Here is a 277,542-nt window from a genome sequence, read left to right as displayed (position 1 = left end):
GAGCGGGGTGAGGGGCAGAGGGAGAGGGACAAGCGGACTCCCTGCTAAGCTGGGTGCCTAGTGTGGGGCTTGATCTCAAGACCCTGAGATCATAACTCGAGCAGAAGGCAGACATTTACCTGAGACACTAGGTGCCCCTGACCTACTCCTCTTTCATCTATGAGGTTAAATATCACTTCACCTGGAAAACCTTCCCTAACTCTCGAAAGTTATTTATTCAGCAGCAACCTGTACTTCCTCATCAGACTTTTTTGGAATTGCTTAATTGCCTTTCTTCCTCAGACTTTAAGCTATACAAAGGCAGGTGCAGAGTCTGTTTTATGGACCATTGTAGCCCCATTCCTAAAATAGTGGTTGGTGTATAAAGGCGTGCAATAATTATCTGCTAAATAAATATCTGTTGAATGAGCGGATGGATTCACCCAATAAATTTACCTTGTGTTTCACTGACTCATCCTACGTTTACATATAACAAATTTTGAGACTCTACCAGGGTGTGGCATATACAATATCCCTTAACTTGATTTTAGCATCCATAAAAATTCACACCCAGTTACTCTCACCCACCAGTCTAAACCCCATACACATTTTTTTTAAAAGATTTTATTAATTCAGGGATGCCTGGGTGGCTCAGTTGGTTAAGCAGCTGCCTTCGGCTCAGGTCATGATCCCAGCGTTCTGGGATCGAGTCCCACATCGGGCTCCTTGCTCAGCAGGGAGCCTGCTTCTCCCTCTGCCTCTGCCTGCCATTCTGTCTGCCTGTGCTTGCTCTCTCTCCCTCTCTCTCTCTGACAAATAAATAAATAAAATCTTAAAAAAAAGATTTTATTAATTCATTTGACAGAGACAACACAAGCAGGGGGAGTGGCAGAGGGAGAGGGAGAAGCAGACTCCCCACTGAACAGGGAGCCCGATGTGGGGCTCGATCCCAGGATCCTGGGATCATGGCCTGAGCCAGAGACAGACACTTAACCGACTAAGCCACCCAGGCCCCCCCACACACTTGTTTCAGTTCGTCTTTGTTATGTAACAAGCCACATCAAAACTTAGTGGCTAAAAAAACTTAGTGGCTAAAAATGAAAACTATCACTGCAATTCTTTGGGTTGGAAATCTGTTGTTTGCATGGTTCCCCTGGGATCATTCACGCAGCTACAGACATCTGACAGCTTAACTGAAGTTGGAGAATCCAAATTGGCCTCATCACATCTCTAGCAGCTGGTGCTGGCTGTTGGCTGGGTCCATTCTCTGCATGACTGTTCATGCTTGGTAGAATAGACTGTGCTTTTTCAGAGGATGGTGAAACATTCTAAGAGTATGAGAGTAGAAGCCTGGCCTAAGTACTAGGCTCCAAAGTATACAAGATCACTTCTGTCATATTCTGTTGGTCAAAGCCAATCATAAGGCTAGCCCAGATTCAATAGGGCGGTGAAACAGGCTACGTGTTTCCATGGGAAGAACAATAATATCACATTACAAAGGCATGGAGAGAAAGAAAAGTGTAATTCATTGCATACAATCATAATGATTCACAACAAAGTCAGATGTTGTACTATTTAATCCTGAAAATCCAGATTATTCACCAAAAATGAGAAATAATGAAATTCTAAGTAAAGTAACACTGAAATAATCATTAAATATGTAATTAAAGTATAATGGTTTTGCTTTCATGTTATTAATAGAACAGCAAAGCCATGACTGACCCTCAGAATAAGCACAACTGCTAAAAGCTTTGTTTCTCTTTATTTTCTTTTAGTCTTTTGAATTATACTTACCAAGTACTTTATTTTAAATTGTCTCCCTAGAATATAAAATCACAGAATAATTATCCTCAATCATGTCTTTGCTTTGATATGCCTGAGAAATTGCAGTCCCTTAAACAATGAGTCTATAAGAGAAGGGCAGTGAATATTTCCACCGGGATGGGAAAAAAAAAAAAACTCCTCCAGTTTCTCCCACAGGAGATTCTGATGCTCCCCTCAGGAAAGGAAAGTGAAGCGACTCTCACCCCCTCATGCCCATCCCTTTGAGCATCACTATCGTAAAGATCTCAGACTTGTGTTTAATCAGCTCCTATGAGGGCTTTCTGCATACAGGCTGTTAAATTGACTGTCCGTAGTATTTAGTTAGGTCTCTGGGCAGAACAGTTCTGTTTCTCTGGAGTTTAAAAGTGCTATTTGCATTATCTAAGCAGTTCCTGAAAACTTTTGAGAAAGAAATTAAATAATATTAAAGTATTAGGTGTTATCTAAAATTTGCTGTCCTTAGCATTAGAATTGGATAAAATGAATACCCAACTCTAATAATCATTTAGCTAGGCTGTGATCTCTGAATTAAAAAAAAAAACATTAAAAAAGTTCATAAATTCGGACTAATAGAGGGAAGGCTAATTTCAGAGAGCCAACAGTCAAAATTATTGAATTTTTAAGGAAAAGCTATTTTGTTTCAAATACAGTTTTTACCAGTGGTTCTCAAACTTTTTGGTCCAACTTTTGGTCTCAGGACCACTTTTTTTTTAAAAGATTTTATTTATTTATTTGAGAGAGAGAGAGACAGAGTGAGAGAGCATGACAGGGGAGGTCAGAGGGAGAAGCAGACTCCCCATGGAGCTGGGAGCCTGATGTGGGACTCGATCCCTGGACTCCGGGATCATGACCCGAGCCGAAGGCAGTCACTCAGCCAACTGAGCCACCCAGGCACCCCAAGTTTCAGGACCACTTTTATTAAGAATTATTGAGAACCCCCAAACCGTCTTGGTATACATGGATATTTACTATATTAGAAATTAAAACTAAGAAGTGTTTAAAATATTTACTCATTTAAAAATAAAAATAATAAACTCATTACATGTTGTATTGGTCAGCTTTCTCCAGAGAAACAGGACCAACAGAATGTGTATATATGAAGAGAAAGTTAGTATGAGGAATTAGCTCACCCAATTATGAAGGCTAGCAAGTCCAAAATCTGCAGTGTGGGCTAGCAGGCTGGAGTCCCAAAGAAGCTGATGATTATACAGATGAATTCTGAAGGCACTCTGAAGGAGAATTCTGTCTTGCTTGAGGAGGCTGGATTTTTGTTCTTTTTTTTTTTTTAAGATTTTATTTATTTTTTTGAGAGAGAATGAGTGAGAGAGAGCATGAGAGAGGAGGAGGTCAGAGGGAGAAGCGGACTTCCCAAGGAGCTGGGAGCCCGAGGCGGGACTAGATCCTGGAAGTCCGGGATCATGACCTGAGCTGCAGGCAGTCGCTCAACCAACTGAGCCACACAGGTGCCCCTTGTATTTTTGTTCTATTCCAGCTGATGAAATGAGGTCCCCCTACATTATGAAGAACAATCTGCTTTACTCAAAGTTCAATGATTAAACACTAATCTCATCCCCAAATCATCACATATGTTGATATAAATATATTTTATATATAATAACAATATATTCCAAAAGACATTTAATGATAGTGGCTTTGGTTTACGTTTTTTTAAAAAAACTTTTAAATGTTTGGCTTTGTGGGATCAAGCTGGATTCTTATACATGTTTCTGCACTCAATCTTCTATGATATGTTGTTTGGGTTGAAAGACATGAAAAAATGCAGCATCACATAGATATGTAATAGGAAAGGGAATAGTATTTTTTCAAAATTCGGCTTTTTCAGATAATTGTAATTTCTTGAAGACGAGCAATGTAGAATCTAAAACTTTATCAATGAACTTTTTGAACTCTGTTACATTAAAATGGCTATCAACATTGTCCTTGAATGGGTTTATTTATTTATTTATTTTTAAAGATTTTATTTATTTATTTGTCAGAGAGACAGAGAGAGCACAGGTAGACAGAGTGGCAGGCAGAGGCAGAGGGAGAAGCACACTCCCTGCATAGCAAGGACCCCGATATGGGACTCGATCCCAGGATGCTGGAATCAGGACCTGAGCCAAAGGCAGCCGCTTAACTGACTGAGCCACACAGGTGACCCTTGAATGGGTTTTTAAATCAATCCTGACTTAGTAATACTGTGCATTGATCATTTTGAAAATATTAGTTCAATATTATAACTGACTTATACAGGTCTTCCCAATGTTGATGCACATAATTATATAATATTTTAAAATCATGACAATATCACCATTGATGCTCTCAGAAAACTGGGAGGCTGTCAAACTCAGAGTAAGAGAAACAAGTTTTCCAAAAAATAATTTTCATTTAAAGCTCAAATTTTCATTGTCAACAATCCCATCAGTTGTTTCCCTTGAATAAATGGGCTCACATTGTTCATTTTCCAAAAAAATGTCTGTCACATATCAAAATCAAAATAGGCATCATTTATCTGTTAGACTCTCTGGCATTCCATGAAAAAAAGTAGCTAGTTTAGCTTGTAAGTCCTTCTCCTTGAGGAAACCCTCCTGCTTCTCTATGCAATGGAACTCCTTTATTTGTACTTCCTATTTCAGCACACAGACTATTAAAAAGACATGTTCCAGAGCCATGGTTTATTAAAACTAATTACTTTTACTGCCTCATCATGGGCATTCTTAAATGAAACTGGCTTTTTTTTTTTTTAAACCATTACTGTGTGTAATGAAGACAATGGTTGCAAGTACAGTTTGATGTCACTAAAGAACCAAGTCTTACCCATCGGTGTTTTTGCGCTATCAGTGCCAATGTCACTGGTAAAAAACAACAACAAAAAAACAATTAACATCTTAGTATTAATATGAAAATTTTGACTTGAAGACCTTCAGAAAGTATCTCAGGGACCAACATGGATCTGGGAACAAACGAGATCTGTTGACCAGACTTTGGGGACTGCTGGTTTATCCTATCATTTGAATTGACATAAACAATGAAAGAGCCGAAAGAGACCTGCTTTAAGAAGAAACTACTTATAAATTATCACACTCTATTGTCCTTCCTTAATTCAAGTATCAACAACTACTCTCCAATCAGATTATTTGTACACTCCTCTTTAGTCTATGTATGTGTTCCCTCAAAGTACCCACAGTTTGTTTTGCCCAAGATATTTATTTATTTGAATTATTTATTATTTATTTGAATATGACTTATATGACCTTTAATGGATTCTTAATCATCTATTCTTTTGTACTCAACAGATAAAGGATTGTTGTAAGGCAAGGCACAAGATTATCAATAAACTTTGGTGCATTGTAAATTGTTCTTTTCAGCAGTTAAAACCATGAATATCCTTCCAAGAATATCTTGTAATCACTCCTAAAATAACATAATGTGGGATGCCTGGCTGGTTCAGTTGGAAGAGCATGCAACTCTTGATCTTAGGGCTGTGAGTTTGAGCCCCACGTGTTGGGTAGAGGTTACATAAAAAAATAAAATTTAATAATATAATGTATTTTTCAGTTTATAAAGTCCTTTACTGTCTTTCCTGGGTTGTGCTTAAATTCTGGAAGTTGGGAAGTGAGTGGGAGGTGAAGAAAAGAAGCAAAGCATAGACTCAAGGTTCTTGGCTGTGGAGGAAAGGTTGGGCACCAGGAAGATGGAAGTTCCTGAAGGAGAATGGAAGAAGGTCTTCAGAAACTAGTACAGACAAGTGGGTCTCAGTACTGAGAAGGAAGAACAGGAGGTTGAAGATAATAAGAGAAAAATGGAAGTCCCTAAAGAGATGAAGATATACATGATAGGAGCAGGGATACCCCTTCCTCTGAAGCAGGGGGGAAGGAAGCAAGTACAAGTACAGTGCTGCTAAGTAAGTGAGTGAGAAGGCAAGAAGTTAAAGCAGTTGGTGACTTTAGGAAATAAAGAGAAAGTCAGGAGAACTCCCTTAAGGGCTTAAAGCAAATTGTGAAAGCCCAAAATGGGCATAATATTATATATTCCCACATAATACTGTGGGAAATAGGAGAAGGAGCAAATGTTTCCTGAGAAGTGTTGTTCTTTGCTTCTGAGGGTTCAACTAAGGTAAGAGACCATACAATTTTTTAAAAATATTTATTTTATGAGAGAAGAGCTCGTGCGCACACATGTGACCAGGGGGAGGGGCAGAGGGAGAGGGAGAGAGAGTCTCAAGCAGACTCCCTGCTGAGTGCAGAGACTGCTACAGGACTTGATCTCACGAACCTGAGATCACAATCTGAGTGGAAACCAAGAGTCAGATGGTTAACCAGCTGCACCACCCAGGCGCCCCTGAGAGCAGGAGAATATACCAAGTAAGAGTTTGCCAGGCTGTTCTTCTCATAGTCTCCATACATATTCTTCTTCTTGTATTTCCTATTCTTTTCTCTCTTTCTCTCTTTCTTTTTTTAGATTTTATTTTTAAGTGATCCCTACACCCAACGTGGGGCTCAAACTTACAACCCCGAGATCAAGAGTTGCACTCTCCACCGACTGACCTAACCAGGTGCTTCTTGTATTTCCCATTCTGATTAATGTTAGCTACTCCAGCTAGTCTCCCTGTCCTGGATCCAGTCAGTTGGAACTTTTAAATAGCTCCCATTTTCCTCTTCATATTCCCATCATTGCCTTCCTTGTTTAGTTAGGCCTTTTCCTTTGCATGAATTATCATTGCAGCCTCCCAAATCTTCAGGTGTCATTCTTGATTGATCCTCTGCCAACAGAGTGTTTTAAAGAAAAAAAAAAATCAGGGGTGCCTGGGTGACTCAGTGGGTTAAAGCCTCTGCCTTCGGCTCAGGTCATGGTCCCAGGGTCCTGGGATCGAGCCCCACATCGGGCTCTTTGCTCAGCAGGGAGCCTGCTTCCTCTTCTCTCTGCCTGCCTCTCTGCCGACTTGTGATCTCTGTCTGTCAAATAAATAAATAAAATCTTTAAAGAAAAAAATCAGTCCGATGTTAGGTGGTTGTGAGAGGAGGGGGTGCTGAGGAACCCTTTGGCATTTGAATGAATGATGACACATTAACCTTGACATAGAATGGAAGAAGAGCAATCCGACAGGAGAGGCAATACATGTGTAGGGAAGAATGTTACACGTGCATTTATTCATTTGGCCACAACTTTTGAGCATCTGCTGTGTGCCAGGCACTCTTCCAGATGCTGGATATGTGACATGAACAACAACAAAAAAAGACATAGAACTTACTTTCTCAGGGTGAGGGGACTCAAAATAATAAGTACAAGCCAATAAATATGATTTTAGGTGCTGATAAGATCTTGTAAAAGTAGAGAAGGCAGGGAGTGAAAGGATGGTAAGGGAGGCTAGGATAGTCAGAGAAGGACTCAAGATTGATGACATTTGAACAGAAGCTATGTAGTAAAAATAAGATGACGAATTGCTAGATGAGTATCAAAACAGAAAGGATTACTTCCAGCAAAGGAGATGGTATTTGTGCTGGCCTTCATCAGAAGTTTATGGGTAAAGATTCCTGGAGAGGGTCAATTCAGATAAAAGGAAGAGTGTGCGCCAAAACTAGGAAGTCCATACTACATTCAGAAAATAACCAGTTAATTATTATATAATAGAGATAAGTAGGGTCAGAATGTGTCAGTATTTGAATGCCATATTACTATCTGGACTTATTCTCTAATCTTAGGGAGTCAGCAAAAATTTATGAGCAGGAGCGTGACATGTTCAGAAGTGTGCTTAAAAAAAAAAAATCAGGGGCACCTGGGTGGCTCAGTGGGTTAAGCCTCTGCCTTCGGCTCAGGTCATGATCTCAGGGTCCTGGGATCGAGCCCCGCATCGGGCTCTCTACTCAGCGGTGAGCCTGCTTCCCTCTCTCTCTGCCTGCCTCTCTGCCTACTTGTGATCTCTCTCTCTCTCTGTCAAATGAATAAAAATAAAAATAATTTAAAAAAAAAATCACCTTTTATGAATGGATTGGAGAAGGAAAAAACACCAGTTTGAAACCTATTGTAGTAGCCCAAGTGAAAGGTAATGAGACACAGAGTAGAAATAAATAGAATATCTTATAGAATATATAATATATAAGAGCTGGTATGAAAATAGGATCACCATGGTTTTGTTTTGCTTTTTTAAAATGTAAGGCCCAAAAGAGAGACAAAAATACTGAGTTCATATGTCTGGGAAGATTTTTTTTTTTTTTTTAATATCTGGGAAGATCTTGATGTAACTAACAGAGAAAAATCACAAGAGAGAAAAAAGTAAATTAGGAGACGTCAAGTGACACCAGTGGGAAGTCCCAGCTTTTCCACAGCAGTAGCTGCAGCTCTGAGATGAAGTGCCTTTCCCCTACCCCTACACCTTGCTCTTCTGGAAAGAGGAGACTACAATTAATTTTTTTTTAAGACTTTATTTATTTATTTATTTGACAGTGAGAGACACAGTGAGAGAGGGAGCACAAGCAGGGGGAGTGGGAGATGGAGAAGCAGGCTTCCGGCAGAGCAGGGAGCCGGATGTGGGGCTGGATCCCAGGACCCTGGGACCATGACCTGATCCGAAGGCAGACGCTTAACGACTGAGCCACCCAGGTGCCTGACTACAATTAATTTTGAACTAGCTTAATATGATTAAAGCCAGTCTTTCACAAATTTCAGGAAAAGGAAGTAGTGTCTGCTATCTGACAAAAATAGTAGCATTATATACATAATTCTCTGTAGAAAGTGAACCACAGGTCCTATCTTGGCTCTAGGCCACCAGGTCATTGAAAAAGATACTATTTCTTAGAAAATTCACCTTAATATAAGCTTGTAAATTGCAACATATAATAATCCTGTGATCCATTCCATAACTATGCATCGCGTGCCTGCATAATTTTTCATGAAAAGGAAGTAGTTGAGCAAGCTTAAACTGGGTGTGCCCAGAACTGGTGCGTTCTGACTCCAAACAGCACACTGCCAGTGCTGAGATGGCCTGGGCTGCAATCGGTTTACATCCTCCACCCCCGGAAGCTGTGTGCAGAAGTAAAACTACACTTCCCGGCGATCTCTGCGCGGTTAGGCCCGTAGCGAGAAAGGGCGGGGAATGTGGGGGGGGCGTGTCTCTGTGTGACTAGCCTTCCTATTGGTGCGCAGTCCAAAGCGTCGTGTAAACTCGTGGACGATTGGACAGATTCGTGCACGCTCAGTGGCGCCGCTTCGCTACCGGATTTAAGTTTTGTTTTTCGGTTGGGGTCTCTGACTCGAAGGCTTAGTGTGGCGTGAGTACAGAGTTTTGGGTTTAGGATGCTGGGATTGGGGAATGGGGCCATAGACTAAAAAAATACTTAGCGAGGGAGAAATAGGTGCGGGGACCGGAAGAGGGAAGTTAGGACGTGCAAAGAGAAAGGTTTCAGGGGGGTGTTGGAGGATTGGGGAGCCTTAGCAAGAGGGAGTCAACAGCGGGATGAAATGTAAACGGGGTGTAGAATTTGGAGGTCCTGGAAATGCGTTCCAATATTCCCTCATTCCAGGATAGTCTAAGCCCCCAATTTCCTCATTTGTAGAACTAAGGAATAATAAAAACTTGACAGAGTTGTTGTGGGGGTGTAAATTGAAAATTCAAATCAGAATATTGAAAGATGTCATTTGTTCATTCAATGATAATTATTACTCTGTGCCAGGGAGTGTTTTAGATAATGAGGTAGTCATAAACGCAGTGGGAATAATGATGTTCCCACAGAAGTGGTTAGGGGAAGTAGAAAAGAAAGTTGAAGACAGAACCTTTTGAACCAAGGGAGGAAAATTATCAGTAAAAATAGTAATGATCTCCATTTATTGAGCACTAGCATGTCAGACACTGCTCAGCCCTTTTACTCATTATTTCATTTAATCCTTACACCAACCTATGATAAATGCTATTCTCCCTCTCTTTTAATAAGTAACTCGAGTGTAGAGAGGTGAAGTAACTTGCCTCATCACACATCTAATAAGGGACAGAGCTTTGACTGAAACCCTAGCCTGTTTGATTTCAGAGCCCAAGCTCTGAACTACAATATTTTTAAAAAGGTGATCAGTACTGTCAAAGTAAGCATATAAATCGAGGAGTGGGGATACCTGGGTGGCTCAGTGGGTTGGGTGCCTGCCTGCCTGTGGCTCAGGTCATGATCCCAGGGTCCTGGGATCGAGTCCCACATTGGGCTCCTTGCTCAGTGGGGAACCTGCTTCACCCTCTCCCTTTGTCCATCTCCCTGCATATTCTCTCCTTCAAATAAATACATAAATAAAATATTTTTAAAATAAATAAATAAATAATTCGAGGAGTGACTTGCTGGGTGGTGGATGGGAAACCAAGAAAGCAGCTGAATTCATTCATTTGGGTGTCTAATGACCAAGAAAATAACTTCAATTCAGATGTTATAGTAGGCGTTGGTAGTATAGTGGTGAGCATAGCTGCCTTCCAGATGTTGTAGAAGTCAGACTGTGAGAGGTTTATAAAACTAAATGAGATGTGAATGTAGATACCGTTTTTGTTGACGTGCAGTAGTCACAGGCAAGAGAAGGAATGAGGATAGTTACTATAAGGAAGAAGAAAAGTTACAGGTTCTTAGAAGTCTCTTTAAAAGTTCCAAGATATTCTGTGGTGCCTGGCTGGCTCAGTTGGTAGAGCATGCAACTCTTTTTTTTTTTTTTTAAAGATTTATTTATTTATTTGAGAGAGGAAGAGCATGCACAAACAGTGGGAAAGGGAGAGGGAGAGAATCCTTGAGCAGACTCCCCACGGAGCATGGAGCCTGACTCAGGGCTCAATCCCAGGACCCTGAGATCATAACCCAAGCCAAAACCAAAAGTTGGCTGGCCAACCCACTGATCCACCCAGGGGCCTGAGCATGCAACTCTTGATCTTGGGGTCTTGAGTTTGAGCCCCACATTGGGCATAGAGATTACTTTAAAAACAAACAAACAAATGACTCAAAAGATTATTTTAAAAAAGAAAAAGTTCCAAGTTACTCTTAAATAGTTGTAGAACAGTGACATTCATCTGTATTTATAAAAGGGAATATTATTTGGCCATATATAGCAATGAAAAACTAACACCTGCTACAACATGGATGAACCTTGAAAACATCATGCTAAGTGAAAGAAATCCGTCATAGCCGGCCACAAAAGGACCACATACTATATGATCTCATTCTTATGGAAGTCCAAATTAAGGAGCTCTATAGAAATAGAAAGTAGGGCACCTGGGTGGCTCAGTGGATAAAGCCTCTGCCTTCAGCTCAGGTCATGATCTCAGGGTCCTGGCATTGAACCCCGCATTGGGCTCTCTGTGCAGCAAGGAGCCTGCTTCCCCCTCTCTCTCTGCCTGCCTCCCTGCCTCCTTGTGATCTTTCTCTCTGTCAAATAAATAAATAAAATCTTTTTTAAAAAAAGGTAATATAAAGTAGATTAGTAGTTGCTTAGGGCTTGAGGGGAGGTGGAACACAGGGCTGATGGCTAAAGGTTATAGGATTTCTTGAAGTGATGAAAATGTTCTGTAATTGTGAGGGTTGCACATATCTGAATATACTAAAATCATTGAATTGTACACTTTGAGTTGTATGGAATGTGAATTACCTAATTATATCTCTATAAAGCTGTTAAAAAAAATGTTGCCCATAATCCTACCATTCCAACCCAATTACCATTTTTATTTTCTAGGTGTTTTTTTTTTTAAAGATTTTATTTATTTATTTGAAAGAGAGACAGTGAGAGAGAGCATGAGCGAGGAGAAGGTCAGAGAGAGAAGCAGACTCCCTGTGGAGCTGGGAGCCCGATGCGGGACTTGATCCCGGGACTCCGGGATCATGACCTGAGCCGAAGGCAGTCGTCCAACCAACTGAGCCACCCAGGCGTCCCTATTTTCTAGGTTTTTACAAGAGACAAATTCACCCAGTTTGAAGAAGCTTTGTGGAAGAAAGTGAGTTTAAAGGAGGAGAGTAGTCATTTTAAAGGAGAGAGTGAGAAAAAGAGATGGCATGCTTGAAGGGTTGGTGGGCAGAAGGAAGCTAATGAAATGACAGAAGCAGAAACTGATTTTCTAGTTATGTCAGATGGTGATAAAGTGAAGCAGAGAAGGTAGGTAAGGAGATGCCAGATGGTCAGAGAAGACTTTGCCAAGAAGGTGCATTAAAACCCTCAAGGAGAGGGAGCAAGCCATATATAGGTAAATGGGAAAAGAACATCATAAATGAAGTAGAAGGTGGAAGTCTGAGGTAAAGGTTTATCTGGCATGTTTGAAGAACAGCAGAGGCCAGCGTTGGTGGCGCATTGAGCAGGGGGAGAGTTCTAGGTGAGCCCACAGAAGTCCTGGGGTAGCCAGATCATGTAGGACCTTGGAAGCCATTTTAAAGACTTTGGCTTTCTGACTAAAATTAAAAGTCTTAGGAGGCTTTTGAGCAGAGGAGTTTTGTATTTTGACTTACATTTTATTTATTTTTTATTTTTTAATTTTTAAAAAAGATTTTATTTATTTATTTGACAGACACAGCGAGAGAGGGAACACAAGCAAGGGGAGTGGGAGAGGGAGAAGCAGGCTTCCCGCTGAACAGGGAGCCCGATGTGGGACTCCATCCCAGGACCCTGGGTCGAAGGCAGATGCTTAAGTAACTGAACCCAGGCCTCCCTTGACTTAACGTTTTAGATAATCTAACTGCTGTGTTGAAAATAGACTGCAGGGGCTGAATTTGAAAGTGGAAGCAAAGAGACCCAATAAAGAGGCTATTTTAGTCCTCCAAGCAAGAGATTGTAGTGGGTTGGACCAGGGCAGCATTGGCACGAGCAACTGTCTGATTCTGGATATTTTGGTGGTAGAGCCAAGGGGATTTGCTCTTGGATTGAGCATAGCAGGTAGGACAAGAGGAGTAAAATTTCTCCAAGGTTTTTGGTCATAAGCAATTGGCAAGATAGAGGTAGTAATTACTGGTGTGTAGAATTCTGAGAGAAGAGCAGGTTTTGGTGGTAGGTGTTTTTCAGGAACTTGGTTTTGGACTTGGGAAGCTTGAGAGACCTGTAAGACATCCAAGTGGAGATAATAAATAGGGCAATGAGATAGGTATGAGTGGAGTGGAGGCCGGAGTCAGCCCTGGAGGTAGGAATTTGTAAACCATTAGTGTGTATGTGGTATTTAAGAATGACACTTTTTTTTTTTTTTATTCGTTTGAGAGAGAGTTCATGAGTTAGGGGAGGGATGGGGCAGAGGGAGGGGGAGAAGCAGGCTCCCCGCTAAGCAGGGAACCTGATGTGGGGTTCAATCCCAGGACTCCAGGATCATGACCTGAGTCGAAGGCAGACACTTAACTGGCTGAGCCACCCAGTTACCCCTAAAACTGACACTTTATACAGTCACCAAGGCCCTAAGTATAGATAAAAAAGAGGGCAGTGACTGAAAATTAATGACCAGTGAAGAAGAAAGAAAACCAGGAACCTCTGGTGTCCTAGAAGGCAAATGAAGAAAGGTTTTAAGGAGGAGGTGCAGAGGCATTCTGGGGTTCCAAGTGGGAAAATGATCTAGAATTAACAAGAGTGATGATCTCTTCACTCTTGTTCATGAAATTCTTCTCCAAAGGACTAAAGATTATAAACAGATACATACAGATTAAAAGAGCACAAGAACAGAATATTACATCATCGTGCCCAAGATCAGAATGGGTTGACAAAGCATGCTTGATAAGCCAGCATTCCCCAAAGCTAATAAAATAAACTCTCCCCTTCCGTCCCTCCTTCTCTCCTCCCTCCTCTCCCTTTCTTCTCCTCTTCTCTCCTCCTTCTCTCCTTCTCTTCTGTTCCCTCCCTGACTGTGAGGTTATCTTCATGAAAATTTCTGTGATAAGATTATTCAAATAGAGGAACCCAAGCCCCATGTTAGCAATTGGAATGGAGATTGTAAGTGGACCTTAAAAAGCTTGAAAGTAATTTTTTCTTTCCCTAAGATGAAACAATAAAAGTTCACCAGATGTCAGTGGCTTTGTAGTTATTTTAAATTTAGTGTAATTAAATTAATTTCCATTTACCGTCCCTTGTTAGGAACTTTTCTGCATCTCCTATTTCAGCAAAAGGACTGTCAATTCGTTTTGCATTGCTACAGACAACCTCCATGTTAAGGAGGCTTTTCTTTTGTGTGTGCTTCTCCGTCCAAACATTAGGTGCCATAATGATTTTATTCAAAAATAGTAATGATAAATGCCTTATGAAGATTCAAAAGTCATAGATTTTCAGGATTTGGAACCACTTTAAAGAATCCTACATTGTAGAGCGTCACATTCTCACCAGCATGTGATGGTGGAAAGGGAACCTGTCTTTGTATCCTCTACTGTTGTTTTTGTTGTTTTTGTTTTTGTTTTTTTGGTCTGTTCCTGACCCTTCATTCTGAATTTTTGTGTATTTGACAGGTGTGAAGAGGACAGCATGAACTTTACCCCAGTGCGTACCCCTGTCTGCAGAAAGTAAGACATTTGCCTATTTGCGAGTTATTAAAGAATCAAGAGTTCTGTAGCCAGAAGCACAAGTTAGCTGAGAAACTAGAAAGGTTTTAGAAGCATGTTTCCAACCTCTGGATTTGAACTATATTACATGTCATTTATCTATTCTTATTAAGTGCCATTAGGATGCAAAACTGGGACATAGTAAATGTTGATACCCGAATCCAGGCAGTTTGAATGGGCCTGGTATAGTGCCCGTGGATCCTGGATTACAGAGGAAACAACCAGCATGCATAAGCAGGGGACTTTTAATTCTGGTTCTGCCCTCAGCTTCCCGCACAACAGGCATCCTCCTCCTCATCCTCTTTGCCACAACTCTCCACTGCAAAAGCTCAGCAGGACCTCTTAGTTCATCCACTGGTAAGCATCCAGAGTGCTTACAAGGCAACTCCCTTTGAAGACATGAAACATTAAGTAAAAGAACATTTCTGTCACGAGCTTTTAGTGATTGAGAAAATACTAGGATTTTTTTTTCCCCTTCATGCTAGCTGAAAGTGAATTTTAATATCTTTTCTATACACACTTATTAAAGGTGCTGACCATCTCCATTGTTAACTACAGCTTTGGGAATCCAGTATAAAGTTTCTGCAGGGAGTTAGCCAAAGTGGATTAATTTTCACAGGGTTTTTCCACTTCCACACCATTTATTTTCTGACTTGGCATTGATTCAGCTGAACGCTCTTGTTTGCTAAAAACAAACAAATAGAACTTCTTGCCTAGCCTTTCATTAGCCTTTGGTCTTGTCTAGTCTTGGTCTGCGTAATTTAAACGTTCTGATGCTGGTGTGATTGTGTGGTTACTAACTAAGGCTATATCTTCTAATCCTGAATCTTACATTTGTCATTTCCTTTCTTAATAATTTTGCCACTTACATGTACCTGTTCCTAAAAACAGTTTCATTTGGCAAGTTCCATTCTTAAATGGCAATATCTTCTACATATGCCTCTACGTACATTTTACCACTTAATGTTGTTTGAATGATTCATTGATATTTGGATATCTCTAATCCATTGTTTCTAATGACTTAGAGTAATGTTCCATTTATATAAATATACCACAATTTATCCATTACTCTATTGAGTGGATGTCTGGAAGGTTTACCGGTTTTGTTATTACAAATAATGTTGCTATCAACATTTTCATGTGTGTTGCCTTGTACACATATGCATGAGTTTCTCTAGGACAAGAGGGATGGCAGTTTTACTAGATTCTGCCAAATTACTCTCTGTAGTGTCAAGTTAGACCCCACCAGCAGTGGAATGTGTTCTTTTGTTCTGTGTCTTAATAGTATTAAATTTTCTGTTATTACTGGGTCTTACTTGGGTAATATTTCATTTTTAATGATCTTTTTACTATTTTGACATGTATTTTGAATCTAGCTGTAAGCCTTTAATACTTGGAAACTGGTTCATAAAACTACTTACTAACCCAGAACATCAAACCTTGAAGGTTTATGAGCACCTTAATTATGGCACTTCAAGAACATAAACTTTTTTATTTAAGAAATTGCAGTGTCTTATAACTGTTCATATCGTTGAATGACTATGTCCTTTTTGATTTCTCACAGACCAACGACTGTCTCCAAACACGATGTTCCCTGTGGTTTCAGTGGTCCCACCAAGTGGAAGAGAATGTCTTTCTTGGATTCGATGGAGTCGACTCCCTTGCCTTCCACAGAAGATCGTCTGGCTGTCCTATGCCCTTCTCAGGAGCTTCTGGAATATTACCAAAAGAGGATGACCGAGTGTGAGGAAGAAAATGAGGACCTGCTGAAGAAACTGGAACTCTACAAAGCAGCTTGTGATGCGCAGGTGAAAGGGATGACGCGCTGTACCCTTTTAGGGCTCTGACTGAGTCTGTTCGTTTCTGAGAGCAGTGCCAGCTCGTACCATAAGCAGATATCTTATTTAAGAAATTCTTTTTTTATTCCTTTTTTCCTCAGCCTAGCTACCTATCCACCCTTTGGGTCCCTCACTAGGTCATAATCTCCCCCAGCTGCTGGACCTCTAAAACTCTTATATCTCGGTCTCTTGTATACTTCTAGATCTTTCACCTCCTTACACCTGACTTCATTTAACTTCATTGTTAGCTCTGTAGCTCCTTGACAGTTCAGTTTTCTAAGCATTGCCTGCCAGCTTCTGAACTCACATCCTTCCTTTCTAATCCAGGCTCCCCTGGGCTTCACTTCAGGAGCTGTACTGCCTACGTGGGACCCCTTGCTTATTCTGCCTTGCTTGCATAGCACAAGCCCTAGCTAGAATTTTGCCCAGTTCCCTACCACCTCTTCCCTTGGAGCAGGATTTCTCAACCTTGGCATTATTGACATTTGGGGCTTGGTACTTGTTTGTCGTGAAGACTATCGTGCGCATTGTAGGATTTGAAGTAGCACCCTTGGCCTCCACTCACCAGATACCAGTAGTACACCTCTTCTCCCATCCCCCCCCATCCCCAGTTCATGACCCATCAAAAATGCCTGCCGTTGCTCAGTTTCTCCTGGAGCATAGGCAAAATCGCCCCCAGTTGAGAACCATTGTCCTAACACGGTTACATATCATTACAGAATAAATTCATGATAAACTTGTCCATCTGTATCCTTAGTCACTATACAGCAGTTTTCTTGGCCTGTGCACACCTGTGCCATACCTTCACCCTCCACCAGCCTGCAACCCCTTCTTAGTCCTCTTCTCTCCGGCCATCTTGTTTCCAAGTTTATGGAGGAAACACCAGCTATCACACATGTGCTCCCTTCCTGCCCATCCACACAATTTACCTACGTCTACATCCATGTCTCCTCTCTTACTGCTTCGGGGACGAGCTGTCTCTGCCTGTTCAGGCTGCACTGATCCAGCAGTCCCCCTGACCCCCAACCCTTTCTCCTCCTCAGAAACCTTGCTTCATCATCTCTCTTCTCTTTGTGTTCTATTTTTTTTTTTAAAGATTTTATTTATTTGACAGACAGAGACCACAAGTAGGTAGAGAGGCAGGCAGAGAGAGAGGAGGAAGCAGGCTTCCTGCTGAGCAAAGAGCCCGATGCGGGGCTTGATCCCAGGACTCTGAGATCATGACCTGAGCTGAAGGCAGAGGCCTTAACCCACTGAGCCACCCAGGCGCCCCTTTGTGTTCTGTTTTTAACTTCTTGCCTGACATTGGCTTTTGGTCCTCAGTATATAAACCTACTCAAGTCTTTCCCAACTTAAAAAAACACCCTTCTGTAGTTGACTTTCCCCTCTAACTTCTCTCTTATGTAGGTGCCTCTTTCTCAACCATACCTTTAGAATAGCTTGACTTTGTCACCCACTCAATGACCTCTTGACTGCAGTTTGGTCTCTATCCTCATTGCTCCACTAAAAGTCACCCCCTGTGGTCTCTGGAACCTGCTAGTCAAAATGATCTCTTCTCTTCATGGCCTTGGCCGTATTTGTCACTATTGATCTCTCCTTTCTGCAGTCTTGTCCTTTCTTGATTTCCTTTCCCAGTTTCTGTCTTACATCTCTGACCGGTTCTTCTCAGTCTCCATCAACGGCGCCCCCCTTCCTTAGTCTTAAGTATCAAAGTTCCAGATTCCACCATATATGGTCCCATTGTATTCATGCCTTCTACTACCACATATGAGGTGATGACACCAAATAACTCATATGGACTCACTTTTCTCCAGAGTTCCTTGTTAACACGCCCGTGTCTGAACTGCTCTCTCTTTCCTACCCTACCCACACATGATGTGTACCACTGATGTTTCCCCTCCTTCCATTCCCTATCTCTTTGCTTTTTCTTTATTCCGTGTCCTGTAAATGGTATCATTGCCTGCAATTCTCCCCAGCTCCTACTTCTGTCACTTGGCAAGTCCTCTTGATTCTGCTTCCTAAATGTCACTGCACCCATTCCAAGAACTTAATCACTGTTCCCTCAACATTGGTTCCAACTCTCATTATGTCTCCCCTGAACTATTAAAGTGTCCTCCACACCAGTATCCAGCCTGGGGCCTCATACTTACCCACTTTGCCTCTCGCTGTCCACTCCAGCAATACTGAAATACTTGGGATTACCCAGACACTTAAGTCTCTGATGGTTCGGTCTTTCTCTCCCTTTCCCAAGAGTACCCGTCTTCTGGTTGTCTGTAGCAGTCTTCATTTTTCAAGTTCCAGCTTTGCCTGTGTTCTCTGACTACCCAAAACCTGCAGAGGTTTTACTCTACTGTACTTTCCCGCCTACCATTTTACTATGCATGCTCTTTCATGAAATAACTATTTCATTTTAGTTGTTTGCATGTCTCTCCCCCACAACAAAATTCTTCAACTCTGTGGGCAAGAATCATACCTTTTTATCTGTGTTTTTCCAAAATTTTGTAATCCTTATTACATAGAAAGCATTAAAAAAAAAAAGTGTGACTAGAACAGGTAAATCATATGGCGTTACAGGGTTCTGTAATCTGTTAAAGAAAGATACAAGAGCTTTGATGTTATAGGCAAACATCCCACTCACCCTGCAGCTGTTAAACTCAAGTCTGTACACAACCTGTTGTTGTCATTTGAATTCCATGTTGGTGAAACCATTCACTCTGTAATATTTCTTTTTTTTTTTTTTTTTAAGATTTTATTATTTGACAGAGAGACACACAGGGAGAGAGGGAACACAAGCAGGGGAACAGGGAGAAGCAGGCTTCCTGTTGAGCAGGGACCCTGACACGGGGCTTGATCTCAGGACCCTGGGATCATGGCCTGAGCCAAAGGCAGATGCCCAACCAACTGAGCTACCCAGGTGCCCCCACTCTGTAATATTTCTGCATGACCTGATCTACCAGATCTAATCAGAGATAATCCCATGAAGTGCAGTATCTTTTCAATTACCTTTTTCCCCCCCCCAGCATAAACTAGAATGGGATTTGCAGCAGAGGGAGGAAGAGATTGCGGAATTGCAGAAAGCCCTAAGCGATATACAGGTCTGCCTCTTCCAGGAACGGGAACATGTTTTACGCCTCTACTCAGAAAACGACCGACTGAGAATCAGGTACCCAGTGGGAGAAGGGAAATATTGGAGTTCTATTTCTAAATCACACTAAACAAGATACATTTCTCTTAGGTTGTGTTCCCCAGGAAGCAGACTCTGAGATGGATACAAGGATGGTTAGTTGGGGGACTCAGCAATAATATCTATGAGCAAATTTGGGCAGAGGGAGAATTTGAACTGGGATTCTGTGGTAGAAGAGGCTTTAGCCAACTGCACAGAGAGCTCTGAGGCCAGGACAGCCATTCAGAGGCAAAGGGGTTGACCCTTGTACCCCATAGTGATTACTCATTGGATGTCAGCTGTCACCAGGGAGGGGATGTAAATTTGAGAGAGGCAGCCCCTGTCAGCCTAGGGCAGTTCCTGGAGAAGGACTCAGCTCTTGGGTGATGGATGTCTAGGTCCTGAAGGTGGCATCTGAGCAGTGTTCCACAGGATCCACTACTAAATTTTTTTTTAATTGTGATAAAATATACGTAACATAAAATTTACCGTTTTAGTCATTTGCAGGTGCATAGTGCAGTGGTGCTAAGTATATTTATGTTATCAGGCAGCCATACCGCTGTCCAGGTCTAGAACTTTTCATCATCCCTTATAGAAACTCTGTCCCCATTAAACAATAACTCCTCATCACCACCCCTCCTCAGCCCTTAGTCACCACTGTTACATTTTCTGTCTATGTATTTGACCTCATATAAGTAGAATCATACAGTATTTGTCCCTTTGTGAGTGGCTTATTTCACTTAGCCTGATGTTTTCAGGGTTCATCCATGTTGTAGCATGTATAAAATTTCATTGCTTTTTAAGGCCATATTCAAATTCATATTAAAAAAATCATTGCCAAATCCAGTATCACTATAGTTTTTTGTTTGTTTGTTTACTTGTTTGTTTTTTTAAGAGAGAACACTTATGAATGGGTATGGGGAAGGGGCAGAGGGCGAGGGAGAGAGAGAATCTTAAGCAGACTCCATGCCCAGCACAGAGCTCAACACAGGGCTCCATCTCAAATTCCGAGATCATGACCTGAGCCCCAATCAGGAGTCAGGTGCTCAACCACCTGAGCCACCCAGGCACCCCCAACTGTGTTTTAGAGTTTTAGCTCTTACAGGTAGGTCTTTGATCCATTTTAAGATAAACTTTTGTATATTGTGTTAGGTAAGGGTCCACCTTCATTCTTTTGCATGTTGGATATCCAGTTTTTCCAGCACCATTTGTTGAAAAGACTGTCTTTTCTCCATTGAAAGTTGAAAATCACTTAACCATACATGTGGGACTTATTTCTGGGCTGTCTGTTTGATTCCAGTGGTCTAAAGATCTGTCATTATGTCAGTACCACACTATTTTGATTACTGTAACTTTGTAGTAAGTTTTGAAATCAAGATGTGTGGGTCTTCTAATGGTGTTCTTTTTCTAGATTGTCTTAACTATTTTGAGTTCCCTGAAATTCCATATGAATTTTAGGGTGGATTTTTCTATTTCTGAGAAAAGTGTCATTGAGATTTGATGGGAGTTGCTCTGAATCTGTAGATGGCTTTGGGTAATATTGACATCATAATACCAAGTCTTCCAATCCATGTACATGGCATCTCTCCATTTATGTATGTGTTCTTTAATTTCTTTCAACAGTGTTTTTAGTATACAAGTCTTTCACTTTCTTTTTAAATTCCTAAGTATTTTATTCTTTTTGATGCTAATATAAAGCAAATTATTGTCTTAATTTCCTTTTCAGATTGTTCACCATTAGTGTATAGAAATGCACCTGATTTTTGCATGAAGAATTTGTATTTTGCTACTTTGGTGAATTCTCTTTTATCAGTTCTAATGGGATTTCCTTGGTTTGTTTGGTTTGGCTTTTGTTGTTTTTGTGGAACCCTTCGGTTCTCTACATATAAGATTATGTCATCTGTGAACAGAGATAATTTTACTTCTCTCTTTCTACTTTGGATGTCTCTTCCTTTTTTCTTGCCTACTTGCCCTGGCTAGGATTTCCAATACTGTGTTAAATGGAAATTGTGAAAATGGGCATCCTTGTCTTGTTCTCGATCATAGAGGAAAACTTGGTCTTTCACCATTGAGTATGATGTTAACTATGGGTTTTCCATACATGGCTTTTATTGGGTAGAGGTTGTTTCCTTCTTTAGCTAGTTTGTTGAGTGTTTTTATCATAAAAGGGTTTTGAATATTGTTACATGAGTTTTATCAATTGATGATTGTGGTTTTTTTCCTTTCATTCTGCTAATGTGGTATATTACATTGATCAATTTTCATATGCTGAACTATTATGCTTGGATTCCAGAAATAAATCCCACTTAATCATGGTGTGTAATCCATTTAATGCTCCTGAATTTGGTTTGCTTGTATTTTGTTGAGGATTTTCACATCAGTGTTCGTGAGGGATATTGGTCTGTAGTTGTCTCTTCTTCAGTTTTTAGAAAAGTTTGAGAATTATTGGTGGTGTCCTTTAGATACTTGGTTGAGTTCACTAGTGAAGACATCGGGTCCAGAGTTTGTCTTTGTCAGGAGGTTTTTGATTATCAACTCAATCTCCTTAATAGTTTTAGCCTTGACCTAATGCAGAATTTCCTTTCAACTCTGGGCCACACTGAAAGCTCAACTTTCATGTCACTTGATATATGGGTCAAAGCAGTATCCCAGAGTATGGGATGTGGTCTCTAAGAGATTTGAAGAGTCCTTTTTTCTACTTGGTAAGGGTAAGGCACAGTAATTTGTCCTTTACTTTGGAGGAAATGTCTGGTCATGCCTAGATCAGACCCCTAAAACTTCACTGATGTGCTTTGAAAGGTTTACTCCAACCCTCTCAAGCCCATGTATCTTACCCAAGGGTTTTAATACATCTGCCATTTCTTGTCTATCCAATCTAATTTAATCTGATATCATTAGTAATGAACTAATGAAATCTGTGGTATGGCCAGATCCAGGTCTATTTAGACTTACTTGATATGATGCAGAAGAGTTAACATGGTTTTATGGAAAGACTGTAAAAGTGTACTGTGTTCACCCCACACAAATGAGAACTATTTCTGGTCCTGTTAGGAATGGAAAGGAATGCATTTGCTTAATCAGTATCCATATACCATGTACCTAAAACCAAGTTAATCTACTCTAGCAAAAACACTACTTCTAGAACAATGACGGAAATTGGGACCTCCTTGACCTCCTTGGTAGTAGTCCACTGTTATCCTTCTGGTTTTGCATAGGTCATACTGTGAATTAAATGGGGATTTGATGGTGACTTTGACCCCTACATCTTTTAAGTCTTTATCTTCCATCTTGGCAGGGGTGGAGAGGGGCAGTTTTGGAGTCTTCCTCTTACCTTAACCCAGATGCCAAGAAACCAGTTTGGAGGCTTTGCCAACTACGAAATATGTCTCTTCCAGTTATACATTTAGAGATGGGGAAACTAACAATTGATTGGGTCTGGACCCAGTGGACCCACTGTGAGCTGGGCCTGGTACAAAATTCTATTGATTACATGGTTCCTATATACTCCAGTGCCATGATAATGGCAGGTATCAATGTCAGTTCAGACTCTGGATCTATCAGTCCTTGAATTACCTGTGTATTTCCTTTTCTCCAGTGTATAATTACCTAAATAAATGGCCATGGGTCTTTTGGGGAAAGACTAGGAGACTCATTATCGTGTACTTGCTGTGGTGTCACCAAGTCTTACCTCCTGGGGACCCAGCTTCTTTGTCAAGTAATAATATTTACGCTGGCTGAGGTGTGGAAAATGGATCAGAAATTGTGCTTTTGCATAGGGTGCTGCCCTTAGCCTCCCTTCATCTTTGATTTATTTTATTTTATTTTATTTTATTTATTTATTTCTTTTAAGTAGGCTCCACATCTGATGTGAGGCCCAGTGTGGAGCTTGAACTCACAACCCTGAGATCAAGACCTGAGCTGAGATCAAAAGTTGGACGCTTAACCAACTGAGCTACCCAGGAGCCCATCTTTGATTTATTTTAATTTTTTAAGCTGTACCCTGTTAACCACCCGTCTGTTTTGCCCCTAAGAACACTGTGTTTGTTTGTTATTAAAGATTTTATTTATTTAGAGAGAGGAAAGGAGCACAACGGGAGGTGACGCCAAAGGAGATGGGGAGAGAGAGAGAACCTCCAGCAGACTTTGTGTTGAGCACAGAGCCCAACACAGGGCTGGATCCCATGACCCTGAAATCATGACCTGAGCCCAAATCAAGAGTCAGATGCTCAGCCGACTGAGCCACCCAGGCACCACAAGAACACTATGTTCTATAAACCATCTCCATATCACAGACTCTGAAATCTCGTTTTAGAGTTTGCTTCCTTGGTCCATTTCTGATATCAACTGTCTTAGGTTGGGTTCCCCAGAAAACAGACTTTGTAATGGATATTTGCTTGCAGGAGATTATTTGGAGAGTCCCTTCAGGGATAACCACCTATGAAGGAATAAAGTCTGATTGGGCAGCAGTAGAACTATTTAATTAATTACAGAAGACCTCAGCCAATGCCACAGGGTGCACTGAAGCTGGGATGGCCCTTCAGAGGTATTCTGAATTGAAGCAAGGGAATTGGACTTTTCTGCCCTCTCATTAGCCAGGCCCTGGGTCCAGTCTGTCCACTGGGTATACAGTTGGTTAAGGCAGTCCCTCTTGACTGAGGACAATTCTGGAGAGAGATTCAGCTGTGAGCCACAATTTGCAACATTGCTGGCAGTTGGAGGAATGATCCCATTAGTGCTGAAGAGGGGAATCTGAGCAGGGTACCCCAACATCCACTATAACTCTCTTCTAGAACCAACTAAGAAATTATTTTGTGGTCCCCTCTCTCAATTTCTGGATATAAATATCTGATGTTTTAAAAATTAGAGCCAGGGTCTCAATAAATCTTATTCAATTTTAATTTGATGTTGCCATTGTCTTAAAAATAAATCAGGAGATCCTTTAAACAGAAAAATTTATTTCCTCTGAACACAATATGTGGTTACTTTTGAGAATTGCAGGGAGATAGAAGACAAGAAAAAGATTCAGAATCTCTTGGCTCTTGTGGGCACAGACACTGGAGAAGTGACCTATTTTTATAAGGAGCCTCCAAACAAAGTAAGTAATCTTTGGTACGGCATGGTAAGCATTACTTTTTATAAAAAAAATAGGTTGGGGTCTATAATAAGAGCAATTTTGGTACTTGCTAAAGAAGATAGAAGGAGAGTTAGCTGTCTTAGTCCCTAAGTCTTCAAAGCATTTTCTATAATTACAAAGAGCCTTGTGCTTTCATTTATTTTTTTTCCCCCAAAAAAACCTTGGGAAGTGGCATCATTTCACTGTTTGGAAACCTTAAAGCACAGAGGAGTGGATGTTTTAGGTGAGGTTAGAGAGGAAAGCAGGAGCTGACTTAGTGTGGGAGCAAATTCGCAATACTCAGATTTCTTTTTTATCGTAGTTTATGCTGATAAAGTACTACATGGTCTTTATGAAAAACAGACAGATTTCAGAAATCTGTCATATAAAAGTGGCAGTCTCTTTTATCCCCAGAGATAAAGCTCTTTTCCCATTCATATAGAAATATTTGTGTGTATATAGTTTTTTTTTTATTTTTACTTTTCTATAAACTGCCTCAGTGAGCATCTTTGTGCATATCTACATATGCATGCTTTTGTATTCCCGTTATTTTCCTAAAGGTCCTTGCCAAAGATGCCCCACCCCTTTCTTTTAGCAGATAGTATAAAATAACTCTGAAATTTAATTTTTTAGCTTATTTCACTAGCACTGAGTTTTGTCCACTTTAGTGTCCCTCACACATGACATCCTTATTTGATTGTGGTAATTTTGACCAATTGTATTTGTGAGTAGTGTTTTGATCTATATAAGTAAAGCTAAAAAGTGAAATACAACATTTATAGGAAAGCTAACTCTATACTTTTTGGGTTTTTTGCTTCTTCAGGTCAGCATTCACTCCAAGACTATCCAGGCTATAGGTATATGTGAACAGAATGAATCTTCCTCAGCTTTCAGAGCAGGTACCAGCCGTATTGCTATAAATTCTCGTTGATGCAGAATTCAAGAACACAGTCAAATAATTAGATTTTGTTTCTACTATGTGGTAATAATGAATGTTCATATTGATGTCCCTGCTGGTTTAAGATCTCACTGAGCTTTTTTTCCTTTAACCTTCCCGTGATGTTTTAATAAAGGAGAATAAAGAATACATAATAAACATGCTTATAGGTAATAAAACAGATTTGGATAACTTCTGGGATCACAGAATGTTAATTAGCTTCTAAGCCTCAGTTTCCCCCCGCCCCCCTTTTTTAATGGAAATCCCAATTTTATTTCTTTCTTTGCCTTTTTTTTTTAGAAAATTGAGATGTAATTGACATATAACATTACATTTAAGTATATAATGTAAGGATTCAATATTTGCATATATTATGAAATGATCACCACAATAACTCTAGATAACATTCATCACCACAGTGGTTACAGATTTGTTTTTCTTGTGATGAGAACTTTTAAGATCTGTTCTCTTAGTGTGAGCTTCTTGAATCATCCTAGGAATTTTGTTCAGTGTAATTTTAGTGTTTCTTATTTTTAAAATAATCTTGTCTTTTGAAAATTGGGTGATCCATCATAACCAAATATTTAGACTTACTTTTCCTTATTCCTTATCTTTTCTGATTAAATACGATTTTATGAAGAAAACAGATACAACTTCAAAGGAAAATTTAGTATATTCTTTAGAAAGATGAATATTATTATTCAGGAGACATCCTAGCAGAGTTCCTTTAGAGAGATTCTCATTTGAAAAAGTATTGCTATAGTCATTGTATGCTTTCCTTTTTCTTCCTTTCCTTCTCTTCTAGGTAAATGAAATCAGACTCCTCTGCAGAAGTCTGCTGATGCTCGAATAGCCAAAAGAAAAACTAAGTAAAGGTCTTGATTAATTTTTGTTTTCTATTTTAAATTCTAAAGCAAACAAAAAAAAACCAGCAATGAGAGAGAAGGAAGAAAGTTCTGAGCAATATCAGAGAGACATACAAACACTTATCCTACAGGTAAAGCAGACCAGAACAGTTTCTGTCCACAAGTTTAGCTTTGTGTAACATATCTTTGTTATCATATAAGCATCTCCTTGCACACATATTATTTTTTCCTTTTGTGTGTGTGTGTTTATGTTTTCTTTTTTTTTTATTAACATATATTATTTGTTTCAGGTCTGTGATTCATCGGTCTTATATAATACTCAGTGCTCATTACAACACACACCCTCCCCAATGTCCATCACCCTGTTACCCCAACCCCTACCTCTCCCCTCCAGCAATCCTCAGTTTCCTAAGATTAAGAGTCTCTTATGGTTTGTCTCCCTCTCTAGTTTTGTCTTGTTTCATTTTTTCCTTTCTTCCCCTATGATCCTCTGCCTGCCTCTCAAATTCCTCACATCACTGAGATCATATGATAATTGTCTTTCTCTGACTGACTTATTTCGCTTAGCATAATACCCTCTAGTTCCATCCATGTTGTTACAAATGGCAAGATTTCATTTTTTTCACGGCCTTGCGCACATATATCTAGGCATCAAGTGATTAAGAAAATTTGGGTTGTTCCTAATTTCTGAGAGTTTATGTTTTAAAACCATTATTCTCTATTCAGCCATTCTAGAAGTGCTATCCCTAGCCCTACCCAACAAAACCATCATATAGTAAGAATTCCCTTTGTGGCCTAAGGGATACACAGAGAGTTACAATTGTCTCTGCTGATAGATTGACCAGTAGGGGTATATCCATTTATTTAGTGCATGTGTTCTAAAGTCACCAATCATCCTTCTACCGCCTGGTAATTGTGGAACACTTGCAACCATGGTTTTTTTCTAGGTGCACTCAAGTTCCTGTCCTTACTAGGGTCTGTTGCTTTAAATGACAGTTTCTGCCTTTGGCCAGTATCTCCCCTGGGAGTCATGACAACCAGAATCAGAGAAGGAAATAACATGATACTGATTTTTCTTCACTTTTCAAATTAAAAGATGAAGAAAGGAGTCATTCTATTTCTATGCAACTAGGGAGTCTTAGAAGGGAGATAGTCCTAAGAATCCCAAAAGGGAGATAGTGAAAAGCTGAAAATGTTAGGGTAGAGGAAACTGGATTTTCCAGCTTTTTGTGTGTGATGCAGATCCTGTGTGGTGTGAACAGAGCTTGCTCTTGTGTAGCCTAACCCCATGTGTAAGACATTAAATGAAAAGGAGTACACTTAAGACTTTTCTTCTATTTGTTTTGCTGCCATGCTTTTGTTTGTGGATTTTTTTGTTTTGTTTTCTAAAGTTTTCTAGAGAAAGACTCACTTTTTAAGGTAAGAAATAAGTGGAAGTGAGACAGGAGTGGATACTTCACCCCTTTTGGCCTGTCTAGGTGGAATCACTGCAGGCTCAGCTGGAAGAGCAGACCAAGCTTTCTAGGGAGCAAGTTGAAGGGCTCATGGAGGACAGACGGATTCGCATTGAGGAAATACAAGTTCATCACCAGAGAAATCAGGACAAAATCAAAGAGCTTACCAAAAAGTGAGTGTTCAAGAAAGCTGCACCTGACAGATCTGTAAATATTTCTGAGTGGCTTGGAAGTTAACAGTCCTGTCCTTTAGCAGCATAGCACTGTGCAACTGAAAGGGATCTGGAAAGTTCGTCTTTGTCAGACACCCCTGCCTCTGTGTAGGTGGGTGTCCGGGCTTCTGCAGGAGTGCTGTTGATTCTTTTCTTGGATAGCTGCCAAGTACCCCCCCATGCTCCGTTTAACCCACCTGACTTTTAGCCTGACCTTAGTGGTGAAGAAATGTTCTCTTATCCACTGACAGGTTATCCAGTGCAGCCCAGTACAGTAGGGACCTTTTCTTTTGTTTGGCCCTTCACGAATGTGGGGAAAATGACTACGTACCTGTACAAAAACCACAAACTCTCTGTCCTTACTGCTTGAATTCCGCACCTGCCTGCCTGCCTTTCCTCACCTTTCTGCAGTCGGATTTCATCCCCGCTGTTTTACCAAGCATGCCCTTTCTAAGGTCATCACTGACTTCATAATCTCTTTACAGTGCCCGTTGTAACTAGTATCATTCTGTATATTCAGTACCTCTGAGCTCCCTTTCTTTGAGATTAATTCTCTTTGCTTTCTGTAGCACCTCGCTTGATTCTTCTACCTCTCTGACCCTCCTCAGATTTTTTAACGGTTCCAGTGCCCAGACTGTGCTGTACAGATCTCTTCCATAATGTTCGAACACCTCCAACTTACCACGACTGAAGCAGACTGTTTTTCTTCCCCAAGAAACATCTCGTTGTCCCATCTCAAACCTACTACTGCATTCTTTTCCCCATTTAGTTTAAAGATATCCATCCTGTTTCCCAAGCTTCCTGACCTTAGAGTTATCTTGAACTCCCCACTCTCTTATTCCTGAATTCTGAGCCCTAATGAGTATGATGAACCTGGGAAACCTCTCCAGGCCGTTCTCTCCCTCTATTCTTCTCACATTGGTTCAACCTATTCTTTTTTTTTTTTTTTAAAGATTTTATATTTTTCTAAGTATCTCTACCCTCAACATAGCACTCGAATTTGTGACTCTGAGACCCAAGAGTCGGGTATTCTCCCCTCCTGAGCCAGTCAGGGGTCCCCCAGCTCTATTGTCGTTTACATTCCTGCAGTAATCTAACTGTTCTTCCTATCACTGATCCCACCGCCTTCTACACTCTTCCTCACTGTTCTGAGTTAGAAGTTACCAACTGCTCCTTTAGGAGTTACCAACTGCTCAGAAACATATGATAGCTTCCCATCTATCTCATGATAAAGTCCTGCTGCCTCAGCATGAATTACTAGAATCTTCGTCATCTGGCACCAAATTAACCTTTTCAGTCTTAGCTCTTCCTCTACTGCTGTGTTTTAACCTGTCCTTCAGTCTGACCACTCATGTCTGTTGCTTATGGGATCCTTGCTGTGTGGCAGGCACTTGGCTGTGCATGGTCATCTCTTCTCTGAACACTTCCCCCGGCAGAATTTAATTTTTCCTCCTCCGCATTCCTCTGATGACTCGCCTGCCTCCCGTGGCACTAATCACCACCTATTGGAGTTATGTCTGTTCCCCAGGGGCGTGCTGTGGCCTCAGTTAAGCATCTGACTCTTGATCTGAGCTCAGGTTTTGATCTCAAGGTTATGAGTTCAAACCCTGCCTTGGCCTCCATGCCCAGCGTGGAGTCTATTAAAAAAAAAAAAAAGTGGGATGATTAAAATTGGATGTGATTCTTAAATTAAGATCTCTGACCAATACAGGCTAGAAAATGCTTTCTGCCTCTTACAGACTCAGGTTTTTTGTTTTTTGTTTTGTTTTTGTTTTTGTTTTTAAGATGTTACTCATTTATTTGACAGACAGAGATCACAAGTAGGCAGAGAGGCAGGTGGGGGGGTGGAGGGGGGCGGGAAGCAGGCTCCCCGCTGAGCAGAGAGCCAGATTTGGGGCTTGATCCCAGGACCCTGAGATCATGACCTGAGCTGAAGGCAGAGGCTTAACCCACTGAGACACCCAGGCACCTTACAGACAGACTCTGTTTCTTTTAACACAGTATAATATGTTTTCATGTGGCCAGAACATCTCCATCTTCATTTTCATGTTTGGTATTTCGTGCTTACACATAGCATGTTCATTTTTCATTGGATTTTAATTGTTTTTAAGGAAGCAGTGTTTTTAAATTGTCACAGTAATTTGTAATTTTATATCTGTCTTCTAGCAGATTAATAACCATCCTAGTTTAGCATTATCTGCCCATCTGAGCATATAATCAGTCCCTTACATTAGATAGATCATCCTAAGGATATTGAATGGCATGAAATCCAAGGCCTTTAATGACTGTCCTTTGGGTCTCATTTTCATACCATTTATACATTAACAAGACTGTTTCTTGCTCAGTTTGTAATCGAGAACATAATGTAAAATAGAATAAAATAACTCATTGAAAGCACGAGAGATCTTGTGGTAACTGAATCAGTCTCTCTTTATACATATACGTATATACCTGAGTATATGTATACATTTGTCTGGTGATAGTTACCCTGCTTTGTGCCTACATTATGCGCTCATGTTCCCCTTATCTGTGTATCCTATTACTCCTGAAAAGAACTAAGTTTCTCTGACATTATTTGGCCAGTGGAAAATTACAGTGATTGCCTCATGGTATTTAATATTCTTTGCAAGTAGTTTGATCATTTGATACAGTATTTTTCTAGAAAGTATTGATGTTAAACTGATGAGTTGCTGACTTCTTAGGGATATCCTTTTTTGAAGATAGAAACATCATTTGCCTATTCCTAAATCTCAATAGTCAGCAGGAATTTGTTTAGTACTCTCTGTATGTTTAGTATTTGGTACTGTTCTTAACAATATGGTGATAGCAAGGCAAAAGTAAATGATAAATAGGGGATATGCTTTCACTCAGGTTAGAAAAAATATGCATGTTGGGGTGCCTGGCTGGCTCAGTTGGGAAAGCACGTGACTCTTGATCTTGGGGTTATAAGTTTGAGACCCACGTTGGGTGTAGAGATTACTTAAAAACAAAATCTTTAAAAAAAAAAAAAGAGAGAGAAGAAATTATGCCTGTTGACAATTAAAACATGACAAGGGCACCTGGGTGGCTCAATCAGTTAGGCATCTGCCTTTGGCTCAGATTGTGGTCCTGGGGTCCTGGGATTGGGCCCCGAGTCAGGCTCCCTGCTCAGTGGGGGTCTGCTTCTCCCTCTCCCCTCCTGTTTGTGCTTTCTCTCTCTCTCACTCACTCTCTCAAAAAAATAAATTGTTAAATATAAAATGAAGTAAAATAAATTAAAATAAATAAAACACGACACAGTCTATGAGCAAGTGTCAAATTATACCACAGGGGTAGAAATTTAAACTGATACAGAATTTCAGAGAATGGAGAAACTAAATGGGCTAAAGTTGTCACGTTCTCTCCATGGAGGAAACTGATGTTGAGGAAAGGACAAGTTTTGATACCAGGCAGTTTACGTGTGGAGTACAGCATAACAAAACCAAAACTATTTTTGACATTTTAGAACTTGTGTTCACCCTCAGTCAGGGAATATATTCCATACTTGTGCAGGCTCTGTGTAGATATCTCTGTAAATCTTTTAATGATATAAACTAGTATTAGCATTGGGAAAATATAAAGACCAGTCTACGTTGGGCACATGGGTAACATAGTCAGTTAAGCAACTTAACTTGATTTTAGCTCAGGTCATGGTCTCAGGGTGGTGAGATGAAGCCCTGCATTGTTCTCCACACTCAGCAGAGAGTCTGCTGGAGATTCTCTTTCCCCCTCTGCCCCTCCTCCTACCCAATGCATGTGCGCATGCTCTCTCTCTCAAATAAATAAATAAATTTTATTATTATTTTTTAAGATTTTATTTATTTATTTGACAGACAGAGATCACAAGTAGGCAGAGAGGCAGACACAGAGAGAGGAAGGGAAGCAGGCTCCCTGCCAAGCAGAGAGCCCAATGCGGGGCTCAATCCCAGGACCCTGGGATCATGATCTGAGCCGAAGGCAGAGGCTTAACCCACCGAGCCACCCAGGTGCCCCAATAAATAAATCTTTTTAAAAAATAATGTTTTTATTTAAGAGAGAGAGATCATGAGCAGGGTGGGAGGGGCAGAGGGAGAAGTAGACTTTGCCGAGCAGGGAGCCCAATACTGGACTCAATCCCAGGCCCCTGAGATCATAACCTGAGCCAAAGGCTGAGGCTTAACCAACTGAGCCACCCAGGTGCCCAGTAAATAAATCTTAAAAAAAAAAAAAAAAAAAAGACCAGTCTGTGAACTAGTGTGCATGGATAGGTACATTACACTTTGTCCAGTAAAACATGTAAGTTTACCAGTGATTAGATTGTGTCTTTTAAATACTGCTAGTGATATTTTATAGAATTTATGTATTGCACAATTTTTAAAGAACCCATATCTTCCCTTCGTTTGAGTAACTATGTACCATATGTACCCCTAAACATGGTGTCCACATTTGTATTTTCTTTCATAGTCTCCATCACACCCAAGATCTTCTCTATGAGAGCACGAAAGACTTTTTGCAACTCAGATTTGAAAGCCAAAATAAAGAGAAGTCGTGGATGCTTGAAAAGGATCATTTGATGTCGAAGATTAAGCAATACAGCGTGCAGTGTAAGAAGAAAGAAGAAAAAATCGGAAAAGTTTGGCCAGTCATTCATGAGACTCATCATAACCAAAATGAATATATTAAGGTAGTTTTCTTATGTCCTACAGAAATTGTTAATTTTTCTGGAAAAGTTGAAAGAACTCAGAGAATTCCAAAGAACCTGAGTATTGAAATATAAGAGCCATTCAGTCCAGAAAGCTTCAACAACAGCAGCAGCCTCAAGAACTAGGTTTCAAAGAGTAGCTTATCATTATAGTGTTTAGGGATTTAGAAAAGTGAACTATTGATTGATTCATTTAACAGATATTTATTGCACTCCTACTGTGGGCTAGGCTCTGCAGCAGTAGATAAATTAGATCAGGTCTGCCTTTGCCACGTTTACATTTTAATGGGTGGGGGGTGGGGAGGGAAGATGGGACTGGCTGGCTCAGTGGTGAGAGCATGCACCTCTTGGTCTTTTGAGTTCAAGCCCCACATGGGGTATAGAGACTATTTAAATAATAAATAAATAAATAAAAACTTTCATGGGTGAGAGGGTACAGAAACAAATGAATAAGTAAAAACTTTCGTGGGTGAGAGGGTACAGAAACAAAACAGAAAATGATAGCTTATTTTAAAAAATGGTGTTAAGGAATTGAAAAGATTATATGAAGATTTTATATAGTTGCTGAAAGTCTGCTTTTATAGGGAAGCACAAGGACCCTCTGTGAAGTCTGATATTGTTGCTGAGACCTATAAAATGGTACTGAGCTTGCCATACAGACCTAGGGGAAGAACATTCCCGGCAGAGGGAAGAGCAAGTCTGAAGTATGTCCAGGGAAGAGAGGGAATATCATTGTGGTCATGGAGGGATAAGCAAGAAAGAAGTGGTAAGCAGAGAGGTTGGAGGGTGGGTAGCAGCCAGTCGTGGAGGGCCTTCTAGGGCCTTTACATGCCTGGTAAGAATATTTAGCTCTAAGTGTTGTATGTCTTTGAAGGATTGTGTGTAAGGAAGAAACATGAGCTGATTAAGGTTTTTTATCCATCATTCCCTCTGCTCATTGGAACATGTATATTATGTGTTCTTGTTGTTTCTATTTAAAGAAGAGCAAATTTGTGCCAAAACAAATGTTGTCATGTCCTACTTGGTATAGTTCTAAGCTCCATTATCTGACCCTTCTCAGAGCTCAAAATACTTGTTTTATTTTAAAGAATTTCTACTGTGGACACTTCAGGAAAAGGTTAAGAGAATAATCTAGAAATAGGAGACTTTCAGATGTTCTCCAACGTTCCTTGCCATCTTGTTCCTTAGCTCGTTTGAGACTTAATGGAAATCATTTCTTTCCTTTCTTTTGTTGCCTAAGTACTATTTGAATTACCAAAATTGTAATTTTATTTTCCCTCTGACCTGCAGTCCCTAAAGGATAAGTTGGTTCAAGAGAAAAAATTGTCCAACATGTATCAAGAGCAGTGCATTTCCCTAGAAGAAGAACTTGCCCGAATTCGTGAGGAAGAGGGAGTGAGGAGAGAGATCTTCAAGGTACAAATTCTCTGCCACTTCTGATGGGGTAGGAAGCGCAGATGCTCCGGGAATGTGTCCCTCTCTTCACAAATGCCTTGCCATGTCTCTATATTTAGGATCGCACTAACAAGATGGGGAAGCGTTTACAGGTGATGACAAGACGCTATGAGGCCTTGGAGAATCGGCGCATCCTGGAAGTAGAAGGCTTTAAGACGGATATTAAGATTCTCCGGCAAAAGCTGAAACACTTGGAGCAAACCCTCTATAAGGTAATCACTGATCCTGAATTACCGAGAAGGGGAAAAGGGGTGCAGGTAAGGAAACATGGTCGTGAGGGCTCCTGGGAAGAAAGATGGGCTGTTTCCCTGGTGGTAGACCCTAGCGGATCGACATCCTTTAAGTCTCATTTAAAGCAGCTTAAGTACACAGCAGAGGGAAGACACAGTAGACTGAAATCATTGCTAGTCTGCACCATCGTACTTCCATCTGAGTTAAACTTAGCAGAAAGCTTCCTCCTTCCCAGATCAAGAAGCAGATGAAAAGAACTGTGTCTATTTTACCAATGGAGAGAGAGCAAGTAAGGAATGAAGTAGTTTCTCCCCTCAAACACAGCTTTATTTAGAATACAGGTTGCCTCCGAATCCTTCTTAGATTTTTTTTTTTAAAGATTTTATTTATTTATTTGACAGGCAGAGATTACAAGTAGCGGGAGAGGCAGGCAGAGAGAGAGGAGGAAGCAGGCTTCCTGCTGAGCAGAGAGCCCGATGTGGGGCTCGATCCCAGGACCCTGGGATCATAACCTGAGCTGATGGCAGAGGCTTTAACCCACTGAGCCACCCAGGCGCCCCGAATCCTTCTTAGATTTAAGCAGTAATCTACATATCCTAAATGATTGCTATGTGCCAAACGAGGTTAGTTACAGAAGAGAAGCTTTCTTTCCCATTCTTTGGCAAATTTACCAGTAACGTTTATATTGGCCTTTGTTTTTACTCATTATTGTTTGTTGACCTCTATCTTATGGCTTCTTTACTATCATATAGAAAAGCAGAGTCTCATGCCTTTTCTGCTTTAATTCTACTCTACATTTTCTTTCTTTTAGTCATTAGCAAGCTAAGGATTGAATTTATCTTATGTGCTAAAAGTCTGCCAAAAAGGAGCCAGCATAGCCTAGTCTTTATGACTGATTTCTTTCTCCTGGAATGTGCCATAATCATTTCTTCTTTTTTTTCCCAATCTCTAGGCAACACTGAATGCCCAGGCAAACCAGGATCTTGCCATTCTGTGTGAGGTGCGTGACAGCAATAGACGGGCACATAAGCTGCAAGGAGAACTGAAGAACCTTAAGTCCAAAGTCTTTGGTCTAGAGAATGAACTCAGACTCTGTTGACATTTACGTTTAGCCATTGCCTTCGTCTGGAATAGGTCTGCTTCCTAAAATGTGAGGAAAAGGTCCTTTTCTCCCAGAAACTATGCACAGAGCTGGCTAGAATCGTGGTATCCGTTATTAAGAAGATGGGGCTAGGAATTGGGGACCGCTAAAAGAGCCCTTCTTGCATGCTAAGCTTTAGCTATCATTTTTGCTGTCCTATTAACCTTTTTTGTGTTTTCGGTCTGGATTATAACCTGAATCACTTAGAGACTTTCCCACATCATTTCTCCCATTTATAATATGATGACAGTTTTTGTTTTTTTAAGAAGGCAGTGATGATGAAAATTCCAGAAGTATTTTTTGCCATGAGCTTGACTGGGTGTCGGAAGTTGAAACTCTGCCTGAGATCAAGGCATCCTCTGAGGTTGCCCAAGGCAGCAAATCACAATTTGTCACATGTAAACAGATAGTAATTCTGCTATTTAACTCTTCCATTGTGAGCCGAATTACTTTTTTGGATACCCAGTGTCAGTAAGTTTCACCAGAGGGCACTAGAGACCCTAGTCTTTGTCTTTTTCTTTTTTTCTTTTAGAGACGCTACTTTTAAGTAAAATGTTCATCTAGAAAAATAAAGGTGCCATGTTGGTAAGAGTGAGTGAAACTTTAGTGATCCTTATATGAAAGATCATTATTTTACCAATAAAATGCTTTTTAAAAAATAATCTATAAATCAACTATTTTTCAATAAAAATGTAATTTAAAAGATTCTAGTTTCTATAATTTCTTGTTAAAACCACATTTATAACTTTGTTAATGACTCGGTTTACTTACTTGTTCCATGGTCTCTGTAGTTTTTTACAATTACTAAGGTTTTACTCTGAAATTTTATGATTTTTTTTTAAAGATTTTATTTATTTATTTGACAGAGAGAGAGACCACAAGTAGGCAGAGAGACAGTCAGAGAGAGAGGAGGAAGCAGGCTCCCTGCTGAGCAGAGAGCCCGATGCGGGCCTCGATCCCAGGACCCTGGGACCATGACCTGAGCCGAAGGCAGAGGCTTTAACCCACTGAGCCACCCAGGTGCCCGAAATTTTATGATTTAATAACCTTTTTGTTTGATGCCTAGCATCAAAACAGTAACTAATAAAAAGTCAGTTCCTTAAGTGTTAGAACAAGAGGAAGAACCATCTGTTATATATGTCCCTCGAAAGCCCAAGACTGATCCCTCTGGGAATTTGGGGTTGAATTTATTAGTGAAAAAAACTATAATCTGTTATCATAGGCTTTAAAAAAAGAAAAGCATCTCCTACTGGCAGTTCAGTCACCATTTTCCTTTAACACAAATGTGAAAACCTGAGTTCTTTCCTTTGTCCTGGGTGAATCAGAATGATGCTATATACTAAGATAGGATCTGCTGGCTTTCCAGAGGCTGTCCAGAGACATTTGTAATTATTTTGCCCCAGATGCACAGCAATTTGCTTTAAAAAGGATGTAGATGGAAAAACAGATAAGGTTTTAGTGCCGCTGTCTTTGGTTCTATCACTTGAAGAGAGATGGATGAGAAGGGATGTCCGTGAAGTAAAGTGCTGGAGGAGATTGAGAGTCAATCCTGGTGGGCAGCAGGAGACGCAAATGAGTAGATAATCCCAAAAGATTGATTGCCTCATTTTTCACAGAGGAAATAAAAGCAAGTCCTTCCACTGAGAGTGGAGTGGGGCACTGCTGTGATTGGGAGCTTGAGAAGAGGGAATGTTTGGAAAGATGAGGGCATGCTGGTGAGGGGCAAGCAATAGAGCCATTAGGAGGAGGTCTTGAAGAATTTAGTGAGTTGAATTGACTGCCAGTGAAAACATGTCTAGCATTCCAGCAAGTCATAGTCTGTTTCAAGCGCCCTCCTACCTTCCCAGGTAGGTAAGGGCGCAGAACCAAATGGATCTAGAACAGGCAGATGGGCAGGAGAAAGGGCTGGAGGGTTTAGCTGCCAAGTAAAGAGCGATACCACAAAGGAAATGTTTTGTTTGTTTTTAAAGTAATTTCTAGGCCCAATGTGGGGCTTGAACTCATGACCCTGAGATCAAGAGCCACATGTTCTGGGGTGCCTGGGTGGTTGGGCAGCTGCCTTTGGCTCAGGTCATGATCCCAGGGTCCTGGGATCAAACCTGGGATCAAACCCCACAATGGGCTCCCTGCTTAGTGGCGAGTCTGCCACTACCTCTCCCCCTGCCCCTCCCCCTGCTTTCACTCTCCCTCTCTCTTAAATCAATAAAATCTTAAAAAAAAAAAAAAAAGAGGGGTGCCTGTGGGGCTCAATGGGTTAAGCCTCTGCCTTCGGCTCAAGTCATGATCTCGGGGTCCTGGAATTGAGCCCCGCATCCGCTTTCTGCTCAGCAGGGGCTGCTTCCCCTCCTCTCTCTGCCTGTTATTCTGCCTACTTGTGATCTCTCTCTGTCAAAGAAATAAATAAAATCTTTAAAAATATATATATAATTTTAAAAAGAGTCACATGTTCTACCAAATGAACCAGTCTCCAAAAGGTCTTTTTTTGTTGTTAAAGATTTTATTTATTTGACAGAGAGAGAGAGAGATCACAAGTAGGCAGAGAGGCAGGTAGAGAGAGGAGGAGGAGGAAGCAGGCTCCCTGCTGAGCAGAGAGCCCAATGCCGGGCTCCATTCCAGGACCCTGGGATCATGACCTGAGCCGAAGGCAGAGACTTTAACCCACTGAGCCACCCAGGCACCCCCAAAAGGTATTTTTTTTAAGCCTCTACATAGCTTTATGGGTCTCAGCTGTGAAGGAGTCCATTTCTGGACTGACCCGTAGCTTCGTTCCCAGTTAGTCCTACAAAAAAGCAAGTGTGAACATAACAAAGACCTCTGGAGCACTTACTTCCTTGATAACTTGTGTCTAAGGTGACATCACTGTCTTTCCCTGTTACCGTGTTTGGGGTAGCTCTCAGTTTGGAAATGACATAATTTATTTCTAAGCTACCAGATGATAATATTCACACCCTAAGTGGAACCTAAATGTATGGACTAAGATTGTTACTAAGAAACCCACTGCCCTTGCCATAGCAGCTTTCTGGGAACTTGCCCGTCAAATGGCAGCAATCACTGCTTTTGTTTGCAGATCTTTTTGGTATCTCTTCCTCTTTGCTTCTTGGACTGCATGGCTTCTTTTTGAAAACTGAGCCAGCCACGCCTTTTTTTTTTAAACTAAATGTGTTGTATTGACACACGAACAGACTGACCAATGGCACAGAATATGAAGTGGAGAAATAGGCCCAATTAAATACTAGAATTTAGGTTATTGTCATAGAGTCAAGTTGGTCTGCTAAGTATGTATTTGTTTTAGTTAAACATTTATTATAAAATCATGTGCTTGAAAAATTAGCTCATTTACCTCCACCTGCTGACACCTATCTATGCCAGAATACCTTTTTTTTTTTAAAGATTTTATTTATTTATTTGACAGACAAAGATCACAAGCAGGCAGAGAGGCAGAGAGAGGAGGAAGCAGGCTCTATGCTGAGCAGAGAACCCGACGCGGGGCTCGATCCCAGGACTCTGGGATCATGACCTGAGCTGAAGGCAGAGGCTTTAACCCACTGAGCCACCCAGGTGCCCCTATGCCAGAATATCTTTTAGATAATTGCAGAGTCACATATGGTTGTAAGAAATCATACAGAGAGATCCTTTTATGTCCAGTTTCCCCAAGCACTTCATTCTGACACGGCTAGACTACAGTTTTTGCATCCCAGCAAACTCTGAATAGGACCACAAGGTTTCTGATGGGCCTTCTGTTGGTTTTGTGACACCCACCCCGCTTTTGCTTCATGATTGTCCTACCCACTAAGCATCTTGGTATTTAACCATATCAGTGCTAATTTTAAATTTGTACAATCTTGATATTGCTATGTTGACTGTTCTTTGCCTTGACATTTAGAAAGAGATAATGAAATGTTAAATGAAGGAATCTAAAATCTGAGTAATGTAGTATTATAGTATTGTCATGCAGATTTCTATAAAATTTCATTGGGCCCCAAGCTCCATAATCAGTAAGGATTGAACTGGTCTGTCTGAAGTTCTTTTACTTAAACTAGAGTGATTCTCCATTTCAGCCCTACGACTTGCATCGCTCCCTAGGCCCGGCCAGCACCTGATAAGCTTCTGCAGAAAATAGCTATGTTCTCTATGTGCCGAAAGCTGTGTTCTCTTTCTTGCTTTGTGTCAAAGCAATGAATTCCTTTCCCCCACAAAACGACCTCATAAAATTCCTCTTTCTCTGTATGTTCTTTGCTCAAATCCTCTATAACGTTTTTGGGATTCTGAATTTCGCCTCTACTTAGTCTGACCATAACCCTCTGGAATTCATCCTGCACCTTCTCCTTGTGTGTCATACCTGGCCTCCCAGCTTCACCTCCTGAGCTCTGGCATCTTAGGATGCCACCCTGTCCTCGCCTGTCCTCCCTGCTTTGTCAAACTCTGTCCCGGCTCCTCTGTCTGCTGGGTTTGCTCACTCCTTGTCTGACTCTCTTCTGCTTATCCTGGCAATGTAGGTATCCCCAGGACTCTGTGACCCACATGATCCTCCCTAGGTGATCTCGTGATTTTCTATCATGCCAACAATGTTATGGGATTTCTTTTCCTAGCGGTCTCAAAAAGCAGGAGTAATCTCCCTTGAGAACAGTATGGAATTTTTAAAAAGAAACTTTTATTATTTTAAAAAATTATTTATTTTATAAAGTACTCTCTACACCCAATATGGGGCTTGAACTCACAACCCCAAGATCAAGAGTTGCATGCCCTACCCACCAACCCCGCCAGGCACCCCGAGAACAGTATAAAATTTAAGGGAAAAATTAGTTGAAAGCAAAACTTCCCACGTAGTAAGCCAAGGTTGCACTGGGTTGGGAAAATGTATAGCAAAGGGTGACTGAACTCAGATGAGAAAAATAAATCAGAGATTTATTTATTTATTATTAAATATTTATTTTTTGACAGAGATCACAAGTAGGTAGAGAGGCAGGCAGACAGAGAGGGGGAAGCAGGCTCCCCGCTGAGCAGAGAGCCCGATGCAGGGTTCGATCCCTGGACCCCAGGATCATGACCTGAGCAGAGGCTTTAACCCAGTGAGCCACCCAGGCACCCCTCAGAGACTGATTTAAAGTTCCCAAGTTCACTTTCTAATAATCTAAAGAAAAACTGAGAGCATGAAATGTCCCCTAAAAAGATCTGGGATGATGGAATGCAAGGTGTTCCCATGCATATCTCTCACTGACCTGCACTGACAGCCCTCTTTTGAGGGTAGGATGTCAGGCTGAAGAGCAGAATCTTTGTCAAGGTAGAAGAATTTTTTTAGAACTCTAGGGAATAAAAAAGTTTAGGAAGACCTCAGCATTTTACTTTCTCCAAGAGTGGTTCCTTATACCCAACACCCACCCTGACCACCCTCCACTACCACCACATACACACCGCGTATTTGGTGAATATATGAAGGGCCAGGAGAACAAAAGAAAAAAACCTCATCATGTGACTAGTTGTGCTGTCCTTGTCCCAAATCACTAGACGGGGTTTATCTCCTCTCTTCATAGCTTCACCCAATGAGAATGTTCTATTTCAATTGGTTCTTGGAAACTTTATTATTTTTTTTATGGTGAAAAGATTTATATTTAGAATTAGCCAGCTGGACTCAGTTTAGATGATCCCAATTTTGTTGGCAACATCCAAAGCATCCTAGTCAGGAGCCAGCTGAATGGAACATATGCCTTCTTCTCTCCATCGGGCCTGATCAGGGTGTTGACCTTGGCCACAACAATGTCATAGAGCTCCTTCACAGCCTGTTTGATCTCGTGCTTGTTGGCCGCGATATCCACAATGAACGCGTGTGCTGTTGTCTCCTATTTCTTCATGGCTGACTCGGTGGTCAGGGGGATCCTGATGATGGCAGACTGCTCAAGCTTGCTTCTCCTGGGAGTGCTCTATCAAAGATATTTGGGCTGCCCTCAGAGACATCTTGGGCCATCAAAGGTAAGTGACGTGCAGATCTTTTCTCTGTGACTGTGGGCACCTTTCGGCACCCCTGTCCTGGCCTTGTTTTGGCTTTGGCTTTGGGAGGGGCAGGAGCTTCCTCGTCACCTCCGGTGCCATCTTCATGAAAGGGCTGGTTCTTGTAAACTGATTTTAAATCAGACTCCCAAACTCAACACCTTAGCATTGACCATGGAAGGTGGCAGGAGCCTCCCCCGCCACCAAGAGGGGCCGAAATCCTTCTTGTCCTCACCCTAACCCCTTCCTGCTCCTGATGAGCCTCAGCGTTCACGGGGTTTGGTGCCTGCAGAGGGCGTTGAGAGTGGATGAGCAGCGTTGCTCTTAAATTTTCACTCTCCAGAGCCAAGTTAAATTCCGGAGAACCACATACAGTGAGGATTTTTGTTTTCTTTCTTCCATCCCCAGTCCGGGTGGCGGCAGAGCTCAAAGGGTAGTCTGTTCTGGGGAAAAGACGGCGTCTGCCTCTCTCCCAAACCAGCCCTGATCAAATCCCAAGCAGCCGGTCCTTAGATAACACAGCTGAGAAACCTGAAACCAACAGCCCGGACTCCCATCGGTGCCCAGCATCACTGTCTGGAAACGGAGACATGCCGCTGAGATGCCACAGTGATTGAGTGTTAAGTAGCATGGCTGGGGTTCTCTCACCAGAGTTTATAGCCTGGACCTCTGAACTTAGACAAAGAAGGTTTTCAGAAAGTGTGTCTGGGGCTGGAGCCCTGGAGCTGTTTTGTGGCACTCTGCACACGTACTAGCTGTTAGGATCATTGTTCTTCCCTAGCAAAGCCATTCGGTACATTCATCCAGCTGCTGTCCACTGGCCTGGGTTGCCTGCTACTTTCCCAGCAGGTGAGGGGATTCGATTGTGTTGGTGGCAAGGGAACGTCCCTATTTCCACTGTTGCTTTAATAGAGGAAGACGTCCTTCAATGAGGGGGCTGAAGAGGAGGCAGAGCCTCCTGGGATAAGGAGTAAGAACACTTCCCCTTATGACAGAGTGTTTACAGAGTGACTTCTGGGCTGGAAGCCCTAGAAGGAGTACAGCTTGTAGCGTGTAGAACGGATGTGGTCCTTGACAAGCCCTGTTAGTGACTGGAGAAGCTGGGAAGTGGTAGATGTGTATGGAAGAGTTTCTTCAGGATGAAAGAATAGAGGTAAGAAATCCAGCTTCCCTCAGAGGCTTGGAGACCCACAGTTTATTCTGAAAATGCTGAGAACACCTCAACGCTGCAGAAGGTGGTGCCAGAGAGCTAAGTCAGGCAAGAAAGCTGCCTCTGAGTCTACCCTCTGGACAGTGTGGGTCCACCTTGTGTGTATGTGTACTTGTGGGGACCAAGCCTGTGGGATGTGTCCTGGGAGAAGAGAAGAAAGCACCAAGGGTTCACTCAAAGGTACGTGGGTCATGGGTTTCAAGCCATGGCAAGTCACATAGCTCTCAGACATCAAACACTGCCAGGACGTGGGAGTGGGGAAGAAGCTTCTTGGGGCTGGGGGTCACCATGCTTTAGCTTTAGCTCCAAAGCCCCTCACCATTATCTGCGGTAGCAGATCGCACGCAGCATGCACACAGGAGAGAATGTCTTTTGACAGAAGGTTGAGAGCATGTCTTTCTCATGAGGTTTAGTGGTCAGAGAAAAGGGAGGTAGAGCTCCAGGGAAGGCTCTTTTAGGCTCTGTTTCAGCACCAACTAATGAGCAATGGAGAGTGCTGCTCACCCTTTCTCCTTGTGGGTTTCCCAGCAACAAAGCAAATCTGAGTGGAGGGGATAATTGCTGTTACTCAGCTGAAAAGCCTGAACAAGTTGAAGTTAATTTTTTGACTTAGATAATTGTCTGTTGACTTGCTAGGGAATCCCTTTCTTTGGGGGAGGAAGGCAGGAAGAGTGGTTGTGATATTTTGGAGGTATTCACACTGCAGACTGGAAAGAGAAGCAAGACCCAGCAATAGACGCCAAGTTTAAGCTTCGAAGCATATAGCTCCAGTCTGGGTCATGCCTTGCATTTGCTGAAGATCGAATCAACAACTCCATTTGCTTGGGAGGGAGATGAAGCCATAAGCTCTCAGTCTGTAAACTGCCTGGGAACCTCTCCTGAAAGCTAAAGAGCTTTGTTCTGGCCCATAACATCTCTGCCCTCTGTTCGTCTTTCCTTTGACTCTTCTCTAGACACGATATTTTTTTAAAAAATCTTTTATTTATTTGAGAGAGAGTTTTATTTATTTGAGAGAGAGAGAGTGAGAGAGGGAAAGCAGAGAGGAAGAATGAGAAGGAGAAGAAGACTCCCCACTGAGCATCGAGCCTGCCCTGGGGCTTGATTCCAGGACCCGGAGATCATGAACTGAGTTGAAGGTAGATGCTTAACTGACTGAGCCATAAAGAGAGGAAAAAGCGACCTCTTCTGTGAAGAGCGGAGCAGCAGCACTGAAGAGGGTGGGGAGGAGCAGGAGGAGAAGAATTATCATGTGGCTCGGTGAGTTATGGATGTGTGAGTGTGAGCTCAGAGTTTCCAGGGTGAATATATTGCTCCAGGGAAACTTCCAGGGAAATATGTGCAAAGGGGGGGGGGAATGGAAAAAGGCATTGGATCTGAAGTTAGAAAGCCTGAGTGTGAGTGCCATCTAAGATACAAGTCACCTATATCACCTTGAACCAGTTATTTAACATCTCCTTATAATTAACATCTCCTTATAATATTTAACATCTCCTTATAATCTCCTGTAAAATGGAACTAGTGAAATCTGTAGCCGTGGATGTGATACGTGAGCTGAAAGAGATAAAACAAATAAATGCTAGCCATGATGGCCATGGCACTGGGAGATAGTTTCACAACTGTCCGTTTCTCTCTTAGGAATTCTCTCAAAATAAAGGAACTCGGCCCTCTGCATTGTCATAGTCTAAGACATTGGCTTAGCAATGGCCCAGAAACCTTCACTGAACTATTATCAGAATTTCTACTAACCAAGATACATGTCCGTGAAATACTTTTGAATAGCGGAGAAGTTCCTGAAGTAAAAGAGAAGAGCGAGGGTCTGTATGGGCAGAAGGCAATATGGAAGCTCAGGCCAGAGGAGGTGTTTGGGTCCAATGGAAAGAGAACCAGAGGCTAAAGTTGTGGTTCTGGTTTGATTCCATCACTGCACTGGTTATCTGATCTTCTCACAGATCACCTTGAAGAAACTGAGGTTTGCACAATTCATCTGTCAATAGAGGAGAGTATCTTTCCTACTATTCTCATGTGGTCATGAGGAAGAAAACACATATGATGAAGATGTAAGTTCAAGGTGCCACATTATAGTGTAAGTGTCAGGTTTGAGGAAATGGGAAGGGGAGACTCTGGGATCACGGCAGTTACATAGTAAAGGCTGCCATCCCTATGACTAGAATCCATATGGCTCTGGACACAAGAGTTCTGCTACCACACCTACTGGTCACTGTATACATTTCCCTTTTGAATTCTCTACAAACTAGAATTTTCTGGTCCCTGTGCTAGCCTCGGCCCATTTTAGAAAGCTTCAACTGACCTCTCTCACAAAGCCTCTGCAATTTAGGAGAAGAGATTTTGTGGTTTGACCTGATGCTGACATCCTAGCCAAGCCAAAGACCAGAGCCCACGCCATCCAAATTACAGGTGACATGATGGAAATGCTCTTTCTTTTCAGGTGTGAATTGTGCAACATGACCCTGGGCCATTGTGGACAGGGGCCAGCACTAAAGTGGGAGAGTGAAAAGACAGTGAAAATCATCAGAAGAACCAGTGAGTATCTAGAAAAATTGACATGACAATGAACAGATATATTGTGCCACTAAAATTATACCTTAACCTATATACTTAGCTTTGGACCTGAGGGAGAAGGACAGCTAGCTCCCATTGATTGCAAAAAAGAATTTGGGTCTCAAAGTCTGGATCCTGCTGCCTTGCTGTGATACTAGGAGTCAAAAGGGGATTTGGAACAAGCTGTCTGAAAGCAGCGTCCGGATGGGAGGGAAATCTCAGTGCTGAGGAGACAGAAGAGGAAGAGCCACAAGGGTTTCCTGGCCTCCTTATCCTTGCCATCCATGCACCCTCTCACCATAAGTAGAGAAAAAAAAGATTAAAAAATTTTTTTATTTATTTACTTTTTAAAAAGTAAGTGCGACATCCAATATGGGGCTTGAACTCATGACCCCAAAATCAAGAGTCACATGTTCTTCCAACTGAGCCAGGCTGGCATCCCAGAAATGAGCTGTTTAAGGTATAAGAGCACAGAGTGGGAAGAGAAGGGCAAAGAAATGAGATGTGCACAGTGATCTCTTTCCCTTTCCGAATTTCTTTGGAATTTACTATTAGGACCAGAAACTTAGTCTTTATGTTGTCAGATCTCTCTTTCTGTGGAATGTCATTTCTCCTCAATTAAATGGCATGCTCTTTGTTTTATCTTGCTCCCAGTTCCCACATAGTGGATACTTCAAGGGTTTGGTTGATAGAAGTGGTTACATGTGTCCTCTCAGGAGGAACTATCTTTTTGTTAATTTTTGTTAAATTAAGTAAATTTAATTTTTTATTTTGTTAAATTAAGTAATTTTGTTAAATTAAGTAAATTTAATTTTTTATTAATTATTTTTTTAAAAGATTTATTTATTTATTTATTTATTTGACAGACAGAGATCACACGTAGGTGGAGAGGCGGGCGGTGGGGGGAGCAGGCTCCTTGCTGAGCAGACAGCCCGATGTGGGGCTCAATCCCAGGACCCTGGGATCACGACCTGAGCCGAAGGCAGAGGCTTAACCCACTGAGCCACCCAGGCGCCCCTTTTTTATTAATTATTTTTATTAACATATAATGTATTATTTGCCCCAGGGGTACAGGTCTGTGAATCTTCAGACTTACACATTTCACAGCATTCACCATAGCACATACCTTCTCCAATGTCCATAACCCAACTACCCTCTCCACATCCCCCCTTGCCCCAGCAACCCTCAGTTTGTTCTGTGAGATTAAGAGTCTCTTATGGTTTGTCTCCCTCCTGATCCCATCTTGTTTCATTTTTTCCTTCCCTACCCCCCAACCCCTTACTCTGCCTCTCAAATTCCTCATATCAGGGAGATCATATGATAATTGTCTTTCTCTGATTGACTTATTTCGCTCAACATAATACCTTCTAGTTCCATCCACGTTGGTGCAATTGGCAAGATTTCATTTCTTTTGATGACTGCATAGTATTCCATTATATATGTGTGTGTGTGTGTGTGTGTGTGTGTGTGTGTGCGTGTGTGTCACATCTTCTTTATCCATTCATCTGTTGATGGACTTCTAGGTTCTTTCCATAGTTTGGCTACTGTGGACATTGCTGCTATAAACATTTGGGTGCAGGTGCCCCTTCGGATCACTACACTTGTATCTTTAGGGTAAATACCCAGTAGTGTGATTTCTGGGTTGTAGGGTAGCTCTATTTTCAACTTTTTGAGGAAAGGAGGAACTATCTTGAGGAGAGGATTGTAGTAGGGGCTGCTACATGTTTCCATGACAAAGTACCTGAGAGTGACTCAGCCTAACAGCCAATCTGGTTGCTCCCAATGAGAGAAAGAGATAGAGAGAGACAGAGACAGAGACAGAGAGAGAGAGAGAGAGAGAGAGACTGACTCTATTTACAGAGACCAGGCTCGCCTGGCACCTTTGTCAACCAAGCTTGTCCGTGCTGACTGCTCTTGCCTCTCAGCCTCTTGGTCAGAAGAGCATGGGAAATGTACACGTCTCTGGTTTGGAACTTTGCAGAGATATTTCCTGGGGGCTATTAGAGAATTGTTTTTTAGATCTAACTTTTGTTTAAAAACTACACCGGAAGTTCTGGTGGCTGTTTGCTCCAAGCGATATCTTCATCCTCAAACATTACTCAGTGCTAAAAGGGACATTGTGCCACCTCTTGAGGAAGCAAAGTTCCCACTTTCCAAGCCTAGCAATGAGGCTGGGAAGTCTGTATACATCCGCGGGTGGGGCAGGTTATCAGTTCTTCAGAAACTCCAACCAGGATAGGGTTGCCTAAGAGGGGGTTGGTCCAAAAAAACTTCATAGAACCTGAAACGGACCTTGAAGCAAGGGTCAAATCTGACTAACCAAAAAAAGATAATGTATTGTGTGCAGTAAATGACTTTATTTTAGCAGGTTTCATATGGTCACATAAAGTTGGAAAAGGTTGGAAAAGGTTTTGGAAAAGCTTGATTTCCAGATTTACAGTTTGCATTTTAATCAGTAAGCACTAGGAAGTCATTAAATATTTGTGAGCAAGTGTATGAATTGGTCAAAGAATTGGTACGGGAGACGATGGTGGTGGTGGTGGGGGGTGCTAGCTGGGAAAAGTCACAACAGTCCCTACAGATTATTGGACTATGGAGTATCAAACTAAGCTTGTACCAGAGAATGGGAGGCACAGCACTCAATTCTCTGAACTTCTGTCTTGGAACACTGTTTGCATGTTGTTGGCTTGAATTAAAAATATGTGGGAATGCCTCTCTGATCCTTGCTTTCTTCATCTCTCCTGACCACTTTCCCCAGGAAAGTGGAAAGAAAACTGCCCTATTGCCTGCTAATTGTCCTCAGGCAACTCACTGGGCTCCACTGGACCTTCATTATCTCATTTAAATCAGATGATCATAATTTTACCTGCCGGAAGGCAGAGTGCTGGAGTACAGAATATCTTGATGATCTTTTCAACTCTTTGAGTGCCTTGCTTGTGGGTTTTTTTTTTTTTTTTAATATTTATTTATTTACATGATCTCTGCACCCAACCTGGAGCTCCAGTTCACCACTGGGAGATCAAGAGTCGCTCCATCTTTCAACTGAGGCAGCCAGGCACCCCTCTTTTCCATTTTTAATTCTTCAGAACTCTCCAACATCTGCTTTCCCTCAATAGCTATTTCATCCCAGTCTGGGAAAAACCACTTGGGGTTCGATCTGGGGTGTGTATAACTTCCCCAGATTTTCTGGTTGACGTGGTGGTTGAGGCCGGGATGGAAAGGTCTTCAAATCCAACCCCGACGAGGAATCTGTGGCTGACTGAAGTGGTCATTGCCTCCCAACTAACACCACGTCTACTCTTATTATTAAAGTAGGAAGGAGGGGCGCCTGGGTGGCTCAGTGGGTTAAGCCGCTGCCTTCGGCTCAGGTCATGATCTCGGGGTCCTGGGATCGAGTCCCACATCGGGCTCTCTGCTCAGCAAGAAGCCTGCTTCCTCCTCTCTCTCTCTCTCTCTGCCTGCCTGTCTACTTGTGATCTCTCTCTGTCAAATAAATAAATAAAATCTTAAAAAAAAAAAAAAAGAACTGCAGTCTTTAAAAAAAATAAATAAATAAAATAAAGTAGGAAGGAGGGTCGTCCCTGGCCCCGAGAGGCCCTGAAGCCAAAGCCTCAGGCGTCGGTCACCCCCTGCCCCCCAGCTCTTCCCCAGAGTGGCCGCTCCCCCACTCCCCCACCCCACGTCCCCCTTCAACCCACCTCCTACTTCACTTCTGCTTGAGGCGCCACGCCGTTAAGTGCCTGGGAGGGGTAACCTCAGTTTCCCTCAGTCACACAGATTTCGGATCAGAACTCGCCCCCTCCATCACCCCAACCGTCCGAGTCGACGAAGGCTCCAGTCAATCTCGGACCGCATCTCTTGCTGCCCCAAGGAGGCCAAAAGGGGTTCTTCCCCGGGGTTTCTCAGGGGCGGAGCCCACCTGGGCCGCGGGGGCGGGGCCGGGGCCTGGGCCGGGGCCCGGGCCGGGGCGGGGGCGGGACAGGTGGGTGTGTGGTCGCGCCAAGGGCTAGGCCAAAGAGCCGAAGCCGGAGGCGGCGGAGGAGAGGCGGGCGGGCGCACACCTAGGGAAGCCTCCCTGTGGGCAGTGTGAGAGCGAGCGGGCGAGGAGGCGGGCGGGCGGGCGGGAGGGCGGGAGGCTGCGAGCCTGCGACGAGGAAAGGCGTGGAGAGGAGAGCCGGGCGCCGAGGACACTCGGGGGAGGAGGCGCCGGGTCTGCTCGCGGAGAGAGACCTGCGAGGCGCCAGCGCAGTTGGAGGGACCCCTTGCGCGCGGAGCATGAGCCGGCGGCCGGCTGAAGAGCGGCAGGGGGAGACGGCCTCGGCGGAGCCCTGAGACGCTGGGCTGGGGCTGGGCCACCGCGCGCCCGGGGCGCTGGGCCCGGCAGGGGGGCGGGGGCTGGGTGCGGAGCGTCCCGCGCTGGCGGCTGCGGCCGGGGCGCCAAGCCATGGGGAGCCCCCGGGCCACGCTGCTCCTGCTGCTCCTGCGCCCGGTCAAGCTGCTGCGGAGGCGCTTCCGGCTGCTGCTGGCGCTCGCCCTGGTGTCCGTGGGGCTGTGGACTCTTTATCTGGAACTGGTGGCGTCGGCCCAGGTCGGCGGAAACCCCCTGAACCGGAGTAAGTGAGCGCCGGGGGCACGGGGAGGGCGCGGAGGTGGGAGGAGACAGGACCGGTGGCTCCCGGGTTGCGGAGACCCGCCTCTCATCCTCAGACCCGATTTCCAACTCCTTTTCGTCTCCAGGTGCCCGGCGCCGCCCCGCTGCCTACTCCGGGAAGAGAAGGGGGGCGTGGGGGCCCGAAACCGGGCCTGCCCGCTGGGCCGTGTGGGGCCGGGGCATCCTCGGGGCTGCTGGCTGCTCCCCTCGGAGGACGGCGTGGAGAGAGGCTCCCGCCCGCCCCCCCACCACCCGCGGAAATGCGGGCGGAGACGCGGGGCACCTCCCGCACGCTAGGCTTGCAGCACCCACCCCCACCCCCAGCAAGGGAAACGCGCGGTCCAGGCGTGGGCTGGGGGTCTGTGCCCAGGGTGCTCTCGGCCGTGTGCCCCCCGAGGAGGCGCGCTCCTGTTAGCCTGTTAGCGCGGCCCAAACTTTTCTCTGTGGCTCGCTCCTTTTCCTCTCCCGCTGCGCTTTCTGCGGTTCTTTATTTTAACCATACCTCCGAGAGTCCCCACACCTCCCCCTTCCTCTGCGCCACTACCCCACACCCGGTCCCTTTCTCTTCCTCACTGAGCCGGGCCCCTCTCCTAGTCCTGACTACCCCTCCAGCTAGTTATCCGAAGCTCTTTTTGGAACTCTTCGGAACGTACTGAACTCACCAGATCCTGGGCATGGAGACAATGGACGGCACAGTGCACCAGGCAGTGGCTACATCCCTACTCCTCTGTTTAACGTAGCCAGAGCCACTTACTTTTTCTGTGCCTCAGTTTCCTGCTAGGAACATGGGAGGGAACGGTCTCTTTATCGTTTTCCTTCCAACAGCTATGGCTGTCCGACGTCATTTTCAGTTTACTGTTGATGGAGATAAAAAAGTAAAATTTCAAGAGTGTCAGGGACTGTAAAAGGTCAACAATAGCAGGAAAAAGTGGAGAAGCTCCCAGAGAGGAGGCTCCCTGCGCAAGCCTGATGAGTGGAGGTTCATAGTTGGAGCACATTGTCTCCCATGCCTTCACTTCCCCCTTTGAGGAAATTCTGAAGTTATATGCGGTGATGAAATTGCTGGTGAGAAGATGCTTTGACATGTCTTCCTGTCAACTGCTCTGCCCAGAGTTGGGTGTGGTGCCTTGTCTCCTCCTGTGGCCAAAGGAAGGGAATTACTAGGGTCAGTAATTGTGCTGGTTCAGGGTAGAGACATATACTTATTGCAGAACCTCTCTGTTGAAGTAATTCTGGCTGTAAGTAGGGAGAGTGGGGTGCCAGTCCTGGTTCTGCCACTAACAAGTTTGGGGAGCAAAGGGAAAATGGCAGCTTCTCAGGTAGAAGGAGGAAGTTGGACTGAATGATCTCTAAGGTCCCTCTGGGTCTGGATGCTTAGGTTGTGCGATCTGGCCTCTTGGGCTTTTCCGGGGCCAGAGAGCTCCAGGAGGGCTCTGCTTAGCCACAGCTCCACAGCTCCAAATAGGAGAGTTCTTCCTTATGGTGACCAAAACTCGCCTTCCCATAGCTAGTTCTTCCCTCCCCTGAGCCTTGAAAGAGTGCTCTTCCATACTGTGGCCACTCAGCCCCTTGAAGTGTGTGCAGGTGGGAGCTCCCTTCTCTCCTCCTTGGGACACCCCTTCTCAAGGTGACCACCATTTTGTTAATGTGGTAGCCAGTGGGATCCTCTGCATAGACTAAAAACAGGAAAGCAGTTGCTTTGTGATCCTGAAATTAGTGATGTCTCTTCTTCCTCCCACCCGCACCCCAACACACTTTCCCTTTACCTCAAGTGTGCTTTTTCCTCAGAGACCAGAACCAGTTTGCCATATCATAATCTCACACTCTGGCTCCTACCCTGACTCCTGTTGGCTGTCTCATCCTTAGCTATCAGTTTGTGGGGCTGTTTGGTTTCCCTTCTAGATGAATCTTAACTCTGACTGGGTTTCCATATTCTTTCTTTTTCCATACTGACCCTTCTCCAGAAAGATGTTCCCAGCTTCCAGTTCCAGCAATGTCTTTGTTTGTCTAACCATCATTTTTAATGAGAGCCCAGGCCTGGACCCTGATGGGTCTTTCGTTTGCTTGTCTCAGCCTCCTAGAACCCCGAAACCCATCTGCTCTGCAGGGTGACTTTTAGTGCTGGGCTGTCTCATTGTATTCTACTCTTGCCTGGATTTTCTGGCTCCTTGTCTCCCAACCTTCTTTGTTTTCAAGAAGCCCAGACATCTTTCATCGAAGTCCTCTCCTGTCCTATAGGTCTTACTCCCAGCTCAGAGCTGTTTCTCTGGAGGGAGAGCAGGGGAGGAGGAATTAAAGAACAGAGGTAAGGAAAGGCTTCCTGGCATTCCCTCCTTTACACCCTGACATACCAACAGCAACCAGGCAATAGAACTTTCCCTTCCAGGACTGTACCCGTGGCCTTGACCACAGCAGCCAGAGTCCCAGCTTGGCTCTGCTTCCCAGCAAGCCACCCTGCCTCCTCTCCTTAGTAGTCCCTGCCAACTCACTCTACCATCAGCCTTCCTGTCATCTGTAAGGCCGGCCTCCTTTACCAAGAACCTTTCATTTGCCTGTCCCTGTATGACGGGTACATTGATCTGACGCTGGAAGAAGTGTACAGAGGAATGGCAGACCCAAACTCCAGGGTGGTAAAGTAATGACAGGGGGAGCAAGCTTCCTGCTTCATCTCCATGGAATAACCCAGTAGTTTAAGATATGGATGATGTGTAGTTTGGGTTCTGTATGTAGAAGGAGATACAACCACAACTGGAGTAACCTCAGAGAAAAACAACCCAAATCTTTAACAGATAGAAAATGGGTCCCTTGGACAAAAGAATTAGAACTGTTCACTCACTCACTTAAACAAATATTTATTGAGCACACACCTTGAGCAAAGCCTTGTGCTAGGTCACTTCGATGTAATGGTGAGCACATTATGTTGTCTGCCCCTCAACAGCTTTCTCTCTATGAGGGGAGTTGAGGTACATATATAAAAATAACTGTAATATGGAACAGTCATTAAGTTTTACAACTGGGGACACTAGATGTTGCTGTGACACTCCTGGAAATGGGATACGGCTCTTCCAACTAATATTTCATGCAAATGGTGACATTTCAGGAGAGCTTGAGAAGTTGGTAAGATTTTAATGGATATGGAAAGAGAAGGCTATTCCAGGCAGAAGGCAGTATAAACAAAGACCAGGGAAAAGTTAGCGATTGGGAATGTTGAGCATCTGGGTTTGATGAAGCAGAGAGTAGGAGGGAGGAGATAGGATGGCACTATATTATGAAAGACTTTGAAAGCAACCTTCAAGACTGACATTTATTCAGTAGATAAGAGAAGGCAGTTTGGAAATAGGGTAGGTAACCTTGTAGAATGGAGCCGGCCAGGATCAAGCAGTTTTGTGATACTTTGGCCTGGAGGATGCCTAAACAGGGCTCGGAAGGTCCCTTGCTGTGGCTGGCACAAGCCCTTTAGCTGCTGAGTCATGAAGCTCTCCTGGGGGCAGGTCAGGGTGGTCAGGGGCATTCAGAGGGCTTGGGGGCAGTCACTCTATGCCAGCATGTTCAGAAGTCTTTCGGTAGTTGAATAACTAGTACGGCCATACTGAAGTGTACCTGCTGAGAAGCAGCCCTGGGAACAGGCTATTATTGGAAGTTAAAGACTCCATCCTGGCAGGTTTTAACAAGTTATACCCATTCGTTCAGATTGGATTAGCTAAATCCTGCCCGAGGGCAGAGGTCTGGACCAAAATGGTTTCTAGGTTCTTTGCTCTATAATTGACCTACTGCTGGGACCAACTTGGTGCTGGAGCCAAGAGATTGTGTTCGGGCCCAGAGCCAGGACAGAATGATAGCATGCAGCGGCCCCTTTCTAGATCTCGCAAAGCTGGTTCCGGCTGTCCCTGTTTCTCAGGGTCAGGTTTACCAACTGAACCCTAGAGTGTCCTCAGGCTCAGGAATGAATTGACTTGCTGCATTACATCTGTAACACACCTTTCCTGTTGGCCCCAGTAACTTCCGATGGACTCCTTAGTGGGCGGAGGGGGCATACCCACCGAAGGCAGCCAGGCACCTCAGCTACTGGGGTCACCACGTCATGCTGGTTTGGAAAGGATACAGACCCTCCCTAGCAGAGGTAGGAGTCTGAGCCACAGGCAGAGAGAGAAGGAGAGTAAGTCAGACAGATGTGTGGGCAGAGTGGGGCTGGTGTGGCTTAGGGCCGACCCTCAGAGCAGAGGTGAGTGTTGGAGAGGAGCACACCTCCTTCTGTGCTCCATGTGGCTAGGGACCATGTCTCCTCTGCCCCTCCTTCCCGTGGAACCTTGGTTCCTGTGTCCTACTTAAGGCCCCTTTTTCTGCTGCCACCCTGGGTGTGTATATTCAGATCAGTATTCCACTCCGGGCACACACTAGGCACTTGACTAAATACCTCCTGGTTATGGATGGTAATCTCTGAATTTCCAAGCACCTGATATTTTCCACTGGCAGATACTTTATCAGTGACCGATCCAAGAATAGAACCTAGGAATTCTTGTTCCTTGTAGCGTAGCACATATAAACAACAATAGCCTTTCCACACGTATGCAAAGGGTAAGAATTAAGCCATCAATGCCTTTTTACATAAGCGTATTTTCTTTGGACCCTGGGACCGGCGGGACCCAGAATGCCGTGTGTGACAGGGAGTAGGAGACCGTACCCAGACTTGGCATCTCCTTTCCCTGGTCTCTTCCGTTCTCCTTCTGATGTGGCCAGGACAGCTGCAGGAGCACACCTTGCCATCTACCCTGCCCACACCCCCCCGGGGGCCCTTGGTCTGGAGTCAAGGCCCCTGCTCCTCTGCCCCATTTGCCTGCTCAGGGGTGCGGAGGCTTCTTAACGCTCCCTGTACAGGGAGTTGTTCAGACACCCTGCCTGGGTAGAACTGCTTCAGAGCACCAGGTCTTTCGAAGCAACCACTTCTGTGCTGGTTTTAGGAGCTGCTGGTGCTCGCACTACAGTAATTTTCCAGGCCACGGAGCCTGCTGGTCTTGCCCTCTAGAGCTGAGCTTTATGGAGCAGAGCGGAGCAGCCGCCATAGCGGAGTTTGCTTTGGAAGGGGGCCTAGAGGCTGTTCTTGGAGCCTAGTTCTCTACCAAGTTCCACCGGTCTCAAAATCTACCGTTTTTATTTTCCACGAATACTTTGCCTTATATCCAAGGATGGTGAGGTCTAAACCAGACCAGCTCTGTAGTTTGCTTTCAGAGCCCTCTCACCTTGTGATCCACAATTTATAGATTTTTGTGTTACCCGATATTAAAAAAAAATACTACTGGAGGAGGTGAGAACAGTTGGGAGGGTGTATATAAAGGGCGTTGGGCTGGATATGTTATATATTCTGAGCAAAGCATGATGGATAGCTCCTTAAATTTTGCAGACTTTTAGGTTCTAACAAGTGCTGCTTTCAGTGTTACAAGTATCCATGAGACAAGCAAAAATGAATATTATTTTTATCCTTGTGATATTTTTGTATGTGATTTATTTTTTATGCTAATTTTTTAAAAACTACTAACCAACTTTTTTAGAAAGTAAAGCCACAAATTATCCTCGAGGTCCCTGGCTGCGTGTGGGTTTTATTTTGTTTTTTGTAACTTTTCTTTGAAATATCTTCTGTGTTCAGAAAAGCGCACATATGAGTGTACCGCTTGAATTATCAGAAACTGAACATATGTGTGTAACGAGCACCCCGATGAAGAAATGGAACATTGCCAGCACCCAGCAGCCCCCGTTAAATTCCCTTTCAGTCACTACCCTTAGGACAGATATGCTTTGCCTATTTTTATACTTCTTGTGTAAAAATACGTGCTTTATTTTAAAGTTGATATTTATCATTATAAAAATAATGCATGTTCATTATACCAGATGACAGCTTCGTAGCTGGACCACATTAACCCCTGTAAAATTACATTTTCGTGCTGCGGGTACCACAAATAACTGATAGAATAGCTTAAGGAGTAGGTAGTGAAGACCCAGGACCTAAAAGCTCTGAGATAGAGCCCTGTGAAATTCTCCATTAGAATTGCTACCAGGGGGGCGCCTGGGTGGCTCAGTGGGTTAAGCCTCTGCCTTCGGCTCGGGTCATGATCCCAGGGTTCTGGGATCGAGCCCCGCATCAGGCTCTCTGCTCGGCAGGGAGCCTGCTTCCTCCTCTCTCTCTCTGCCTGCCTCGCTGCCTACTTGTAATCTCTGTCAAATAAATAAATAAAATCTTAAAAAAAAAAAAAAAGAGAAGAATTGCTACCAGGGTGGGCTTGAGAAGCATTGCTTATCATGTGTGTGAGAACTGTCCAAAAAGGTTTCTCTGGTCTTGATTTTAGAAATAGCTGTGCTTCTTTTGAGCAATTTGTTTAAATTTTTATTGGCCATGGCAAATTGTATAACTACCAGGTTTTTCCCTTTGTATTGGTTACTAGAAAGCTTTAGAATTCAGTTTTTGGTTCATCTGGAAAAAAATGTAAAAGGCTTTATGATCTGCCTATTGGTATTAATCTTATGCCTCCCATATCTTTATTCCACCCCTCCCCCCCACAATGACTTCCAGTTTATGTCATCTTACATTCTTTTTCAGAGCAAATCAAGGCATAAAAGAAGTCAATAGAAATGCTATGGTATATGTAAAAGTATGAAGAAGAAATTAAAAATCACCTATAATCCCACTACTTTGACGTAGGGATTGTTTGAAAGAAAAATAATAAGTATAATAAGCTGTGATCACCAGATGCTGGATTCTGGAATACTTTAAACAAGAATTCTGGAGAAAAAAAAGCCAAAAAATAATATTCCCAGTCTTTTTTTTTTTTCTTTTGGTTTTTAGTTTATTTAGGTGTTCAAAGTTGAATGGCATTCGAAAATAAATTCTCACCTCTTTATGAGGATCATTAAAAACTTAGAATTTACTAGACAGATGTTGGGGCCTGAGCCAGTGTCATTGAGAACAGAGACATAAATACAAGGAAAATTCAGTAAAGCTTGGGGAAGCCCATCACCACTGATCAGGTAACTGAGGGCACTGGTCCAGAAGGCCAGGAACCTCAAGTTGGTCATGTGGATTCCTGCCCTGCTAGGCCAGCAGTGAGACCATAAGCGTGAAGATCTGTAGCCCCCAAGCCTGTGTGTGGCTTATGTGCATAAAGTCACAAACATCACAGATCCAGCCCCTTTACTAACAGATGAGAAACCAGGCCCAGGGAAGAGATGTTATCTGCCTCCTCTACTAATTTCTTTCTTTCTTTATTTTTTTTTTTTAAGATTTTATTTATTTATTTGACAGACAGAGATCACAAGTAGGCAGAGAGGCAGGGAGAGAGAGGAGGAAGCAGGCTCCCTGCTGAGCAGAGAGCCCGATGCGGGGCTCGATCCCAGGACCCTGAAATCATGACCTGAGCTGAGGCAGAGGCTTTAACCCGCTGAGCCACCCAGGCGCCCCTCTACTAATTTCTTTTAAACCGAATTCTTGTGGTGCCTAGCAGGGCCTAGGCACTCATCCTACCCTATCCCAGATAGAATTGTGCTTAACACTATCAGGACCTGGGAAAAGGGCCCACGGATGGGAAGAAGAGAAAGAAAAGTGGGGGTGGGAATAGAGAAGCGATGCTGCAAACAGACCGAGGATGTTATCTTCAGTGCCCAGAAGCTGAGTGATGTGTATTTTTCCATTTTTATTTATTTTGCAAATCCTGAGTGGCCACAGAGGTGATTCATTTTCAAACTAAAAATGTTCATGGAGCATTTACTTGCTTCTGGGGTACTCTATGGGGTAAAAAGCGTTGATAGTTCCTGGAAAAAATGATGGACTTTGAAGACAAGGCAGGGCTCAAATCCAAGCTCAGTTACTCACTGGTTGCAGGACTTTACTTAGCCCTTTTCAAGACTCAGATGCTTCTTCTGGGTAAGGGGAGGGGGTAGGTTGGGTTATAATGTCTTCCCTGTAGAGCTTTTCTTATGATTTTGTAGGATGTAGTGAGCCTAACACATATTAGGTGCCCAATTAGATTTAACATAAACCTTGCACATATTAAGAGCTCAGTGACTGTTGGTTCCCGTCTCTGCCCCCTTCGAGTTTACAGTCTGGTAGGAATTGGAAAATGGCTGGGCAGGCAGGAGGGGATAGATACATTCCTCAGCTAGCCCTTTGCCAGTGTTTCTTCGGCTCTCAGTCCGTGACACAGCTGTGCCCTGTCCTCAGCCGTCCCCATCTATGTCCAGCACCTGCCAGCAAATACATGGTCTTTAACCACATTTTTTCTTTGATATTCAGCACTGCCTCCATCTTTCTGTCCCCATCCCAGGCAAAGATTTGCATTAGGGGGAGTGAGGGGCGGATCAGAACTCAAGGACTTTGCTGAGAATGACAGATCTGTTGGGGATGAGTCAGGGCACAAGAGCTCTGTGCTTGGGAAGTGGTAGCCGGTCCCTCTGCTGTGTGCCCCTGAGCATACTCCGAGCATTTCCGGAACGGGAAGGCAGAAACATTGGGCACACATCTTTGTTTAAATCCTAGCTTTGTAATGGACTTATCGAGGGTCATTGGGCAAGTGCCTTTTCTTGTGAGGGTTTCAGTTTCATAATCTTTGGAAGGAGATGCCTCTTTCAGGAGTAGGTTTGGAACCTTTGCAGTGTCACTGAGATGTCAAGGGGACAGTCAGTCTTGGCCATTCTGGCACTGGTCTTTCATGACTCAGTTGTCTTGAACTGAGAGGTGGCAGCTATCCCAGGGCTTCTGGCTGCTTGGTCTCCAAGGTCATTTCTGACAACGTGGTCTCCACACAAGCAGTTGGCCTCAAAGATTAAAGGCCTCTCTGCTAAGATCTTCTTACAAATCCTCTGATCCACTCCTTTCCACCCTGCCTGCCAACCCGGGTTCAAATGGATGCATGCAGGCATGTGTACATACACACCCTCCTGTCCCAAACAGCTGGTCTCCTGACCACACACCACCACCTATGACTCAAGGATTGGCAGGAGGAGTGAGGACATTGAGGATTTCTTCACACACCAGGGACTAAGTGTTAATGGAGCATCCCACTTCTTGGTTGTCCTTTTTGTTCCAGCCAAGTTGAGGGCCTGGAAAAAGGGAGAGGACAATGGGGAACAGAGCTCAGGTGAACAGCTTCCAGAAGGCAGGGAAGTGTACAGCACAATGAAGGGGAGAAGTTGGGAGAGAGACATTATCCCATTTTCGTAGTTGATTCAATGACTATATTTTTCAAAGATATACTTTTTTTTTTATAAGTGTACTTTTTTTTTTTTTAAAGACTTTATTTATTTGACAGAGAGAGAGATCACAAGTAGGCAGAGAGGCAGGCAGAGGGCAAGGGAGAAGCAGGCTCCCTGCTGAGCTGAGAACCCGATGTGGGGCTCAATCCCAGGACCCTGAGATCATGACCTGAGCCAAACGCAGAGGCTTAACCCACTGAGCCACCCAGGCGCCCCCAAAGATAAAAGTTTTATCTGGTTCAGTTTTACATTTGGTTCCTTTTAACATACTACTTAGAAACTATATGTTCTTCTGTTTATAATAACATAAAATTAATGTAATTAAGTAATTAAAATTAATTGACATAAAATTAACGTAAAACATTTATTTTTTTCCTAATCTATTATCTAAAGTTGTTAGTTGCCCCAAACTAAGAGGCTGCCAAAGTGTTAGTGTCTGTTTGCTGCTCTGACATTTAGTACTTTTTTTTTTAAGATATTTATTTATTTATTTATTTGACAGAGAGAGAGAGATCACAAGTAGGCAGAGCAGCAGGCAGAGAGGGGGAAGCAGGCTCCCTGCTGAGCAGAGAGCCCGATGCGGGCCTCGATCCCAGGACCCCATGACTATGACCTGAGCGGAAGGCAGAGACTTAACCCACTGAGCCACCCAGGCGCTCCTGACATTCAGTTCTTTTTTTTAAAGTAAACTCTACACCCAACATGCAGCTCAAACTCACAACCCCAAGATCAAGAGTTGGATGTTCTACTGGCTGAACCAACCAGGAGCCCCTCACTCCTTTATATTTTGGCTCCTGGAGATTTCCAGAAAAAGACGTTTGTCATATTTTGTCCAGTCTTTCTTAGTATTTCACTGTATTTCCCAGAAGGAAGTCCTTTGGCTTGAATGTTTAAGACCAAATTTCCAGCCCCACTAGCCTGTAATTATTGGGAGTTGTGTGTGTAAGCAAAGGTGAATGTTCCCATTTGAGGAATCTAGGAGAAGCTAGGTAAACATTGAGGGAATGCCAGTCCTGTAGCACAGAGTCTCACATGGTCTGAAGATGAGGTTGGGACAATGGTTGTGACATGATTGTGTTGTCTTCAAGTGACAGGCTGCTGAGGTTGGATTTGGTGTGGCGCAACATACGGTTTTTTGTTTTTGTTTTGTTTTGTTTTTAAAGATTTTATTTATTTATTTCATAGACAGAGATCACAAGTAGGCAGAGAGGCAGGCAGGGGGAGGGGGGGAAGCAGACTCCCTGTCGAGCAGAGAGTCTGATTCGGGGCTCGATCCCAGGACCCTGAGATCATGACCTGAGCTGAAGGCAGAGGCTTAACCCACTGAACCACACAGGTGCTCCCAACATACGTTTTTTATTTTTATTTGCTTCTTTTTAAAAGATTTTATTTATTTATTTGACAGAGACACATATAGCGAGAGAGGGAACATAAACAGGGAGTGGGAGGAGAAGCAGGCTTCCCATGGGGCAGGGAGCCCGATGTGGGGCTGGATCCCAGGACCCTGAGACCATGACCTGAGCCAAAGGCAGATGCCTAACAACTGAGCCACCCAAGCAGCCCACAACATACATTTTTTTTAAAGCAGGGATTTGATGTGATGAAGGCAGTGTTTTCTTATTTTTCATCCCCTGACTTGACTTTGATTCTTCAGACACTTGTTGAATACCTTTTACATCCTAGAAACTGTGGCTCTAGGCAGATGAATCCGTTGGAAGCTTGCAGGACAGCGTGGAGATAGTGGAGGCACTCAGGTACTTATCACAGTGACATAAAGTGTAGGCAGCGAGTGTCTAGCTGAGAAGGGTGACAGAGAATAGCTGAGACCTGTCAAAGAAAGAAGTGACAGAATTTGGTGGTAGAGTTGATGTAGAAGGTGACAGAATGTTGGGTTGTGAGTTTCTCCCACGGTTCTGTCTACACTGCTATGATCATTTTAATTAAGGGCAGCCCTGCACAGCCAGTGTCACAAAAGATGTTCTCATGAGAAAAAAAGGGCTTTCATGTATCTGTACAGCTTCCTCTCTGGGATTTAGATGTTGTGCTGTTCCTGAAGGACAATACAAAGGGACAGGAGACAGACACTCATTTATTCCACAAATATTCATTGCATACTCGTTCTAGGTATTAGAATATTGAAGGGAACCAGAAATTCAAGGCTGTCATGGTGCTTACATTTCATGAAAAAAAGTGATAATAAACATGTAAACAAACATAAGAATTTCAGATGGTGATTAGTTCTTGGAAGAAAATGAAATGCGGTGATGGCACAAAATTACTAGGCAGAGGGGTGAGAGGGAAGACTAGCTTAGAGAGTCAGGGGGCTCTCTGAGAAGTGACTTACCTGAAACAGCTGACTAGGGGTAAAGGACATGATTAAGCACAAAATGAGTGAGTACCTCAGGAGTTCAGAGAATGGGAACTGGGTAGAAGAGGGAAAAAATGTAGAACAGAGTCATTGCTCATTTTCAGGAGATGCTCTCCTGGCTACCGCCTCCCATTGTCCTAAAAAAAATGTTCTCCTTCACCTTGCTGGCAGGAATAGGGTCAGCCTTAGACTCAGTTTTCACTGGGAGTCCCTGAGAAAGAGGGGCTAGCCAAAGGCTCTGTCTGGGCCTGAGGAGAAGTAATAGTTGTTGCTTTTCCTCATTACAAACTTGGATCCCAAAACCAGGAATGGGGGGGCAGAGGGTGTCCTAAGCACAGCATAGTTGGAATCCACCTCTGTTCCCCCTTCCCTCACGGATTTTTTTTTTTTTTTGTACGTTCCATTAGTGCACTTATCAAAGTCTGCCTTCCATCAAAGTTATTTATGTCTGTGTTTGTCTTCCCCCACGGGATAGTGAATTTCTAGAGTGCTGGACCTGGGCATTTTTCTCCCTTTGTCTCCCTAGTGCAGAGGTTTTTAACCTTTTGTGGCTCATATACACTTGTAGAATCTGAAGAAGAAACTGGAAATTTGCACAGAAATTTGCCTGCCCTCTTATCTGTTTTGCATGCTGTTTTGGGGAGGTACCCAGGCCCCTGACTCCCATCTGTGGATCCCTAGTCAGGAACCCTGCCTGAGTGATTTGCCCAACACCTGGTACACAGTTAAGTTCCCAGAGTTTGATTTGGGGGCATCCTCCCAGTTAAATCCCGTTACTCTGGCTGCAGGGGGTGGATGTTGCGTGGGAGAGAGGCAGAAGCAGTCCCAGAAGAGTGTGTACAGACCGGAAGTGGCCGTCCAGAGAGCAGTCCCCTCACTGTTGCTTCTTGTCCCTGCAGAGTCAGAGTTGGTGTCTCCTTCTTCTCGGGCTGGTCTTCTCCCAGACTCTTAAGTGCTGCTGTCCAGCCTCATGCTATTCCTTGGGCCTGCTTTTCAAAGCCCTGCCCGTTCCTTCAGCCCCTTCTTCTCCCTGAAGCCTTCCTCGGTTATTTCTGTGCCAGCTGACGTCACCCTTTTTGGAACTTCTGTTGCACTTAAGTTGTCTTCAACTCACATGTTGGTATTTTGTTTTGTTATTTTATTTTGTTTTATTTATTTATTAGCGAGAGAGAGAGAGGCAGGTGGGGAGGGGCAGAGGGAGAGGGGGAGAGAGAGAATCTTGAATGGTCTCCACGCCCAGCATGGAGCCGGATACGGGGCTCGATCTCCCGACCCTGAGATAGTGACCTTGAGCTGGAATCAGGAGTTGGGTGCTTAACGGGCTGAGCCACCCAGGTGCCCCTCTTTTGTTAGTTTAGATGTTTTCTTTTGTCCCTGCTTCATCCAGGTGGGCCTTATGTACGCCAGCTAGGGTTGTTAGAGAAGCCAAAGATGATGGGTCCCGAGGACCAGGTGATGGCGGTTTGCTCCACCTTCCCCGCAAGCATCGATGAAGTGCTTGGAAGAGGCAGGAGGTGAACTTAGAATTGAGTGGCCACAGGCTTCGTTGTGCCCACGTTTCTTCCATGTGGACACAGCCATCCCTTCTACCTTAATTCTGGAGGTTGCTGTTCTGTCTTCTGTGCCATCTGCTATTGTCTCCCCCCCCCCAACTCCTTTTCTTCCTTTGTCGTGGCATAGCTGTCAGGAGCAGTCTCTGAAGGCGGAATTTGAATCTGGCTCCGGTTCTCAGTAATCGGTGCTTTAGTGAGCAGAGTACTAAGCTTCACGATGCCCCAGTTACTTGTCTGTGGAATGGGAACATTAATAGTTCTACCTTGTTGGGTTTTTGTTGCGGCAGTAAAGTGAAATAAGACACACAAAGTACTTAGAACAGTTCTGAATATATAATGTTTAATAAATGTTAGCTGCTTGTTTTTATTATTGTCTTATTTTAAAAATTATTCTTGTTTTTTTAATCATTTAATCAAACTTTAAACCCCCTTTATTTTTGTTGTTGTTTGTTTTGTTTTAAGATTTTATTTTTATTTATTTGGCAGAGAGAGGAGAGACAAGCAGGGGGAGCAGCAGAGGGAGAGGGAGAAGTAGGCTCCCTGCTTAGCAAGGAGCCTGGTGTGGGACTCTATCCTAGGACCCCGGCATCATGACCTGAGCCCAAGGCAGACACTTAACTGACTGAGCCACTCAGGTGTCCCTGAAGCCCCTTTGTTTCTCTTTTGACTGGTTTTTGGGAGCTGTCTTCACATATTGTAGAGAATCCAGGGGCAGAGTGGATCTCAGAGATTTTTAAATTCTGAGGTGGAAAATACCTGCATTTCTTATTCTAGGCCGATGGCAGACATCTTCAGTAGAACATGGAATTCTTCTACTAAGCCCAGACGCAGTCTCAACATCTTTCTCAACACAGCTCATCAGGCAGTGGCCAGTTGCCTTTTCAAGTGTAACCTGTTTGCTCAAACTCCGTGTTTCACCAATGCAGGGTGTAAGGCCTAGAGAGTTTAAGCAACCTGCCTACAGCACAGCGCTGGGCTCAGATTCCTGAGGCCTGAGCAGTGCGCTTGACCGCACACTGTGCCACTCACCATTCTGCCACTACTTGTCCCCATTTTGTTTGCTGAGAGTGTTTTCTTTTCATGTCTGAGTTTCATGATATCTTTTTTTCCTACCCATCCAAGCAGTCGGATAGTGTATGAAGCAGGCATATAACCTGTTCTCAAGTTTATCTGTTCTTGCCAGTGAAGGAGTGGAAGTTACTGTCACCTAGCTGGGGGTGGATCGTGGGCCCACCTCAGCTACTGTGGGGGTGACTTGTGAGTTTTCTGAAATTTCTCTAGTGACACTCTGCGTTGATATCAATAGCTGAGGGTAACCTGCAAAGAGGCTCTTGTTGATGCTGATTCTCATATTGCAAAGGGCAGGCCAAGACGTAACATTTCTCATCCAGCAGGTCCTTTTGTTCCCCACACCCTCTCATCCTCAGAACAGCCCCTTCTAGGAAAGGAATAAAGAGCTTCTTTAAAAGAAAAAAAAAAAAATTCAGGGGCACCTGGGTGGCTCAGTCGGTTAAACATCTGCCTTTGGCTCAGGTCATGATCCCAGGTCCGGGGATTGTCCTGCATCAGGTTCCCTGCTCAGCCAAGAGTCTGCTTCTCCTTCTCTCTGCTCATGCTCTCTCACTCTGTCTCTCTCAATAGGTAAATAAAACCTTTAAAAAAAATCAAGGTAAATCAAGACTCTTGAAACATATAAATCATGAGATCCTTTGGTAAAAAGTATATATATTTTTTTAAAGATTTTTTTATTCAGGGACGCCTGAGTGGCTCAGTTGGTTGGGCGGCTGCCTTCGGCTCGGGTCATGATCCCGGCGTCCTGGGATGGAGTCCCACGTCGGGCTCCTTGCTCAGCAGGGAGCCTGCTTCTCCCTCTGCCTCTGCCTGCCTCTCTGTCTGCCTGTGCTCGCTCTCTCTGACCAAAAAAAAAAAAAAGATTTTTTTATTCATTTGACAGAGATCACAAGTAGGCAGAGAGACAGGCAGAGAGAGAGGAAGGGAAGCAGGCTCCCCGCCCAGCTGAGAGCCCAATGTGGGGCTCGATCCCTGGACGCCTGGACCATGCCTGAGCCATAGGCAGATGCTTTAACCCACTGAGCCACCCAGGTGCCCCAAAAAGTACATATTTTTAAAAGATATTGTCATTTCCTTTATTCTCATCTCTGGAGAAAGATACAAGCTGATGAGGGCTAATGTTTTCATAATCCTAGGCCTTGTTAGCAAGTGGAAGTCCACTGCCAGCAATTCTGAGCAGGGAAATGAAATGGATGACAAATTGAACATAAATTGCAAAGAGATAGTAGTAAGGGGGTTCAGAATGCATTTGGAAGCGTATAGAGAGGAGGTGAAAAAATTATTCAAGTTTGATTTAACTTAAGAATTCAACTTTGCTCTGATGCATGAAGGTTGGAAAAATATTTGCATAAGGAACATTCTATAATAGTGAAGCTTTAATTATGTTTCTTAGGAAATAGCAACTTCTGTCATGGGACAACATTTATCAAAGCAAGAGGTATTAAATTGGAAGTTGGTATTTACTTTGAGAAAAAGAAATAAGCATGATAAAGTGCCTAACAGACTTGTTGATATCAAAAATTAGCTTCGGGGCACCTGGGTGGCTCAGTGGGTTAAAGCCTCTGCCTTCGGCTCAGGTCATGATCCCAGGGTCCTGGGATGGAGCCCCACATCAGGCTCTCTGCTCAGCGGGGAGCCTGCTTCTCCCTCTCTCTCTCTGCCTGCCTCTCTACCTACTTGTGATCTCTCTCTCTGTCAAATAAATAAATAAAATCTCAAAAATTAGCTTCAATGTCTGGGAAATGGCAATATATTGTAATATTTTTAGGGAAACAGTTACGAAATTTTTTAGTGTCCCTTACAGATCTAAAGCCATTTTGTCAGTTTAGCAAGATAAACATATATCGTACATAACTTGGTTTGCTCAAAATGATTATGGTTGGTATATTTAGAAATTGGAAAGCCTGAGAGGCAGGGGGTAAGAAAAAAACCCAAAGTTGTTTCTTCTAAAACCAAGAAAAAAAAGCCCTCAAAAAAAAGGTTGTTTTTCTATACTTTTCTGCCCCTTTCTGTCTCTAATAAGGTTTGGAAAGTTCCAGAGTAGTGAACACTTTCCCCAGCTGGCAGGGGTTTCATGATCCAATCATGTGAGAGGAGTGGAAAGCGAGGGAGAACAATAGTACCTTGTTTTCACCAGGAACTTTTCTCCTGGGAACTTGGAGCAAGTTAGGCTGCACCCACCTTTTAGGATCAGAGATTGTTACTTTTCCTGGAAGGAAGATCGCTCCTTTCGACCTGTCTGTGAAGGTGTCCTCTTCCGCCGTCTAAGGATGCATATGGAGCAATGCGGGTGGGAAATGACATTCACCCAGCATCGTGAGTGCTGGCGTTCACTTGGAAGACAGAAGGGGCAGCCTGCTGCCCACTTTATATAGAGAGAAAACCAAGCAAGAGGGGGCAAGAGGTACACACAAACCTATTAAGCCTGCTGAGGAAGGGCCTTCACTCAAGTGTGCTGGCTGTCAGGGTTGGGGGCTACGGGATGGCTCAGAAGCTAGCGGGCCTCAGTATGCAGTCTAGAATCTCTCTTGAGTAACTTAACTCTCACTGAGGGTATTTTGTTTCACGGCTGTGGCCCTCCCAAAGAACCCTGTCCTAGACCAGTGAGCTGGCATTCGTTGGACCGTCAAAGCTGGGGCAGAGAGAAGCACACATTGGAATCTAGTCATCAGCAGAGCAAGGGGGACCCTTGGTTGCCTGCAACTAGCCAGTGAGGGAGACAAAATGAGCAATTAAGGAAATGTGGAGGAGAGGGTCATTCTTCAAAGGAGGCTTTAAAAAAAAAAAGATTTTATTTATTTATTTGAGAAAGAGCGAGAATATGAGCAGGCAGAGGGGCAGAGAGAAGCACACTCCCCACTGGGCAGGGAGCCCAGTGCAGGTTTCAATCCCAGGACCCCCGGATCATACATGACCTGAGCTGAGGCAGATGCTTAACTGAACGCTCTTAAGGAGTCTTGATAAAGAAAAAGGTGAGCAACAATGTCAGGTGCAGATGAAAGATCCAGAACGATGAGGCTTGAGAGGAAACTAGTGTATTTGGCCAAGGAGCAGGGAGAGTCACTGGTGAACTGCATGGTCAGTTGAGATCTGTCATAACTGAAGGGGGAAGGTAGAAGCCAGGTTATAGAATCATAGAGTATTTGGGCTAGAAGAGAACTTGGGTGTCTTTTTCTTTTAGGCACATGGTTAGGGCTAAGAACCCTGGGCTGGGAGTCAGGGCAGCGGGATTCTAGTCTTGGTTATGATATGAACTGGTTCTGTGACTTTGAATAAGTCATTTCTGCCATCTGGGCCTCAATTTTCTCTTCTTTTCCTTTTTTTTTTTTTTTTTAAAGATTTTTATTTATTTATTTGACAGAGAGAGAGTATAAGCAGGGGGAGCGGTAGGCAGAGGGAGAAGCAGGCTCCGCTGAGCAGAGAGCCCAGCGTGGGACTCCATCCCAGGACCCTGCCTGGGATGATGACCTGAGCCGAAGGCAGACGCTTAACCAACTGAGCCACCTAGCTGCTTCAGGGCCTCAATTTTCTTACTTGTAAATGAGAAGGCTTGGTTACTTGGTCCTTGAGGTCCCCTCTGGCTCCAGCATTATTTCCAGAGAAAGTGGTATTCGCACCAGCACTGAAGATTCCGAGTTGGAAGTGGCTAGAGAAAGATTGGGAAAAAGAGATTCGGAGAGATGCCTGGATTCAAATCCTGGTTCCAGTTGCTAGGTATGGTACCTTGCCTTCTCATTCAATTAGCGCTGGGAGGTAGGTCCTGGACCCAGCTCCTATCCCAGAGACCGATACCCACCTCCACCTTCTTCTAGCATTCTCTCCTCCTCCACTGATTTGGGAAGGAAGGTTCCATAGATGGGGGGACAGTGAAGGAGAGGTTGAGCTGAGGTATGAGCCCAGGGGGAATGATCGTTGGGGTCTCTGGGAAGCCTTTGGTTGGAGAGTCTTAATAACTTGGTGGGACATCTCCATGAGCCCATAGCCCTCCCACCTACTCTTCCTGTACTTCCGAGCTGCGGACCCCCTGCCCCCGCAGTTCAGCCCATGGTGAGAGGGACATGTGCCCAGGGGTTGGGCCTGGGCTTAGCTGCTTTTTTTTGGCAGCTCCAACCACAGGCTTCCTGAACAGACCGTCAGAAGCTGGGGGACCTAGAGGTGGGGGTCAGTGAGTCATGGTCTCAGGCTCTGCCTCAGGGAGGGAGTCCTCTCTAGAGGTACCCCTCCAGGAAGCAGACTCTTCCTCCAAAAGAAGGGGACTGATACTTCTGGATTCTTCCTCACAGGGTCATTGACTTGGGTCAGCTAATTCGATGAGCATCCTTGTTGGGTTCAGTATAATGGGATTAATGATCCTGACCTCAGAAGGCTGTGGTGGCAGATTGAAAACCTGGCACACCTTAAACTTGCTGGAAGTTTGCTTTCCTTTCCTTGGTGTCCCTCGAGTAAAGAATAGGACCGGGTATACCCCATAGGTGCAGACATGGAGGAAAAGCAGAAGCAAAGCAAAAGTCAAGTCCCACATACATGGCTGTTTTTGCTTCCCCTGTTTCCCCAGTTCTGGCATGATGGGAAAGTGGGACTTTGCTCCTTGCTGCCTTCTCCTAACCCCTTGTGGTCCTGGGCCAGACAGGCTCCCAGTCATTACCTCACCGCAGGGCCTGCCTGCCAGAGTGAGTGGTGGAACTGCCTGGGTGGAGAGCCGGAGGCTAATTTTAGACCAGGAGACTCCCTGCCAGCAGCTGTGGCTGGGCCCAGGCAACTGGGCTGGGCCGCCTGTGGGGCGTTCTCAGTCTCCTTGCAGGGAGCCGTGGGACACAGCCCTCCAGGTCTGCTCTCGGGCACATTCCTGCCTCTGCCTTTGCTGCCGGGAAAGCCTAGGACACGGGTTCCTCTGCATGGAGGGTGGGGCCTTGAAGCTGCCGCTTTCTCCCAAGTCCTCTCGCATTAAGATATTTCTAGCTTTTATTCCTTTCCAGGTGATTGATATCGCGCCTCTACAGTGGGCTGGTGGCTTCTGAAAAGGAGCAGCTGGGGGCAATGCGTAGAAGAGCGTATCCCCAAACTGTCTTGGGTTGATAGACTAAATCCAGGCTCCCACTCAGCACCAAGTAAATGATGAGATTTAGGGCTTGTCAGCTTTTTTCTTACTGGTACACAGAGAGAGTGACAGGAAAGTATTTTTCTGTCCACGGGAGGGTAAAGAGATAAAGGTATTTGTGGGTGAATGCAGCCAGTCCTGGAGTTCCGCTGCCCCAGGACCCCAAGGGGTTGATACTGAGCACATCTGGTACCCATTTGAAGCTGGCTAGAAGGCCATGGTGCAGCAGGTAGGAAATGCATTCTGTCAGCAGCGTGCCAAGTCCTAGCCCCAGGACACACTGGAGACTGAAAAGAAACCCAGAAAGCATGGAACCTGCCCTCTCCTTACAGATGAGGAAACTGAGGTTCAGAGAGGTTACCGACCTTGTTTAGGGTTTTGTGGCAAATAATCTTTGCAGTCAAGTTAAGGGAGAGCGCTCACATCTTAGCCGGTGCACGCTGTGACGCAAATGAGCTGTTGCAAATGAGCTGTTGGGCTCAGTGAGCTGGCCTGGAGGCAGGGGCTGAGGTAATCTCTCTAAACTTCGACTTCCCATCTGTAAAATGGAACTCATTTTACTTGCTGCTCCTTCTTGTGTAAACAGTTTGAATATGAATATAAAAGTACCGTATCACTGTAAAAAGTGGCGTCTATTGAGAACGGATGCCATGCCAGCAGTATACTATTCATCTCTTATCTTCCCTTGACCCTATCAAGACCCCATGACTGCTGTTTCACAGGGCCATTTGCCTCCTTGCTCTCTGCACTCCTCCATTAACAAATCGTGTCTCCCTGCCTTCCCCAGGGTGTCCCACTTTGTCAGTGGCAGTCATTCCAGAGCTGAGATGCTACAAAGCATCTGTCCTCACCCCACCCCGAGTGCAAGCAATGCCACTGTTGGCACATGCCAGGTTCCATGGTTATCTCTGGGGGCCATCATCCTCCGCTGAGAAGGTGGAGGCTTTGAAATCCTTTATTTATCCCCATGGTTCTCAATCTGGCTGCACATTTGAATCACCTGGGGAGCTTTAAGAACTATCCATACCAAGATGTCACCTCAAGTCAATCAATTAGATATGAGAAGACGGGGACTGAAGCACCAGCTTTCCAGGTGATTTTCATGGGTAGCCAAGGTTAAAAAAAACAAAACAAACAAAACCCAACAAAACAAAAACAAACAAACAAAAAACTTAGGTCTGTGCTTGCTCTCCAGATGGGATGTGCTAAGAAATAAAGGATGATGAAGAGATAAAGAAGTACACAGCTAAGCAGTGACCCAGAATGCTCTGGACCTCAGGCTGATCCAGGATTAGGCCAGTGAAGACTGGAAATGGGGCAAGTAACAGAGGAGGAAGGAGACAATGAAATAGAAAGGAAAGAGGAGAAAGTGGGAAAAAATGCTTGGTGTTGGAGGATGCTACATTGCCCCCTATCATGACCCCCTATCTTCCCAGTGATACCTGTTTCATGAGTTGTTTCACCCAATAAATATTTGATCATGTGGATTGTGTGAACTGCAGGAGATACAAAGAAGTGTCAACTCCACCCAGTTGGTATTCCAAGAGCTATGATGTTCTTGCACAGGTGGATGTATGTATCAGAAATAATGCATTCCCTTGACAGTACTCTCTCCAGCATTCAGAAAGTCTCTCACCTTGGGTAGAGCTTATTACACTTGTTTAGAGTCTGTCATGTAAGGGCATGAAACATGTCTGTTTTTTGTCTTAGTCACCACTCTATCACCCAGAACCTAGCATTATGCCCACTTCAAAGAAAGCTCTCAACGGATTCCATATTTGTTTAATGAATTTGATTATCTGAAACCGCTAAAGCAAGATGAGCTGCAAGGGCATTGGTCACATGGTTATGTGCTCAAGCACCTGGTAGAAGTAAGAGAAATAAAATCTAGCTAGGAGAGGAAGACTTCGGGGGAGATGGGCTTTGAATTAGGACTTAAATGGTGCAGAGGGCTTAGATGGAGATAAAGGAGCTTGAAGATGGAGGGAATGAGCAAGGATGTGCCATGGGCATGAAGAGGAGCCTGGTCTGATAAAAAGAGGCTACTATATTCCCTAGGGAAGGTGGGCAGGGAGAGGAAAGAGGTCCTTACAGTCCAAGGGCAGCTCAAGTTGAGAGAGAGGGAGGAAGGAACCAGCTGTGGGAAATGGGGGCAGACTCAATAGATACATGAAGGATAGATGAATTACTTGATCATTTAAATAAATTTTCTGTCTCCATTTTGAGCCTGATTCTATAATATGAGCGATCAGCAAATTGAGACCCCTTGTGGCGGGTTGGTGTTTACAGGTGTTCCATCTAGAAACAAAAGATGTGAGGAAACCATGACCCAGAAATGAGTGAATAACCTCAGGATTCGTAGTCCAAGTGCCTCGGCTGTCAATGAAGAATGACAGAGCAGTAGTTCTCAACCCTGGCTGCATACTGGGTCATCCCAGAAGCTTAAAGAATAGTTGACACAAAAGGGTGGAGGTTATTTAAGTGTGTACATTTGTCAACACTCACAGGACCATTCACTTAAAATGGGTACATTTTGTTGTATACAAATTATCCTTAAGCATAGTTAATTTTAAAACAAAACGTACTGGAGCAGAAACTTCCATGGGAACCAGTGCCAGCACAGGAAAACCCAAACTGTAATTGACAAATTGCTAGAGGCTCAGTGTGGACAAGTCTGAGAGTTAAAAACATCAAGGGGGAGATCTAATGCACAGCATAGTGATTATAGTCAACAGTACTGTGTCATAAACTTCAAAGTTACTAAGACTAGATCTTAATTGTTATCACCACAAAAAAAATGATAATTATGTGGCACAACAGAGGTATTAGCTAACTGTGGTGGTAATTCTGTTGCAGTATATACATGTATCAAAACAACACGTTCTATGCTTTAAACTTACACAATGCAGGGCTCCTGGGTGGCTCCAGTGGTTAAGTGTCTGCCTTCGGCTCAGGTAATGATCTCAGGGTGCTGGGATCAAGCCCCCCACATCCAGCTCCCTGCTCAGCAGGGAACCTGCTTCTCCCTCTCCCTCTGTCTCCCCTGCACTTGTGCTCTCCCTCTCTCTCATACGAAGAAATAAAATCTTTAAAAAAAAAAAAACCACCTTATACAATGTTGTAAGCCAGTTATATCTCTAAAAACAAAAAATTTCAGGGGGACCCATTCATAGGGGAGCCCTCCCACTTTTGTGTTTTACTTCTAGGAACTCTACCAGGTCCTCACAGTGGATACTGGAGAAAAATCCCCTTGTGCTTCTATCCCGGGGAAGAGAAAGGAACTCCTAAATACTCCAGAGCAGTCTCTTCTTCTTAACAAGGCCTGCCCTAAGAAGAAACTATTTTACCAGGGCCTGACCTACCTAGGGGAAGGGAAATACCCAGCTCCAGCCTACTCTAGTCATACTGTCCCACCTAAGGGCAGGGAGTGGGAATTGAGTAGCAACAGTGAAGGTCACAGTCCAGATGGACAGGTTCACCAAACGATTGAGACCTAATCACAGGACTGTAGAATACTTCCCCTTCCCCCACACCTAACTGTCACATCCCTAAAGGCCTATTTACTGCAGTCCTCTCTACCTAATATATTATGTCTACCTTTCAATAAAAATATCACAAGGCATACTAAAAAGCAAAAGCACAGTTTGAAGAGACTAAACCAACATTAGAACCAGAGTCAGATATGTGGAAATGTTGGAAGTATCAGACCAGTACCTTAAAAAAAAATCTATGGTTAATATGCTGAGGGCTTTAATGGAAAAAGTCGACAACATGCAAAAACAGATGGATAACATAAGCAGAGAGATGGAAATTCTAAGACTGAAAAATTACAGAGATCAAAAACATGGCAGTGGAAACAAAGATGTCTTTTTTTTTTTTTTAAAGAGGGCAGTTGGGGAGGGGCAGAAGGAAAGAGAATCTTAAGCAGGCTCCATGTCCAGTGTGGGGCCCAACATAGGGTTTGATCTCACAACCCTGAGATCATGACATGACCTGATATCAAGAGTTGGTTGCTTAACCTACTGAGTCACCCAGGCACCCCTGCAGAGTGCCTTTGATGAGTCATTAGTTGACTGGACATGGCCAGAGAGAATCTCCGAGCTTGAGGATATGACAATAGAAACTTACAAAACTGAGAAGCAAACAAACAAATGAAGATTGAAAAAAAAAAAAAAAAAGAGACTATCAAAGAACTGTGGGACAACTATAGAAGGTATAACACATGCATAATATTCACCAGAGGAGAACAAGGAGAGAAAGGAGCAGAAGAGATATTTGAAGTATTAATGACTGATAATTTCCCCAAATTAATGTCAGACATCGAACTACAGATCCAGGAAGCTTAGAGAACAGTATACAGGCCAAATGCCTCTCTACCCTAATCACATTCAAATTTCAGAAAATCAAAGATAAAGGAAAAATCCCTGAAAGAAGCAGTGGGGGCCCCTCTTCACCTATAGGGGATCAAAGATAAGAATTATATTTGTCATCTCAGAAACCATGTAAGCAAGAAGGGTGATGTGAAGTGTTTATAAAGTGTTAAGTGGAAAAAAAAAAAACAACCCAAATTCTATACCTTGTGAAATGATCTTTCAAAAGCAAAGGAGAAATATTTTTTCAGACAAACAGAAATTGAGGGAATTTTTGCCAGTAGACCTATCTTGCAAAAAATGTTTTAAAAAGTTCTCCAGAGGTGCGTGGGTGGCTCAGTCGGTCAAGTGTCTGCCTTCAGCTCAGGTCATGATCCCAGAGTCCTGGGATGGAGCCTCATGTTGGGTTCCCTGCTCAGTGGGGGAGTCCCTCTGCTTCTCCCACTGCTACTCCTCCTGCTTTTTCTTGCTCTCTCTCATATAAAATTTAAAACTAAAAATTAAAAAAAAGGTTCTCCATAGAGAAGAAAAATGATATGTCAGAAACTCAGATTTATATAAAGAAAGGAAGAGCATTGAAGAAGGAATATGGGAAGATAAGATAAAAACTTTAAGTTTCCATATTCATTAATTTAGTTCAAAATAATAGCAGTTCAAAATAATAGCAGCAGTGTATTTGATTATGTATGCTTTTCCTATAAGTCATTTTATGGATATTGACAACTGATTCTAAAGTTTATATGGGGAGGCAAAAGAGCTACAGTACCTAACTTAATATTGAAGGAGAGGAACAAAGTTGGAGGACTGACATTACTTGACTTCAAGGCTTTATGTAAAGCTATTGTAGTAATCAGTGTGGTGTTGATGAAAAGAAATGGACAAATCAGGGGTGCCTGGGTGGCCCAGTTGGTTTAAATGTCTGTCTTCAACCCAGGTCATGATCTCCAGGTCCTGAAATACAGTCCCGAGTCAGGCTTCCTGATCAGCAGGGAGTCTGCTTCTCTCTCTCTCGCTGTCTCTTTCCCTGCCCACTGCTTGTTCTCTCTTTCTCTCTCAAATAAATAAATAAAATCTTTTTTTTTTTCAACAAAAAGAGAAATGGACAAATCAGTGAAACAAAATAGAGATCTTAGAAACAAACCCACATAGGGCAACCCTCTAGGGTTCCCTCCCTCCTTGGGAACTTTGTACTATCACTTTGCTATTGTTCAATAGGCCTTGCTTTGCTGCCCCCCCCCCACACACACAAAAAGGAAAGAAACCGACCTACATATAGTCAGCTGATCTTTGGCAAAGGAGCAAAGGTGATACAATGGAGCAAAGATAGTTTTTCCAACAAATGGTGCTGGAATAACTGGATATCCACATGCAAAAAATAAAACCAAATCTAGACACAGACCTTCCACTTCTCACAGAGATCAACTCAATCTGAATCACAGACCTAAATCTGCAAAGCAAAACTATAAAACCCCTAGAAGATAACATAAGAGAAAAAACCTAGATGACCTCAGGTATGGCAATGACTTTTTAGATACAACACCAAAGGCACAAGCCATAAAAGAAATCAATGATAAGCTGGACTGTATTACAATTAAAAACTTCCATAAAAACCAATGTCAAGAGAATAGGAAGACAAGCCTGAGACTGGGAGAAAATAAGTTAAATAATTTCTGATACTGGACTGCTACCCAGAATACACAAAGAACTCTTAAATTCAACAATAAGAAAAAGAATGGCCTGATTTAAAAATGGGCAAAAGACCTGAACAGATACCTCACTAAAGATAGCCAGGTGACATATATAAGCATATGAAAAATATGTTCAACATCATGTGATATTAGGAAATTACAAGTAAAAACAGCAGTGAGATATCACTGGATATGCTGTACGAATAGCCCAAATCCAAAATATGGAGAACACCAAATGCTGACAAGGATATGGAGCATCCAGTACTGGTGGGAGTGTAAAACGGTGTAGTCTCTTCGGAAGGCACTTTGGGTGTTTTTTTCAAAACTAGACATATTCTTACCATATAATCCAGCAATCATGCTCCTTGGTATTTACCCAAAGGAGTTGAAGAATTATGTCCACACAAAAACCTGCACACAGATGTTTATAGCAGCTTTATTCGTAATTACCAACACTTGGAAGCAATCAGGATGTCCTTCTGTAGGTGAATGGTTCAATAAACTGGTGCATTCAGACAATGTACTGAAAAGAAATGAACCATCAAGCTCTATAAAGACATTGGAGGGACCTTAAATGCACATTACTAAGTTGAAAAAAGCCAATCTGAAAAGGCCACATGCTGTATGATTACAACTAGTTGACATTCTGGAAAAGGCAAAACTATGGAGCCCATAAGAAAAAAGTCGGTGACTGCCAGGGGTTGGGGGGAGGGGTGGCATGAATAGGCAGAGCAAAGAGGATTTTTAGGGCAGTAAAACTATTCTGTATGATAACCACAGTGGTGGCTGCATGTCATTATATGTTTGTCAAAACCCATAACATACAATGCTGAGAGAGACACTAGTAACCCTATTGTAAACTATGGACTTTGGGTGACAATGATGTGACAATATGGGTTTATCAATTGTAACAAATGTACCATTCTGATGAGAATGTTGATAGTACTGTTTGCTCAATTTTGCTTTGGCTCTAAAATTCCTCTTAAATAAGTTTATTAACTTTAAAAAGTGCAGGAGGGGTCTGTGGGTTGTGTGCCCCTGGTCTAGGGTTATAAAGAAACTAACAAAAAATTGCTGTTTACCATCCCCACCATTCCCCAGGTACTTTATTTGGTCTGGGAAGGACCCAGGCTTTAGCATATTTTTAAAAATTTCTTGGATTATTCTTGTCCACAGGTAGGATTTCCACTTGTAGGTTAAAAATTTGGGAGCAGAAAGAATATCAAAGATAATCTGGGCAAACCTGTGTTTCACAAATATGTAAGTGGACTGAAAGTGAAGCTTCTTATTGACCAGACCTAATAGACATTTTTTGCAGCCATTATCCTCAACCTCCATAACCTATCCTCTTATAAACCTCCTAGGCTGCACCATACCTGTGTTCTCAGACTCTTAGACTAACCTCATCTAAATTCCTTTCTTTAAATATGATAGCTCTTTCTAAAAAACAAGACAAGTTTAAGTGGCAGGGAATTCAGTTCCCTAGTGATTTGAGGATTCATGGTACCTGGTCTGATTTATGTGTATCTTACATCCTTATTTTCTCCACGAGGCCTTCTTGTTTTCCCAATAAAATCCTACCCATCAAAAGACCCATTTGCATTTGATCTCTGAGTATTCCTATATTCTTTGTTCTTTATTTTTTGTTTTTAAAGATTTTATTTATTTTTTGACAGACAAGAGATCACAAGTAGGCAGAGAGCCAGGCAGAGAGAGAGGGAGGAAGCAGGCTCCCCGCTGAGCAGAGAGCCCAATGTGGAGCTCAGTCCCAGGACCCTGAGATCATGACCTGAGCTGAAGGCAGAGGCTTTAACCCACTGAGCCACCCAGGTGCCCCTTCTTTGTTCTTTACTGAGGAATAATTTACATGCAGTAATAATGCACGTAGATACCATGTACCATCACCCAAATCACAGAATATTTTCGGCTACCTCAGAATATTCCTTAAAACCCTTTTTTAATAATTTCCTCCCTGGGGAAGCCACTCCTCTGATTTCTGTAGTGGATTTGCTTTACCTGTTCTTGAACTTCATATGTGAATGGAGTCATACATATGTACTCTTTTGTCTTGGATTTTTACTAGAAGTGGTTTTGAGATTGTCCATGTTGTTGCTTATATCAGTAGTTCTTTTTTTTTTTTTGAAGGCTGTTTATTTATTTTTTAAGAGTTTCTTTATTTGGGAGAGAGAGAGGTCACACAAGTGGGGGAGGGAGGGGCAGAGGGCAAGGCAGAAGCAGGCTCCCTTGTGAGCGGGAGCTCAACATGGGGCTTGATCCCAGGACCCTGGGATCATGACTTGTGCCAAAGCAGATGCTTGGCTGACTGAGTCACTCAGCACTCTAGCTTTTGATTTTAGGTTTGTGAACCATTTTGAATTGATTTTTGTGTATGGTGTAAGGTATGGACTAAGGTTAATTTTTTTCCATACAAATATTGATATGTACTAAATCTGTTGGAAAGATTTTCCTATTTTCCCTTCTCCATTGAATTGCATTGGAATCCTTATTGAAAATCAGTTGTGTGTATGTGTGTGTGTGTGTGTGTGTGTGTTTGGACTCTCTGTTAGGCTGATGAAACAGTCCAGATTTGACACCATTATCACACTGTCTTGTTATTGCTTTATTGTGAGTTTTGAAATCGTGTAACTCTTCCAGCTTTGTTCTTTTTCTTTATGATTGTCAGGGTTATTTATGGTCCTTCAGCCTTCCATTACATTTTAGAATCAGTTCATTAAGTTCTAGAAAAATTCTGCTGGTATTTTGAATGGAATGAAGTTGGGGAAGAATGGACATCTAAGTAATATTGAATCTTCCAATCCATAAAAATAGGATGTTTCTCTACTTACCTAGATTTTCATTGACAGAGAGAGTGAGAGAGCACAGCAGGTGGAGCAGGAGAAGAGGAGGAGGAAGGAGGCTCCCCACTGAGCAGGGAGCCCAATGCAGGGCTCAATCCCCAGGACGCTGGGATCATGACCTGAGCCAGAGGCTTAACCAACTAAGTCACCCAGGCACTGCTTTAAATTTCATTTTCAGTTGTTTATTAATAGTATATAAAAAACACAATTGATTTTGTTTAGTGACCCTGTATCTTGCAACCCTCCCAAGTAATTCATTAATTCAGTACTTTCTCAGTTTCTTTGGGTAAGCACATAATCTTTAAATTAAGAATGAAAGAGTTTTATTCTTTCCTCTTCAATCATGCTTTTTATTTTTCTTGTTTTATTGTGATGGCAAAAACCTTCAGTACTATGTTGAAACCCAATTTCATTTTGATCTTAGAGGGTAAGCATTCAGTAATTCACCAAGCATTCAATAATTCACCATTATTTCTAGCAAGAAATTTTCTTAAATTTTAGGTAGGTTCCAAACCCAATATGAGGCTTGAACTCATGACCTTGAGATTAAGAACCACATGCTATATGACTGAGCCAGCCACGTGCCCCTCTAGCAAGAAAGCTATGTCTGCATCTCGGCCACTTTCCTTAGCAGTTCCTGCCTTTATCCACTAGCTTTTTTTTTTTTTTTTTTTAAGATTTTATTATTTGACAGACAGATCACAAGTAGGCAGAGAAGCAGGCAGAGAGAGAGGAGGAAGCAGGCTCCCTGCTGAGCAGAGAGTCCAATGTGGGGCTCGATCCCAGGACCCTGGGATCATAACTGGAGCCGAAGGCAGAGGCTTTAACCCACTGAACCACCCAGGAGCCCCTATCCACTAGCTTTTTATATAACCTTGGGTACATTTTCCATCTCATTTAAACACGAATCATCAGGATTTGGAAGTAAGTAATAGAAAGTAATAGTAGCCATAGAGATGGGTGGTAGGCTTTATGTATCTCTTGGAACTGATGACTCAGTATTAGCTAAGTCCTCATAGGTCATACATCGCTCATCGGAAGGCCTTCTCAATAAAGTTCTCAACTTCATGGGTATAGGTCATCTTTAGAAAAGGGCCTTATTATCTGTTCCTTAAAATGTAAAGGATCTTAGCCCCGTCAGTCAGAAAGTTCCATTGCCGGCTCTGGTATCTCAAACAACCAACCCCTTACATTAAACTGATTTCTCCTTAACCAGCCCTCAACCTGAATTTAAGAGGTAAGAGTTTAGGAGAGTGAGTGTTTGGGCTCTGGAGTTTCTGCTCTCTTTTCTCCCATTTTCCATCATTCCATAGCAGCCATGTAGGATTGGAAGGGACTGTAGCAGCACCCAGGTACAGCTTGGAAGAACTTCCTGAAGGATGTGGTTTTCCTGTTTCAGAAACTGATGGGTAATATTAGAAGCTGAGGCTTTAGTACAGGGATGTAGGAAGCATTACAGATTGGCCCCTTGTCACCAGGCATGTCGATGAGCAAGTAGCATGAACAGCAAAAAGTGGAGCACACAGCTCCTGAGGGCAGCGATGGGAGAGTACATTGGAAAGACAGGCTATGGCCTGATGTTGGTGGGGTGTCATTATTCTTTTTTTTTAGATTTTTAAGTTTATTTTATTTTTAAAGAGATAGAACACACGAGTGGGAGGAAGGACAGAGGGAGAGGGAGAAAGCGTCTCCAGGAGACTCCGCATTAAGCAGGGAGCCTGATGCAGGGCTCAGTCCTACGACCCTGAACTCATGACCTTGGGGGACCCAAGTGCCTAGTGTCTTTATTCTTTGTTAACAGATAGTCGTTAATTGGAGCATTTTCAGGATTTGGACTCAGATTTTACTTGCTATGTTAAGGATATTGTGAAGCCCCTACCTAGCCCCTTTGGTTAGGAGTTAAAAAATCTGGGGGTGTACAAGGAGATGTCGAGTTTTAATTAGCTTCAGGCTCTGGCATAAACATGGTACTGGAGTTTTAGTAATTATTAGTACTTGTGGGGGTGCCTGGGTGGCTCAGCCAGTTAAACCTCCAACTCTTGATTTTGGCTCAGGTCCTAATATCAGAATTACGAGATCGAGCTCTGCATCAGGCTCCACACTATGTGTGGAGATTGAGATTCTCTCATTTCCTCTCCTTCTGCCCCTCCCCCTGCTCACACACTCTCTCTCTCTTAAAAAAAAAAAAAGTGTTTGTGGAGCACTTTCTATGTGCAGGCACAGTGTGAAGTACTTTGCATGCAGTAGCCCATTAAAATCTTTAAAGGCTCCTTGCAAAGTAGGTATTATTTTTCTTTTACAGCTAAGTGAATTGATAATCAGAAGGGTTAAGTAATTTTCCCCAAGTTACATAGTTACGCTGTAACAGTCCTGATTTGAGACCGGGTCTGTCTGACTTCAGAATCCATGCTCCTACTTAACTTCCGTATACCTGCTCTTCTAAAATGATTTTGGCTTACCTTTGGTTTGGGGGTTCACCTTATTGAGGGAGGCTTTCCAGTTGCCTTCTTTGAGGTTCTTCATTCTCTCCTGAATTCTTGGGGACTTTCTCTCTCACCTTAGTCACTTTGACTTTTATTGTAAACCTTAATTCAATTGATCAATGTGCCCTTTCCCAAATATGCTATCTGAGATAAGAAACTGAAGAGACATATACACCTCGAAAATGCCTTGAATGAGATATGATTACCTCTAGGGTTGCTTCCTATTTTTAGCACTTGGGAGTGTCCACTGTATTTCCAGGCCTGTGCTCAGGGGTTATTGTATACAGTTGTGCAGGTTGTATACTGCATAGGTATTCGCCTGCCAAGGTGTGAGTGGGAACCAAAATCTAGCATGAGCTCCACTTACTAAGCTGCATGCCTGGAGGAAGGGCACAAAGGCACTAAACAGACGAATGGTGGCCCTGACTGTGCTAGAGCTGTTCAGGGTTGAGTCTTGCTCTTGGGTAGCTATCTTATCTTTACTTAGAATTGTAGCCCCATGAATTAATGGAAGCAGGGGCCATTTGGTTTTAAGAATTACAGGAAAAGGGAGATGCCTGGGTGGCTCAGTCGGCTAAGCTGCTGCCTTCGGCTCAGGTCATGATCCCAGAGTCCTGGGATCGAGTCCTGCATCAGGCTCCTTGCTTGGCAGGGAGCCTGATTCTCTCTCTGCGTCTGCCTGCCACCCTGCCTGCTTGTGCGCTCACTCTATCTCTCTCTGACAAATAAATAAATAAAATCTTTAAAAAAAAAAGAATTACAGGAATAAGAAAAAAAGAATTATAGGAATATCAGCATTCATGAATGACTTACATTTTTAAAAAAATATTTTATTTATTTTTGAGAGGGAGAGAGAGAGCATGAACAGGGAAAGGGGCAGAAGGAGAAGCAGACTCCCCACTGAGCAGGGAGCCCAATGTGAAGCTTCATCCCAGGACCCCGGGATCATGACCTGAGCCAAAGGCAGATGCTTAATCGACGGAGACACCCAGGTGCCCATGAATGATTTAAATTTTAAAAGTATGCATTTATTGTATTTTACTGATAGTATACATTTTGTGTTTGTATATGTATCTATAAATGTAAAAGCAATTTTATATCCTTGTCCCTCACGTGTGTTCCAGAACTCTTTCTTGAGGGATAGAGAAAAGGTTGAAATTTGTTAGGTTCTTGAGAATTGCCAAGGACTCCAAAATGTCCATAGATGTGTCATGCCATGTCACCTGTCAAGGATCGTGGCAGAGAAAGGATTGAGAGTTAAAGAACTAAAGAACAGATGATGGTATTTCTGTCCCTTACCCATCTCTGGTTCCTGCCTTTCTGTTTTGATATTTCTAAGCCTTGTTCCCTAGAATCCCTTGCTGCCTTCATTCATTCACTCATTGATTCATTCATTCATTTTTTTAAATTGAACTGAAATTCATATAATATTGACCTTTTAAAATGTACAGTTCAGAGGGTGCCTGGGTGGGTCAGTCAGTTAAGTGTCCAACTCTTGATTTCGGCTCTGGTTGTGGTCCCAGGGTCATGAGATTGAGCTCTGCGTCAGGCTCCATGCTCCGTGCAGAGTCTGCTTGTCCCTCTCCCTCTCCTCCCCCCCAGCCCCGCTCATACTCTCTCTCTCAGTCAAATAAATAAACAAACAAATAAATAAAATCTCTAAAAAATAATGAAGTGTACAGTTCAGTGGCATTTAGTACATTGATAATGTTATTTAGTTCCAAAATATTTTCCTCATCCCGGAAGGAGACTCTGTACCCATGAAGCAGTCATTCTCCATTCTTTCTACCTCTAGCCCCTGACAACCTCTAATCTGCTTTCTGTCTCTTTGGATTCAGTTATTCTAGATATTTTATATAAATGAATCCATATCATATACGACTTCTTTGTCTGGCTTCTTTCACTTAGCATAATGTTTTCAAGATTCACCCCTATCATAGTGTGTTAGTTGTACTTCGTTCCTTCCTGTGGGTGAATAAACTTCCATGTGCAGGATAGATCACATTTTGTTTATCCATTTATCCGTTCTGCATTTGGTTTGTTTCTACCTTGGCTGTTGTAAGTAGTGCTGTTATGAACATTGATGTACAAATATTTCTTTGAATCCCTATTTTCAACTCTTGGGGATACACCTAGGAGTAGAATTGCTGGGTTATATGGTAAATGTGTGTTTAATTTTCTGATGAAACTGCCTTGGTTCATTCTTGTTGCACTGAACCCAGTGGTAGCTTCTTCTCTATCATGCTTGATGCTTGGTCTCTCCTTGTCCATTCTTTTTTTTTTTTTTAAGGGTTTATTTATTTATTTTAGAGAGAGGGAGCATGAGCAAGTACGTGCATGAGCTGGGGAAGGGGCATAGGGGGAGGGAGAGAGAATCTCAAGCAGACTCACCACTGGGCTTGGACCCCAATGCAGGGCTGTCTCATGTCCTGAGATTGCGACCTGAGCCAAAACCAAGAATCAGTAGTTCAACCCAGTGAGCCACCCAGGCACCCATCTCCCTCTCCATTCCTGCACCTTACCTTATCTCCCAAGTCAGGATGTAGACATTTTAATTTTTCTTGTTTTCGTCACCAGCATTCCCAAACCCAGTGTCCCTAAGCTGTTCTTGCCATCTTCTTGTCGTGCCTTTTGTTCAGTAGCACAACCATCCTCAAAGTGTTTTGATTTCGTAGTCTAAACACGTCCTAGCTTGTTTCCAGTCACTGTGATCCTTAAGTCCCCTCCTGGGGACAGTGCATGTTGGGTTACTTAGCTCTTCCCACCCTTGCCCCTCTTCTTCCACACCCACCCCAGATTTCCCCTGTAGTGGCTAAACAGTAAACAGACCTGCCTCTACCTTCTAGCTTTCTGCCCTCCTCACCCCCACTGCCCTGGCCATTTGCCAAGTCTTCTGTGCCTTCTCCTGGACTTATTAATACCTTAGCAGTGCCCTACATTTGACCTGAAGAGAGATTGTTTTTCCCTCTTCCTATTTGATGCTGCTTCTGATTGGAGATCATGAAGCCAACCTTCATGTTCCTTACCGGTCAGAGGTGGTTTTGAATGAGATGCTGAGTTCCCCAGCTCCCATACCACAATTTCTACCCAGGTCCAGTTGCCACCTGAAGAGTAGACACTTCAGGCTACAGGTCACTGCAAGGTTACACTATACTGCTTTGGATGCTCCAAACCATTGCCCCCTCCCAGGCACTAGAATGAAGCTCTCTGACCCGTGTTGAATTTACATAACTATATCTATGGTCCCATTTAATGTTGACTTCCTGATTTTACTTTGTTCTTGGTATATTCCTTGTATGTTTATATATACCCACATTGTCAGTTTTGATTAGTTCTCAGGAAGCAATGGTTTGTACTTGCGAAAGACGACATGCTTGGGGGTAGGCCAAAGAGGCAGGTATGACTGGATGGCAGGTACAGAAAAATAAAATTTTCAGATTGGAATAACAAGCTGAGGAAGGCAGAGATGTAGGGCTAGGTTAGAAGACCCAGAATGGCAAAGTAGAGGAATTTATATCGATAAGGCAGCATTTCTAACTTTGTCTTCTTGGATATTCCCAAGTCTGTCATTACAGAGGCTCCCTCCAGCAAGCTGGACAGCTTGCCCTGCCCTGAAAAGACTCTCAATGATGGTGTCACCTGGATGGTAGAACTGGGAAATCCAGTGATAAATGGCAAGTTGGTGAATCTAGAGGCACAATGGTAGAGCTTTGGTGTGGAGAGAAGACCCCAAATCTGGTAGGAGTCTGGGTCAGAGCCCAGAGACCCCAACAATGTAAAATCTGAGGACAGTACTGTTTGAGGGGTCTGGAGAAGCTTCTAGGGACTGATAGTCTCCCTTCAGGAAGCTTGAGCTGGTGCAGGGATAGTATCATGAGAGTTGCCTACCTGGTGGTGACCATTCTGACCTTTGTCCATTTAGCTCAGGGTGTGGGGGTTGGTGTCAGAAGCTTAAGGTCCAAGCAGGTGACTTTCAGTAAATAAACAAACATACACTTTGGGTGAGTTACATGGGCCATACTCCATGTGCAATGGAGAGTCCCCTCTCTCTATACCTAGAATAGTGCCTTGCCTGTGGCAGGCACTCAAAAATTCATTTGTTAAATGAACGAAGAAAGGAAGGTGGCCACTACTCAGCAGGCTCCAACCCTTTATTTCCATTTGGTTATGGGTCCTGTTCTGCCAGTTTATCCTACTTTGCAAGAGACTAGAAATTCGGAGTTTATGTAAAATCTTCCAAGTTTTAAGTATTGGCTCAAATTTATTCAAAGCACCATGAACTCTAAGGAGTTTTCAGCTCCTAACTTAGAGCTTTTGATCTAGCAAATGCACAAGGTTATAGGAGAAGTATCTCTTCAAAATGTTAGCATGCACCTGTCAAGCTGAATAAAGGTTCTCAGAGCAAACTTAAATGAGGAGACTCATGGGAGGAGGCGAATATAAGATTTTGACTATTTAAGTTGCACTTGTGGCTGGGTTCCTGGCATGTCTTCCTGTGTGAATCAAGTTCTACCTGGAAAAAAGCTCCAGTGGTAAGTGAAGGGAACCAGGATAACTGAACTGGGCAGAATGATGGGAGTGGAGGAAGCCTGGGATTTGGAGCATGGATATTCAGCTGATATGCACCAATATTGAAATATTTCTGCATTGGGAAGTAAATAGATGCTGGTCTGAATCCCCTGGGTGTCGCTCCCCTCCCGTACCTCCCCCTCCAATTCTCTAAACCTCCATGCAGTTTAACAACCAAAAAGGTGATGCTGGGCCATTAGCGAGTCCCCAGTACTGTGCTCCATTGCCAGGGCCAGCATCTAGTCTCAGTAATGAGGGCTGTGCCATAGCACTTGTCAAGTATTTGGAACTCAGCCCTAGGTAAACTGGAGTTTAAATCCTAGCTCCATTTCTTTTTTTTTTTTTTTTTTGTCAGAGAGGGAGAGAGAGCGAGCACAGGCAGACAGAGGCAGAGGGAGAAGCAGGCTCCCCGCCAAGCAAGGAGCCCGATGTGGGACTCGATCCCAGGACGCTGGGATCATGACCTGAGCTGAAGGCAGCTGCTTAACCAACTGAGCCACCCAGGCGTCCCCCTAGCTCCATTTCTTACTTAGCTGAGTATTTCTTAACAAATTACCTAACCTCTTTCCCCTTAACTTTCTTTATCCATAGAATGGGGATACTACTACTTACACTACCCTATTGTTGGGGTTGTTGTGAAAATTAACTGAGATCAGGCTGCTATTATTATTGTTTTCCATATTCTTAACAGGAAACAGCATCCTTCCTAACCTTATCTTTACACAAAGCTTAGAGAAGTAGAGGTCAGAGACTAGAGGCTGGAGGTTTGCATAGTGGCGTGACCTGTGGGGTCCCCAAAGTTGGTGGTGCTAATGAATCACCAAGAGGTTAACTATAGGTCCCTCATGACATTTTTTTTAAAAGAGTTTATTCATTTGAGAGAGAGGGAGAGCACAGAGGGAGAGTGAGAGGGAGAAGCAGACTCTCCACTGAGCAGGGAGCCTGACGTGGGGCTTGATCCCAGGACCTGGAGACCGTGACCTGAGCCGAAGGCAAACATTTAACTGACTAAGCTACCCAGGTGCCCCCCTCCCATGAAATTCTAATTCTGTAGATATGGTGGGATCCAGGAATCATTATTTTTCTCAAGTACTCTTAGATGATCCGGATTGGCAGCCAGATGCAGGAACTATCCTATTCTGTCATCAAGGTGAGTGTCATCTCCTGCCTCTGCCTCTTCACACAGAACCCAGTGCCACAGTCTACCTGCATCAGGGGCTCAGTGCACAGGACTGAGTGATGGGCCAGTTGGGATGGGAAGAGATGAGTGTTCCTTAGCCAGTTGGGATGGAGGCCTTTTCCCCACGCTTTATTGCTTCCTCTGTCATAGAGCTTGTCTCATCCCTCCAGTGGGATCTAGGCATTCCCTAAGGTTGAGAGCAAAGGACAAGAGGGAGAAGAAGCCCAGGGATCTTGTTGGGCTTCAAGATAAACTAAACACAGGGCGAGGATTGGGTTTCCATCCCAGGAGTGGAGATCCGGACTAGACAGATTAGCTTGCTGGTGAGTGTTTTCTCCATCACATCCCCTTAGGGCCTGGACCCAGTTGGCTGACCTTGTTCAGGCCACCTGTTGACAGGGCTTCCTGTGTCCTGAGCTGGGCCTCCAGCACCCGCCTGCCCCCTTGTCTTCATCAGATGCTCTGACTTGTAGCAGCTGTCATCGCCGAGTACCCCTTCTGCCTGGCAGCTGTGCTTCGTGCCTCATCATTGTACCCCTGGGTGGAGGGCTTCCTTGGAGGTGGAATATCATAGCTCTGCCTTGAGAGTTCTGTTCCCAGTGTTGCAGTGGTTCCAAATGATAGGGATGTGGAAAGCGGCCTAGGGATGGAGGGCTGAGAGACAGATGTAGAGAGATCCAAAGAAGAAGAAACGAGAAACCAGAAACAGAAAAAAGGGGAAGTGATGGGAAAAAAAAATCTCAGGAAGAGAAGCCAAAAAAGACCTCAGGAGGGAAGTTAAAATCTGGGAGCCGGTGAAGAGGTGAGCAGTATTCTTAGCACACCGTGTGCAGAGTGTGAAAGTCCTTGCCATTATTTTTAATGGCATTAATTGAGGAGGAGGGACATCTGTGAGTATGGTTTCCTTTTTGTTTAAATAAGTTCCTGAGTAGGCACCCCGAGACAGATGCAGTGACTCACCAGATGCAATAGGTAGGATGTTTGGGGTTCGCAAGCTCTGGCGGATGTTTCCCAGCAGGGAGATCCTGGGAATTGCAGGGAGTTTGTGCAGTGACTCACATGACCGTAAGACCTCCCTGCTTTACAGCCTTGGCCACACTTACCTGTTCTCTCTCACCTGCGTACCTATCCAATCCCCACTCAATGACCACGCCCCACTCTCTCAGAGGTCCTCCACCGAGCTTCCTCCGTCACCAGGCAGGGCCCTGACTACACTCACACACCCATCTTCTTCCCTTCATCCAACCTCCACCTCCCTCAAAGAGTTTCCTGGGAGCCATGACTTCTCTTCCATCAGGTGTCAAATCCTTTGCAGGTCTTGCACAAACTTCCTTCCTGCCTGTGTCTCAGGTTTCTGACCTGTGAAATGAACCTCAGGCTCACTGCTAACCCCTCCCTGCTCTGTGGAGCAGTGAATTAACGTCTTTCAGGAGCTCGGAGCTTGTCAGATGAAAGATGCCGCTTCTACTCTTCTTCCTCCCCCCATACCTCCCCTTCACCCCTGAACCAAATCCTGCCCTTCCCTTAGTGTTTCCCAGGCAGGTGAGCCCTTGATTACCAAAGCAAGACACCTGAGGTCTGTGAACCTTGGTAGACCCCAGTTCTCCAACCTCATCCACTCACCCCTGCAGTATTTGGTGCTGTTGACGACCTACTTCCTTTCTAAGATTATAAAAGTAATGCGTGCTCATTGTTTAAAAAAAAAAAAAAAAGAATAAAGAAAAAGAAAATCCAAGATTGTGGAGTTGAATTTAAGTAAAATATAAAAACTACTAGTCCTCTCATCTCCCCCATATGGTCATGAAATGTGTCTCCCATTGGTCCCCTCTGTCCATCCCCCTTTCGAAGAATTTACCATATTCGAGTGTTAAATGTCTGTTTCCTCTTATTTGGTTGGGGTCAGTGACTGTTCATCTGTATGTCTTCATTGTCAGGCATAATGCCTACCATATGAAGGAATAGATGAGTTCGTAATAAGAAAATTGGACGCGCATTAAAATCTTTGCTTCCTGGTTGGGTGGACCTCTGTTTCTTCACCTTTAAAATTGGAATAATAAGACTGATGAATCACAGACCTGTACCCCTGAAACAAATAATACATTATATGTTAATAAAAACATAAGTAAAATTGGAATAATAATTCATGACCTCCCTGCTGCCCCCTGGGGTTGCTTTGAAATTAAATATGATGTCAGAAATAGGATCAGCTCGGTGCTTGTTGAGTCTGATTCTAAAGGGACCCCGTTGCCCTTCTCTCTGCACAAACCTGGGCCCACCCCGTGGGCATTGAACACTCCCACTGTGTAGAGCTTGGACTCCTGGTTTCCTAATGGCTAAGAAGTTACCAGCCTGCTGTTGGGGAGCTTCTGGTTTGACTGGGGAGACGTAAGCAAGCCCCACCCAGTGGACCTGCAGTACAGATGCTGCACCAAAGGCCCAGTGTTCGGAGAGGGACACGGAGGAGGACACAGGAAGAGAGCTTCCGGGAGTACGTTTGGGGATACAGGCTGGGTTGTTAGTTTCGGGGGAATGAATGAATGAGTTCTAGGTCAACTTTTCTAGGCTCAGACAGGTTATTCCATACGGGAGGCTGTTGCGACATCATCGACTGCCTCTTCTCTAGATCTCTGCTGATCCTTCTGTGTCAGGAACTCCAGCTGGTTACCGTGATCCACCAAAACAGTACACTTTACATCGCCAGTACAAACACACACACTTACACATCGTAGTTATAACTGGAACGAAAATTTAACGACACAATACTTACTGCGACTATTGGGGGATACTGTGATATTTTTCATGTTTTAAAGATACTGTTTGCAATCCACTAAACTGATTTCGTGGACCACTGAGGAGCTGTGATCTTCAATTAAAGAAATAATGTCTGGTTTAATGATTCCACTTGCAGTTTGCTTTCAGTTCCATTCTGTTGTGCCTTGTTAACTCCAGTTTGTAGCTGCGAAAACCAAAGCTCGGTGAGAGTCCGAATCTGTCCAAGGATGTATACCCGATAAGTGGCAAAGCCAAGGGTCAAATGCAGGTCCGGTTGACTGTAAAGCCCATTCACTGAGTCATGTCCCTTTCTCTGGCACTTTGCCTGGAGGCCCTGTCAGCCCGTCACTGGGTAACTAATCAAGGATCGTTAAATGTGGCCCATTTCTTCATACCCTAGCATGTTTGGCCAAGGTGACAGCTAAGCCTGCCTTGTATTATCAAGTACCGCTTGCCTAAAGCTGAGCAGGCAGCCCTTAGACAATGAGATTTTAACTTTATTTTTGAGATTTGAAGTTTATTTTTATTTTAAGTTTATTTTGGGGAGGGGCAGAGGGAGAGGAAGAGAGAGAGAATCTTAAGTAGACTCCATGCTCAGTGTGGAGCCCTATGTGGGTTTGATCTCACAAACCTGAGATCATGACCTGAACTGACATCAGGAGTCAGACATTTAACTGACTGAGCTACCCAGGCGCCCAGAACAGTGAAGTTTTAATACCCCCCCCCAACCTGCCAAGTTAGTTATGGAGAAAATGTACAGAAGATTAACGTGTTGCACAGAAGCTAAAGATGATAAGACAAAGCCGTGTCTCCATGCCCACAGCACTGTCCTCATACCCCTGTCCTTTGGACCCCCTTAGTCTGAAATTGGGGGGGTGGTCTTCTGTGCCACCTCAGGGAAAGAAGGAAGGGTGAAGAGAGACAATTAGAGAAGGAGATGGGGACGCCTGGGTGGCTCAGTTGGTTGGACAACTGCTTTCGGCTCAGGTCATGATCCCGGAGTCCGGGGATCTAGTCCCGCATCGGGCTCCCAGCTCCACGGGGAGTCTGCTTCTCCCTCTGACCTTCTCCTCGCTCATGCTCTCTCTCACTGCCTCTCTCTCAAATAAATAAATAAAATCTTTAAAAAAAAAAAAAAAAGAAGAAGATGAACTGGGGAAAGAAGGGAGCTGAGGAAGACCGGGAGTACAGACGGAAAAGGATTTCCAGAAAAAAGGCTGTTGCTACAGCCATAGGCCTCTGGTATCTTTGAAATCCCAAAAACTGCTGGAAGGCAATAGCTTTTATGGGAAGAAGGAGGCAATAAGAGGCTGTGCCCAGCCACAGTTGTAAAATCATTGGCAGTGGGGGAGGGGAAGAGGAGTAGGCTGTGGGTGTCCTGCTGAGATAAGGGAGAAGCTCATTGAGATAGTGAGCAGAACTTGCTTCCTGCCAAGCTGGTCTCCTCCCATCTTTGTGCCAAGTAGTGGCTCACTGATAGGAGCTGACATGTACGTGTGACATATGAACAGGCTGGACATATGCACAAGGGTGGACTACATTACACAGGCCACTGTTGGGTTTGCTTTTGAAATCTCTCTTATTTCATATTGGAAACTAATAAGCAGACCTGGTTTGAATTGATCTTGGCACTTTTTCCCTCCCTGGACCTCAGAGCACAAATTATATATGTAATGGTTGTGTGTGTGTGCGTGCGTGCGTGCATTTTATTGATTCTTGTAACATTCAGGAGAGGGCAATAGTTTTTATTTTATGGCATGAAGCCAAAACGGAAAATGACCCAGCACTCACCGAAAGTGGCAGAATGGGTGAGTGGCAGTAGCAGAAGGAAAGCATGGGGCTGACTTACAGATCCAAAGTCCTGTCTGCCTTGAATGCCAGAGTTAGGACATTCACCTCAGGGAGAGCCTAGGCTGGGCTCCTATAAAAATTTACTACTTTCAAGAAGCCAAATACTTACATTCAATACTAATCACTCCATTATTCCACATGTACCGTTGATTACTAGTTTGTGCTATGTTAACTTATATCTGCTGGTGCTTTTGTAAAAATCTATTTTTTTCCTTTGTATTAGTCTAGTGTTCTTAAATTTGAGGATATAAAAACTCTTTAAAGTTAGGATAAATTCCTAAACCTTCTATTTCTCTCTTTACCCTCTGCCCTCAAACCCCACACCCCTCCTGCCATGTGTATATACACATCCCTTTGGTCTTAGGAAGGCTTTGTCATAGGATTTAACAGATATTCTACACTATGTAACCAGGGAATTAACTAGTTATTTGGTAGCTGTGCTTTGAGACAACCTGGGATTTGGCTGTCTTCCTGGAATAAATTAACATCAGGGGAAAGAATAGAGAGAGAGATGGGTGACCACCATGCCGACTTGACCCAGAAAAATGGCACCACCACCAGTGGCTTTGCAATGGCCTTCTCCCCTGTTGGTTCCCACTGCAGCCTCCAACCGTGGGCTCCCAAGAGCCCAGCCAGGGAAAGGAGGGTACTGTCTACACTGCCCCCTCCATCCCCATCCTTCTTGGATTGGACAGTTGCTTTGGATAAACCCCAAGTCAGGACTTGGCTCTTGCTGACATTTGCCTGGGGGAGAAATTTGCCCCCATCCCTAGGTTTGGCTTTTGTGATTCCTGGCCTTTCTCATTCTTCTCATCCCATTTTCGGAATGTTTGCAATGGGTGAGATACTGTCTCCCTGGCACATTTTGCTGTCATGGGGGATGGTGTCCTGAAGACCCTTGTTTCACATTACCGGGTCCAGGATTGCTATCTTCAGAGAGATAGGGGTTGAATAGGTCTGCCTCTCAAATTGTCCTGCATCTGGAGTTGATAGGAGCTGGGGGAGGTGAATGGCAAACTGGAAACAAAGCTTTGTGGAACCCGCCAAGGACTTTCAACCCTCTCCCATGAAGAGCCCTAGATCAATGACAAGTGGGAGCATTGCCGCCTGCAACTCCATCCCTTTTTGTCTTCCTTCATTTGCATAGATTCGAGCCAGTTAAGCATCAGCCAGTACTCTTCTTAAAAATCAGTCTGTAACCCAGTTTCTCTCCCTCATTTTCCCCCCTAACTTCGAAAACTACAGCATAGCTGTACATCCTGTACACCCCGGAAAAATTCTGTGTGGTTCAGATTTTTTTTTAGGGGCTGAAATATTTTGAATGCATTAGGGGCGGCTTTGTTACTTAAAGGAAACCATCACGGATCTGCTGGCAACACACGAGGCTTTTCTTTGTGTGTTTACCATCACAGAAGGTAACATTTGGAATGCCCCTAAATGTCATCATTTTATAGGTGAGAAAACCGAGGTTCTGAGAGGGTCACTGGGATCACAAAGCTATAGGGAGAACAAGGACCAAAAACCCTGGCCTCCTGACACCTAGTTTCGTGCACTTCCTATCACAGGAACAACAGAATATGGCAGAATGTTCCAGTTTTGATTCTCCTCCATTTTCATTCCTGTCTATACCACTTAAATACATTTTTAAAAAACTTAGAAGTATATAATGTAAACAGTGTCTTCCCAGAGGTAACAACCATAAGTTTGATATGCCTTCCTGAGTTTCCTCTATGCCTATATGATACATGTACACATATAAACCCCTATATTCGTAGATATAAGTACATTTTTAAAAAAGAGATTTTATTTATGTTTAGAGAGAGAGAGAGAGTATGAGCCAGAGTGGGGGAGCAGAGAAGAGGGAGAGGGATCAGCAGACTCCACACTGAGTGCAGAAGCCCGACTTGGGGCTCGATCCCACGACACTGAGATCATTACCTGAGCTAAAATTAAGAGTCCGATGCTTAACCAACAGAGCCACCCAGGTGCCCTGATATAAGTACATTTTAAATATACCTTTTAGAATAGTTTTATATTCACAAAATATTGCAAAGATCATACAGGGAGTTCTTTTTTTTTTTTTTTTTTTTTCTTTTTTTTAGGCTCCACACCTAACATGGGGTTTGAAGCCCAATGTGGGGCTGGAACTTACCACCACTGAGATCAGTTGCCCCACGCTCCACTGACTGAGACAGCCAGGTGCCCCCCTGGGAGTTCTTACTTACCTTATATCCAGTTTCCCCTATTATTAATGTCTTAACATTAGTATGGTACATTTGTTACAATTAATAAACTAGTATTGATACATTGTTATTAACTAAAGTACATACTTCATTCTTATTCCCTTTCAAATGTCCTTTTTCTGTTTAGGATCCCATCCCTGTCATTCCATTATGTTCACTTATGTCTCCTTAGCCTCTTCGCTGTGACAGTTTAAAAAAAAAAAACACAAAAGTTTTTTTAGATGACTTCACTTTGGTAATGTTATATGGCCACTTTTTTCACATAACCATATGTTTTGAACATGTTTCAGGGCTAGTGAGTGAGGCCTTGCCCACCTTTAAAATCACCATGGCAAGGCTCTACCCCATCATTTTACACTGCCCTTGGCTTGGAGCACCTGTCTGACAGTGTCCTTGAGCCTAGGTACTGTCTCGTGACTTAGACAGACACTTCCTGCTGTCTCAGAGTTCTGACATGCTCGAAGGCAGAGAACTCGGGTGGAATGGACTGACAGAGCTCAGAGAAAGGCACCCGCCTCTCTGCGCCCCCCCACTGCCCCACCCACACTGCATGCCTCTGCGTGGTGGGGGTCGTGAGAGTTGACGCTTCTGGCTGAAGAAGGGCTGAAGAAGGGCTTATTCTGGGAGGCCCCACAAAACACAAGAATTTGGTTAACAGTGTGAACCAACAGTGGGGCAGCTACCTTGGCAGGCAGAACATTCCCGGTCACTGGCTATTTCTAGCAGTAGCTCTGGTGGCCACCTGTCAGGAGTGCTTGAGTAGGAGGCTGGTATAAACCTGTGAGGGAAATTTCTGGTGGTGATCAATTATAACCAGAAAGATCCCCAAAGTCATGTAGCCTGTGGTCCTGCAGTCAATGGGGGAGGGGTGGGACTCCCCTGCTGTGCAGGCTGGACATCCCATTAATACGAGCTGATGAAGACAAAGCTTACACACCCTTCACAGATTGTTCTGTCACCTCAGAAGGGCTAGTCCCTATTTTTTTTTTAAGATTTTATTTATTCATTTGACAGAGATCACAAGTAGGCAGAGAGGCAGGCAGAGAGAGAGGGGGGAAGCAGGCTCCCCCCCGAGCAGAGAGCCCTATGCGGGGCTCGATTCCAGGACTCCGGGATCATGACCTGAGCCGAAGGCAGAGGCTTTAACCCACTGAGCCACCCAGCCACCCCGGGCTAGTCCCTATTTTGAAACCAACAGTGGGGCAGCTACCTCGGCAGGCAGAACATTCCCGGTCACTGGCTATTTCTAGCATTTTGCCTATTTCACTGAGGTTTGGTTTTCTGCAGACGTCCCTGGGAACATCATAGCCTCTGATCTGCCTCCCACCTTCTGACTTAAACATTCACCACCATCCAGGCCCCCTGTTCTCTGCCTCTGACCCCTCGTTTCCAACAGAGCTCCAGGGCTGTCCTCCCTGGACCTGGGCTTGCAGATGCACTCCCGGGACTGGCCTTCTCTGACTGAAGCCCGAGGAAGGAAACCCCTAGACGGCCCTCTTTGTCTCGTTACACAGAGCCCCCAAGCAGGCTTCCTACACTGCAAACTAGAATCAGTCCGTTCTCGGAAAAGAGCCATGCAGCCTAGGGAGGCTAACAGGACAGCGCCTGACCCGAGCTGGGCAGAGGCGCTAGGCTCCGAATGCCTTGCGAAGGAGTTCCTCCACTTGGGAAAGGTGTAGACACTGCACACTCAGCTGGTTTTTCTTACCCAACAACAGAATCTGCCAGGTCTCCACAGGTATTTGGGACACACTCCCATGACACTGCTTTCCCCATCTCTGCCTGCTTTCCAACTCTTCAAAGATGGTGGACAGCTTGTGCTGGGGCAGATGGTGTAGGTCCAGGACCCCTGCAACCCGCAGACCCTCTGCTGTGCCCTTTCTCCCCCTCCTTTGTGGTACTCGGACCCCATTTAGGAGTGGGTGGAGGGGCTTGTTGAGCAAAAGGGCTGACAGCCGACAAGTAGTTTGCAAAGTGTCATTGCTTAATAAGTCAGCTTTAGAGGCACCTGAGTAGCTAAGTCGGTTTAAGGCTCTCTTAATTTCGGCTCAGGTCATGATCTCAGGGTCATGAGATCAAGCCCCCTGTGTGGAGCCTGCTTAGGATTCTCCCTCTCTCCCTCTGCCCCTCCCCTGCTCCTCCCTCACACCCTCCTCTCTTAATAATAATAATAAAATAATAGAGCATTAGAAGGTGGTCTGGGGTCACTGTTTGAGGAGACTCATCAGCACTGAGAGGACAGGAGAGAGGGAGGTTTCCATGGCAGGAGAAACTCAGGAAGCAACACTGAGTAGGGGGAAGGGGAGGCTTCCTGGGGGATTTGGACGATACTGAAACCCGGATATGGGATAGGAGAAAAAAATAGCAACTTTGCTCTCAGGAGGGAGTCTTCACTCTCCCAAATGCTGATTTCATCGACCCAAATCAGGTCTTTGCTCCTGTTTGCTGGGACCTATTTTAAGAGAGTCTTATAAATATACAAGGACGGAAATGCCTGGGGGGGGGGGGTGTGGCAAGAGGATGTGGTTCTTCTCCAGGACAGGATCTGACTCAAATCACACTTCTCTCCTGGATTCCAGGCTGTCGGGAGGGATGCCTCCGAGGTGGTATTTGGAAGGAGATGTGAGAGCAGAGCCAGTCATTCGAAGTTCTAACTGTGGCCCAGAGAAGCTCCTGACAGCTTTGATAATGTGTGTCCTGCCAGCTCCTGAGGCTGTAGGGGCAGAAATGTGCACTGTGGGATGGGGTGGTGGGAGCAGGCAGGAGAGGACACCCGGAAACCCTTTCTCCTCCGCACTCCTGGAGAGCCTCTGTACTCTATTTCCTCCCTTGCTGCATGACATGAAAATGATTACTTATGTGTCAGTCCTCTCCTGCCCTCCTGGTCCAGTGAGTCTTCCCTGCACAGATCTCCGTTCCCCTCCAGGACCTAGAGAATTTAGTCTTTGTTTGTTGAACTGAAAATTCACCAGTCTTAGAGCCTGGAGAAATAATCTAGACCCTGACCCTTATTTTTCACTTAGACCCAGATTACTTGAGGAGTTAGCTGCATGGCATCTCCAAGACATTCATCTCAAGTGAGTTTGGGCAGGCACAGAGCACCCAGAGTGGGATATCACTGTTTGAGGCTAAGATGTGGCAGCAAAGGGCAGGCAGGAGGGTTCCAGATACCCTTCTGGCAATCTTGCACATGACAAGTCTTTGGCGAACCAGGAGCTCTGCAAACATTTGCCCAGATGCTGAGCCTGTGGCTGCAGGCCTTGTAAGCCGTAAACTAAGAACACTGTTATGTCAGCTCTTCGAGGGGTTGGTGTGGCCTTCCTTGGGTGAGAAAGCTCAGTAGGTAGGGGTGGCAGCAAGCCCCTTACCCTCCGGTTTCTTCGGACAGGCTGAGCATTGGGCAGGGGGTGGAACCAGGAAGGGAGAGGGAAACAGGCCCTTCAAGTGCAAGTCAGACTCTGGTGAGCTGTTTATCCCGCCTCGGGCCCAAGGGTGCAACTGTGAGTCATTTAATCTAATTGGTTTAATAAGTAAACGATCTGGGTACAAAGAGGAGGGGGTTGGGTCTGTGAGGGAGGGGCAGGGCACAAACCCAACCTAGGTGGCTTTGAAAAGAAACCTGTTGCCTGCTGTCTAGGGATCAAGATAATTAAACTGGGTGTGGAGAGGCTGGGCTGGAGGGAGAAGGGAGAATAGAGAGACCCAGATGTTTGTGGTGGAGAGAGAATTGAAGGCTGTGGGGGTGTTATTTGTTGATTAAAGTACAAAACTTAGTGGTTTTAAGTATATTCCCATCATCACCCTCTAATTGTAGAACAGTCTTATTCCCAAAAGGAACCTGGTACCCATTTAACAGTCACTCCCTGTTTCCCTCACCCTCTCAAACCCTCTCCCCCTACCCCCCACTGGCAGCCTGTACTCTGCTTTCTGTCTCTCTGGATTTGACCTATTGCGAACATCTCATATTAATGGGATCACACAGTATGTGATAAGTTGTGTCTGGCTCTTTGACTTAGCACAGTGTTTTCCAGGCTCATCCAGGTACTGGTACTGCAGTTTTTAAAATGGCTGAATAATATCCCTTAGTATGAATATACTACATTTTGTTTATCCATTCACCTGATGGATGGTGGGGTGGTTTCCACTTTGGGGCTATAATAAAGAATGGTGCTCTGATGTTTTCCTTTTTTCTTGGGTATATGCCAAGGAGTGGGAATACAGTAGCTCTATATTGAATGTTTTGAGGAACTGCCAGACCATTTTCCAAAGAGGTCACACTATTGTACATCCCCAACAGGACTATATGAGGGTCCCAATTTCTTCCACGTCCTTGCCATCCTTGCCACTTGTTACTGTCTGTCTTGTTGATGATAGCTATCCTAGTGGGTATGGAGTGCTTCTGTACTTGTTTTGGAATAATTTCTACCTTCTCTGGTCAGTGCAGGAAGGTCAACATTGTCATCCCCATTTCCTCCAGAGATCAACTGTTCCAGGTGGGAGAGAAATGTGCTCCAGGTCACAGAGGTGAATTGTAGGACATAAACAGTGACATTTTTTTTTTAAGATTTTATTTATTTATTTGTCAAAGAGAGAGAGAGAGAGAGAGAGAGCGCACGAGAGTGAGCACAGGCAGACAGAGTGGCAGGCAGAGACAGAGAGAGAAGCAGGCTCCCTGCCAAACAAGGAGCCCGATGTGGGACTCGATCCGAGGATGCTGGGGTCATGACCCAAGCCGAAGGCAACCGCTTAACCAACTGAGCCACCCAGGTGTCAAACAGTGACATTTTTAAGCTATTGAAGAGATGCCCATGATACATTGTTGAGGAGAAAAAAGCAAGTTGCAGGATAGGATGTAAGCCCATCTAGGTTTTAAAAATGGACACTCCCATCAGATTGGCAAGAATTTTTTAAATTAGTATGTGGTGCTGGTGAAGTTGTCCCGAAACTTGTAAATAACACTGGCAACAACGTGAGTTGTTTTCAGACCTTTTTAGAAAGTAATACTCAGGGGTGCCTGGATGACTCCGTTAAGCAAAGCATCCGCATCTTGATTTCAGCTCTGGTCACTATCTCAGTGTCATGAGATCAAGCCCATGTCTCAGTCTCTGCTTGAGATTCTCTCTCCCTCTCCCTCTGCCCCTTCTGCTTGTGCTTTCTCTCTTTCTCTCTCTCATATCTCTTTATTTATATAAATAAATAAATCTTAAACCAAAAAAAGTAATATTCAGTTATTTACTTTTAAAAATGCACTTTACCTTGCAATCTCACTTTGGAACTTATCTGTAGAAACCATAGCAGCCATACATGCTTGAAGCGTTATTTGGGATGTCTACCAGCGGGAAACTAGTTTACTAAATTGTATGGCTAAAGCCATACTATGGAATATTTTTGCAGCTGTTTTTAAAAACATGAATTATGTTTTGGCTCAGAGAAATGTCTGTGTTTGCGAGTGAGAAAAGCAGTTCCAGAGTAGTGTGTATGCAATATGAACCTATTTTCTAAAACTAAAAAACAAAGAAATTCTATTAGTGTGTGAGCAAGTAGAAAGGTATGGATGTTTAACTATTAGCATCAGTTAGGGTGGGGAGGGATGGAAGGAGATGAGATACTTTTAAAAAAATGTTTCTGTAGTTCACTTGTTGTGGTGAACACTTGGAATTTTTAGGAAATCAGGAACTATGCAATAGAGTTTGTAATCAGAGCAGAATAGAGGATGAGGACAGACACTGGAGCCAGAGACCCTGGGTTGTGATCCTCCCTCTGCCACTTACCAACTGTGTGACCTTTGGAAGTGATTTAACCTCTCTGAATTTCAATTTCCTCATCTATAAAAGAGAGGTAATAATAGTACTTATCTCAAAGGGTTTTTAAATTAAGTTTTAATTTAAGTTTTAAATTAAGGGTTTTAAATTAAGTGAGACAATATTTGTAAAATGCTTATTAGCACACTGCCTGGCACATAGTCAATGTTAAATATATCAACTGTTAGTATTATCATTACCTCCAGTATTTATTGAGCACTTACTGTATGCTGCTTTCATTTGATTTTCATAATAACCCCAATAAGATAAACCCTACTAATGTCACTATTTTAGAGAAGAAAATCAAAGTTAGAGGTTAAGGTTACGTAGCTAGGTACTACCATGTCTGCCTATAGAGTTCTTGCTTTTTTTTTTTTTTAAGATTTTATTTATTTGTCAGAGAGAGAGAGCGCAAGAGTGAGCACAGGCAGATAGAGTGGCAGGCAGAGGCAGAGGGAGAAGCAGGCTCCCTGCTGAGCAAAGAGCCCAATGTGGGACTCGATCCCAGGACGCTGGGATCATGACCTGAGCCGAAGGCAGATGCTTAGCCAACTGAGCCACCCAGGCGTCCCAGAGTTCTTGCTTTTAACCCTCATGTGAAAGTACATGGATGCCATTAACATCATTCATTCTCTTAAGTGTCTATTCTGTGCTAGGCATAATGAACAAAATACATGTAGGGAGAAGGTAGATTTTATACATATGCAGGCATAAAATGTCAAGTGGTAGTAGGTGCTATTAAGAAAGATAGTGCAGGGTAAGGAAGAAAGATGGGCTGGGGGTAGACAGCATCTGTTGTAGGTAGAATTATCAGGAGGGCCTCTGATATTTGAACAGAGACTGGAGTGAGGAGAGGAAGTGTGCCACAGAGATACGTGAGGGAGTGTGTTCAGGTAGAGGAAGTGCAAAGACCCTGAGGTACTGTGTACCTGGCATGGAACAGCTGGAGTGGAAGGAAGATGAAGAGATACAGGAGATGAGATCAGGGCAGGGATTTAATCTAATCTATAGGGCCTCAGTAGATGGGTGACTGGATCATTTGTTGTGCAAACTGGGACACCATTGACAGTGAGTCCTGGCTGTTAATAAGACTGCCAGGACAGCCACTGACCTGGGTCTGTCCCCAGCCAACTTCACTTCTAAGTGATCAGAGACTCTTGGATTATAATTTGGGTGTGCTAGGAAGGCATTGCAGGATTCTGAGCAGGGAATTGCCATGGCCTGACTTGCATTTTAGTGGAGTCCCTCCTGCTCTAGACTGTAGGGTCTGAGGGTGTGCGCTCAGGGACTAGATGAGAGGTGGGTATGATGAGGGCAGGAGAAGTCGAGGGGTCAGAAGTAGGCCAATGTGGGATTGTTTTTGAAGGTACAGCTGACAGGACTTGCTGATGAACTGGGATATGGGAAGAAGAATCAAGCATGGTTCATGGATTTCTACCCTAGGCAGTTGGAAGGCTGGAGTTGGCCATTCACTAAAATGAGGAGGAATGGGGAGAATGAGCAGGAGCAGGTTTGGCAGGAAAAGTCAAGACTTGTGAAGTCTGAAATGCCTCTCTGATCTTCAAGTGGGGAAATGAGTGAGTCAGATCCTACTGATGTGGAGTTTGGGGAGGGTCAGGGCTGAAACTAAGGAAGGCATGACAGACAGACTGATGGTATTCAAAAAGATCAGAAGAGATTTGCAAGGGTTGGAGTGTAGACAGGAAAAAGTAGTCCATGGGCTGAGCCCTGGGGTAGCTTACACCGTGTGTAAAGGTAGGCAAATGAGGAGCACCTAGCAAGAGGAATGAGGGGTGGCCTGTAGGGAGGAGAGTGGGGAGTCCAGAGATGGTCACTTTCTGTTCCATGAACTTCTGCGCTGTGACCTTGGGGGAGGATGGTGTTCATATGTTACTTTTATTTCAGAAAACGCTTCTGGGTTCCAGTCGGGGAACTGGGTGGGGCTTGGAGAAGGCCAACAGAGACAATCCAGATTGCCCTGTAAAATCTAGGTCTCTGTAGGGGCAGTGACTGACTGCCATTCCCAGACTCAGCAACTCCACCTGCTTCTCAAAACACTTGCTCTGGACCTGCTTCGTCACCAAGTCTTCCCTGACTGCCAGAGTTCTCCTCTCGACAGGAGCCTTATTTGGTGATTCACTCTGCGTCATGTTCTGTTACCAAACCTTCCTGCGTGTGCAAAGCAGTGTTGTGTCATGGAAAAAAGCAGAGGGGGGGACACAGACCTGGGTGTGAAAATCCACCTCAGGGTACATTAGCCTTGATGGCAGAGCTGTCGGCAGTGGCCTCTCACTCCTGACCTGGGTTAGTTCATTTGCCTGCATTTCCTTCCTGTAAATGGGTCTCCAGAATACTGGTTTGTGCTGGGTGGTGGTGAGGATTAACTGGGCAGCAGTGGAGAAAGACTGTGGACTTTGGAACTCAAAAGAACCAGTCTGAACCCCAGTTCAGCTGTTTACAGGATCTTGAGCGAATCATGTAAACTCTTTAAACATCAGATGTACTATGAGGAGAATGGGGGATATAGTACTTACCCTATAGGGTTATTGTCCCTTGGAAATTAACCCATGTAAAATGCCTGGCAGACTCAGTGCTGGGTCAGTCAGTAAGTAGCTGGTACCCCAGTTACTCAAGGGGCTGCCAGTGAGCCTGAATGTGGGAACAGATGCCTAATTCATTCATGAACTGAATTGATTTTTCTAACGGAAATGGTGGGGGGAGGTGTCAGGGAGATGAGACAGCTGAAGCTCTGAGAGGTGAAAAGACTTGCCAAAGGTCCCACAGACAGAAGGTGGCAGGGCCGGGATTCATTTCTAGATCTTTCTGACGCTGAACATGGTTCTTTATTGAACGCATGGTCAGCCACCTGCCCAGAGCCAGGCGAAGCCTCACCATGTCCAAACTGGATGCTCAGTAAAATCTAGTTTGACAGACTGCTCATGCAGCTTCTGCTTTCTATCCCTAGGTCTCTCTTTTAAGGCTTCCTTCCCACTACAAGCCATTTAGTGCAGTCATCACAACTCTAATAAACGGATCCCAGAAGCCAGTTCAAAACCAACAGCAGACTGTGCAGGCTTTGTGAGAAATCCGGCTCTGTTTTGTATAGGGGTGAGCTCCAGGCAGACCTAACTCGCTGCCTCCGCCCCCTCCAGGGAATATTTGCATCTTCCTCCACAGACAGCCCACAACAGGCTCTTTGAAAGATGGAAAGCATATTCCCCTAAAATCAGGGAATGTGAAACAGTTAATGGATTCCCAAGGGTTTTATGTATTACAGGGATACCGACCACTATCGCAGGTCAAGGTCATTAAATATCAAAGTTTATGCTCAGGAAGCCAAAAAATAATCTAAGTTCTCTGTGCCTCACTTGTCTTCACAAATAGTCCAAGTAAGAGAATGTTCCTGAAACCATGCGGGTATCACACAGGTAAAATGAGAGCTGCACAGATGGAAAAGGTGGAAATATTAAACTGTTAGCGGCACGCGGCTCGGTGGTAGTAAGTCTCCCTCTTTTTAATCTTTAGAGCTTTCTTGTAGCATCGGCCTCTCCAAAGGGCTCTGTTACTTTTCTCTTTTTTGGTAAAGGATCAGAGTTGTCCGCCGGATTTCTCAGCAGTTTTTATCAGCTCATCTCTTTGGCTGTCTTTGAGTTCCTCTTTGGTTTCCACCAGACCTTGTTGATTGGTTCTTTGACTGAGGTTCTTTGAGCCAAATCAGGCACACAAATTCAGGCTGAGTGACCGTCTTCTTAGCATAGTCTACTTGGCAAAAAGTGGGTAAGTTGAGCCCTCACTCAACTTTCAGTAGTGCTCGTGATAATGCCGAAAGTTTTCTTTGATTTGCCAGGTTGGTCCCTTTCATATTTTTGGCTCCATATGTCCTCTGTGTGGGGGGCGGATTTCAAAATATATTTGGCTTAGCAGTGATTCTCTGTCGTCTCCACTAATGTGTACGGTTTAGGTCAAAAGTCACTTGTATCCAGATATGGTGGTAGATTGGCCTGTTGGCTCAGGGAATGGGAGTGGTGGAAGAAATTGTTGGGGGGTAGGGTCAAGGGCAGGCAAGGTGTGAGATGGAGGACCTTGGAATGACCTTTTGTCCTCTCGAGTGTTTGGGTGTCTTAGGCAGCCCTCTTGTTAATCTGGTATAAGTGGGCTCGATGGAAGTGTATGGGTCAGTCGTGCTTGGCCAGTTCACTAGTGAATTTAGCAAATTTGGTGAGGCTAAGGACCACAGCGTTCTGTGAAACTGATGATTTAGTGTCAGATAAACAATGTGACTCTTTGGCCTGAGTTTCCAGGAAAGATTAACTGTTTCAAAGATACTGTTGCCTTGGTTACACTGCATATCCTGATTTGGGGTTCAGAAAATATGGTCGTTGACACATCAAATAACCAGTCGATTGAATCAAATATTCATTTTTCTACTTACTGTACTTTTCCCTTTAGACATAGAGCTGGTACTTTGATTGTATGGGCTAGAAAAACCATATACTAAATAGTTTCATCAGCCATCCTAAGTGTCAGTGTTTTATTGCGCTTGTGCAGATAAGAGTAGACTGGTGGAAATTGTATGGTGTTGTATGTATTATGACCAATAGTGTCTAAGCTAAAGTAGATATTTCAATCATGGCACTGCAGTCCAGGGAGCAGATTTTTATTTGTGAAGGTAGAAGACAGGTAATACCAAGTGAGCTCTTGGTGCTTCTACTCAGCCTTTTCCTGAGTTGAAATTTTTTTCCTATTCCCAAACATATTTTTCCATTTATTTTAAAAGTAGTTATTTGCCAAGAGAAGAGCATTTTTTCCCTTCCATGTAGAGTTTTAATAGATAGCATGACAAGGTAGTGTTTAATGTGCTTGTGGTTATATATGTATGTAGGTTAAATATTTTTTAATCATGAGAGAACAGGAGCACCTGGGTGGCTCAGTAGGTTAAGCATCTGCCTTTGGCTCAGTTCGTGATCTCAGGGTCCTGATTCAGTCCTGCATCAGGTTCCCTGCTCAGCAGAGGAGTCTGCTTGTCCCTCTCCCTCTGCCCCCATGCATGCACGCGTGCATGCTCTCTCTCAATCTCAAATAAATAAAAACTTAAAAATAATTAGAGAACAGGGGTGCCTGGGTGGCTCATTGGGTTAAGCCTCTGCCTTCGGCTCGGGTCATGGTCTCAGGGTCCTGGGATCGAGCCCCATGTCAGACTCTGTGCTCCGTGGGGAGCCTGCTTCCCCCTTCTCCCTCTGCCTGCCTCTCTGCCTACTTGTGATTTCTCTCTCTGTCAAACAAATAAATAAAATTTTTTTAAAAAGTAGAGAACAAAATATAATAAAAACAATAAAAGGTATTTCAGTGAAATCCATTAGTCATTTATTGAACACCTACCATATTTAAACGTGTGCCTACAGGAGAGACAAAGGTAAGCGTGACACAGTCTCTGTTTCCGAAAAGCTCAAAAGCCTTCCATTATAGAACAGCCACAGATTCTGGATTTAGAATGATCTGGAGCCAAACTAGCAGGCTCTCAGATACTCAGAGAAACTTGTTCCCCAGGTTGTCTAGAGCACATCCCCGCTTGCACAAGAGCGGCTGTGCTCGGTCCTAGGATTCCAAATGACAAAGGTCTCCCATCAGCACCCTTACCGCTGTGTGTGTTCAGCAGGCCCGCAACCTGCGAACCACCTCCCACATTAGCAGCTTAGTTCTGTGGTCTGAACAGAAGACTCCTGATCCAGAAGAGAGGAGACCTGGATTCAAGTCCTGGTTCTGTCTCTAACTTGCTTTGCCACTTAAGCCAGTGGCCCAGTCTTCCAGGCTTCCCTGCTCTACAGTAGACAATGTTGAGGCTCTAGCAGCGATGATCTCTAAGCTCCCCCATAAGCCAACAACTCTGGCATTCTCTCTCCCTAGTTTTTTTTTTTTTTTTAAACTGAGGTTAAAATGAATTAGATGGAGTATCACTTTCAAAGTCTCTGACGAATGATTGTTTTACCTCTCTTTCCGAGAAATGTGTTTTTGAACATTGTCTCTCTGTATGAGTCTGGAACTTTTCCTGAGGATATTCTAAATAATCAGCTCTCCCATCTTTTACGTATTCTATAAAGTCTCTTAAGTATTGGAAAACTAACTCTATGTATGTACTTTCGGCTATCTCTGCATTTTATGTGCCCCTGCTTTAAAAATATAATGACTCTCTGACAAATTCCACTTTTTATTTTTTTATTTTTTTTTAAATTCCACTTTTTTTAAAAAAAGATTTTATTTATTTATTTCAGAAAGAGAGCGCACAAGTGGGGGTGGCAAACAGGCAGAGAAAAAGAGAGAAGAAGACTCCCTGCTGAGCAGGGAACCTGATGCGGGGCTCCATCCCAGGACCCCAAGATCCTGACCTGAGCCAAAGGCAGACGCTTAACTGACTGAGATACCCAGGTGCCCCAAATTTCACTTTTGTCTTAGGAATAACAGTCAGGGGACCCTGGCTCACTAAGTCGCTTGGTTGGCAAAGCAGGTGACCCTTTGATCTCAGGGTCTTGATTTCAAGCCCTATGTTGGGCGTGGAGCCTACTTTAAATAAATAAATAATTTTATAAAGGAATAATAGTCAGTTGTTCAGAGCTAAGTTGTTTTCACATGGAAGATTCAGAAAAATCCCCATGCTACATCTGCCCCCTCTCTCTACCTGTTCTAACAGAGCTTGCTGGGGTCTCATCTTTGCTCTACACAACGTGACCCCCTGTCCACCACCCCCAGACACCGGACCCAAGCTAAAACCACTCAGGTTCTCTTTCCTGGGAATTTGAACTCTGAGCAGAGACACACAGAAGGTGTTTGGACCAGAGTCTTGGGCTGGCTGCCGAGATTCCAGCCACTACCCTGGTTCTCGGCCCTTCTGGGATCCGGTTGTGTCGTTCTCTCTGATTAGGTGAGTTACTTTCCAGTTTTTTCCAGTTACCTGTAGCGTAAATTAGGAAGGAACAGAGGAAGGAAGGAAGACAGGCAGGTCTGTGATGCTAACCAGAACAAACTATGGTGAAGGACCAGTTTTTCCAGTTTTTGTTTTTAGTTCCCAGTCTGTCACTGATTGATGTGGTCATGCTACATTTTTCCAGGATGTGGCATTCAAAACATCCAAAAATGACCTATACCATGTTCAGTGAGATGACTCCATTATCCCATGTTGATGTTCAAAAAGGCTCTAAATGCTTACTCTGAGTTTCTGTGCCTGTCTTACTGAGGACTAGTCTCAGCACGGAGCTGGAGTTTCTAGGGGTCCAGGAAACTTAACTTCACTCGGAAGTCAGGATGTGTTGAAGCTGCTAATTTCTACATAGGCTAGTGTACTCAGTTCCTAGAGAAAGCCCTACCCTGGGCCCACTCAGAAGTTCTGCTTTTCCTCCTAACTTGTTGGCTGGGAGTGCTCCAACCTGATCCCACCCACCCACCCCTCCTCCTCCTTCAACTCAATGTCTCCAGACTTCTTATATTCTCAGTTGAACAAGAAACTTGCCGCCTTGTCTCCACTATGAGGACAGCAGCCTGGCTCCCTTGGTGTATCTCTGGAAGAATGAAAAAGGTTTTAGCAGTTCAAAAGAGAGTGCCTTATGAAAGAAAAGAAAACAGGGACTCACACAGATATGTGTACATCCATGTTTATAGTAGTATTAGTCACAATAGCCAAAAGGTGGAAACAACGCACATGTCCATTGATGGGTGCGTGGAGAAACGAAACGTGGTCTGTACATTCAATGCAATATGGTTCAGCCTTAAAAAGGAAGGAAATTCTGACACATGCTAGAACCTGGATGGACCTTGAAAACATGGTGCTAAGTAAGCCAGACATAGAAGGCCAAATATACTGTATGATTTCGCTCATATGAGATACGTAGCATGGTCAGATTCATAGAGACAGAAAGTAGAACAGTGGTTGCCAGAGACCTGGGGCAGAGAGGAATGGGGAATTAGTGCTGAATGGGTACAGAGTTTCAGTCTGAGAAGATAGAAAAAAATATTGGAGATGGTGGTGGTGGTTGCATACCAGTGTGTGCGTAATGCCACGAAACACTTAAACATGGTTACGATGGCAAATTTTGTGTTAATTGTATTTTACCACATACACACAGAGACTTGGAAATTGAAGTTTTGAAAAGAGAGACTGAGCTTTCTCAGAGGCAGCCTCAGTTTGTGCCTTTGTGAGTGCCCACGGGTGTTGAGAAAGCCTTCAGGCGGTCAGCTTCTCAGAATGTCAGGGCTGGTGTCTGTCAGTTCATTCAAGCCTTAGTCCAGAAGACCCCTAGATAGTTCTGTGATGATAAACATGGCAGGTCCCTCCTGTACCCTCCGTGTCGTTCATTTAGTCAGTCAGTCAGTCGGCCAGTCAGTCACTCCGCATGCGTGAAGTGCCTGCCCTCTACAATGGGAACATAAAATCAGGCCCAGGTAGTTTAACCCCTCTTTGAAGCAGGCATATGTTAAAACTGCTCCTTTCAGCTGATTTATGCAGTGGGAGGACAACGAAGAACAAGATCTAGCCCCCGCCAGCACAGTGCTAATTTCCAGCCCTTTCCTCACGTGGCCTCCATCAGAGTACCACGGAACGCCAGCAGCTGCAGGCCCACACCACGCCATGGAGGAGTAGCCTCGAGCCAAGAATCAAAGGCCCAGGCTCCAGCCTGGCCTTAGCACTGGCTTCCATTTGACATTAAACAAGTCTGTTGACCTATCTGTGGGTCTCCGTGTCCCCTCAGCCTCACGGAATGCCTCCCAGGGTGAAAGTAAAAATAAGACCAAGAGTGTGAAAGAGCTCTGATACAAAACGTGAACTGAGTTGTTTGTGGTGGGATGGTGACACGGGGTTGGGGACAAACACACAACTCGGGCCTCTGCCGTCGGTTGGTCCAACCTGTGAGGTTCCGTTAACGATGATGTGTTGTGGAAAGGAGGAGAGTAGAGTCCCCGGAGTCCTCTCTTGTCCCTCATGCCTTCCCTGTCCCATTCATCACCTCTCCTTTCCCCAAGCAGGTCGTTAACAACCTCAGCTTGGCGTTGGCAAGTCACCTTCATCAGCCCTCCCAAATCCAGCCTCTGGCAGTCTGTCAGATCAGATAATGCGCCTGATTCATTTTCAGGCCTGGTGCAGAAAAGAGAACGGGCTCAATGAGATGCTTAAAAGAGTGTGGTGTTTTAAGAGGAGACATCGGGTGGAGAGGGAGGTGGAAGGTGGCTCCTGACTTCTTTTCCCAAACTCAGTCCTTGTGTGGCCCTTAGAAAACTTCCTTGGCCTCTGGGCTCCTCTCTCTTCCTGCTTCATTTGGATCCCATTGTTTTTTCACTCACCAAACCAAAGGGTGTGTGTAAGAGAATTGTTAAGAGATTTTTTTTTGATGAGTCAGGTGCTTGGGTTTTGAAAATCTCAGCTCTCACACCTCATCTAGAGGCTGTGAGGTTTGGGCAGATATGTACCCTCCTCGCTGCCCATGGCCTCCATTTTCTCATCTGTAAAATGGGAATAATATTACTATTTACCTGAAAGGATGTTTATGAAGAGTGAATGAATGAGTGCTTAGCACGCTGACTGGCCTAAACAAGTGCACAGATGTTAGCTCTTGTGGTTATTCTCTGTTAAATGCACTTGGTACTAACCTGTTCAGTGGGCTGAGTGGGTTAATGAGTGGAGAAGGGCTTTGTCAACAGTGTTGTTCCCCTCCCAGGTCCCTTTTGGCATTTTACTGTAGTAACCCCAGAGTCTTTATAATTAACATAATTATTATCAAATATTCCCACTTCTCCCCTCTTGTCTCATTACCTGGCTGGGTGGGGCTCACTCTTCTCTTTTTTAAAGCTCTTCTCCCCTCCTAGCCTTCCCCCCGCCACACACCCCCCAGGTTGGGTTTTTTTTTCCTTCTGATTCCAACTCTTTTCCTTCTAGAACACCTTCCGTATGCCTGAAGGTCCTCCAAGACCCGTAACTATGGAAACCACGCCCCTCCCTCATGTTGGGGAGGGGCCACCTCCACCCAGCTGGGAAAGAGTCCCGGGATCTTGGGCCTCTGCTGCTCCCTCCTCCCTCATGAAAAGAAGTAGAAGAAAGAGCACTGTCTTTTGACTGGCTCCTGGACTGTTGTTCCACTACGGCTCCCACCTGTCAGGGCTTCCATAGGCAATGTCAGCCTTCAACTGCGTCCTGGGGATAGTTCTGCCAAAATGACTCCATTGCCATTTTACAGAACCAGGGTTTTCCTATACCTGTGCTGCTTCTCCTGAACTCTCTGGGATCCTAAAGACCAGTTGCCTTATTCCAGAATGGTTTGCAGAGTGTCTTGCCTGAGGTTCCTGCAGATCTGGAAGATCATCAAGCCCTATCCCATAGCTCACCTCCAGTTAGCCCAGCTGTCTACTGTGGGTCTGTTTGCATAGAGCAGAACTGGCCCGTACATGCCCAGCGTGTATACACAGGTGTGAGTGCCAGAACACACACACGAGTCCACAGACATGTTGGCCCTCGTGTTTCAGTTTTTACCTTCTGTTTTGTTTTTTATGATTTTATTTTGAAGTAATCTACACCCATCATGAGGCTTGAACTCACAACACTGAGCTCAAGAGTCACATGCTTCCCCCCACTGAACCAGCCAGGCACCCCTCAGTTTGTACCTTTCCGTCTATTAGGGCAGTTAGCAGAGTTCTGAGTATACAACAAGTGCTCAATACATGCCACTGATTTGTTGGTCCACTGATTCATTTATTCACTCTTTCCCAACCTGCTAATTGCTTCTTCTTGAGCACCACTAAACTTCCTCTTTGAAAGTTGCCAGGAAGGAAAAGGATTGTTCCCCATTTTCCTCCATGTTCATAATCTTGTCGGTGTCCCAGTCCAGAATCAAGACTGGAAACAATCCCGGTGACTTCCATCATGATCTGAGGGGCCCTGAAACTACCTAAATGGTCCTTGTCTAGGTCCACCAGAGGATGAAAACACCTCTTCAGTGGGCTTGGGCCAGTCTTAGAAGTCCTTGACCACAAACTGCGTTTGTGGCTGTAATTGTCCTGTTGACGCTGACTAGCAAATAGGGCCTTACATGTTGTCGGGGTTTTTGTTTTTGTTTTTGTTTTATAATAATGATGATGACGGTATCCTAAGGGTGCCTTGGGACCTGGCCAAACCTTCTGGGACCTCTACCGATCAAATCTGTGGCTCCGGGAATGGAAAGTTACGAGCTAGGCTGTGTGCAGACAGACAGACCCTATGTTCCTGGAGCAGTGGCAGAGCCAGGCAAAGGGCCTTTACCCTCTCTGTCTCCTCTCCTCATCTACCCCCTTAAAGTTGTTTGCTCGAGTCTGGACGCTTGAGTGAACAGGAAGTACTGACAGCAGAGCTGAAATACACAAGCACATAGTTGGCTTAGCTCCAGTGCCCTCTTTTAGGCCCCCTTTAGGTGGCACCCAGCAGGGCAGTAGGTACAGTCCCTTGCGTCTTGCTGGCAAGCCTCAGCCTGCCAGCAGCCAAAACCATTCCAGCAGCTCAGGTGCTAGCTTGGCAGAGAGCTGGGGAGCAGCTGGCCGTTCTGGTTCCTGAGCTCCGCCGTTCTAAGCAGCGGCAGCTGGGGGCGAGGGGGCGGTTGGGGGTAGGGGGCAGTGGGGGAAGAGGCTGATCAAGGAGGATCTGGGGAGACATCTGGACCCCACCTCGAGCCTGGTCCTCATTAACCTCCCCCCACCCCCACCCTGCGCCCCCAGCACACACCTGTGCTGAGAGGGAGGGTGAGCAGCCGAGCAAACCACTTTTTTTTTTTTTTAAGATTTTTATTTATTTATTTGTCAGAGAGAAAGAGAGAGAGAGAGAGAGAGTGAGAGTGTGAGCACAGGCAGACAGAGTGGCAGGCAGAGGGAGAAGCAGGCTCCCGACAGAACAAGGAGCCCAATGCGGGACTCGATCCCCGGATATTGGGATCATGACCTGAGGCCGAAGGCAGCTGCTTAACCAACTGAGCCACCCAGGCATCCCCGAGCAAACCACTTCTAATCTTCCTCTGAACCAAACCCTGCGCGCAGACACAGTGCTGGATTGTTTACCTCAGGCTGGGAAGGACAAGGATCAGAAACCAGGAAGAGGGGAGCAGGCCTACATGAAGATGCTTTCATGTCTAGTTTTCAGCTGTTTGGGGGTACCCGGGTCTCTATACTCCCTCTTGCTTTTCTTTGGCTTATATGGAGAGGTGTTTGTGGCCAAGTTAGAAAGAGTAAGGAAATAGTCCGGGGGGGGGGGGGCGGGGTGTGTGTGTGGTGGTGGTTGGCAGGTGTAGGTGGTGAGGGGGAGGTCATGAGAGACGGGATAGTTTGGTGACTAAATGAGTGCCTGACACCAGGTGATAATGATGGTGATGTAGAGGTGGATGGAAATTCTCAAGTGTATTCAGTAGGGACTAGTGGAGTTAAGGACGTGGGCTTTTGTCCTCAGTTCAAATACTGGCCTCTTTCACTTATGACCTGTGGCTTTCAGCAAAACTTTTAAAGATTTTACTTATTTATTTGACAGACAGAGATCACAAGTAGGCAGAGAGGCAGGCAGAGAGAGAGAGAGAGGAGGAAGTAGGCTCCCTGCTAAGCAGAGAGCCCGATGCGGGGCTCAATCCCAGGACCCTGGGATCATGACCTGAGCCGAAGGCAGAGGCTTAACCCACTGAGCCACCCAGGCGCGCCTCAGCAAAACTTTTAAACCCTAAGTCTTTCCTGAAATACTCTATATTCATCTAATATGAATATATATATGCCTCACACATCAATATTAACTGCTAAGGTTACGTGAATAATAAGTTCTCTTGCATCATGGTGTCACGGGCTGGGAAGGAAAAGATTAAGCCACACAGCCTTCTGTCTCTGCCACTGGAGATTTCTGTTTGCCTCAGGGACTTCCTCCCAGGTGACAGTCCCCGGTTTCATCTCTGATTGGCTGTGTCACCGCAGGTTTCTGGCTGGGGGTAGGGTGGGGGGTGGGGAGGGGTGTCCAGGCCTTGCTGGCTTCTAGACATAGGGGCTTTGTTGTGCTGAGGACATGTGACTGGCCCTAAAGGGCACTCCAAGGTCAGAGCCACAGAGCCACAGTCTTGCGTTTTTGTCCTAGGACTCAGGGCTGGTTGCTGGCATTTGTGGAAGCGTGCCCTGGGTGGCACGACCTCGCATTCCCTTGGCAACCTCTTGTCCTCTGGGTTCATCACCTCTTCTCTGGACAGACGCTGGGCTTCTAAGCAAATCCTCTGCATTCACCCTGGATCTTTGGGTCCCTCACATCTGATGGAGCCCATGGGACCAGCCCTCCTAGTCTCCTCCTTCAGCCCCAACATCCCACTGCCCCGGAGCGGGGGTCAGTGTCAGTCTTCTTCCTGTCTTGCAAAGAGTGTTTGATTTAGGGAAGGGGCCAGCCCTTTCTGGTGGAGCGAGCCCTGCTCTAGCCTGGCGACAGGCTTCAGAAATACTATTTCCATGGCCCCTGCCTGCTCCCCCGGCTCCCCATCTTAGTAAATGGCAACTCTGGCCTTCCAGCTGCCCAGGTCAGAATCTTCAAATTGTTCTTGCTTCCTCTCCTTATATCCAATCCATGAACAAAGTGAGTCAGCTGTACTTTTAAAATCTCTCCTAAAGCTGTCTGAGCCCTGAGGGACTTCCTTTCCTCCCGGTATAAATGACCCTGCTGGCCACATGACACCCTGCCAAGGGAATCAGGCCAGAGGTCAGGAGAAATGGATGTAAGTTTCGGATCTGCCCCATTGTGATGAATAATAAAACCGTCAGCTGCTACCGGCTGGTTGCTGATTATGTCCCAGGTACTAAGTCCTTTACGTGGATTATCTTATTCACTGTGTGACCTTGGGCTGATGACTTTACCTGTTTCTGTCTTTTCATTTCTAAAATGGAGATGACAACAGTCCATGGGGAGGTTGTGAGGATCCAGTGAAATGATGAACGTGAGAGTCTTTGGAAAAAGCACCAAGGGGTATATGTAGCCCATATTTTCCACAAAGAGCTGACGTGATCATCTTCAGGCCTTTGAAGAGTTCACATTGCACAGAAGAGAGATGTTGGCGAAATTCCAGCTGATGGTGAATTTGATAGCCCAGCTTTGTGAGGGCAGAATGTGAGGCCCATGGTGGTGCTTTATCTGTCACCTGAGATCGGGGTGTCTGTCTCCTGGCACAAATGTGACACCTGTTGCAGGAGAAACAGGCCCTGGCAGCTGGCACTCTGGGAGGAGAGGTCTGGCCAGGAGCAGGAGGCATTCACTTATCAGAGGGCGAGTGACAAGTGTCAATAGTTAAATCAGCACATTCTTTAGCACCAAGTCCCCCCCCCCCCCCAGGGGCTGAGCAATGCCTGGGGACCTGCTCACAGGGTTAAACAGAGGCAAAGATATGAGAAGAGGAATTACCAGATGCCCAGCACGCCCGTGCCTGATACGCATTCAGTAAATGTTCACAGCAGGGGTGGATGGACAGAGGGGAGGACTGGAAAGTAATACCTGGGAAACAGACAAGGAGAGTGTGTTATCCATTGCTCTTTTACCCCTGACCCTGCTGGCCAACAGTCTGCTTTCTCTTCTGGTCAGTAAGCAAAGGAAGAAGAGAGTAAGAGAACTACTGGCCATTTGCAGTTTACAAAGTTATAAAGGGGCCTAAGCTCATATCTGACTCCTAGGTCTGGAACCCCAAACTCATTGAGGAAGGAGTGCTTACAGTGGTGTCAGAGTACTTGCTCAAGCAGTCACCATTTAAAAGTGATAGATAGACAATTAGATCTGACTCTAAAGCCTTGCTTGTCTTTCTCCTATACTCTGAAGTCTGCACAGGGAATTTCCTACTCCTGAACGTACTAAAGGCTGGGCTGTTGACTACCCCAGTCTCTAAGTGTCTCAAAGCCATCTCAACACCTGTCACCAGGTACAGCGCCCAGTTGGCTTTAACCTCATGGATATCCGCCCCCCTCCGAACCCCCCATCTGTGGATTTGTGCTTGTTCAGGGAGAGAACCACCTCTTACCTTCCTTTATAGAGAAACAGAGGCAGACACTAGTTAAAGGTGATACAGATGGATTTTATTCAGTACTATCATGATATGGGAAAGAGATCTCAGGAGAGAACTGAACTCAGTTCTGAATACAGCAAAGATAGCTGGGGATTTATAGCTAGCAAGCAGAGTGAGGGGGCCAGGAGATGGAAAATTACCAAGAGGAGACATTGGGGTGGGGGGGATTCTTGCTGAACTGGCTTAACAGGATTCTTGTCAGAGGTTGGCGAGGACTTATATATCAAGGGTGGGAAGATGAGGAATTGATCACGTATCAGAGGTGGGGGAGATTCGTCTTAGAAAGACCTAATAGGATTCTTCCTCAGCACGGGGCTGGGCCAGCCAAGCGCAGGGCCCAAGAACAAGGCTTACTCAGAAGGAGGGCTCAGAAGAGCCTGTCTATAATTTGGTCAAGGAGTCTTCATCATATAAATAAAATTAAAAAAAAAAAAAAAAAAGAGGGCAGGGCACCTGGGTGGCTCAGTGGGTTAAGCCTGTGCTTTCAGCTCAAGTCATGATCCCAGGGTCCCGGGACTGAACCCCACATGAGCTCTCTGCTCAGCAGGTGGCCTGCTTCCTCCTTCCCCTCTTCTCTGCCAGCTTTTCTGCCTAGTTGGGATCTCTCTCTCTCTCTCTCAAATAAATAAAATTAAAAAAAAAAAAAAAAAAGGGCGAGTCTTCATCAATTCCCAGCAAATGCCAGTGATAGTTCATTGACCTAAGGCAAAGTCAAGGAAGAGATAACCTGATCATTCAGAGGCAGAAGCAAGGCAGAGCCTGCCCACCCCTCCCCACCGTGTGACTCACTCATTACCCAGCACCTGAGTTCCCCAACCACTAGCCAGCGCTTCTCGGACTTGGGAAGGGCGGGGGCTCTTAAATAAGATGTGTCTGAGTTGGGATTAACAGATGAACAAACTGCTTTCTCCTGAGTTCATCCAGAAATGCAGGGTGTAGGTCTGGGAGCTTTCTTTCTCTTCCTCCCTCCCATATCCTCACTTCACTTCACTGGCTCCAGAATCCTGCTTCCCCAGGACATCCCCCCCGCCCTGAACTAGTCTGACCTGTCCCTGCCTGCTGGCTGGCCAGCCATGGAAACAGGAGAGACCTTGATGGCAGAGGGATAAACCTGCAAAAGTTCCCATAAACATAACACGAGCAGAGGTCTGCACAGACCTTAAAGAGGTCTGTGCAGAAACCCAGAGAGGCACAGATCCCCAGCTGAGGCCTCTGCCTCTGGGACTCTTGAAAGTTTGTGCCAAAAAGTGCCCACAGGAAAAAATGTAGGCGGAATGAGAAAACGCTGGCTTAAGAGACAGGGAGACTCTCTGTTCTGATCCTGGCTTCGAAACAACTCCCTCTGTGACTTTAAAGTCTGTCTGCTCTTTCCCCATCTGCAAAGTGGAGGTAATCAGACCTGGGTTATCTCATAAGATTCACTCATTCATTTATTCACTTATCTATTTATGTAGCTATCTATTTATTTTACGGGGGCGGGGGACAAACGCACGCAAGCACATGCAGGGGAGGAGCAGAAGGAGAGGGAGAGAGAGAAGCAGACTCAAGCAGACTGTGTGCTGAGCGTGGACCCCGATGCAGGGCTGGATCTCATGACACTGAGATCATGACCTGAGCTGAAATCAAGAGTCGGACGCTTAACCGACTTAGCCACCCAGGCGCCCCTCTCACAAGAGCCTTATAAGGCTCAGAGGAGATAATTCCTGTGAGATGCTAAGTAAGCATTAAAGGGCCCCACCAAACAGATCCGGAAGAAAAGCATCCCCCGACCTCCCCACCACAGTCCCTCTCCTGGAGTCAATTACATAAACACTCACACGAAATGGGGGTGTCCCCTTGCTTGAGGGCTCATGTTCACACACTGTGCTCTTTTCCTCTGGCTGGTTGGCTGTGTCTCGACTGGGCTCCCATCAGGTTTCTCAACACTTCTGTTCTGGGCCAGCTCTTGGCTCCCAATGGTCCGTGAGCATGAGTCTAACCTCTTCTGTGCAGTGCCCACCACACTGGGAGCATTTTGATGGAGCTGTTGGAGACAGAGTAGTAGCCCAGTGGGGGATCTGGACACTTGGGTGCCAGTCTCAGCCTCATCACTGTTTGTTACATGAGCCCAAAGAAATCATTTGGCCGGCTGGGGTCCCATTTTCCTCATCTGAAATGAGGACCAGATGATCTTGAAAGCCTTTACTAGTTCCTGATAACTCTGTAATACGGGTTCATTGGCCAGCAGTGGCTTGGTTTCACATGTTCAAAGTCTGACAGTCATGGCCAAGTGGTCCCCTTGACGCTTGGGGGGCTCTGACCCGCACAGTGCTTTGCTTCGTGACTCTTTCCCGGCACCCCAACAATGTCCCTTTCCCTGCCAGCAAGACAATCCTGCTGTCTCCCTGGGCTCGGAGGAAGGGGACGGAGCTGGAAAGGGAGCAACTTAGTTCAACGGTCTTCAATGACCATTTCCCCACAGCGGCTTTCAGGAGAAATCGGCCTCAAAAGGCAGTTGAAGAAGGGTCAGCCTGTAGTACTGGGCACCCTCCATGGACAAATGGATGGTGCTCCCATTTTCACCTGGCCTGGCTCCTCTGATTATGGAAGACAGCAAATTTTAATGTGCTAGGAGCTCATTTCCTTTCCTTTGGTGTGGTGGTTATTATTAAAAATTCTCACCTGAGGCACCTGGGCTACTGACCTTGGCCAAGTTGTAACTATCTTTTGACCCTCCCCCAACTTCATGCCCACCGTCGGAAGAGGTGTGAGGAGTGGCAGAAGGGAAGGAGCTTACCTCTTTTATTCCCCCCCAAACCTTGCAGACCTGTGAGGTCTTCATGTTCTGTTGACCTTATTTGTCTGTTCGTTCCCTTCCGTAGGATATGGCAGTTGGAGAGAACTGGCCAAGGCTCTGGCCAGCAGGAACATTCCAGCTGTGGATCCAAATCTCCAGTTTTATCATCCCCCGAGGCTGGGCCACCAGGTATGTGGTGGGGCCAGCCCATTTTCCCTACTAGTGTATTAGCATGAGTCCTCTGCTGTCCATGACCTTATAGCCTTAAGGGCATTCCTCTACTTTTCTGTAGTAAGAGAGGTCAAGGAGAGAATTCCTGGAATTGTACTCGGACATCACAGGATCTCATTAGCTGGAGGGGTAGAGATGTCCATCCTGTCCTCCTCAAAGCCTTCCTCGAGCAGCTCAAGAGGCCCAGAATTGAACTGCTCCAGGCATGTGGCCTTCGTCTCCAATAGTAGCCGACAGCTTAAGGTAGAACCACACATCCTGCCTCTTGCTAGCCTAAGGCCTAGACTGGTGCCTTAGTGATGATCCCAGATGCTCACTGCTAAGAGTCAGAGATGAGGAGATAGACATCATATATAGTTGCAAATGGCTGGAGGACAGATTTGCGATGGAGCATTTTTTCTATAGTGTTTCAGTGGTCAGTGGTCCCTATGGAGGCAGGAGGATCTCTGGGTGGGAATTAGGGAAATTGTGGTCTAATTCAGTCTGGAACCCTAAGATTGAGCCTCTGAGCCTAGAACAGATGTGGATCTCCAAGGCTGGGCCAGAACCAGACTGAACCCATGAACCTACACAGTGGGTAGGGAGGGGCTGGCATGTCCCCAGAGAGCTTCCACTTGTTAGACAAATGAGTGACAGACCTGGAGGGATGTAGAGGAAGACTGAGGCAAGTCCCTGTTCTCAGAAGACTGATCGAATTAGAAATTATTTTTCAAAAAAAAAAACAACAAAAACAAAACCACGAGAGAAAAGGAAGAAAAAAAATCTTTTTCCATATGGGAAGACAGAAAATTCAGGAAAGTAAAAGAACCCTAGGAGAGTATGCATTGATGAAACTGTAAGGGGGTGTCTTTCCGAGGGATACAAGGTGAATAATAAATGGGAGTGTCCCTTATATTGATAAGTTTCCTGGAGGCAGGGACTGTATCTCCCTGCCCTCTACCTCCCCACAGGCACTTTCAAGGAGCCCCCAATCCTAATGTTCCCACGAAGTTCATTCTTCACTCTTCTGCCAGGACCAAGACTTGGAGCGAGGTGGGAGTGTTAACAGCAGCTACCTGAAGTGGAATAAGCCTGTCCCGTGGCTCTCAGAGGTAAGGGGTTCTCCACTGTTCCTGTTCTTGGAGACAGTCAAAATACAGTTTTCACAGGTAATTCCAGAGACCATAGACAAGTTTGGTGTGGTGGTTATTATTAAAAATTCTCACCTGGGGCACCTGGGTGGCTACTCAGTTCAGTGTCTGACTCCTGATTTCGGCTCATGTCATGATCTCAGGGTCTCGGATCACCATCACCGAGGCTGGGCTCTGCACTGGAGTTGGAGCCTGCTTAAGATTTTCTCTCTCTCCCTCTGCCCGTCTTCTCCTCCGCGTCCCCCACCACTTGCGGGCACTCGCTCTCTCTCTCTCTCTACTCCTCTGCCCATGCCCCCTGAAAATTTTTTTTACCTAATTTGAAAAAATAAAAAGGGCTTCAGGCTCATTCAATTTTCTTCCTTTAGAGGAGAGCATTTGCTCCAAGCCTGTTGTGTGCTGGTTTTAAAAATCTCATCCCTTATCAGTTTTATGACCTGTAAGGTAGTTGTCATTGTTCTCGTTTTATAAGTGAGAAAAAACAGGACTCAGGAAAGCTACGTGACTTTTACATCCACATCATTCTTAAAGATAGGCTTCCTGAACTGTCTTTCTTGGACTAGTAAGCCTCATAAGGCATTCCAGGAAGAAAGGAGTCTGTTGTCAAAGAAGGCTTAAATAAACACCTTTATATTACATCCAGTTCTTAGAAATACACATTCACATAGGAAAGGTTCTGAGAAGTTCTGCAGTAAAGCTGTTTAACTTGGTTTAGCTCCCCAGGTACCAAAGCTATAGGTCTTCTGCCTTTTTATCCCATGAGCTATCTCTTAATATTCTATGAAACTAGTGTTTTAAGGAACATACTCTAGGAAATGCTGCTTTAGAAAACTTTTATAGGAAGTGGTTTAACGTGTGAATAAGAGTTGCTATGATACCTTTCACTTATATAGGATCTGAAGGATTCTTTTTCTTTCAGTAAATAAACTGAGGGGTAGAGCGGTTAATTGACATCTCCAGATTACCTTGAATAAATGCTTATGCCAAGACTCCGTAAGTAGCATGGTGCTTTGGGGGTGAGAAGTTTATGGGCTTCATATTTTACATCCTGCCCATAAACCAATGCCTTTTAGTCCCAAAATCTGTGGACATGTATTACTTTTCTTGGCTGGGTGGTATTCAGCAGCCCAGTCTTTATCCTTACCTATCACAGGTTGAGCTCTTCAGCCTGTGTGATTTTATTTCCAATCTACCTGTTTGCTGTGGGGCAGGAGAAGAGGAGGCAGTATTGTGCCAAATATGGTGTTAGGTTATCCATGCTGTGAAACTGCCCCTGTTTAAAGCCCCGAGAGAGGACAGATTACAACTCTGGCACACCTGTACTAGGTGACGTCATCAGGTGATTATGCCCCACCCCACCTGGAGTGTTTTGAAAGAGGTTACCTTAAAGACCATTGGTCCAATGATGATCTAGCCTTGAATTCTTTCAGGATAGTTGGGATCATTTTCCTTCCTCGTTTTTTTTTTTTTTAAGATTTTATTTATTTATTTTAGAGAGACAGCGAGGGCAGGGGTGAAGGGGCAGAGGGAGAGAATCCCAAACAGACTCCGTGCTGAGCAAGGCATAGGACCTGAACCCACAACCCCAAGACCATGACCTGAGCCAAAATCAAGAGTCCAGTGTTCAACTGACTGAGCCACCCAGGTGCCCCAGGTCATTTTTCTTAATAGCCCAATTATCTCAAAAGATTATGACTGCATAACATTCTGCATTTATTAATCATTATTTTCCCCACTTTTTTTTGGCCAATCAAGGATAGAGATATATATGAAATTAAAACAGTGAACGAATAGTAAACAGTGATTAAAATAGGATTAACTTTCTTTTTTAGGATGAACTTTTTAAAGAAATAGTTGATTTTTAAATAAGTGTGTATGGCCTTTTGGTGATAAATGACTGATTTCTATTGACTTTTTTTTTTATATTAAAAGTAGCTTTACCAGGGTACCAGGGTGGCTCAGTTGGTTAAGCATCTGCTTTCCGCTCAGGGCTCAGGTCACAATCCCAGGGTCCTGTTCAGTGCAAAGCCTGCTTCTCCTGTTCCCTCTGCTCCTCCCCCAGCCCATGCTCTCTTGTGCTTTCTCTCAAATAAATAAAATCCTTTTTAAAAAAGTAGCTTTTGGGGCATCTGGGTGGTTCTGTCATTAATCATCTGTCTTCAGCTCAGGTTGTGATCCCAGGGTCCTGGGATTGAGCCCGGAATCAGGCTCCCTGCTTGGCGGGAAGCCTGCTTCTCCCTCTCCTGCTTCCCCTGCTTGTGTTCTGCTCTCGCTCTGCTCTCTGTCAAATAAGTAAATAAAATCTTTTAAAAAAAGCATACAGGGGGCGCCTGGGTGGCTCAGTGGGTTAAGCCTCTGCCTTCGGCTCAGGTCATGATCTCAGGGTCCTGGGATCAAGCCCCACATCGGGTTCTCTGCTCAGCGGGGAGCCTGCTTCCCCCCCTCCCCGCTCTCTCTGCCAGCCTCTCTGCCTACTTGTGATCTCTCTCTGTGTGAAGTAAATAAATAAAACCTTAAAAAAAAAAGCATACATTCTTCTAAAAAAATTATTTAAAAAAGTAGCTTTTACCAAAAAAAAAAAAAAAAAAGTATCTTACGAAGTCCTCATTACAGACTTCATGGATCTTTAGGGAATCACTGATCCAATCATCTTATTTCCCCAAGAAAGAAAACAAGGTCCCTTGGAAAGGCTGAATAACGTCTGCCCCACAGAGCTGCATGGTGGTCCCTGCCCCCACCGCAGGAGCCTTTCCATTCCCTTTCCGTCTCCTTACCTGTCTCCTGCCCTTTTGACAGACGGTTTCAGCAGGTTAATGATAAATGTCATTTATTGAACATCTAGCTGTCAAGGAGCGTCAGGTGGTACTGTTATCCCCCTTTTGCAGGTAATGGCTCAGAGAGGGGTTAACTCGTTCACTTACTCCAGGTGGCCTCACTAGGACACAGCTGTGCTCTGAAGGTGAGCAAGAACAGAGGATAAGAAAGCTGACAGCCGTCTCTTCTTTTTCTCCCTGACCCAGTGTTTAGCCAGCAGTGCAGGGTCTCTGAGGCCAGAAGTCACCTGGAAAGCTAAGCATTCTCTTTGCTGTGTCAGAGAGACTGCCAGAGTGGATGGCTGTGGGGCTGGGCTTCATGGGGTAACTGCCCTCAGAAACTTAATTCATGGCACCCCAAATCCTGACTCTAGTTCACAAACCCCACTGATGACTACAGACCTCATTGCCAATTTATTATTTACGTCCATTAACCAAAACACTGTCTGATGCCCAGGGTGTTCCATCTGGAAAAACCAAAATAGTTACAAGAAAGAAACTTGGTGGGGCGCCTGGGTGGCTCAGAGGGTTAAAGCCTCTGCCTTCGGCTCAGGTCATGCATGATCCCAGGGTCCTGGGATCGAGCCCCACATCGGGCTCTCTGCTCAACAGGGAGCCTGCTTTCTCTCTCTCTCTCTCTGCCTGCCTCTCCGCCTACTTGTGATCTCTGTCAAATAAATAAATAAAATCTTAAAAAAAAAAAAAAGAAAGAAAGAAATTTGGTGACTCCAAAATAAGATCGAAACAAGTCAGCGTTTCCCTGGGTCATGCCATGCTGGCTTTTACGAGCTAGGGTCTCTTGAGGAAAGGGCTGAGACCCAGAATCATCTTCTCAGGCTTACTTTTTTTTTTGGTAACAGTTTTATTGGCATGTAAATTAAATACCATATAAGTCATCTATTGAAGGTGTGTAATTCAGTAGCTTTTACTAGATTCATTAGAGTTAGGCATCCATGACCGTTAATTGAGAGCACTTTCATTACCACAGAAAGAAACTCCATACCCATTAGCCATCAGCCCTCACCACCCCATCCCACAAGCCCTACACAAGCAATAATCTACTTCCTTTTTTCTTTTTAAGGTATGCTCTTTTTTTTTTTTTGCCCTTTTTATTATTATTTCTAAGTAGGCTCCAGGCCAAACATGGGTCTTAAACTCATGACCCTGAGGTCAGGAATCACATGCCCTACCGACTGAGCCAGCCAGGGCACCCAGTAGTCTGCTTTCTGTCTCTCTAGGTTGCCTGTTTGGGACATTTCATATAAATAGACAATGTGACCATTTGTGTCTGGTTTCTTTCACTTAGCATGATGTTTTCCATGCTTGTCCATGCGGTTGCCTGTACCAGCAATTCATTTCTTTTTCTGGCTGAGTACTATTCCATTGTATGGCCGTACCACATTTTATTTATCCATTCTCAAGTGTACTTTCTGTGATCATCTCCTGCCTCTCCTGGGGGCAGAGGTGACTTGTTCCTGCCTTCATGCCAGGTGCCTCCCGACTCCCTGGCATTACCCCCTGGCACAGGGGATACCAATTGTTAACACGTCTCTCTCCTTGGAGGACCACATCTCTTTTCATCTTTAACTAGTCCAAAGCAGACATTCGGTGCTTATCAAATAAATGAAGGAACATACGGTTCCGAGCTTAGCTTCCGCAAGCATGTGTTCGTTCAAATAATTAAGATGTTTTGGGAACACAGAGGAGGGAAGCTGTTAACTCTGGTGAGGAAGTCAGAGCCACGGTTTGGCAGGTAGGGGAGAAAGGAAAAGGCCCTCCCACTGGGAAGTAGTGTTTGTAAAGACTTGGAGAGGTGGAGCGTGACAAAGGCAAGGAGATGGGTGTGGGTGGCATGCAGGTGTGTGACAGGGAGTGGCAGGAGGTGAGGCTGGGAAGATAGGTCAGTCAAAAAGACCTCACATGCCAGGGTAAGGTTTTGTTCTGAAGCTTCTTGGGAGTCGTCTGAGGTTTGAAGTCGCAGAGTGACATGATAAGGTCTATGCTTTAGAAAGACAATCTTGCAGGTAGTGTGAAGAATCAGTGGAGGCAGAGAAGGTTCCTTCCAGTGAGGAGGCTCTGCTACAGGTCTGGCAAGCCCAGTGAGGCCTGGCAGAGGCAGTGTGGTGGGAATGGAATACAGTGGACATTCCTGTCTGAGGACCCACCAGGCTGACGTTATCCTCCTGCATCCATATTCCCATACACCCTCCCCACTTCCCTAGGGTTAATTGCTGTGTGTTTGGGGGGAGTCAGTTTACCTGTCTGGTCCTCAATAATCTCACCTCTAAAATGAGAGGGTTCCAACAAATATTTTCTCCACTACTTACAACTGAAAGTTCCAAATCCTTCACTGGCTGATGGAGCAACCAGTATCCTTCCCTGGGTCTCAGCCCTGGCTGGAGCATGAAGGGAGTGGGCAAAGGGTGGTGCTAGTGAGCTAAGAGTCCCTCATCCCTGCCACGTACAAAATCTCCAAACCTTGGAGAGATGCAAATCCTGATGGGGGTTGCCAGTCTGGGCCTGGGGAGGAAGACAGTGGCTACTGGTCCTGCAGAGACCCCCACCTACAGCCTGAGAGTGGATGAAGCATGGTCTAAGGGCCGCCATGATGCCGAGTTAGGGCCTAGGTCTCGGAGGAGAGGGCTAGTCCTCTTCCTACACCCCCACATTCCCTGCCTTCCCTTCCCTGGAGCATCCCAGGCTACCCTTGCTATAGCAAGCAAGGCCCTGAGTGGGAGGTGGGAGGCAGCCAGCCCAGCTTCTTCCTCCTTCCCTGGCCCAAACCCCCTGTGTCCTCTGGCCTTCTGGCTGAACACAACAGATTTCTCTGGTGGCATGCCCTTCTTCCGCAGTTTGCTGTGGATCTGAGCACACTGCCCTGAAAGTCTCCCAGGGAGGGGCTGAGAGGAGGACATTTGTAGGAGACAACTGAGTCTTGTAAACTGGACTTAAAGAATTTCCCCAGAAGTAGCACAATGTCCCCATTCTTTCCTTCCAAGAAGCCTCAGCCCGCCCCCCACCTACCCAGCCCACATTCTCTCTCCCACCCATCCCAGCCCCCAACTTCTATTCCCCGGTGTGATGGCTGCTTCCCAAGGCCCCACATGCTCAGCTTTGACCAGGCCAGTGTGCCCAGGAAGTGCCAGGCTGCTGAAGGGACAGGGAGTGACAGGCTCTCCTGCTTCCTTTCTGGATCCAGCTGTGGGGTCCTGTTTCTTCTGAGGCCGCACCTCAGATCTTTGGCCTTGGTGTGCAAGACTTCTCCCCCGACCATCCGTTCCTCTAGATGTCTTGCTAAAGACCTTGTGCCACTTCCTTTTATCTGGGCTTCCAGTCTGGGTGTCCCTCCTCTGTTTTCCTCTGGGCAGCTCAGATTTTGATATCTGATGGCCCACAGTGGGGAGGGAAGGGCAGGGCCTGTTTGTATAGAGTAATTGAGGCCCCACCACCTCCCACAACCTGGAGATTAAGCTCTGGGGGAGGGGGAGGAGAAAATTGCTGAGATGGGGTAATCTGAAACTCTTTGTCAGGATAAATTGGGACAGGATCCCCAGGCTTCCCCTCCCCTCTCAAATTCCCAGCACTCCCACCCACTCACAGCGCTGGCTGTAAGGCCCTGTCTTGTGAAGGGGGCCCTCTGCTGCTGGCCTCTAAGCTGGGTCTCTGCCCAATGGATGACACAGCCAGGGAAGAGAGTGCATACATCCTTTGCTACTGACGTTCCCAGGGCTGCCCAAGTCCCAAGCACCTGAGTAGTTAATGCCATGAGAGGCAGGAGCAGAGCGAGAGCAAGAGAGAGAGGCTTCCAGCTCCTAAGGGAGCAGTCGGAGGCGGTCCTGCCGAATGGGCCCCCCAAAGATCTCCTGCAGCGCTTTCCCAGCTGCTTCCCCACAAGGGAAGCCAGAAGCGTGAAGACTACTGGGTAGATAAGGTTTCACCAGCAGACAGCTGTAGAGCTTACTATTAGGCAGAAGGGGAGGGGAGGAGAGCAAGTCTTAGCTGAAACCCCAGCTGGGCCCTCCTTCCAGTTCTTTCTCTCATCTTTGCCTTTGTCTTAGGCTATTACTCCCCCTTGCCTGGAGAATCTACACCAGCCCCCTCCCTGCATGGAAAGAGCCAGGGCAGCGTGCGTGCGTGCGCGCGTGCGCGCATGCGCATGCGCGCACACACAAAGTATGGCCAGAAAAACACCCAGGCCTCCGGGCCGGGCAGTGGGGATGAGGTTGGAGAAAGGCTGTGGGTGTGAGGCTGGGATGGGACTGAAGTGGACCTTCTGTGGTGAGAGGAACGCCGGGGCTGGGGCTGCAGTGACCTGGGCGTCGCCTCTCCACCCAGCCTCCTCCAGCTGCGGGGCACCATGGGGCCGGCCCGGTTCCCGGGCGCCCACACTCACTTGCTTGCTTCTCTGCCCCGCACAGTTCCGGGGCCGCGCCAACCTGCATGTGTTTGAGGACTGGTGTGGCAGTTCCATTCAGCAGCTCAGGAGGAACCTCCACTTCCCACTGTACCCCCATGTGAGTGTTTGCTGGGCGCGCCTCTTTTCCGTCTCTCGCCCCACTCCTGTCTCTCATCTCCCTCAGTCTACTCTATTCTTCATCTGTCCAAGCTTCTTTCCTAGTTCATTTTCTTTCTTTTATATCTTAGGTCCTCTCTTCTTCTGCCTATGATTATTACTATTGCTCCCTTCCCAAGGATTCTTTTGAGTTCTCTGCCATCTTCTGCATCATTTCAGCTTTAGGCTCTCATTGTGGCTCATGATACAGGTTAGCCAGAATCACCACATACAGTCGGGCTGGTTGTACACTGTACAAGGTCACATGGACAAAGAAGCAAGTGGGAGTGGAAATCTTGCCTACACTCCACTCACCAAGTCATGCCCCAGTCCCTTCTGTCTCCCTCCCCCTCCCCGGTCTTCTCACTAGCCCTGAGTGGACCATTTTCTTCAGTTTCTTCTTCCCTCTTCTGGGTAATGGTTTCCCTCCCCTTTCTTGGCATAGATTCGCACCACCGTGAGGAAGCTGGCTGTGTCCCCAAAATGGACCAACTATGGCCTCCGCATCTTTGGCTACCTGCACCCCTTCACCGATGGTGAGGCCAGCCCCAAAGTCCCATCCTCCTGCTTCCTGCTCCAGGTTCTTTACGATACCCAGAGAACATAAGCCTGTAGCTAAGAAGTAAGTCCACACTAGGCTCCCTGGACCCTGTTGGTCCATCACTGGGGAGAGGGGACATTTCATCATGGTGAGGTCTCATCCAGTGCCCCCACCAGCTCCCGCTTCACACCCTGATTTACAGAGTCTGGCACTAGCTTGTCTCTCCCTGTGAGTTTCCCCATCTTCGCGGTGTCTCCTAGGTTGAGGAACCCCCCCACTTTACAGAGAGGGAAGTCACAGCACCAAGGCCCCTGAAGAGAATGTAATTGCTAAGACATAAAACGGGCCTTCAGCCCTGCATGCTAATGCCCTTCTTGCTCTCATCTGCAAACTCTCTCCCCCACTGCCCAGGAAAGATCCAGTTTGCCATTGCTGCAGATGACAACGCTGAGTTCTGGCTCAGCCGGGACGACCAGGTGTCAGGCCTTCAGCTGCTGGCCAGTGTGGGCAAGGTAGGGTCCGCCCAGCCCGGGAGCTAGGACATGGAAGGGGCACCTGCCCACATCAGGAAACCCTCATTACCCTTAGTCACTCTGGTGTGACAGCCAGGGAAAGGTGTAAAAAAGAAGCATCCTCCCTCTCAACATGCCCTATTTTACAAAACGATAGAAAGAGTGTAAACTGGGGAGGAGTGAGGAGTTAGTCTGGGGCCACAGAAAGACCTCAGGAAGATTCATCTCTGGGCGGGAACTGGGCCACATCCTCTTTTTGGGTTCCAGTGTCCTTAGCATGGTCCCAAGTATGCATGCTATGGGGCCTGAGTAGGAAGGGCACAAGTGCTTCTTGCCCCGGTCACCTGTCACTCCCCTCACCTCTCCTGTTTTCTCTCTCATCTCGCTCTTCTTTGCTCCCACATGTCTCCTCCCCATTCCTTCCTGTCTCTGCACCCACCTCCCTTCCTTCATATTTGTCCATCTTCCTCCTTCCGACTCTTCTCGCTCTCCCGCACCTCTAGACTGGAAAAGAGTGGACCGCCCCTGGAGAGTTTGGGAAATTTCGGAGCCAAATTTCTAAGCCAGTGAGGTGAGTTGGGAGTCTCGTGATGTTCTTATGAGCGACAGAAAAAACCCAACGTACCTCAAGTGCTGAGGCCAAATTAGAGTCAGGGAAGCCAGTCGTACCCTCCCTGCTCTCCAGCCTTCCTTATCCCAGAGGTGCAGTGTGCCTGGGCACCCCATGCGTTCTGATAAATGAAGTCTTTGACTTAGAAACCATCTGGCTCATCCTTCCCCATTTTACAGATGGGAAAACTGAGACTGAGAGAGGGTGTGACTGGGTGAAGGTCACACAGCTATTTAGTGACACTCAGGACCAGAAAACAAAATAGGTCTCTTCTAGTCCTTGCCCTTCCCATTTGCTCCATCTCTGGAGATGTCCACAGGGGTACAGCCTGTACACTGGCTCTCTGCCTGTGCTGCAGAAAGGTCCTCACCGCTGTGATCCCTTGGGACACTGGAGGGAGACCAGACCTTTCCCAGCCTGTAGTGGCTGGAATTGCTTTAACGTGCTGGAAGGGGAACTTAGCCTGACTTCAGAGTGCCACCTAGTGGCCGGCACACACAGGCAAGAACATGCGTCGGCTTGATGGTGGTAGCCTTGATGTCAGTAGCGGTAAGACAGTGTAGCTTGTGAAGAGCACTTGCCGTGAGCCAGTCTCTGTGGTAAGCACTTTACAGGTAACTCCACCTGGCAGCTGACGCTGTGGACACAGACATCCAAATCCCAGCTCCACCACCTACTACCCCAGTGATCTGGGGGCAAATTACCCAAGATTTCTGTACCTCAGTGTTCTCATCTATGAATAAGAATTAAGTGAGTTGGTATGCGTAAAGCACTTAGAACAGTGCCTGGCACATAGTAACAACTCTGTAAGCATTATTATTACGGATGGCCGGACTTGTAATAGTTCAGCTTACGGTGTTTCAACTTGACAATGGTGCAGAAGTGATGCACAGTCAGTGGAAACTGTACTTCAGATTTTGAATTTGGAGCTTTTTTCAGGCCCGTGGTCAGGGATACAATAGTCTCTTGTGATGCCGGGCAGTGGCCGTGAGCCTCCCTTCCCAGTCAGCTATGTGACTGATCGAGCACGGGGTCCACAACCGATATACTTACAGCCACCATGCTGTTTTTCCGTTTTCATTCAGTAACTGACATGGGGTATTCAGCACTTCGTTATAATTAGGATTTGCGTCAGATGGTCTTGCCCAGCTGCAGGCTAATGCCAAGTGTTCTGAGCACGTTCAAGGTGGGCCAGGCTAAGTGATCATGTTCGGGAGGTGTATTAAGTGCATCTCGACTAACAATATCCTCAGTTTATGATGAGTCTGTCAGAACATAGGCCCATCGTAAGTTGAGGAAGATCTGTATATCCTTTGATTGTCCTGATTTCTCTGTGAAGTGTATACTGTTATTACCGCCACCTTACAGAAGAGAAAACTAAGGTCACGCTGTGAGTAAGAAGTAGCGTGGGGACTCCAGGCCAGCATTAAAACCAAAGCTCCTGGAATGCCGGGAGCAGAGAGAAAAGGTCAAGGGGGCCTGGGGGTGGCAGGAGCAAGGTGGGAGCTGGCGTGGCCTGGCAGAAGAGTGGGTTACTGGGGTGACCGCAGGACCCAAGAAGATAGCCTTCTGTGTCTGCTCTCTCTTGCCAGCCTGGCGGCCTCCCAGAGATACTACTTTGAGGTTCTGCACAAACAGAACGACAAGGGCACAGATCATGTGGAAGTTGCGGTGAGAGCTCCATCTTTCCTGCCCCCCAGCTCAGCTCAGAACCACTCCTCTCTCCTTGTCCCTTGAACCCTTTTCTAAATCCAGCTCTTTCCAGGACACCTGGGTGGCTCAATGGGTTAAGCCTCTGCCTTCGGCTCAGGTCGGTCATGATCTCAGGGTCCTGGGATCGAGCCTCACATCAGGCTCTCTGCTTGGCAGGGAGCCTGCTTCTCCCCCCGCCCCGCCTGCCTCTCTGCCTACTTGTGATCTCTCTCTGTCAAATAAATGAATAAAATATAAATAAATAAATAAATAAATAAATAAATCCAATTATCTCCAACCCGCATCCACCCTCTCTTCTCTCACTCTTCCAGTGGCGACGGAATGACCCTGGAGCCAAGTTCACCATTATTGACTCCCCTTCTCTCTCCCTCTTCACAAGTGAGTAGGCTCTGCCCTCCCTGGAGACAGAGGTGAGCAGGTGCCAGCAGGCGGGGCTCAGTCTGCAGGGGGTATTTGGTCAAGGGAGGGGTGGAGGCTAAAGCTCAAGGTGCTTGAAACGTAGGTGGAAAGGGGGTCCAGAACAAGGAACAGAACTTAAAGGGACCCTAAGTCAGAGATCCTTAACTCTCAAGGGTTAGTGACCACTTTGGAAGCTCGCTAAGACCTCACCCCCGAAAAAATGCACTTGTCCATGCACACACAATATTTTGTGTACAATTTCAGGGGCCTCCAGAGACCATGAGGCTCATTCCAGATGAAAAACCTCTAAATGAGGCCAGTTTTCTGTTTCACAGTTGAGGGTCCCATGGTTCTTTGCAAAGCCATGACCAGCCATGAAGAAACTTTCTACCTGCTTCAGATCTGCAGTAAATGAACTCTTCAGTTGTACTATGTATTGCTTATGACTTCCTTTGCATTTGCAGGCCCCACTGAGAAATCACCAGGCAGGTTGGGCCACGTGGGCCCAGGTATAGGAAGAGCAGGCAGGGCCCTAACCCCAAGGGAGGAAGGGAAAGCCAAGGAATGCTGGGAGGAGACTGGGAAGGCAGTGGGAAGTGTGTGAGAGTCAAGAAGGCCAGGAAAATATGGGTTCACTGGACAGGGGCGGTGTGGCGTGGGCCACACAGGTGGGAAGAGGTTGATGGTGAACAAAGCTAGAGGCCACAAGGTCAAGGCAGAAGGGGCAGATCGTGAGCTGCTGAGTTGGTACAAGAGGAAGAAGGCAGAGCTGGAGTCCGCAGATGCAATGTGAAATGAGAAGAAAGAGGCCCATAGTAAAATTCAGGGAAGAAACCAGTAAGATGAGCCAGAGGTAACCGGCCCAGGGTATAGAGGGAGAGCTCTACCTGGGGCTGAAGACATGAATCCAGATGGCAGGGAGCAGCCAGTGCCCAGGGTGGTTAGGAGACAGGGGAGGCCTGTCCCACTTGGAGGGGAGAATACTGGTCAGGGGCATAGGGGTGAGTGTGGGGGGGTCCAGGTGGGGGGCATTGAGGAGGAACAGGGCTGCAGAGAATGCGAGGGAGTGCCCTACAGTGGTCCACCTTGCTGGCTCGTCTGTCTGAGACGTGGCATAACCTGGAGGCTGAGATTCCAAGATTCTCAGAGAGTCTTGATTCTGAGAGTCCAGATTCAGCTTTGCCCCCAACCAGTTTTATGATCTTTGACAAGTAACTTAGATTCTTGTTGCCAAAATTCCTATCCTGTAAAGTAGGAAAACTTAATAAGTACCTAAGGCGTATGGTGCTTATGGAGGTGAAATGACTTGATATTTATAAGATGCTTAGAACAGTGCCTGGCTGGTTATTTGGTAATTTCTCTATACATGTTTGTGAGACAAATGAAGCAGACTTACAATGACGGATTTCCGGCAGAGGGCAGTAACGCTTTTGAGGAAGTGGTGTCTTTTCCCAATTTACACAAAGTTCTGGTGTGTGGTAGCCATGGGGCTGGTAGAGTGGGTCTAGGGGAGATCAGTAGCCAAACCCCCAACTTGTGAGGGGGCAGGGCTAGAGGGGAGAGGGATCACACACACCTCATACTGTCCCTGGAGTGGGTGCGGGGAGGGGGGGTGGATACAGAAGCCTGGGCTCTGGCGGGCAGCGGTCTGGGTTCTGGGTTTATTCCAGGACTCATAGCTGCCTCTCTTCTTTCTTCCCTGAGCTCAGATGAGACAGTCCTAAGGATGGATGATGTGGGCCATATCCCTCAGACAGCAGCCAGCCACACAGGTTCCCGAGACTCTCTTCCCAGAGAGGAGCCGCCCCTTGCAGACATGCTGCGGCCTGACCCTCGGGACACCCTCTATCGAGGTAAGACCTTGACCACACACTTCTCACCAGGTCTGGGGACCACACACTCAGGCCCATGGGTATTAGCAGAGGAGACTCTGCAGATTTGTCACTTCTACCACGGTATCCCAAAGTCAGAGAATCTTCGTTTTCCCTTAGGAGTGTAAAATATAATATGCATAAAGAAAAGTACAAAAATATATATGCACAATTTTACAGTTACACAAATCATTACACATTAAACATTACGTAACCACCTCCCAGGATAGGAAGTAGAACTAGAGTCCAGAAATCCCCTGCATGTCCCTTCACAATCACATATATCATAGTTTCCTAGTGGATCCCAACTCTTCTAATCCAGTGAGAGAAGTATGTTCCCACCAAGGTGTTGGAGTCATAAATTCTTGGGAGCGTTTACATTTTAAAAGCTGAGGAAACCTACCCAGCCCCCCTGCAACCCTCACAACAACTGGGAGGAAGTTCAGTTATTGGCCCTGCGCTAGGATGAGACTCAGTGGCCTCTTGGATGTTTCTGAACCTTTCCTGAGGCTAGCCCTGTACAGCAGTCCCATGCCATGAACCAGGGACGGCATCCGAATCCTTGGCCTCCAAGGCTCCTTGAACGCACCTGGCCCAGAAGAGTGGTGCCGGCCTTAGTTTGGCAATCTCAGCTGATGAACTTGGACTCTGTTCATGGCTGTCCATGGCTGCCATGAGTGAATTACAAAAAGTGCCTGTTCAGAGCAGAGGCCTGCAGCCCCTGCCCCCCTACTCCCCGGCAGCCGAGAGGCTTTGTGCCTTGAAGCCAACCTGTTCCAGATTCCTGTCCCTACCCTCATCCCTCTTCCATTACTGTCCTCAGTGCCTCTGATCCCCAAGACTCATCTCCGCCACGTCCTGCCCGATTGTCCCTACAAACCCAGCTACCTGGTGGATGGGCTCCCCCTGCAGCGCTACCAGGGACTCCGCTTTGTAAGTCTTGAGGCTGGGCAGTGGGGGCAGAGTCAAGAGGGCTTACAGCCTGGGGCTAAGAAAGAGAGGTGCTGGCCCTGACTCTTCCTCCTCCCCAGGCCACATAGCAGCAGACAGGATGGCCTCACAGGTCCATGGACTGGGTGAACTTGCATTCCAAGTTGTCCATGGCCCAGTGGACCTCCCTATAAACTGCGAGAATGAATGCTTGGCCTTAGGAAGGCCTCCAGCTCCAGCTCTGCCACGGTGATGAGGATGATGGGAGGTGGGTCGGCCTGGGGCTTCCTATGCTCTCGGCTGCTTGAGCCACACAACCCCGTCCTACCTGTGTCTGTCCTACTGGGTGATCAGCCAGCAGTTCTTAAACTCATAGATGAGGCACTGGGGGAGGTGAACTATGGAGCGAAGCTTAGTTCTAGAGAACCTGTAGCCCAGGTGGAAACTGCAGAGGCAGAAGACACACTATACATTCAGATCTAGAAATGATTTGGGTGCTCGAGGCTAGAAGAGGTGACCAGGACTCATCCTCTGGGTCAGAGAATGGGTGGGCTCTAACTGGGAATTTGGTTGGTGGCATTGCCTGGAGCTGTAAGGAGGGCAGGAAGCAGTGGAGTGGGTAACAGAAGGAGGTTGTTCCAGGGCCGTGGGAAGTTGGTAAAAGTCTAGAGGCAGCAGGAGAGGGTGAGATGGCAGAAGGAGGAGAGAATGGTACTGGCTGTGACTGGGCAGAAGGAGCTAGGATGGGAGGTGAGGGGCGTGTGCACTGGGAAACTTGAGTCAGGTTGCGTTTGGTCCAGAGAGCCCAGGAGAGGAGCCCTGAAGAGTAGAAGGGAATCCTGGTCTGTGGAACAAATGTTTTCTTCTGGAGCTCAAAGCAGCCCTTTTCCCCTCACCAGGGTTAGGGCCCTCAGAGCCCTTTGTGGTCCTGGTGAGGCTCAGGCTTAACCCTGGTGGCTGATTTCTTTCTGAGATCCCACCCTCTCATTCCTGCTGCTTTCTCTGCCTCCAGGTGCATCTGTCCTCCGTTTACCCCAATGACTATACCCGTCTGAGCCACATGGAGACCCATAATAAATGCTTCTACCGGGAAAACTCGTACTACCAGGATAGGTGAGCAAGAGGATGGCCTTACAGAGGGGCTCTCCAGGAGCCGGGAGAGCTGCCTGGACTAGAGGGGCCACAAATGCCCTTCTAGCCTGAGGAGTCTTGGCCCTTCCCAGGCATGCCATACGCTCACAGACGCACACACACTCTTGCCCTGCAGTGTGGGACATGACTCCATGCTTCTGTTGGCCTCCCTGCAGAGCCTTACATGGCAGCGTGCGGGGCGCTGGGTGCCAGTCTGCCTCTCCCTTCCTTCTGCAGGTTCAGCTTTCAGGAGTACATCAAGATTGACCAGCCAGAGAAGCAGGGGCCAGAGCAGCCAGGTACGGTGTGACAGCTGAGGCTTCCAGGTCAGGCGGGGAGGGATGAGCATGGTCTGTTTCTAGAGGAAGTTCAGACCAGGCCAGCCCTGCCCCTGACGAGCTTAAAATCTGACCCACATAGCCCCTCCCCTACACCCAAAGGAGTAGAGAGTGGCACTCCTTCCTTCTCCATCCCACGCACATGTGGAAAGTGATACAGTTTTTAACAGCGTGCTGCGGTCAGCTGGAGGAGAATTAGAGCCCCAGAGGAGATTACTTGGAGTGCTGGAGGGATTGCTCTCGCCGGCATGTCACTGGGGAAGTTCTGCTGTAGAGAAATACTGCCATCCTGTGACCTTCCTTCTGGAGGGATTAGGGCATGCCGGGGGCCATTTGTTGGGTCCCGTGTGCCAGGCACCTGCTAGGCACTTTGGGTATTTTATATCACTCCATCTTCACAGCAGCCCTGTGGAAGATGCATGATTATTCCCTTTATGCAGAGGAGGAAACTGGGATTGGTTGAGGTGGGTAACTTGCCCAAGGTCCCACAGTAAGCCTGTGGCAGAGCCCAGGTGCAATCCCCATCTGACACTCGGCGTCTCATTCATAGCCTCAACCGCTGTCTTGTGGATCTTGTTTGGGAAAGGCTAGAAACTCTGATGTGAGCAATGGTTGTTGTTATTAACAACAGGCTTTGAGGAAAGCCTTCTAGAAGAATCCCAGTATGGAGAAGCGCCAGAAGAGACCCTTGCCTCCAACGTTCAGGATGCCAGGATGCCAGAGGGAAGACAAGTGCCTACCTTTCCCCCTGGGCAGGATGTCACTGACTACCACCTCCGGAAACTCCTGGCTCAGCCCCGGGAGGGTCTGCTGGCACCCTTTTCCAAGCAGAACTCCACAGCTCCCTTCCCTGCAAGGACTAGCAATGTCCTAGTCCAGCAACCAGAGAAGAGGGAGCGAAGACCCAGCCCTGAGCCCAGCCAGGATCCATCTTACTCTCAGAAGTGGCCCCGGGGGCATCTGGCAGGGAAACTGCCTCCTGTCAAGGGGCCCAGGCCCACTGGGGACAGTCCCAGGAAAACTCTAGGGCAGTCCCAGTGGCTGAATCAAGTTGAGACATACATCGCAGAGCAGAGAAGGGGAGACAGGATGGAGCCCCTAGCCCCTAGGAGGGGTTGGCATGGCAAGGAAGACGTCGTGGTTGCTGCAGGCCAGGAAGGACAGGTGGAGGGAGAAGAAGAGGGGGAAGAAGAGGAAGAGGAAGAGGATATGAGTGAGGTGTTCGAATACGTGCCCGTGTTTGACCCAGTGGTAAACTGGGACCAGACCTTCAGTGCTCGGAACCTTGACTTCCAAGCCCTGCGGACCGACTGGATCGATCTGAACTGTAACACGTCTGGCAACCTGCTGCTTCCGGAGCAGGAGGCTCTTGAGGTCACACGGGTCTTCCTGAAGAAGCTCAATCAGAGGACCCGGGGGTAAGGTAAAGGGCTTTTCTGGGACCGGGGCTGGGGCACGGCAGCCAGCTAGCCTGGGGGGCAGGAACCTGGGGGTGGCCGCCTGTTTCCCAGCTACAGGCTCCCTAGATGATCACACACCTGGGACCCCCTGTTCCTGAGAATGAGCTCTACCTGTCAGCTCTTTGTCCAGCCTCGGGCAAGGTTCTGACATCCCTTGGTACCTGGCCTAGGACATGTATTGAGCACTGGGAAGATGGGGTCCCCTTTCTCAGGGAAGGAGCTAGTAGCAAAGTGATACAACAGACAAAACTGAGTCTAAGAGAGTAAGACCCTAGGTGTGGGCCAGAAGGGAGTGCGAGAGCGGAAAGCGGGGCCTGACTTCCTTGTTTTTGCATTCATTCGCTTAACCAATCAACATTCTTGTAATTGAGACACCATTCACGTAACATTTAATGCCCCATATTGGAGTGTACAGTTTTAGAGTGTACAATTTGGTGGTTTTTAGGCCTATTTATTTATTTATTTTTAAAGATTTTATTTATTTATTTGAGAGAGAGACAGTGAGAGAGAGCATGAGTGAGGAGAAGGTCAGAGAGAGAAGCAGACTCCCCGCGGAGCCGGGAGCCCGATGCGGGACTCGATCCCGGAACTCCAGGATCACGGCCTGAGCCGAAGGCAGTCGTCCAACCAACTGAGCCACCCAGGCGTCCCTTTAGGCCTATTTATAATATTGTGCAACCGTCGCCACTATCTGATTCCAGATGTTTTCATCACTTTTCAAAAGGACTCCTGCACGTGTTAGCATTACTTCCATTTCTCCCTTCTCTCGGTCCCTAGCAACCACTACCTGACTTTCTCCCTCTATAGATTGACCTGTAAAAATCATTTCATGCAAATGGAGTTAAATTTCAGGTAAATGGAATATGTGACCTTTTGTCTCTAGCTTCTTTCACTTAGCAAAACTTTTCAAGGCTTCCGCAGGTTGCAGAAGGTATTGAGGGCTTTGTTCCTCGGCACTGCTGCGTAATATTCTGCATATTGTTGGTTGACATCTGGGTTGCTTCCACTTTGGGGCCGTTATGAACACAATGCTGCTCTGAACAGTTGTGTATAATTTTTTCGCACGAACAGGTTTTTAGTTCTCTTGGGGGTATACCTAGGAGTAGAATTGCTGAGTCATATGGTAACTCTGTGTTTAACATTTTGAGAAACTGCCGATCTCTTTTCCAAATCAGCTGCATGGTTCTACGTTCCCAACAGCTGTGTCAGTTTCTCCTGTCAGTGCTTGTTGTTTTCCTTTCTTGAAAATAGCCATCCTGATGGGTGCGAAATGGTATCACATGGCGGTTTTGATTTGCATTTCCCTAGTGATTAATGATACTGAGCTAACCAGTCAGTAGTTTTCTAATAACCCATCGTATGTTATGGACTGTGAATGAGCAGAGTAGTTTATTAATGAGGGCCAGTTTCTGAAGGAAACGCATTCACCTTATATATTTAGGATCTTAGAGCTATAACAGACTTTAGAGATCATCCCAGGTCAATGGGTGCATTTTTTTTTTTTAATTTGACAGAGATCACAAGCAGGCAGAGAGGCAGGCAGAGAGAGGGAGGGGGAAGCAGCCTCCTGGCTGAGCAGAGAGCCCAATGAGGGGCTCAATCCCAGGACCCTGAGATCACAACCTGAGCTGAAGGCAGAGGCTTTAACCCACTGAGCCACCCAGGTGCCCCAATGGGTGTGTTTTTAAAGATGGAGGCAGTGAACACTAGCGATTAAACATCCGGTGGAAGCATCTTAATTAATTAATTAATTAATTTCTGTTATTTTTTTATTTACTTATTTTTTTTTTAAACTAAACTCTGTACCCAACATGGGTCTTGAACTCACAACCCTGAAATCCAGTCACGTGCTCTACTGACTGGGCCGGCCGGGTGCCCCTGCCTCTTAGCTAATGACAACACTCGGACAAAAACAGGGTCCCCTGACATCTGACCTCGCAGGCTGCTACCTACCATGTTACCCCCAGCAGTGGGGAAGGAGTTACTCAAGCTGCCCACCCTTTCCGCCACAGAAAGTACCAGCTGCAGCGCATCGTGAATGTGGAGAAGCGCCAGGACCAGCTGCGCGGGGGTCGCTACCTCCTGGAGCTTGAGCTGCTGGAACAAGGCCAGCGCCCAGTGCGGCTCTCCGAGTATGTGTCTACACGAGGCTGGCAGGGCATCGATCCGGCTGGTGGGGAAGAGGTCGAGGCCCGGAACCTGCAGGGCCTGGTTTGGGGCTCAAACAACCGCCGGAGACATGTCTTGAATGTCCGGGCCCCGGAGCCCAAACTGTGTTGGCCCCAGGGCTTCTCCTGGAATCACCGAGCCGTGGTCCACTTCGTTGTGCCTGGTGAGCCTCAAGCTGAGCCCGGCCATTACCAGCAGAGAGGGGATCCTAAAAGTCACCGTGAGCACCCAGGTCTCTGCTCACTGGTGTGATCTCACGAGAACCCGTGGGAGAGGCCACTTGACAGTCGAGGACCTGTGGTCACACGGCTGAGTGTTGTGGTTGGCAAAGATGCCGGCTAGTAGGCCAGGTGCTCCCTGTTGCTCCAGATTTCAGGGTGGGGTGCAATCATGGCCACGTCTTTGTACCGGGGCTTGCAGCTGCTCTGGGAACAAGGCATAGAGTGGCTTAGCTGGTATCTGTAGTGGGAAAGGGGAGCAGGGAAGAGAAAGGAGAGCAAGGGTGTTACTAGGATGGGCAGATGACGGGGTTTGAGTGTGAGAGCACAGTCAGGTCACTACGAGAGAGCTGAGGACAAGCCCCTGTCCCAGGCCTTCCCATGGGACCCTGCCTGGAGGCTCTGTGGGAGGCAGGGTGCAGAGGCCCCGTTCACAGGTTAGCTCCCCCTCTGCCTCCGCCCCCACCTCCCTGCTGCATTGCCGATGGGTCTGTAGTGCGGAGGTCCTCTGGGGCCCTGACTCGTGCAGGAGCTGGCAGTGGGGCTGCCGTTCTCGGTGTTACCACTTCTTTCTCCCTTTTGCCCACTGTGGTAGTGAAGAACCAGGCACGCTGGGTGCAGCAGTTCATCAGAGACATGGAAAAGCTGTTTCAGGCCACCGGCGACCCACACTTCAATATCATCATCACTGACTACAGCAGTGAGGACATGGACGTCGAGATGGCCCTAAAGAGGTCCAAGCTGCGGAGGTGAGGGGGCTCCCCGCTGGAGCCCAGCCTGAACCACCCGCTTTCTAGAGTCCCAGGACTGCTGGGTGCTGGGCAGAGCCTGAAGTCCTGAGTCCCAGTGTCTGGCTTTCTCCAGACGACTCACCTGCGTATGATCCCACCCTAGGAGCCGCATCACCTTCCTCTGGGCCCGCCGGTGTCCTCTGGGGACCACTGCTGCTGAGCCTCATACTCCGCCCCTCTTTCCTCTCCTCTCCCTGCAGCTACCAGTATACGAAGCTGAGTGGAAACTTCGAGCGCTCAGCTGGGCTTCAGGCTGGCATAGATCTGGTGAAGGTAATATCCTGGGAGGGGCCTGGGAGACAATGTTACAGACCGGTTAAGAGATGGAGACATCTGGGATGTGTGAGGCAGTCAGCCCCTCAGGGAGGAAGGAATGAGGACACGGGAGGTCCTCTCTGTTCTGCTGCAGGGCGGGTGCTGGGTGAGACTGAGCAAATGACAGTGGACCATTTGTCTGGAGGCCTTGCGGTCCAGAAAGGATGAAGGAGAGGTGTCAGAATTCATTCTCTGACTCTGAGAACTGTGTACTTGGTGCCCAGTACTGTGGAAGTCTGCCCAACAGTTTGGTGGAAGTTTGTCCAGCATTTGAATGGGAAGGAGCCTGAGGATTGTCCTTGGGAGTGGCCTGACCCCCAGCCCCAGTCTGTGGGGTCTGCTGAGCCTCCCCCATCTGTCCTCAGGACCCGCACAGCATCATCTTCCTCTGTGACCTCCACATCCACTTCCCAGCCGGAGTCATCGATACCATCCGGAAGCACTGTGTGGAGGGCAAGATGGCCTTCGCCCCCATGGTGATGAGGCTGCATTGCGGGGCCACCCCTCAGTGGCCTGAGGGTGAGCCCTACCTTGGGCTAGGGTGGGTAGGCGAGCCCTCGCTGGCCTTGGTTCTTTATCCCAGAGCTAGAAACATCCATATCTACCATGGCGGTCTCCCTCCTGCTCCTCCTGCCCACTGGACAGCCCACCAGAGAGGTGCCTGAGGGCTGTGCTCATCCGCAGCAGCAGCAGTGATGAACATTTCCTCCCCATCTTCCCTTCTTTCAGTCATCAGATACCTACTCTGTGCCAGATTCTGTGCCCTCTGCAGATAGAGACATGGGAAGACAGGCTGCCTGCTTCTGGGAGGAAAACAGACAAGGAAAGCATGTTCGGCTGTGTCTTCAGTGGCTGCCGTTGCGAGATCCTGTTTTAGGGCCTGTAGTCAACCCCCTGTTTTAGGGCTGTAGGACCGCAGCTTCTGTCGGACCCTGAATCTGAGGGCGGGCAGGGACTTGTTCGCATGAGACAGTTTTCAGCGTCAGGCACCTACGTCCCCTGTCTTTCAGAGAAGGCTCTGGGGATGCAGCCCAGCAGCCTTCCTTGCTTCCTCCTGGCCCCTGGCTCATCTCACGGGGGGCTTCTTGTCTGGCCACAGGTTACTGGGAGGTGAATGGGTTTGGACTGCTCGGCATCTACAAGTCAGACCTGGATAGAATTGGCGGCATGAACACCAAGGAATTCCGAGACCGCTGGGGCGGGGAAGACTGGGAGCTGCTTGACCGGTGACTGGGGGAGGAGGGTGTCTGAAAGGGACTGCAGGGAGAGAACAGGGCTAGATCAGCTGAGGCTGCGGCCATGGGGCAGCAGATTCCTGATCTCTGGGCTCAGAGGAAGCCCTGCCCCTCGCCAGGGGTCCTATTACTCACATAGCCAAGACTCAGTTTCTGTGTCTATTAGAAGGGGGATGATACTGCCTCCACCTGTGTCACAAGGTTGGAGTGGAGATTAGAGTGCATGGTGAGCTGTCAGGGTAAAGTAGAAGCTCACGAGCTGTGTGCATGTAAATGCTGATGCTCTCAGCCCGGGTGTTCTCCGGATCGGAGCCTTCCTCCTCTGCACCACTGCCTGGCGGGGAAGCTGACAGGAGAGACAGATGAAGGGTCAGGAAAGACTTGGGGCCAGCATAAGAGACATTAAGGCCATTAAAGGGCAGTAAGATAATCCAGGAGGTCCTGGGGCCCTAGAAGCCTGGGAGAAGGGAGTTTCAGGGAGCAAGAAATAGTCCCAGGGAAGAAGAAAGGAGAACACGGACAGGCCACAGACTTGGGAAGCAGCGGCAGGGTTGAGACAGGCACGGTGGGCCAGGACCCCACTGTAGGGTGGTGAGGGAGCGGAAGCTGTGTTAGTGGGAGAGTCCTCTTTCAAGAAATTTGCTTTTTAAAAAAAATTTGCTGCCACGAGGGGTGCCTGGCTGGCTCAGTAGAGAGAGCACGCAGCTCTTGATCTCGGGGTCGTGAGTTCAAGCCCCACGTTGGGGGTAGAGGTTTTTTAATAAATAAAAGTTACAGAAGAAGGAAAGAAATTTGTTGCCAAGAGAAGGGGAGGGAAAGAGGATGATACCTTGAGATTTGGATTGAAGGGAAGAGAGGGAGGAGAGAAAGGGAGGGAGACATCAAAGGAAGAAAGGACCAGGGTTGGCTGTGTATCACTCTCTCTCTAAAGGAGGAAAAGACTGGCAGACTGAGACTCTGAAAGATGACATGCTTTACAAGGTATGGGGCTGGGATTCAGACCCAGGCTGGCTGGCTCCCAACTGCAGCCTCCTCCCATGCCCTGTGGGGGGGAAACAGAGGAAGACAGGGACCGGGGGTGACGCACGGGAGGTGGGGTCCTCAGGGGCCTGGGCCTCTCCCCACTTGCCTCTTTTGCTTCTGTTGCTCACCCCGTCCCTCCCCCATTCAGGATCCTCCAAGCGGGCCTGGAAGTGGAACGTCTCTCCCTCAGGAATTTCTTCCATCACTTCCATTCCAAGCGGGGCATGTGGAACCGCCGTCAGATGAAGATGCCGTGATCCCGAGGGGCGGCCTGCTGGACTGACTGCTTCCTGCTCCTTGACTTGTGCCGGCTCCCCAGTGCCCCTGCTTGCCGCTGGGGGGGGGGGGAAGGGGGGCAGAAGCCATGGCTGAGCCCCGAGAGGCCTCAGAGCTGACACCGTCACCACCCAGAGCTGTTGCCTCACGCAGAGAGCTGCGAAGGCCCCTCTCTCTACCCTCGGGGCCTCTGAAGGGAGGACCTTGGGAGAGGGACCGGGAGGGGCCGTTCACTCGGTTGACAGAGCTGGACTGGCTCCTGGGCAAGGCAGCACAGTGCGGTCAAGGAGGGAAAGATCTGTCTGAGCGCTGCTCGCCTATCCGTGACTGCACTCCAGCACCCCCACCAGGCTCCTCCTGGGGAGCAGTGACCATGACCTGGAAACTCTCCTCTTGGACATATTCTATTGGGGTTTTTATCTTTTCTAACAGAAAACCAAAACCGTACCTGTCCAGACCCTGCCTTGACTGAGAGGGGGATGGAGTCATGCATTTAGGGCATGTCCCAACTCGCATACCTCAGACCCACTTCCTTGTAGCGCGACATGCCCCTCAAGCCCTTGGTCTGGCAGCCGATCTATAACCAGAGGAGCTGGCACAGCGTGGGCCCGTTCTCAGCTCTGCCCCGGCTGTGCCATCCAGACACACGCACATCTCTCTCGGGAGCCACGGAACAGCTGGCCGCCAATTAGGGCGTTAACCTTCTCCTCTGGGTGGTGCTAACTCCAGCCCAGCACAGACTGGCATCATCATGGTGCCTCGGCGGGGCCGGGAGAGAGAGGGCTGGTGGACCGTGGGCTCGTCATTCCTGGGTGTCTGGCGTAGAGGCGGTGCCAGACCGGCACGGTGGAGGAGGAGGGAGGAGAAGCCCCTGGCCTGGCCTACCTGCAGGCTGAAGCTTTGGGGAGAACATGGAGCAGAGAGGAAAGAGGATGGAGATGTAACAAAGCTCTGGGCTTAGAAGGGAAGAGGGAGTGGGCATCCAGCAGGAAAGGGAGAAAGGGAAGTGGAAAATCAGAGTTCCCCACAGTCCTGCTCCCGAACAGACTTGGCCTCCTTTGGGGAGATCCCCAGCCCCGGCCTGCCGGGAAGAAGAGGAAGGGGTGTGGACAAGGTGGAGGAACAGGGTCCAGGGTGGGGAGCGGCAGGGCCATGGGCTTGGGGAGGTAAGGGCATCGCCCTGAGATCTCTTCCTCAATTGGAGAGGAGTGGGGCCAGGAGGAACTGAAAAGTGGAGCCATTTCAGGAAGCTAGCCCTTGGCCTTTGTAGTCTCTGGCTGCCCTTTCTCACACCCGCCGGTCACACACTTAGTCTTGCACTTAAAGTCCTCAGGTGCCTTCGAGGCTGGGGATTTTTCTGCTGCTGCTGCTGCCTCTGCCGCTGCCGCTGGTTTGACCAGTGGTGCATTGGACGCTGGCTCTGGCACTCCAGCGTCCGTGGAAGGAGGGGAGCCCGGGGCTCGCTGCTGTGAGGAATCTCTCGTGGGGAGGCCAGGCTGCTGAGCCCAGGCTCCATGCTGTGGTAGAGTCCTAGTCACAGCTTTCAGGGCTCCAGCGTCTACCTGGTGGGCCCTGCATTCACCAAGAGCACACGCTTGGCATTTAGGAGAATCAAGCCTTTGAGAACCTTCTGGAGGTTGAAGAGAGTTTCATCTCCCTCTAAAAAATCGGGAAGAACAAAACTTTCCAATTAATGGGCTGTGGCTTCTGGATGCCATTCCTGCCCCTTGAGCCCTGGCTTTTCACACGGCCCTCGCTCAGGCCTACTGCCTTTGGGAAAGGGCTATATGGAATAGGTAGAGCTCCAGTTAGCTGGCTGGGCGGGCAGCTTGCCTTCTGGGGCCACCCTTGGGCGTGGCACTGGTAGGCCTGACCCAACCGAGACAGCTCAGCTGCCTCCATGCTTTTAAAGGCAGGAGCCAGCCCGCCTGCCCTGCCCTCCCCTGCCCTGCTCATGACCCCCTCTGACTCTGGCCAGTGCCTTTCCTTCAATGTTTGTTACCTCCACACCATCTGCCTTAAGGGGGAGGGCCCCTACTCTGTAGGGAAATGGGTTGGGGGGAGGGAGGGAAGTGATTAAATACAGCATCTTCTTAGAAAACGAAGTGGCTCATGTGTTCTTCTCATCGCCCATCAAGATGGGAGAGGGCTGGGCTGAGGGGCTAGGGTGCACATCTCGTCCTTCAGTTGTCAGGACGCTCCCACACCACCCTCCACTGTTCACCATCAGTTTGGTCTTGCCCTGTGGGGAGCTGCCTGAGTTCACCGTCTGAGAGCGGACTGGGCATTTTCTGCTCAGCAGGTTAGTGGGAGATTGGTGGTTTCAGTAGAGAAGGGCTACCCTGGGGGACGTCCCCCTGGATGGACGCCCTGGGGGACGAAGGCTAGATGCAGGCCAGGGTGGCTCGGTGAGCGGTGGTAAAGTAGCAGACATTCTAAAAATAATTCCTGTGTGAGTTAGGGATGCCCGGTTGGGTCTTTACAGGTACAAATTTACCTTCCTCGTTCTATTTGGCTAAGGCAAAGATCAAAATGAGTTTGTATGCCTTAAGCACATGCCTAAGGGAAGGTGCTAATTTGAAAGCTATAACAGGTTTTCAAAAAGGATTGTGCATAAACATGGATCAATCCAGAACTAAGTAATCTGCCATTGATGTAGCAGATGGTAATTAGCCCAAGCTATGTGGGGCCAGAAAAGCTGACTCAGAGCAGGACCCAGAGGAGAGGGAGTCAAGCCCTTTCCAGAACACAGCAGGAGAGGGCATCCAGAGACCAACCCAGAAGCATAAAGATTGACTCAGAGTGCATTTGCAGAAAACTTCATAGATAGAGATCATTCCGTTTTACAAAAGGGGAGAACTGGGCCTGGAGCAGAGGGAATGGATAGGATGGAGGAAAGGGATGAGGTGGAGTAAGAAGTCCTAAAGCCGGGCGGGCTTGGCCTTAGGTAGACACGCCTCAGGTGCAGGAGATACTACCAGAAAGAAAGGTCGGCAGTACCCCATTCTGAGCTCAGGACTCCAGCCCAAGATGGGATTCACTCAGACCAGTGAAATAGCACATCTTCATACAGATGCTCTGGGTGGGGAGCAAGGGCATCTCCATTGCCCTTCTCAAGCTCTCCCAGGGGCTGTGGAAAGGGCCCCTCAGCCTAGCAGAGCGGGTAGGAGAGAGGCGGAAGCTGTTCCAGACCTAGGACCTGTAGGGGGAAGCAGAGATGAGACGGTGAAGAGGGCAGGCCAGACCAGCGGTCCTTGGACTTTACTGTGCACACAATTCCCCTAGCAAACTTTTCCAAACACAGGCGCCCATTCAGGAGATCTGAAGTGGGGCTGGAGATCCCATGTGTCCTGCAACCTTCCAGCTGGTGTTGCTGCTGGTCAATGGACCCCAGTTTGAGCAACAGGGGCTGCTAGGCAGTGCCAGAGAGGGATCCTATACGGCATCTTTCCTCTTACCAGAGGGGCAGAGCCAAGCACTAACCACACTGCCTCCCACCCATCCCAGGCTCTAGAAAAACCCCAGCTTGACCACTGAGGAAGAGTCCCCTGTTAGCAGGAGGGGCCTTTCTGGGCCCCAATCCCAGTGCTTCTCTCAGACCCCTTCCTTGCCTCAGATCTATCTTTTCCCTGTTGCTTGCAAGGATCTCGCTCTTACCCCAAACCCCCAGAGCCAGGAGAAGGGTCACTTGGAGCCCTTGGACCCAGGGGGGCCTCCCCTCCTCCCTCACCTGGGTCCCAAGGCTATGTTCAGAGAGGATTCCTTGAGGTCCTGGCAGTCAGGGAGCCTGTCTTGTGTACCCCGAAGGCTGTAATGAAGACATTGATGACGATCGTGATGGCGACCAGGCTGGTGGCCGTGTTGTTGAGCTGGTTAAGCTGGCCCTGCTTTCCTACCTCATTGAGGTTCAGCCGTGCTGCGGACCAAGTGGGGAGCTAAGGGTCAGTGTGGGTTCACAGCCTGAAACCTCCCCCGCAGCATCCACTAGAGGCCAGAGAAAGTCTGGCACTGTGGAGATCCATGTGGCAGAAAGCAAGGGAGGTGGTAGGCATCAGGCTGTGCCTCCTTCCCCCTCACTGGGATTTGGAAACTTCCACCGGGTCTTACGAGTGGGACGCACGCTCACACTAAGGGCCATAAGGACCTCTGCCACAAGTAAGTGAAGAGAGTCATTTGGCAGGTATCGTGGAGGGACCACTATGTGGGAGACCAGGAGGCAGGACAAGGACCTGCTTTCACTGTGTAGGAGTTGTTAGCTGGGCGTTTGTAGCCGTGGAGGTCTACCACCAGCTTAGCCAATGGTTGAGACGTTGGCATGCCAGAGTAGGGGGTGGCTCAGGGAGGCAGTCGGGGATTTTCTTCCCACCAGGGGGCCCCAAGGCCCCCTCCAGGCCTGGGATCCTCACCAATGACCACGAGGAGGATTCCAATGACCACCTGCAGGAGCAGAGAGACGCTGATGAGGGTGACAAGGGCAGTGTAGTAGTGGGAGGCCGGTCCCTGCTCCAGCACCGCTTTCAGCCGCGTGGCGTTGGACATGAAGAGGGCCACGTCCAGCATGCTCTCTGCCACGCTCTTCTTGGTGGCATAGTGGTTCAGGTTGATGGGCTGGCTCCTCCGGGGGTTGAGGTTCCCAGGCTGTAACAGAGAAAGCGCAGGCTGACCTGGGACTCTCCCGCAGGGAAGCCGCTGAGAGACTGGAAGGAGGAGAGAGGTTCTCAAGCTTTCTCTTAACTGGGTGGGAAACTGAGGACAAGTAACCCCCTGCTCAGTTCTACGGCCTGAAAGAGTGAGGAGTTGGACTAGAAAGCCCTTAAGGACCTTTGAACGTTGAAATGATGGTACGTTGTCATTTATGGTTCCCAAGGGTCTCCCCACTTCTATCTGAGGAAGGGCGAGGGGCGGTGGGGAGTTCTCAGCTGCTTCTGAGACGTTGCACCCTCATTTCATTGTCTATTCTGTCCGAGCCGGGCACTCGGGCCCCTCTCTTTCCCTCTGAGAGGAAGGCATCTCGAAAACGATAGGAGGAGCTCTGAGGCTCGCATGGAATGGGAAAGGCACCTCTGCTCACAAAATGCTGTGGCCCCAAGGGAGGGTGCATGGTTTAGCACATGGGTCATGAGCTGTACTTGGGTCCCACTCAACTCTGTGGCCAAGGGCACTGAGGCCACAGCTGTGCTCGTCAGAATGCATGTCTGGCTGCGTGTATGGACATGCAGTACTAGTGAAAGGAGCCTCATTTAATTTTTTAAAAAAATTTTTGCTAGGATTTATTGACACATAATTTACCCTTGATTTGACTTTGAAAAATAAAACAAAGCTCATGTTCCCAAGATGTCACCCACTCTGGAAGATGGAGTAACAAGACAGAACATACGGACGGGGCCTCAGGGTTGGGCCCAGAAATTCAGACGGGTTGCTGCAGGCAATCTGTGGTCACTCGAGAGAACTTGGAATTGTTTTAGGAAGGTTAATTTAGGAGCGGTACCCGCGGTGAATTGGCCTGGGAGGGCCCGGAAGCAGGGAGACCCATTGAAAGATTATGGTCTGATTTGGGGTCCCAGTGACAAGGAACTGAGCCAGAGCAAATGAGAGAGGAGAGGAAAGGAGGGGTTAGGAAGATGTCACAGACTGGAGGTAGGGGAACTGACCCCGCAGATGACCACAGAGGTGATCTATTGAGTGTGTGGGTGTGTGTGGAGGGGTGGATGGATGGGTAGTTGGGTGGATGGGGCAGGTCTCAGAGGGTTCTGGAAGCTCCTTCTGGATGCTGGACTTGTCTGGAGCCAGCTGGCCTGGTTGGTTAGGACCAGGGATGCCAAGACCAGGCCTTAAAGCTACTGCCTGTGGCTCTGGTCCATTTGGTACAGGTCTGTTCAGGGTACAAAAGACACTAATTAAGTGACAGAGTCTGTGGAGCGGTCCCCAGACCTCTCCACTGTTCAAAGTGCTTCTGACTGGGGAACGACTGCGAGTGGGCCTTCCCAGCCCATGGATTTTCCTGTGGGCCATGTCTACTCCTCCTCTCCTTATCCTACACTCCAGGGTGCCCGGTAGCCACAAGCTTTGCACTTTCTGCTCCCTCTGCAAACGGCTCACAGTTCGAGATCTGAGAAACTTCGAAATTACTGTGAAAGCCTCAAAGAAGACCGCCTTCTTATAAAATTGCCTATGAACACAGTGGACAAAAGCTTAAACCCAACACGCTCTAGTGTTGTGTTCTGAGCTTTGCCCAAAAAGAGAGTGAGGGGTTGGGGGATAGAAAGAGTGGTTTACTGGGGCACCTGGGTGGCTCAGTGGGTTAAGCCTCTGCTTTCGGCTCAGGTCATGATCTCAGGGTCCTGGGATCGAGCCCCACATCGGGCTCTCTGCTTGGCAAGGAGCCTGCTTCCTCCTCTCTCTCTCTGCCTGCCTCTCTGCCTACTTATGATCTCTCTCTGTCAAATAAATAAATAAAATCCTTAAAAAAAAAAAAAGAAAGAGTGGTTTACTTGGGGACACAAAGATCTCCCCAAGCTTTAACAAAAAATACTGCTATCTCTAAGTTTTCACAGAGCTGCGAGGCTTTTGTGGTTAAATGGCTCTAAGAAAGCCATTTCACAGAGGATGTATGAGTCACAGTGAGCAGAGGAGGGTGCAGGCCTATCTTTCCCCCTCTAACCTAGGGCCTGCTTTTATTTTGATGTGTGCTAATTCCGGGCTACTTTCTACCTAAGGATGCTTTTCCAGTGTCTGGTCGGGTGGCGGTGGGCACGTCTGCAGGGTGCCCCCTGGAAGCCCCAGACGGCTCCCGATCCCCAGAGTGTCCACATGGTGGCGTACGAGGTCCAAAGAAGTTCCTGGAGGAACCCCGGCCGCGCCGGCGCCGGGACTGTGTTTCTCCGCTGAGGAATCCGCAGGCAGCGCGCGACCCGCCCGGAGCCCTCGGAGGCCCAGAACGGGGAGCCGGGTTCACAAGTCTGGATGGGCGAACCCCAAAGCCACCAAACACGTGTGTCAAATGAGAGCTCAAGGAAAGACCAATACTGACAGGGGTGGGGTGGGGGGGAGCACAGAGTGTCCCTCCCCCCACTCCCCACCCCCGCCCCCCAGAGGGACCTCTAGCCCAAGTTGCAGCCTGAGGGATGGTGTGAGAGGGGAGTTGCTTTGAGACTCTGGAAAAGTTGCTTTGAAAAGGGTCCCCTCAAGGTAACATCTTTAAAAAGCAGGACAAGGTTTTTCTTAAAACTTCTTGGCTGGTTCGGGTGCAGAGGCAGAGGAATGGATGAAATGACCTGACGGCCCTCCCTTACAGTTTGAGGATTCAACTGGATGAACCCCCGAATCCTGCGGGACGCCACCCTTTTTTCCCACAGCCCGGAGTGCAGGAGCAACCCCGCGAAGGGTCAGGGTTAAAGAGGAGGGTGGGGGTGGTGCAGGGCGGCCTGGCCGCTGCCGGAGGAGCTGGCCCTTTAAGGCCGGGCCCAGGCTGGCTGGGAACAAAGGCCCGGGAATGTGGGCTGGGGCGGCCTGCAGAGCCACCCAGCGTGAGTCATTTATATTTCTTGGGACTTGGGAATCCCTGGCTCTTGCCTCCTCCGTCCTCTGGCCCTAGCCCTAGCCCCCTTCCCGAGCGGCCCCTGGCCCCCTGCTGCAACCTGCAAGGCCGGGCTGCCCCGAGCCCCGCATGCGCTCCACCGAGCTCCTGGCCCCTTTCCTCTGGCTGCTCAGAGCCGGGCGAGGGCCTGGGGGTTAGGGCTCCCGGCCTTGGGGCCCAGTTCTGCCTCGAGGCTTGGCACTTTGGGCCTCAGTTTCCGCATCTGTGACAGAAGAGGAAAATCCCATCTTTGCAGCTGGGGAGGCTATAGGGAGACAGAACTCATTCCATCTTTGTTCCTTCCCAAAGAAAAGAGAACTCCAAGCTCTTCTCATGTTTTCCTTCAGTCTGAAAATTCTCAGTGACTTTCAGTGACCCTCTCAGTATCTTCTGTCTTATTCCAGCCCACCCCACTCAACCCGAGGACAGGAGCAGACTGAACCAGAGATTACAAAGTCCCTGCTTAAGATGCAGATACCTGTGGGAAAGGCAACCCATCAAAATCAGGCCGGCCAAGGACACCTGACCGCCAGGAGGATGGGGGTTGGTAGGAAGTTGGAACAGAGGTGGGTGTGGGGACAGATGGGGTTAGATCCAGAGTCCCAAGCTGGAGCACCACGGGGGGTCTGGGCACCAAGAGGACATGGATCTGCTGACCCAGGTGGGATGGAGCAGGGGGGCTTGGGGACAGCCCAGATCCACTCCATAATTTTCCCAGTTTGCCCACTTCCTGGGCCTGCCCCAGCACAATCACTTCCTCTCTCTTCCTTGTCCTCCTCTCTTGTTTCCACTCGGACTATCCTGCTTGTCTTGCCAGGTCCAGCTCCTGAGGCTGGTGTGGATTCCAGCCCTGGAAGTCACCGACCGCTCCATTGTTCTGCCCGACAATTATGGGTCCCTTCATCCTTGTTGACCTATCTTTTTGTTTCTTTACAGAACTTGAGTTGGATAGGAAAGGAAGGCCTGTTTTAACAGAAAAGTAAACAAACTTTTACATTGTTCATTGACATTATGGTCAGTGGGGACCACAGGCTCCAAGAGATCATTCTGTCCTTTCACAGAAACAAGATTTCAAAGGGGTAAGTAACTGTCCCACCACAAAGCCATGGAATGTTTGGGACCTGGAGCCTGAGGCAGGCAGGGAGTGCTCTGCAGGGAAGGAGCGGGCTGGGAGGTAGGGCCTTGTGGCAGCCAGGAGAGTATCACAGAGGGCACCCTGGCCTAGGGTTCAAATCCTGGTGCTACTACAAGCTGGAGGTATGAGCAAGCCAGTCGCCACCCTGGGGTGGCTTTTTTCCATCTGTGAGATGAGGAGGGTTAGAATACGCAATTTCTTGGGTCCCTCTGAACCCAGAGTGATGTAGGAGTGGGGAAGCCCCCAGTCTGAGAGTCTCAGGGGTTGAGGACGTTCCCCCCGAGAGAGAGGCAGAGGTCAGGCAGCTGTGGAGCAAGGCCCAGAGGCAGCCAATGAGTCACTTTGCCCCAGGCAGCTCAAGGGCACTGGTGACCAGCCAGTGAGTCATTAGTGTCGGCCCTGAGAAAAGCCGTATGCGTGTCTCATCTCCTTGTGTATCCGCTCGTACTCAACGCTACAGACAAAAGAGGCCCAGAGGAGCCCTTGCCCGTTGGCCCTTCTGTTGGTCTCAAAAGGACTGACTGTCCAGAAAGGCCAGGCCTCTCCTGAAAAGCAGACGGGAATGAGCCAGAGGGCTGGTTTGGGAAAGAGCAGATGCCGGCCCAGGAAGAATGATCTGTGTAAACATTTGGCTTGGGGTGGCCGACTACGCCAGTTTGCTTCAAATTAGGTGCCCAAGATCCCTGATCCTCTGTCAGAATTAAGTTTGAGAGGGTGCCTCGGGTCCGTCTTAACTGTGCACAAACTCATTTCCCCGGGGGACCCTAGTTATTCCCACTGACAGAGGGCTTACCTCGCGCCTGGCAGAAGGTTGAATGCGGGACATGAGTCATCTTACTGAGTCCTCACGAGAACCCCGGGAAGCTGGTAAGGGCATGATTGGTGTAGTTGAAAACTGGAGGCTCAGAGAGCCAAAGTAACTTGCACAAGGTCACACAGCACAGTTTGTGTCCCCGTTTTCTATGTGCCAGACCCTATACTGTGAATCCTTACTCCAACAGCTCCCAGAAGTTGAAGGCATACTCCCTACCTCCAAGGAGTCTAGGTTGGAAAGATAAAAGATGTGTATGAAGAGGAAAGAAGACAACTTGTCCCTAAGGATACATATGCATACTTGCTAAGAGGAGGTAGAACACCCTTAGCAAGTGAGACTTGCCTTTCAACTTTCTTGAACCTACAGTGTCCCTGAGCCTTTGCCCAGTGCGGCAGAAGTCAAAAGGCTTGGGTTCAAACTGGCAAGAGGTGACCCAGGCGGGGGGGGAAGGTAGGGTTCAGAGAGAGAGATTTGCACCCATACCTTTTGAATTTTGCATATTTGAACTATTGAGCAAATAATAATAAATTTAAGACAAAAACGAATGTTCGCCCTAACAAGGCCAATGGTTAAAACAAAGGGGAAGCTTCTCCCTCTGTGGAATGGGAGTAATGTCTTCCCTGTTTAGCACAAAGCTGCTGTCTTTTTAACAATTTTAACATCAGTGAGATAAAGTGGGTGAGTGGGCTTTGAAACTGGTAGTCAAATAGGAGATGGGAGAGAAATCTCTCCCACTCAGGATTACATTTGCACCTGTGGGCCTAGAGGCATTTTCAATAATATGTTGTGACTCAGGGCCTGTTCCCGCCCAAATTTCGAAGGAAGGCATCATTCTTCTTCCCAGCCGCCCCTAAGGTCTTTGAAATGCCTCTCTCTGCCCACTTGGCAACCTCTGTCCTCAGCGGAACCTCACCTTCCAGCTGCCCCAGGCCCATCCGTCTGGGAGGGGAATTCTCAGACAAGCCCACCTCCACTGGGTCTCTGGGGTCTCTGCTGGGACTCAGTGGGGCAGGCCCTGGCCGCTGGCCTCCATCTACCCCTCTCTCTAGCCTGGTGGCCTGCTCCTCCTCCCAGCCCCAGTAGGGGGCAGAGAGCTAACCCTTACTTATGACCGCTCACTTGGCCGGCCTGCTGGTGCCAGGCACAATGATGTTCAGCAGCCCTGGGCCACACCAGATTACTCACTGTTCCCTGAACACACCCCACCCTTCCCGGCCTGCTCCTGCTCAGCTCTGGGACGTAAGGCCTTTCTTTCCCATGCCCTCTCCACCCAAGCCTCCCCTCCCTTCTAGAACCTGTCCCTGGGCACGCTCTACCTAGACCCTGGACAAAGGCTGGCCTGCTCTGTACTGGCCTAGGGTTTGTTTAGACCTTTCTAGATGGCTCCTCTGGCCACCTACTTTACTGTAGGGATTTCATCTTAGGTATACCTGGGTCTCCCCAGGGCCTAGCTCCGTGACTTGCCTGCATTCAATGCACAATAAAGGATGATAACATCGAATTTTTTATTTGAAAGAGTTTGGTTCCTTTTTTCCTAAAAGGTAAAAAGAAAGGCTTTTTGAGGGTGGGATTTCATGCACAGTGACTTCTGGGCAGGGAGGGCAGAGGAGTAAGTGTTTGGACAGTGAATCTGCCTTTAAAAGAAAAGCCCCCAATCCAGAGATAGCCCTTTCCCCCAGGCTGGTATCTGGCCTCAGGGAGTGAATGACTCAGATTGGAAGCTGCCACTGATATTCAGGCCAAAACTGCGAGAAAGTCCAGACCCCTGAGGCCTCAGTTTGGGGCAAGCGCTCTGACCGCGGGCGTCCTGTGCCAAGAGCAGTGGCTCTCACTCTTAAAAATCAACAGTCTCTTAAACCACCTCGGGTGGGGTGTCTTTTGCGTGCTATTCCGGTAATAATAATAATACCCAACTGACCCAGAAATCTCCTCCAGGCCTTGGGCGCAGGCTTGCTGAGAAGCTCCAGCCCTTGGCCCAGGCTGCAAACCCGGGCTTTACAGCCCAAACACTGGCCACGTGGGCAGAGCTCCCCGCCCCCCCGCCGTGTCACCCCTGGCTCTGCAGTACCACTGTTGACCACCAGGGGCCCCCCTCCAGGAAATAGCTCAAGGAGCCGCAGGCTAGCTCCACCTGCCAGGGGCCGGGAGCCCAAGTGCTTTTTGATCCCTCTATGAGTTCAGGGTTGCTTTCTAACAAAAGGGGGCTATATATAAAAGGAAGAGAGTGTGCGGGGAGGGACAGGAAGGCACAGAGGTTGTGATAGGAACCCCATGGGACCTGTTTGCTCTTTCTTAGTAAGAGGTCATCTTGTCAGTAGCTTTCAGGAAGCACTGTCATCTCAGTTAGGGTCCAAAGTTAATCATGGCTTTGCCACATAGAAATTTCCAAAGAATTTTTCTGCTCTCTCCCAATACCCTCGACGAGAGTACTTCCTGAATTAGCACCTTGCTCCAGGGCTTCCAGACATTTGCTCTAGGCCCTACTTTGACTATGGGGTTCTCCGCAGCATTCCCCAGGCTTACCCCGTCCCTCTCCACTCCCTGTAAGCCTCTTCATCTTTCAAGGGCCAACAAATCGAGCTGAAATGTGAACAATAATAACGATAATGCTGTGGGCCAGACACGACCCCCACGATGTGGGTGGGAACAGTCCCGTTTTACAGGAGAAGTCACTGAGGCTCCACGAGGTCACCTGCCCAGAGTCACCAGATACTACGTACGGGATGGTCCTATGGTCAAAATCCTAAAGCGATATTCTCTCTTCTGTATGGGTGGTTCTTTCAGGGTGGTCCCTGGGGAAGCAGCAGCAGTGCCTGGGAACTTGTGACAAATGCAAATTCTTGGGGTCCAGTCCAGACCGACTGAATCAGAAACTCAGGGGCAGAACCCAGCAATCTGTATTTTCAAGGGATTCCCCCCTCGAGCTCAGGCCGGATGGCCACTGGTCTACACCATGCTGCCAAATGTCTTTACTGTCTTCTAAGCTCAGTGCTGGACCCTCCGGTACTGATTCTGTCACTGAACTCTTTTTTTTTTTTTAAAAGATTTTATTTTTATTTATTTGAGAGAGAAACAGAGAGAGAGCACACAAGCAGGTGGAGGGGCAGAGGGAGAAACAGACTCCCTGCCAAGCAGGGAGCTGGATGCGGGACTCGATCCCACTACCCTGAGACCATGTCTGAGCCGAAGGCAGATGCCTAACCAACTGAGCCACCCAGGCGCCCCTGAGTGTGCGTTTTTAAGGTCCCCACTAGATTATACATTTTTTAAAAAGTTTTTATTTATTTGAGAGAGAGAGAGCACAAACAGGGAGAGGGGCAGAGGTAGAAGGGAGAAGCAGCCTTCCCACTGAGCAGGGAGCCTGACTTGGGGCTTGATCCCAGGACCCCAGGATCATGACCTGAGCCGAAGGCAGACACTGAATCGACAGAGCCACCCAGGTGCCCCTGTCCCCACTAGATGATGAGCTTCCCAAAGGTGAGGATGATTTCCTTGGGCTTTCAGGCAATTAGAGTCAGAAGCAGTAAAAGCTGTGCCCACAATCTGGCGACAGTCCAGGTGAGGAGACCTCATGAAGCAGATCCTATCTGACATCGAGGTGGGAAAAGGGAAGGTGGTGCCTTTCCCACCCCACCCAGGCCTGCCGGGAGAGCCTGCCAAGATTCCTACTCAGTTCAGTTCAACAAACATGTTTTCAGCCCCTATCACGTGCCAGGCATCTAGGACACAGCAGAGATCCCTGTCTTCCCTGTATCCCTGTTCTCCTAATCCCTAAAATGACAGGGCTTAGCAGAGAGCAAAGTGTATAAAGGCGGTGTGGGGTGTGGGGGGCGGTGGCAGAGAAGCCAGGAGATAAAAAGACCTTTTCAATCCCACGCCAGCACATCAACGTCATGGGAACGAGGACTCAATCTGTCTTGTTCCCAGCTGTATCCTGAGCCTGGCACCTAGCCCCGCATGCCGAATGAACAAATGATGCTCTTGTCACCCCTGTCTTCATTCAATGGGGCTTGAGAGGCAGAAGCATGGTGAATTGTGCTCCACGGGTATCTCTCTTCTTTGGAGCCCCTTATATGGGCATGTCGATTCCTGACCCCTCTCTGTCCTCCCTACAACTTTAGCGTACACTCGTATGTGCGCGCGTGCGCACGTGTGTGTGTCTGCTGTCCCTGTGGTTGCAGTGCTTGGGTCCTGGCATAGATGAGAACAGCTGCTCGCAAGGAGCGATGCTGTTACACTCCCTACAGCCCCAGAGGCAGATGGGATCAGCATAAAGACAGGAGTCCCCAGAGCAGAGCCCTAGGGACCCCAGCAGGGTGGGATCCACCGTCAGGGGTCTGCCAGCCCTGCGTCACTGCACCCTGATGGCTTCAGCCAGTCCAAAGAGGTCTCCCAGCCTTCTGGGAGACCTGCAGCCTGAGCCCCCGGGAAGCCCCACTCTGCCGCTCAGGCCCTGCAGGTGCAACAGACCCTGCCTGACTTCTCACACCTGCTCTCCCTTCCATCCTCAAGATCTGAATGTAGAAGGGAGGAGCCAACATCACACATTCTCACCATTCCCAGCTCCTGCACTCTCAGCGACAGCTCGGACACCAGGGGCCAGGGGCTGGGGAAGTGGAGGTTGAGCAAACGGTTGGCTTTGAGCTTGGAGCAGAATGGAGCCTGGCTGACATTTCTTCTCTTCGTGGCCTGGGGCCAGCTGTGCCACCTCCCTGTTTCTCCAGCTTCCTCCTTTGGAGAACGAGAGGATCCCCGCCTCCTCCGTCATTGTGATGACCTACCTCCCGGGCCGGTCTATAGACATGGAAGGAAAGAACTTCTGCCAAACTCTGTCAAACCCTTAGCAAAAACGTCCAGTGGGTCCAGGCCGCTTCTTACCCCGCCCTCAGGCATTCTCTAGAACTAGATCCACTGTGGGTGCTGAACAGATTAAACAGCCCAAATTCCAGAAGTTTTCCAGAGTTATGGCCTCTCTCCTAAGAGCTGCACCTGTTCATAACTCACCGTGTTCCAGTCACTCTTCTGAGTTTTTCTAAGCATTTTCTCCCTTCTCATAGAAACCTTATGGGAGGGACGCCTGGGTGGCTCAGTTGGTTAAGCAGCTGCCTTCGGCTCAGGTCATGATCCCAGCGTCCTAGGATCGAGTCCCACATCGGGCTCCTTGCTCATCAGGGAGCCTGCTTCTCCCTCTGCCTCTGCCTGCCATTCTGTCTGCCTGTGCTCGCTCTCTCTCCCTCTCTCTCTGACAAATAAATAAATAAATAAAATCTTTAAAAAAAAAAAAAAAAAAAGAAACCTTATGGGAGAAGCACACGCTCAGAGGGACTAAGTCACATGGAGTCACACAGCTAGAGAGAGCAGAGCCCAAGTTTGAACCAAGGTCTGTCTGAGGCCAGAGCTCTAACTCTTAAACACTGTGTTGTTCTGTGAGCTTCTGCTTAGCTTTGGAAGGCCAGATCGCTGAGGAAATTTTTCCTCTGGTGCCTGACACAGCAGTAGTGTGTGCTGGGGCAAGGAGGAAGAAGAAAGGAAGGAGGAAGGGAGGGATGGCAGGAGGAAAGACAGGCAGGCCGGCTAGCCCTGCCTGGAGCCGCTGGCCCGGACCCATCTTAGAAGGACCCTTTCAGAGCCCGGGGCAATGCCCCAGGGCAATGAGGCAGCCGCTGGGTCACTGCTGTGCCCTCACTCCCTTTCTAAAAATACAAAGGGCACGGGCTGTTCAAGGCTACCAAACAGATATCCAGTTTCTCTCTGGGGTCAGTCGTATACGGGCTTGATTCTGCCACCCGGCACCTGCTTCCTCTGGGCCCCCTGCCCGAGAGCCGACCCCGGTCATCCCTGGGGCTGTTTACTGCAAGACAAAGTCCAGTTCTGCAGCCTAGGCCCCACCCAGCCTCACCCCTGGTGAATGGTGGGGCACCGGGACACTTGTGGTGTCTTTTCCCCTCAGCCCAGTAGAGCAATCACTTTGTTGCTGGGATCCCTTTCCTACGGCCATCAAATAGAGGGGCAATCAGTCTCTCTGGCCCCTTTGGAACTGGAGCAGCAGCCGGATTCCAGGATAAGGATAGTGGCTTCTGATAACCCCTGGAGTCAGGCTTCAGCACTGCCCCTCCCTCACTATGGGACCCCGGACCTCGATTAGCCACCTGTGAAAAACGGGCATCACATGATCACAAAACAGGGCTAGCATTATCCGATTTTTAGGTTAATCTGAGAAGCTATGGACTAAATGGGAATGGTGTCCTCTCTAGTATTCTCTCCCTTTTTGCTTTCTCTGTATTTTTAAATTTTTCCTCAATGAGCCTTAGCGAACAATAAAAGAGAATGAACAATGAGTAGTAAAAGAAAAAAATGTTAAAACAACCACCACATCACTGGTATTGAAGTGTTTGTCCCGACTTATAGGACAGTTTGAGGATAATGTTTATGAAAGTGGCTTGCAGACTTTGAAGTGCTTTGCAAGTGTCTGGGGTTTTTAATATAATCGCGCCCGCGGGCACTTTGGAACAGCAAAGGTGGGTAGGCGATAATTTGCCTCGACCTCTGCACCAGGAGACGCTGTATCTGAGAAGTCCCGCTTTGGACCTCGTGGGCTCTAGCCTCACTATGTAGGAAAAGGAGACAGTGATTGTCCATGGGAATTCTTGCCTTGGGGGAGGGCCTGGCCATGGGATGTAACCACCAGGCCTGCTCAGAGCATGAGTCAGCACATTGATTGAGCACCCACTGTATGCAGTGCCCCGTACTCTGTACTGAGTAGATAGCTCTGTTTGCTCTCCAGTCAGTCAACAAACACTTACTAAGTGAGCATCCATCCACTGGGGGCAAGTCAGAGCACAGAGGGCGTACTGTGGAAATGACTAATTCCAACAGGGAGTTTGTGATCAATTGTAGAGAGTGATGGGTGCTATGTAAGATATGGACAAAGTAGGAAAATAGGAGAACATCCATTGGGGAGGTCCGAGGAGACCTCATGGGCATCAATGCCATCTCAGCTGGACCTTGAAGGATAAGAAGAATCCTTCAGAATGTTCTTCCTCTGGTAATCACGGAGTCTGTCTTAGGAACCAGTACCCTAATGGGAGGGGCTTATAGACACATGATAAAAGGTTGCCAAATGGGTATAATGTAACCCACAGTAATTTGTAGGGCCCAGTACAGAATGGACATATGGGATCCCAAGTTCAAAATTATTAAGAATTTCAAGATGGCAACAGCAGAGCACTAAACCAGGTGGGGACCCTCTGTGGTACTGTGTCCTTCTGAGCAGGTCCTATGAAGCCAGGCCAGCCTCTTAGTAAGTGTGGGAGAAAAGCACGAAGGAATTCTTGTTGCCATGAGGACCACAGGCCTTGGGAAACCCAGTGACTGCTTCAGTGTTTGCATCTTGGGTCAAGGTTGACCTCCAAAAGGTGAGGTAACCTAGCCTGATCTGGTTCTGTATTTACCTCTTCCCTTTGGCGGCCAGTGAAGTGTTCTGCCTCTTAAATAATGGTGCCCAAAAGCCCAGGGGCTGTTGGCTCCTTTCCCAAGAGCCAGGATTGCTGAGCAGCCAAAAACACAAATTCAGGGGCCTTCAGTGGTAAAAGTGGGGACAAATGCTTCTCACTGGGAAGTGCCAGCCCCACCTAAAGGCATTCAACCTCAAACCATGCACATGTACCTCTGCCAACAGGACAGCCCAATGGCCCACCCTCTCATTTTATAAATGGAGAAACTGAAGACCAGAGCAAAGAAGGGACTTATCCAAGTTCCCATAACTATTCAGTGCGGAAAACGAACACAGGTTTCCCTAACTCCCATCAGGGACCCTCTACCGGCCAGGTGCCTTTCTGTGCTCTCTGCACAGGACTAGGATTGCGGGGTGCTGTGCTCTGCAGTGGTCTTCAGATCTCTAGAATGATGCAGTTCTCTGGGCTCTCGCAGCATGGGGAGGAGTTGAGGTCTGGCTGGGTGATGTGCATCTGACCTACCTCTATGCCTATAACTCTTATTCATAAGCAGATGGTAGAATCGCCAGTGACAGGGAGGTGCCTGTGCCAATGCCTGGGGAAAACAAGGCCAAAGGAACACAGTAGGTACCCGGGGTGGGGGAGCGGATTCCTATCCCACTACGAACAACCTAGCAGGTAAGGAGGCTTGACCTTCCTGTGGAGTATCTTTGTTAGGGTTAAAGGGCATTGGAGTCCTGACCTGGGTTAACAACAAGACTAGGAGAGGCAGGAATCAAGACTCAGGAGACCAGGGCGGACTGTGGACAGGGAGTTGGGACCCTGCTGGAAGCTGTCCCCTCTGCGGGCAGCAGGTGTGGGAGCCCTAGGGAATGCAGACAGGCTGAACCCACAGCGAAGCCCCCTCAGTAGGAACCATTCCAGTTATTAATTTGCAGCTCAAAGTACCCTGAGGGTGTCAAATATTTACATTGTACAGGACAGAATGTTTACACATGTGTAATCTTACAGGATTTCCACAGCTGCCTAAGGACATGAGCTGGGGCTGCACATTAGGGACGAGCTAAGTGAGCCCCAGAGGAGGGAAGCCGCTTTCCTAAGGCTATAACTGGGACAGAAGTCTGAGTCTGAAGCTCTGGGATCTGGCCTCTAGCTACTCTCCATCCCTCACTCCTTTCCAGGGCTACAGGTTATCCTCCTGTTCTCTATGCCTTTGTGGAGGGGGTAGAAAGAGAGTCTGATGCATTAGAGGCAGACACAGATTTGTAGAGTAGTGACTGAACATCTTGTCCCCACTGTTTGGAATGTCCTCTGCTCCCCTCCTTGGTATTGACCCAATGAGCAGTTTCTTCCATTAGGGATGTTATTTCTAACATAAGGCTTTGATGACACCCTCCCTCTGATGACTTTTCTGTTCTCTCATTGGACTGTGAAGTCCTTCAGGGCAGGGACTTGGCAAGGAGCTGGCACTTTTGACAAGTACAAGTTGTTTAGTTTATGAAGGGGGAATGGGTGGTATGACCTGCCAGGCCCACCGTTTGGACATAAAATTGCAAAGCGAGCATAGTCTGTTCCCCAAACCAAGACACTGTAAAGACAACCTGACTTGGTCATTGCACACATGCTAAATGCAACAGGGCTCCCCTTTAAAAAACTCCTGAGCTGTGATGTCCCCAAGATGGTGATCTAGGTTGTTACTGACTTCACTCCCTCTCCCCCAAGAAGAACAGCTAACAATTATTCAAGAATAAGACACTGCCGAGAGGATTCAAGACCATGGGGTAGGTCTGAAACACCCCCTTGCACCACAGAGACCAAGACAGACTGCACCGGAAGGATGGCTGTTAGCTGAGCCTATTGTGGTGGTCATCTCCCAAGGTATATAAATCAAGCCATCGTGTCATATGCCTTGAACTTATACAGGGAGGTATGTCAAGTATTTCTCAATAAAACTGGGGGGTGGGGGGTAACAGGGACTTAGATGCACAGAGGTAAGATGGCCATGCAAAGACAGAGGCAGAGATCGGACTTAGCCATCCCAAACCAAAGAAAGCCAAAGATTGCCAGCATCCACTGGACGATACAAGAAGTAAGGAAGGATTCTTCCCTAGAGCCTTTGGGTGGGAGCAAGCCCCACTGACACCTTGATTTTGGACTTTTAGCCTCCATTTTAAGTAAAATTAAATTAAATTATCTTCCTGGGGGAAAAAATCCTGGTGTGCGAACAGCCAAATGAATTTACAAGAGAGCAAAATGGGGGAGGGGAATTCATATTGTGAATGGATTCCCGAAGACTCCTTTCAATAGCACCCTTGATGAATAATTTTCTTTCTTTTTTAAAAAAGATTTTATTTATTTATTCTAGAGAGAGAGAGAGAGTGGGGAGAGGGGCAGAGGGAGACGGAGAGGGACAAGAAGACTCCACACTGATCATGAACCCAAAGTAGGACCCAAACTCCCAACCCTGAGATCATGACCTGAGCTGAAACCAAGAGTCCACTGTTTAACCCGCTGAACCACCCAGGTGCCCCGAATATTTTTCTAATCTTAGATGGAGAAAAGCCTTCATAAGTATGATAGGAAATCCAGAAACCATAAAGGATCAATAGATTCGACTGCATAAAATTAAAACTATTGGAATGCATAATAATAATAAAAATGGTATATACGACTTTAGTGCTTATTTCACGCAAGCACTAGGATGAACACTTTATATGCCTGCACTCATTTCATTCTTGTAACAACCTCGTGACCTAAGTGCTGTTCTGATTCCTCAGTTTACAGACATGGAGCAAGAGGTTGAGTAACGAAACTATGGTCATTTGGCTCGTTTGTTGGCGATGAAGCTGGAGTTGGCCTTCAGACCCCGTACGCCAGCCACTCCCTGCACCGCTACCATAAATGTCAGAAGACAAAGACAAATGAGAAAAACGATTGCAACACATAGGACAGAGGACTGATTTCTCTGATATACACAGAGGTCTTTAAAGTGAACCCAACAGAAAAATAGAGGATGCTAACCAACAGGTCACTGAGGAAGCAGATGGCTGAAGCGTGCACACGCGTGCCTGCCCGTGTGTGTGCCCGTGTGTGTGCACGTGTATGCATGTGTGTCCCCATTATGCTGGTTGCAAAGATTTAACTGGTTTGATAACATTCAAAGTCAGTGATGATGTGGATAAACAAGCATCTTCATTCACGTAGTGGAATGCAAATGTAATTTACTACCAAATGTACCCAGATTCCTACACTCTTTTCTGAAGGACGATTTGGAAATTATCTATTAAAATTTAAAATATTCTCATCCATTTACCTAATAAGTGCACTTGTGGGAGTTTCTCTCACAGAAAATGTTCTCCAGTGTGCATTTCATCCACACAATGAAATATTACGTATGTCTTTAAAAACAATGAGTTAGGGGTGCCTGGGTGGCTCAGTCGTTAAGTGTCTGCCTACTCAGGTGGTGATCCCAGGGTCCTGGGATCGAGCCTGCATCAGGCTACCTGCTCGGTGGTGGGAAGCCTGCTTCTTCCTCTCCCACTCCCCCTGTTCGTGTTCCCTCTCTCCTGTGTCTCTCTCTGTCAAATAAATAAATAAAATCTTTAAAAAATATCAAAAGAAAAAGGATGAGTTAGATCCTTATGCATAAACGTGGCAAGATATATAAAACATATCTAGTGGAGGAAAAAGTCATTACAAATATGATTATGATCTTGTATTGATACAAATTAAAAAATTCAGACTATCTGTTTTAGACTACTATACATTTGTAAAGCACAGGAAAAAATATGGAAGGAATTTGTGTCACAATAAGGAATTTCCCTAAGTTATGTATTTTCCTAATTTGAATTTTTAAAGAAATCTTTCTACACCCAGGGTGGGACTCGAACTCACCAGCCCAGAGATCAAGAGTTGGACACTCTACCAACTGAGTCATGTACCCCCTCAGTTTGAATTTCTGACAACCAGAAGGTCATTCTTTTATAATTAGGAAAAACAGAAGTAAAGATAAAATGTAATCAAATCAATCAATAAATATTAATATATGTTATAGTATATATTATTATATATAATATTATATATAATATTATATATTATATAATATATAATATAATATATTAACAGAAATAAATTATATAATTATAGTATAATTATATGATCTTATATAATTATAAATTATATAATCATAATAATTATAATTATAATTACAATAATACATAATATATAATGTAATATTATAATATATAATATGTAATAATTATATAATATATACTATAATATCATATATAATAATTATATTTTATAAATATACATTATAAATTAAATAACTAAAACAAATTAAATAAATTAAGTAAGAATTAAATGTAGATAACATATTTAGAGATATAAAGATAAAATTGACATCAGTGTTTGTGGTAGGGTAGCAACTCCCATGCATTCATAATTTGCAATCTCGCCCCAGTGGGATTCAGCCTGAGGACGACTTTTCCGGAATCTGGCTCCTACGTCAAGCGAGAGTACCCCCAGTATTCTGGTGCGCAGTGCCCATTACGGCAGGCGACCCGGGCTGCTGCTGCAGGGCATTTGGAAGCCTATCAGGGCCAAGAGTCCTCTCTGACGGATGCTCACCGCCGAGCATAACCCTGAACAATACCTCTTCCAAGCAGGTGAGGAATAATGCATTCCGATCAAGGTGACAGCGAAGCGGTGAGAAAAAAAAAGGTCACCATGACCCTTCCCGGGGTTCTTGTGAACCAGCAGTGAAGGCGGGCCTATGTTCTGTAGGCTGGTGGGGACCCAGCCCTCAGCAAGGCTCAGGCAGCCCTATGCCCAGCCCTCAAGCCCAGCGGCATCACCACTCGCCTCCTGCCTGTTGACAGCGCTCTGCTGAGCAAAAACAGCGCCGCTAGGCTCACAGTGCTGAGCCCCGCACACGTCAGCAGTCTGAGGCTGCTGACTCTCCGGAGGCAAGAACCCTCCTTGGTGTCAGTCATTTCTGCTAAGAAAGACAGCCCCCCCGCCGTACCCCTGCACCCGGGTCCCTGCCATGGACTGAATGCTGACTGGGTTGCACCCTCCTTCAGAAGGCTGGGGGCCATTCTGGTTGCAGAAGGCTCTGGAAAGGCAGTGTTATGAGAGCTCCATAGAGCTGGTCTTGAAACCAGAGGCCTCTCTGCTGAGCCCGGACTCCCTGGAGGGATGGTGTCTGCTGGGGACAGACGTCAGCAAGAGAGCAGCTGGGCGTCACCAGGCTGGCTTCTTCCCGCAGTCCCTTGGGCGGGTTATCTTATGGACCAGCTGGGCTGGGGGGTGCTGCCAGGCTTTGTGGGTGCCGCCTCTGAAGGCCAAGGGTGTTGCTCTGGAAATTCTCAGGGATGAGGGGGCAGGGTCTGAGCCTCATTGTAACAGAAGATCCTTCTCAAAGACTGAATTGGCTGGTGGCAGGTGAAGTAATTTGTCACTTTTGAGCAAAGAGCCCCCCTATTTTTACGAAGTCATCCTCTTGCCTCTCCTGGTCTGTTCATTGTGCCAGCTGTTCCTTAAAGCTAAAGGCCAGGCTGGAGCCAAACACACATCTGGTTTGCATTCTTGGTGAACGTTCCATTGATCTGTAATGGGTACAAAGGTGGTCTTTGAAGTGTCAGTGGTGCCAGATCCGGCTTTCTTACATGCTAGCCCGTGAGCTTGGACAAGCTAAGTCCCTCTAAGCTTGGTTTCTTCAAGCACAAAATAGGAACAAATGATAGTCCCAACCTCACCCGTGTCACCGGGAAGATGAAAAGATAATACATGTAAAATAGCGCAATGTCTGTAAATAATACGAGGGGGTACTTTCACCCCTAGAAGTATTCAGAGGTAAGTTTTTTTTTTTTTTAAGATGTCATTTATTTATTTGACAGAGAGAGAGAGAGAGGGAGAGAGATCACAAGTAGACAGGCAGGCAGAGGGGGAGGGAGAAGCAGTCTCCCTGCTGAGCAGAGAGCCCAGTGCGGGCTTCGATCCCAAGACCCTGAGATCATGACCTGAGCTGAAGGCAGAGGCTTAACCCACTGAGCCACCCAGGTTCCCCCAGAGGTGAGTTTTTAATGCTTACCCCCATCCGCCCTCATTTCTACAAACTCTATTTTGTGATTTTTGTTAATCTTTCAAACTTATCTTGAGAGTCTCTGTTCCTTCTTCTTTCTTTCAATCTTTTACTTTATGTTTTTAAGCCTATTATTAATTCTAAGTCTGTAGAATTCAGTGTGTATTTTACACTTACAGCACATTTCAATTCGTACATTAAATTTTCAGAGGTTCAAGAGAAATGTAGTCTTCCTAATGCAATAAAATTGTGGATGAAGGAGAGCTATTTTACCGGCTTCAGTATTTACATTTTAAATTAATTAAAATTTCATAAAATTGAAACAACCCAAATGTCCACGAATGGGTAAATGGAGAAATACAATGCGGTATATCCATATAATGGACCACTATTCAACAATAAAAGGAATTAAGCCTGGATACCTACTACAGTATGAATGAGCCTCAAAATACTATGTTAAGGGAAAGAAACCAGATTCAAAAGACTGCAAACTGTATGATTCTATTATTATGAAATGTCCAGAATAGGCAAATCTATTGAGACAAAAAGCAGTCTACCGCCATACCATCCTGAACGTGCCCGATCTCATCTGATCTCGGAAGCTAAGCAGGGTCTGGCCTGGTTAGTACTTGGATGGGAGACAAAAACAGATTGCCTGCCACAAGGGTGGAATGGAAACTGATTGCAACTGGGCATGAGGAAATTTTCGAGGGTGATGAAAATGTCAAATGAAATTTTAAAATTCAGTTCCTTAGTTACATTAGTCACATTTTGAGTTGCTCCATAGTCACATGTGGCTAGTGGTTACTGTGTGGACAGGGCAATTCTAAATATTATAATTCATAAGCCTAATAATTACAAATGGGGCAGTGTACTTTATGAAATTCTTACCTTTTTTTTTAAGCTTAAGTGCAATAAAACTGCAAATTAAGCCTTAAATGACCACATGTCATAAAACAGAATACTAAAGCTTAAGTGTCTAAAAACTTGAAAGTTTAGAGGCACCTGGGTGGCTTAGATGGTTAAGTGCCCGACTCTTGATTTTGGCTCAGGTCATGATCTCGAGGTTGTGGGATCAAGCCCCACGTTGGGCTCCGTGCTCAGCACAGTCTGCTTGTTCCTCTTCCTCTGCTTCTCACCACCACCCCACGCACCCCCCCCGCCATGCTCAGTCTCTCTGTCTCTAAAATAAATGAATAAATAAAATATAAAAAAATTTTTTTAAAAAACTTGAAAGTTTAAAATAATGCTTTCAATACACATTTATATTCCAAAGAATAAACTAAAAATTCAAATACACAATAGTCAAGACTGCATAGTACTTACTTAAGGATAGACATATTGATCGATAAAAAAGAATTGAGAGTCTAGAAATAAACGATCATATTTATTGATTTGTAACAAGGATGCCAAGACAATTCAATGATCTTTTCAGCAAATGACAATGTAAATTTATATGTAAAAGAATGAAGTTGAAACCTGGCCTTACACCACATACAAAAATTCACTCAATATGAATCATAGAGGGATGCCTGGCTGGCTCACTTAGTAGAGCATGTAACTCTTTTTTTTTTTTTAAGATTTTATTTATTTATTTGACACAGAGAGAGAGACCACAAGCAGGCAGAGAGCCAGGCAGAGAGAGAGAGGGGAAGCAGACTCCCCACTGAGCAGAGAGCCCGATGAGCGGCTCAATTCCGGGACCTTGAGATCATGACCCGAGCCGAAGGCAGAGGCTTAATGCACTGAGCCACCCAGGTGCCCCAAGCATGTAACTCTTGATCATGGGGTCGTGAGCTTGAGCCCCACATTAGGTGTAGACATTTCTTAAACCAATCAATAATCAATCAACTTAAAACAAACAAACAAAATACCCCAAATGGATCATAGACCTAAATTAAGAAACTAATACTGTAAAATACTTAGGAGAAAGTATAGGAGTAAATCTTCGTGACCTTGGGTTGGGCAATGGGTTTTTAGATGCCAAAAACATAAGCAATAAAAGAAACAATAAATTGAACTTCATCAACATTAAAAACTTCTGTGTTTCAAATAACACCATCAAGAAAGTGAAAAGAAAATTCATGGCATGATAAATATAAAGAAAATAAAAGACCTCAAGACTGTAAAAAAAAAAAAGAAAGAAAGTGAAAAATAGAACTCATACAATGGGAGAACATGATTTAACAATCATGTATCTCATAAGGGATTAATATCTAGCCCATATAAGGAACTCATTCAATTCAATAAATAGGAAGACAAATGATCCAATTAAAAATGACCATTTTTTGAAAGTGCTATATGGACAGCCACAGTTCACATGAGAAGATACTCATAACCATCATCATTAGTTATCATTGCAAGTAAATAAGGTACCATTTCACACCTGCTAGAATGGCTACAACAAAAAGTATTGAAATAACAGCTATTGATGCAGATGTGAAGAAACTGGAAGTCTCGTGGCTGGTGGAAATGAAAAATGGTGTAGCCACTCTAGAGAACAGCTTGACTGTTCTTCAAAGGTTAAGCATAGAGTTAACCGTATGATCTAGCAATTCCACTCCCAGATACCACCCAAGAGAAAGGGAAACATATGTCCACACAAAAACTTGTACCTGAATGTTCATAACAGCATTGTGTTCATAACAGCCATGGCAGAAATCACCCGAATGTCCATCAGTCCGTTTGGTCTCAAAACCAAATCAAACGTAGTGTATCTGTACAATGGAATGTTATCCAGTGATGGCCAGGAATGCAGCACTGACACAAGGGATAACACAGATGAACCTTGAAAACATTATGCTAAGTGAAAGAAGCCAGACACAAAAGGCCTCATATTCTAGAATTTCATTTATATGAAATGTCTAAAATGGGTAAATCTATGGTGGTAGAAAGTTGAGTAGTGGCTTCCAGGGACTGGGAGAAGTGAGGAATAAGTAATCCTGGTAGGTTTCTTTTTCTTCCTTTCTGTCTTTTTTTTTTTTTTTTTCCTTGAGGGAGGGGGAAGAGAGAGAAGAGGGAGAGGCAGAGAATCTTAAGCAGGCTCCATGTCCAGTGCGGAGCCCAACACAGGGCTCAGTCTCACAACCTTGAGATCATGACCTGAGCTGAAATCAAGAGTCAGATGCTTAACCAACTGAGCCACCCACATGCCCCACTTTCTTGCTTTTTAAAAAAGGTTTATTTAGTTAAGCAATCTCTACATGCAACATGGGACTCAAACTCATGATCTCTAGATCAAGAATCACATGCTCTTCCAGTTGAGCTAGCCAGGTGCCCCCAGGTTTTCTTTTAAAACTGATGAAAACGTTCTGGAAACAAATGATGGTGTTAGTTGCACAATTCTTTTTTTTTTTTTTTTAGCATCTTTTAAAAAAATTATTTTTTAAATTAACATATAATGTATTATTTGTTTCAGGGTACAATTTTCTAAATATATTAAAACCCATTGAACTATACACTTTAAACAGGTGAATAAGACATATATATATATATATATATATATATTCCAAAAAAGTTGTTTTTAAAAAATCAATTATAGATTTCATAGTTATGGGAATTATGGGAATCAAAAAATATTATGCAATGTAGTAAAAGCCATGTTTTTTTTTTTTAAGATTTTGTTTATTTGACAGAGAGAGCCATCACAAGTAGGCAGAGAGGCAGGCAGAGAGAGCGGAGGAAGCAGGCTCCCTGCTGAGCAGAGAGCCCGATGCAGGGCTCAATCCCAGGACCCTGAGATCATGACCTGAGCTGAAGGCAGAGGCTTAACCCACTGAGCCACCCGGGTGTCCAAGTAAAAGCCATGTTAAAGCTAAATGCTGGGGTGCCTGGGTGGCTCAGTGGGTTAAAGCTCTGCCTTTGGCTCAGGTCATGATTCCAGGGTCCTGGGATCGAGCCCTGCATCGGGCTCTCTGCTCAGCAGGGAGCCTGCTTCTCCCCCTCCCCTCTCTCTGCCTGCCTCTCTGCCTACTTGTGATCTCTGTATGTCAAATAAATACATAAAATCTTTAAAAAAAAAAATCTAAATGCTTTCATTTGGGGCTCCTGGGTGGCTCAGTAGGTTAAGTGTCTGCCTTCCATTCAGGTCATAATCCCAGGCTCCTGGGATTGAGCCCCTCATCAGGCTCCCTTCTCAGTGGGGAGCCTGCCTCTCCCTCTCCCTCTTCTGGTCCCCCAGCTTGTGCTCTCTCTCTTTCTCAAAAAAATAAATAAAATCTTTAAAAAAAAAAAATAAAATGGAAAAACCCAGAAATCTGAATATCTTAAATAAATCAACTTCTCAAATTAAGTTGTTAGGTTAACCAACAATAATATTGCTTAATGCAATAATTCTACTGTTTATTTGGCAAAACATTAAGGCATGATAGTTAAGAAAAAAAGAAAAAAGAGGGAAGACTTGCTCTAGAAAAGAACATCTATTAAATAAGCAGTTCAGTCAACTTTGAAACCGATCTTAGAATAAATAAGAACGTAATTAATGTTAAGGAAATACCACAAACTTATCAGGGCAAGGGATACATTATTCATCAAATAAATTTCAAATAACTTAAATAATAATTAAAGGTCAAAAAGAAACAATAAAAACAGAAGACAAGATAGTGATCCTGTAACCGGGAAGGATTTTCCAAACATAAAAAATGTGGGGGCACCTGGGTGGCTCAGTTGGTTAAGCATCTGACTCTTGATTTCGGTTCAGGTCCTGATCTCAGAGTGGTGAGATCAAGCCTGAGTCGGGCTCCAAGCTCAATGCAGAGTCTGCTTGAGGTTCTCTCTCTCTCTCTCTCTCCCTTTGTGCCTCCCCCTGCTCATGTGCTCTCTCTCTCAAATAAATAAATAAATAAATAAAATCTTTAAAAAAAAGTGACAGAAATCACAAAGGAAAAGATTAATAGACATCACAAAGGTTAAATTTCTGCCGTTTGAAAAACTTCTTAAAATTAAAAGGTACATGGGGTGCCCAGATGGCTCAGTTGGTTGGGCATCTGACTCTTGATTTCAGCTCAAGTCATGATCTCTGGGTGGTGGGATGGAGCCCTGGATAGGGGGTGGGGGGGGTCTGTACTGAGCATGGAGCCTACTTGGGATTCTCTTTCTCCCTCTCCCTTGGCCCCGCTCCCCACTTGTGCACTTGAGCACTCTCTCAATAAACAAACAAATAAACAAATAAAATCTAAAGGTACATCACACAGATATTTCAAATTTATATCCTGAACAAAGACACACTTAACCCATGTTAAGTATATTTATGACCTCAGTTTTCTAAAGTAAAACAAAGTGACTTTCCATACCCAGGGCAAAAAACCACAATGCTGAACAGCAAAATGTTGGCAGTTACAGGCCGTGAGCTTACGAGAACTGTTTGGTTCTACTACCTGCGTGACCTTGAGCAAGTCATTAACCTCTCTGTGCCTCAAATTCCTCATATGTAAAATGAAAATAACAAGTGTCTTCCTGACAGAATTGTTGTGAGGACTAAATGTATTGATGACAGCAAAGTGCTTACAACAGAGACCTGCACGTGGTCGGCACTCAATAAATCCCAGTATTACTATTTTTAAAAAAGATTTCATTTATTTATTTGACACAGAGAGAGAGACAGACAGATAGACAGCAAAGGAGGGAAGACAAGCAGGGGGAGCAGCAGAGGAAGAGGGAGAAGCCTGCCTCCCGCTGAGCAGGAAGTCCAATGCAGGGCTCAATCCCAAGACCCTGGGATCATGACCTGAGCTGAAGGCAGACGCTTAATGACTGAACCCCCCAGGCGTCCCCCAGTATTGTTATTATTATCGTATGTTTCCTTACACACGGGCTGTTGGAGCTTCTATTTGGTGACCCAGGATATTAAGGATTGTAACGCACGAGAACACTGATACCGACAGACTTAAATGTTACAAGGAAAGGACATGTGAAAATAGGTCCAACAACTCAAAGAATAAAGATAATGCATATTATTCACATTGTGTAAAGTCAAGGAGTTATCATACACACGTAATGAACCAGAGTCTCAAAAAAAAAAAAAAAAAAAAAACCAAAAAACAAAAAACCGACCTTGAGACGAAATAGGGCCAAGTGAAATTCTTACTTCTCTTGCCAATGACCAAGAAGATTTCATGGATCTTCTTTTAAGGATCATAGCAGCCACAGAAGAGAACTTATTGGCTGGAATTACCATGAACAGTCAGCATTAAGAAGTGTCGTAGGAGCCTGTGTCTCTGAAAATAGAGCTAGCCCTGAATGGAAGGTGTGGGTGGGTTGGGGTGTGGTCAGCTTGGGTGGAATGCTGCCTTGTCGTACCCCTCTAGTATACCACTGAACCCTTCTAGCATAAAGGACTTTCCGCTATCACCAACAGGATTTTCTTTGTAACTCTGGTCTCCTATGGCAGTGGGAGGTCCCCTCCAGAGACAACTTAATCTCTCTTACGTAAACACATCTCACAAGCATCTGCAGACAAGCCTTCGGTAGAGAACTGAGCTTGGTCATGGATGCAGAGACCGCTGCTGGCATACCGAATCTAGGTACCGAATGTGAGCTCACAGACGTTTGTTCCCTGTGTGTGTAGATATGTTCAGATAGTCCTTTGCTAATGACCTGTTTCTAGAATGCCCAGGGATGATTCTAGACTTGGCTACATCCCAGGTGTTTTCATCACTTCCCCTGGGTATCCAGAGGGTGAGGGCCAAAACCTATGTTTAGAGCCCCATTCTGGCATCCCCTTCTTGCTTTTCCTCTCCAGGGAGAGGGGACCCACAGTGGATTCCGGAGAGAGGCTGAGGTGGCTGCCCGAGCTTGCCCGTGTTAACCAGACTGGGCTGTACCAAGGGTGTGAATGGCGTAGACCTGGCCACAGGCCACCTTCAGAGAAGGAGCTCACTAGTGACTCAGCCTGGGCTTGTAAGAAATGAAGAGAAAGGAAGGCAGATGCTTAAAACATGGTCATCAATTGAATCTAAGTATCTAATTGGACTCATTCAAGGTATTCCTAGTGTACACCAGACTGTTAATAGCAATGATCTCTGGACAACAGAATTAAGGGAAATTTGAAATCCTTTTTAGTATATATCTCTATAATGTTTGATTTTTTTTTGACAAGAATGTATTTGTTTTACAAGCAGAAAAAGAGAAATATTAAAATAGATAGATAAGAGGCACCTGGGTGGTTCAGAGGGTTAAGCCTCTGCCTTCGGCTCAGGTCTTGATTCCAGGGTCCTGGGATCGAGCCCTGCGTCAGGCTCTTTGCTCAGCGGGGAGCCTGCTTCCCCCTCTCGCTCTGCCTGCCTCTCTGCCTACTTGTGATCTCTCTGTCAAATAAATAAAAAATCTTTAAAAAAATAGATAAAACACAAATTTAAAAAGTCTTTCCTGTCTAGTTAATTTGTCAGTGGGTCTCAAAAGCCTTAAAAATGTGTTTACCTTTCGAGGTAGTAGTTTCATTTTAGAAATTTATCTTAGGGAAATAATCAGCAATGTGTGAAAGATTTAGCTTTACGAATATTCATGAGGATAAGATTTATAAGAGTGAGAACAGGCCATAACTAACAATAGGGGGTTGGTTAAAGACTTATGGTATAATCATACTATGAGCTATTAGTATTTTTAAATGCTAGTTACTTTACATGTTATTGTATGAGAATTGTGGTGACAGATACTTAGAGTAGAACACAAGTCAGTAACTAAATGTGTGTATTTCATGACACTACGTACATAAATCTGAGAGCTCAGAAGTCCATTAAGAGATGAATGGATAAAGAAGATGTGGTATAGGGGCACCTGGGTGGCTCAGTGGGTTAAAGCCTCAGCCTTCGGCTCAGGTCATGATCCCAGGGTCTTGGGATCGAGCCCCGCATCGGACTCTCTGCTCGGCAGGGAGCCTGCTTCCTCCTCTCTCTCTCTGCCTGCTTCTCTGCCTACTTGTGATCTCTGTCTGTCAAATAAATAAATAAAATCTTTAAAAAAGAAAAAGAAGACATGGTTTATATACACAATGGAATATTACTCAGCCATCAAAAACCGAAATCTTGCCATTTGCAACAACATGGAAGGAACTAGAGGGTATTATGCTTAGCAAAATAATTCAGTCAGAGAAATACAAATATGTATGATCACTCATACATGGAATTTAAGAAACAAAGCAGATGAACAGAGGGGGAGAGAAGGAAAAATAAAATAAGATGAAAATTGAGAGGGAGGCAAACCATTAGAGACACTGAATTCTAGGAAACACACTGAAGGTTGCTGGAGGCAAGGGAACTGGATGGAGGGATAATTGGGTGATGAGCATTAAGGAGGACACTTGCTAATAATGAGCACTGGGTGTTACATGCAACCGATAAATCACTAAATTCTACCCCTGAAACTATAAAAAAGTTCCAAATTCTGAATTTGCTATGTTTTTTGCTCTGTTTTGTTTTTTATAGATTTTATTTATGTATTAGAGAGAGAACAGGAGCAGGAGCAGAAGGGGAGGAAGAGGGAGAAGCAGATTTGCTGCTGAGCAGGGAGCCCCACTCACACTTGAACCCAGGACCCCAGGACCAGTACCCAAGCCAAAGGCAGATGCTTAACGAACTGAGCCACACAGGCGCCCCTGAATTTGCTTCGTTTTAGAATAAGAGGATATTGATATAACTTATATTGCTGTATCTTTGTAATGAAGTAATTACTACATTGGAACCACTATTAAAATTACAAGCTATTAAAAAAAAAAAGAAGACTGGGAGTTAAAAATGAAAATGTTAGCTATGGTTATTCCTGAGGGGTCAGATTACTGGCTTATTTTGATTTTGTGTTGTCTTCCTGAAATTTTCAAAGATTCCACAATAAACATGTATTACATTGTAGTCATATTGTACAATAAGCTTCTTAATATTGAAAAAATTCTATTCACTGAGAGATGAGAATAACAAAGCTGAATCCTAGAAATTCAGCCCACAAGAATAGGTAGGTGTCCTAGACACAGTGGCAAGTCACGCACTGAGAGGAAGATGCTGTGCTAGGCTTCTTGCCATCTCTAACCCCCACAGCGTCCCTCAGGGTGAGGATTATTATCGCCATTTACAGACCAACAAATGGGCTCAGAGAGGTAAAGAGACACATCAAGATCTCACAACACGTTCTTGGCTTTGCTAGCATTTGGACCCAACTCTCCGCAGCAGAGTGTGGAAAAGTGTCCCTGGGGCTGGCCTGCTGCCTCTCCTCATCAGCGAGGTCAGACTTGCAGCCCAACACAATTGAGTGGGGGCTCGCATTCCTAAGATGTCACCCACTGACTTGATGGTGACACTGTTCACATGGCCGGTCTCTGAACATGGGACACCTCCAATGCCAAGGTTTACACAGTTGAGGAAACACCCCACCCCCGTCCTTTGGCCAGACTAGCAGAGGCCTGATGTTCCGCAGCCCTCCCCTGCCCGACTCTGTGGAATGTGCCCCGAAGCAAACTGGCACTGGGACTCACATCTACTCCTTTACCTCCTGAGCAACTGGGAGGTCTTGGCTGCCAGAAGCTTCCACGCCTCAGGTCTGAATTTTTTTTTTTTTTTTAAAGATTTTATTTATTTATTTGACAGAGATCACAAGTAGACAGAGAGGCAGGCAGAGAGAGAGAGAGAGAGGGAAGCAGGCTCCCCGCTGAGCAGAGAGCCCGACGTGGGACTCGATCCCAGGACCCCGAGATCATGACCCGAGCCGAAGGCAGCGGCCCAACCCACTGAGCCACCCAGGCGCCCAGGTCTGAATTTCTCAAAGTGAGCCTTAGGAGGTCCTCTGAACTGGGTCCTCTGAGAGGCATGGAATGGAGGTGGCCAAAGCTAGGGATAGATGGAGCAAGAATCTTCAGCCTTGGGTAGGAGCTGAGAAACGGGTTGAAATGAGATCAGCTGGGGGAAGGGCGGGGGCAGAACTGTTGTTAAACTTCTTTTGTTCCCCATTTCTGTTAGCATTGTTCTAATATTTATGTAATTAAAAAAAAAAAACCCACCCTGAGTTCTCAAAGAGAAAAAAAAGCTATGTAGACATTTCCCCGAATCCCTCAATAGTTAACCACCACCAATTCCTCTGCCCTTTGAGATCCAGGACAGACTGGTTTAGGTCCACATGGACCAAGGCTTAGTTATTCAGCTCTCCTCTCTGTAATTTGCCTGCCATTTATTGCATTTGCAGAACCTGCCAGAGCAGCCAACACATGGTGAATGCTCTATAAATATGTGTTGAATAAATGAGCAAACTGGGTTTGCACCCTCATTCAGAACACATTCTGAGCCTTGCAAGTAGGGAGGAGCTTTTTGTACTGATGGCTGTTAATAAAAGGAGATTTCTTTTTAAAAAGCAAAGAAACTATTTTCTATGGAATAAGAGTGTCAAGTTAGGCACAGTTTATTAATTTGTCTGCCTCAATAAACACCATTTCTCGGTACACCCCTTGAGCCAACAGCAATCCCTTGAGTCACTATCAGATTGAGAGGAAGTGTTGACACCTCAGGTTGGATCTAATGTGTTGATAAAGTGAGAGCACGGTGCATAAGATAAGCTGGAGACTTCCACATTCAAGAGTGATGATGCTGGAGACTTGCAGTCAGACATGCTGCGTTGACTCTAGAAATTCCAGTTTTATTGAGATGTAACTCACACCGTACAATTCACCTATCCAAAGTGCAAAAGTCAGTGGCTTTTAGTATATTCACAGAGTCATGCATCCATCACCATGATCAATTTCAGAACATTTTTATCACCTTGAAAAAAAAACTTCCATAACCATTTCCTCCCCATCCCCTGGACTCCATCCTAGGCAACCACTGATCCATTTTCTCTCTGTATAGATTCCCCTATTCTGGACATTTTATGTAAATGGAAGCATTTGTGACTTTGTGACTTTTGCTAAGCATTATGTTTCCAGAATTCATATTGTAGCATGTATGGGTACTTCATTTCTTTTTATCATTAAGTAAAATTCCATTGTATGGATATATCACATTTGACTTACCCATCTTCAGCTGTTGACTGTTTGAGCTGCTTCCATTTTTTGACTACCATCAATAATTTTTCTTTGAACATTCATTCATTGTGTGAATATATACACAAGAGTGGGATTGCTGGGTCCTTGGTCTATGTTTATCTTTTTTAAAGAACTGAAACACTGTTTTCCAAAATGGTTATACCATTTTACATTCCCATGAATACAATGTGAGGTTCCAATTTCTCCACATCTTTAAGAGCATTTGTTATTATCTGTCTTTGTGATGTTAGCCTCCTAGTGAGTATCAAGTGGCATCTCATTGTAGTTTTGAGTTTGTCTTTCCCTGATGGCTAATAATGTTGAACATCTTTCCATGTGCTTATTGGCCAAAGATACATCTTCTTTGGAAAAATGTTATTTGGATCTTGTGCTCATTTAAAAATTGGGTTATTTGCCTTTTTATTATAGATCGCAAAAGTTCTTCATATATCCCAGATACAAGTCCCTTATCAGATATATGATTTGAAAATATTTTCTCTTGTGATAGTTCTCTTCTCACTTTCTTGATGGTGTCATTTGGAAACAGAAGTTTTTAATCTTCATGACTAATTTATTTTTTCCTTTGTTACTTGTGCTTTTGGTATTACATCAAATAAAGCTTTTTTTCATGAAAATTTACTCTTATATTTTCTTCTAGAGTTTTATAATTTTAGCTCTTACATTTAGGTCTATGATCCATTTTAAGTTAATTTCTGTGTGTGGTGTGAGGTAGGGGTTCAGCTTTATTCTTTTGTGTGTGGATCTCCAGTTATCTTGGCACCACCTACTGAAATGACTATTCTTTCCCCCACTGAGTTGTCTTGGCATTCTTATCAAAGATCAACTGATCACAAATATAAAGATTTCTTTATGACTCTCAATTCTATTTCATCCATCTGTAGGTCTATCCTTATGCCAGTATCACACCTGATTGCTTGATTACTGTAGATTTGCAGTAAGTTTAAAAATTGGGATATAAAGTCCTCCAAATTTGTTGTTTTTCAAGATTATTTTGGCTATTTTGGGTCCTTGAAATTCTGTATTCCTACAATGAACCGTGCAAAGAAGTCAGTACTTTTTTTTTTCTTCTTATAAGTAGGCTCTATGCTTAATGTGGAGCCCAATGCGGGCTTGAATTCACAACCCTGAGATCAAGACCTGAGCTGAGATCAAGAGTATGATGTTTATCCAGCTGAGCCACCCAGACACCCTGAGAAGCCAGCAAGATTTTGAAAAGCATTTTTAAAAAATATTTTATTTATTTATTTGAGAGAGAGAGAGAGAGAGCAAAAGAGAACATAAGCAGGGAAGCATGGGTAGAGGGAGAGGTAGAAGCAGGCTCCCCACTGAGTAGGGAGCCAGATTCTGGACTCTATCCCAGGACCCTGGGATTGAGACCAGAGCCAAAGGCAGATGCCTGACCAACTGAGCCACCCAGGTGCCCTTGAAAGGGATTTTTAAAAGCATAAATTGCTTAAAAAAAAAAAAAAGGCAAAAAAAGCTTAAAAAAAAAAAAGAGTAAGGAGGGGTAAATGATTTGACCAAGCAGTAGAAGCTGTGGCCCAAAGCCTGCAGAAAGGAACCAATAATGGGACATGAGAAGTTCAAGAAGGTCCTCTTACATAAAATCTTTTTAAAAAATGCTTTTCAAAATCTTGCTGGCTTCTCGGGGTGCCTGGTTGGCTCAGTTGGATAAACATCATTGGAAACACAGGGTACCAAGGAACGTGGGAGTGACTTGCAGAGTTGAAATGGGGGATGAGCTAAAAGTCTATTCTCAGAGAAGTCCAACACTCCCGATGTCTCCCGAACACCCCTTCAAAGCCTGGTGATAGCTCCTCCTCAAGGCAAGAGATTAGAGATTTGCTCTTTTCTAAAGCAGTGGTCTTAAATCGTGGTTCATGAACTGGTTTAGGCCCACAGACTTTGTTACTGGCCCTAATAAGATAAGTACAGAAAATACAAATAAGTGTTTAGAGTTTTCATAGAAAATTAAAATTGCCTCAACATTCAAGTGAGTTCTCAGTGGAGTTTTCTTGCTGAACAGGATGTAGACCAGTTTGGATGTTTGAACTCCAGTTGGAAGTCATGTGTGGTAGGAGATATGGACTAGCCACGCACGTTAGAACTACATGTGGGTCCCTGACAGATCAGATTTAAAAACTGGTCCTTCACCACAGATAGCTTGAGAAGCATTCCCTAGAGGCTGACAGACCAGTTGTGTGTGTGGTTAGGAGAGTGTTGAGGCTCCTGGTTAACAAACTTCATTCTCAACAATAGGATATCCAGCCTTCCTCCCACACTCATTCAAGAAAATTGTCAGGTAGGCTTACACCCTCCCCTAACACCCATCTCCAGAGAGGCGTCTAGAAGATTCTTATCAGCAAAGACTTAATGGCCCAGAGAGACTTTGAAACGTTGACATTTAGAAGTCTCTTCAGATAAAAAGCTGCTTGACACCCCATCTCAATATCTCTACAGTGAAGTTCTTCAATGGATAAGTTATACCCATGCACCTAAAGCTTAAAATAAACTTCTAAAAGGTTTGTTTTGTTTTTTGAATAGGTTTTATACTAATATGGTCCAGAATTCAAAAGACTCAAAAGGGTGCAATGAAGAGTGCCATCAGCTTTGTTCTCTTCTGGTAAACTGTTTAGCACCTCACTCTTTAATATAAATAGGAAGTCTATATGAAAGACAGAAACCAAATTAAAGAAGTAAGAAGTGCAGAGAAAAGAATGTAGAGAGAAGAAAAGTTCAAAAAAAGGAAAAGAATCATGTTCCTGGAGACAGAAGAGAAGCTATTCCACTCATGGAAGAATGGTAGCCTATTAGAAAAAGGAATATTCAGCGAACAACAAAAGAGAACTCTGAGAATTTAAAAATATAAATATTTAAAATTCAACAAGAAAAGTTCAAAAAAATAGTTTATGAAATCTTCCAGAAAGTAAAACAAAGAGATAACGAGATGATAAATCAGATACAGAAGCTGGGAAACTCAAAGGATCAGGTCAGAAGATCCAACATCCTGACAACAGGAGGTCCAGATGGACGGAACAAAAAAAGAGGGGGGAAGAAATCATTTAAGAAATAATCAAAGGAATTGTTTTTTTTCCCACAACAGAAAGATATAAATTTCCAGGTCAAAAAGACCCATCAAATGCCTAGTATAATGAGTGAGGAAGGAGCCATCCCAAGGCACAGCATTGTGAACTTCCAGAATACTAGAGGTCAGGGAGAAGAATCGAAAAACTTCCAGACATGAGATACAAAGGACAGAGGGTTGACATGGCATTGGGTATTACAACAGCCATTCTGGAAACTAGAATTCTGTACTTGGGGAAACTATCGGTCCAGTATAAAGACATTTTCAGTTATATTAATAAGTAACATTTTACTTCCTTTGCTCGCTTTCTTAGGAAGTTACTGGAAGATGTGCACCACCAAACCAAGGCAGGAAATCAGGAAGCAGAAGATGTGGAATCCACAGGACTGTGGGGAAAGCTGCCTTAGCCCTAACCAGGATGGAGGGGAAAGTAAGGAAGGAAGGGATGGAGGGAGAATGAAGCAATGAAGTGAGTGCAAGGAAAAAGCAGAGGTAAGAGACCAAGGGGACCCCCTTTGGCTCCAACTCTTCCTGAGGCACATTTTTAATCCTATACTTGGCTTTGTGGGACACTCCACTATCCTTGTAACAAACTCCTCTTCTTGCTTAACTCGTTCACATTGGATTTCAGTCACTTGCAACCAAAAGAGCCTTCCTGATACCTTTGCTACTCAAGGAGTTAGAACCAGCAAGCACCAACATCACGTGGAGCTTGTTAGAAATGCAGATTCCCATGCATCTCCCAGACCTACTCAACAGAATCACATCATAACAGGTTTCTCTCTGCACATTAAAGTCTGAGAAACACTGTCCTAATATATCTACTTCACAAGGTGAAGGACTGGGCATATTAGAGGTAATATGTAGAATCCCTGAGCACGTAGTAGGTGCCCTGTAAGGTATTGATTATGAAGAGGAAGAGGAAGAAGAAGGAACTAGGAACACTCGGGAATGACCGTCTCAGTCCCTGGGTCCACAGTAAATGGTGGTTCTGAACCAAATTACAAAAACAGGCACACAACAGAAAAGGCAAAAGCACATTTCTACCAGGAAACAGGTTTCAGCTCTGTTCCGGGAACCTGTCAAGTTAGTTAGTCCAGGTGTCAACATGGGAAACCAGTAAGAAAAGCTACCTCTCAGGTGTGGCAATTGACTAGGAGTGAGTGACAGACACTCAGCATCTGGGTGACGTTTGGCAGGGGAAATGCTGAGCTAACCTAGCCTTTCTCATCAGGGCAAGCCTTCGGCCCCAGCACTCAGGAAGTAGGTCAGGAGGAAATATCCTGAGTGAGCAATGCTGAATTGCTTTTTCAGGCAGAAATCCGTGGCCCATAGGGCTGGGGGTGGATAGGGAATGGGAATGACAGGAGGTTGGGGGGCCCACTGCGGGGCTAGGGGTAGGAAATCACATCCCATTCTTGGCAGAAGCAAGGTTGCCTCTCACATAGTTTTCCTGGCTCTGGTCCTTTGGCGTTCAGCCACCTTCTTCATGCTGGGGGGCTTCCAGGGACTTTGGAATGCTGAGCAAATCTGAATGAAGCCTGGGACTGGAAAGATGTTAAGGGAAGGAGATGTGCTTGCAGAAAACCTGTGTCCTATCTCAGCCATCAATGTGCTGTGGATCGAGCACGATGACTCCAGGTCCGCACCTCCCCGAGAGTTCCTGCTGATCACTGCTTCCTAATTGCCCACCAATTGTATGGCACTGAACTCAGTCCTTGGGAGTCCTTCCTGGAGACGCACCACAGCCCTCAAAAAATTTACACAACAGAGTCTCCAGTCCTTTAAAATAACCATGGGTATCTTAATTCTATTCAGAAATAGCAAACTCCATCATCAAACGGACGTCTTTGTGAAGACTGAGTGTAGGTGCCGCCTTTGCAGCCACCATGATGGTGACCAAAGCCTAACATTTCCTGTGACTGGCAGCGAGAACATACTTACTATGTGCCAGGCACTTTTCTAAGTGTATTTTATGTATTTTAAATGTATTGTATATTTTAATTCATTTGATCCTCACCACAACCTTGCGATCTTATATAAAATGTCAGTCTCCATTGTACAGATGGGAAAGCTGAGGCAGAAAGAGAGTAAGCGAGGACGTGTAGTAGATGGCAGAACTGAGATTCAAACCCAGGCCGTTTGGCTCCAGGGACCCTGTTCCTTAATCGTGCATCGTACTTAGACCATGGGCTCAGGTGTCCGCAATGGCTCTCTTGCAAACAGATCCCACCTCGCCCTTAAACAAACGATCTGATTTTAGCCAGATAACTCAGAACAACATGGTGAGGGGTAAGAGTGGAGGTGTCAGAGGTCAGAGATCTGGGATCTACTCCTGGTGCTGCCGTTTCAAAAGGAAGGCCACTTACGTGGATCGGGTGCTCAACACAGGTCAGGTACTGGCCACTTTCCATGTTTGATCTCCCGTCGCTGTCCCTCCCTGGGTTTCGGTTTCCTTACACGTCAAGTGGAACAGGTGAATTCAGTAATTTGGTCTGGACCAGACTCACTGGAGAGGTACCAGGTGCCGTGTCAGGTGCTGAAGGGCACAAACAAATGAAGTAGATACCTCGCCTTTGCAAGGCTCCCAGGCCAATTCTCTTTCATTTTATAAATCCTCTGGGGTTGAGCAACGCGATCATTACCCCTGTTTTTGAAAATGGAGGAAATGATATTTGAACACTCAGTTCAGTCGTAGCCAAACAGAATGCGAGCACAGGTCGACTCTTAGCTCCGGGCTCTTTCTGCTCCCGACCCTCCCACTTCATCCTGACGTCACTGGGACTAAAACCTACGAAGTCCACTTTGAATTCCTAACTTCCCCCAGTCATGTGGTACCTCTGTTCTGCCTTCCCCATCCTGACAAGTGCAGACACACATGCACACGCATATGCACACACGCTCGGTGCTGGACCGCCGAAAAACACAAGGTCAATGCTATGGAGTAGCTGACAGTCAGCCCCCTCTGGCAGCCCTCCTTTCTGGGGCAGAGCGCAGAGCTGAGAGTCTGAGTGCAGAGTCAGCAAAGCCGCAGCATCCCGCTGACTCGGAACTGAAGCCTGTTGCCCCGTCATTACTTGACAGTGGGCAGGAAGTCCTCAGCTAAAGATAAGGTCAGTCTGGTGGCAGAGAGGAAGGGGCTGGTGAGCGCAACCTTCTGCTAAACGCACCCCCACCATTGCTGTGGGCTCTCCTGCAGCAGCCAGCACTGTGCCCTGCAAACAGTAGGTGCCCAGTGCGGTTTCCTGATGGATTAGCTCTTCTGAGCTGCTCCGCCCAGCACAGCTGCGGGATGGGGTTGCTAGGCAGGGGCATAATATGTGGGTCTAGTGCCTAAAGGAAATGACTTCAGCTCCATCTTGTTTAGCCAAGCTGAGCTCTGCCCAGGAGAACCGCAGCTCTGAAGATGTGATCTTTAAAGAACTCTGTGTTAGCTCACTTCTGCAATCTGTCCCAAGAACTTCCGTTTCTATCCCCTAAGTTAGGATAGGGGAAGAGGCCCATCATCCTCATGCTTTCTCAAAGTGGCATTAAGAGGGCAAAGGGCTTTAGATGTCGCTTAGTCTAAACTCATCCTGTTCTGTCCTCCTTGCCATTCCCGTGTCCATGCTTCCATGCCTGCCATATCTGTCCCCCAGGTCAAGAACCTCCTCCCCAGGCTAGAGTCAGGAGGGACGAAAACGTCCGTGAACTTCCAGGAACCAAGGCCACTCTTGCTTGTTGAAGGAGATCATCCCCCAGTATCTATTTGACCTTCTCAAAGAGTGGTGGGATTTTTGACCGGGCATGTGACCACCTAGCTAAAGTCAACCTTCCCCAATCTCTCTTGTGGTATGTCCACGTGATCACGTTCTAGCTAATAAGAAGTTTCAGGAGGGGCACCTGCGTGGTTCAGTCGGCTAAGCATCTGACTCTTGATTTCAGCTCAGGTCATGATCTCGGGGTCATGAGATCAAGCCCCAAGTTGGGCTCTGTGCTCAGCAAGGAGTTTGCTTGAGATTCTCTCTCCCTCTGCCTCTGCCCCCCACCCAATAAATAATAAGTAAAAAAAAAAAAAAAAAAAGAGCAAGAACAATCATGCACAAAAGGAAGGCCAGTCCAGTTAGACTGGACATAATGGTGAGCCATCCTCAACTGTGTGCTTAAGACAAATATCCTGAGAGTACAGTAATAAGCTAGAAGGAGCCTGGATTCCTAACACTGGGGAGCCCCCATATTATCCCTGCAGTGTATACACTCAGACTCTTCCCACCGGAGAGAAATAAACTTCATCTTGTCTAAGTCCTTCTTATATTGGGTCTTGACAGAGCTGCCAAACTTGTATTCTAACTAACACAACACCCTTTGGGGTGTAAGGGTGGTCATAACCTCCCCTTCTCTGAGATTCCTCAACTCTACTCACCCAGGAGCAGCTCAGAGAGTTCTATTTAGGAGAGTTTATCCTAGTGGTCTGTGAATGCCTGGCTCGTCTGGCTGTTGGCTGAGTGGACCAGGCATAGGCATCCCACCCAAGCAGGGCCAATCAGATTCTCTCCTGTAAATTTGCAAATGAGATTCACTATTGCCATCCAACCGGTGATGATGGCATGAAACAAGACACGTAAGGAGAAGCAGAAATGAAAGGCCAGTCAGCCTTGGAAAGGCAGAGTGAAAGAAGCTGCCTAGGTTGATACTGGCTTCCTGGTTTCTGGTTCCAGAACTTTGTATGGCCTCGCTGATCACCCTGCCTATGGTTCCTAGGAGAGACTCTGACATCTTGTAATAAATTCTCCCTTTTGGTTTTAGATACTTGAGGTTCATTTCTGTTACCTCTAACCGAAAGTGTCTAAGTGTCTTCCGATCCTTGTAAAGACCTATGTATCCTTGTAAGCCAGGGGCCCCCTCCTCTGTGGCCCACTCCGTGGCATGCTAGTTAGATCCTTTAATCATTATAATAGAGGGATCTGAGGTGAACTAAATGGATGGTTAGGTTGATTGATTGCCTGGTTGATTGGCTAGCAGGTCAGTCTATGGACTTTCCAGGGCCTTGTAGTATCTCAGAATTAGGGGTTAAGGGGGTCAAAAACTTCAAGCTAAGTTTGGCCATGGAGGTTTAGTGGCAGAGCCTGGACTGGAACCCCGCCTGGCCCTGGACCTCCCAGTCTCACTCCATCTCCCCTGCCATCAGGCTGGTTGATTTTGGGGGTAATCTGACACACCAGAAACAGCTCCCCCGTGCTGATGAGCAAACTCCATAGGGCAGCTATATCAGATCTGTCCTTTCTGTGGCTCCCAGGAAGAATGCAAAATGATCCTTTTCTTTCTTTCTAACTCATTCTTTCTAATTCTAAATCTCACTGTGGATTTTAAAGAATGAACATCTTCTCTTCCATGGAAGGAGTAACGAGTGTACCTCTACTGTGTACCAGGCACTTGTGTGTGACACTTTACTGCTATGCCACTGAAACCCTACACGACGCCATTTTCCAGAGAGGAAAGGGAAGTTATGAAGGACTAATCAGCTGGCCAAAGACACACAGCTGGTAGGAATGGAACTAGGGAAGGAAGGAATCCTGGCTGGTCTGGCTCAAAGCCCTGTGTCTTTTACATGACGCCATACTGCCTCCTGAAGTTTCGTCTTTACCAGTCCTTTTGGCCTTTCCTTTCCAGCTTTCTCAATGGGCACCTGCTCAGCAGGGCTTGATTTAGATCTGTGATTTAGATCTGTGTCGTGTGGGGCTGTGAGCCCCTGGCCCTAGTGGGGGAGGGACAGTATGCCGGGTGAGGCCTGTGGGGCCAAGGGAGGCTTGGCAGATGGCACTCCTCTCACAGGGTGGCCTCTCATTTCCCCTCTGGGGCCTGTCCTCCCTCACTGCCGGCCTCCGTTTCCCACTTGCCTCAGGCTTATGTTGCCTTTCTCCATCCCTAGGCATTCTTTAGTGCCTGGACACTAACAGGATTCCAGCCTCCCCTCTTATCCTCCACAAAGGGAGCTCTTGGGTACCCCTGTGTGCTCCCTTCTTCAGAGAATTCATCTAGCCTGCTCATTTTTTTTCCCTCAGAGGAGGGAACAAAGGCCTCACACCTTCGGGCTCAGCCTGTCTGCTTTTCAAGCTGTGTTTGCGCCCAGAGCTGAGTCTCTAGCTCTGGTTCCCAAAGGCCTGAGGGCAGGACTGTGTCTTCACATGCCGGGTGGCATGCATGGTCAGCACCCTCTAGAAAACAAACAGCTGTCATGCACAGATGAGGAAGCTGCCAGGCCTGGAGAGGCTGTGGAAAACGTAAGCAAGCCTGAGGTCTTGACCTCTTCCACTTAGTGTACAAGTTCACATCCCTGACAGTGCCTGCAGAGGCCCTGCCAGGACTCCAGAAAGATTCCACAATTCCACAGTCTCCCTGAAGAATCGAGGGTGCACACTTATGTGACTGTGTACCAGGGGCCGTGCAGGGAAACCCCTGATCTGTTGTGGACTATAGAAACAATAATCTGTAGTTAGTGCTTACTTCCGGTGAACAAGTGATTCTCAGAGGAAAAGTGCAGGCCCCCTAGGAAGTTTCCTCAAATCTCAGGGACCAGAGTAATCAATGGGAACATTTTGTATTTTTCCAAAGGAATATGATTTTTTTTAAGATTTTATTTATTTATTTGACAGAGAGAAATCACAAGTAAGCAGAGAGGCAGCCAGAGAGAGAGAGGAGGAAGCAGGCTCCCTGCTGAGCAGAGAGACTGATGTGGGGTCTCAATCCCAGGAACCTGGAATCATGACCTGAGCCGAAGGCAGAGGCTTTAACCCACCGAACCACCCAGGTACCCCAGGAGCATGATTTTTTTAAAGGACAGACTCTACCCGTACAAAGGACATACTGCTTCCCGTTCTTTTCTCTGCTTGAAGAAATTCTACCTACTCTTTTAAGCCCAACTCAACTGGGAAGCCTTCCTCAGCCCCATAGGCTAAATTTATCTTTCTCAGGTCTCCTGAAGCACCTGGTTCATCCCACTAGTACAGCGTATACCACAGGCTACCACCGAGGGCTACATGACAGCCCGTCACCCCGTGGGCTGCATGCCGCCCCCCACCCCCAGCACCGGAAATGCGCCTCATGTGACTTCCTGTACCCATTTCAGGGTCAACTGACAGGCAAGAGAAGATCCTATTGACTGGAAGAGAGGTGGTGCTGGCGTAAGAAGCATGTGGGATGAGAGGATGGAAGAGAAAAGTGAGAAATGTTCTCTGAGAGAGTGTAGGTACAGGGGATTTTATCTACTGTGAAGGGCTTCAGAAAGGAGGACTTTCAATGGGCTAATGCTCAATTGGTTAGAAAGACCTAATGAGGGCACCTGAGTGGCTCAGTGGATTAAAGCCTCTGCCCTCAGCTCAGGTCATGATCCCAGGGTCCTGGGATCGAGCCCGCTTCGGGCTCTCTGCTCATCGGGGAGCCTGCTTCCTCCTCTCTCTCTGCCTGCCTCTCTGCCTACTTGTGATCTTTGCCTGTCAAATAAATAAATAAAACCTTAAAAAAAAAAAAAGACCTAATGAGAATTTGTTGGGAGCAGAAGAATTTCTTGGGAAGGTAAAGGATTGATTCAAAGAAATGTCTTTCTTTTTTTTTCTTTTTTCCTTTCTTTCGATTTTATTTATTTATTTGAGAGAAAGGGAGAGAGAGAGAGAGAGCATGAGCAGGGGTAGGTACAGAGGGAGAGGGAGAAGCAGGCTTCCCGCTGAGCAGGAAGGCTGATGTGGGGATCTATCTCAGGACCCTGAGATTGTGACCCGAGCCAAAGGCAGACGTTTAACCAACTGAGCCACCCAGATGTCCCAGGAAATTTCTGAGGGTGGGAAACCAAGACCACCCTGCTATTCTGATTAGTTGCCTGGCCTAGATTGAAGAAAGACCTAAAAACAAAAAAGTTGCAAGAGCAGAGGTAGACCTCACCAGGAATAGAAGGTAGAGGAGGAAAGGCAGCGAGGCAATGGTAATAACCTGGTCATTGGGATTAACTGTCAACATGCCCAGAATAACCAGACTGCGTAACTATAAATTGCTCAGTTCTCTATGGTTTATCCCTCAAGATTTTTTGCATTGTGCTGATTAATTATAGATGGAGTGAAGGAAAAAAGGAATGTATGTAGGCTAGGGGGGGTCTTGATCTTGGGAGGGTAATGTCCAGACCTTTGGGTGATAGCAGCATAAGGTTTTCAAGGGATGGAATGCCAGAAAACATCTGCATGGTGCTCTTGTCATTACAGTGAAACACGTGATTGCTCCGGTCCAATGGACAGTGACAAGGACGGTGCTACGGGTTTCATCAGGAAAGGCACTCCCACCCCCTCTCCAAATAGGCAAGAGGCCAAGATGCCAAGAGCGGGGACTTATGAAATGGGTCTATCCACCAGCTCATAAATTAGAAGCCAGACTTCTGCGTGGTACAAGGAAACTGCATAACAATCTCCTTTCTCATACCTATAAGCTTTGTCCGAAATGGAACACGCTTCCTTACAGCAGCCCTTAGCTGACCTGATTCTAGAGACAAGTGTTCCTAGTTGGGCCAATAAAGGATTGCAAATCTACTTTACCTTTCAGAATAAACGCTGCAGGTCTCTGGCACATGGGATGCTGAAATTGCCCTCATTTCATTAAAAGGGTGTAGTCACCCTCTACTGTGGGGCTGAGCCCTCTGCCCTCACGCGACCAAGGCTGTCGTGGTGGGCACTGGCACAAACAAAGAGGACATTGTCAGAAAGACCCCGGGGGAGAGTACGCAGCGGTCAGAGCACAGGGTCTCTGACTGAGGCTTTGCAGGCTTCTTCCCTCCGATGAAAGCTCTGGCCCTGGGCTGAGCCACCCTCTTGCCGATGCCCACCTCTCTGTTTGCACCTCCCCTGGCCTCCCAGCCCTGCATTCACAATAGCTGATGAGGCAAGTGTCCCGGCCAAAGCACCGTTTCCCTCCCTTTCTTCCTGGGCTTGTAATTAATGGCTTCTGTGAAGCTCTCAAGCTCCTTGGGATAAAAGGACCAGTTTCTCACGGTTCCCTGAGCTCTCCAAGGTGGTTATTGCCGGTGGAGGCTCCCACGGCTGGCCAAGTGAGGCGGCTCCCACCCCAAGGCCCTCAGCCAGGCTCGCAGGGTTCCCTGGCACCTGGGCACCCCTGGCCCCATGGCGTCAGTGTGTTTTCTCTGCTCCTTCCCCAGGATGTTCTGATTTCCTCACGTCAGCTCTCTTTGTTTAGCCACAGAGGTTAGGCAATGACTGTGGGGCAGCCGGCTCAGGGCCCAGCTTCCCGGGAAAGCGCTGCTCCCTCACAAGTTGATCTGAAGTCACTTGCTCTCCAGAGGCCTTGGTCACCCAAAGCCTGGGCCTTTGCTTCCCCGGCACCCTGAGTGCTCTTTCTCTGGGCAGTGCCATTCAGAGGTGTCATGCACCTCTGTCCACACCTGGAGCCCCGGTAGAGACAGTGTCATGCTCTGGTCAAGGGTGCGGAATCCTTGTGCATGAATCCTGGACTTGCCACCGGCTAGCCGTGTGACCTTGATCCCTCATGAAATGAGGCTCAGAATAGTTCCCCTCCTACAGAGATGATGTGAGGATCAAATAAGAGAATTTGTCCAAAGTGCCTCAGCTTTGGTAAGCGCAAACCAAGTGGTTTCCTTTTCTGAGAAATGCTGTCGAAAGGGCCCTGGATTCTGATCTGTAAATCTTCCTTGGATAGCCCAAATGAACTGCTTTTCCTGCCTGACCCTGTGCCTTTCTTGCTTCGGGGGAGCTGTACTTTCTGACCCAGCCCAGGGTACAGGCTGTAAAGTGACAGGAGAGGTGTCCAAGGCACAGCAGATTGACCTCTCCAGACAGGACCACGCTGTAGGTACGAAGCTCTCGCTGTACCTCCCTAAGGATCACCTCATTTTCCTTTGCCCAGTTGAGGGGTGATGATCTTGCTGAATTTGGGTCCCATTTCCAAAGCCTCCCCTTTCTGGAGAGAATAATTACACTCTGCCACTTTCCACCAGGAGCCTCAGAGCACAGCAGGGCATGACCTACATGATTCAGAGAGGTGGGACCGTGTGGGAGAGATTACAGCCTGCGTCTCCCTCCCACTGTGCGCTTTCATCACTGCCCTCCCCAAGGGGGAGGCCCTGGGGCTGCAGGAAGGGAGCTTGGGTCTCAAGAGGACTCTCGCATCCTGCCTAGCTCTGAGCAGGAGCTGTGACCTGAAAAGGGAATGGGGCCAAACATAGAGAGCTCTTTTCTCCTTTCCCTACCTCCTTTCCCACCCTCTGCCTCCCCAACAAAAACTATCAGAAGGAAGAAAAAGCAGGCTGGAAATCACCCAATACCCTCTGTCTGATCACCATCTCCTCTGCTTTCTCTGGTTCTTGCTCATGGGAAGGAATCGAACGAGTGCTGTTGTGTTCCTTTGCAAAGCACCGAGCAAACTCTTGGTTCAAAATCTCCAGAGGCAGATTTACATATCATTTGCATATATTTTCTATATTACAGATATTGCTCCTTCACATGTTCATACTGAGTCCTATCGTGGTAAGGTAAACGTCCTTAAACAGGTCTGCATTTGCTCCTGGCTTCTAGGTGCCTGTGGTTTCTCTGTAGGACACAGTACATTCATTCTCAGCTTTGTCATTCTGGTTGGATAATTTAGGTAAATCATTCCATTTACCTGGTCTGCAAAATAGGAATGATAATCCCTGTCTTTTACGTGGGGTTGTTGTGAGAATTTAAAAATGAATTGTAGAGAGGTGCCTGGCTGGCTCAGTCAGTGGAGTGTGCAGACTCTTGATCTTGGGGTTCTGAGTTTGAGCCCCACATTGGCTGTACTGATTACTTAAAAATAACATATTAAAAAAGAGAGCAATTGCTGGGTTGACTGGGTGGCTCAGTCGGTTGGGCATCCAACTCTTGATTTCGGTTCAGGTCATGATCTCAGGGTTGTGAGATCGAATCCTGCATCAGGCACTGTGTTCAGTGTGGAGCCTGCTTCTCCCTCTCCCTCTGCCACTCCCCCTGCTCTCCCTCTCTCTTTCTCTCTAATAAATAAATAAACAAAATCTTAAAAAAAAAAAGAGAGAGAGATCACAGATATAAAACCATTTCATAAACTGTGAAGAACGGGTAAAAAGTTCACATATTATTGTTAGTAAAATTATTCAGTGGAAAATAGTACACTGGTTATCTGAAAGGGACAAAGCATTTCCAAAGGTAAGTAAGGGAAGCTATGATTTCTTGATTTAATGTCAAACTGCCTAAAAGACCCCCTTGTTCCCTTCTGCAGTTTGCCAGGACACTGGATGGCAGCAGTCCTGTTCTGTCAATAGGACTATCTCAACCTATAGGAACTCCTAGATGGGCAAGGCCAAGGTGCAGCCCTGACCACCATGTGGTTCAAAGTCCTGTGGGAAGTCAGCGGCAGAGTAGGGGTAGAGGTTGGGGGGAAAAAGTTGAGAAGGCAGTGATGATTCAGGGCAGGAAGGGATTCAGTGATCAATGCCCAGCCCCTCCATTTTACAGCTGAAGAAACTGAGGTTCAGAGAGGGGTATGGCTGGCCCGACTGCCAAGACGCTTCAGCGAGCAGTCCTGGTTGGCCCAGTGAAGATCAGTCAGGACAGCACCTTGTCTCCTCGCCAGAGCGCTGGGCTCCACCGCGGTGGGGGGATTGGGTCAGGAGCTCGATTTCCTCTTGCTTCAGACATTCTGTCTCAGTCTGCAGACAAAAAGAGGCTCTCAGCCTCCCAGAATAGCGAAAGGCAAACACACTTAGTTAAGAAGAGCCCTTGAGAAAGAGCTAGAACGAACGGAGAAGAAAACTCACACACCTTCCTCTGATTCTTGCCTTTTTAACCCCCTGTCTGGACTCAGGTGGTTTTAAAAGTCCGAACTGCCGAAGCCTCGAATGGCCTCTTAGAGCTCAACGAGAGCCCGGTTCAGGTGCAGAAAAACTGGTCTCACGTCTTCCAGGCCATGCCCCTTGGGCCCCAAAGACAAAAAGATTCTCAGAAAAGGTCAGGCTTCTTTCTGATGAGGGCAGCAAAAACAAATCCCAGCACTTTCAAAGGTCACGAGCCTCAGGGGAATGAGGTAGGGGGTGGGGAGCCAGCACTGTCTTTGGAGGGTAGCTGTAGCCAGAGTGAATGGTCCAGGAGGGAGGAAGTTCTCAGGACCACCGCCTTCCATGTAGGAAGTACTGACGAGTGTGCTGGGTGCTTTGGGGCAGGGGACACGGAATATGTTTGGCCTCTGCTTTCAGGGAGCTTGCTGGGGGCTAAGGCTCTTCCACGAGTCAAAAGAGACAAAAGGCAGAAGCTGCATTTAGGCCAAAGAGAAAATTCCTCCAGAAAGAATGAGACAAATCAGCGTGGATTCATAGAGATCTGAAGAACTTCGTGGACCAGGGAAATCTTCGAGTCAGCCTGGAGGCCTTAGTTGGTGAGTGGATCGGGGAGGGAGCACTTCCCGGTGGAGCACAGCCTGGGTGGAGGTGGGAACGAGCCTAGGAACTCACCCTTTCTGACCTCCTCTGTGCACGAGCTGTGAGCTAGAATTAGGATTTTATTTTATTTTTAAAGATTTCATTTATTTATTTAAGAGAGAAAGTGATAGAGAGCAGGAGAGGGGAGTAGGTCAGAGGGAGAAGCAGACTCCCTGCAGAGCAGGGAGCCCTATCAGGGACTCGATCCCAGGACTCTGGCATCATGACCTGAGCCAAAGGCAGTTGCCTAACCAGCTGAGCCACCCAGGTGCCCTAGAATCAGAACTTTAAAGATCAAGTGCCTCTGTTCTCATGGATGAGCACTGTTTATGGAGTCCGCCTGGGTCCCTGGAAGATGTGGCAAAGAGGTTTTCCATTTTGGAAGAGAAGGGCTTCTGCGTTACTGGGTAACTATGGCTGGCTTTAGAATGATTCCTTGAGTGAAGGGGTCGAAATATCATTTAGTCCTAACGAGGACCCAAGAATCCTGGGCCCAGTCAGCCTGGCGTAATAGAGTGCTGCATAGAGGTTACTCCTGTAGGCTCTGGCTTTTGGCTTGGCTTTGAATCCCATCCCTGAAGCCCTTAGAAAGTGTGTGGCATTTCCATTAACCTCTCCAAGCCTCAGTCTCCTCATCTGTCAAATGAGGATGAGAATAATACAGGGGTGTGGTAAGGACCACGTGAGGCAGGGCTTAACCTCTGCCTGACCCCTCTGCCGATGGCAGCCATTGTGTTTGTTGCCAAGGCCTGGTGCCCCTCGGCTGACTCTCTTGTCTGATGGTTTCTCAGGTCTGCTAATCTGAAAGGAATAACGCACCTTCCACAGGTAAGCAGGGGAGAATCTGATTGTTTGATTTAATGTCAAACCGCACGAAAGGGTCCATTCTAGAGTTTGCTTGGGTGCCTGATGGCACCAACGCAGTCCTGTCAGAGGGCCAGGGTCCTTTCTTCCCTCAGGTGCCCTTTGGAGAGGTGGCCCTCTTAGTGAGGGGAGGGTGTGGAGGTGTGGATGTGGGAGAGGAGAGATCCAGGGCCAGTGGGAGACAGGAGGCTCTGAGAGCATTCTGTGGCCTCACAGGCCTCCTGCAAAGACCTCCAGCGGCAGTAAGGAAGGTCTCGAATGAGCTCCACCCGCCTCACTGGGAGACTCATATTTTCAGACCACAGCGTCCTCATCTATAAAGCGAATAGCTTAAATGAGACCAGTGACTCCCTCTTTGAGGGAAGAGGAGAAGGTCCTCAGGAGGTCCACAGTGAGGTGTTCCGGAATCCAGAGGCTTCCCAATCATTGCCTATAGACGCGATAAATAATTCATCTCGCATGTAAGTGCTGAGCGGTTTTTCAAACACACAGAGATGCTCCTGTCATTTTTAAAAATTGGTATTTAAAGGAATATCGCCCACACTGTTGCTTTTTATCAGCGTGCAGTTTCTCATTCAGGGATACTGAAAGTACAATTACAATTACTGGGAGGAATCCACAAGTGTTTTAGAAGTTTTAAAGGGCTACAGGCTTGACAAGTTGGCTTCCACTGGAACAGGTGAAGGACACACTCAACCTTGCCCGGACTGTGGCTCCTCATGCCAGCCCAACAAACGAGGCCTCCCCTTCTAGGCTCAATGCCCTTGAACAAACAGCAGTCTCTAGAACAGGTAATCCCGTGGCAGCGAAGACAAAATGAAAGAGAGGGGGGACAGGTAAGTAAGTCATATCATTTAAGAAGAGAAGGACAGACTTTGTAAGAAAATCTGGGCCATCCTCAGGATTCTATCAGCCTGAAGGGCTTTTTTTTTTTTTAAAGTGACCTGTCACTTCCCTGTATTTGTCACTGTTTCCCAGCGTACACATGTTTGCATCACATGGGAAGTGGGAGGAGTTGGAATGTCCTCCAAATTCCCCTGACACCCAGTTCCCACCTTTATCCTCTAGAAAAATGTGCTGTTTTGTTTTGTTTAACTTCAGGAGGTCACAGGCCCTTTAAGAATGTGATAAAGGTTACAGGCCCTCATTCCAGAAACAAAGGCAGCCACACCTATACATACATATATCATTTTTTTTCATAACATATATAATTTTACACACCACTTCAGTGGGTCCCCCACACCCTGAATTCACCACGGACATCTTTGGGATTTGGAGACTTCAGGTCAGTAAATTCTGCTCTTGTGTGGGTTGCTTTCAATAAGTTTAATTTTACCTTCTCTTAGCTTTCTATAGGTCGGAGTTCTAAAAGTCTCACCAGACTTTTAATGGGACCTCTGAGTGTCCCATCTCCCAGTTGCTATTACAGGCTCCTTAGACTCTGGAAGACTGGTTCAGAAAAAGGCTGCGAGCTCTAAGGCAGAGCGTGGCTCATGTAGACCTCATCTCGGTGCTAGCTCCCCTGGGAAGCTGGAATAAGGCGAATGGAACCATAAAAGGGGCTTGGGAACAGAGACTACCTAAGAGTCAAGAATCCCTCCTGACAGGGCCATTTTTACAAGTGTCTACCTAGGAACTCTGGACCTGCAGACTTGTAGTCCTTGAAATGGAAAGCTGCTCTCATCTCTGGGAAGGATCTCCCAGCTTCCACCCCTCCTGCCCCCTCTCCATGGTAGTGCAACTGTCCTTCCGCCTTCGCATGTTTTGTGCAGATGCCTTGTCTAAGGCATCCTGCTGGGGCCGGCTGCCCAGTCTGTTCCGTCCTGTGAGTCCCTGAACAAGCAAGCCAAAATCAAGGAAGATTTTTCCATTCACCTAAAATGTCATTCTGATTCTGAAAGTCCAGTGGTTTTTACACAACTTGAGCCCAAGCTCAGTTGGCCCAAGGGGGTCCACCTTAGCCTTAGTTTGCACCTAACACTTGCTTTGGGATGACAGGGAGGGCAATACATCTGGAGGGGCTGGGTGGGGGTGGGGGTTGGGGGCAGGGAAGCAACAGGTCCACCAGTGAGAGTCCAGGCTGTTAGGCTTGGCTAGGATGCCACAGTTTGCACCAGACAAGGGAGGCAAATTCCCCAAATACCAGGATGTTGGGCAATATTTCAAAGAAAGAAATTCATTGCTATTACAGCCCTTCCTCTACCCGCCACCCTGAACTCTATGTCCTGTCCTTTTCCTCTACAATGTACCATGCAAATGATCCATTGTTCTCTAGAATCTTACCCTGCCAGGTTCAATTTTATCTTGGCTTTCTAGGACTCTAAACTATAGCTCTCTAACTATCTTCACAGCTTCTGTAAGGTTATGGGTACTTCGAAGGAAGATTGGCAGAGGAAGGTGCTACACATTCAAATCCTTCCACTTAATTAGTTTATCCTTCGATTTAAAAAATTAATTCATCCAGGGCGCCTGGGTGGCTCAGTGGGTTAGGCCTCTGCCTTCAGCTCAGGTTGTGATCTCAGGGTCCTGGGATTGAGCCCCACATCGAGCTCTCTGCTTGGCAGAGAGCCTGCTTCCTCCTCTCTCTCGGCCTGCTGTTCTGCCTACTTGTGATCTCTCTCTGTCAAATAAATAAATAAAATCTTTAGAAAAATTAATTCATTCAATAAATATTTATGGACTTCTAATTAGGTTAGGACATGGAGGATATGGGAGACTGTATCTAATTAGGATATAGAGGATATGAGGGACCATAAAGATGTTCTAGGTACATAAAGAAGTACTAGGATACTAGGGACTGGGATATGGGAAAATAATAAGAATGAATGAGATTTGGATTCTGCTATCAAAGAACTTGCTATCTAGTAGAGGAAAAAAGACTCATAAATAAACCATAATACATGGAAATTATATCTATATCTATATCTATCCCAAACTTGGTAGCTGTCATGTAGCAAGTGACATTTAAACTGGATGTTAAAGAATGGATAAGAGTTGGAGACACGAACTGAGGAAAAGGCATTCTAGATGGAAAGCATGGAAAGAAAGTTGGAAGCAATAGTGGTGGATCTACATGCCGAATAGCAAATAGTTCTATTTGGCAAAAATATAGGGAACAGAAGTAGAAAGAGCAAAGGCTGGAAAGCCAGGATATACTTGGCCAGTGGAGGACCTTGCATGTCAGGCTTTGGGTGGCTCAGTCGGTTAAGCATCCGACTCTCATGGTCTCAGGGTTGTGAGATCGAGTCCTGCGTCAAGCCCCATCTTGGGGTTTGCCCTGAGAGTGGAGTCTGCTTAAGATTCTCTCTCCCCCTCTCCCTCTATTCCCTTCTCCCACTTTAAAAAAAAGAAAGAATGAGAGAGAGAAAGAAGGAAAGAAGGAAAAGAAAAGAAAGAACGAACAGAAAGAAAGAGAGGGAAAGAAAGAAATATTAATTTGGTAGTACCGTGAAGGCTAGGTAGGGGAAAAAATGAAGGGAAAAAAAGGATTGGGCCATGGCAGTGGGAAGTATCATTTAGAGGAGAAGACTTCTGGTTAACTGAGCCAAAAGTGACCTTATCTCTGTTTTCACTTAGCGCTCACTGTCTGGACCTTTTAAGGGGAGCGGTACAGCATAGCTGTTAGAAGCCAACTTTGGGGTCCAACAAACCTTGGCTTGAATGATAGTTCTGTTACAAATCAGCCTCTCAGAGCTTTATCCATCATACATAAAATGGGAATAATTACATCTAGATTTGTTATAAAGATTAAGTGTGATAACATCTGCTAAAACATTATTAGCATAGAAGCAAGGGGTAAGCAATTAATAAACGGTTGATATGATAATCATCATATGACTTGTGTTGTAGATACGTGTGTTTATAGAGCTAGAATCATCTCCTTCATGAGATTATTAGCTGCTGGAGGGCGGGAAACCAGTTTTGTGGTGTGCGTCCTTAAGTCTTAAATAGCTTCTTTTTTTTTTTTTAAAGATTTTATTTATTTATCTGACACAGAGAGAGAGAGCGCACAAGCAGGGGGAGTGGGAGAAGCAGACTCCCCGCTGAGCGGGGAGCCCACTGTAGGATTCCATCCCAGGACCCTGGGATTATGACCTGAGCTGAAGGCAGATGCTTAACCAACTGAGCCACCAGGGCACCCCCTGCATAGCTTCTTTTTTTTCTTTTTTTAAGATTTTACTTATTCATTTAACAGAGAGGGAGAGCACAAGCAGGGAGAGCAGTAGGCAGACTGGGAGGGAGAAGCAGGCTCTCTGCTGAGCCAGGAGCAGGATGTGGGACTTGATCCCAGGACACTGGGATCATGACCTGAGCAAAAGGCAGCCGCTTAATGAACTGATCCACCCGGGTGTCCCTTTTTTTTTTTTTGTTTTTTTTTGTTTTTTTACCCTGCCATAGCTTCTTATACTATCTAGGCCATCAGTAACTCTGAAAGAAAGAGATAACATGATAGATGAGTAACTAGAACGGGAGTAAGATTTTCATTAAACGTCAAGGAATCTGTCCCCTTGAATGAGGACGGATATTTTTTTGTTTGTTTGTTTTTTTTGTTTTTTTTTTTTAAATTTTATTTTTCATAAACATATAATATCTTTTTATCCCCAGGGGTACAGGTCTGTGAATCGCCAGGTTTACACACTTCACAGCACTCACCATAGCACATACCCTCCCGAGGACGGATATTTTTGTGCCCCAAGTGCCCCTGCTCTCAGACATACAATCACTCTAACTCGGCAGACATGCTAAGAAATCCTAAGGTTTGTAGATGTGAAGATGATACGAGTCTGTCCTCAAGACAGGACATTCTTAGTTCTAGGCAATGTTGGGGACTTCCCAGTCTTGGTAAACATTAACCATGAACCTTCTGGGCCTGTTTCTAATGGACCTATGTGCAGGCTGTAAAGAGGTCCTCAGATAAAGCCCACCTAGTACCTAGGGGCCTGGCTCGGTGGTAATGTTGGTCTAGGCCCGGCAGTGAGTGAGCTGCGGTATGTGGACCCTGGACTCCTCGTCTCTTTTTCTGGCTCTGCTGCCCAGAACTATGAAACCCGGGGCAATCTCTCCTCTCTGCCGCCGGGCCTGCTCACCGAGGCATCCCTGAATCCTGGCAGACGACTCACTACTGGTGTGTGCGGCTGACCTCCCAAACCAGCAATGTGTTTAGTGCTGCAGGGGCTGAGGGAGCATGAGACAAGGTGCCTGTCTTCAAAGAGTTTCATGCTCGTTGAGCAGAAAAGGTAAAACACACAGGAAACATTACGGCAGCGTGGTGAGGAGTAGAAACAGCGGAGTCGGGCTGCCTCGCTCTAATAATAGCATTTCCCCTACAGGAGAACTATTAAGGGTCAGATAGTTCATGAAAGCCTCTTGGCACAGTACTGGCACATAGCAAGTATTCCCCCAGTGGTTTATTATTATTGTTGTTATTAAGTTAAATAATAACAACAGACCTGCAAAGCAACATGGGGATTTTCCAGGCCATTCTCTTAGAGTCTAACCCTTGATAAAAGAAGATCCTGTCCTTTACTTTCCTACTTTCCCCAACATCCACGCCCAGAGCCTTGCAACCCAACAGGTGCTCAGATATTTGGGGCGAATGTAATTAACCACATTTCAACTTTCTACTACAAGGGAACTTAGGGCAGTGAGAGCTGGGTGGTCAGGGAAGGCTTCAGGGAGGAGGTGAGATTGAAGTGGACCTTAACAGATTGGGTAGGCTTTGGATGGACAAAGCAGAGTAAAGAAGACTCTGATTATAAAGCCTAGAATGGGCCAGGGGTTCAGGAGAGACAGGAGAAGACTGGAAGGGCATGGCCATGGCACGTCACATGCACACTAGGGAGGACACCAGTGTGCCCAGAACCAGGGCTCTGAGTGTGGGGCTAGGCCCAGAAGTGGGAGCCTGAATCCCCTAGGGGCCGATTTGGGGCCTAGAGGCGGAGCTCCTCAGCTGCTCATGGGACCCTGCCAAATCCCACTCCTTCTGGCTCTTCTTTCACACTCCGCCAGAAGGAGGCCTCTGGGTGTGAAGACAACCTCCATGGCTTTCTTCGCTCCCCAGGCGCTGCTGACCATCCCCGGTCCCAGAGCCTCTGACAGGCCTCCATGTCCTGACATTTCCCACAAGGGAAAGCTGGGTGCAGATTCTTTCCCTTTGTGAGTCGTATTCTCTGAGAAACTCTCTGAGGAGTCTCTTCCCCTCCCAGAGGGTAGGAGCCAGATCTTTCCTTTCCTCTGCCGGTCCTCAGAACAACATTTACAGTGAGTGTTTGCACACAATGGACGTTCTTCCTGTCGGGAGTGCAGAATGACCGACATGACAGTTACAAGCACTTCCTCATGCTACAGCCAAGGAGAGGAAAAGCCCATAATCACAGGAATGCTTCCACAATATATGCCGGTCCCTGGCCTACCCACTTTGCGCTTAAAGCTCACGGTAATCTTAGGAGGCAGATCCGGTTATCAAGGAACTTGCCCAAGTTCGCATAACTAGTGAGCAGGTCCTACAACCAGTAGGGTGGGATTCAAACCTGGTCACCATGTTGTTACCTGGATGGACGCAGCATGGGTCTGATAAAGAGGAAAATGGGAACCTAGGAATCCTGAATCAGTCCACCAATGTCTAGGTGATAAAAATGAGAACTTGACTCTCCGTCGTCCCAAAAGCCTCACCTCAGTTCCTATCCTCCGGTAACTCCAACATCAAGTGAAGTTTTACCAAACTGCTCCCCATTCCTTCCTCAGGAGACTGAGAATGCACTGGGGACCACCTGCCTGTAGGGCAGCATTTTTTTTTTCCATTTTACAGAAAATGGTAAACACCTAAAAATTGAGTTTCTGAAAGAAAGTGACTAAAAAAGAAAGAAACAAAGAAAGGAAGGAGGGAAGAAAGAAAGGAAGGAAGAAAGAGAGAGAAAGGGACATAATTATAGCTAGAGTGGGCCACTGCTTTCTACAAGCAGGACAGTTGCTTCTAAGTTTAGCCTGCAAGGTGACTCTTGATCTCAGGGTTATGAGTTCAAGCCCCATGTTGGGAGTAGAGTTCAATTAAAAATTAGCTAGTGATATAAACAATGAATTCTGGAGCACTGAAAAGAAATTTTAAAAATAAATAAGAATTTTAAAAATTTAAAAAATAAAACAAATTAGTGAATTAATTAACCAATTAATTAATTAATTAAATATAACCTGCAAAATGCAATCCCCGAAGGGCATAGCCTTTCCACCCCACTGATTTTTCCTTCTCAAAGGCTGGTGTGTGCGCCTCTGGCCACAGACTCCCCACATAGAGGTTCCAGCTCAGCCATGTCCCCTTCCGGGGAAGATAGGGAGAAGGAAGGGGGGGGTTCAGTTTTCTGCTTAGTGTTCTGGAGGGAAAACAGCTGCTTCTTAAATGTGTGCAGGGATCAAGGGTATATTTGAACATATCATAAAATGCCTTCAACCGTTGAACAAGGACGGAATTGAGCCCTGGGGCTGTGGAGGGGAAGAAGGAAGGGCCAAGTACAGAGGGCTTGTTGGGGAGGACTCAGCAGCAGCCCATCCCAGGCTTGGGACCAGCATCTTGCCAGCTCATTTTCTATTTCTAACCCAAAGTCAGGCACTTGAGTCTCGTACTCCAATTAGCAATTTGGAGACAGCACTGGGGATGTATATAACAGAACAGGATGCTCTCTGGACGAAAGTTTTGAAAGAAAACCAAAACGGAAGGCTAGCTTCCACGCCCCCGCTGGACAGTCTCTAATGACCCTTGGGGAATGTTCTGGACATGCATGGGCATCTGCAAATTTACTCACCTGAGAGTTGCTTCTACTTCCTGCTCCCTGGGATTGGAAATGGGAGGGGCCAAGATTCTCCTTGAGTCGTCTGTTTTGTTTTTTTATCGCAGTGATCCACAATCCCTTCTCCTGCTCCTCACCCCATTTTCAGTTAGGGGAAAAAGAAGGTGAAAAACAAGACACCAAACACAAAGGTTTTGAGAAATCCCATACTGAAACTCCTGGAAGGCTGGAATTAGGTATAAAAGGGTGGAAGTCCAGATTTCTGCAACATCTCTTGGGGGGTGGGGAGCTGAGTTTACTATATGCCCTTTATTTATGTATTTATGTATGTGTATATGTATGTATTTATATATTTTATTTATCATTTATTTGAGAAAGAGAGAGAGCGCGTGCACAAGCACCTACAAGCAGGGGGAGGGGCAGAGGGAGACGGACTCCCCACTGAGCAGGGAGCCCAACCAGGACCCTGGGATCATGACCTGAGCCAAAGGCAGACTCTTAACCACCTGAGCCACCCAGGCGCCCACTATGTGCCTTTTAAAATGAGGGGAGATTTTTCACCACTTCAAAATTATACCAGAAAAGTATACAGATGAGAAAGTAACTAGACCATGAGGAATCCCAAAATATTTGGTAAGGATGCTCAAGTGTGGGGAAGTTCAGCTGAAATAGCAATTTGTGGGCAGAATATTAGCTGGGAATTGGCTGCAGAATTACCATAGTTTGAAGGGACGCTGGGGGTGAGGGGTAGGATGAAGTTTGTACTCAGGTTCGGGTGATGGAAAGGAGTCAGTAAAGCTAGTTCTGTGTACTTAGGGCTTAAAGTCCTAACCAGCCGCAGGATGTCCAAGGCATGACCGGTTAAGTCGAATCAGAGATTCCATTGAGCAAAAGCAGACAGGAAAACAAATCTCTCTATCTCTCTCTCTCTTTTTTGTTTGTCCTGGTTGAAAACCACACACAGTAGCCATCTGAAGAAATTCCAGTGTCGGGAGTGTTCAGGCAGGGGAGGAAGGATAAAAATGCAGCCAGCCTCTGACCACAGGGGAAATCAGTCTAATGGTTCCTCATATGCCATTGTCTAGCACTGAGCTCTGGAATGTTCATGGGGTGCCTTGCATATCCCATGATTCTAGCCCATGAGACACTTCCTGCTTACCCTCTCTTTTCCTGTGACCCCCCAAAATGTCAACTGGCAAGGCTCCACATTCCTCTCTGGGACAGAGCAGCTTGGACCACTTCTGTGCATCACAGGTAATCTTTGGCTGCTGAGGGAGAGCACTGAGTGGAGAGAAAGTGCTAGGTCCTGCTGAGCATTTAGGGGAATGGAGGTGGGATGAAAGGGCTAAAAGTCAACCGCAGTGGTCCCCAGTTTTTGTGGATCTTTTCAACACAAATTCTAGTTGATCCACTAAGAGCTTTAGAAAACTTGACCTCTTGTAAAAATGAGGAAACTAAAATTACAGCCCTGCCCATAGCTTGGTAGCTTTGGAAACATGCACCACAGTGAGGCAATCCGGGGAGAGCGCCAAACCAAATCAGAACCCAGAGTAGAAATTTTAGGCCATTAACACGAAAGATTCGTGGGTCTGCTTGAACTTGGGCAAGATCTTCCAGGATTTTAGATCCTAGTGCATTTAGTGCATTTTCTAACGCTGGATTTCAATTAACAGGGGTTCTGAAACACACCTCAATCTGACATAGGACTTGGGGCAAAGATCTACTTTTCTTTCCAGGGAAGTCTTATGATAACTGAATCAATTCCCCTTCTCTAAAAACCTACTACCCCACATTCCCTCCTGGACAAATCTACCTAAAACTGTACCACCATCCTTTATTTTAAAAATTAATCATGTCATTTAAGAACTATTAAGGGTATCCTATTGTCTTACTAAATCAAGTGCACACTCTTCTGCCTGGTTATTTAAAAATCCTACATAATTTAGCCCCACCCCACTTATCCACCACTGCTCTCCCACACACACCCTCTGATCTAGTTGGGCTGACCTTCTCACTGTCCCCAGATAGCTCATTCATTCTTGCCTTCGTCTTAATACCCCATATTGTTTCCTTTCAACCCTGGAAACTGAATTTACGTTTCCTCTTTAAATATCCTGGAAAGACCCTACATTTGGAGATTTGGGCAACTATTTCCTTTTTCATCTTTCCCATCTCTAGATGATTATCCATTTATATATATACTTTGCCTCCCTAATTGCACTGGAAGCCACAATGGATGTAAATTTTGTGTTACAATGTCCCACATAAATTGTGCTCAATGAAGAACCTCTGATTAATAGCGATTCTTATTTCATGAGTTAAAGGCTGAATGCACACACAGAATCAGTCTCATTCCCATTACGTGGGATTTCAAAACAGCATCACTTGCAAGCGTATTTGGGTCCTCTAAGTTTGGTAACACAGGGGAAAAAATGTAAAGAATGGTTGTGCCCAAGATAGCAAGGGATGGGTTCAAAATAGAACAAAATGCTTGCTCAACACTGACAATTTGAATGCTAGTCTGAAAATTGGGCACCTCCAGAATGTTGCATTCTTCCTAGCATTCAAATCCAGGGCACCATAACATTAGTTACTTAATCCTTTGGTGTTTAAGACTTTTCCTCCTTATTCCCCCCTTGATGGAGTGGGTACAAGGATAAGAGTTTAGAAGAAACCATATTACTTCTTAAAATGGAATAGAGCAGACATATAGACCAATGGAACAGAGTCAGAAATAATAAGCCAGAAATAATTGATTTTTGGCAAGGGTACAAAACTATTCAATGGGGAAAGGGCAGTCTTTTCAACAAATGGTGCTAGAAAAACAGGATATTTCCACATGCCAAAGAATGAAACGGGACCCTTATCTATATCATATACAAAAATTAAGGCAGAATGAATCAAAGACCTAGACTTAAGAGATACAACTATCTAATTCTTAAAAGAAAACCTAAGGGAAACTCTTCATGACATTGAATTTGGCAATGACTTCTAGGATATGACACCGAAAGCATAAACAACAAAAGAAAAATATGCAATTCGGACATCATCAAAATTAAAACTTATGTACAAAGGATACTATCAAGGGAGTGAAAAAGAACCCACAGAATGGTAGAAAATATTTGCAAATCATATATCTAATAAGGGATTAAAATACAAAACATGAAAGAACTTCTAGAACTTAAAGAACAACAACAACAAACAATTCAAATGCAGACAAACAACCTGAATAGTCATTTCTCCAAAGAAGATACACAAATGGCCAAGAAGACATAAAAAGATATTCAACATTATTAGTCATTTGGGAAATACAATCAAAATCACATTGGGGACACGTGGGTGGCTCAGTAAGTTGGTTTAACATCTGCCTTTGGCTTGGGTCCTGACTTGGGGGTCCTGGGATTGAGCCCCATGTGAGGTTCCTTGATCGTCAGGGAGCCCACTTCTCCCTCTCCCTCCCCTCCCTCCTCACGCTCACTCTTTCTGTCTCTCTCAAATAAATAAATGAATAAATCTTTAAAAACAAACAAACAAAATCACATTGAGATACCATTTCTCACCTATTAGGATGGCTATTATTAAAACAAAACAAAACAAAAAATATTGGTGAAGTTGTGGAGAGATTGGAGACCTCATGAGAACTGAAGGCTGGTAAGGATGTAAAATGGTGCAGCCACTATGGAAAACAGTATGGTGGTTCTTCAAAAAGTTAAACATAGGCTTCCCATATGATCCAGCAATTCCAGTCCCAGGTATATACCCCAAATAATTGAAAGCAGGGACTCAAACAGATAATTGTACACCAGTGTTCATAGTATTCAGTATTCACAACAACCTAAGGTTAGAGGCAAACCCATTCATCTGTCAACAGATGAGTGGATAAACAAAATGTGGTGTATACATACAAAGGAATCTTATTCAGCCTTAAAAAGGAAGGACCTTCTGACACAGGCTACAATATGGATGAACCTTGAAGACATCACATTAAGTGAAATAAGCCAGTCACAAAAGGACAAGAATTGTATGTTCTTTATATGAGATACCTACAATAGGCAAATTCATAGAGATCCAAAGTAGAATGATGGTTGCCAGGAGCTGGGTGGGGGTAGAGGACATGGGAAGTTATTGTTTAATGGGTATGGAATTTCTGTTTGGGTGGATGGAAACATTCTGGAAATAGGCAGTAGTGATGGTTGTGCAATATTTTGAATGTATTCAATGCCACTGAATTGTACACTTAAATGTGGTTAAAATAGTTACTGTTGTGGAACAGATATTTTACCTCAGTAATTTTTAAAAAGAAAGAAATAGCACCTGAATCCAACCAGGAGGAAATAATCAGACAAACCCAAATTGTGAGTCATTCCGGGGCTCCTTCTGGCTCAGTTGGTAAGGCATGCAGCTCCTGATCTTGGAGTTGTAAGTTCAAGTCCCACGTTTGGTGTAGAGATTACTTAAATATACTTAAAAAAAAAAATCTTTACACGTGAAAAGATGCTCAACATCACCCATTGTCAGAAAAATACAAATCAAGACCATGATGAGATACCATCTCACACCTGTCAGAATGGCTAAAATTAACACCACAAGAAACAACAGGTGTTGGCAAGAATGCAGAGAAAGGTGAACCCCCTCACATTGTTGGTGGGAATGCAAACTGAAGCAGTCACTCTGGAAAGCAGTATGGAGTTTCCTCAAAAAGTTAAAAATAGAGCTATCCTATGACCCAGTAATTGCACTACTAGGTATTTACTCAGAGATACAAAAATACAGACTCAAGGGGGTACGTACATCCTGATGTTTATAGCAACTTTATGAACAACAGCCAAATGACGGAAAGAGCCCAAATGTCCATCAACTGATGAATGGATAAAGAAGATGTGGTATATCTATACAATGGAATATTACTCTGCCATCAAAATGAATGATATCTTGCCATTTGCAATGTCTTGATGGAGCTAGAGGGTATTAGGCTAAGTGAAATAGGTCAGTCAGAGAAAGACAAATACCCAGGATTTCACTTATATGTGGAATTTAAGAAACAAAACAGATGAACATATGGGAAAGTGGGGGAAGAAAAAAGAGAGGGAAACAAAGCATTAAAGACTCCTAATGACAGAGAATAAACTGAGGGTTGATGGAGGGAGGTGGATGGGGGACAGGCTAGATGAGTGATGGGTGCTAAAGAGGGCATTTATCGTGAGGAGCACTGTATGTTATATGTAAGTGATGAATCACTGAATTCTGCTCCTGAAACCAATATTGCATGGCATGTTAACTAACGAGTTTAAATTAAAAATTTGAAAAGAAAAAAAAAAAGTAGGTCATTCTACAAAACGTCAAGATGAGAGGACACTCTTTAAAAATGTCAAGATGAGAGGACAAAAAAAGGGAGTAGGGTGCTGTTGCCAATTAAAGACGCCCAATGCAATGACTAATCCTTGATTGTATAAGAGCTCTAGAGGGCATTGTTGTGTGGCAATTGGGAAAAGTGAATATAAATGGTACACGAATGTGGAATTTCTCCTGAGTGATAATTACATTCTAATTACATTAGGTGGGAGAATACACTTCTTGGAAGATATATGCTGACGTCTTTAGGGATGATGTCTACAACTTCCTTTCTAGTGGAGAGGAGGGTGCCTCTGTAGAAAGAGATCAAGTAAATATATAGCAAAATTGATGAATGTAGAGGAAGAGTTTCCAAATATTCCTTGTTCTAGTTTTTCTACTTTTCTTTATTGGAAAATAAAATATTATATGAAAAACATAGTCTAGTCCTGTTGCTTCCAAAATGATCAGGGAAACACTGACTTTCTGTGAATCCATGAGCAAAATGTTGATCTGTTTCTCATCGGGTCATCCTGTATTACTGAACTGCCCCCCAGGGTTGCCAGAAGAAGCTGGCAGGAGTATTTGGGAGGTGAGACTAGATGCCCCTGACAACAGTGACTCTTTTTCTTTTCTTTTTTTTTTTAAGATTTTATTTATTTATTTGACAGAGAGAGAGCACAAGCAGGGGGAGTAGCAGGGAGAGGGAGAAGCAGACTCCTCACTGAGTGGGAGCCCATTGTGGGGCTCAATCTCAGGACCCTGAGATCATGACCTGAGCTGAAGGCAGACGCTTAACCAACTGAGCCACCCAGGTGCCCCAACAACAGTGATACTGGGCCCTCCGTTCACTTCCAGGGTTGCTTCTCTGCCCTCCCATAGCACATAACATCTGTGCTGTCGCCCTTCACTGTTTCAGAAGCTACTGTGTGGCATTCAGGGTTTTAAGCCCCCAAAGACCAGGCCATGCCTCACTTTTCTTTTCTTCTTTTTTTTTTTTCTAGTAGTTTCCACACCTGGTGTGGAAGTCAATGCACAACTTGAACTCATGACCCTGAGATCAAGACCTGAGCTGAGATCAAGAGATGGATCTTTTTTTTTTTTAAGATTTTATTTATTTATTTGACAGACAGAGATCACAAGTAGGCAGAGAGGCAGGCAAAGAGAGAGAAAGGAGGAAGCAGGCTCGCTGCTGAGCGGAGATCCCAATGTGGGGCTTGATCCCAGGATCCCAGGATCATGACCTGAGCTGAAGGCAGAGGCCCTAACCCACTGAGCCATCCAGGCACCCCGTCTCACTTTTCTTAGAACTCTCGCCCTGCCAGCATCCCTGATCCCATGCTTTGTCCAGAGCTAAAGACATAGTAAATGCCTGGTAAGCATTTTTCTATTAATTGACTATTGATTCTCCCATCAATATAGACAGAAAGGCAAGCATGGAAGTACAGGTTGTCAAGGATAGAGGGAAAAGGTTTATCCCAACCAAGGTTTTAGTATGATGTCGGCTAGGGCCTTGCAGAAAGAATATCAACTGTGGGCTTTGACACAATCTAATTCTCTGTGGCAACCAGGTGTTACTGGTTTAGGTAGTGATTAGTGCTTAGGGGTGGGGTAAAAGAAACACAGCCTTAGCTAAAGCTGATGAATACCTAAGTACAGAATGTCCCTAACTAGGTCGCATAGGGCAACTGCTCTCACAGCCCTGTGAATTCTTCCCAAGGAAGCAGAGCCAAACAAAAGGACGGAGGATCTCAAGAGAAGGAGTTCTTGGGGCACCTGCGTAGCTTAGTCGGTTAAGCGTCTGACTCCTCAGCTCAGCTCAGGTCTTGATCTCAGGGTCATGAGTTCAAGCTTCACACTGGGTTCCACACCAGGCATGGAGCCTACTTAAAAAAAAAAAAAAAAAAAAGTTCTCATTTGGGTTTCTTGAGCAGAGTCGCTGTGCCTTAAAGAGCTTATCTGCACCACTTGGGAATCAAGGAGAACAACGTGACCCTCTCTCTACCTGAGACTGGAAGTGAGAACAAACCTTTGCGCTGCCCACAGGCCCAAGGAGTTGCAAGAGAACGCGTAGGCCTGGCGCATTCCAGCTCCAGCTGAGAGACACCCGTGCGCTGCTGTGTTGCGGCTTGTTAAGGGAGTATAGACTTGTCTTTCTTGTCTTGAGTCATTTTTCAAGGAGGCTGGAAGAACTGAGAACTAATAGGTGAATTTCCTCTCTGTCCCAGCCAGAGCTGCCAGGAGGCAGGCTCTAGGCTCTGTTGTTATATACAGTGTATTGCTATTTCCTATTAAGTGGCAAGCACTGACACTTGGGTTTGAATTCCATTTAATATTTTATTACATACCCTCTTGTACTGGTCTGGGATTATTTCATCTAAGTTCCCAGTTTCCCCACCAGCTTCTTGGAGAAACTATGGTCTATGCTACTTTACCACCTGTGGTTCCTCCCACATCTTGTACCTTACACAGTAAACACGAGATACACAAGAAATATACAGGACTGTGTAAATAAACTATTCTATATCCATCCTGAGGCGGAGCTCCATATTCCGACATGGAGAGATTTCTAATTCATATGAATGTGTCAAAAAAAGAAGAAGCCGTTAGGTACAGTATGAAACCCTTTATGCAGAAGGGACTAGTAAAGAAACAAGGGTTTGGTCCACTTATCTGTTTATTTCCTTCCTCGTATATTCCCCTGGTCACAAACATTATTATAATTAGTGGAGCAGAATTCGGTAATCTCCTTTTCAAAAAGAACTCGTGTTAATGTTGAGTAATAAGGCAGTTAACATGGGACTGCGCGGGTGCCTGGGTGGCTCAGTTGGTTAAGCATCTGCCTTCAGTTCAGGTTCCATTCCAGAGTTCAATTCCAGAGTTCTATGATCAAGCCCCACATTGGGATCTCTGCTCAGCAGGGAGTCCACTTCTCCCTTTCCCTCTCCCTCTCTCTCAAATAAACAAATAAAGTCTTTAAAAAACCCAAACAAAACATGGGACTTGCTGCAATAATGTCACATTTATGTAGCATTGGCACGGAGCAGACAGACATTGTTCTTTGTATTCTATGTGAATTAATAGTCCTGTAAGAACCTGAGGGACAGAGAGGTTAAGGAATTTGCCTTAGGTTAGACAGCACCCCAAAGAAGTAGAGGATCCAAGATTCAAACCCAAGCAGTCCAGCTCCAGAGCCTGTATTCTTAACCCCTATGCTAAAGGTGTCCAGGTAATGGCGCCTTTCCCCACCCCTCTCCTACCTTCTCTGTGTTTCTACATCTTTGGTATGCTTCAACGATGACATGCAGATCACTGTGTGAGAATTAACTGGAAAGAAAAAAAATCCCGTTCCCCACCTTAACCTATGGCCTCATCTATGGATTTGAAATTTCAAGGTACCTATAAGGAGCTACTGATGCCTTCTAGAAACTATGTATGGGCTGTTACTGAGAGATCATGACCATTTGCCATGTCTGTATTTAGTCATGCGATATACATAGATTTCCTCGGCAAGTGCCTCCTAAGGACGGTGGTAGTCCAAACTGTGGAACACAACACGTGGGACCCCGGCCTCATAGGCAAGGCCGATGTCGGTCCAGGTGTAATGAATCTTACCTGATGGAAGGTGGGGCGTGGACCGGGTAACTTCTTTGAGGATCATGGGTAGGCATGTTTTACCTTCTCAAAGCCCTGAGGCATTCCGACGGATGTTACCTAAAAGCAAATTAGGAGGCTTTGCTCCAGGCCCAGGTCCCCAATTTTGTGTTGAAGCTTCGTGCCGTTTCAGATTAAATCAGCATGCTTCAAATTTGCCAGCTATTATCACAGCAATATGTATCCCCAGTTCACACATGGAATGTTTGCTCTCTGGCAGCCAAACGCGCTTGGAACTGGCAGTGATGATCTCATAGAGCCGGAAAGCTGAGCAGTTAGTCAGATGATTAACATGTTATTGAGATGGAGGAGTTGAGCATCATTTAATGAAAATATCTGGGTGTTGCAGAATCAGAAGTTTCCAAAGTTGGGGGCAGCTTAAGAACCCTCACAGCCAGAGTCCTTATTTTCCAAATGTGGAAACTGAAGCTTTATGAAAGGATAGATAGCAGGGCTTCTGGCCTGAGAAAAGTTAAAGTGGGTTTCTTCTAGTACAATACACCCTAGAGAAACAGCCCAGCTGGCTGCTCAGACTTCCCTTTTCATGGCTCCAGAACCTTCTGTGCTCAACTACAGTCAGTAACTCATCCTCCCTTTTTAATGGTATTCCTTATTTTTAAATGACCTGTTTGTATTGTGTTTATTCACATGTTAAAAAAAAAAAAAAATCATACCCCCGCCCCCCTTGGCTCCACTGCTACACATTCTTTCCGCTTTCAGTAGCAGAGGAATGGAGGGCTGTAGTTTGGAAATGGGGGTGAGAAGTGATCTTCATAAATTATTTGCATGTCCTGAGTCTAGGGATCTTCAGAGATAGGTCCTCCAGATGGGTTTCAGGCTTCTCTCTTAAGGATTTATGTTTACCAGGTGGAATTATTCGACAATTGGCTTGTACTATCTTAAAATACTAAACAACAGCCCTTGACTTATTGATGTCTCATCAAAACAAAAATCCTTGTCTTCCATGTATAAATGCTCTCTGGCTTTCAAAGCTGCTTCTCTAACAGTACTACCCTCTCTCTGAGAGGGAGTAGTTCTGAGGACATGAGATGGGTCTGCTCTGGGGGGGCACAAGAAGGATAGGACCTGGGAGATTGATGTCCTTCTCAAGCACTGTGAGCACCGAAGGTGATTGTACAGAGTTGCTCCTAGTGCCTCACTTTCCCCTTTCAAGACTGGTTCTGTTTATGCTGAGTTTACAGGTCAGTTCCAGTTGGAGATGCTTTGGACAAAAGCAATGGCTTGTTCTTTCTCCGCAGAATGAAGGGGAGAGGAAGAGGCATGTGCAAGGAAGGAGGAATGTGCCCTAAGCCAGGATGCCTCTCACGGAAGTCAGGAAAGAATTCCAGATCACTAGCTTTGATTAGATCTCTATGTTAAAGAAGTAGGCTCTTGGGGAATTTTTTCTAATATTGCCCCAGAGCTAGGTTATTTCCTAGTCTGGCCCCCAAAAGTGTTCTGGAAGACAATGTGGCCTTAGGGTAGAATCCAGCTGCCCACCATTAGTCTTTTCATGCTCCTGACAATGCCTCACCCGGGGAACATGACCGGGCGGGGGGCGGGGCGGTGACCAGCGATGGAGTTCCACAGCCTGGGAAGCTGATCCCCGCTGAACTACTTGCTAGCTGTGACATTCAGCAGATTAACTCATCTGAACTTAAGTTTTTTTTATCTGTAAATGGGGTTAATGATAACTACAAAGTTGCTCTGAAATATAAAAATGAATATGTAAAGTGCCTGCTCGATATAAAGTGCTCAGAAAATGGTAGCTATTATTATTAATAACATAAGGGAAGCCTAGGGGAAACTCAGCAGGAAACCGAGGACTCAAGGCGAAGAAGGAACCGAAATAGTCCAGACCCAGCTCCACCCACCGAGATCAGCAAGTGCCTCGGAGAGGGGGAGAAGCAGGAAGAGGGTCCTCGGCCTTCCCCGACCCGAAGCCGCCGGACTGTCAGGATCCGAGCCGGAGGCTGGGCCAGGCCGGGGTGGGCAAGGGGCTGTTTTGCTTCAGTAGAGGGTGAGGTCGGCCCTCGGCCTTCTGCGGGGGAAGGAAGAGGGACAGCCACGTAACAAAAGCTCAAGGCCAACCCCCACCCCAGCAGGCCCCGGGACCCGAGCTGGAAGCAAGCCTTTCGCCCGGCTTCCCCCTTCTCCGCCGGCGCTGTGAGAGTCAGCTGACCTGCGGTTGCGGTCGCGAGCCCGCCCCGCCCCTCGGCCCCTCGGCCCCGCCCTTTCGACCCTGCGGCCCCGCGAGCTGCACGCCCAGAGCTAGGGGTGTGAGGGGTCCGCGCGGCGCGAGCCTCCCCCGCAGCCAATCAGCGGACACCTGGCCGTGCGGCCTCTTCAGCTCTCTACCCCCCACACCCCGCCGCTGCCAGTCTGGGTTGGGGAACGGCGCTCTCCCGGGGTCCCTCCATGGACGCGGGTTTCCTTATGAAAGGAATAGTCACATTCCCTGGGCAGCCTCTGCCAGTGGGCGCACCTCTTAAGGGCAGGCCGGCTGCCCGAGGCTCGCGGTGACCACACTATGCCGGCTCTGTTCTGGAGCTTTCTGAGCTTCCACCGAGGGCTGCCCCCAAACACAGCGCCTTTTCTTCCCTCCCAAACCAGCCCACCTGCGACCCTAACTGACCCCGTCCCCTCCAGCTGCTGGGAGACTGAACGGAGACTGAACATGCCCGCCTGCAGCGGACCTCAGTCTCCGGCCCCGGCTGGAGGAGCGGAGGGAAGGGTGGTATTTGCAAGTACTCAGAGGTGTTTACGGTTTCAGAAGTTCGAGCCTGAGTAAATCTGCTGGGCCGCCACTCAGATCACCGAGAAGGGACACTTGATCCCGCCCCTACTGTGTGCCTGCAACTTGACTTTTGTTCTCTCTCCTAATCCTCACAATCTTCCCCAACCCTGTAGAGGGGGTACCATTATCCTAGTTCTGGAACGGGGAAAACCAAGTTTCTGAGAGAGAAAGAATTGTACAACTACTGAAGGTTAAGTTTGCAACTGGAAGCCATAGTTTTTTCTAAGTGACTGGGCTTCATACCAGGGCGCCAAGTAGTGTCTAGACTCAAACCCCCATGGGTTCCCTTGTTTGCTTGGGGGAGCAAACAGCAAGGGCTGTAGATATTCCCTCAAGTTATGGGCCTTTCCAGGCCCTTTTTACATTGTAGGAGCAGCCAGTCCACTGAAGAGACCACCAGCCAACTCCCCTTTCAGGTCTTAGAGTGGAGAGCACCTTCCTTGCTCCGCCCCCAACAAGCCTAGGTCAGCTGCTCCTGACAGCACCCCTCTATGCCTTTTTTGGTAGTCCTTATGACACAGCCTGTTGCAATTTCCTTAGCTTTCTCTCTCTGTAGATGGAGGGAAACCACCTGAGTGTAGGAAAGAGATCTTGACTAAAACCTCAGCATTTGGCTGAAATGCCAGGCATGGTGCAGCTCCCACCACACAAGGCTGGAGCGGGGGCTCCGCTTGAAGAGCACTGAACTAGAGTTTGGAGGTTAGAAGTAGGGTGGAAAGGGAAACTGGAGACAACTATAAAAAACTGACCTTTAAGAAGCTCAACAATAACAATAATAACAATGGCTAGCATGTATTGTTTATTACGAAGCTGGCATTGTTGTAGCTGGCATTGTTCTAAGTGCTGTAGTCCAGTGCTACCGAAACTTAAATATGCATTCCAGTTACCTGGGGATCTTGTTACCTGGAGGATTCTGATTAGTACATCGCGGTGGGCGGGGGGGAGGAGGGAAATGGTGCTGAGATTCTGTGCTTGGTAACCAGCTCCCCTGTGATTGCATGAATCATACTTTGTATAGCAAGGCTTTGTGTGTTAATTGATTTTATCCTCTTAAAGGCATTATGAAGTAGGTATCACTATTACTATTTTATACACAAGACAGCTGAGAGGTTAAACCCGTATGAACTAAGGTCAAATAAATAAACTGCAAGGCAATGAGGAAAGGGGGAATGGTATGAGCAGGTACAGTTGTGGAAGAAGAAAGACAATCCTAAGCCAAGGAAACAGTATTTACAGAAGCCTGGCATGCAGGGAAAGGGGCCAGGGGCTACAGCAAAGGACTGCTTCACCTATTAGGCACCATGTGTATAGTATTCATGAGCTTTCCAAACACCCCAAATATTTGAGCTCTGAAAAAAAATGTCTTGGCACCTGTACGCAAAAACTGAACATTTAAGTGAGTCATTTCAACATTCAAATCATTAAAAATCCTTTCAAAATCTTTATATTAAAGATTCATATTTAGTGAACAATAGGGGTATATTTTTAATACGTCTGATAAAAAATGGAGCAGGGCCTCCCAAGCCTAGGGCCTACTAAGGACAAGATGGGCCCCGGCCACACTGAGTTTGGATGTAATCCTGAGGGCAGCTGGGAACCACTGATAGAAGCAGGAAAATGTTCTCTGTGGCTATAGTGAAGAGAATGGATTGGAGGGAGGCCAGACTGGAGGGCCAGTGGCAGGAGACAGATAGGCGTTTATAGACTTTCAGACTGCAAGACAATCTCTCCTCAGTGCCAAGATTAGCGGAAAATGATAGCTTTATACAACCCAATTATTGTTTGATTCCTCCAGCCCCTATCTGACTCAGCATTCCAGATTTGCTTAAGATCTGGGGACAAGAGTTTTGCCAAATCCTTTCTCATTAAGGCTGGGCACTACAGTCTAGGGGAGGTGTGTTTAAGAGTCCACCCTTGAATCAGACAGCCACGAGTGTGAACTTCCGCTCTGCTCCTTGCTAGCTGTGTGATTTTGTATAAGTGATTTAACTTCTCTGAGCCTCAGACCCCTTATTGGGCATAATACATACCTCCTGGAATCCAAGCAGCTGTTACCACATACGTACCATTATTCTGAGACCTGGTTAAGTTTTCTTTAGGCGGGAACTGAGGCTGGGGTCACTAATTTCATCTTTTCATCCATTTTCTGCGGTAGAAATTATTATTCCCACTTTGCAGATAAGGAAACGGGCTCGGAGATTAGACAGCTCAATGAACTTGGGGCAGAAAGTTGGAGCTGGAATTTTATTTTTACTTCTGCATGTGTACTCTCTCCAGCCGTCAGCATCTGCTGTCTTATCCCAGTCTTTGACTGGTCCAGAACCTGTTTCCCTTAGTTACGGCACGAGTTCGTCATGATGGCCAACGCCACACCACTGCGTGCTCTCCTTGGTTCCACCATTGCCCTCCCTCCCCAACCTTCCCTAACCTCCCCACTACCTTGCCCCCGCCCCCGATTTTACAGCTTCTGGATTTCCCTTATTAAAGAGACAGCTTGTCTCTTTGAGAAGCAGACAGAACCGCCCTAGACTGGGATGCTTTCCAGAGTACCTCCCTTTAAAGGGAGTAGATAAGTAGGTCACATCAGGATGGTAAGGGAGGAGGCCGACTTCTAATGGGAAGGAGGAAAAGTACTGCACATCACGTGGAGAATGGAAAACAAAACAACAGGCCTCCTCTCTGTATCTCTGACTCTCTGCTTCTCTCTGTCTCTCCATCTCACAGTCTCAGTGGCAGTTCCCTGCTGGCCACTACTATGGGGACCCCACAGGGCATACTGAACTCTTGGGGTCCGGGATGCCACTGGAAACCGCAGTGAGCAGGAACTGGAAACTGCATCTCCTTGTTAGCTGTGTGACTTTGTATAAGTGATTGAACTTCTCTGAGCCTCAGACCCCTTATTGGGCATAATACATTCCTCCTGGAATCCAAGCAGCTGTTACCACATACGTGCCGTTATTCTGAGACCTGGTTGGGTTTTCTTTAGGCAGGAACCGAGGCTGGGGTCTTCTTTCGTTCCCTTCCGTCCCACCCTGCCTCCTCTTCAGGTCCTCCCACAACCACCAGTCTATGTTTTCCATTTATATGGAGAGGAGAGATCTCCGCTTGGACAGAGGATTTGGAGCTCCTGTCCAATTCCTGCTCCCTGAGGCTCTGAAAGCACGGAGACTTGCAGCTTGGAGGTTCCACGGGGCTGGGAGGGCACTGGCTTTGCAGCGATTGCTGGGAGCAGCCAGGGATCTGGTTCCCAGAGATTCTGCTGTGGCAACCAGAACAAGTCCCGGGCCTTGCAGGAGAACAGCTTCCCCACTCCCAACCCAAACCCCATCGAAGGCAGCTCGCCACAAGGCACGCGATGAGTGCTAAATGACAGAGACGGCGGCGGTGAAAACCGGGAGACAGAGACAGGGCAGGGCGATGCACTAAAGGTCCCACACTGCCAGCCCCGCCCTGCCCTGCTCTCCCTCGGGAAGAGCCCTGTTTGAATCCTAACGCCTGGCGGTCACTTTCTAGGGGTGGTCACATTTCTAGGAAACTGCCTCCGAAGTGCGGTGGGAGAGGAGGTCGTGGTCGCGCCAGTGACACCAGCCCAGCTGTCTACAGATGAGTGCTGAAAATGGGTATCCAGGCAGAAGAGTCCCTAGCCTCGGTGCCTGGGAGACCGGGTTGGCTCACACATGCAAAGACCAAGGTCAGATTCTTGCACCTGGGGCTAAACAGTCCCAGTTCCCTGAATGGGGCTTTGGAAACAGAGTTCACCTCTGCAGAGGCCCAGGGTTTTCCGATCCCTCGGCTCAGAGCCTGGTGGACTGCCAACTCTGAGGCTCACCGCTTTAGGAATCGGATGAGCCTTTGTGCCCAGACGCTCGGGATTGCAGGATGCAACTTGCTCCCACCTGGCCGCTGCCCCCTGCCCTGCTTCCTCCCATCCTCAAGGACCTGTATTCCAGAGCTCTCTCTGTTCCACCCCTGCAGGAAGGGAGTACTTCCCCACCTCCACCCCAGGTGTCTGTGCCTTGGGGGAAAGTTCCATCCTTGCCCACAGCTGCTCTTCTCCCTCCATGTGAGGCAGGGCCAGGTGAGGACATCATCTTCACCTGGGCCCTTCCTTATGCTTCCTCTCCGGAGGCTGGTCTACACACTCTTCCCCAGGCTGGAGCCAGCCTACACCACCTCTCATCAGAGTGGGTAGAAATCCCCACAGGTATGTGGCAGGCAAGTCATAGCCATGACAGGGTGGCAGTGCCCCCATATTACAACAAGAGACTTAGATCCTTTGTGCTCTCAGATAGTGACAGGTAGCTCCTCTCGCCTGGCATCCCATCCAGCCTGAGCCTCTTGCTTTGCCAGCAACCCTGCCTGATCCCGGTCCCTGCCTTGCTGTAGGCTCTGCGCATGCGCAAGCACTACTCCCTGGCTTATCTACGATTGCCTGGGAGGAAGGGGCCCTGGCTTGGAGCCTCCATCGCAGCCCCCCACAGCAATCAGCAATGTATCTGGGCAGCGGTTCTGAAACTTCGGAGGGCATCAGAATTACCAAGAGACTGGTTAAAATACAGATTGCTGCGCCCCCGTCCCCAGGGTTTCTGATCTAGTAGGTCTGGAGGAGGAACTGAGAATTTGCATTTCTAACCAGTTCCCAAGTGATGATATACTGCTGCTCCAGCGACATTTGAAAACCAGAGAGGGTGATGGGTGTTAAGGATGGCATGGGATGAGCACTGGGCATTTTACGTAACTTACGAATTACTGAACACTACATCTGAAACTAATGATATACTATCTGTCGTCTAATTGAATTTAAAAAAAAATATTCAAAAATTAAAAAAAAAAAAGAAAAGAAAACCACTGAGCTAGAGTATAGCAAATGGAAAAACCAGGTTTGATCTCTTGCCCTGCCACTTTCTTGCTCTGAGATCTTGTACTTGACCTTTCTGAGCTTCATTTCCTCTTCCAGTAAAGGTGGAGTAAAGACCACTGGATGGTTAGGAGGATTAGATTTCATCATGTATTTAGTAGAGCCTCTCATTGTGCATGGCAAATTGAATTATGAATTAGTCAACAAATATAATATATATTGAGCATTTTGTTGTCCATTGGATACTCTTCCCAGTGTCATGGCTGACTTTGGGCAGATCATATGTGAGGATTCTAAGACCTAGTTAAACATCACAACTCTGGACTGTTTTCTCTCCAATAAAATAAGACTTTTGGTCTACCAGACTAATGGCCATTCTGAGTCCCATATAGGAAGAAGCTCAATTCTGGGAGGGACCTTAGGTCTTGGGAGGCATAGCCTCATTCCTTTTCCTTGCCCACCCCTTTCTAGGACCTCCACCTTCGAGCTCGAGCGCTTCTGCAGAGCAAAGAACATCAGTCACTGGTCAGCTCATCCTTGAGGAGAGTAACGTGGCCTTCACTGTCCATCATGATCTGGTTCCAACCTACCTTTATAATAATAATTCCACTGTTTTTCCTCCATCTACCTTAGAGCCTAGACAAATGGGACTACTCATCCTTCCCCCAATACACCCTGTGATGCTCTGCTTCCAGGCTTTGTTGTCACTGTTCTCACCACTGGAATATCTTCTACTGGTCAAAGTCCTACTCATCCTTCCAAGTCTAAGCAATGACTGCCTCTTCCAAGAAGTCATCCCAAATCCTTCTGTCATCTGTCTAGCTAGTTGGCTATCATCTTTGTATCTGTCTCTCTACTTAAGACAAATGATTTTGTATTTTTCTTTAAATGATCGAAGGACAAGTTACTGCAGTTGTTAGGTATAAGATCTAATTAAATCAAGATACAACCACTTCACCCCCTCCTCTTTGTGTCCCTCTGAAGGGACTATGTAGAAACTCAGTGGTCTGCAGGTTTGTCCTGGGATTTCAGATTCCTAAAGTCTGTTCTTGAAGCATACTGAGACATAAAACACAAGAGTGGAGATACTATATAAAACTTTTAAAATGAGGGATGGCCACTTACATACAAGGAGATGCCTACTTACATAGAAGACTAGTCAGCTGTTTATTTTCTATGGTAATCAGAGTCTGGAATAAATATATATGTGTGTATATATCTGCTCATATTCACGGGTTTACTCATTTGCATATAGGCACATCTGCTTCTCTAATTTTCTTTTTTAAACTACAGGGTTCTTTTCCTATTCTAAATATATGCATTAGTGAAAATGTGCAAAGGAAATAAAAAGTAAAAATAAAAGTAAAGTTAAAGTAGAAAGTAAGTCATTCATAACCCCAAAATAACCAGTATTAACATTTTGTTGTATTTCTTGTGAATAGTTTTCCTGCACATATTTACTCTATATGATTTTTAAAGGAATTGGGATAAAATGTTTATATACTTCTGTAACCTACTTTTTTGATTTACATATGATTAGCATTTTGGTACTCTTTTAAATATAATTCCCAAACACTGGAAAAAATTGTTTTATGATATCAACTTACAGATGTACCAAAATGTATTTAATCATCCCCTCATTGTTGGATACTCCTTTTTATTATAAACAATATTTCAGTGAACATCCTTACATATCTGAACACATGTCTGACTATTAGGCCCATTCTAGAAGTGGAATTACTGGGTCATTTTTCTTTTTTAAAGATTTCATTTTTTAAAGTAATCTCTACACCCGACTCGGGGCTCGAACTCATAATCCCAAGATCAAGAGTCACATGCTCTACCGACTGAGCCAGCCAGGCACCCCATTCTGGGTCATCTTTAAGTGTCTTGATATACACCATCAAACTGTTTTCTAGAATTTCCATTTGGAAACATCTCCTCCAAAATACTTTAGCTTCATCTTAGCAATAAAAATTTTGAAATCGTAAGTTTGATGGATCCGTTCCCTTTTTTGTAACACCCACTATAACTATAAAGATGGCCATTCCAATAAAAAATGATCAGCCAGTGGTAGTCCCTTTACTACCCATTGGTGGTATTATACCCCATTTTTGGGAAATACTGTTTTATTTGAACAGTTTCTCTATATTATAGTTGTGTATATTTCTTCCACTTAATTATAAGCTTTCTAAGGTTAGGCACCATGGTTTATTTGGTGCTTCTTACAGTGCTGAAGCTCAATAAATATTTGTTCTCCCTTTGGTTTGGTTTGGTTTGGTAATGAGATTGTGAGGAATAGGAATCAATCTATATACTTAATATAAATGATGTCTTCAAGATCAGGATTATAAGGGATATTTATATGGTAAAGAGAGTTGCTCCAATTTAAATACTCTGCCATCATTATTTGAACTTGAGTTTTGAGGTGTTTAGAGTGGAAAACAGTAAATCATTCACATACTTTCTAGCTGTCTTTCTTGGGGTAAATAATACATTTGCAAGTTTAAGAATTAGTCTTGGGGCTTTAAGCCAGAGTAATACTATTTAGCTCACGTAGAATTCATCCCACCGTAATGACCTCATAAAATAAGAACACTTTTCCAGACCTAGCAAGCACAGAGGGAAATAGAGGGTCATTGATTAGTAAGTATCGGTTAGTAGATGAAATGGCTTAGCTACAGTCCATGTATCTTTACCATCCCTGGAAAACCTCAGAAACAGAGGAACTAATATTTACTATGTATATAATATTCTAGGGACTTTATATATGTCTTTTCTCTGGATTTCCTATGTAGCTGCCACGTGAGGAGAGGGTAAAATCATACTACTAGGGAACAGGTGTTTCTGCCTCTCCTTAATCCAAACCTGCCTTCTTCCCAGAACCGCAATGACTGTTCCTGAGAAGGGTCCAAGACCTAATCAGATCCAGAGAGCTGGACAGGAAGATGCAGAAATTCATGGATGATCTTCTGGCCAACCAAAAAACTAAATGACCAAAGGCAGGTGTGAACAAGATACCAGAATAAAAGAGTATAATTGGAGAAGAGAGAATAACTCTAATAAAGAAGAGAAGGGCACCCTAACACTTTAGTTACCTGATAGAAATGAAGACATTTATCAAGGCCTGGCCAGTAATGTTCTCCTCCTTAGTTCCACCTACCTCCTTCTTTCTGAACCATTCTTTTAAATGTAGAGTCCTTAGCCCATAACTCGGGATTGTTTAATTCATCAGTGCATAAAAAAACTTGTTCTTCAGAGACTGAAAATGAACAATACCGCTTCTTTAGCTACTAAGGATCCAACGGAGACAAGAACTAGAGGAAGTAAAAAGAAAATACATCGAGGGGGGCGCCTGGGTGGTTCAGTGTCTGACTTTGGCTCAGGTCATGATCTTGGGATTGTAAAGTGAGCCTAGCATCAGTCTCCCCGCTCAGTGGGGAGTCTGCTTCTCCCTCTCCCTCAACCCCTCACGCTGCTTTCTCTTTTGGTCTCAAATAAATAAATAAATAAAATCTTAAAAACAAAATACACCCTAGCATCAGAAGACCTGGGTTGAGGCCTGACTCTCTCAGGGTCTGAGTCACCTTCGGCCTCTTATTCAACCCCTCTAACTCATGGTTTCCTTAAGTCAACCACATACACGTATTTTCTGAGCAACTACTGTGTACCAGGCATCGCCCTGGGCACTAGGGCTACAGCAATGGAAAAAAACCAGAGGAGATCCTCTTTTAATGGCATTTCTGTTCTGAGATTGCTTAGATTGGATAAGTAATCAAACACTGTAACTTCAAATAGTGAGCAGTGCTATGGAAGAAATGGAACAAATGATAAAGACAAATTGGAAAGAGGGTTCCTCTGCAGAGAGTGAAGGGAAGGTCTCCCTGAGGCAGAAACATCTGAGCTGAGATCTGAATGTACTAGAAGGAGAAAGACAGAAGGGCCAGCAAACCCTGAGTCGGGACCACATTTGGGGCTGTGTGACCATCAAGGAAAATGACCCTGTGTTGTGGTTGTACTGGACCAATAGCTTTGACACAGGACTTCTGGTGATCCTAGGATTTCCCTGGCCATGTATCAGGGGTGAGGGGGCCGGGGGTGGAGGTTCGACTAATGCCAGGCCCACAACACCCTGCCCAACACACACTCCTTTTCTATTTTCTTTCTTTTCATTTCTTCTTTTCTTTTTTTTTTTCCAATATTTTGTTTATTTATTTGACACAGAGAGAGAGAGAGGGAACACAAGCAGGGAAAGTGGGAGAGGGAGAAGCAGGCTTCCCACTGAGGCCAGATGTGGGGCTCAATCCCAGGACCCTGAAATCATGACCCAAGCCGAAGGCAGACACCTAACCGACTGAGCCACCCAGACGACCCACGCACTCCTTTTTCATCTGAAACACACACCAGGGTGTTGTTGAAGCTTTTGCCTGAAGGACAGATGCCATGATCAAAAATCCTTGGTCTCAGAAGTCCTTCTTCACTCTGTAACCGTCCAACTCTATGAAACTTTGCCATACAACCTCTGTGATCCCTACAGAAGGGTTGACTTCATCCACTAGACAGACAGGGAATGCTGGTTCCAGGGACCTGGCTCTCCTCTCACCAGAACAACCCAACACTTTTCCCTACAATGATAGATTGTAACCTCGGATGCCCTCCAAGCCTGTCCCAGGTAGCCAAGGACATACATCTCTTCCTCCTCCTAACACATTACACTGACTTCCTCTTTTCCCCCCACCCCCGGCCAAATGAGACACTCTGCCCTACACAGGAGAGCTTTGTGGAGAGAGCTGAGGAGTGGTTCTAGCTTTTTCCAACCTGTAAAATGCAAAGTTGGCCAGCTGCCTCTCTTCTTAACTCTGAAACTCCTATCTCTCCTTGTCTCTAGAGAACCACCCGGCAGCTCTCAAATAAGTCTCTACTGTCCTGGGGTTTGGAGGAAAGAGCTATGCCGAACTTGAAATCATCTTCTGGTAACATGCATCTAATTAGCTCTTTGACTGACAAGAGGAAGCAGAGGCCAAGAGGGATTTAAACAATCCCTTTCTCGCGTATTTCAAAACAAGCAAAGAACCAGACAGGGAAATGGAAAGAGAGTAAAGAGACAAAGCTTAGGGGACATTTGAAGAAGGGGGTGAGTAAGAAAGAGAGGGGGAGGTGAGGGAGAGAATATAAAATGACCAAGATATCAATCCTTCCTTCCCTCGATGTTCCCTCTGCTCCCCATCTCCACCCTCTCATGCTCTCTCCCAGAGAGAACTTACTTGGAGGTCGATGATTTCTCTTTCTGATTCCATCTTGCTGCCCTCAAGCGCCCGCCTTCACACGCACTGCTGCTGCTAACTGACTGCGTGGGCTACTCCAAGCTCTGCTGTCTGAGTCTCTCCTGCTTTTTGGGTGGGAGAGAGCACACAGCTGGCAAGACAGACCTGCTATTCATCCATGTGCTGTGGGCTGCCTGTCCTGACCTCAGCCCCTGCAGGAAGTGTACACATGCATATCCTTGGCGTGTGTGTGTGCGCGCACATGCGTGTGCACTCCAGGGGCTGGTGGGGGCACACTGATAGGCAGCCTTTTGAGTTGGTAGTGACAGCATCATTTTCTTGAGTGGCGCCAATGCCCCTCCAGCCCCAGAGGGGCTGACGGAGCTCACTCAGCCTGCTTTGAGTTAGTAGCTGTACTTACTGGCATAGAAACCCTGTGGATTTATCAAGGAAATTGAAAAACAGCCTGAGGACGCGGTCTGACTTCGCATTGGTGGAACTGAGTAAGGTCCCCAGTCCACAGGGTTGGGTGGACTCCAGCATATTCTCAAGATTGAGGCTTAGTGACCTCTTCCTCTTGGTCCCCTTGTCCCTAGAAGTTAAAAAGAAAAGATTGTAGTTTACTTATTAGGCTCCAAAACATAAGCCTTTTGCTACAAAGTGAGTAAGCAATGAACTTTTATTGACAGGTTATTTGACGTCCTCATTTTCTCCCTTCATCGGGCAGGAAGAGAGCAGGAAAAAGTTATACCTTCAAATTCTGTTTAGGCAAGTGGTTGCATTTTTCTCTACTTTTTAAAATAAAGCTACCGGGAGTGAGTCTTTTTTTGGGAAAGCTTTTCTTTCTCTTGTTTACCTTAGAGCCTAAAACTCTTCTGGCTGGTCCCTGAACCTAGTTTTAGACACTAGCTTGTGGACGTGTGGGAGTGGGTATGTCTGCGAGCACACAGGACGGGGACAGTGTTAAATGGGAATTATCCAATTCAGAGTTTAAGGAAACGAGGAGAGTAACAGTCACAAATTTACTCTCACCACACTTAAATGTGCTGCCCAGGGTGTGTGTGTGGGTGTGGGGCGGGCATTTGTTTGTTTCTATTAAATGATGTAATGTCCCCACCACGCTAGACATGTGGTGAGTGGGAGGGTCGGTCAACGGGATGAGGATCACATTTCAGTCTAGTCTAATAAACGCAGTTGGATTTAATTTAAACAGTAAACAGTCCAGTTTAAAAAGAATGCGTCACCTTTCCAATTTCCAATCCTCTCCCCCAAAGATGGCATCTAGGGTGCACAGGGGAAAGGTTATGATTTATATATACTTGGAGGTGGAGGGGTGATGGCTCTTCGAGGTACCTTGGAGCCTCTGCTAATTTCTGCTCTGGAGCTGCTGGGTGGGCTCTGGGCTGCCCCCTGAGTTGGGGACTGCTGGGGAGAGACGGAGCCTGGTCCTGGGTCTGTTCCTGGGCCTCCTGCTGCTGTCTGTGGTCCGATAACTCATGGTCCATTCTCTCTCTGCTCTTCCAGACCCCGTGGGCTCCCTTGTTGACTTTGCCCTGTCTCAGCTCTCGTGGTGATGTGGTCATCCGGAGACCTACTATGGCTCACATGTGCTCCTGTCCCAGCGGTACCAGCTCAGTGGCCCGCCCCCTCTAAGATGATCCCTTCTAAACTCTCCCACCAGACGCTTGGCTACATGGGAACTGAGAGATACGGACAGACACTGGGGAGAGGCAAGCTCAGCCCCATTTCTGGTAGAGAATTTGTTTTGATGTGGCGGCTCCAGCTAGTGCAAGGGCAGCCTTTAAGGTGATCTCCTTCTGGACTCCAAAGCAGGAGTGACAGATGGAGCCAACTCTCTTCTCAGCATTCCTCCAAAGGTCTATAGGTAATAAGCATCTCTCCCATCCCCCAAAACTACACCAGGGGATAAGTGCTATTCTAAGCGCTTTAACACACTTAGTTAACTAACTTACTTAGTTCCCATAACAATTCTGCAAGGTAGCTAATATTACTACACTTGTTTTACAGATGCGGAAACAGAAGCATGAAGAGGTGAAGTTGCCTGAGGTTGAACCGAGATTTGAACCCAGGCAATTAGGATTCAGAGACTATGCTCTTATCCATGATTTTGGCTCAGAGCAGAGAGATGGAGACACATGTCTGAATACCTGCTTTCTCTTTCTCTACTTTAGTTCTTCCCATGATTCCCATAATCTAGAATCAGAAAAGGCGGATTTTGTCTTCTTTCTCTTCCTGTTTGGTTGGGACATGCTTTATATGGAGCTCTATTAAAATAATTCTAAGAGTAAATAAAGAAATTTAGAAAATCCCCATTCTCAGCAAAACCTGACAAAATTCTCATTCTTGACAAAACACAACCAAAATATCATCTTGCTGGAAAAATCTCATTTTGGGTGTCAGACGCAAAATATCAACATTCCCGTTGTGACGATCCCAATCATTCTTTAGATAATATGGGTGCATCTGGCTAAATAGAGAGGAAATCAGAACAAGAAAATGCCAAACAGAAAAGCATCTGAACATATTCCTTTCCCACCCCCCAACTTCTATTGATTTCAAAAGGAAATAGCTTGATTTTGGTTTGGTGATACCTTTCCAGATTTGTACCTTTCCTAGCCTCATAAGCATCATTTGGAAGGAAATTTGGATTTGGAAAGTGGTTTATCTACTGTGACTCTGGACCAGGGGTCAGCAAACTTTTTCTGTATAAGAGCCAGAGAGCAAATATTTTTTAGCCTTGGAGTCCAAATGGTTTCTGTTGCAACTACTCAGCTCTGCTATTGTAGCATGAAAGCAGCCATAGACAGTATATAAACAAATGAGTATGGCTGTGTTCCAATAAAACTTTATCTACAAAAACAGATAGTGGGCCAGATTTGGCCCTACAGGTCATAGTCTGCTGACTTCTGTTCTAGAATATAAATGGAAAGAAAATCTGGAGGTCTAATTATCACAGCCATGTCCAGTCTTCCAGACCGTGTCTTTTAAACCTGATTCCCACTTGAGAGGTCACAGCTGAGCCACTACTGTGAGGGTAATATGTTAAAGACTAACCATGGGGATATAAAATGACAAAATACATGTCCTTGTGAGACGCAGGCGTGGAAAGTTAACCTTTGTGAAGTGTGCTCTGACATTTGGCTGTGATATGGGAACTCTCCCTACCTGTAGGTCATCCAATCTAGATAGGAAAGGTTTTTGTTTTTCTTCACTGGGAGGGTGGTTTTTTCAGTGTGAAGCCCAGGGGGCATTTTTAGGGAAACTGCCTCAGAATATCCTTAAATTGATAGAGGTATAAACACTCACAGCAACTCAGAAAGTGGTCATGGAATTCACGGCCTACGATGGGACCCTAGTGGTGTCTTTCTAGGTAGGAGGAACAAAGAGTGGCTGTGTACGGAAGATACTGGCAAGAAGAAGATCCCTCAATGGTAAATAATGAGGAAAACCCCAGGGTGAAAACCAGGTGATGTAGGTTCCTCTCTGCGTGCTGAGCTACTGTGTGTTCTTAGGCAAGTCACCTGACTTCTCTGGGTCCTATTTATATTCTCCTTTGTGAAAAGTGAAGCTGTCAAAAAAGATGAGTCCTAAGATGCCTTCAGCTCTTAAAAGTCTGTTTCTAATGTGTGTCTCTATTAACACTATCAGTCACTTCCTGCCTGACAGTAGAACATCCCAGATCCAGTTCTGAATTTTGATATGTAAAAGTTAAGAATCACTAATGGAATATCTATGTAGTGAGAAAAATTTTAGGAAAAATGATCTCTATCTGTTACCTCTGCTAGTGAGAGCAGGCAGAGCAGACCTAGAACAAACAAGATATAGAAGTGAGAGTAAAGGCACACTTCACACACAAATTCCTTTATGCTCATTTATACATTAATTCACCCGCTTCCAGACTCACTGCTCCAGGAACCCTAGGGCCAGGATGGATGGAAAGAGAAACTTTTGGGGCACCTTGGAGGGAGCTACCCATTCAGGGATTGATGACGGGCCCAGGTTGGCCAAATGGTAATTGAGAATTAGATTGGGTGACATTAGCCCTGTCTACTGGAACTTTCTGCAGTGACTGAAGTGTTAAGGAACATTTGCATCTTCTCTGTTCAGCCAAGTAGCCGTCAACCATATGTAGGCAGGGAGCACATGAAATGTGGTAGTGTGGCTGAAGATCTGAATTTTAACTTCCATTTCATTTTAATGGATTTACATGTAAATAGCTAACAGCTACCATATTGGACAATGGAGCTCTAGGCCAAAATTCAGTACATTTAAAACACTGCTTTGTTCTGGCCATCACGTATTTAACAATGCCATTCTGGCCACTCATCTCTTAAGAGAGGTTCATCAAGCAAAAGCCTGATTTGACATAAATAGGAACCCAGGGCACACAGCTCTCATGGGAATGCCCCCACAAGCCCCGGGGATGCTCTTGGTTGTGGTGAGTAAAATTTCCCTTCGTGCTTTTGCATTCAGGGTAGGGGGATTTTAACTGTGACTCACTCTTTGTTGAATGATTAAGAACGGAGCCTCTTCAACACTTGCCACCTCTCACCTCTGTGATGAAGTTGAAAGGTGCCTGGCACTCTCTTGGTGGCGTAAGGGAGGCTGCTGGCTGATCTCAGTAACAGGAGAGAGACGCCCCTGGTCTTCAATATTTTAAAGCAAGGGAACCCTTTTCTCATTTTTAAAAATGAAATCTTATGCAGAAGGTAATATAAAGCGGGTGAGGGGCTCCTGGGTGGCTCAGTCGGTTAAGCATCCAGCTCTTGATTTCGGCTCAGGTCATGATCTCAGGGTTGTGTGATCAAGCATGGAGTCTGCCTAAGATTCTCTCTCCCCATCCCCCTCTGCCCCTTTCCCCCCCTACCAAAAAAAAAAAAAAAAAAGAAAAGAAAAAAACAGGTTAAAGTGTAGCTGCTCAAATCCTGAAGTCATATTCACTTTTGTCCCGCCCACTGTTTTTCAAGTTATCCCTTAAGGGACCTCTGGGGCACCACTGGTATTCTTGGGCAGGTGGCATAGTTTCTAAGCCTCTCAAGGCCTTTGGGTCTGTTAGGGCTAAGCAATCATAAGTCACATGATATGCCATATTAAAAAAATAAAAGGAAAGGAAGATTTAAAAAGCACAGCCCAAATTATGGCCACTTACCCAGCAGCAGATGGGATGCTTCCCACACAGTCTTTTCAGCAGACAGCCGTGTTCTGCAGTGAGATCTGAGAGTCACTGTTATGCCATTTCCCAAAGAGAACAAAGGCTTTTGGCTTAGGGGCATGGGGAGGATGAAGGCTGGAAGGTGCTATGGGGGATGGGCCCCCGGGACAGCATACACACCGCTTTGAAGACTGGGGGAAGGGGCGGGGGCGGGAGGCTTGGAGCCACAACAGTGGGATTCTGAGTGGTGTGAAAATCAGAGCTCTGAGACGGAAACAGCCCTCCAAGATGGAGGTCTCAGGCCCAGCACTTCCTCTCACCGATGACAGAGGCAGCTTGGTGGTGAAGATAAAATGAGAGAAATAGAAACTGAATTTCCTGGCTACCCTTTGAATCACAAGGGTGTGTACAAGGGTGAGTGTGTGAGCGTAAGTATGAGTGTATTTGAGTGTGTGTATGACAATCATGGGAGTGGTGGTTTAGGACTTCAAGGAACTCTGTACATATATAATTTTATTTAACCCTCCCAATGACCCGGTTGCAATTTATAGTTGAGGACCCTAAAATCAAAGGACTTGCCCAAGATCATTCAGCTACCACGTGATGGAGTGAAGACTCAATTCAAGATTTCTTCTTTCTTTTTTCTCCACGTGGTACCACTTAACACACCGCTTCCAACCCCTGCCCCACACACAGATACACCAGTGTGATGTGCAATAGCTGTCACACACACACACACACACACACACACACGCACACACTATTGTTATTGTTGCCCTTGCTGTGGGGCTGAATAGGTTGTAGATGACAGAAACGTATCATCAACGCAAGGGGACAGACCTAGTTTTTACCCTCAGCCTTGCTATTTACTAGCTGGGTGTGTTTTAAAATATAGAACCCATTTTATAGAAGGGTTTCAGGTTCACAGCAAAATCGAGGAGACAATACAGAGAGTTCCCAAATATCCTGCACCCTTACACATGCAATTTCCCCCACTATCAACATGGGGGCCCAGAATGGTACATTTGTTATAATTCAGGAACCTAAAATTCATGATTCTCCAAGTCCAGAGTGTACACTAAGATTTGTCCTGTGGCTTTTGACAAGCTGTGCTTTTGAGCAAGTCACTTGGCCTCCCTTCCCCCGGTAAAAATGGGGACCTTAGAATCTATTTTATAAAGATCATTGTGAGGATTAAAATAAATCAGAACACAGATGTAAAGCAGATTTCCTTTCTGGCACAGAGTAAGAAGCACTCATTAAATGGAGCTAATATTGGGGCACCTGGCTGGCTCGGTTGGTACAGCATGCGACTCATGATCTTGGAATTGTGAGTTTGAGTCCCACGTTGGGTGGAGAGATTACTTAAAAATAAAAATCTTTTAAAAAATGGAGCTAATATTAAATTTCATATGAATATCATCCTTATAAGCCTGGCTGGATGGCCCTTCTGAGTCTTTCTCTTGAAGTCCTTTATTTCAGCCCAGAACCTCTAGTCTGGGCCTACGTAATTCTGCCAGAGGTGAGTTCTAGAGGTCGGTAAAAGGCATTCAGCTATGCAGATTTTCTGTGCTGCTAAAAGGAACTTAAATATGAACTTTGGTTCTTGGAGGAGGAAGGGTTAGACAAAGTAGGGATAAAATGCATGGATGTTCACAGAAGCCTCAAGGTGGGCCACAGAACAAAAAAGCTCTGATTGGGAGACACAGAAGGGGAAGAGAAAGTGCAGAAGGGAAAAATCAACTCAACGGGGCATCGGGCAACTGCCCGTGAGCTGTCGCTTGAGCTAATGTGAATGGGATATGAGGAGACCTTTTCAGTGGGAGTCTGTCAAAGAGATCTTTAATCCTGTGAACTTTGAAATGCACCAACTGAATTATCCTGTACATTTAGATCCTCTATTCCTCACACTGTTCACCTTTGGAAACCCCTACAGAGAGTAGCTAGGGGAAATCAAAAGGAGCAAAACTCCAGCACACCTCAGGTTTGCTTTGTGAGCAAATAGCCCTACTGAAAAAAGGTTTTGTGCTAAATGCTCTCTGTTGCTCCGCTGAGACCAGTTCCTGCCCCTTCCCCTACCCCCAACGCCTCTTACATTTAGAATCTGCACAACAGTATCGATACCGCTATTTCCTATATAGCTAGTCTGTAAGCCCTTCCAGAACAGGGCTGGGGGCTTGTCCTTGTGAACCTCCATGGCAGTCAGCCCACGCCCATGAGCACAGAGAGGGTGACCCCAGGCTTCAGAGGGGGCCCTCTCTGCAGAGTGTGCTTGCTTCTGGGTTCCCCAAACCCAGTCAGATGCCCAAAGAGATTCTTGTTAGAGAAACATTGGGTAACTCAGACCCATGTCAGTGGGGCTCAGAACTGGAAGTGCAGTTTCCTGAGCCCTTGTCATAACGTGACATCGACCGCTCTGTGATCTTCGGTGACTCACTTCCTACCTGTTACCTCGGTTTCACTCATCTGCAAAATGGGGAGAACAGTTTTCTAAAGGAACATGTATTTGCTTTTTTTTTTATTAAAGTAGTATGCATTCATTATGAAAAATGTCGAGAGTACAGAAGAATCAAGGAAGACATAAAAAGAACCTGTAAGACCCCCACAGGTTAATGCTCTTAACATTTTGCTTTATTGCTTTTCAATCTCTCCTGTGTGTGTGTGTGTGTGTGTGTGTGTGTGTGTGTGCACGCACATGCCTGTGCATGTGCATGTGTGTGTGTGTGTTTTCCCCGAACCAGCCTCATAATTTGCAGGACCCACTGTAAAATGAAAATGTCGCTCCCCTTGTTCAAAAGTTATGATGAATTTTAAGGTGGCAACAGCTGAGCATTCAGGCAAGGCACAGAGCCCTTCCAAATCCCAGGCACGCAATTTGCTTTACACCCTGTGTGATTACACAGTCATATAACTGTAGAGCTGGCTCGTTAGGCTTTCTCCTCAATATAGTAATCAAATCATTTATTGAGTGCTTTCCATGTGTCAGGTGTTTTAGTTGAATTAGTTCTAATTTAATTCAGCTTTCCTAAAATAAATGTAATTCTTCCCCCTCCCCCCCCATTTGGCAGATAAGGCTCACTGAACTTACATAGCCAGCCAGTAGTAGAAATCATACTCACACCGTAGTCCTTCTGATTGCAAGCCCTTGCTTTCTCCAACTACGGTGTACTGCTTCTGGTACTAACATAAAGTAGTAAAAAAGTTTTTATATAAATTGAGATGATAATATATATAAAATCTTATATTACATGATTTCCCATTTTATAACATGAGTGCCTTTTTCTCCTTCTGCATCTTATCTATTTGGGGTGCTGTAAGAAAACACCACGGACTGGGTAGCTTCTGAACAAAAGAAATTTATTGCTCATGGTTGTGGAGGCAGGAAGCCTGAGATCAGGATGCCAGCGGGGTTGGGTTAGGGCCTTTCTTCTGGGCCACAGAGTTCTCTTTGTATCCTCACATGGCAGAAGGGGCTTGGGAGATTTGTGCTTTTTTTTTTTTTTTTTTAAGATTTTATTTATTTACTTGACAGACAGAGATCACAAGTAGGCAGAGAGGCAGGCAGAGAGAGGAGGAAGCCAGCTCCCCACCGAGCAGAGAGCCCAACGCGGGGCCCAATCCCAGGACCCTGAGACCACGACCCGAGCCGAAGGCAGAGGCTTTAACCCAGAGTCACCCAGGTGCCCCAAGCATTGTGCTTTTGTAAGAGCACTAATTGCATCCAGAAGGGCTCCATCCTCATGAACTCATCATCCCTCAAAGGCCCCATCTACTAACACCATCACCTTTGGGGGTTAGGATTACAACCTATGAATTTGGCAGGGGACACAAACTTTTAGATCATAGACTTGACATTAAACAGAGAAGAAGAATAGTGGCTACTCATAAGAAATAGTGAAGTTCCAGATGGCAAAGCACTAAGAATAATTCCATTGCAGGATTATATTAAATATAAAGCACCAATGGGCCAAAGCAGAAACATGTGGCTATAGAGACTTAACCCATATTCCCCCATCAGATAAATGGAATATGAACACCTTACTTCCCTGCTCTGAACGTCCTCCACCTTAAAGACGATTTCTTTGCATATTTCAACCTCCTTCTTAGCACGCACGCACACACACACACACACACACACACACACACTCAAATATCCCTATAAGGAGTATTCACTCACCCTCTCCCCCCTCAACAATCCCTGAGCTACATGTCTGAGCTCAATATTAACAACCGTACTATATATTACTCTGTGGTCCGGGAAATTTATTTAATCTCAATATATCTCAGTAGCCACATCTATAACTCAGGGCTCAAGAGCTCCTTTGACAGTGTAGCAAAGAAAAGGCATACTAGGTAGGTCTTTCTCAGAGCCAGCGATTTCCAAACCAAGAGCTAAGCTTAGGTTACCACAAATTAGAATTTCTTAGGAGGCCCTGATTCCTCCATGAAAACTTCCATCATGTGTGTGGTCCCTGGGATCAGGAACTGGGGAAGGAGTAAGGCCTATCACTGTACACACTTCCCCTCACATATGAACCGTGGTTAAAGGAAGACCATGTGAGGGCCCCTCTGAACTTGGGCCCATTTTCCTTCCTCACTCCATTCTGTTCCCCACTCCACCATCAGTATTTTGTCTCTACATTCCTCAGTCAAAGTATTTGGCCACTTCCTCCCCCTGATCCTAGATAAGCCTAGCACTTTCAAATTTGCTCTGAAAAGCTTGCAGATAGGAAAGACCCTTAAACTTTTCTGCCTTTGATGTCTCCCCCAACTTGAGATGAACGCCTACTTGAGAAACTGAGAATCCTTGTAACCACAGTGGGTTACATTTTGGTTTTGGTTCTCATTATGATTTTTCAATTATTAACATAGTATAATTCTATTATAGAATATTTAGGCACTAGGGAAAAGGGGGGAAATACCATAATTAACTTCACGATCTTAATATATTCCTGCACACAGGCTATTTTAATAATGATGATGTTTAGAAAAAATTTGACTCTCCATTTACTCCTGTAATTATTACACTATTTTTGCATTTAGAACGTGTTTTAAACTAGTTTTCTCTTTTCAAGACACTATGGCCAATTCAGGAGCACAGGGCATTGTGACAGAGAATTGACTGCTCTGTCTTGGTCTGTCAGAAAGGAACCACAAATCCAGTTTTGTTTAAAGGACTGGTCAGCTTATTTTAAACAGATCTGTTGCCCACTAGGTAAAAGACGTCCTCTTTGAGGATATCATTTGGACTGACTGATTTTGGGGTAACAATAACTGTGTTTACCCAAAAACAGCCTTGTCCAGATCTCATCATTGAAAAGTTCTTTGCCATTCAGGCTAACTCAGAATATGTCTTTTGTTCAGGGAAGAGGTTACTTAGGGGTAGAGGACTATATAAAATGCATCTATATATTTAGTAGAACTCTTCCTAACTTGGTTTAAAAATTTCCCAGGTTTTGGTATATATTACATTTTTATCGAGTCATGACATAGTTACACAAAATGATAGAGATAGAAATGACATTGGAGGTGGTGGTTGAGGGGGCGGGGGGGGGGAGATGTAGGTAGAAGACATACCAGGATTATCTTGATTACATACGGCTACATATGTAACAGATAGATCATTAGACTCAAAACGCATAGAGAACTACTATAAATGAACAGGAAAAACACAAACAACCCAGAAAGTAAACAGACAAAGAATTTCAAGAGATGATACACAGAAAAAGAAAGTAAGTTGCTGGGGCACCTGGGTGGCTCAGGCAGTTAAGCCTCTGCCTTTGGCTCAGGTCATGATCCCAGGGTCCTGCGATCAAGCCCCACGTTAGGCTCTCTGCTCAGCTGGGAGTCTGCTTCTCCCTCCCACTCTCCCTGTGTTCTTGTTCTCTCTCTAGCTCTCAAATAAACAAAATCTTAAAAGAAAGAAAGAAAGAAAGTCAGTTGCTACCTATGAAAAAAAAACAGTCCATTTCACTGATAATCAGGGACATGTGACTTAAAACAAAAATAAGATACTATTTCACACCCATGGGATTGGCCAAAAGTAAGACATTTGACAATAACAAGTGCTGGTGAAGATGTAGGGAAAAGAGAACTCTCATACACATCTGATGGAAATTTCAAGGTATGTTTCGGAGAGTAATTTGGTAATACCTAGAAAAGGTGAAAATGTCCATATTTTATTTATTTTTTAAAATTTTTTAAAGATTTTATTCATTCATTTGACAGAGAGAGAGACAGCGAGAGAGGCAACACAAGCAGGGGAGTGGGAGAGGGAGAAGCAGGCTTTCTGCTGAGCAGGGAGCCTGATGTGGGGCCCAGGGTACCAGGATCATGACCTGAGACGAAGGCAGACCCCCAGTGATTGAGCCACCCAGGTCCCCCCAAAATGTCCATATTTTAAAACCTTGCGATCTACTTCTAGGTTATACTCCAAGCATCCTTTCTCAAATGAGAACCTTCATCTGAACTACAAAACACAGATAATTATTTGAGTAACAATTTTACCAACTCTCCCAAGGACAGTACATTACTAGTATCATTCTAGATGCAGAGTAGAAAAGTTAATTTGTTATATACTGTGTATGCATTATGACATTGGAATTTATCTCGTTAAATCCAATTGAGAAAGATTGACAAGGAATCTCTCAGACATATTTACAATACCACACTACCAGTAGTAATAAAAAATTGGAAATAGTTTGTTTATGTGTATAGGAATGGATAAATAAACCACAGCATATTTACAGTACAGAGTTCTATGCAGCAGTTCAAATAAATAAACCAGGTATATGATTCATCTTAGATAAATCTTGGGGAAGAAAGTAGATTTAAAAAATTATAGGACATTATAAAAGGATAATTTAACAAATATTTCATAAAATGCACAAACTAATACTATATATTATTTATAACTGCTCATTTCATAGTAAAAATACAAAATAAGTTCCAAATATGCACCAAACTCATGAAGTGGCCACCTCTGAGTAGAGAGGGAAATCTATCTGGGGAGAGAAGCATAGGGAACTACAATAGTCACTGTGTTCATGAATGTTTTGGCGTTCCTACCATGCATATGGTAGGATGTACTTCCTTCCATTCTTTGAAATGGGCGTGACCAATAAAATGTGAGTAGAGTGTTACTTGTATGTGGAAGATTTAAGAACCAAATGTAGAATTTGCTTGGTTCTTTTCCTTATGCTAAAACGACCAGCGATTTTTTTCAGGTTTCATTGTTTCAGGCTACTTCCTTATCCGGGGTCCTGGAGTGAGAACAATGCATAGCAGAGTTCCCAAATGACCCAGAGCGAACATGAGGCACAATTGAGAAATAAAGCTTTGTTGTTTTCAGTCACTAAAACTGTGGGATTTTATGTTACTGCAATATAGCTTAGCCCATCCTAACTGGTATGGGATTTCATCTTTACCTTTAACGTTTTATTCCTTCTTTTTACTTTTAAGGGCTAAAGACCATATAACTAATCGTTAACAGCTATTCACTTTGAGTATAAGTATGTGCTGCTTGTGTGTTCACTCTCTCATATGGATGAATAAAATCTTTAAAACACTGTATTTATCTATTTAAGAGAGAGAGAGCAAAAGAACGAGAGAACACAAGCAGGGACATGGCAGAGGGAAAGGGAGACGCAGACTCCCCACCAAGCAGGGACCCTGATGTGGGGCTGGATCCCAGGACTCTGGGGCAATGACCTGAGCTGAAAGCAGATGCTTAACCAACTGAACCACCCTGGCCTCTATGAATAAAATCTTAAAAAGGAAGAAAGGAAGGAAGGAAGGAAGGAAGGAAGGAAGGAAGGAAGGAAGGAAGGACTCCAGATGAATTTGATACTGCTTCCCTACCTCTTCTCTGATGTATAAGGCTATTCCTTCCTTTTATAGGAGGGGGAAACTGAGGCCTAGAAATAATAGGTATCTTGCTCTTCACAGAGTTATCAACAATAGGCAAATTATGGAAAGAGCCCAAATGTCCACCAAATGATGATAGATAAAGAAAATGTGGTGTGGGGCGCCTCGGTGTCTCAGCGGGTTAAAGCCTCTGCCTTCGGCTTAGGTCATGATCTCAGGGTCCTGGGATTGAGTCCTGTGTTGGGCTCTCTGCTCACCAGGGAGCCTGCTTTCCCCTCTCTCTCTGCCTACTTGTGATCTTTCTCTGTGTGTCAAATAAATAAATAAAATCTTAAAAAAAATTTCTCTCTCTCCCTCTGTGCCCCAACCCATCCCTGTGCTCTCTTTAAAAAAAAAAGAAAGAAAGAAAATTTGGTGTGTGTGTGTGTGTGTGTGTGTGTGTGTGTGTGTGTGTGTGTGTGTATGGAATATTACTCAACCATTAAAAAGAATGAAATCTTGCTATTTGCAAATGACATGGATGGAGCTAGAGAGTATTATCCTAAGTGAAATTAGTCAGTCAGAGAAAGACAAATACCATATGATTTCACTCATTTGTATAATTTAAGAAACAAAACAGATGAACATCATGGGGCAGGGGGAAAGAAGAACTTAACTATAGAGAACATACTCAAGGTGGGGGTGGGGTGGGTGGGGACATGGGTTAAATGGGTGATGAGGGTTAAGGAGGGAATTTATTGTGATGAGCACTGGGTGTTGTTTGTGTAAGTGTTGAATCCCTAAATCCTATACCTGAAACTAAGATTACACTGTATGTTAACTGGAATCTAAATAAAAAACTTGAAATTAATAAAAAAAAGACCAATCTAATGCCATAGCCATTAGGTCTTGCTAAAATAATCTTGACTCCAATCCAAATCTCAAATCTCCAAACCAACTCAAATCTTCATAGTCCTATGAAGATTTTCTGCATTTGTTATAAAGCTACTATCCACAACAACACCTATTAGATTGCATTATAGCCCCTAAAGTAAGGTCCTAAATGAGAAAAAGAATTAAAAAAAAAAAAAAGGTTCCAGGAAAATCTTTTTCTATTGTGAATAATTGGTAGACAACCACTGTTCTTTTTAACTTCTTTCCCTTTTCACTATGGTTGCCAGGAAGCTCAGAGACAAATGCGTCCTCAGTATGCATGGTCACCTTCCTGGTGTTTTAAAGTAAGCCTTCCTCTTACTTCAAAACAATCCTGATACTAACTTTATTGTACGTATATCCTTTGTTTAAGCTATCTCAAACCTCTTCAGAAAATAAAAGTGATTAAAGCATGAATCTTCAGGGTGCCTGTGTGGCTCAGTTGGTTGAGCTTCTGCCTACGGCTCTGGTCATGATCCCTGGGTCCTGGGATCGAGCCCCATATTTGGCTCCCTGCTCCGTTGGAAGCCTGCTTCTCCCTCTCCCTCTGCTGGTCCCCCTGCTTATACTCTCTTTCTCTCTCTCTCTCTGTCAAATACATAAATAAAATCTTTGTTTTTTATTAAAATTTTTTTAAAGATTTATTTATTTATTTGAGAGACAGAATGTGAATGAGTGGGGGAGAGGCAAAGGGACAGAATCTTCAAGCTGGCTAACCACTGAGCAGCGAGCCAGACGAGGGGCCAGATACCATCACGCGTGAGATCACAACATAAGCTAAAACCAAGAGTCAGACGCTTAACCAACTGAGCCACCCAGGCACCCCAAATAAAATCTTTTAAAAAGATTTTATTAAAAAAGATTTTTTCCTAAAAAAACAAAACAAAAAAAAGCAACAATCTTCTCTTTGTCAGATTGCCTCCTTTATAGGCTCTTTCTTTTGACTGTGCTTTATTTCTCCTATAGCAAGGGAACCCCAGCTGCAGGAGAAGTCTGTTCACCAATCCTTAGCACAACCACTATGCTAAATAAAAGCCCAATATAACCAAGATGAGTCTATCACCTGAGATTAGTTCTGGTCTCTCACATAAGGGGGTTTTCTCTGTGGATAGATATTTTTGGGTCTACTTCATATTTCTTAAGCAGATGTTTTTACTACTATCTCTTCCTTTCCTTCCCACACAGTATTTTTTTAAAGATTTTATTTATTTATTTGACAGAGATCACAAGTGGGCAGAGAGGCAGGCAGAGAGAGAGGAAGGGAAGCAGACTCCCCACTGAGCAGAGAGCCCGATGTGGGGCTTGATCCCAGGACCCTGAGATCATGACCTGAGCTGAAGGTAGAGGCTTATCCCACTGGGCCACCCAGGCGCCCCCTCACACAGTATTTATACCAAACATCCAAATGGGAAACACAGAATCAAGATAATTCAAAGGGCTCAGTAAGACACGTAACCCGTCAATGTAAGCAATCAGCAGTCACTACATTAGTAGTGACAAATAGCCTAGTGCCAGGAGACAGGGTACCTCACTTCTATTTCTAGGACTGTGATACTCTCATTGTATGACTTGGCTGCAGTAGGATTTGGTTTCATTCCTATATAATTCTAATTCTAACTTTCTCTCAGGATTTTATCTTAAAAAATTAGGAATAATTGTTTTTTTATATTACTTGAAGTTCTCAAAAAATTTTTTTTGAAGATTTTATTTATTTATTTGACAGAGATCACAAGTAGGCGGGGAGGGTGGGGGAAGCAGGCTCCCTGCTGAGCAGAGAGCCCGATGCGGGGCTCGATCCCAGGACCCTGGGATCATGACCTGAGCCGAAGGCAGAGGCTTTAACCCACTGAGCCACCCAAGTGCCCCTAAGTTCTCAAAATCTAAACAATGATTCACATTTCAGAAAGAACCAAGGAAACAAAGAAAGAGTTAAAATATGACACATGAGCAAGCACATGATCAAAGACAGGCTGGAGGAAATCAGTTCCTCAGGGCATGTAATGGCTTGTGATACAGGAATGAAATCTCAGTCTCCAGGGTGGGACAAGGGTGATGTGGGGGCAGAATAATTTCAGAAATGGTTATTTTTCAGCATTCCAAGAGCAGCTTGATTTTATAACTGAGAGGAATTAGTGGAGTAGAATTCATGCTGGTAGGATCAACGAAGGCCCTATTTCCAAGCTAGTCCTCTGAAGGAAATGATCTTAAGAATTGCTAAGTAGGTATACCTAATGGTCGATCTAGAAAAGTAAGTATTCTCTGCATCTCTGCTGGAGAATTGTAATGCACATAGGGCGTTAAAGGTTGACAAGTCCTGCAGAAAAGCTGTTCTATTTGTTCAACACTGGATTCATTGTACAGATCTTACTTGAGCACAGAACGCTTTGGCACTTACCCTTTCGATGTCAGGTGGGGAATGCTGCGTGAAGGCATCTTGGCCGCTTGCTGTGTGGCCTGTCAGTGTTGCTGAGTAACGGGGCCAGGCCTGTTGAGGTCTTGATTCCTCCACTTGAAAACTAAGGAAGATAACACTTGTCCACATTTAACAGGGAGAAGTTAGATAATGTCCTTGAGGGCTTTGAACACCCTGGAAACTAGGTTCTATAGAAACAATGCCATTATCTCAGCCACATCATCTCAACAGGATAATAAGTCAGACCATTAGATACAACAAATCTGGACCCAGCCCATGCTCCACACTTAGATTTCCTTCCTGGTCTCTGAAGGGATTTATAGAAATTCCATACACTTCAACAAGCAAACCCATTTCATGCTGGTGCCTGTTTCAAATACATATGGAGAAGAGAAGAAGGGGGGAATAAAGAGGGGCAGACAAAGTTGAGAAGTAGAGGGTATGGCAACGGCGAGAAGACTAACATCTGTTGAGTACTTACCCCGTGCTAGGTATTGTGCTATGCAGTTGAAACCAACTATATTTAAACTCATCCCATCAAGCCACAGCAAAATCCTGATGAAGACAAATTCATTATGACAAAACTGAAGTTTAGAAAGATTAAATGAGGGACGCCTGGGTGGCTCAGTTGGTTAAGCAGCTGCCTTCGGCTCAGGTCATGATCCCAGCGTCCTGGGATCGAGTCCCACATCGGGCTCCTTGCTCATCAGGGAGCCTGCTTCTCCCTCTGCCTCTGCCTGCCATTCTGTCTGCCTGTGCTTGCTCTCTCTCCCTCTCTGTCTCTCTGACAAATAAATAAATAAAATCTTTAAAAAAAAAAAATTAAAAAAAAAAAAAAAAAAAAAAAGAAAGATTAAGTGACTCATCCATGGTCATATAGGTATTAGGCAGCAGAGCTAAGACCTGAAAAAGACTTTTCTGATTCTGGAGCCCATGCTCCACTGATGTCCCCTAAAGCGGTGCACATAGGATGATCGTGGGCACTGAGAGATATTTTGTTTTGCAATGGTTTTGCATTTTAATGTATATTAGAAAAATATAATATGCATAGCAAACCCATGGTATCCTTAATGAATATTATAGGTAAGGAAGAGCCAAAAAGTTTAAGTTATATTTTTAAAAATATTAAGGAAATTATAGGTGGTATTTGGAAACGTCAGAAATCATAAAGGTAGTGTTCTAGTGACTGAAGTTGGACAATCTCTGCATTATCCCCTTCTACCTCCCCACGGAGACATCAAAGGCAAAAAGCCAAAGACCAGTTGGATTCACTGTAACAGGGCTTCGAGCTTGTTTCTGTCTCCACCCAAACATAAGTGTCCTGGAAGTTCTTCAGAAGGAAGTGCATGGGAGCAAATGAAGTTCTGTGAATGCTGAAGGATGGCAACGGTTGCTGTGTTTACCTTGATGGGGATGGAGGTGGGGTCAAGGAAAATATCTATGATTGTGAGATCTGAATCACAGAAAATCGCACACTGACAAGTACTGCCTCCTACAGAGAAGGAAACAACACCTGCGAATCTTTGGCAACCCTCTCCCTGACCTCCCAACAATGTGCAGGTGCCTGGCGTATCTCCCAACTACATGCAGTTGAGTCTATGAAGAAGCCTTTAGTTCAGACTTCTTGGTTGCAAAAGAAACATACTCAACTGGATCAAGCCAAGGGGAAAAAGAGGAAGAAATACAAGCAGAGGGAGTTTGGTGGATTTACTGGGTTTCTTAGAGACCACAAAAAAGTGGAACCAGGAGTACGAAGCAGGACCCAGGATTGCTGACTGTTTCTTTGAGGGTCTCATCCCTGCTTCTTTGAGATTTTCCTTCATCCCCTCTCTCTCAGAGCATCATCAGACCATCTGGGCTCTAGCCTTATATCCTTAGCAATTCTGGCTCCTAAAGGACAAACACCAGTGATTCTAAGTCTTAATTACAAATTGCCACAAGAGGGACACCTGGGTGGCTCTGTTGATTGGTTAAGCATCTGCCTTTAGCTCAGATAATGATCTCAGGGTCCTGGGATTGAGCTCTGCTTTGGGCTCTCTGCTCAGCGGTGAGTCTGCTTCTCCCTCTCCCTCTGTGATCTCTTTCACTTTCTCTCTCTCTCTCTCAAATAAATTAAAAAAAAATCTTTAAAAAATTGTTATATGAGAACAAGATCAGCTTAGCTTGAGTCAGGAATTCATTGCTGTCCAGTGTGTCCAGTGTATTCATGGCTGCCAAGGTCTAAGGGGCTCTTCTGAAATCCAGCATCTCCACACTAATTGCTATTGGGTTCTGTGAATTCTAATAGACAGAACCTGGGTCAACTTCCATGAAATTATATTTCCTGTGGTCCCCATATTTGCTGATTTTTCAGTTCAGCCAGTTCTATTTTGATACTTGGTGTTTCCAATGAGAGGATTTCCTGTATCAGTAGCAATGTTTCTTTCATTGTACCAACTCTGGTTTCCTTGAGGCTTGAGGGTGATGGTCACTCACAGGGTGATAAAGCTATAATTATCTGGGATATAAAGAAAAAGAGTTAAGGAGCTGGGAAATCAGTGATGGGTATAGAGTACCACTGGCACTGTGCAAGGAGTTCTGGGAACGTGTTGAGTGATGATGATTATGATTATGGTGATAGTAAGGGTGACAAAAGAAATTAGAACCATGAACCTCATGGAAAGGCGTAAGAATATGGATAGAGGAGAAGAAGCACAAATAGATATTATCATGTAGTAAAGAAGACTTTTGAACTAAGGACTCAAAGACTTGGCTCTGTTCTTTAACTAGGTTAGCAATCTCAGACTAATGACTTAGCTAGTTTGGGTCCTCATCTATAAAAATTGGGCTGGCCCTCTAAGTCAGAAATTTCTATGGCTCTACAGTCTATAATTCTATACCTGGAAGAGAAAAAAAAATTTTCAGAGTAAATGGGGTAATTAGAGCCAGATGAAGACCAGAAAGGTCTAGTTTCTTACAGAAGATAAATTTTCAGAAAGAGTTGAAAAGTTTGAATACAGGTTTTGGTAGAAAGGAAAAAGCAAGTTTTGGGGTAATAAGGAAGGCTTAAGATAATGACTTAGGAGTAGGAATGGGAAGTATTATGCCGGAGAAAGAGCCCTGGACCAAATACGATCTGGATAAATCATTTCTCCTTTCTGGGTCCTAGGTTCTTCCAGCTCCATTTTTCAAAGAAGAAAATTGCACAGGGATGGAAATGGCAATGAGGTTTGTCTAGGTGAAACAGAGTCTGAGTTGAGGATTAAAAAAGTTAAGGTAGGTTGGAGTGAGGAAAGCCGAAGAGGTGTGTCTTGAAACCCACTCTAAGGAATTTCCCTGACGTAAGACAGAATAGTTGGTTTTACCATTAAATTCTCCTTGGTTTTTCCCATTAAAATTCCAGGATTGGGGCACCTGGGTGGCTCAGTGGGTTAAGCCGCTGCCTTCGGCTCAGGTCGTGATCTCGGGGTCCTGGGATCGAGTCCCGCATCGGGCTCTCTGCTCAGCAGGAAGCCTGCTTCCCTCTCTCTCTCTGCCTGCCTCTCCGTCTACTTGTGATCTCTCTCTGTCAAATAAATAAATAACATCTTTAAAAAAAAGAAAAATTCCAGGATTGATGCCCTTTCTTCCTCATCGTAAATGTTGATGAACCCATTGAGCATTATCAATTGCTTAGGGGAAAGGAATCAAGATTGGGACAAACTCTTTTATGCACTGGCCACAACTGCAGGTCTACGAGATGACTCCAGTAGACCTTAACTACACGAAGATAATGTCACCGGCAGCCAAAGAAGATGAACTACAGTTCGAGGGAGGAAGTGAAACAGGCAATTTCAAAGAAAAAAATTCTTCAATATGCAGAATTACAATCTCCTAACACAACAATTTGCTGGGCTCTGTTTTGATTTTAATGACTGCATGACTCAAGATGAAGGTCTGGCAGGTTGAACCACAAGTGGTTCCTCAGCTGTATCTGGGGGGAGTTGGAGGGCTGGTTGGCGGCCCATACTCACCCATTTTTCAAAGAAAGTCTTTAAGGGATCCTACCAAACCAACTGAGAGGAAACCTTCATGTCTTAGGCTAAAGGAAGAGCAGAACAAAAAGTCTCCGGGTGGGGGGGCGCCTGGGTGGCTCAGTGGGTTAAGCCTCTACCTTCGGCTCAGGTCATGATCTCAGGGTCCTGGGATCGAGCCCCGCATCGGGCTCTCTGCTCAGCAGGGAGACTGCTTCCTTCTCTCTCTCTGCCTGCGTCTCTGACTACTTGTGATCTCTCTGTCTCTGTCAAGTAAAAAAAAAAAAAAAGTCTCTGGGTGGAAGTACAAGATAGAGGTGAAATAGAAGGATGGAATGATTCCAAAGGACTTACTTTTTAAGTAAGTATATCAAAGTACAGGAACTCAGTGAAATAGTCCGGGTTCTCTTTGAGGAACTTTTGTGTGATTTCCGCACTGTGGCTACACTGGGACCAGAGCACCAGCTTTCCTTCAGTAAGAAGGAGACAGAAGAGAGAGGGGAGGGAAGGCAGAGAGATGAAGGACAGAGCATGGTGAAAATGATCATTGTTTTCTCTGAGATAAAAACCCCAAGCTCTATTCTGTTCTGTTCTAAAGAAAGAAAACTGTCTCTCTGGGATTTTTTTTTCTTCACCCTTCTTTTTTTATTCGGCAACGAATAATAGAGGGAGCAAAATAAAAGAATGCTGACGTCTATTGAGGGTCTTTTGTGTGCTAAGCACTTTCTCATCTACTACTGTTTCTTTTAATCTCCACAGTTTTACAGATGAGGAAACTGGGGGTAGGGGGCAGAGTATTTAAGTAACTTCATGTTTCCCCACAACAAAAGGCAGAAGTGGTATTTGACCCCAGTTCTTCTGATTATTAAACCCTGGCTCTTTCTACACCAATGACAATGGGCCATTCGCTGCAGAAGCTGGTGGGAGGTGGCAATAGGGGGGGCTAGGGAGGTAGACCAGATAATCTGCACAACTTAGAGCAGTGCTCTCAAACTTGAGGGTGCAGCTGAGTCTCCTGGAGGGTCTTTTAAAACAACAATTGCTGGGCTCAGCAAACAACAATTTGCTGGTTGCTAGACCTCTTCCAGAGATTCCAATTCCACAGATTTGGAATGGGGCCCAAGAATTTTCATATCTAACCAATTCCCAGGAGATGATGCTGTCACCAGTCCATCCAGGGCAGTGATTGAGAATCATTGGCTTAGAGTTAATACATGTCCAAGAGTAGAAAAGCATCTCCCCTAAGGAATGTGCCAGTGTCATTCTCCTATAGGAGGGCTGACACATTCCAAAGTGGACGCAGAATACAATTCTCCACATTCTGAAAGCATATAGAACCATGTTTTCTTGATATCTGATTCCATGGCAAGATTTCACCAACAAAATGCTCTCATTCACTAATGTGTACAGTTACAGGATGAGTCCTTATGAATTTGTGTATCTGCCAAAGTTGATTTGTAACCCCCAAATCAATTCCACCAATGCTTTTTTTTTTTTTTTTTAAAGTAGTCTCCACACCCAACCTGGGGCTTGAACTCATGACCTTGAGATCAAGAGTTGCATGCTGTACTGACTGAGCCAGCCAGGTACCCCCTTTCTCCATGTTTTTGAGTTCACATGTACACATATGTAGAACTGTGAAAAATTTGAGCTGCCCGAAGCAGCTACATGTTCCCAGCTGGGGTCAAATGATGTGATGTTCCTCCTTCTCGTTTCAGCTCTCATTCTGTAAGTAAATGTCCTATTCAAGGTCCATGTAGTGCCATGTTTTTCAGGGTTCTGTACTCTTTGTTGGTGGTTTTGCTGTGTGTGTGTTTTTTTTTTTTTTAAGATTTCATTTATTCATTTGACAGACAGAGATCACAAGTAGGCGGAGAGGCAGGCGGGGTGGGGGGGTGAAGCAGGCTCCCTGCTGAGCAGAGCACCTGATGGGGGCTCAATGCCAGGACCCTGGGATCATGACCTGAGCTGAAGGCAGAGGCTTTAACCCACTGAGCCACCCAGGCACCTTGACTTTGCTGTTTTAAAAGGCTTCTAAGTATAGTGCTGAAGTGCTGTCTAGTGTATCTGAGTGCAGGGAGAATATGACTTGCCTTACAGAGAAAAAATGTGTTAGGTAAGCCTTATTCACGCATGAGTTATAGTGGCTATTGGCTATAAGGCTATAATGTTAATGAATCAATAATATATATTAGGGGTGCCTGGGTGGCTCAGTGGGTTAAGCCTCTGCCTTCAGCTCAGGTCATGATCTCAGGGTCCTGGGATCGAGCCCCGCATCCGGCTCTCTGCTTGGCAGGGATCCTGCTCCCCCCTCTCTCTCTGCCTGCCTCTCTGCCTACTTGTGATCTCTGTCTGTCAAATAAATAAATAAATAAAATTTAAAAAAATAATATATATTAGATAAGATGTCTTGAAACACACATGAATGATCTGTTAGTGCAAATGTTGTGAATAGAAACTTGCAGGAACCGAACCCTGTATTTTCCCTAGGAGCGACGTTTCAGTAGTCACTAATTCAGCATTCAAAATGACTTCATAGAGCGTATCTACCATGAAAAATGAGAACTGAGTATATAGTGTAAGGAATCTGAGGTGGTAAGGTGCAGGAAGGATCCTTAAAAATCAAGACAAGGAAAAAAAGGAGAAAAACTTGAAAATTGGCTCAAAGACTATGGAAAACTTGGCAAATGCAAATACAGATATATGAATTACAGGCAAAACGATGTTGTTTCTCTGGTTATTTCATATGCAGCATATAGGAAAATATTAGTGATGATGGTTATTGTAACATCTCCGCCTTCTCCTCCTGTCTCCTTGCAGATAATCTATGGTGTTTAAAGAGTGAATTTATGCCCACATCTTCATCAACTCTGTCTTTTGAGAACTGTCAGAACCCTTTGTACTAATTCAAGGCTCCCCGCACGCAGTACCGGGGCCTGGGGGAGGAAAGGCAGGGGCCTCACAGCTGCTATTTATCTCACTCCTGTTGTAACCAGAGAACAATGGATCCTGCTGAGGGAGGGATGAGAATAATACTCCCATTGTTGGCAGGGCCGCAAAGATGGAGCTCTGAACTTGGGGATCAAGTCCTGCTCCTGCCTTTTGGGTCTGAGTTTTCTCAGGAGCTTAGCCACTTTTCAAAGTTGTGCTGTTATTCGGAAGAGAAATCTAGTATCCAATATAACACGGAATCATAGATACATGAAAAATGCAAATAATTGGCCTAAAACTCGGACCATACTTAACAAAGAGAACTCTCTTCTCAGAGGTTTGGGTGGAGTTAGCTCTATGTAATCCCACGGTCCTCTGCAGGAGCACAGCAGGACTGAGATATTTGGGGAGGAGAGGTCCAGCCACATGGATGAGACGGTGACAGGACTGTCACTGAGGCAGAACAATTAAAGATCATTGTCAGTTAAGTATACAAGGTACTTTTTTTTTATGTTCTAGCTTGAAAAATGTGTGATTTTTTTGTATACCTCATCAGATGTATATAAACACAGATGTATATACACACAGATTCTCTGGGCTCTTGGCCGTTCTATTATGTTCCTACTAGATACAGCTTTTCCTCTGGGTTACTTGATGGCTCAGTGTGAAAGGGACTGGAGTGCCTATTTCCTCAACATTATGCTCATTGGTTTATTTTTATTTTTATTTTTATTTTAATATTTTATTTTTAAGTAATTTCTACACCCAGCCTGGGGCTCAAACTCACAACCCTGAGATCATGAGTTGCACGCTCCACTGACTGACCCAGCCAGGTGCCCGTATGCTCATGGGTTCAAATTCCATTTTCTCTTACATTTGTTTTGCCCTTAAACACCACTTGATGGAAAGATGCGCTTATACTCATCTCTCATGTGTTGACCTTGTCTCATCTTTTGCTTCACCTGCTTCATGGCAACATTCACATTCTATTAATAGAGTGTACTATGTTTGCATTTGAAATATTCCTACAAGGACAGTTCCTCATAATTGGTCAGGAGGGGGTTGGGACTTGAAAAGTGAGCAGGAGGAAGGTGAAGTATAGTGGGATGATTGCGAAGAGGGAGTGGGAATTAGAAGCAATTTTGCTGAAAGTAGGATCCTTTAAATATTCAGAGTATTCAGAGAACCAACTTCCCAATCATGTTCTGAAATTGTTTAATTTGTTGCTCTTTGATTTTAGTATTCAATTAGACAGCTTTCCCTCATTTTTATTATTTTATTATTTTTATTATATTTTTGATATATTTTTATTATATTTTTGATATATTTTTATTTTTATTATTTTATTATTTTCTCTGTGTATCCCATTTTGCATCCTCTGGTTCTTCCTGTTATTCTTTTTACCAGCTCTCTGAATCTCTCAATTTCCTTTCCCACTGTTTCTGTTGGTTCTAAAACCCTTGTCTTCACGCAAAGCTCTTATAAAGTTTTGTGTATCTATAATAATAGTTACCCACAGAGTACTTGTTCTGGACATGACATTATCCCAAGCACGTGATACACAATAATTCATTTAATTCTTATAGTACCTATATGAGATAGATTCTAGTAGGACCCCAAGTCCCAGGAGGAAATTGAAGCAAGGGGAGGTTAAGTAACCTTACCAAGCTCACCTCATGAAACTATAAGACCAAGGATTCGAACCAGGTATTCTGGCTCTAGAGTCCATGCTCTTAACTACCACACATAGACCCTCTTACAGTAAATGATATACCTTCCATTAGCACCCCACTGCCACATTCTCACTGGTGCCTGTGGCCCATGATTTTCTGTGCTTCTGAAACTTCCCTCAGCAAGCTTTCACAAAAACTACTGTGATGGATATGGTGGTATGCCTCCCAGACCCCCCTTTAAGGATGGACTTATGGCCCCAACTATGGGAAATGTGGCAGGCAGCTACAGGTTTCAGAGCTTATCTCAACTGCAGAGAGCCTAACTCTTTTGAGCCTAGCTCAAGGTCATGTTCTTCCCAAGGCAGCCCATATCCAAAGATGAAGAAGAGTATAAAGACTGCTGTGTTGGCCAAACATGGAATTACTTGATGAGCCATCTTAGTTCTACACTTCCCCCCCTGGGTTGGGATGAGGCTGTTGTCAGACCTGCATGGCAGCTCAGCTTCTCCTTCTATTCAATTTTACTTCCTTCCCTTTTCTTCCTCAGTTGCTGATCCCAAAGACGCTCTCTAATAAACTAAGATTGTTGCCATAGGCCTCAGGCACATAAAAAAGAGTAAAATCTTCACTCTGCAGACTAAAGTGAAAGGAAAGAGGCAGACTTACGGAAACTCTAAGAACAAAGAAAACATTGATGATAAATTTTAAAGATTCCAGACTTATCATCTTGCATCACATCTTTTTTTTTTTGAGAGAGAGAGAGAGAGAGAGACAGCAAGAGCACATGTGCATACAAATGGTGGGGGGAGGGGCAGAGGGAGAGGGAGAATCCTTAGTAGGCTCCACATCTAGAGTGGAGCCCAGCATGGGGCTCGAGCCCACAACCCTGAGATCATGACCTGAGTGGAAATCAAGAGTTGGACCCTTAACTGAGGGAACCCCCCAGGCACTGCTTATCCTGCACTACTTTAGCCCAGTTGCCATTCATCGTTTCTGAGTGATTTTGCTATCCTCTAAGATGTTTATGTAACAATATGGCAATTCCTCAAAAAATTAAAAATGGAATTACCATGTGATCCAGCAATCCTGCTTCTGGATATATATCCAAAAGAAGTGAAAACAGGGTCTCAAAGAGGTATTTATACACCCATGTTCATAGCAGTATTAGTCATGATAGCCAAAATTGGTGGATGAATAGATAAACAAAAGGAAGTATATGCGTACAATGGAATATTATTCAGCCTTAGAAAGGAAGGACATTCTGACACATGCTAGAAAAAGGATGAACCTTGAAAACATTATGTAAGCAAAAGAGGCCAATGGCAAAAAGACAAATATTGTGTGATTCCACTTAACATGAGGTACCTAGGGTAGTCAAATTCATAGAGACTGAAAGTAGACCGGTGGCTGCCTGGGACTGGAGGTGGGGAGGACACAGGGCAGTTGCTGTTTAATGGGTAGAGTTGCAGTTTTACAAAATGAAATGAGTTCTGGAGATTACACAACAATGTGAATGTATTCAACACTACTGAACTGTACCCTAAAAAATGGCTAAGATAGTAGTTTTTGGAAAAAGATTTATTTATTTTAGAGAGAGGAGGGGGGGAGGGGCAGAGGGAGAGGAAGAATCTTCCTTTTTTTTTTTTTTTTTTAAAGATTTTATTTATTTGTTTGAGAGAGAGAGAGATCACAAGCAGGGGTAGAGGGTAGAGGGAGAAGAAGGATCCCCACTGAGCAGGGAGCCTGATGCAGGACTCATCCCAGGACCCTGGGATCATGACCTGAGCCAAAGGCAGACGCTTAACCAGCTGAGCCCCCAGGCGCCCCGGGAGAGAGAATCTTAAGCAGATTCTCTGTTGAGTGTGGAGTGGCCTTGGGGCTCGATCTCACGACCCTGAGATCATGACTTGAGCTGAAACCCAGAGTCCGAGGCTTAACTGCGCCACCCAGGCACCCCTACGATGGTAATTTTTATGATAAATTTTATATCAGTTAAAGAAAACTTTCATGTGGTAAGATGTCAAAATTAAATTTTGGCAAGGGAGCATTGAAGAGAACATTGCTCAGACTTTTCTTGTGTACACAGTTCTCTGAAAATGGTCATAGATCTGAGATCCTGCAGTGGGAACCTTTGAAGCAGATAGGTAAATCTTTCCCCACAGGATACAAGCAGAGAAAGACAAAGCCTTGAAGAATCATGGAAAAGAACAAGCAGGAAGTTCTCAGGGGAAATGGTGCCAACTGCAGGGGGGCCCGCCACAAGCTTTGACACGTGGTGGCTGCCAGGACAGGCACTTCTTGGGTCCCACAAAGAAGATTTGAACGCAGAATAAGGAGGAGAGTGGAGAGAGCGCGGGGTTCACGGCTCCAAACCAGCTGGATCTGGTTGTACACCACAGCCAAAGGAAACCGCTAGGAAAAACCTTTTGTTGTGAATCTCAGAGGACAATCAGAATAGCAGGTGCTAAACAGGAAGAACCAGAAAAACAGTTCTTGAGCCCCATTGGGCAGCTCTGGAGAAAAATGCCTGCAAGGAGTCGAAGACTGACTTTTTTTTTTTTTTTTTAAGATTATTTATTTATTTATCAGAGAGAGAGAGAGAGAGAGAGAGAGAGAGCACAGGCAGACAGAGTGGCAGGCAGAGGCAGAGGGAGAAGCAGGCTCCTTGCTGAGCAAGGAGCCCGATGTGGGACTGGATCCCAGGACGCTGGTATCATGACCTGAGCTGAAGGCAGCTGCTTAACCAACTGAGCCACCCAGGCGTCCCGAAGACTGACATTCTGAAAACAAAGGTGGCAGCACAGGACAGGCTGGGTATCAGACGAAGAGTTCTGGCAGCCTCTGGCAGGAGCTGAAGAGACGCTGTGACAGTGCATCAAAGTCTCCCTTCCTTGGGTGCCAGGTGGTTATCTGGCCTTGGTCTTGGCCTTGGCTCATGACAGGGAAAGAGGAGCCAAACAAACAGGTGGAAAGGAAAGCTAAACCTTGTAGGGGTTCGATTTCAGAGTAACCCTAGCCAACTGTCTGGCCTGAAACTACTTTTCTCAAAACATTGTCACTACCAGCCCCTGTAGCCATGGGTGTTCTATTTGACACACAGGTGAGAATTACCTGTCCTGCTCAAAAATGCCCCTTCTTGTCTTTCCCAGAGATCTCTGAGAATTGTTTTTATTAACTTAAGATGGTACAGATTTGCCCTGTATGTTACCGAAGTGGTCCCTTTGAAGAACTTTTTGCATTATTTCCTCCCTCCCTTTTTCCCTCCTTCCTCCCTTCCTTCCTATACTTTTTTTTTTTTATTATGGCAAAGGACATGTAATAGAAAATTCATCATTTTAAGCATTTTAAGGTGTGCAATGCAGTGACACTGATTGCATTCACAGTGTTGTATAACTATTACCTGTATCTATTCCCAAAACATGTCTGTGACCCCATACAGAATCTCTGTATCCTTAAACAACTCCACATACCTCCCTCCGCAGACCTGGGTAACCTCTGATCTATTTTCTGTCTCCATGAATTTGCCTGCTATAGGTACATCACAAAAGCAGATTCATACAATATCTGTCCTTTTGTGTCTGGCTTGGCTCACGTAGTACTTCTTTAAGGTTCATTCTTTTTGTACCGACTTCCTTTCTTTACAAGGCTAAATAATATTTTTTCATATTTTGTTTGTCCATTCATCTTTGAACATATGGTTCTTTCTATCTTTTGGCTATTGTGAATAATTCTTCTATAACACGGACGTAAAATATCTATTTGAGTTGATGCTTTCAATTCTTTGGGTGTCTACCGAGAAGGGGAATTGCTAGATCATACGGTAATTCTATGTTTAGCTTTTGAGGAACCGCTGAACTGTGTTTTGTTTTGTTTTGTTTCAAACTGTTTTTCATGGCGGCTGCACTATTTTACATACACATCAGCAAAGTACAATGGTCCCAATTTCTCTACATCCTTACCACCTTTTGTTTTTTTCAGCTGTTTGGGTTTTTATAAATAGTAGCTTTCCTAATGGCTGTGAAGTGGTATCTTAATATGGTTTGTATTTTTCTTTTCTTTTCTTTTTTTTTTGGTTTGTATTTTTCTAATGACTAGTGATATTGATCATTTTTTCATGTGCTTTCTGGCCATCTCCATATCCATCTTAGAGTAATATCTATTAAAGTCTTTTGACCATTTTTGTATTGGGTAGTGTCTTTTTGTTGTTACTGAATTGTAGGAATTCTTTGTAGATGTTAGATAGTAATCCCCTTTAGATAAATGATTTGCAAACATTTTCTTCCATTCTATTGCAAACATTTCTTCCATTTCTTTCACTCTCTTGATTGTGTCCTTTGATGCATAGATGCTTTAATTTTGTTGAAGTCCAATTTATTTTTTTTTTTCTTTTGCTGCCTGTGCTTTTGGTGTTAAATGCAAGAAATCATTGCTAAATCCAATGTCATGAAAATTTCTTTTAAGTTTTTTTTTCTAGGCACTTTATAGTTTTAGCACTTATATGTAGGTCTTTGATCCTTTTTTTTTTTTTTTTTTTTTTTAGTTTTTATATATGGTGTAAAGTAAAGGTCCAAATTCATTCTTTTGTTTGTGTGTATTTAGTTTTTCCAATTCTAATTGTTGAAAAGTCTGTCCTTCCCCCATCTTATTTTCTTTTATGTTTACATGGTTTTATTCTTTCTGCATGGTAGGGAGAGTGAGAACTATTTAAATTGTAAGCAGTATATAAGTAAAATATATTATACTTAAGTAAATATGGTAACAAAACCAGATAACTATGATAAAGGGCTATATTAATGTTACAAATCCAAGTTTCACCTCTGTTATAATCTCCATGTCGGCAGCCTGAAATGATTCTTTTACTGATCTCTTAGTCTTCATTGTCTATAATATTTTTAAAATTTTGCATGAATTTTTTAATCGAAATATATTTAACATTAACATTGGGTAAATTTAAGGTGTTACAATATTTTTAAAATTATTAATTGACTCACCTTTTACTCTAGGCCCCCACCCCCTTTTTTTTAGCTTATAAACAACAGAAACTTAGTTTTCACAGTTTTGGAGCATGGAAAGTTCAAGATCATGTGCCTGCATTTTCAGTGTTGAGTGAGGGTCTACTTCCTAGACTGCACCTTATCCATTGCTAACAGACTGATGCTGGCTGTTTGTAGGAAACATCAGCTCTTCCCCATAGGGTCTTCTCTACCCCATAGGGCTGCTTAAATGTCCTCACAATATGGTAGCCAGCTATCCCAAGGGGGAGTAAACTAAGAGACCAAAAAAGAGGTTCCTATGATCTCTCAGTTGCTGGACAGCTTATTGTTATTCTCTTAAGTTCAAGTTAATGATGCATGTTAAGCATGATGTCACATACATTTGATGTTTTCTAGTACAGTTTCATCAAAGGGAATATATGATTATAGAGGCTGAGGAGTCTCATTATCTACTGTCTGCAGGATGGGGGCCCAGGAAAGTTGGTGGTATAGGTCCAGTTCAACATTAAAGGCCTAAAAACCAGGAGAACCAGTGATGTAAGTCCCATGGATAAGCAACCAGCTTTTCTCTGGCACAATTGTTATGTTCTGCCCTAGAACTCAGACTGAAGTGAAGGAATTCCTACAAAATCCAGCCAGCACTCAGGCACACACAGCCTAGAAATGCTGTGCCCCACAAAGCAAACCTTGACCAATGTGACCAGGAACCAATCCTTCCCAATCTAAGGTGGATAAGCCTGAAGTCATTGCACGTGTCTCCTCAAAAAGCCCAAAGAGACATAGATGCAGTTTCCTATAACAACCATTTTGAGATTACACCTCTGTATTGGTTTTCTCTCCTTCCCTATTTCACTCTCCCTAACTCTATGGAATCACTGTCCCTTACCCCCAAATACTTTTACTTGAGGCTTGGTCTCAATCCTTGCTTTCCAGGTAGAGCACAGTCTAATACGACAACCTTAGTCTTTTGATATCTCTTATATCTATTTTTAGCTAAAAATAACAAATTATTTCTTAAACCAGTTAAAAAAGACGAAGAGGAAAGTAGATGTTGGGAGTCAGCAAAGACTTGGCTACGTGATTAAGATAGAAACACTTGGTTTCTGTATTAGGCTAAGCTAAGGCAACAGCCTGAAAATAGCCATTATGGAATCAGCTATTTTGAAGTCACTGTCAGTTGACTGGAAGCTATAATTTGTCCTGTGTGTCATTATAGTGCTTCCTTCACAATGCATTGCTTTATGCAGGCAGACCTGGTGTGATAACTTCTCACGTATATCCGTGTCACACTCCTTCCCTTTGTTCTTTCAAACCATTTATTTGTTTGTTTATTTTTGCAGGGTACAATTCAGTGGTCTTCAGTATATCCATCAAGTGATGCCATCATCACCACTATCTAATTCCCAAACATTTTTATCACTCCAAGCAGAAGCCCATATTCAGTAATAGCCACTTCCAGTTCTCCCCTTCCTTCAAGTCCCTGCCAGCCATGAATCTACTTTCTGTCTCTAAAATTGGTCTGTTCTTGACATTTAATATTAATGGAATCATAGACTATGTGGCCTTTTCTGTCTGGATTCTTTTGCTTACCATAATGTTTTCAAGGTTCATCCATGTGTCAGTGCTTCTGAGGTTTTTCTTCTTCTTTTTATTTTTATTTTATTTTATTTTTATTTTTTTAAAGATTTTATTTATTTATTTGACAGAGAGAGAGATCACAAGTAGGCAGAGAGGCAGGCAGAGAGAGAGGGAGAAGCAGGCTCCCCACGGAGCAGAGAGCTCAATTCGGGGCTCGATCCCAGGACCCTGAGATCACGACCTGAGCCGAAGGCAGAGGCTTAACCCACTGAGCCACCCAGGCACCCCTGAGGTTCTTTCTTCTTGACATGGACCAATTCCTTGCTACCAACTGGGTGTCCTACAATTCAGCTCAATTCTCATTCTTACTCCTGGAGTTAGCATCAGACCTTACAAAGTTAAGGGGTCAGTCTTGTGGGACTAAACCCCACTTCACACACTAGCTGCTAATAGGCCCAGGCTCTCCATATTTCTGCCCAGCCAACTACAAATTCAGGGGTTTCCATGAACACAGGTCTTAGGTTTAATAATTCACTAGAATAACTCCAACTCTCAAAAGCACTTTACTTACTGTTACCAGTTTATTATAAAAGATATAACTCAGGAGCAGCCAAATGGAAGAGATGCATGGGGAAAGTATGATGAGGGGAGGTACAGAATTTCCACACCCTCTCTAGACATGCCACCCTTCGAGAACTTTGATGTGTTCTCTAAGGTGGAAGCCCTCTGAACCCTGCTGTTTAGGGTTTTTTTTTTTATGGGCCGTTCATTACTAATTGATTAAATGATTAGCACCTGGTGATTAAACTCAAGCTTTTATTTCTCTCCTGGCTGTTGGGAGTGGGACTGTAACTTTCAACTCTAATCATGGCTGGTCTTGCTTGCAACCAGCTCCCTTTGTGAAGCTATCTAGGGGCCCACCAAGAGTCACCCCATCAGTGTGAACTCAGGTATGTTTGAAAGGGATTTGTTGTGAATAACAAAAGACTTTCCTACCACCCCATCACATAAAAAATTCCAAGGGTATTAGGAGCTCTGAGCCAGGAACCAAAGATCAAATCTACATTTCTTTTTGTACTGTAATATTTTATTCCTTTTTATGACTGTATAATATTCCAGTTTATGGATATACCACATTTGTTTATCTATTCATCTGTTGATGGACATTTAGGTTTTTTCCACCCTGGGCTATTATGAATAGTACTGCGGTGAACATTCATGTACAATTTTTATGTGGACATATGTTTTCTTTCCTCCTGGGCAAATACCTAGAAATTGAATTGCTGAATCAAATGGTAACTCCATATTTAACTTTTTGAGGAACTGCCAAACTGCCAAACTCTTTTCCAAAACTCATATTCTTTTTAACTTTCTATTTACACTATATAGATTTCATCTCCCAATTAACTTTATAAACTCCTTGAAGGAAGGACAGTTACTTGAAGATGAGGAAACCAAGGCACAAATAAGTCAAGTACTTACAGCATGTGAATTATGTCTCAATTTTTAGAAAAAGTCACATAGCAACCTTTGGCCAGAACCAGTTATGTAATAAGCAGGGCCTAATACAAAAGGAAAATGTGGGACTCCTTGTTCAAATATTATGAGGAATTTCAAGATGGTTACAGTAGAGCATTAACCCAAGCACAGGGTCCTTCCAAGCTTGTGACCCAATGTGATTATATAGGTCACATACCCATGAAGCCAGACACAGATCTCAGATTTCTATTTCTCAATCGGGTATGTGAATGTCTCAAGCAGATCAGTGATTCTCAAAACTGGGAACACAAGTTCCTGGAGATCCTCTGATAAATTTTTTGGTGTCTTGAGACTTTGTTTCATTGTTTTATTTTATAGTCATCACTCAAGTTTGGGAAACACTGGGCCATCTCTCCTCCTAACAAAAGTCACTCCTTCCTCTCCAGAGCAAAACCAGGTTTGGGGAGGGGGAGCTGAAGGCCTCTTTTAGGAGAAGAATACAAAATTACAAATACAAACTAGGTCTTGAAAGAGGCTCATGCAAGTAAGGAGCCCTGAGGCTTCAGCTTCATTAGCTCTGGGGTAAATCCTTCTCTCCCTTCACTGCTGTCCCAGCTCTCAACTCCTCTCAGCTCTCAAGGACTTTGTTCCTCTGGTTATGGCTTTCCTGTCCTACTTCATTAAACTCATTCCATCTATTACCATTCCAACTCCTGTCTCGCCTTTGATTCTTCATCTCTCTCAGGGTGACTTCCTGGTCTCTGCTCTCTTCAGAGCCAAACTTCTTTAAAGAGTGAAGTCTTGGGGTGCCTGGGTGGCTCAGTGGGTTAAACCTCTGCCTTCAGCTCAGGTCATGATCTCAGGGTCCTGGGATCAAGCCCCGCATCGGGCTCTCTGCTCAGCGGGGAGCCTGCTTCCCCCCTCTCTCTCTGCCTGCCTCTCTGCCTACTGTGATCTCTCTCTTTCTCTCAAATAAATAAATAAAATCTTAAAAAAAAAAAAAAAAGAGTGAAGTCTTCACACACTGCTATTTCATCTTCCATTTACTACCTTGCTTCCTGGCCCACCTGCCAAGGACAAATGGCTTTTGTCATGCATATTCCTAGCATATGGCCTCCTTGTGCCTTGAACCTGTGAGTACTGCTCAGTGCTTATCTCTCTGACCTCTCAGCAGCACTTGCCATAGCTGGGAACTCTTTCTTCAAGCTCCTTTCTTGGTTCAATGACACCATTACTTCCTTGTGTTGATCTCAGGTCTCTGTTCCTTTTGCTCTCCTTTGCAGGCTCCTTGTCTCCTACTCACACCCCAACAGTCACTATGGCAAATGAGCTAACTAACCCACACAGGGCTCAGTCCTTGGGCCCCCTTCTCTTCTCTGTTGACACTATTTTCCTAACCCTACATACCATGTATGTGCTGAGAACTCAGAATTTTCTCTTTAGTCCCGTCCAGTCCTCTCCTTTGAGCTCCAGTCCCAAATCAGTATCTGCCCCCTTGGCATCTCCACTGGAATGGCTCATGGGTAAGCTCAAACTTAGTGTGTCCAAAACTGGGCTTGACATGCCTGTACCACCCTCAAAGCCAGTCCTTCCATCAAAGCCAGGACTATACATCTCAGTGTATAGTACTCTCATGTAACCTATTGCTCAATTCAGAAATGTGGAAATCATCCTCGATTCATCAGTACACTTTATAGAAACCCCCGCCAAATACCATATCACGGATGTATCTGCTTCTCCCCATTCCCCACAATAACACCCTAACCCAACTAGTCCATCAGTTCTAAATTCCAATGATAGTCCCAGTCCTGATCTTCTCATTTCCTCTGTTGCTCTCCCTGCAACTTGTTTTCGTAAATAGTCAGAGTAGCGCTGTCTCATAGAAATATAATGTGACCACACACGTGATTTAAAATTTTCTAGTAGCCACATTAAACTAAAAAGAAATAGGCAAAATTAATTTTGATGAAATATATCAATATGCAATCAATATAAAAATATGAGTGAAATATTTTACATTTAATGTAATTTTGAATTTTTGAAAAAATTTAAATACACAAAATAATGTATATTCTACACTTACAGTCTATCTTAATTCTGACTCACCATAATTCAAGTGCACAATAGCCACATGTGGTTAGTGGCTATCATACTTCCAGGAACCAGACTGATTTTTTTTTTTAAAGATTGTATTTATTTATTTGACAGAGAGAGAGAGAGCACAAGCAGGGGGAGCAGCAGAGGAAGAGGGAGAAGCAGGCTCCCCACTGAGCAGGGAGCCCGATATGGGGCTTGATACCAAGACACTGAGATCATGACTTGAGCAGAAGGCAGACACTTAACCAACTGAGCCACCCTTAGCGATCTTTTTAAAGTAAGTTGGGTTGGGTCATCACCTGCTTGATAACTACAAAATAGCTTCACAATGCACTTGGAACAGGGTGCCTGTGTGGTTCAGTGGGTTAAGCCTCTGCCTTGGGCTCAGGTCATGATCTCAGGGTCCTGGGATAGAGCCCTGCATCTTGCTCTCTGCTCAGCAGGGAGCCTGCTTCACACCTGCCCCCCTTCTACCTGCCTCTCTGCCTACTTGTGATCTCTCTCTCTGTCAAATAAATAAATAAAATCTTTAAAAAAAAAAACAAAACAAAAAATGCACTTGGAACAAAACCTAAGCTCCTTAGGGATGCCTGGGTGGTTCAGTCAGTTAAACGTCTGCCTTAGGCCCAGGTCACTGGGCTCCCTGCTCCATGGGGAGCCTGCTTCTCCCTCTCCCTCTGCCTGCCATTCACCCTGCTTGAGTGCTCTCATTCTCTCTCTCTCTCACTCTGACAAACAAATAAATAAAATCTTTAAAAAAGAAAAAAAAACTAAGCTCCTCAGCCTGATCTAGACATGCCTTTTCAACATCTTCTACATCCTTGGGTCCTTTTTCTTTTTGTTCATTTTACTTCGGCCACCTTGGCCTCCTTTCAGTTCTGAGAACACACCAACTCTCTGTTTCCATGTATGTCTTGGCTGGCTCCTGATCCTCAAATTGCTGTTCAAATGGTATCTCCTCAGACAAGCCTTCCTTACCTGTACCTGAGAAGGTCCATGTAGTTACCATTTAACGCAGTACTCTGCTTGTTACCTTCAGTGTGCTTTCTTCAGTTTCTGATTATATATTTATTAATCAGTTTATTGTCTATCTCCCCTATTAGACTGTAAATTTTAAGAAGGAAAGAATTATGCCCAGCACCGCATACCGATTCTGGATCTAATTGAGACTCAATAAATACTGGTTGAATAAATGATTATCTGGGCACCCTCCCCCACACCCTCACTAAGGGAACTAAGAAGCAAATTGATTTCAGTAGTGCTGTGTATCAAATGATAATAAATGCATGATAAATAAATACATCATGGCTAGAAGAGATTTGTTTCCCATTAACCAAAGAAAGGTTCGAACATAGGCAAAGTTAGATTCTGTGTATTAGCTTTCTTTTTTAAGAGATCTTAATTACTTACTCTGCAAATAAAGCAATTTCCCCTGAAAAAAGTTCTAAGGGCAGTGGTGCCTCTGGGAATCCCCACCTCTTAATACAATGGCTTCATGAAAGTTAAACTCTTGTTCTATGAGATGGAACCAGAAACTCCAGAACCTCTGTGGCTTTGGGGAAAGACAGCTGGAAGATGGAGGAGTGCCCTTATCCCAACACAGAGTGATTATGAATTTGTTCACTCATTCAGCAAGTGTTTCTGAATGCCTTTATAGCCGGCCTTGTTCTAGGTTCTGAGGATGCAACAAAACCAAGAGGCAAAAATTCATGTCCTCTTGGAGCTTATATTCTGGTAAGGCGAGATAGATTGTAAATAAGAAGCTCATCTTAGACTATGTTAGATAGTGGTAAGCTCTAGGAAGGAAAATAAAGGCGGGAAGGGGTGCTGGGAGTACAGGGCTTAGCATTTTAGCTAGGGTGACCAGACAATGCCTCACTCATATAGGTGAGAAGGTGAGGGAGTGACCCAGGTAGCCAGCTGAGGTAAGAGAGTTCCAGCAATAAGGGGCCAGCAAGGAGGCCAGTGTGGCTGGAGTAGAGTGAATGATAGGGAGAAAAGGTGGAGGTGAGGTCACAGATGTTGGCAAACAGTGGATAGATAAGGACTTTGGTTTTTACTCTGGGCGAAGTCAGTGGAGGGCTATGAGCAGAGGGGAGTGACACGGTTCTGACTTACATTTTAGAATGATTATTCTCACCTACGTGCTGAAATGAGTGAATGAATGAAAGGAAATGGGGCCAGAAAGAAAATGGGAGAACTAGGAGGCCTTCACTTACCTGGAAACCAAAAAACAATGCCAGAAATGATCGCTCCAAAAGAAGTGTAACACCTGACCACATTCTCACTGCATTAAAAAGGCATAACAACCCACTTCAGGTCCTGATTGCTCACCACAGGTCTCTCCTTGGGGGTGCGAGCCTTCAGCAGGGGCGGGGAAGACACTTGAGTTCACCAGAGAAAAGCAGCTGTTTGCTGGTGAGGCCCGGAGCAGGACCTGAAGCTGCCCTTTTGTCACTAGAAACCTGACCCTTTTCAGTTTAGTCAGACAATGACGGCCTTGGCTGGGGAATGTTAGGGAAGCCTGCCAAGTTTACGGTCTGCCTCTCTCAGCCTAGACGACCTTTGAGAGAGTAGCATATCTTTTGAATTTAAAGAAATGAGACAGAGCAGAAGGGAGAACTAACATTTCTCATTAGTACAACAAGCCGACGATGTCAAAATATGTTGCTGAATCTCTTCTATTCCAACCGTGAGAAAGCAAGACATCCATAAACAGAAAGGAGGACATAATTGTGGGGTTTAGGATTTAAGGAGCTCCCAAATGGCTTCTTCAGATAAATTTATCTCTGCTAATTATTGTTTACCCCTGTTGTATTCTTTTAATTTTTTTTTTTAGAATGGAAATGAACTTTTTTCTGGTTATAAAAAATAATAAGTGTACATGGTTAAAAATGTAAGCAGTACAAGAAAGTATACAATGCTAAGAAATAATATAGACATGTAAAGTCTCAATAATATGAACATGTAAGGTCTTTCCTAGATTCATCTACATATTTGATCCTGTCACAATAAAAATGTTGTCAGATTTTTTTTTTACAAGTCAAAGCAATGATAAAGTAAATGCTGAAAGCAAATATGCAAAAACAGCTATGAAAATTCTGAAAGACAAAAATGACAGGGTAAAATTTGCCCTAGAAAATTAAAATATGTTATAATATTACTGTAATTAAAAGTTTGGTAGTGGCACAGGAATAGACAGATTGGTGGTATAAAATAGTATCAAGAAATAGACCCTAGTATACATGCAAACTGACCCTAAGATTAAAAAAAAAAGAATTTCAAGACTTGGGAGAAAAAGATGATTAATAAATAGAGTTGGGACATTTAGCTTACTATCTAGAAAATAAAATAAATTCAGATCCTCTTTTAGGGGCCAGGGTCTAAAAAGGTAATTAAGTTAAAATTAGGTCATTGCAGGGGGGCCTAATCCAATCTGACTGGTGTCCATAGAAAAAAAGGAGGTTAGGACCCAGAGACAAGAAAGACCATGTGAAGACACAGGGAGGAGGCCACCAGCTACAAGCCAAGGTGAGAGGCCTCAGGGGAAACCAACCCTGCCGACCCCCCAATCTTAGATTTCTGGCCTCCAGACCTGAGAGGAAATAAACTTCATTTGTTTAAGTCACACAGTGTGTGTGGTACTTTGTTATGACTGCCCTAGCAAATTAATACGGGGGTCTAAGATTTTTCCATCAAGATATGAAATTCAGAAACCATAAAAGAAATGATTGGTAAGATTGACTACATAACCATTTAAATTTTCTGCACAGAAATAAAAATATACAACAACAATTAAAAAGCTCCCCAAGGAGTGCCTGAGTAGCTCAGTCGGTTGAGTATCTGCCTTTGGCTCAGGTCATGATCCCAGGGTCTTGGGATTGAGCCCACGTTGGGCTCTCTGGTCAGTGGGGAGCCTGCTTCCCCCTCTCCCTCTGCCTGCCTCTCTGCCTGCTTGAGCATTTTCTCTGTTGAATGAATAAATAAAAATCTTTTTTAATTAAAAAAAAACCCCAAATTTAAAAGACAACAAGCTGGGAAAAAAATATGATACCCAGAAGGGCTAATCTTCTTAGTTAAAAAAAAAAAAAGGAAAAAGCCCAAGATTGCCAGATCTATTTTTATTTATTTACTTCTCTTTCCTTCAGCAAAAGCTGGAAAGCTTACATTTTATGTGATATCTCCTCGTGGTTTCACACTGACTACTAATTGAAATTTTAAACACTGTACAGGCCAACACTGTATGGGGCTTCTCGTTTAGGACCTAGGTTACCTAGGCCTAGATTACTGCCACAGGGGCCTTCCCTCAGCAGATGAGTCCAAAGTGGGCTGCGAGACTCACTTTTAAGATACTGCCATTGAGAGATGCAGAATGAGGACCTCTTCCTACTCATCCAGAATCTCTCTCTCTCTGTCTCATACACATACATGCATGCATACCCGATTAATGCTAACTCCCAAATATAGTCTGGGAGCTACTTTATGGAAGAAAACTGTTTCCCCATATGTGACTTAGTATTGACTGACCTTCTCTGTCCAAACGGGAATAGTTTTATGTTGTTGGTGCAGAGCGGTGTCCGTCACTTCCTTTCCCCCTCACCTTAAATGGTAATATAAGCCCTAAGAGGTCTACCTGACCAAGAAACAGGAGACTTTACAGGGCTGTCAGTTGATTGATGGAGAAACTGGGAACCTGAAGTAGCTTTAAAAAAAAAACCTCTCTCTGTACTTTAAGCCAAATCACATTCCCAGGCAGACATCTCTAGAAGGCAAAGAGGAAATGGGAGAATTTATGACCCACTTGCACAAGAACCTCCTCCTATAACTAAGTGTGAGGGGAGAGTAGAGGTTATCACCTCTGTCTGTTTGCGGAGGGTTGGTGAGGGGCATGTGTGTGTAACGATTTATCATTTGGAATTTTAACGTGGTTAATTTGGGTAGTGAGATTTGGGATGATTTTTATTTTCTTCTGTTTTTTGTTTTTTTTTTTCAAAGATTTTTATTTATCTGACAGAGAGAGAGCACAAGTAAGGAGAGCAGGAGGCAGAGGAAGAGAGGGAGAAGCAGGCTCCCTGCTGAGCAGGGAACCCTGGGATTGGGACCTGAGCCGAAGGCAGATGCTTAACTGACTGAGCCACCCAGGATCCCTGTTTTCTTCTTTTTAATTTTTTGTATTTTATACAGTGAACTTATATTGCTTTTATAACAGGAGAAAGAACAATAAATGTCATAGAAAGTATATTGTATGTTAATCTTATCTTCCTGACTAGACTATATAAATTCTCTGAGAGAGGCACACATTTTTTTTCTAATACTTTCCCACACCTATATTTTAGGGCTCATGATAGGCACTTAACTTGTGGCTGATAGTCATTAATTTGAAGTCTTTTCCAGAACTAGTCCTGATTAAAGTCACATAGGTAGAATAAGTCTTGCCTCATTCATCAAGAATCAGAATGAGGGGCACCTGGGTGGCTCAGTGGGTTAAAGCCTCTGCTTTCGGCTCGGGTCATGATCCCAGGGTCCTGGGATCGAGCCCCGCATCGGGCTCTCTGCTCTGCGGGGAGTCTGCTTCCCCCCCACCCACCTCTGCCTGCCTCTCTGCCTACTTGTGATCTCTGTCTGTCAAATAAATAAATAAAATCTTAAAAAAAAAAAAAAAGAATCAGGGGCGCCTGGGTAGCTCAGTGGGTTAAAACCTCTGCCTTCAGCTCAGGTCATGGTCCCAGGGTCCTGGGATCGAGCCCCGCATCGGGCTTTCTGCTCTGCAGGGAGCCTGCTTCCTCCCCTCTCCTTCTGCCAGCCTCTCTGCTTACTTGTGACCTCTCTCTCTGTCAAATAAATAAATAAAATCTTTAAAAAAAAGAATCAGAATGATTCTTGAGGATCTGTCTGAAAAGCAGAATCTGTGGGATAGATATGTATTAACCTATACTGATCTCCTAGGCACATTATCATGCCCAATGGGCACCCAGCCTCATAATGCTATATTCTAGGACTTTGCACCAGGAGTCTGCTATTTGGTATTATTTTAAACTTCAGATAGTACTTACTAGTTTACAAGATCCATCTCTTTATCTATATCTATCTATCTATCTATCTATCTATCTATCTTCTAGCATTACTGTGAGGTTTAATGAGATAATGTGAAGTACCTAATACAGTGCTTAGTACACAGTAAGAACTCCATGCATATAAGCACTACCTTCCTCTCTACTCTTGTTTCCCACTTCGCAGCTAAGCTAAAAGAAGGCACAAAGCCAAAGGAGAGATGAATGGATGACAGCTGGCAATAGAGAGATGTTAGTCAAATTCCACAGGATTAAATGGCTGTGAATCAGAGGTGTCAAGGTCCACTCCCAAGATTCCAAAGAGCAAATTTAAGTCTTGAAAGAAAAGTTGGTGAGAAGAGGGATAAGTGAGAGGCCTGCTGGAAGAAAGAGGAAGTAATTATTCCTAGTAGAGGGTGCAATTGGTTCTTCACTATCATGAGTGACGATTTTGTTGGCCAGGATGGATTGGCCCAAGGGTATTTAGAGATCTATGTATCTCATTGGGTCATCTGCATTTTACTGAGGAATAGGAAGATTAATTGCAGGCACCTGCCAGTCTGGTCATCCCACTTAATGCAACCAGGCCTGGAAAGTCCTCTCACATTCCAGAAACTGCTCGGTCTCCTGTTTCAACGAAGTTTGCCCCATCTGTCTGGAAAAAGACAGTTCAGCCACATTTTTCCCAAGCAATAGAAAAGCCCATCTCAACAAAGCTAGAAGTTTGTCCTAAAAATCTGGAATATTACTTAAGAGATATTTCAGCAACCTACATTTTCAGTAAGGCTCTCCAGAAACAGACTGAAAGAGGAGAAATTACAACTGATACCAAAGAAATACAAGGGATCACAAGAGACTAGTAAGAACAATTGTATGCCAATAAACTGACAACCTAGAAGAAGTGGATAAATTCCTGGAAACATACCATCTTCCAAGACTGAATCATAATGATGTAAAAATAAGAATAGATCAATTACTAGTGAGGAGATTGAATCAGTAGTCGAAAACCTTCCAACAAACAAACATCCAGGACCAGAAAGCTTCCCTGGTGAATTCTACAAAACATTCAAAGAAGATTTAATACTTAACCTTTTTAAAAAACTCTTCCAAAATACTGAAGAAAGGGTACACTTCCAAACTCATTTTATGAGGGCAACATTACCCTGATACTAAAACCAGACAAGGATGCCACAGAGAAAAGAAAGAAAGAAAGAAAGAGAGAGAGAAAGAAAGAGAGATCATGGTGCTTGAACCTTTGAATTTTATTGTAGAAGACACAAATAAATGGAAAAGTATCTTATGATCATGGATTAGAAGAATTAATTTTGTAAAAATGTCCATATTACCCAAAGTAGCCTACAATTCAATGCAATCCCTATCAAAATTCCAACAGCATTTTTTACAGAAATAAAGCAAACAATTCTCAAATTTGTGTGGAACCATACAAAATCTCAAATAGCCAAAATAATCTTGAGAAAGAAGAACAAAGGCATCATCCTCCCTGATTTCAAACTGTATTTTAAAGCTATAGTAATCAAAACAGTATAGTATTGGCATAAAAACAGATACATAGGTCAATAGAACAGAATAGAGAACCCAGAAATAAACCCAGCATATATGGTCAATTAATTTATGACACAGAAAGCAAGAATATACAACTCAGGTCATGATCTCAGGGTCTTACTAGCCACACTTCAAGAGCTCAGTAGCCACATTTGTGGCTAATGGTTACCATTTTGAGCAGCATAGACAGGTAACATTTCATCATTACAGAAAGTTCGATTGAACTCCACTTTTGCCAAACAAAAGAGAAGGAAAGTTTTGTGTATTTCATAGGTTATAAAAAAAATTATATTTGGGGCTGGAAAACTGCCAGCACACCCCAGCTGGCCCCTTCTAACACAGCCAGGAAGCTACAGTCTTCATGTTCCAACTATTATTATTACTAAATATGCAAGCTATTGGATTAAAAGGTAGAAGGATCTCTGTTTTAGCTGAATGTGTCTATATAAGAGAAGCAGCTTTTGCAATCTACATTTGTAGGTACAGTGGTTCTTGCCTTTCTCCTGGGACTACCAGGGAATAAACTAGCTAGCAGATAAGAGCAAACCAAAACTTAAAAGGTCCTAGAAGAAAAGTGAATGTGTTGCTACCTGACTTATTAATATCATTCTTTATAGATTTTTCTAAATTAATAATCAGAGAACATCATCAACCAGAACATCAGTTTATAACCCAAGTTTGTGATGAATTTGGTGAACACAGCAGATGTACTCCTTCTCTTAATTAGCCTTTTGGGAGAAACCATGTTTTGAATTGCTGCCTGCAGCCCTGGGAGTCTCATACAAAGCAGGCTAAGATTAAGCTCTAGAAGAAATCCGTACCAAAAGCTGATTTTTACATACGATTTGGTGAATCTTGAACAGACACTGGATAACATGCAAGACGTAACCAGGTAAAAAATGAGAAGACTATGTCATTATCAAAGGGAGAAACCATAAAGGATCTGATGTAAACATATTAAAAAACTGTACATCAAAAACTGTCAAAATAAAATTAAAGACAGATGACTTAAATTTTAAAACATTGCTACTTATGTGACAGAATTGATATCATTATTACACAAGAAGTTCTTACAGATCAGTAAGAAAAAGACAAATCCCTCAGTAGAAAAATGATCAAAGGATAAGCAAGTCACAACACAAAAAATACAAAAGGCTAATAAACATTTAGTGTCTAGAATAGTACTTGTCACATGTTGGCAGTCAGTAAATATCCACTGCATGAATGCAGGTCTGTTAAGAAATGTTTGATTTCAGGACTGAGCAAAGAACTGCCAATTAAAAGAACAGTGAAATGCCATTTTCACCTGTCAGCTTTGCAACAATGAAAACTAATACCCAGTGTTGATGGGAGGGTAGAGTAGTATAAACTTTTTGCTGGGAAAGTTGACAATATGAAAAAGCTTTGTCTGAACCTTTGACACAGCAATTTCTTTTTTCAAAGATTTTATTTATTTATTTATTTGAGAGCGAGAGAAAGAGAGAGAGAGAGAGAGCGCAAGCAGGAGGGAAAAGGAGAGAGAATCTGAAGCAGACTCCCTGGTGAGTGCAGAGCCCTACATGGGATTTGCTGGATCCCACCACCACAAGATCATGACCTGAGCCCAAACCAAGAATTGGAGGCTTATCCAGCTGAGCCACCCAGGTGCCCCACACCCCTTTTGAAAAGATTTTATTTATTTATTTGACACAGCAATTTCTAGGAAGTTGTTCTAAGAGAATTCTTTGAACTGCCCACACCTACGTATACAATGGTAAGGTAGATGAAATGTATTTTTTGTTGTTTGTTGTTTGTTGTGTCATTCTTTATAATATACCCTCCTGGGCTTAGTGTTGGTACAGAGACATGGGATACAACCAAGTCAGGCTTCTCCTTTCATACAATTATCCAAGTTGGAAATAGAAAATGAGTTCCTCTTGGTCTGTGGCATGTTGGCTTCTGGGTCAGCTCTAGAGTATACAGTGACCATGTCTTCCACTAAAATGTGGTCAATGTATAGAAGTAGAAATGAGATTGAAAATGGAGGGAGAAAGTATTCTGGTGTAATTTGAGTCAATAGATCCAGTCAACCTTAAGGCTAGTATAGATTCTTCATTTCTGCAGTTATATTATGTGAGCCAATTAATTCTTTATTTTTGATAAATTTGTATGAGTATAGACTTCCAATTCCTGTGAAGATGGAATTGTAGAGGCCAAATTTATCCTTTCACCCAAAACAACTAAAAACATAGACAAAACGTCTTTTAAATAACTATTTTCAGGACATTGGACATCAGGCCATGAAGAACAATGATCCCTGAGAGATGGGAAATAAATGAGGTAAGCCGCTATGATTGCTCAGCTTACTGCATTGAGAGAATTTCCAGATGGTGGCACAGAAAAATGGAATCTATGTAGAGCCTGGCAGATTCCCTGGGGTGAGGAGATGAAGCAGAGAGTCTAGGGAGATCAAGACAGCTAGAGTTTGTAAGGTAGAATACCAGCTAGGAGACAGCTATGCACAAAGAGAAAAATGACTAACAGCAGCAACAAAAATCTAGAGATCTTCACAAGGTCCCCATCAAGTATTCAACAGAATACTCACCAGCACATGAATGTGAGGAACTTGTTCAAGGCCAGGTAAAGAACTGCCTGAAAGTATTGTGGGAACAGTAACTAGAACTCATCAGGGACAGAAGAGTTCCTGTTACCACCAGCCAGATTGGAAATCTCATAATTCATTGGGCATTAAGTAAAGTACTCAGAAGGACCTTACCTCAATCATAGAGCAAAATTGGCCCTAGCCTAAAGGCTGCTCTTCTCCTGCGTAACAAATTTTAAAAGCAAGACTTGAAAGAATCAAACTGTTTCCAAATAACTGTGCTGCAAAACAAACTCAAGAATATTTATGGAACTGCAAAAATATCCAGCACTCAACAAGGTAAATTCACAAAGAATAGCATTAGTGAAAAGTTACTGGACATACAAAGAAGCAGGAAAATATGAGCCATAATGAGGAAAGTAATTAATCAAACTGACCCAGAAGTGATGCAAATGTTAGGATTAGCAGGCAACGGGGTGCCTGGGTGTTCAGTCAGTTGAGTGTCTGACTCTTGGTTTTAGCTCAGGTAATGATCTCAGGGTCATGGGATTGGGCTTGGCATTGGACTTGGCTTCAGCACTGAGTCTGCTAGAGATTCTGTCCTTCTCCCCATGCTCCTATCCCCACTGGTGCACGCTCTCTCTCTAAAATAAAAATAAATAAATAAATTCTTAAAGAAAAGAAAAGGAATGATCAGGCAAGAACATCACAATAGTTATTATAACTGTACTCTGTAGGTTCAAGAGACTAGAGGAAAAATCAGGTATATCAAGTAGAGACATGAAAGATATTTTTAAAGGACCAAACTGAACTTTTAGAAATGAGAACTATAATGTATGAGATGATTACTATACTGGTTGGAATTAATGGTATATTATCCATAATGTTTTCAAATTACATCCATATTGTACATGTATTAGTGCTTCATCCTTTTTTTTTTAAGCCCAAGCAAGATTTCACTGTACAGATAGGCCACATTTAATTTATCTATTCATTAGTTGATGGGCGTTTGGATTGTTTCTACTTGTTGGCTACTGTGAACAATGCTGCTATGAACATTCGTGTACAAGTTTTCATGTGGACATGGGTTTTATTTCTCTTGGCTATGTACCTTTAAGTGAAATTTTTGTAAACTTCTTTATCCTTCTGATCTCCATTTATCAAATATATAAGTAGCTTAATTCCACCCCAGTTGTGGGGATTGCATCATAACTCTGTGTGTAACTTTCTGAGGAAGTGACAGTTTTCCAAAGCAGCTCCACTACTTTATATTCCTACCAGCAGTGAAGTCCAATACACCCATTTTTGTTGTTGTTGCTTGGGCATCCTATGTAAGAAATCTTTGCCTAACTAAAGGTCACAAAGATTCACTCCTATGTTTTCTTCTAGTAAGTGTTCTATAGATTTAGCTCTTCCATTTGGGTGTATGGTCCATTTTGATTTAATTTGTGTGTGTGGTGTGAAGTAGATATTCAGTTTCATTCTTTTGTTCATGGCTATCCAATTGTTCCAGATCATTTGATGAAAAGACTATTCTTCCCCATTGAATGGTCTTGACATTCTTTTTTTTTTTTTTTGAGAAAGAGAGAAAGCATGCATACGGGGGGGGGGGGAAGGGAAGAGGTAGAGAGAGAATCTTAAGCAAGCTCTACGCCTAGCATGGAGCCTAATATGGGGCTTGATCTCAGGATACTGAGATCTTGAACTGAGCAGAAATCAAGTGCTTAACTGACTGAGCCAACCGGGCACTCTGATCTTGGGATTCTTGTTGAAAATCAACTAATCACAGGTGCCTGGGTGGCTCAGCCAGTTAAACATCCGCCTTCATCTCAGATCATGATCATGGGTCCTAGGGTCAAGCCCCACATTGGGCTCCTTGCTCAACAGGGAGTCTGCTTCTCCCTCTCCCTCTTCCTGTGGCTCCCCCTACTTGGGCTCTCTCTCTCTGTCAAATAAGTAAATAAAACCTTTAAAAAATCAACTAATCATAAATGTAAGGGATTATTTTTTGGACTCTCAATTCTAGTCCATTGATTTACATGTTTATCTGTTACGCCAATTCCACCCTATGATGATTCCTGTAGCTGTGTACTATGTTTTTGAAATCAGGAAATGCAAGTACTTTAGCTTTGTTCTTCAAGACCATTTGCTATTCCCTTGAGATTTCATGCAAATTTTAGGATCAGCTTGTCAATTTTTGCGAAGAAGCCAACTTAGGTTTTAATAAGGATGACGGTGAACCTGTAGTTTCATTGGAGAGTATTTCATCTTAACAATATTAACTCTTCCAATTAATGAACATGAGATGTCTTTCTGTTAATTAGGTCTTCCTTGATTTCTTTTCACAGTGTTTTATAATTTTTAATGTATAAATTTTGTACTTCTTTTGCTAAATTTACTCCTAATTATTTTATTCTTTTTGATGCTGTTGTAAATTAAATTGTTTTCTCAATTTGTTCATTGTTATTATACAGAAATACAATTATTTTTTTTTTAAAAATATTTTATTTATTTATTTGACAGAGAGAGAGATCACAAGTAGGCAGAGAGGCAGGCAGGGGGGACGGGGAAGCAGGCTCCCCGCTGAGCAGAGAGCCAGATGCGCGGGGCTCCATCCCAGAACCCTGAGATCATGACCTGAGCCAAAGGCAGAGGCTTTAACACACTGAGCCATCCAGGCGCCCCACAATTGTATTTTTCTATATTGATCTTTTTTTTTTTTTTAAGTCATTTTAAAAAGAGGGAGGCAGGGGTGCCTGAGTGGCTCAGTCACTTAAGTGGCCAACTCTTGATTTTGGCTCAAGTCATGATCTCATGCATCATGGGATGAAGCCCTGTGTTGGGCTCTGTGCTCAGCAGGGAGTCTGCTTGAAGATTCTGTAAACCCTGCTCACATGCACACACATTCTCTCTTTCTCTCAAAATAAGTAAATAATTCATTCTTTCTTTTATTTTGTTTATTTTTTTACTTTTCTTATTAACATATTATTTGTTACAGGGGTACAGGTCTGTGAATTATCAGTCTTACACAATTCACAGCACTCACCATAGCTCATACCCTCCCCAGTGTCCATCACCCAGCCACCCCATCCCTCCTATCCCCTCCACTCTAGTAACCCTCAGTTTGTTTCCTGAGATTAAGAGTCTCTAAAGGTTTATCTCCTCCCTGGTTTCACCTTGTTTCATTTTTCCCATCCTTTCCCTATGATCTTATGTCTTGTTTTCCAAATTCCTCTTATCATTTCCATTAACATAATACCCTCTCGTTCCATCCACTTCATTGCAAATGGTAAGATTTCATTTTCTTGATGGCTGTGTAATATTTCACTATATATATATATATATATATATATATATATATATATCATCTTCTTTATCCATTCATCTATTGACAGACATCTAGGCTATTTCCATAATTTGGTTATTGTGCACTTTGCTATTATAAACATTGGGTACAGTTGCCCTTTTGGATCACTGCATTTGTATCTTTGGGGTAAATACCCAGTAGTGCAATTGCTGGGTCATAGGGTAGCTCTATTTTTAACTTTTTGAGGAACCTCCATACTGTTTTCCAGAGTGGCTGCACCAGCTTGCATTCCCACCAACACTGTAGGAAGGTTCCCCTTTCTCCACATCTTTACCAACATCTGTCATTTCCTGACTTGTTAATTTTAGTCATTCTGACTAGTGTGAGGTGGTATCTCATTAAGGTTTTGATTTGTATTTCCCTGATGCCAAGTGATGTGGAGCACTTTTTCATGTGTCTGTTGGCCATCTGGGTGTCTTCTTTGCAGAAATGTCTGTTCATGCCTTCTTCCCATTTCTTGATTGGATTATTTGTTCTTTGGATATTGAGTCTGATAATTTCTTTGTAGATTTTGGATACTAGCCCTTTATCTGATATGTCACTTGCAAATATCTTCTCCCATTCTTTTGGTTGCATTTTGGTTTTGCCAACTATTTCCTTTGCTGTGCAAAAGCTTTTTATCTTGATGAAGTCCCAATAGTTCGTTTTTGCCCTTGCTTCCTTTGTGTTTGGCAATGTTTCTAGGAAGAAGTTGTTGTGGCTGAGGTCAAAGAGTTTGCTGCCTGTGTTCTCCTCAAGGATTTTGATGGATTCCTGTCTCTCACATTGAGATCTTTCATCCATTTTGAGTCTATTTTTGTGTGTGGTGTAAGGAAATGGTGCAGTTTCATTCTTCTGCATGTGGCTGTCCAATTTTCCTAACACTATTTGTTGAAGAGACTATCTTTTTTTATTGGACACTCTTTCCTGTTTTGTCAAAGATTAGTTGACCATAGAGTTGAAGGTCTGTTTCTGGGCTCTTTTTTCTGTTCCGTTGATCTATGTGTCTGTTTTTGTGCCAATACCATATTGTCTTGTGATTACCACTTTGTAATAGAGCTTCAAGTCCAGAATTGTGATGCCACTGGTTTTGGTTTTCTTTTTCAACATTCCTCTGGCTATTTGGGGGTCTTTTCTGGATCCATACAAATTTTAGGATTATTTGCTCCATATCTTTGACAAAAGTTGATGGTATTTTGATAGGGATTACATAAAATGTATAGATTGCTCTAGGTAACATAGACATTTTCACAATATTTGTTCTTCCCATCCATGAACATGGAACATTTTCCATTTCTTTGTATCTTCCTTAATTTCTTTCATAAGTATTCTATAGTTTTCTGAGTACACACTTTGCCTCTTTGGTTAGATTTATTCCTAGGTAGCTTATGGTTTTGGGTGCAACTGTAAATGGGATTGACTCCTTAATTTCTCTTTCTTGTGTCTTATTGTTGGTATATAGAAATGCAACAGATTTCTGAGCACTGATTTTATGTCCTGACATTTTACTGACTTCCTGTATGAGTTCTAGCAGTTTTGGGGTAGAGTCTTGGGTTTTCCACATAAAATATCACATCATCTACAAAGAGTGAGAGTTTGACTTCTTTTTTGCCAGCTCAGATGCCTTTTATTTCTTTTTGTTGTCTGATTGCTGAGGCTAGGACTTCTATGTACTATGTTGAATAGCAGTGGTCATAACGGACATCCCTACAATGTCCCTGATCTTAGACGAAAAGCTCTGTTTTTCTGCATTGAGAATGATATGTGCTGTGGGTTTTTTTATACATGGCTTTTATGATATTGTGGTATGTACCCTATATCCCTACACTGTGAAGAGTTTTGATCAAGAAAGGATGCTGTACTTTGTCAAATGCTTTTTATGCATCTATTGAGAGTATCATATGGTTCTTGTTCTTTCTTTTATTAATGTATTGTATCACATTGACTGATTTGCAGATTTGAGCCAAACTTGCAGCCAAGGAATAAATCCCACTTCCTTGTGGTAAATAATCCTTTTAATGTACTGTTGGATCCTATTGGCTGGTATTTTGGTGAGAATTTTTGCTTCCATGTTCATCAGAGATATTGGTCTGTAACTCTCTTTTTTGATGGGGTTGTGTGGTTTTGAGATCGAGGTAATGATGGTCTCATAAAATGAGTTTGGAAGTTTTCCTTCCATTTCTATTTTTTGGAACAGTTTCAGGAGAATAGATATTAATTCTTCTTTAAATGTTTCGTAGAATTTCCCTGGGAAACCATCTGGCCCTGAGCTCTTGTTTGTTGGGAGATTTTTAATGACTGCTTCAATTTCCTTACTGGTTATGGGTCTGTTCAGGTTTTCTATTTCTTCCTGGTTCAGTTTTGGTAGTTTATATGTCTCTAGGAATGCATCCATTTCTTTCAGATTGTCTAATTTGCTACCATATATTTGCTCATAATATGTTCTTATGATTGTTTGTATTTCTTTGGTGTTGGTTGTGATCTCTCCTCTTTCATTCATGATTCTATTTATTTGGGTCCTTTCTCTTTTGTTTTTGATAAGTCTGACCAGGAGTTTATCAATCTTAATTCTTCCAAAGAACCAGATCCTACTTTTTTTTTTTTTTTTCCAGATCCTACTTTTGTTGATCTGTCCTACTGTTCTTCTGGTTTCTATTTCATTGATTTCTGCTCTGATCTTTATTATTTCTCTTTTATGCTGGTTTTAGGCATCATTTGCTATTCTTTCTTCAGCCCCTTTATGTGTAGGGTTAGGATGTGTACTTGAGACCTTTCTTGTTTCTTGAGAAAGTCTTATATTGCTATATATTTTCCTCTTAGGACCAACTTTGCTACATCCCCAAGATTTAGAACAGTTGTGTTTTCATTTTCATTTGTTTCCATGAATTAAATTATTCTTTAATTTCCTGGTTAACCCATTCATTCTTTAGTAGGATGCCTCCATGTATTTGAGTTCTTTCCAACTTTCCTCTCATGATTGAGTTCTAGTTTCAAAGCATTGTGTTCTGAAAATATGCAGGGAATGATCCCAATCTTTTGGTACTGGTTGAGACCTGATTTGACCCAGGATATGATCTATTCTGGAGAATGTTCCATGTGCGCTGGAGAAGAATGGGTATTCTGTTGCTTTGGGATGGAATGTTCTGAATATATCTGTGAAGTCTATCTGGTCCAATGTGTCATTTAAAGCCTTTATTTCCTTGATCTTTTGCCTATGTGATCTGTCCATTTCCGTGATGGAGGGTGTTAAAGTCCCCTACTATTATTGTATTATTGTCAATGTGTTTATTTGATTTTGCTATATAATTGGCTATTCCTGTGTTAGGCACATAGATATTTAAAATCGTTAGATCTTCTTGTTGGATAGACCCTTTAAGTATGATATAGTGTCCTTCCTCATCTCTTATTATGGTCTTTAGTTTAAAATCTAATTTGTCTGACATTAAGGATTGCTACCCCAGCTTTCCTTTGATGTCCATTAACATGGTAAATGGTTTTCCACCACCACTCTCTATTTTAAATCTGGAGGTGTCTTTGGGTCTAAAATGAGTCTCTTGCAGACAGCATGTCAATGGGTCTTGTTTTTTTATCCATTCTGATACCCTGTGTCTTTTGATTGGAGCATTTAGCCCATTTACATTCAGGGTAACTATTGAAAGATATGAATTTAGTGCCATTTTATTGCCTGTAAGGTGACTGTTACTGCATATTGTCTCTGTTCCTTTCTGGTATATGTTACTTTTAGGCTCTATCTTTGCTTAGAGGACCACTTTTAATATTTCTTGTAGGGCTGGTTTGGTGTTCGCAAGTTCTTTTAGGGGTGTGTGTGTGTGTGTGTGTGTGTGTGTGTGTGCTGGAAGATTTTATCTCTCCTTCTATTTTCAATGACAGCCTAGCTGGATATAGTATTCTTGGCTGCATGTTTTTCTTGTTTAGTGCTCTGAATATATCATGCCAGCCCTTTCCTGCCAGGTCTCTGTGGATAGGTCTGCTGCCAATCTAATGTTTCTACTGTTGTAGGTTATAGTCCTCTTGTCCCGAGCTGCTTTCAGGATTTTCTCTTTGTCTCTGAGACTTGTAAGTTTTACTATCAGATGATGGGATGTTGACCTATTTTTATTGATTTTGAGTGGGGTTCTCTCTGCCTCCTGGATTTTGATACCTATTTCCTTCCCTAAATTAGGGAAGTTCTCTGCTTTAATTTGCTCTGATATACCTTCTGCCCCTATCTGTCTTTCTTCTTTTTCTGGGATCCAAATTATTCTAATATTGTTTCATCTTATAGTATCACTTATCTCTCAAAATCTCCCCTCATGATCTAATAGTTATTTATCTCTCTTGTTCTCACCTTCTTTATTCTCCATCATTTGGTCTTCTATATCACTAATTCTCTCTTCTGCCTCATTTATCCTAGCAGTTAGAGCCTCCATTTCTTATTGCACCTCATTACTAGTCTTTTTTGTTTTGACTTGGTTAGATTTCAGGGTTTTTTTTTTATTTCTCCAGAAAGGGGTTCTCCAGTCTCTTCTATGCTTTTTTCAAGCCCAGCTAGTATCTTTACTATCGTTATTTTCAACTCTAGCTCTGACATCTTACTAATGTCCATATTGATTGTGTCCCTGGCAGTCAATACTGCCTCTTGTCCTTTTTTTTTTTTTTTTGAGGTGAGTTTTTTCCTGTTTTGTCATTTTGTCCAGAGAAGAATAGATGAATGAGAGAACAAAATGCTAAAAGGGTAACAATGACCCCAGAAAAATATACCCTACACAAATCAGAAGAGATCTGAAACTAGGCAAGGGGTGGAGAACGGGAGGGGAAAAAAAAAAAAGAATATGATCAGGCTGGTGAAGAGAACAGAGCCACACCCTAGATTTTGGGTGTATTTTGGTGTGTTAGAAGAAATTACCTCCCAAATTTTTAAAGAAAAAAAAACTTATATATATACAAAAATAAGGGCAAATATTAGGACAGGATGGAATATGATTGTAAAGATGAAAATTAAAAAAGAATTGTAGAAAGAAAAAAACTAAAAATTAAAAAAAAAAAAGGGAGAGACTGTAATCAGGCAGGAGACTAGAACAAAGCCATACACTAGATTTAGGGTATATTTTGGTCTGTTAGATGAAACTGTATCCCAAAATTTTAAAGACAGAAAAACTTATATATATACACAAAAATAAATACAAAAAAAGTATATATATACACACAAAAATATATATACAAAAATAAGGTTAAATACAATGAAGTGATAGAATATGACTGTAAAATTTTAAATTAAAAAAGATTTTAAAAAAGGAATTGATAAGATGTTGGTTGAAAAAGGAAAGAAGAAAGATTCAAGAAAAATAGAAAAAGAAAAAAATTTTAAAAATTTATAAAATTAAATTTGAAAGCCTAAAGAATCCTGGGGGAAACAGCATGAATTCTATGTGCTGTATTCCCCTAGCACTGGAATTTTGCAGTTTTCCTTTGATTGGTAATCTTGGGCTTGGCTGGATGTTCTTGCTGATCTTGTAGGGGAGGGGCTTGTTGCAGTGATTCTCAAGTGTCTTTGCCCGAGGTGAAATTGTACCACCCTTGCCAGGGGTCAGGCTAGGTAATCTGCTTGGGTTTGCTCTGGAGAGCTTTTGTTCCCTGAATGCTTTCCGTACAGCTTTGGAGGACAGGAATGAAAATGGTGGCCACCCAATCTCTGGTCCCAGAGCAGCCAAGAGCTCAGGACCACACTCCTCAGTGCAGCCTCAGAGAAAAGTGGTTAATCACTCCTGTTTCCCTGGTCTCTGGTCACACTCTGAGCTCACCCAGTCTGTGATCAAGCATTTCTATCTCTGGTGCATGACCCCATTTGGAGTCTCCAAACCCAGCAGATTCCTACAGTGAGCTCCCACACTGTTCCTCCTGGAGGAGGAAGGAGGGGGTCTCCCCATATCTGCCAGTTGTAGGGTCCCTGCTTGAAGAGTAGTGGCCCAACTTTGCCTTGGATCACAGTTTAAAGTAACCCTGAGCTGAGAGCCCCCTCCTCGGCTCCATCTCTGTAGCCGGCTTCCCTGCTCCAACACCTGGAGCTCTGCCACGCTCGGACACCCCTGTCTTTCTGTGACCCCATGGGTCCTGAGACCACACTGTGCCTGTGAGGGCTCCACTCCTCTGCTTAGCCTCTGGAGCAATGTCCCTCAGTGGAGCAGACTTCTTCAAGTTCTGATTTTGTCCTCTGCTGCTTTCTCACTTGCCAGTAACTGGCTGATGGAGACTGCCGCCCCCCATGGTCTATCTTCCCAAATATAACCTCTGTTTCACTTCTCTGCACATCCTACCTTCCAGAAAGTGGTAGCTTCTCTGTTTATAGAATTGCTGCTATTCTTTCCTTTGATTTCCTGTTGAATTTGTTGGTGTTCAGAATCATTCAATAACTATTTAGCTGAATTCCTGGGATCAGATGAAATTTAGGTCTCCTATTCCTTTGCCATCTTGCTCCTCCCTATTTCTTTTATTTTTTTTTTAAGATTTTATTTATTTACTTGAGAGAGCACAAGCAGGAGGAACAACAGAGGAGAGGGAAAAGCCCAGGCTCCCCACTGAGCAGGGAGCCTGATGTGGGGCTTGATCCCAGGATCCTGGGATAGTGACCTGAGCCAAAGGTAGACACTTAACCAGCTGAGCCACCCAGGCACCCCATAAATAATTTTTTAAAAAGAGGGAGGCAAACCATAAGACAGACTCTTAACTATAGAGAACAAACTGAGGGTTGCTGGAAGGGAGATGCGTGGGGGGATGGGTTAAATGGGTGGTGGGTATTAAGAAGGGCACTTGTGATGAGCACTGGGTGTTGTATGTAAGTGATGAATCGCTAAATTCTACTCCTGAAACTAATATTACACTATATGTTAACTAACTGGAATTTAAATAAAAACTTGAAGTGAAAAAAAAAGCCATTTAAAAATTTTAATTAGTACCATTTATCAACGGGGAAATGTTCTTTCTTTACACCAGCAGCCATAGGAGCAAGGGAAATACCCAGTTAGTTAACAATCTGTATATGACGGATACTTAGGCAAAAAAAATAATCTCCATAACAAAGGACAGTGGTGAACTTCACTACACTTCCCCAGTGGTCCCAGCATGTAATAATGCCAGGCAATGGCTTCTGGACATGAAGTGGTAGAAACAAATGTATGGAAGAAAAAGCCATAAACCACAAAAATTTGTAAAGAACCCCTTCACCCCAAACACACACACTCAGATACATAGTAGAATTACAGGGTGATCAACATACTTAATTGAGGAAGGAAGGAAGGAAAGAAGGAAAGAAAGGAATTCTGCTGTTAAAGGGGAGATAGGTAGGGAAAGAGAGAATTCCTAACCATGTCAACTATATGGTAAGGATTGTTCGCACCCCAGAAAAGAAAGGAGTTAGTTATTCCCTCAGGCACCTGTTGGACCTAGCCCCCTTCATACCCTATCCTACTGCCCTAATAATGGGAGGGCAAAAAACAAAAACCAGTAAGTAAGAGGGAGGTAATATGAACCAACCATTATTCAAAATTACTTTCCACTTCTTCCTCCTCTAACCAAGAGAAAGACCAGAAAAGAAACAGAAATGTCACAATCAGATCTCCCTCTCTGAAGGAAGGGTGGACCATGGCTTTACCACCAGC

General features: G+C 45.0%; 3 protein-coding genes across 6 annotated transcripts; 2 read left to right on the top strand and 1 right to left on the bottom strand.

The window, feature by feature from the left end:
- Positions 1-9,018: 9,018 nt before the first annotated feature.
- On the top strand, positions 9,019-36,063 carry LOC111159800 (coiled-coil domain containing 77). Of its 2 annotated transcripts, XM_022522410.1 has the most exons (12): positions 9,019-9,071; positions 14,220-14,273; positions 15,877-16,120; positions 19,171-19,313; positions 24,312-24,408; positions 25,250-25,334; positions 26,278-26,360; positions 27,708-27,856; positions 32,357-32,576; positions 33,885-34,010; positions 34,109-34,261; positions 35,233-36,063. In XM_022522410.1, exons 2-12 carry the CDS (start codon positions 14,236-14,238, stop codon positions 35,377-35,379), a joined length of 1,485 nt encoding a protein of 494 aa, XP_022378118.1. In that variant the 5' UTR covers positions 9,019-9,071; positions 14,220-14,235; the 3' UTR covers positions 35,380-36,063. The 2 variants fall into 2 exon arrangements, with proteins under 2 accessions (XP_022378118.1, XP_022378119.1); XM_022522411.1 differs by lacking the exons at positions 9,019-9,071; positions 14,220-14,273 and having other exon boundaries at positions 15,887-16,120; positions 19,246-19,313; positions 25,250-25,325.
- Positions 36,064-49,357: 13,294 nt separating this feature from the next.
- Positions 49,358-143,142, top strand: LOC111159792 (beta-1,4-N-acetyl-galactosaminyltransferase 3). Of its 3 annotated transcripts, XM_022522397.1 has the most exons (20): positions 49,358-49,788; positions 116,892-116,995; positions 118,051-118,128; positions 125,399-125,494; positions 125,978-126,068; positions 126,485-126,585; positions 127,089-127,156; positions 128,788-128,866; positions 129,220-129,286; positions 131,017-131,160; positions 132,002-132,111; positions 133,121-133,221; positions 133,477-133,538; positions 134,209-134,995; positions 137,050-137,369; positions 138,020-138,173; positions 138,416-138,488; positions 138,896-139,049; positions 139,630-139,756; positions 140,937-143,142. In XM_022522397.1, the coding sequence occupies exons 1-20, from the start codon at positions 49,620-49,622 to the stop codon at positions 141,043-141,045; spliced, it is 2,994 nt and encodes a 997-aa protein (XP_022378105.1). In that variant the 5' UTR covers positions 49,358-49,619; the 3' UTR covers positions 141,046-143,142. The 3 variants fall into 3 exon arrangements, with proteins under 3 accessions (XP_022378105.1, XP_022378106.1, XP_022378107.1); XM_022522398.1 differs by lacking the exons at positions 138,416-138,488; positions 138,896-139,049; positions 139,630-139,756; positions 140,937-143,142 and having other exon boundaries at positions 138,025-138,167; XM_022522399.1 differs by lacking the exons at positions 49,358-49,788; positions 116,892-116,995; positions 118,051-118,128; positions 125,399-125,494; positions 127,089-127,156 and having other exon boundaries at positions 125,984-126,068.
- An 804-nt stretch (positions 143,143-143,946) lies between these two features.
- LOC111159697 (ninjurin 2) lies at positions 143,947-221,730 on the bottom strand. Its single transcript, XM_022522260.1, is given in 6 exon segments — positions 143,947-144,263; positions 144,795-144,980; positions 145,471-145,702; positions 221,240-221,369; positions 221,371-221,407; positions 221,724-221,730. Coding segments are annotated over 5 exon segments (573 nt in total). The 3' UTR covers positions 143,947-144,263; positions 144,795-144,813.
- Positions 221,731-277,542: the final 55,812 nt, after the last annotated feature.

Source organism: Enhydra lutris, unplaced genomic scaffold (assembly GCF_002288905.1).
Source record: "Enhydra lutris kenyoni isolate GAN:26980312 unplaced genomic scaffold, ASM228890v2 scaffoldscaffold69, whole genome shotgun sequence".
Lineage (NCBI taxonomy): Eukaryota > Metazoa > Chordata > Mammalia > Carnivora > Mustelidae > Enhydra > Enhydra lutris.
Note: the sequence above shows the minus strand (reverse complement) of the source record. Positions and strands in the feature narration are given on the sequence as shown.

What these genes read in the sequence shown, in the direction of transcription:
- LOC111159792 (XM_022522397.1), top strand. Translation starts at nt 49,620, where the DNA reads ATGGGGAGCCCCCGGGCCACGCTGCTCCTGCTGCTCCTGCGCCCGGTC. An exon ending in AACTCGTACTACCAGGATAG is followed by an intron (nt 133,222 to 133,476) that starts GTGAGCAAGAGG and finishes TTCCTTCTGCAG; the next exon opens with GTTCAGCTTTCAGGAGTACA. An exon ending in GCAGGGGCCAGAGCAGCCAG is followed by an intron (nt 133,539 to 134,208) that starts GTACGGTGTGAC and finishes TATTAACAACAG; the next exon opens with GCTTTGAGGAAAGCCTTCTA.
- LOC111159800 (XM_022522410.1), top strand. Translation starts at nt 14,236, where the DNA reads ATGAACTTTACCCCAGTGCGTACCCCTGTCTGCAGAAA. An exon ending in CGTACCCCTGTCTGCAGAAA is followed by an intron (nt 14,274 to 15,876) that starts GTAAGACATTTG and finishes GATTTCTCACAG; the next exon opens with ACCAACGACTGTCTCCAAAC. An exon ending in ACCAAAATGAATATATTAAG is followed by an intron (nt 32,577 to 33,884) that starts GTAGTTTTCTTA and finishes TCTGACCTGCAG; the next exon opens with TCCCTAAAGGATAAGTTGGT.